At 44.3% G+C, this 288,358-nt stretch overlaps 1 protein-coding gene, 1 long non-coding RNA gene, 1 other non-coding gene and 1 pseudogene across 8 annotated transcripts; 1 reads left to right on the plus strand and 3 right to left on the minus strand.

The window, feature by feature from the left end:
- Positions 1-14,769: 14,769 nt before the first annotated feature.
- On the plus strand, positions 14,770-14,876 carry LOC146401572 (U6 spliceosomal RNA). The gene has a single exon (XR_014811705.1). It is a non-coding gene; the product is annotated as a U6 spliceosomal RNA (small nuclear RNA).
- Positions 14,877-99,816: 84,940 nt separating this feature from the next.
- On the minus strand, positions 99,817-199,667 carry TNFRSF21 (TNF receptor superfamily member 21). Of its 6 annotated transcripts, none has more exons than XR_014810249.1 (6): positions 199,145-199,667; positions 175,063-175,714; positions 172,881-173,375; positions 152,697-152,962; positions 131,702-132,526; positions 99,817-99,892 (listed from the first exon to the last, which is right to left on the minus strand). XR_014810249.1 is itself a non-coding variant. In XM_003128430.5 (6 exons), exons 1-6 carry the CDS (start codon positions 199,229-199,231, stop codon positions 129,549-129,551), a joined length of 1,959 nt encoding a protein of 652 aa, XP_003128478.4. In that variant the 5' UTR covers positions 199,232-199,667; the 3' UTR covers positions 128,342-129,548. The 6 variants fall into 6 exon arrangements, 2 of the variants coding, with proteins under 2 accessions (XP_003128478.4, XP_084824440.1); XR_014810250.1 differs by lacking the exon at positions 99,817-99,892 and adding an exon at positions 122,611-122,667 and having other exon boundaries at positions 131,764-132,526; XR_014810248.1 differs by lacking the exon at positions 99,817-99,892 and adding an exon at positions 128,342-130,237 and having other exon boundaries at positions 132,001-132,526.
- LOC146401573 (uncharacterized) lies at positions 181,115-185,707 on the minus strand. Its single transcript, XR_014810251.1, has 2 exons — positions 183,749-185,707; positions 181,115-183,472 (listed from the first exon to the last, which is right to left on the minus strand). It is a non-coding gene; the product is annotated as an uncharacterized LOC146401573 (long non-coding RNA).
- Positions 199,668-224,882: 25,215 nt separating the features above from the next.
- LOC100515213 (large ribosomal subunit protein eL24 pseudogene) lies at positions 224,883-226,172 on the minus strand (annotated as a pseudogene).
- Between the last annotated feature and the right edge of the window lie 62,186 nt (positions 226,173-288,358).

Below are 288,358 nucleotides of genomic sequence, written 5' to 3' on the forward strand. Positions count from 1 at the left end.
GCTATTTCTTGGGCCACTCCTACGGCATATGGAGGTTCCCAGGCTAGGGGTCGAATCGGAGCTGTAGCCACCAGCCTATGCCAGAGGCACAGCAACGCGGGATCCGATCTGCATCTGCAACCTACACTACAGCTCATGGCAATGCCGGATCGTTAACCTACTAAGCAAGGGCAGGGACCGAACCCGCAACCTCATGGTCCCTAGTCAGATTCGTTAACCACTGCACCACGACGGGAACTCCTAGATTTTGTTTTGTTTTGTTCCCATTCCTACAGCAGGAACTCGACCCCTGGTAGCAGGGACTCAGCGAACATGAAAACTTTTTCTTTTCTAGGGCCGCTCCCGTGGCATATGGAAGTTCCCAGGCTAGGGGTCCAATTGGAGCTATAGCCGCTGGCCTATGCCAGAGCCACAGAAACGCAGGATCCGAGCCACGTCTGCAACCTACACCACAGCTCACGGCAACACCGGATCCTTAACCCACTGAGCAAGGCCAGGGACCGAACCTGCAACCTCATGGTTCCTAGTCAGATTCGTTGACCACCGCGCCACAACGGGAACTCCAAAACTTCTTAGAGCCCTGGTATTGGCTGCCGCCGATGGTGAGTCCACAGTTCATCTCTGTTGCCTGGAGCTCAGGGCCCAGCCCAGGGCTCAAAGCTTGGTGGTGTGAGCCTGTTTGTTCTGGAGAGTTCCATCCACCAGGTGATGGAAGCTTCCTGGCCAGGAAACAAACCCCGAGGCAATCAGGCCAGGGGACTCCTTCTGCCCGGAGATTAACAAAGAGCTCCTCTATGCAGCTTTATCCCCAGCCCAGAAAATGTCAGCAAGTAGCAGGACCCACACCTCAGCCCCGCCTGACTCTGGGGCTCAAGATCTGACTTAGATTTCCGAGAACTCCCAGATCTTAGAAGAAAGCCTGCCATCTGAATGCTGACTCTTCCACATCAAAACTCTCTGCTTTTGGACTCTCTGTCATGTCTCAGTTGTAAACAAACCCGTATCCATATCCACAAGGATGCAGGTTTGATCCCTGGCCTCGCTCAGTGGGTTAAGGATCCAGCGTTGCCATGAGCTGTGGTGTAGGTCACAGATGCAGCTTGGATCTGGCATTGCTGTGACTGTGGTGTAGGCCAGCAGCTACAGCTCTGATTAGACCCATGGTCTGGGAACCTCCATATGCTGTGGGTGTGGCCCTAAAAAGACAAAACAAAAACAAAAACCTCTCTGCTTTGCTCAACTGTGGTTCCATTTACATGTTCCTAAGGAGTTTCCCTCTCGATATCAGGGCAAAGCTATCCTGTAGGTGGTAGAATGTTTGAAAGAATGTTGCAGACCATTACCCATTGTCTTAGATAGCATTATGGGAAATTACAAATAAGAATGATGTTTTAAATGTTTCTGGTCTTCCAGTCAATGGGTGTTTTCCAAAGTAAGTTGAATCTGTTGTTGTTCCATTCATCTCTCCAGTTAACCACTCCTTTCCCCTTATTTTTGGCCACACTCGCAGCATATGGAAGTTCCCCGGGCCAGGGATTGAACCCACACCACAGCTGTGGCAATGCCAGATCCTTAACCATCTGTGCCACAAGGGGACTTCTCTGTAAACCCTTACATGGAATGAACTTTTCCCTAGAAACCCATGGTAACCAGCCTCCAAGAAGACCACCATCTGCCACACACTCCCTGTGTGGCCCCCTCCACACTGAATCAGGACTGATTTGTGTGACCAGTTAAATGAAGCAGAAATGGCCATATAATTTCAGAGGCTAGGTCAGAAATAACATCATAGCTTCCACCTTGGCCCCCTGGATGGCTCACTCTGGTGTAAGTGAGCTTCCATGCTGTAAGGATGCTCAAGCAGCTCTGCAGAGAGGCTCATGTGAAGAGCAGCTGGGGCATCTCACCAATAGCCAGGCTTGTGAGTAAGTAAACTTGGAAGTGAATCCTCAACCCCAGTCAAGTTTCCCAATGACTGCAGCCCTGGCCCACCTCATGAGAGACCCTGAGCCACCACCCAGAAAAGCCAATCCTGAATTCCTGTGAGAGATAACACATGATTATTGTTTTAAGCCACTAAGTTTGGGGAAATTTGTTACACAGCAAGAGATAACTAATACAAAAACTATTTCAAGTTAGGTAAATTGAATGGAAGAGACCATCGTCTGCTAAACACACCAGGCTAGAATCTCTTTAGATTGAGCAATAAATCCCAATGAATACTAGCTATACCATCTTGTCCAATGATATTTAGAGAGTTATTGACTGATATTGGCATCAGATTTTGGAATTACTTTGTTATTGTTGTTGTTGGGCCCATGGCATTCTCCCAGGCCAGGGATTGAACCCAAGCCACAACAGTGACAACACTGGATCCTTAACCACTAGGCCAACAGGAAACTCCTGAAATCCTAATAAAGACCCAATCTGCTTTTAAAACACTTGTGGACATTCTAAAGAAAGAGGCTTCTAAGCATTGCCTCTGAACATGATCTTGCTGATATACTAGGTTTCACACTGTCCTTAAGTTCTGTGGATGGTATATCAAATTTCCTACAGTTATTGGTGGAAGGCTGCTGGGAAGGTGGCCATCAATTCCCTGGCACTTCTGGCTTGCTTTGCACATGCCCAGAGTGAGTTCCTGCCTCAGAAAGCCAGCAGGTGAGTGGACACAGGTGCTGGCAGTTGCAAGTTGAACCAGTGAGCTCAGTAAAGGCAGGGGTTGAAAGGATGGGGTGGGAACATAAAGTGTCTGCTTCAATTATTAAGTCAGGGCCTCAGCCACAGGAAGATGGCACAGATCTAGTCACCAGAATTGTTACTACAAGGTGGTTATTACTGACACTGAGAAACACAATTAAAGCCTAGCTTTCCAAACAGGTATTGAAGTCAGGTATAGACCAGCAGCAAAGGCTTTCTAGGTGAGATGGTAAGTCTGAATGTCTTAAATTGCTCTTACTGGGAAGAAAAACAGGAGGCTTCTTCTGCCCTTCAACCCTAACCACAGGCACAAGATTTGCCAGGCTCACCCTGTTGGGACTGTACTACTACCTCATTTCCTCTTCCTACTGTGGGTCCTTCTAGTGAAGGGACAAGTCTGTCTTTTAGAAATGAACTAAACCAAGGGCTTAAAAGAACCAAAGGATAGCAGTCCTCTTCTTAAGGAAATCAATGAGTTTTTAAGTATAACCCAGCAGACAGTGGGGTGTTCAACAAGCACTAGGCTGGATTCACCCCAGCTCCTACCACCACTGGCTTAGGACTACCCAGCAGGGACAGAGTCATGGCATGAATCTCCATCCCCTCTCTAGGACTTCTTGTTATCTTAATAAAGAAAACACAGGAGTTCCCGTCGTGGCGCAGTGGTTAACGAATCCGACTAGGAATCATGAGGTTGCAGGTTCGGTCCCTGCCCTTGCTCAGTGGGTTAACGATCCGGCATTGCCGTGAGCTGTGGTGTAGGTTGCAGACGCGGCTCGGATCCAGCGTTGCTGTGGCTCTGGCGTAGGCCGGTGGCTGCAGCTCCGATTCAACCTCTAGCCTGGGAACCTCCATATGCCGTGGGAGCGGCCCAAAAAATAGCAAAAAAAAAGAAAACACAGACTTGAGAGTTTCCATTGTAGCACAGAGGAAACAAATCCAACTAGTATCCATGATGGGTTTGATCCCTGGCCTCCTTCAGATTGCTCGTTCAGGGATCCGGCATTGCCATGAGCTGTGGTGTAGGTCACAGATGTGGCTCAGATCCCAAGTTGCTGTGGCTGTGATACAAGCCAGCAGCTGTAGCTCCAATTCAACCTCTAGCCTGGGAAATACCATATGTGGTGGGTGCGGCCCTAAACAAAAAAAAAAAAAAAAAAGAAAAGAAAAGAAAATACAGACTCTGTGTGTAATGGTACTGCCTTTTCACCAGGAATCCCTCCTCTCCCCTTGGTGAAAAGTTGCTGCTGGAGCCCTAATTACCTTGAGACAGGTAAACAGGATGGAACCCTTGGGAAGATCCATCATGGGGGACAAAGCTGGACACGGAATTAAGGGACCACTGATTTCCTTATCAGTGGTGCCATGATATTTCCTACTTGGGGTCCCACTAGGGGAAAAGTTCCTTCAAAGTCCCCAGCCCTTTGTCTAATGCCCTTGGAGGCAGGAGCAAAAAGCTCTGGGAGTCCTCTCTTGCATTTGCTTCTCTAACATTCACCTCCAGAGGGCGCTGATGTTCAAAATACGAAAGCCCAAACCCTCAGAAAAGGTCCTGGGGAAGGCCAGCTGTCCACCCTCCAGGGAAGGCGAGCCTCAGCAGCCTTAATTCTTTGTGAATAACTGATACTGGTGACCTTGAAGCCGAGACTGTATTAGCACTGACAAAGGGCCTGTCTTCACTCAAATAATATAAGGAAGCCCCACAACCATGGTTTCTTCTTTATAGGAAGGGTTGCTCACATCCCCACCATTAGCTTCACGCATCTTGTAAGCTTTCTCTGCCAAGAACCGAGTATTTCCTGATCATGATTAGTACTGGGTAACATTAGCAACTGAAAGAAATCTGGTGGCTCAGGAGCCAATCCAGAGATTTTTCAGGGCCACCAGGAGGCAGCTGTGACACTTCAGGACTACATGTTAGCAAACGAGGGCTGAGGTTTTTGAGTGTCGTGGATCAGGCTTCTGATCTCTCCTCTGCCTCTTGCCAGCTGTATGACTTTAGGTAAATTATGCTGCCACATCTCAGCCATGCCTGTAAATAGAAATGATCATCTCAGAATAGTCTGGCGTGGAATCAAGTCATTTGGACATGGAAAAACCTAGCTCTCTGCCCGACACAAAGTAGGTGCTTTGTAAGTATGAGTTCCTTCTCTACTATCCTTCTCGCTACTTTTTTTTTTCTTTTTCCTGCCACATATGGAGGATCCTAGGCTAGGGATCGAATCGGAGCATGCAGCTGCCAGCCTACACCACAGCCACAGCAACGTGGGATCCAAGCCACATCTTCGAACTACACTGCGGCTTATGGCGACGCTGGATCCTTAAACCACCGTGTGAGGCCAGGAATCAAACCTGCGTCCTTACAGAGGCTATGTCGGGTTCTTAACCTGCCAAGCCACAATGGGAACTCCATCTCTCCCTTTAATAATACCATACAGGGAGTTCCCGTCGTGGCGCAGTGGTTGACGAATCCGACTGGGAACCATGAGGTTGCGGGTTCCGTCCCTGCGCTTGCTCAGTGGATTAAGGATCTGGCGTTGCCCTGAGCTGTGGTGTAGGTTGCAGACGCGGCTCAGATCCCGAGTTGCTGTGGCTCTGGCGTAGACCGGTTACTACAGCTCCGATTAGACCCCTAGCCTGGGAACCTCCATATGCCGCGGAAGCGGCCCAAAGAAATAGCAAAAAGACAAAAAAAAAAAAAAAAAAAAAAATACCATACAGGATGGATGAGTTCTTTTTTCCTAATTAGGAAACCTCAGTGGCTTACGTGAACCTCACCTTTATTTCCGTAAAAAATAAACTTTTTTCATTTGTCTGGCATCCCCCAAACAACAGGGATGAGTGAGGGCCCTGTGAGAATCTGAGAGCCAGCTGACCTAGGGGGCCTGGGGCTGTCTTCATTTGTGTACCCCGACTCCTGTGAAGTAGAGTCGGGGGGGTGGGGGTCGGGGCGGGGGGTGGACTGACAGTCACCAGGACAGATCCATCTTTAGGGAATGAAATTGGAAACTTACTTAGCAGGAAGTTCTCCTATGATAAGAGGCACCCTGTTCCCCGGCCCCCACTTCAAATGCCTTCTGTACTTCAAGGGCAATACCAAAGCCCAGTGTCACACTGAGCAGAGGAAGTTTAGAAACAAATCTGGAGTAAATATACCATCGCCTTGTATCCCCGATGCTCCCCTGCCATGGAGCAGACTCAGTTCTAAGTCCTGAGCCTGCCGGGCCCTTGACCTCAGTGATCTTTCTGTCTAACAAGGGAAACAAGAAGTAAACAAGCAGTGACAGCATCGTGCAATAAGTCCTGTGTGCTCGAAGCCAAGGATCACATGTCTAGGACTGAAACCTTAAGAGATGGGGATCTGGGCTATATTGAGGACGAGCCACATCCTTCATCACTCACCATCCTTGACTTGGCTGCCAAGATGACTCGTCTGGACTGAACCTTTTTTGAATTCCCTATCCCTATCCTATTATGTAACCCTTCTGTCTCAACTTATTTGTCTTTTTTTTTTTTTTTTTTTTTTGGACATTTTAGGGCCACACCCTTGGCATATGGAAGTTCCCAGGCTAGGGGTCGAATCGGAGCTACATCTGTCAGCCTACACCACAGCCATAGCAATGCCAGGTCCAAACCGTGTCTGCGACCTACACCACAGCTCACAGAATGCCAGATCCTTAACCCAGTGAGGGAGGCCAGGGATTGAACACTCGTCCTCATGGAAAACAGTCATATTCATTTCCAGTGAGCCACAGTGGGAAGTCCTTAATTTGTCTTAAGGAAGGACCAAAACGTAGACTTAGGTTACTGCAGGGATAAATCTAACCAGGGTCTTAAACAGAGGGAAAATATGACCAAAAAAAAAAAATTAGAGTTAAAATTTTTTTCGTGTGTTTTAAGAATTTATTGAGGCTCTCATTGTAAAACTGAAGCTGTCTTTTTAAAAACCTGGCATATGGAGTTCCTGTTGGGGTGCAACAGGATTGGTAGCATCTCTGGAGCCCTGAGACGCAGGTTGATGCCCCAGTTGGGCACAGTGGGTTAGGGATCTGACCACAGCTGCAGCATAGGTCACAATTGTGGCTCGGATCTGATCCCTGGCCCTAGAACTCCATATGCCACGGGGCAGCCAAAAAAGAAGAAAATAAAAATAAAAAGCCTGGCATTTACCAACTAATCTGATATGTCTGGCACAGTCTCGGTTTTGGCATGAAAGCTCCAGATCCTGGAACCCCCTCCGTCCAGGCTACATCAGAACAGTTGGTCGTCCTAGCTCTGTTCCAAACCCAGAAGCACTAGCAGAGCACAGAGATAACATACCAACCTGATGCTGAAGCCCTGAGCCATGAATGCAGGAAATCATACATGTGCAATCTACAAGGCCAAGTTGCTTCCTCAGTATGAATGGGGAGCTACATAATATTTAACAAACAAAAATATTTGATATCATGAATAAATATGAGCCTATATTCAAGAACACAAGGAATTGTGCTGGGTTGGTGGTTTTCTTGTTTGTGTTTTGACCATGTCTGTGGCATGCAGAAGTTCCCAGGCCAGGGGTCGAGCCCACACAACAGCTGTAACCAGAGCCACAGCTGTGACTAGACTGCATCCCTAACCTATTGAGCCATGAGGGAACTCAGGAAGTTTGGTTTCTTGTTCTTGATAAAATTGCCCAGAGCATAGCCTTCCAAATTCCTGAGGGGAGTGGGATTTACATTTTCCAGAAGAAGCTTCACAAAACAGCATAAAGATTAACAGCATAGACATTGTTATAAAACAGATCTGACCTCAAATTATCGCTTTATGCTTACACGGTGGGTAACCCATGGTAACTGTCTTAACCTCTCTGTGCATTAATTTTCTTTTCAGTAGAATAATAATTCCTACTTTGAAGTGTACTTCTATAACTTTTTTGTTTTATTTATTTATTTATTTATTTATTTATTGTCTTGTTGTATTTTCTTGGGCCGCACCCACAGCATATGGAGGTTCCCAGGCTAGGGGTCTAATCAGACCTGCAGCCACCAGCCTATGCCAGAGCCACAGCAACTCGGGGTCTGAGCCGCGTCTACAACCTATACCACAGCTCACAGCAACGCTGGATCCTTAACCCACTGAGCAAGGCCAGGAATCGAACCTGCAACCTCATGGTTCCCAGTCGGATTCATTAACCACTGAGCCATGACAGGAACTCCTTTTTTTGTTGTTTTTAAAAATTTTTATATAAATTTTTTAAAAAATTATCACAGTACATGGAATATAATGATTACTCATTAAGTATTAACACCTTTCAAAAAAAAAAAAAAAAAGCTGGAGTTCCTGTTGCGGCTCCATGGGTTAAGGATCCCGTGTTGCAGTGAACTGTGGTGTAGGTTGCAGATGTGCCTCGGAACTGGTGTTGCTGTGGCTGTGCCGTAGGCCGGCAGCTGCAGCTCTGATTCGACCCCTGGCCTGGGAACTTCCATATGCAAAGGATGCAGTCCTAAAAAAGAAAAAAAAAAAAAAAAAAAAAAAGGCAAGAACACAAACCTGATATTTTATTGTCTCCACGGCACCAAGTGGAGTTAATAAGGTGGTAAGAGATCATTCATGAAAACTATTTTCCCCTGAAATACTAGGAATATAGCTTTAGATCAACTGGGGTAGCATTATATGTGCATATGCTTCCATAGCTGAGAAAGGGCTTGGGCAGAATATCCTCATTTGCAGTTATATCCTCCATCCATCTTTGCACCCTCGGATGCTGGCCTGGGCGGTTTCGACCAGTGGACTTCCTGAATCAAACCAACTGGCTGTTTTTCCCAACTCAAAGTCACAACCCCTGTCAAGAGGCCCCCTCCACCCTCTGCCTCTATTTTTTTTTTTTTTTGTCTTTTGTTTTTTACGGCCACACTTCCCTGGCTAAGGGTCTAATCGGAGCTGTAGCCGCAGGCCTACGCCACAGCCATGACAATGCCAGATCCGAGCTGGATCTTCGACCTACACCACAGCTCACAGTAACGTCGGATCCCTCACCCACGGAGCAGGGCCAGGGATCGAACCCGCCACCTCATGGTTCGTAGTCAGATTCATTTCCGCTGCGCCACGACGGGAACTCCATGCCTATGGTTCTGAGGGGGTAGCCTCCTCTCTCTCCCTCAGGCTTAGCGATGATAACAGTTGCCCCCTGTGACTGGCCATCCTTCAAGGCTTTCCCAACAGCCTGCCCACACATTTGAATCTCATCCCTTTGTAAACTTTCCTTCATTTATTCCCCTGAATGTGCCTTTTGTTCCCCGCTGGAACACGGACAGATACAAATAGCAAAAGAACATCCAGCTCAGTGATTTCCAAACAGGAAGTTGGGGAACAATTCTGGGCCCCCCACCTCGGATGACGCCCAGACCTCACACCTGGAAGATGCATCCCGAGGCATGTCTGGTGAGGTTTGGTGCTCTGTCTTTCTAACAGCTCCCCTGATGATTCTGTGGCACAGCAGACCTGAAAGAGCTCCCTGCTGAGGGCTCCTCATCCCTCTTTTCTCATCTGTGTTTTTGGTTCCTGCTTCTCATTTTGCGCTCTTTGAATTTCATTTTGGTGATAAGCAAAAAAAATGCAGCGCATACAGAAACTAGATATACCCTCCGTAAAGCCAATCTCCATCAGGGTAGGAACTTTGGTCTGCTTTTTTCATGTCTAGAGCGTTGCCTGGCACAGAGCTGGCATGAATAAATATTTGTTAAGTGACCATGGGATGAATAATTTATTAAGAACATCTACAGAGCTTGGCACGGCTTCCATGGGTTCAAGTTTGTGATGTCGAGGAGGGTATGACCTAACTGCCATATGCGATTACGATCCAAACAAACTAAAAGGTGATCCTGATAAAGATGAATTTATCGTCAAAGCGAAGTTGCTGAATATAGGTATGATATCAAACTGGGTTTCCTGGCCTATCTCCCCACCCTCATCTGTCCTTTGAAGCCAGAGGTGAATGGCTCTAGATAGGGTGACTTATGCGAAAAGCCAGAGGATGCTGGGGACATCAACCAAGGCCACGGGGAGGTACTTTTAAGTCGAAAGCCCAGTTTTAACTTCTTCCAACTCCACACTATTACACATGTTCAGAGTACTCATGGGGAGTTCCCTTGTGGCTCATCAGGTGAAGAACCTGACTAGTATCCATGGGGATGTGGGTTCAGTCCCTCTTACTCAGTGGGTCAAGGATCCAGTGTTGCTGAAAGCTGCGCTGTAGGTCAAAGAGGCAACTCGGATTTGATGTTGCCATGGTTGTGGTGTAGACCTGCAGGTGCAGCTCCTATTTGACCCCTAGCCTAGAACCTCCATGTGCTGTAAAGAAAACAAAATGAAAACAAAAACCCAGCGGGGAGTTCCCGTTGTGGCTCAGTGGTTAACGAATCCAACTAGGAACCATGAGGTTGAGGGTTCGATCCCTGGCCTTGCACAGTGTGTTAAGGATCCGGCGTTGCCGTGAGCTGTGGTGTAGGTCTCGACTCGGCTCAGATCCCACGTTGCTGCGGCTGTGGTGTAGGCCGGTGGCTACAGCTCCGATTCGACCCCTAGCCTGGGAACCTCCATATGCCCTAGGAGCGGCCCTAGAAAAGGCAAAAAATAAAAAAGAAAAAAAGAAAACAAAAACCCAGCATACTGATGGGAGGTTGCTCTGCATTTTCAAATCGAGTGTTCAAAATAAATTTCTATACAAAATGAAACCCATATTCAGGTATAACTTTCCTAACCCTTAACCAATCAGACCTGGTCCTCAGGATTGTTCCTCGTTTTCCAACGGGACACGTCTCTCCTCATTGTTTCCTATTTCCTTATCTCTCTGAGTTACTAACAACAACAACAACAAAATCTCTTGAGTGACATTTTTCTGACAATATCCACCAGTAACGTTTCTAGCTAATTTTTCCACCAAGACTAACTTTCCTGGAATAAATTTGATTCGAAAGTATTCTAGAGTAAGAAACACATTTCTCCAACTCTTTTTTTTTTTTTTTTTTGGTCTTTTTAGGGCCGTACCCTCAGCCTATGTAAGTTCCCAGGCTAGGGGTTGAAGTGGAGTTACAGCTGCCCGCCTACACCATAGCAACAGCAACGCCAGATCCAAGCCGTGTCTGCTACCTACACCACAGCTCACAGCAAGCTCGATCCTTAACCCACTGAGCAAGGCCAGGGATCAAACCTGCATTCTCACGGATACTTGTCAGGTTCATTACCACTGAGCCACGATGGGAACTCCCCATTTCTCCAAGTCTTTCAGTTGATTCTACTGCTAATACCCTTGGTGGCATCTTGTCTGAATGACCCGTGGTCATGTTTATAAACATCAGCTATTGATTTTAAGGTGTTTTAAGCCATAATGGCTGCCCAGGAGTCAGGATGTAAAGAGCTGCTGGGGCCTTCATCCCTGGCCCCAGTCTGATACATTGTCTTCATCCCTGGCCCCAGTCTGTTGTCTGCTTTTGCAGTTTTTTTGTCTCCTTCATTGTGGATTACGGCTTCCTATTATCGAGATGCTTCATCCTAAAGGTCAGGTCGCCAAAAAAGAGGCCCCTGGGTGAGGGTAGGGAGACTCTGGACTTTTATACAAAAGTATGTTTCTGCCCTGAGTTATGCAGGAACTGACCTGAGAAGTCCCTTCACAGTCCGAGAGAGATTGTGAAATAAGAAAGTTCTAGGAATTAGTGATAAGCTGATCCCACATCAGATGTCTAAGAATAGCTTTAAAGATGTGAAGAAAAGATGAAGAAATCAGTGCCAATTAACCTAGAAAGTAAATGCGATGAATGATTAGATCTCTCTTTTTGATTTGTTACTTTTTGGAGAATATGCAGTTCCAATTAGAGAGAAAGAGACTTCGAATGGATAAAGGAAAAGGATGGCTATGAAGAGTTCTTTTTTCCTTTTTTTTTAGCTGCATGGAAATCCCCCTGGCCAAGGATCAAGCTGGAGAAGTGTAGCTGCCACCAAGGTCACAGCTGTGGCAATACCTCACTGTGCCGGGCCGGGGAGTGAACCTATACCTCTTCAGAGAAAACTCCATATCCTCAACCTACTGTACCACAGAGGGAACTCCTATGAAAGTTTCTTAAAATGCCCTTCAGAAGGGGTAATAGAATTACCAGGCCCTGTGATCTCAGCAGTGAACATGACCTTCGTAATTTACATGTACTGCTGCCCAGGGACAGGGAGATGGAGGCTGTGGCTTCCCCAATTTCCTTCTAACCTCAGCTTTCAGAAATATTATTTTTCTATGCTCTTCCTACAGCTTTGTGCATGTTTAAGGTATGTTGCCCATAGGTTCATAATTAGGCCTGGTCTCTTTCATAGATTGGTTTTTGTGGGATTGTTCCAAAGGACAGAAACATCCACTGTCTAGGAGAAATGGAATTCAGTTTTGTGGTGGTGGTGGTTTTGGTTTTGCTTTGTAGGGCCACACCCTCAGCATGTGGAGGTTGCCAGGCTAGAGGTCGAATGGGAGCTGCAGCTGCCACCCTACACCACAGCCACAGCCACATCAGATCTGAGCCTCGTGTGTGACCTACACCACAGTTCATGGCAATGCCAGATCCTTAACCCACAGAGCAAGGCCAGGGATCGAACCTGCAACGTCATTGTTCCCAGTCGGATTTGTTTCTGCTGCACCACAACAGGAACTCCGGAATTCAGTTTTTTTTTTTAAATTTTTGTTTTTAATGTAGTATTATTTCCAGTCCTTAGAAGGACTTGTGCCCTAAAACACCCTGAATCCCTTATCCTAGTATTAGTCTCATAGCAGCATCTGAGACACTTCTTTTCCTTATACAATGAGGATGGATAAAATATTAGGAGGAAAACCATGCTGAGAACCACGGTTGAGGAGAGTATCCCATGTGTTCTATAAGATGCCAATGCATATATTTACATGTAAAGAAGCATGGCATCTTGGATTAAATGGGGGCCCATGAGGTTCTGATCTTACCTCTTCTATCACAAAATCTAAGATGTTCCTGGCCCATTACCCCACCTCTCCATGGTAGGCCTCCTTCTATAAGACACAGACCCCTTATTTTCTGATTTCACGTTTATTTCTCAAGAACCAAAATTCAAGCAGCGGAAATGACTGGCCCTTGGCCACCTGGATTTGGTCAAGCAAAGTGTTTTCTGTTCAAGAAAAATGTCTTCCTCTAGAGTTCCCGTTGTGGTGCAGTGGAAATGAATCTGACTAGTATCCATGAGAATGTGGGTTTGATCCCTGGCCTCGCTCAGTGGGTTAAGGATCTGGCATTGCAGTGAGCTGAGGCATAGATCACAGATGAGGCTTGGACCCTGCGTTGCTATAGCTGTGGTGTAGGCTGGCAGCTGCAGCTGCAATTTGACCCCTAGCCTGGGAACTTCCATATGTTGTGGGTACAGCCCTAAAAGGCAAAAAGAAAAAGAAAAGAAACGATGTCTTTCCATAACTAAGAAGACCCAGCTTGCCCTATAAGGCCCTCTCCTAACTTAGTCATTACTCCACCCAGGCTGTAAAGGAAGCATCATCAAATAAATGATTCAAACCATTTTCATTCAAAAAGAATAATAAAACTGATAATGCCTTCCTTTCATGCCACAACAGGAAAGTCTCCATCACCAAGGAAAGAGACAGGCTTGTTATCTGCATGAATTGGCAAACGGGGCCCTATTGCTGCGGGAGAAGTCTGTCTGTGGTGCCGAAGTGGCTGAGAAAAAACAAATATATCCTCAGGGTCACCGTTTGGTTTAATTGCTGAGAAGTAAATCTAGCCCAAACTGCTTGCTTTTAGCAATTTTTGTTGGTTTATAGTTCTCTGAGTAAACACCAGGTGACAGAAGACAGCAGGGGGGAGAAAAGCAGCTTTAGGGCCAAAGGAGGCAAAAAAAAAAAAAGATATGCAAAGAGCCAACTCACCCCTCCATTCTTACAAATATATTGGTCTGGGATTGAAATTTCGGGTACAGCAGATGCTGAAGATTCTCGATCTAAAATCATGGACTTTTGGGACTTCGAGGAGCTTTAGAGATCCTCTGGTTGACCTCGTTCCTTCTACTGATGAAGAGGTAAATTCAGGGTTTTGGTTTTTTTTCGGTCTCTATAAAGTAACTTGTGGAGTGTCTAAGAAACTGAGTCAGAATGAAAACTCCAGTCCCCCAATGGCTCATCCAGTCCTGACCAGGATTGGAACTTCCGCAGTGGCTAATCTAGTACTAAGCCAGGATTAGAACTCGGGTCTCCCAGAGGCTCATCCAGTCCTGAGCCAGGATGGGAACTCAGGTCCCTCAATGGCTCACCCAGTCCTGAGCCAGAATTGGAACTCAGCTCTTCCAATGGCTAATCCAGTATTTTTTCCATGTAGTTCCTGGCCTAATGGCCCTAATTATGGAGCACAGACTTTAGGCTAGATCCATTTGTGGAAACGAGGAGAGCAGCAGGATGCCGACTTGCACAGGAACAGGAAGATTCAGAGTCATCCTTACGTGTGGGGAGGCTAATCCCTCCAGAGGCCATATTGGTCTTCTCCTGGAGACCCAGTGGAATGTGGATATAGACTTTAGGGGAAACTCGATGGCCTGGCTTTTGATGGCAGCCCAGACTTCCAATCCTCCAAGGACAATGCGCACCCGCCCTGCTGTTCTGGTTTAGAGGACCTCACGCGCTCCCCGACAGGCTTTGTGAGAACAGGGCCCAGAGTGGTCACAGCCATCCACGCTGGCCCAGGAGAAGACGCCAAGACATCATTTGTCTTTGGCCTCCAGAACTACCCCCCCTACAGTGAGGGGCAGGAGAGGATTCCTGCACAAGGACAGCCAAACGGAGGACCCTCCTTTGACCTAGTTTTGTCCTTTTTTGCCTCCAGGCCATGAACACCTCAAGGGTTCAGTTATTTCCCCCTCTGCAGTTGGCTTCCTCTTTAGGTCTCAGATCTCCTCTCTGGAGCTGTGGTCCTGTATCTCTGGTGCTCTGCTGGCAGGTCCAGGAGGCGGTCCTCCACCACCTCATTCCCGGCAAGCCTGAAACGCCCCCCCAAAAGATGTTTCCCCATCTTTGTTAAAACAAAACCAATGCTCGCTTCGGTACCACGTATATTAAAATCGAAAGCATACGGAGAAGATTAGCATGGCCCCTGCACAAGGATGACACACAATTTCGTGAAGCGTTCCATATTTTTATTTATTTATTTATTTATTTTGGTCTTTTTGCCTTTTCTAGGGCCGCTTCCTGTGGCATATGGAGGTTCTCAGGCTAGGGGTCGAATCTGAGCTGTAGCCACCAGCCTACACCAGAGCCACAGCAACTCAGGATCCAAACCACGTCTGCAACCTATACCACAGCTCATGGCAACGCCGGATCCTTAACCCACTGAGCAAGGCCAGGGATCAAACCCGCAACCTCATCGTTCTTAGTCGGATTTGTTAACCACTGCTCCATGATGGGAACTCCTCCATATTTTTAAATAAAGCTTCCCATAGAAAAGAAACTCATGGACTTGGAGAACAGACTTGGTGTTGCCAAGGGGGAGGAGGAGGGAGTGGGATGGACTGGGAGTCTGGTTTTTTTTTTTTTTTTTTTTTTTTTGGCTTTTGTCTTTATAGGGCCACATCCGTGGCATAGGAAGATTCCCAGGCTAGGGGTGTAATTGGAGCAACAGCTCCCAGCCTACACCATAGCCACAGCAACTCAGGAACCGAGCCACATCTGTGACCTACACCACAGCTCACAGCAATGCCAGATCCTTAACCCACTGAGCAAAGCCAGGGGTCAAACCCACAATCTCATGGTTCCTAGTCGGAACTCTGAGTCTGGGGTTTAATAGATGCAAACTACTGCCTTTGGAATGGATAAGCAATGAGATCCTGCTATATAGCACTGGGAACTATATCTAGTCACTTATGATGGTGCATGATGGAGGATAATGTGAGAAAAAGAATGTATATATGTATGTGTGACTGGGTCACTTTGCTGTGCAGTAGAAAATTGACAGAACACTGTAAACCAGGTATAATGGAAAAAATAAAAATCATTTCAAACAAAACAAAATCAAACAAACACAACCATTCTCCCGGCCATACCTCTGAGTTACTTTTGGGTCTAGTCCCCTTTTCCTCCTGGCACATCATCTGGTCCTCAAGTCTTATCTGGTCTCCCTTCGTAAAAGCTTTCTGCTGACGTTTTGTACCCAGAGTGCTAGAAAAACAAGTCACTACCCCGGGCTCCTTCTCACCTCTACCTGTATCTTAATCCATGCTGCAGGCTCATTGCATTTGAGACAACACATTCCTGATGTCTAAGTCACCCAGTTTGTGGTGTGTGACCAAAGCCTCTCAAAGGATTATGCTGCCTGGCCCTCCCTACACAGCACCGGAGTGTCACACGTGTCATCTCCCAGCACCTTGGCACTGGGTGCTTTCTGTGCCTGGAATGCACCCCACCCAGCCCCTTTGTCTAATTCAGTAAACTTCGTGTCCTTTACAATGGAGCATGTGTCCCTTCTTCTGTGACTCTTTCACCCGGTGTCACCTCCCAAGGAAAAAATCAATCTTTTCCTCCTCTTCGGTGACCAATCCGGACTCATACATTCCTTTCCTTGCACATGCAGTTGCAACCACCTACCTGCTTTGCCTTGGCTTTTATTTCTGTGGTTTTTGTGTGTGTTATCTTTTCCCTTTTTTTTTAATTGAAGTAGAGTTGATTTACAATGTTGTAGCCCCCCCCCCTTTTTCTGTCTTTTTAGGGTCACACCTGAGGCATATGGAAGTTCTCAGGCTAGGGGTCCCATCAGAGCCGCAGCCACAGCAATGCTAGATTTGAGCCGCATGTTCGACCTACACCACAGCTCACTGCAAAGCCAGATCCTTAACCCACTGAGTGAGACCAGGGTTTGAACCTACATCCTCATGGATGCTAGTCAGATTTGTTTCCACTGAGCCATGACAGGAACTCCAGTGTTGTACCATTTTTTGCTGTACAGCAAGGTGACCCAGGCGTACATATATGTATATACATTCTTTTTCTCATATCATCCCCTATCAGGTTCTATCACAAGAGACTGGACACAGGTCCCTGTAGGACCTCATTGCTCATCCATTTGAAATGTAATAGTTTGATCTGCTACCCCTGAACTCCCTGTCCATCCCACTCCCCCCTCCTCCCTATGTATTTGTTTTTAATGGAATATACTTGATTGACTGCCTTGGCTTTAAGACTGTTGTTTGCAACCTTTGCTACGGATTGGAGCCACCTCTGGTGATTTTTGCAAATAATGACACTTGGAGCTTTACCCTGGAGCACCCTGGTCAGGTGCCCTGGAGATTCTGGTCAGGTGGTCTGGTGCGACGTTTTTCAATGAGACCCCACTTGCCTCTGATGGGTGCCGGGAGGCCTTCTCCATCATCCTTTGTTATGCTATCACCCCTCCAATAAGCACTCCCTAAATGTTCATTGCACTGGTCTAAGGACTCCAGACCCTCTGTCTATCCTCTGCTTCTGTCCTTATTTCTTCTCGTTAAACATCTTCATTTCATCTCACTGAACACTGCTCCTCAAAACAAAACAAAAAACACGTAAGGAGTTCCCACTGTGGCTCATTGGTCATGAACCATTATCCATGCAGGTTTGATCCCTGGCCTCCCTCAGGGGGTCTTCACCAGTGGGTGTTGCCTTGAGCCGTGGTGTAGGTTGCAGACATGGCTCGGATCTGGTGTGGCTGTGGTGTGGGCGGGCAGCTGCAGCTCCGATTCGACCCATAACCTGGGAACTTCCATATGCCGTGTGTGCAGCCCTAAAAAGCAAAAAGCAAAAACAAACAAACAAACAAAAACCCATCTGAAACAAACCCTCTCTAAAAAAGGCGATTAAAGATTTCAAGAATTAGATTGCCCAGAGTCAGCCTGGGTGGAGGGACAAAAAAGTATGATAATAGTATTTTGAAATATGGTAAAACAGAAATACAGAAGGAGTTCATTTAAAACTCACTTTTCTGTGCACTTGAAATTAACACAACATTGTAAGTCAATAATACTCCAGAGTTCCTGTCGTGGCTCAGCGGAAACAAACCTGAATAGCAACCATGAGGATGCAGATTCGATCCCTGGCCCCACTCAGCGGCTTAAGGATCCAGCGTTGCCATGAACTGTGCCATAGAGCGCAGATGCGGCTCGGATCCCTCCTTGCTGTGGCGTAGGCCCCTAGCCTGGAAACCTCTATAAGCTGCGGGTGCAGCCCTAAAAAGACAAACAAATAAGAATAAAAAAATAAAATACTCCAATAAAATTTTTTTAAAAAAGAAAAAGAATGTAAAATATCCATTTCCCAATCTGTAATAACCTATATGGGAAAAGAATCTGAAAAAGAGTGGGTAGAGGTGTACATATAACTGAAGCGCCGTGCTATACACCTGGAAGTAACACCACATTGTAAATCAACTGTAGTCCAATATGCAATAAAAGTTTAAAAAATCCATTTCCCCACCTTCCATTTTTTTTTTTAATTCTTTTTGTTTTTGTTTTTGTTTTTTCATTTTAGGGCCACACCTGCAGCATAGGGAACTTCCCAGGCTAGTAGTTGAATCGGCACTGCAGCTGCCGGCCTACATCACAGCCACAGCAAACTCAGAATCTGAGTCATGCCTGCGACCTGCACCATGGTTCATGGCAACACCAGATCCCTGACCCACTGAGCGAGGCCAAGGATCAAACCTGCATCTTCACAAAGGCAAGGTAGGGTCCTTAACCTGCTGAGCCACAACGGGACCTCTCCCACCTTCTAATGTTTAAAGCAAGTTCATCTCCCTTTCTGGACCCAGAACGTGGGAAAGTGTCTCATCAACCAACACTCCGGCTCCCCCTCCACGCCTTTTCCCTGAGGGATTTCGGAAAGGAAACGCAATGCTATATTTATGCTTTTCTAATGTTCTTATCCAAGCATCCCTCGTGAAAATGGGGTCTGGGAAGATTTGGGATCCCCCAGCTTCCCCTCCCAACACCCCCTGGAGCTCCCTTCAAATACTCAGTGTTCTCAAATGTCTTTCTCCCTTTTTTCTCCTTCTATATAAACACTTAGATGAAAACAACTGATAAAAGCCTGTTTGCTTTCATTTTTCTGGGGATAAAATTTATACATGTTCCTTTTACAAAGTTCAGGAAATACCCAAACAAAAAAAATGAGCATGAAAAATAAAAATGACCACTATTCCCACCATGAAGAATTAACAATGTTAAGATGTTGGGAGTTCCCATTGTGGCTCCGTGGTTAATGAACCCGACTCATATCCATGAGGACTCGGGTTCGATCCATGCCCTTGATCAGTGGGTTAGGGATCTGGCATTGCTGTGAGCTATGGTGTAGGTCGTAGACGTGGCTTGGATCCCTAGTTGCTGTGGCTGTGGCATAGGCTGGCAGCTACAGTTCTGATTTGACCCCTAGCCTGGAACCTCCAAGTGCCAGAGGTGTGGCCCTAAAAAGACAAAAGCCAAAAAAAAAAAGTGAAGATTTTGGTGTGTTTTGCTGCACATTACATATCTACAAAAGGAAAATATTTCCATAAATATAGATTGTGGGTGTGTGAGGGTGTACACGTGAGAAAGAGAAGAAAGCACGTGTTTTCGCTGTCATGGTGGGGAGATGTGTCTCCACAGCGCGCTCACTTGCTTCCTTATCTGCTCGGAGAATGAAGACTCAACGCCACAATGCTTTAGACATAAATGTCACAGAAGATTCCAAAGAGGAGATGGAAGAGGCTCGTCACCTTGCCCACCCACACCTCTCACCACCCCTGTCTCCACCTCAATGCCAGCCTTCCTCCCAACACCCTGCAAGTTCATTTCCCTCGGTACCATCCTCCTCACGCCCAGATCTTTCTTCTAGCTTCTCCGTGTTTCCTTTCCCAGAGAGAGCAGTCTAGTTCACCTTTCTTCCTTTAAGCTGATATCCCCACACCTACCCTCTAAGTAGGTGGAAAAAGGACCTGCTGGTTCCTAGGATATATTGTCTTAGTAGTAGGAGAATTTTTTTTGTCTGTGTGTGTCTTTTGTCTTTTTAGGGCTGCACCCGTGGCATATGGAGTGTCCCAGTCCAGGTGTCGAATTGGAGCTATAGCTGCCGGTCTACACCACAGCCACAGCAACTCAGGATCTGAGCCGCATCTGCAACCTACACCAGAGCTCATGGCAATACTGGATGCTTAACCCACTGAGCGAGGCCAGGGATCGAACCTGCCACCTCATGGTTCCTAGTTGGATTTGTCTCCGCTGCGCCACAATGGGAACTCCCAGTAGGAGATTGTTAATAAGGAGAAAAAAAAAAAAAGAGAAAGAGAAGGAAAGAGAGTGAGGAAGAGGGGAAGAAATAGGGAGGGGGAGAGAAGGAAAGAAGGAAGGAAGAAAGGAAGGAAGGAAGAAAGAAAAAAAGAAAGGAAGGAAGGAGGAAGGAAAGAAAGTCCTGGAGAAACAAACATGTCTGTGACTAAGCACCTACATGTTATTTATTCAATATATATTATGAAAGAGTAATTTGATTACACAATTATGTAGTCCATTAAACACAGCAGCAATTCTAGAATATGTTTATCTTGCTCTTGTGTATTCCTTAACTTCAGATTCCTTTTACTCTTTTCTCAGAATTATTGAGCATTCCCAAATTCAAATATACTAAGGGGAACGTATCCAAGTAGAAGCCAAAATCATAAACCAGAAAGAAATACTTGTGATGTTCATTAGCTGATTTTTACTGAAATTTGCTGTGATTTATGATTCTGAATAAATGTTCTTTTCCGTACCTAAAAAGTTTTTTAAAAATAATAAAAAAGAAAGAAAGACAGTGAGAGAAAGAAAAAGGAAGCAAGGAAGGAAGGAAGGAAGGAAGGAGGAAAGAAGAAAGAAAGAAAGAAATTAAGAAAGACAGACAGACAGAAAGAAAGAAAGGGAGAAAGGAAAGAGTGACTCCTTGAAGGAATTCAAATACACATAATTTTGGAAAACCATTAGGTCACATTACGTAAAATTTCGCACCTTTATTTTCCAGCTCAACACTGTATTGGGATGGCTCTCCTCTTTTTAATGAGAGACTGGACTGAGAGTTCCTGCCTTGGTGCAGTGGGTTAAGAATCCAACCGAAGCTGATCCCTGCGGAGGTGCGGGTTTGATCCCCAGGCTGGTGCTGTGAGTTAAAGGATCTCGCATTGCTGCGGCCGCAGTGTAGGTGACAACTATGGCTCCTGTACAGTCCCTGGCGTGGGAACTTCCATCTGCTGCAGGTGTGGCCATGAAATTTTTAAAAATGGAAAAAATTTTAAAAAAGAAGCTGGCCTGCCAGCTAACAGAGTAGAATTCCAGAGAGTGAAAATGCAAATAGCCGTCCTCTGGCGTGGGTGGGATTTGGGGGCGCAGAGGGCTTTCTCTTAGTGGAGGGAAACTTCCTGTGTGAGAACAGGCCTTACTTACCACAGATTTACCCGTGACTTAGGCAGGTGAGGTCATTTTTGCTGCCCATTCTGTGGACGATGTTGGCTTCATTTGGTGAGGACTATTCTAGAGCCCCGTTCTTGGGTGAAGCAGAAAGGAACCTTGAAGGACCTCACAGGCGTCCTTCTTTTGGAGCTGGAGGAGGCTCTCCCACATGAACTCACTTCAACACGACAACAGGTCAACTGATCAACGCAAGAGGATCGCCACAGCAAAACCTGGGGAACACGCCATACTCAGCAGATTCCTAGGTCTTGTTGCAGACCTGCTGGGGAAAGGCCATTTGCATATTGGCGCACGAGGACACACCCCAGAAGGGATTCCAGGTGAACATAGAACTAAAAAACGACCAAAGTTATGCTTTTCTTCTCCTGAACTGGCTGTTCAAGAAGATTCCATTTTATTTTATTTATTTATTTATTTTTTGTCTTTTTGCCTTTTTCTAGGGCCGCTTCCCATGGCATATGGAGGTTCCCAGGCTAGGGGTCGAATAGCAGCTGTAGCCGTTGGCCTACACCAAAGCCACAGCAACGCCAGATCCGAGCTGCGTCTACAACCTACACCACAACCCATGGCAACACCAGATCCTTAACCCACTGAGCAAAGCCAGGGATCGAACCCACAACCTCATGGTTCCTAGTCAGATGCATTAACCACTGTGCCATGACAGGAACTCCGAGAAGATTCCATTTTAGGATCTAGAACGGGTTGGCAAACCACAGTCTACCGTCCAAACCTGGCCTCATTCAAGCATTGTCCACTCTCACAGCAATGGCCTCACTGAAGAGTTGTGGCAGAGATCATATGGTCCACAAAGTCTAGAATATTTACTATCCTTGGAATTCCTGCTGTGGCACGGTGGGTTAAGTATCCAGTGTTGAAACAGCTGTGGCGTAGGTTGCAGCTGTGGCTTGGCTTCGATCCTTGGCCTGGGTTTGATTCCTGATCTGGAAACATCTATGTAGCATGGGTGCAGCCAAAAGATAAAAATTTAAAAATAAATAAATAAATAAAATAAAATATTGGAGTTCTCATTATGGCTCAGTGGCAACAAAACCAACTAGTATCCATGAAAACACCATTTCAATCCCTGGCCTCGCTCAGTGGGTTAAGGATCCAGCGTTACCGTGAGCTGTGGTGTAGGTTGCAAACTCGGCTTGGATTTGGCATTGCTGTGGCTGTGGGGTAGGCCAGCACCTGCAGCTGCAATTCGACCCTTAGCCTGGGAACTTCCACATGCTGCAGATGCAGCCCTAAAAAGACAAAAATAAAATAAATATAATAAAATAAAATAAAACTGACTATCCTGTCTTTTGTGGAAAAAGTGTGCTGATTGCTGACCTAGAGAGATTAACGCTAGTTCTGGGGCTCCTAGGATTCCTCACATGTTCTGCTGCTGCTCTTTTCGGGTGAGAGGAAATTTCATTCTCGGGGAAGGGGAGGAAGGAGGAGGAATGAGGAGCATGCCCACTGTCCAGTGGGAGGGAAGGCAGGTTTGCCTCTGAATCGAAGCCTTTAGGCCTGTTCAGACGGTCTGCAGGAGTAGGACAGAGCAGCTTTCTTTGAATCAGATCAGGAATCAATTTCCTCCAACACCACCCCACCCTCCACACCCACAGCCCTCGAAACTCCCTTTATCAACTTTCCATAGGGAGCAAAGGGGGTTAAATTACTCTTGTGATGAGGATGGAGTAGACTAGTTACACAGGTAGGTGTAGAAGTCCCAATAGGAGACGACGGATAGAGAGAGACACCTAGGGGATTTGGGAGACCACTGTAAGTTAATAATTGCTCAGAGGGCCATCAGAACGAGGCAGGCTTGCTTGACTAGTGGAGGCGTGAGATATGTCTCAGGTCACTGGGTGGGGGACGGAGTGAGACCTGCTGCATTCAGATTCAGACCAAGGGCAGGAGTTTAAGGACCACCCTTCTGCTGATTTGAATAAGCACCATGGCAGTCCTCGTTTGACCTTATAGGGTCAAATACTCTCTTACTTGATACCAAGGAGGAGCTACCACTGGAGGAAAGAGGAAGAGGTGGTTTTTTTCCCACCCCCACTTTCCTTGGATGATAAAACGGTCACCTAATCTCAGGGCAGAGCCTCCTTGCCTGCCCGCTTGCATCTCTCCCGAGAGACTTATCTTAATAAATCTATTTCTTGCCTGTCACTTTGTCTCTCGCTGAATTCTTTCTGTGCTGGGGCACAAAAAGCCTGAACCCCTCAGTAAGTCCAGATACCAGGCGAGTGATCCTAATTTAAAAACCATGAGTTCAAGTCCCAATCTGGGTGTATGCTGGGTTCAAGTCATAAATGGTGTCAGTTTCACTAGTGCTAACTGAGGAACATTTTTAAAGTCCACAAAAGGAGGTGTTACAAATCACAAAGCTGGAGTTCCCGTCGTGGCGCAGTGGTTAACAAATCCGACTAGGAACCATGAGGTTGCGGGTTTGGTCCCTGCCCTTGCTCAGTGGGTTAACGATCCGGCGTTGCCGTGAGCTGTGGTGTAGGTTGCAGACGCGGCTCGGATCCCGCGTTGCTGTGGCTCTGGCGTAGGCCGGTGGCTACAGCTCCGATTCAACCCGTAGCCTGGGAACCTCCATATGCCACGGGAGCGGCCCAAGAAATAGCAACAAAAAAAAAAAAAAAAAAAAAAAATCACAAAGCTTTCCATGAGATACGAGTTCTTTTTTCTTTTTTTTTCTTTTTATGGACACACCTGGGGCATATGGAGTTTCCCAGGGTAGAGGTCGAATCGGAGCTGCAGCTGCCGGCCTATGCTGCAGCCATGGCAACACTGGCGTCTACCTGCCTTCCTAACCCACTGAGCAAAGCCAGGGATCAAACCTACATCCTCACAGAGAGAAAGCTGGGTCCTTAACCCACTGAGCCACAACGAGAACTCCGAGGGGTTTGTTCTGGAAAAGCAATGCAGTTTTGTGGTGTGATCCTTTGTCTCTAGAGTTAGACAGGCTTGGGCTTGAGTTCTATTAACTGGGGAACCCAGGGCAAGTTACTGTAGCTCTTGAAACCTCTCTTGGATCATTGAAAACATGAGATGAAGAAGAGTAGCCTCTTCATAGGGTTGTTATGAGAAATAGATGAGATAATGTATGAAAGAGGTTTAGCACAATTCCTAACACACGAATCATGTTCCGTGAATGTGAGCTGGTGTCATCGTGGAGACGTCTTCTGGCTGACGTGTGTACTGGGAGTATGTCATTGTCATTTCCTAAAAAGTTTCCTTGAGCATTGTTATTCATGGGCCTGGGGAGTTTTAGGCATTTAGTAAATGGTAATGAAGATCTATATTGGAGATTACTTGGGAGAATGGAGCATCTTTGAAACTTGAGTGATTGAATCTGTGAGAAGAAATACGTGATAGGAAAACCTATCACATACACTTGTGTCTATGGATGTGTGGGTAGTCACAGTTTTGGAAAAAAATGCTCATGGGAGTTCCCATGGTGGCTCAGCGGTAACGAACCCAGCTAGTATCCATGAGGATGTGGGTTCAAGCCCTGGCCCTGCTCAGTATGTTGAGGATCCAGCCTTGCCGTGAGCTATAGTGTAGGTCGAAGAAGCAGCCCGGATTCTGCATTGCTGTGGCTGTGGTATAGGGCGGCAGCTGCAGCTCCAATTAGACCCCTAGCCTGGGAACTTCCATAGGCTGTGGGTGTGGCCCTAAAATAAAAAACAAATAAATAAATAAAATTTTTAAATGCTCATGAAATGCATAGCCTTCCTACCTGCAATGCATTTTGATATTTTCTACACATATATATTTTTTGGTCAAGCCCACAGCATGTAGAAGTTCCCAGCCAGGGATCAAACCCATGCTACAGCAGTGACAAGAGCCACAGAGTATCAACACTGGATCTTTAACTGCTGGGCCACCAGGGAACTCCCATCTACTTTTTTTTTTGCTTTTTAGGGCCACACCCACGGCATATGGAGGTTCCCAGGCTAGGGGCTGAATCAGAGCTACAGCTGCCGGCCTACACCACAGCCACAGCAACGACAGATCCAAGCCGCGTCTGCAGTCTACACCACAGCTCACGGCAATGCCGGATCCTTAACCCACTGAGCGAGGACAGGGATCGAACCTGCAACCTCATGGTTCCTAGTCAGATGCATTTCTGCTGCGCCACAATGGGAACTCCCCATCTACCATATTTTTTATCCACTCAATTTTACAGTCTACTAAGAAATTGAGACTCAGAGTTTGAAAAACATGCATTATCGAATCATCAAACTTTGAGTCCTGAGGCATGAATCTTTCTCCTCTCTAGCATGAGCATTCTTGTCCATTGTGAGCCCTGTAAGACCTCCCATTATTATTTGTTTTATGTTTCTATGTCTTGCATCCTTAATTAGATCTTCCGAAGTTAGAACAAAGTTGTACGCTTTCTCAGAATCTTGCACAAGTTTCTATCATAGAGGTGGAAAGAAAAGAGCTCTCAAACATTGCTTTTAGGTGCAAATGAATTTATATTTGCTGAAAATTTAAGAAACAGATTTTTTTGTCTCCCACAGGAAATTTCATAACACAAACTACAGAAGATAATCAAATGCCAAAATTGCTTGTCTATTCAGGTCTACCCCAGGAGTGGGGAGATGCTCTGAGAAAGGACATTGAACAAAATACATAATGGGAAAAAAAAAAAGGCACAACCCGTCCTATTCTTTTTTCCAGCTCTCCTAACACCACTCTGCTAATGACAGTGGCTGAAAGGCTGGAAGTCAGTGACTCATCCTCAAGACGTTCTGTTCTGTCTTAACTCTTCTTCCTCTAACTACGCTCTTTCTAACTTGCTAAAGGGTGATCCCCTGTGTCACTGACAGAAACGCAACCAATAGCCACTGTTTTTGAGCAGGGGACTGAGTCAGAACTTTGACCTTGAAGACTCTAGAAAGAGTCTCTAAGGCTCCCAGGCAAACTTCAACTGCAGGACCCCACCAGCATTCCAGAGCCACCTCGTGCTTCCAGAACTTTCTGCTACCCACTGTCCTGAGCCAGATGAGACCCACCTGCAGGATCCCCAATCCTGAACCTCCTCTCCTGGCTGTTTCAGACACATTTTCTAATCTTAGTCACTGATAACTTGTGCCCCCATGGAACTTTCTAAATCAATGATCCACGATCACCCGGTTAGGGAAGCTATTAGAGTTTCAAGGTTTTGAGTTTTTTTCTTAAGTCTCTATTCTTCAAATGTTATGACTTAGATAAAGACTATAGAAAAACCTGTCAAAATATTAGTGGTATTATGGTAACCCCTTTTCTTTCTCTTCTTCTGTTTCTTTCTTTCTCTTGCTTTCATTCTCTTCCTTCCTTCCTATTTGCGGAATGACTTACCTTGTCTTTCATTATGAATTATAAGGTGTGGGATATCTTTTAAACTGCTGTAGAAAAAACTATACTCTTCTCCCTCTCAGAATTTCAAGAAGCCTGTGTAGGAGAGCTCATCATAGCTGGCATGTTCATAGCCAAGTTCACCGTTGAGATCAGGAGAACAGACCATTTTTGTAGAGTAGCAATTAAAGGGAAGATCACTTGGTCCTTCTCCCCTTTGTTATTCAGTAGCTGCGTGACTCTAGAAAGATGCCTTACCCTACCTAAACCTCAGCTTTTGTATCAGAAAAATGAGGCTAGTATGTTATTCACAGCATTGTTGTGAAGATAATAGCAACAAGCCCTTGGCACACTCTCTGGTCCCAGTCAAGCACACAATACATTATTATTATCATTATTATCATTATTATTATTATTATCATTATTTTATCACCATAGAAGTCTTAATCCAAAGTCAGAACTCCTATAGGAAGAACTTCTGGAGATAATGAAATGTTTATTATCTTGGTTGTGGTGATGATTTCACAGGAATATGTGTATATTCAAACCCATCAATCGTATGCATTGAATACATGCAGTTTGTTTAATATCAATCACATCTCAAAAGTGCTTGTAAAAAGTAGGATTGGAGTTCCCTGATGGGCTAGAGGTTAAGGATCTGGTGGTGTCACCGCTGTGGCTCAGATGGCTGCTGTGGCAAGGGTTTGATCCCTTGCCCAGGAACTTCTGCAGTCTGCAGGTGCACCCCCCCAAAAAAAAAAAGTAGGATTGGCACGTATGCAAATATGAATGGGGCAGCAGTAGCATCTGTCTTTCTTAAAAATGTAACATGCTAATAATAGATATGCTTTTTTTTTTTTCTGTTTGAACAGTAGAAATGATAGAAAACAAAAAACGAAGGCAAACACACAAACCAAAACCCCACAATAGCCAGAGCCCATAATGCTAGCAGCATCACAGAGGGAAAACTTTCCTTCTGGTCCCATCAAGAATTTCCCACCAATAACAAGCCAGTCTGTGACCTGAAGCTGTGGGAAGGCCCGCCAAGAGGAAAACATGACCCCGTGAACATCCTGAAACAGATCATAGAAACCTTCAGCTGTGACTGACCTGCTGCTGCAAACAGACTCCCCAGGGCCAAGGGGTCCTAGGAGTTCACCTGCCCCTCCTGACAGTCCCTGAAAAGCACTGTGTCAGGGATGGAACAGAGCCAAGAAGAGGAGCATCCCTGAAGACTCCCTACGTCAACTGGGGAGAGGTTCCCACAACAGATGATCAGGAGCAGGTAACAGGGGGGAGGAGGAGGCAGGGGGAGGAGGACCAGCTGCAGCTTGTGTTTTGCAGCATTACCCCGAACTCCCCAGACTCCACCACTTTGACCCTATGTCCTAGATCCATGAGCTGGGAGCAGAAGAGCTGGGACCAAAGGGTCACACATGTCCCCAGCTCCCAGAGTTTCCTGCCAGGCTTCCCAGTGGCTGGGAACTCTGCAGGTCCTGAAAGAGATGTGAAGGCTGGTCCCCAGACCTACTGAAAAGATAACTTCCTGGCTGGGATGCTCAAGGTAGGGCACCTCTACTGGAGAGAGAAAGACCTTTGGACGTTCCTGATTTCAGCTCTCTGCCCTCGTGAAAGTCCTGGGCTATACCTCAGCCCTTAGAGGGTGGAATGAAAACCATGGTGACCTCTCAACCCACACGATTCATGGAGGTAAGTTCTTCCCACTGTAGATGTTAGAAGCCAATTGCTTAAGTTTCCATCTGAAGACCTGGAGCTATAGACATTCCCACTGCGTTTCCCAGTCTCCAGTGTTTTGGCCCCGAGCCTTGGAGACCCAGGAGGCCGAGGACAACAAAGGCCTTTCCCTTCATGCTGAATTCCCATCTGCTACCATTTCCTGTCCAAGCCGCAGCTGTTCTCCACGCTGGGGCTTCTCAAGGCAAAGTCCCATGCCTCCAACTGAGAAGGACTCTAGGGATCATCCAGGCCATTCCTCTGCCTCTTAGGAACTGCACTCAGATCGCAAGATGCGCTCCTGTCTCACGGCTTTGTGAGTGGGACCTTCCTGAACATCTGCCAGAGTCAGACAGGTAGAGATAGTCCTCGAAGATTCTCCAGCCTCCGTCCCACGTTCAGAATCTCTGGTTTGCCCTCAACAGGAGCCTTTGGTAACACACATACCACTGCCACTTATGGTAGGATGCACATGTTTCTGGTCAAGGTCCCTGCATTGGGCCAGGCCACTGTGTGATGGACGAAATCGGGATGCATCTCAGGACTGAGAATGAGCGAAAGGTGACTCTGTGGTTTTGAGCCAATGGAATAAGCAAGTCAAGAAGTGGAAGATGTACAACACTGTAAATCTATTATACTCTAATTTAAAAATTTTTAGGAGTTCCCGTCGTGGCGCAGTGGTTAACGAATCCGACTAGGAACCATGAGGTTGCGGGTTTGGTCCCTGCCCTTGCTCAGTGGGTTAACGATCCGGCGTTGCCGTGAGCTGTGGTGTAGGTTGCAGACGCGGCTCGGATCCCGCGTTGCTGTGGCTCTGGCGTAGGCCGGTGGCTACAGCTCCGATTCAACCCCTAGCCTGGGAATCTCCACATGCCGCGGGAGCGGCCCAAGAAATAGCAACAACAACAACAACAACAAAAAGACCAAAAAATAAATAAATAAATAAAAATTTTTAAAAAGAAGTGGAAGAAGAAGTGGGGATGACAGGAGAGCAGACCCATGGAGTCATTTTCAAGGGCCTTGAGACCTTTGTTCCAGAAAGGATGCACCTCGTTAGCTAAATGAAAGTATTTCCCAAGACTGAAGGTGGGAGAGGGTGCACTGTTATTAGTCACAGGAGACAGCTAGAAGAATAGGAAGGGGATACTACAAGATAACACTAAAAAATGCCTCGATGGGGAGTTCCCATCATGGCTCAGTGGTTAACGAATCCGACCAGGAACCATGAGGTTGTGGGTTTGATCCCTGACCTTGTTCAGTGGGTTAAGGATCCGGCATTGCCGTGAGCTGTGGTGTAGTTTGCAGACGCGGCTTGGATCCAGCATTGCTGTGGCTCTGGCATAGGCCAACGGCTACAGCTCCGATTGGACCCCAGCCTGGGAACCTCCATATGCCATGGGAGCAGCCCTAAAAATGGCAAAAAGACAAAAAAAAAAAAATTTAGACTCAGAAGGCCTCTAGGATGTTATAAAATCTCTCATGTCAGACTCAATGCAAAGTATCTGTCAGCAATTATATGTGATGCATTTACCAGGCTCTGGGAATGTGGCAAATAGCTAAACAGACACAAACCCTGTTCGGGGCGACCTTACCTTTAGACCAGCAAAGGGATAAGAAAAGAAACAAGGAAGTTCCCCTTGTGGCTCAGCAGAAACGAATCTGACTAGTATCCATGAGGATGCGGGTTCCATCCCTGGCCTCAGTCAGTGGGTTAAGGATCTGGCGTTGCCGTGAGCTGTGGTGTAGCTTGCAGATGCGGCTTGGATCCTGTGTTGCTGTGGCTCTGGTGTAGGCCGGCGGCTACGGCTCCGATTCGACCCCTAGCCTGGGAACCTCCATATGCCGTGGGAGCAGCCCTAGAAAAGGCAAAAAGACAAAAAAAGAAAAAGAAAAAAAAGAAAAAAAAAAGCCTTGACATTTATACATATAATACAAGAATAGCATTCTTACATTTCCGGGATAATCTCCCAGGAAGAGGGAAATTATAGGAGAATATATAAGGGAGAAAATAAAAACCCTGAGTTCTCAGCTAATTTCAGGATTTAAGACTCATTCCCAAGTCTCCCCCCAAAGCCATCTATTTTCAGTAGAAGAGTCCTCAGTTCATACATGACTGTTTCCAAAATCCTTGACACTTAATTTCCTCTGAATACATTCTAGTTTATCAGTGTGCTTCAGAAGATGTAGCATCCAGAACTTTAGAAACATCCCTAAACACAATACGATCTCAGAAAAACAAAATGAACGGAACGGACAGAGCTATCACCCCTCTTGGGCTGGCCATGCTTTTCTCTTCATGCAGCCTAAGACCACACTGAATTTTTAGCAGCAGTATGGCAGTCGCAATTGACTTGTATTGCCTTTTGGTCAGTTAATTTCAGTGTTTATATTTTTATTATATATATGTGTGTGTGTCTATATATATTTGCCTTTTTAGGGCCACACCTGTGGCATATGGAAATTCCCAGGCTAGGGGTTAAATTGGAGCTGCAGCTGCCAGCCTACACCACAGCCACAGCAACTCAGGATCTGAGCCGTGTCTGTGACCTACACCACAGCTCATGGCAACACCCTTAACCCTCTGAGCCAAGCCACACGTCAAACCACATCCTCACGGATCCGAGACAGGTTCATTACCACTGAGCCACAACAGGAATGCCTACTTAATTTATATTTTTATATTTTTATACTTAATTTATATTTTTATATTTTTTTAGTTGTTTTTTTTTTTGACTAAAGGCGAAGCTTTACCCATGTTAAACTGTACAATAGAGATGGTCAATGCCCACCAATCTCATTGAGACATCTTCCAATCTGGATTCTCACTTCTCACTAACCATCCTTGCCAACTTTGTATTATCCCAAATTAATAATCAGGCCACTTAAGATTTCTTTCAATTTTTTTTTTTTCTTTTTGCCTTTTGTCCTTTTAGAGCAGCATATGGAGGTTCCCAGGCTAGGGGTCTAGTCTGCCTGTCTTGCCACATCCACAGCAACGCAGGATCCGAGCCATGTCTTCGACCTACACAGTTCATGGCAACGCCGGATCTTTAACCCACTGAGCGAGGCCAGGGACTGAACTTGCAATCTCATGGTTCCTAGTCAGATTTGTTTCCACTGAACCATGATGGGAACTCCTTTCCAATGTTTGATAAAAATATTGACTTGGGGGGAAGGAAACCAAGGTCACGGAAGCAGACGATATAATTTTCCTCCCTCTCAACTGGGTTCTTCAGGTCGAATTGTTTTTTAGGGAGGTGGGGGGGGGCACTCCTACGGCATATGGAAGTTCCCAGACTAGTGGTCAAATCAGAGCTACAGCTGCCAGCCTACACCACAGCCACGGCAATAGCAACACAGGATCCGAGCCACATCAGTGACCTACACCACAGCTCACGTTAACATTGTATCCTTAACCCTCTGAGCAAGGCCAGGGCTTGAACCCGCATCCTCATGGATACTAGTCAGGCTCCTTACCACTGAACCATAATGGGAACTCCATGTGGTTGCACAGACATGTGAATCACTCTGGGTCTTGACACAAAGACAGTAATAACAAAAAGCCATTTAAAATATAATTTCCCTCTTAAAGTGATGTTTCCCACTGAGTTAAGCTCAAGAATGGGAGAAATTGAGTGGCAGATTAGGGCATGATTATAAAGAGGGCAGAGGAAAACCTTTATAAGCATGTTGATATTCACATAATAAAAAATTTTAAGTGAATTAAATTGAGTTTCTTGTCAGCTAGGAATTCCTATGGGCAATCACAGTTCCTCAGTGGAACAATCTCCAGCCTAGCCCACACTCTTATCTCCTCTGATGTCCATAGACATGGACTTGGTCTCAATCAAAAGATTTGAGGGTTCCCTTTGTGGCACAGCAGAAACGAATCCAATTAGTATCCATGAGGATGTGGGTTCGATCCTGGCCTCGCTCAGTGGGTTAAGGATCCAGCGTTGCCGTGAGCTGTGGTGTAGGTCAAGGAGGTGGCTCAGATCCAGAGTTGCTGTGGCTGTGATGTAGGCTGGCAGCTATAGCTCCTATTCGACCCCTGGTCTGGGAACGTCCATAGGCCATGAGTGCGGCCCTTAAAAGCAAAACATTGAAAAAAAGGAGAAGATTTGATTGGTTGGGACTAACATTATCCCAGCCCTGCAATAACCTTCCCAGGCCATTGGAGTTATGGTAAGGTCCTCTTACTTCCAGGGCATCAGAGACCACCTACCCTGGGAAGGGAAGTGAGAAAGCTGGAAACAGGTGCAGAAAGAGGGCCTCAGGATGGGTAGGGAGCCATAGGGGTCAGTGACTCCTCTCCTCCCTTCTTGGGTCCATCTGGCCCAAGGGGAGGCCCAAGGGCTTCAGATTCAGGCACAGAAACACCAGGCAAAGATGGAGAGGTGAGTGGTGGAAGCATTTCAGTTAGAGAAACAGATAGCATGTTCAATTACTGTAAAGTTTGGGAAACATGCTGCTAAAACCTTAAGTTCTATGCCCTGGGAGTTCCAATGATAGACCTATGGTCAGGGCAAAGACTAAGAATTGTCTCTCATACTCCCCTTCTTCCTTTTAGAAGTCTTATCTCCTCTAGGGTTTATTTTGTTTTGTTTAGAAATTCCCAGGCCAGGGATTGAATCTGAGCCACAGCTGCAAGCCACGCTGCAGCTGTGGCAACACTGGATCCTTAACCCACAGCGCCAGGCTGGTGATGGAACTCGTGCCTCTTCAGCAACCTGAGCCACTGCAGTCAGATTCTTAACTCACTGCACCATAGCAGGAATGCCTCTGAGCACACAACACCCCCAGATTCCCTTGAAGCTAAGCGTGACTTTGTAACTAAGTGTTGGCCAATGTGCCAACTTCCCAAATATGTGTTTTGAAAAGAAATCTGCTTGCCCTCCACTTCCTCTCTCCCCATTTACTGCGGTCTGGACAATGAGGATGCAGAGTGAACAAATTTCAACCATGCAGGTGATGCTCGTATCCTAGGAGACGGAAGAACCACGTGAGGAAGGGAAGTTGCACCTTCAAATGACCTGGTAGAGAACAGATTCCTTGCACCACTGCTTCTGGACCAGTTCGAAAGGTGAAACAAACTCTTTGCCCTTTTTAAGCTATAACATCTTGGGGGGGTGCTTTGTGTTATCACAGTTTATCATGTACCTTAACTAAGAGAAAGACAGAGGAAGAAGAGGGACCACATGGCAAGGGGAAAGGGAGTGGGAGAGTAGAAAAGAGGGGGAAGATTGTGACAGCTGGGGAAGAAGCACGGAACTGAGAAGAAAACAGCAAAGGTGTTTAAGGTTCCTAGCGCTTAAGTGGCCGAGAGTAGCGCTATTTCCAAATGAGCAAATGGGGTGATTGAGGATAAGGTGGCTTGAGTCAATCAAGAGAAAAAGAGGCATATGAGTGAGCTGACCCCGTTGCTGGTCTCCATCCTCTGGTAGAACTACCCCCCCTTGTCCAACGCTGAAGAAAAACAGAGATGAGCACTAACTCTTAGGGGTACTTATTAGAGGCTAAATACTTTACACTGCGGCCCCCACTTAATCCTATAGGACCCTAAGGGTGGGTACCATTATCATCTTCACTTTATGTTCAAGGACTAAGGGGTTAAATTATGTACCCAAGGTCACATAGGTAACAAGTGGATCAAAATCCAATCTCGTGTCTCTATACCTCAGGTTTCACTGCTGCATTACACCTCCTAGCAGGGTGGAGTCTTAGGGGCTGCCCATGAAGAATACTGAGCCTGCTTGAATGTTTCAAAAGGAAGTGTGATTTTGATCATATTGGGGGTACATTCTCAGCCACCACACAAGAAATATGCTTTCTACCCTGTGAATTACTCTACCACCTGCAGCTGAGGGGCTCAGAGGGCCATCTGGCCCAAGCACAGTTGATTCTAGCATCACTGATGAATATGCTATGCCTGGCACCGAAATAGGACCAATATGAGTTCTTCTCTTAGAAATGTGAGCTGCGGAACATGAGGGGAATGTGCAGTCATCCACAGGAGCTGAGTCTAAAATGTCTTGCAATTGAGAAGGAGGCTAGCTGCAAGTTGAGGGGGCAGAAAGGATGAGAAAAAGAGAGGGAGGAATGGAGGTGGTGAGGTGTCATGGGAAAGAGCACGTGGTCCTGAAGTTGAGCCGGAGACAACTGCACAGGTCAAGGTCATCCATAGCCAGAAAATAAAGACGCCTCTTCTGAGATAACCTGAGCAAATTTGTATTCGTTGCGACCACAAGAGCCCAGAGGAAGATAGGGCGGGGGAAGCTAGTGATGGTGGGGGAATTATCTCCCTAAGACAATGGTTCTCAGACTGTGTTCTAGGAATCCCTAGGGGACCCTGAGACCGTCTCAGGATGTCTTTGAGGTTAAAACTCTTTCAGAGAAAGAGAAGGGGGGGAGGGAGGAGGAGGGGGAAGAGGAGAAGTAAAGGAGAGAAGGAAGAGGAGGAGGAGGGAGGGGAAGGGAGGAGGGAGGGAGAGGAGGGGGATGGGGAGGAGGAGAAGGAGAAAGAGGAGGAGGGGGAGGGGAGGGGAGGGGGAGGGAGGAGGGGAAAGAAAGGGGGAGGGGAGGGGAGGGGGGGGAGAGAAGGGGGAGGGGAGAGAGGAGAGAAGGGGGCATGATTTTCCCTTTTCACCCTCACTGTGTCCCATTTATACAGAGTATGAAAATTTTGTTGGTATAGTTTGAAATGTCACATTGAAATGAGTCTTTAAGAATCACAGGGAAAAAAATAAAAATTATTTAAAAAAAAAAAAAGGGGAGTTCCCATTGTGGCTCAGCAGAAATGAATCTGACTAGTGTTCATGAAGAAGGTTCAATCCCTGGCCTGGCTTGGTAGGTTAAGGATCTGGCGTTGCCATGAGCTGTGGTGTAGGTCACAAATGTGGCTTGGATCTGGTGTCGTTGTGGCTGTGGCGTAGGCCGGCGGCTACAGCTCCGATGCAACCCTTAGCCTGGGAACCTCCATATGCCCTGGGTATGGCCTTAAAAAGACTGAAGAAAAAAGAAAAAAAAGACATGTTAAAAGAATCACAGGTGAAGGGGATTAAGAGGGACAAAGTCCTATACCTGTAAACAAGTTCCAAGCATGTAATGTACAGCAGAAGGCATGTAGTTGATATTTTATATGAATTTTGTGGGGTTTTTTTTTTTTTTTTTTGGCCTTTTTGTCTTTTTAGGGCCGTACCCATAGCATGTGGAGGTTCCCAGGCTAGGGGTCTAATCAGAGCTGTAGCCACTGGCCTATACCACAGCCACAGCAACACCAGATCCGAGCCGCATCTGCGACCTACACCACAACTCACCGCCACGCTGGATTCTTAACCCACTGAGCAAGGCCAGGGATCGAACCCGCAACCTCATGGTTCCTAGTCAGATTCACTAACCACTGAGCCACGACGGGAACTCCTATACGAACTTTGTATGGAGCATATGTTCTATAAAAATATCCAGTTATTACATTGTACACCTGAAAACCAATATAATGTTGTAAGCCAACTATTCCACAATAAAAAAGAAAGAAAAGTTTTCCTTGGAAACGTTAAGAAAGACAAATGGAAAAAAAAAAAAAAAAGAACCAAACACCTGTCAAATTTTAGCGTATTATCAAAGAAGAATATCCATATTTTCCTGAAATGCTATTGAATTCTCCTTTTTCCAGCTAAATACTAGATTAGATTTTCTACCAAGACAATATATCACAACAGAGTGAATGAAAAAGCAATTATGAGAATCAAGCTATTTATTGAAAAGCCAACCATTAAAGAGATTTGCAAAAATGTGAAGCAATAGCACTTTTTTCCCACTTTAATTTAAAAACAAATTTTTTTTGTCTTTTCAGGGCTGCACCCGTGGCATATCGAGGTTCCCAGGCTAGGGGTCGATTTGGAGCTGTAGCTGCCACCCTACACCACAGCCACAGCAACTCAAGATCCCGAGCCCTGTCTCTGACCTACACCACAGCTCATGGCAATGCCAGATCCTTAACCCCCTGAGCGAGGCCAGGGATCCAACTTTCATCCTCATGGATGCTAGTCAGTTTTGTTTCTGCTGGGTCACGATGGGAACTCCCCCCTTTTCTTTTTAGAGTCAAACCCATGGCATACGGAAGTTCCCCAGCTAGGGGTCGAATCAGAGATGCAGCTACCAGCCTGTGCCACAGGCACAGCAATCTGGATCCCAGCCACATCTGAGACCTATGCCACCACAGCTTGTGGCAACAATGGATCCTTAACCCCCTGAGTGAGGCCAGGGATCAAACCCACATCCTCCTGGATTCTTAACCAGCTGAACCACAGCAGGAACTCCAATAACACTTTTTTTTTTAAATGGCTGTTTTTTATTTTAAAATTATCATTCATGTGATCAAGACATGCTTTATGATTGTTAAGTAATGTAACTTTTTTAACATCCAATAAGGTAGAAACAACCCACATACACAAAAGCCCTCTTTGAGATTTTCAATAAGTTTTCCAGAATATAGAGCAATCCTGAAATTTAAAAGTGTGAAAAGCACTGCTGCAGCGTGTTTAATCTTCCTTCATCATTTTGCTTTTTATTCAGCCTGCTTGACACACTACAAACCCCTAGTCCCTGCTTTTCCACCATTAAATCAATGGCACTGTTGGGTCAGATTAAGGGAAACAGGAAGCCCAAAAAGAGCAGGCCTGGCACTCTGCGAGGCCCGTCCCCACCACCTAACCCGCTGGCACTGTTTTTAATTCACCCTTTAATTTTAGCCTTAAGTTATAGCTCTCCAGCCGATTTCATTTAGCAGGAGCTTGTTGACAAATTCAAATGAACTCACTTCAGAAGTGAGATTCATGGTGATTGCCTCCCATTGAAACATCCTTCCTCCTGTTAAATTATTTATTTCGTTCCAACGGCATGCTGATTTCACTTGGCACCCTCTTTGGGGACATAAAGCACTAGGTAGCCTTGATTGAGCCTGAGAATGGCTGCGCACAGTCTGAAGGGCTTTGCATGCATCGCCTAATTGACGTATATGGACAACCCTCTCGGGGTGGTTCTGGAAATTAAGGGCTTAGAAATAGAAAGTATTCAATTAATAAGACGTGTTCAGGAAACAATGATAGTTATACAAGCCTCTCAACTACCTTGTGAGTTACTTATTATTGTCATACCCATTTTACAGATGAGAAAACCGACACTAAGCAGCTCCTCCAAGGTCACCCAGGGCAGCATAGCCAGGCTTGGAACCCAGACACTCTAGCTTTGAAGCCCATGTTCTTAACTGCTATATGCGTGACCTTTATTTGCTAGAAAATTATGAATGTTTCAAGTAAGACAGATGTTTTCAAAATTTTATTTTAGACTCTTAATGGTCTCTTCAAGTAGAAAAAATAATCTCCTTCCACTTACGTTCCTTTGATGGGTTTTCAGAAGCAACTGTAAATACACTTACAGTTACTTAATGCTGATTTTATTAATAGCATAAAAAAAAGTAACCAGTTGACAGTGAACTAATATTATAGAAGCTATGTTTCAAAAGATGACATTTCTCAATAAAACACCTATAATAGGGTGGCATTTCTCTACAGGTAAAATTTTCTCTCCTCTCTCTCTTTTTTCCCCCAGCCATCCAGACCACGAATAAGTCCCTTATTTATGGCTCTGGATTGTGGATCCTACAGTTGCCAATAAGATCAGTTGATTTGGCTGAGTTCCCACACATTAACGGCAAGGCCAGGACTCCCGTGAGATCCTACAGGGCTCTTTCTACCTAAGTGGGTTTTTGGTTGCTACTCAGAAAGACTGTGCCACAAAATGTCACATGTGAAGTTAAAGGACTAGCAGAGGTGGGAGCAGGGCTGTGTAACTGCATGCGTGTGATGCCAACTTCTCTTATTATTTGTTCTAATAACCACAGTGGCGCTTTCACGTCCACAGACTCTTTGTTCTGAGGATCGTGACACAGGTCGCGTCTCATACCTGTCTTCTACATACCCACTGAAGAAGGGACAATTCCCATTTTACTTCCTGGGGTACTGAAAGGATTAATTGTAGAGTTAAGGTCAAAAGCCATAAGCTGGGGGAACCACAGGGAGGTGTGGTCTAAGAGTTGGGTCATTAATGAATAGACTGTTCAAAGTCCCCTTCGTGGCTCAGTGGTTAACGAACCCTACAAAGATCCACGAGGACTTGGGTTTGATCCCTGGCTTTCCCCAGTGGGTTGGGGATCTGGGTTGCCGTGAGCTGTGGTGAAGGTCGCAGATGCAGCTTGGATCCTGGGTTGCTGTGGCTGTGGTGGAGGCCGGCAGCTGTAGCTCTGATTTGACCCCTAGCCTGGGAAATCTCCATATGACACAGGTGTAGCCCTAAAAAGGAAAAAAACAAAACGAAACAAAACAGACTATTCAATGAGTAAACACTGGAGTCAAACTCAATTATACCCAAGAGCACGGTTCAGCATTTATCCGTGGATAAACCCAGGCAGCATGAGAGGGTCCTGAGTTCTCAAACCAGCTGACTCTTTAGGAAGAGAGTTTTTTTTTTTTTTTTTTTTTTTTTTTGTCTTTTTGCTAATTTCTTTGGGCTGCTCCCGCGGCATATGGAGGTTCCCAGGCTAGGGGTTGAATCGGAGCTGTAGCCACTGGCCTACGCCAGAGCCACAGCAACGTGGGATCCGAGCCGAGTCTGCAACCTACACCACAGCTCACGGCAACGCCAGATCGTTAACCCACTGAGCAAGGGCAGGGACCGAACCCGCAACCTCATGGTTCCTAGTCGGATTCGTTAACCACTGCGCCACGACGGGAACTCCAGGAAGAGAGTTTAATTTTATTTTAGTACAGGAGAAATATGTCCTCAATCAGAATTGCTGGGAGAAGGAACCAGTCCTTTGGTTTCTGCTAATGTTTACAATTAACAAGAAAAAGAAATAAAAACAGAGGTAACATCCCAAGAGAGCCGAGGGATGGCTCATCACACGTAAGAGAAGTTGAGGAAATGCCGCTTTTAGGGATTTGACAGCAATTGCATTTGTACGTGTTAAAAGGAAAAAAAGAGAGTGGGGGCCAAAATAGCTCAGTTGGAAGATCTAAAGTTCCCTGGTTCAGTCAATGCCAGATTTTGGCAAACTTAATGTTTCAGAGTTCCTGTTGTGGCTCAGCAGGTTAAGAACCGATATAGTATCCGTGAGGATGCGGGTTCGATCCCTGGTCTCATCCAGTGGGTTAAGGATCCAGTGCTGCTGCAAGGTGCAGGCTAGGTTGCAGATGCGGCCCTGATCGGTGTTGCCGTGGCCGTAGTATAGGCGGAAGCTACAGCTCTGATTCAACCCCTAGCCTGGGAAATTCCATATGCCACAGTTGCAGCCCTACAGAAAGCAAGAAAGAAAGAAGGAAAGGAAAACCAGTGCCTTGCTGTCTGTGAGTGTCAGGGACAAGCAAGTTTGAGTGACACCAGCCTCTGTACCCTCAAGTCTGAAGACCCGCAGCTCTCAGGATGCCTGGAACCTGGTCTCCACCCCAGTACCCAGAGGGTCCCTGGAAAAGGCACCTAAGTATCAATAAAAAGCATTTACACTCACAGAAACAAGTGTTTTAACCCACCACAAACTGAGCTTCTGTGACTTAAGCAAAGGATTGGGAGTGCATGGCACCAGGGGTGCCCCACTGGACCTGGATGAGGAACTGCTCAACAGAGACTAGACGGCAGATGTTGACAGAATGATACCTGGGACACTTTGGCTCATTGAATGGAGACCGCAGGGTCAGAACTGTCCCTGGGTCCAGTATGCAAGACGAATCTCGGGTTCATGGGGGAAGGGATGTGTCTCTTTCAAGTTTGCATTTAGCACAGTAAGCAAAACACAGCAAAAGCCATGCAAACACATGGAAAGCCCAGAGCTTGGCCCAGAAGATCAAGACATCTGCTCTCTGGAATTGCTGTGGGGAGACGCAGGTGAGAGGAAGTCCTTCTCCGCCCACCTTTCTGTGTCCTCCTTTCCAAGGCTCTGCAGTGAGGATCTGCAGAATTCTCTGCATGGGTGACAAATATTTTGAAGCACACTGCGGATATTTTTAGGCAGAATGTGGAGTGCCCCCTGCTCCCTCCATGGAACGGAATAAACAAAGGCTACATAGCTCCTTGCGCTGCAGAAGGCATTTTTTTCTTTCCAGCATGATAATATTTCTGTGAGCCGAGCAGGAATGTGGGTGAAAGGCAGACCCAGGACAAAGCCACAGCTGTCTCCTTCCACTTGTCATCTCTGCCTCCTGAGACCTGCAACAGCGCAAAGAAAGAAAAAAATAAGAAAAGAATTTCAAGGGAAGGAAATGTTGGCAGCCCATCTCCCCAGTCTCTTCTTGGCTTAGAGTCTGGGGTGCTTCACGTTTTCTTCTTTTTTTTTCTGTGTGAACAACCCTGGTTGCTACTCAGAAAGACTGTGCCACAAAATGTCACATGCGAAGTTAAAGGACTAGCAGAGGTGGGAAACACCCAAACGGCCGGAGGTGTTCTGCTGTAACCCCCAGCGTCACCAGAGACAGCAGAAGTGTTCAGAGATGATATTTCCTTTTTTAAAATTTGTGTTTAGTATATATGGAGCTGAAGGGTACACATTATTTCCTGCCGGGCGAAGCCACTTGGCAGATGGTGAGAAAAACCAACACGGATGGCCAAAGCCCTGCTTTTAGGATTGGGAAATGGGCCAGGGACAAATGGCTCAGTGAGCCCCACCAACATTTAAAGGCAGGTGAGGGCAAGTCAAAGCAGCATCAGGAACATTCTTCTTACAAGGAAGTGATTGGGTTTTTGCTTTTAAACTGCCAAAAGCAACGGCATGATTTACAACCAGCCAAACACACTGAAATGTACACATTCAAAGCCAAAATCCTCCTCCCCTCCCCTCCACTCCCTTCCTCCCCTCCAGGTAACTATTATTAACTGTTTGGTATGTTTCCCATTCATTTAACCAGGCAAGCATACATGTGCGTATCATATTAAGATTTTTTTTTTTTCACTTCAACCTACCAGGAAATCCTATTAGCAACATTTTCGTAAACCATCTAGAATCTGACCATTTACCCCCTCCACGGTCACCACACCAGTCTGAGCAGCAACATCTCTGGTCTGGGCTACAGCCGTAGCCTTCGAAGTGATATTCCTGTTCTAAGGATTTTTTTACTATTTTATATATATATATATATATATATATATATATTTTTTTTTTTTTGTCTTTTTGCCTTTTCTAGGGCCGCTCCTGCAGCATATGGAAGTTCCCAGGCTAGGGGTCTAATCGGAGCTGTAGCCACCGGCCTACGCCAGAGCCACAGCAACGCCAGATCCAAGCCATGTCTGCTACCTACACCACAGCTCACGGAAACGCGGGATCCTTAACCCACTGAGCAAGGCCAGGAATCGAACCTGCAACCTCATGGTTCCTAGTCGGATTCGTTTACCACTGTGCCACAACGGGAACTCCTAAGGATTTTTTTTTTAAATAAATAAATCTTTATATTCCCATTCCCATTCGCCTCAAAGCCAAAGCTAAGGCACTTTCCCACTCCCCAAGCCTTGTCCCACTCCCTCATCTGAGCTCCCACCTCCTACTCCTCTTCTGGTACATCCTCTGCTCCAGCCTGAGCCCCTCTGGCCCCAGCTTGGCTTCTTCAAACACCCACCAGCTCTATTCCCCACCCAGGGGCCTTTCCACTGGCCTCATTTTTTTAAGAATGTCCTTGCTCAGATTTCAAAATGGCTCTGTCCCTTATTTCCTTCAAACTTTTGGTCAAGTGTCACCTTCTCAGGATTGCCCGTCCTGCAAACCCTATCTTAAATTTATTTATTTATTGTCTTTTTAGGGCTGTACCTGTGGGATATGGAGGTTCCCAGGCTAAGGGGTTGAATCAGAGCTGTAGCCACTTACCTACACCACAGCCACAGCATCATCAGATCCAAGCCGCATCTGCAACCTACACCATAGCTCACGGCAACATAACTTACTGATCGAGGCCAGGGATAGAAACTTCGTCCTCATGGATACTAGTCAGATTCGTTTCCACTGAGCCACAATGGAAATTCTGAGACTGGACCTTTTTAATTTTTTTATCTTTTTAATTTTTGTCTTTTTTGTCTTTTTTTAGGGCCGCACCTGTGGCACATGGACGTTCCCAGGCTAGGAGTCCAATCGGAGCTACAGCTCCCAGCCTATGCCAGAGCCATAGCAACGCCAGATCCTTAGCTGCGTCTGTGACCTACACCACATCTCACAGCAACGCCAGCTCCTTAACCCACTGAGTGAGGCCAGGGATTGAACCCACAACCTCATGGTTCTTAGTTGGAACTCCTCAAGAGACTGGACCTTTTTAAAACATAATAAACAGCACTTCCTCTGGAGTGTTAACTGGTACCAGTGGTCTCACTGGTGCCATCTGAATAGTGGAAGCACATAATAAGAACAGAATAAAAATGCGGTTTCTAAAAATAATGTTGGTCAAACCTCAGAATTTAGGAAAAGTCACACTTCGCTTTTCGCTCTTCTCGGATCGATCTTTCTGAAAACAGGAAGTTATCAAGGCTCAACTCCATCTGCCTGGTACAGATATGAGAACCAACACAACCAAGAAGATGGAGGGAGATGAAGATGAGAAACACAGAAAAAGCCCACAGAAGGGCGATCCCATTGTTGCGCAGTGGAAATGAAACCGACTAGTACCCACGAGGATGCGGGTTTCAATCCCTGGCCTTGCTCAGTGGGTTAAGGATGCGGCATTACCGTGAGCTGTGGTGTAGGTCACAAATGGGGGCTCGGATCTGGTGTTGCTGTGGCTGTGGCTGTGGCTGTGGCTGTGGTGCAGGGTGTCAGCTATAGCTCTGATTCAACCCCTGGGAACTAGCTTGGTAACTTCCATATGCTATGTAAGATCAACTCCTCCACCCTCCACTGTATCAGTGCTGCTATAATTCATTTTGTTTACTGTGGCTCCCTGTACATTCTCCCGTTCCCTAGAAACTGTCTAGTTTCTAGGGAAGCAGTAAAGGGCAGGGATATGGTCAGGGTGAGGAGGGATTAGCACACCCATGCTGCTGGGTGACATTTGTTTAGGTTTTAGGTGGGAAGGATGTAGACTGCAGGAATTATGATTGCCCTCCTGTCTCTAATGGCCCATAAATATACCTGCCAGAAGTTCTAGCCTCTCTCTGCTTGCTGGAGTTCAAGAGCCTTACAAGACCATTGGGTCTGACCAGCAGAGGAAAGCCTGGCAGACATTCAGTGGCATCGTAGGAAATTCAACAGTGTTAAACACCTAGCTGGTATTTGAAATTTCTTGCCATCCAAGCAATATTTCTCTTCTCTCTGGCTCTTCCTTTCCCTCAGAAAAATCCAAGAGCCATTTGATCTATGCCAAATTATCACCCAGTTACCATGGTACTGGTCCCACCGGGCCAGTCAGATTGGTCGCTAGATCTTCTGTTTCATCCTGTGGCTATGACGCAGCCCCATGGCTCAAATGCTTTCAGATCCAGGCTTTGCCTCTTTCCACACGCCGTGGTCCAGAGGGAAGGGTGGGAATGGAACACAATGGCAGAGGATCCAGTCTGGCTGTTGCCGTGGCAACTTGCTGTTGCCTGAAGCTCCAGTGTGGATGCTGAGTGGTACCCACCTGTAGCAAATAAATTTTGCATTCCTCTGTTTCTTCACTCAACTTTTCCAACAAATATTTACCAGACACCCAATATGTACCCAAGACTGTGCCACCCTGAAGAGAGTATTTTTGCGTCTGCTGAAAGATGCTATTGAACCTCACAAAAATATCCATAGACAGAAACCCTGTCCACAATGATATCGACATTTATAAGAAAAGTGAAGTCCCTCCATTTCTAACTACGACACGATGTAAAAATTTATCCTGGAGTTCCTGTTGCAGCTCAGCGGATTAAGAACCTGACATAGTGCCTGTGAGGTTGAGGGTTCAATCCCTGACTTTGCTCAGTGGGTTAAGGATCCGGCATTGCCCCAAGCTGCGGTGTAGGTCACAGATGTGGCTCAGATTCAACCCCTGGCCTGGGAACTTCCATATGCCATAGGTGCGGCCATAAAAAGAAAAAAAAATTAATCCTTGCATAGGAGAAACGTGAACAAATGTTATCTAATAAAGTGAGGTCAAGGGGTCCAGCAGATCAAGCCCATGGCAAAGCTAACATTTAAACTACATTTAAAACACGAATTCAGAGTTCCTGTTATGGTGCAGCAGAAACGAATCCTACTAGGAACCATGAGGTTTCGGGTTCGATCTCTGGCCTCGCTCAGTGGATTAAGGATCTGGCATTGCTGTGAGCTGTGGTTTATGTCAAAGACATGGCTTGCATCTGGCATTGCTGTGGCTGTGGCGTAGGCCGGCAATAATAGCTCCGATTTGACCCCTAGCCTGGGAACCTCCATATGCCGCAGGTGCAGCCCTAAAAAGACAAAAGACCTAAATAAATAATAAATAAAACATGAATTCACTTGTGCACAATAGAAGGGAAGCAATAGGAGAAGCGAAGAGATGAGAAGGTGACATTGGCTTTTGGATCTGAGGGGAAGCTGCTAGAACTGAGATCAGTACACGGAAACTTGAGAAAAGGGCGTGAGGTTGGACCCCACTCACCTGCCGATTCTCCACTTCAGGGTCTACTGCACACCGGGGCCTGCCTCCCACCCCCTCATCTCCTCATCTCCTATTCTTTTTATTTATTTTTTTTAAGGGCCCCACGGATGGCATATGGAAGTTCCCAGGCTCGGGGTTGAATTGGAGCTACTGCTGCCAGCCTACGCCACAGCCACAGCAACACAGGGTCTGAGCCGAGTCTGTGACCTACACCACAGCTCATGGCAACATCCGATCCCTAACCCACTGATCGAGGCCGGGGATCGAACCCATATCCTCACGGATCAAGTCGGGTTTGTTACCGCTGAGCCATGGTGGGAACTCTCCCCTACCCTTCTGAGACTGGCGGGACTGCGAAGTCAGTTCCTTGGCCCCCACCTTGTCTTCGGTGTCCTTTGACTTCCTCTCCTTTTCCCCGTTAAGGTCAGATAATCTGCTCTCAGGAAATGACTCACTCTAAGGTATAAGTTACCAATATTGACACAACACACTCCCCACAAGGAGCTAACAAGAGATAAGCAGACTTTATCCAAGTAAATGACTTTGGCCTCAGACGGCAGGGCGCTTGGAGGAGCCGGAAGTGAATAGCCCAGAATTCTTAGGCAGGGCTGCTCTTCCATCCGAATGTGAGGTCTGCTCCCCCTTCTTTTTTTTTTTTTTTTTGACTAAAGTATATTTGATTTTAATATACTTTAATAATATTAAAGTATATTAATATTAAAGTAATATTGCACCAATTCCCGCTGGACAGCAAAGCGACCCAGGCATACATACACACACCTTCTCTTTCTTCAATTATCTTCCATCATGTCCTATCCCAAGAGACTGGATGTAATTCCCTGTGCTGTACAGTACGACCTCATTGCTTCTCCATTCAACACAAGAAATGAAAAAAAGGAAAAAAAAAGAAACGCTTCACAAATTTGTGTGTCATCCCCATGCAGGGAATGCTAGCAGTCTCTGCATTAATGTGCTTTATGTGCTTCTCTTTTTTGGCCCGGCCCATGGCATGAAGAAGCTCCCGGGCAGGAATCAAACCTATGCCACAGCAGTGACCCGAGCCACTGCAGTGACAACACGGGATCCTTAACTGCCGAGCCACGAGAAAACTCCTTTATGTGCTTATTTTGGAGCTTCCCTCCACTTAGCCCTTTGGAGGGCAGCTTGGTCCATCTTGTTTTATCTTGACAATCAGTGCCTAGAACATCGCCTGGCCCGGAGCGGATAAGTGAGCGTTATTTGTTAAGTGAGGGTTTAGTGAATGTGGTCTGTTTCTAGGCCCTAGCAGCAAACGTAGCAAAGACAATGGGAGGTAAGAAAGCTTGGAATTTTAAAAATAAATATATCCGTGTTCACATAAACTATCAGTTCATTGTTGGGAAAAAATTTTTTTTTCTTTTTTTTGTCTTTTTGCCTTTTTTCTAGGGCCATACCCTCGGCATATGGAGGTTCCCAGGCTAGGGGTGTAATTGGAGCTGTAGCCGCCAGCCTACACCAGAGCCACAGCCACACGGGATCTGAGCCCTGTCTGTGACCTACACCACAGCCCACGGCAACGCCGGATCCTTAAGCCACTGAGCAAGGCCAGGGATCGAACCTGCAACCTCATGGTTTCTAGTCGGATTCGTTAACCACTGAGCCATGGTGGGAACTCCGGGAAAACATTTTAAACAGATAAATAAAATAAGAAACTTGAAAGCATCCATAATCCTGTCCCCAGTCAATTATCATTAACAGAATGATAGACCCACCCAGAGTTGTATTTATGTCTGTATTTGTCACACACACACACACACACACACACACATACACACTTTCACAAAAAAATCGGTGTCCTTAATATTTTATGATTTGCTCTCTTAAAATACAATTGGAGCTCCCTTGTGGTACAATGGGTTAAGAATCCGGTGTTGTCACTGCAGCAGCTCAGGTCACTCTGGTGGCATCGGTTTGATCACTGGCCTGGGAACTTCCACATGCCTCAGGCATGGCCAAAAAAATAACAATAATAAAAGACATCAAAGAAATTGCTAACTTCTTACCATGTAATAACATCTCTTATGATTTATAAAATATAAATTATACTTTATAATTTAAATACTAATTCAAATAAGTTTAACATATTTAAATTATAATCATGTCATTGACTGCCGAACAGTCTAGCACCTAGCTGGACCAAAAGGCCTTTTTACCACTTCCCTGTTTCTGGACCTTTGGTTGATTCCAACATTTCATTATTATTTATAATAACATAGCTAAGAATGTCTGTATGGCTAAATCTCTGTGTTTGTTTCCTTCTACAAGTGAAAACATCATCATGATTAAAGACTGGTGGAGTTCCCATTGTGGTACAGTGATTAACGCATCAGTGGGTTAACGATCTGGCGTTGCCATGAGCTGTGGTGTAGGTCGCAGACGCGGCTCAGATCCCACGTTGCTGTGGCTCTGGCGTAGGCCGGTGGCTACAGCTCTGATTCGACCCCTAGCCTGGGAGCTCCATATGCCTCGGGAGCAGCCCTAGAAAAGACAAAAAAAATTAAAAAAAATAAAAAAAATAAAGATTGGCAATATTTTTTGAATGCACTCGCTATGCCAGGATACTTACGTCATGTTCTTTAATCCTCTCCCAAATCCTATTATTACCAGATGAAGAAATGGACTTAGAAGATACTGAGTAATTTGCCCAGGATCACCACTAGTCTTGTTTTTTAAGGTTTATGACACATATCACCAAATCATTTTCTGGAAACACACTTTGGAATGCTTCAGGGAATAACTAAGAACCAGCTTCTTCAGGTAAACGCTCTATTGGGGGGTGGGGGTGTGGATTACACAATCTCCTTTAGTGAACAATTCCCATGTTTTATGGACCTGTCAAAATTTCTGTCCACCTGAAACCTTTGGGATAAATTAATCACCTTGAACTTTCTGACAGCAAGGTGTCTTTTGACTCACTCTCTAAGTGGACTGTCCCCCAGAGAAGCAGGGTGGTCCTGGGCTCAGAGTCTATAAACACAGGCTCCACCCCTGAGTTCAATTCCTTTCCTGGGGTGGGGTCCTCAGGCATATCGGCTCACTTTCCCCAGTCTTGGTTTCCATGTAATATGGTCAAATATCAACCTAATTTATCAACAAGGGTTGTGATAGAATGAAAAAATGAAATTGAAAGAGATTTACACACTGGGGAAAAAAATGGAGTTCCTGAAATGAATCCAGCTAGTATCCATGAGGATGCAGGTTCAATTCTTGGCCTAGATCAGTGGGTTGGGGATCCAGTCTGGCTGTGAGCTGTGGTGTAGGTCACAGACTCGGCTCGGATCCCACATTGCTGTGACTGTGGTGTAGGCCAGCAGCTGTAGCTCTGATTTGACCCTTAGCCTGGGAACTTCCATATGTTGTAGGTGTGTACCTGAAAAAAAAAAAAAGAAAGAAAAAAGAAGGCTTTGCACACTGGGAAAACCAATGGCATGCAAGGTATTGTTATCAGAACCAACATTATCATCTTTATCACGATACTTGCATCTATTACCTGGCTCTTTATGCTGGTCTTAGCCTTGTTAACAAGAAAAAGCAGAGAGAGAGAGAGAAAGAAAAAAGATAGGAGGAAAAGGAAGACAGAAAAAAACAGAGGTCAGCAGGTTAAGAACCCTACACAGATGGTATCCATGAGGATATGGGTTCCATCCCTGGCCTTGGGCAGTGGGTTAAGGATCCGGAGTTGCCACAAGCTGCAGTGTAGGTTGCAGATGCGGCTCAGATCCTGAGCTGCTGTGGCTGCGACGTAGGCCTCAGCAGCAGCTCAGATTTGACCTCTAGTCTGGGGAGAACTTCCATATACCACAAATGCGGCCATTAAAAAAAAAAGGGGGGGGAAAGAAACAGAGATCAGAATAGGTTTGGGGAGCCCTCAAGGGAACACCCCATAAGAAGGAGCAATTAATTGACATTCAGAACAGGCGGAATTTAATCGGATCAGACATTCCAGTGCCTGAATTCGGAGCATAGCAGATCAGAGAAAGCATTCACGGGAATTGTAGCCAGACCTGTATAAACCTGCGGGCTACACCCATTATTAACTTTGCATCTTATTTCCTTAATCTTTACAATGAAGGCATTAAATTATAGCCTTGGACCCTTTTAATCCTGAATTCTACAATTATCAGAAGTATTTCTTACCACATGCCTGTGTCCTGCGGACATTGAAAATGTCTTGTCCTCTTTCCGAGACCCTGGACACTCAAACCTGAAATCTCACCCTGCGGGGAGAGAAGAGCCGATTAAAAGCACTTGGTATCGGTTATTCAAGATGCGGGTTTAAAATATATTTTGTCTTTCCGGCAACCACAGCGGAGCACGAAGTGAAGCCTTTACAGTGGATCCCATTCATATCACCACCAAGGCCTACTGGGCTTGAGAAAATCCACTATATAGAGAAGTTGAATTTTTACATTTAATGGCTGCTTGTTCATTAGTCATTCTCCAAGGAAGGAAAAGGAGGTTAATCTAATACAGGCCTTGAAACAAAGCAGAAGATGAAAGTTAGCTTCTGAGTCAGGAAGGATTCTAAGGCTAGCACAAAAAGAAAGGAAAATGGATAATTGATATTAAGTCTGACAGTTCAGAAAGAAACTTGAATGACTTTTAAATGAAACTATTCTCTCCCTTAATTTCTTAAAGATGCATTTCCTCCCCTAAGGATGGATAGACAAATGGGTTCCCCCCCCCCCCACTCCTCCTTGTGTAAATCTGAATGTCACTTCACTGCCAAATTATTCCAACATGATTCTTTGGCTTTTAAAAGGCAAAATGGGGCATTCACATAGTGGCTCAGAGGTAACGAACCTGACTAGTATCCATGAGGACTCGGGTTTGATCCTTGGCCTCCCTCACCACCACTGCCATGAACTGCGGTGTAGGTCGAAGAAGTGGCTCAGACACCGTGTTACTGATGCTGTGGCATACGCTGGCAGCTGCAGCTCCGATTCAGTCCCCTAGCCTGGAAACGTCCATATGCTGCGGGTGCAGCCCTAAACAGACAAAAAATTAAAAAAAAAATAAAAGGCAAAATGGAGAGTTCTCTTGTGGCAGGTGCAGCAGGTTAAGGACTGGGCTTGGTCACTGCAGCAGCTTGGGTCTCTGCTGTGGTACAGGGTTCAATCCCTGGCCTGGGAATTTCCATATGCTGCAGGCATAGCAAAAAGAAAAAAAAAAGGGAGTGCCCACTGTGGCACAGTGGTTAACGCATCTGACCAGGAACCATGAGGTTGTGGGTTCAATCCCTGGCCTTGCTCAGTGGGTTGCCATGAGCTGTGGTGTACGTTGAAGACGTGGCTCAGATCACTTGTTGCTGTGGCTCTGGTGTAGGCTGGTGGCTACAGCTCCGATTAGACCCCTAGCCTGGAAACCTCCGTATGCCATGGGAAGTGGGAACCTCCGTATGCCATGGGAAGTGGCCCTAGAAAAGGCAAAAAGACAAAAAAAAAAAAAAAAAAAAAAAAGAAAAATAGAAAGGCAAAATAGGGTGTTTCTATGAATGGCTTGAGATTTTAAAAATGCAAATGACTCTTAATTTACAAAGGTATTTGTGGGGGCATGGAGTTGTGCCCAAAACAGGGGGTTGTGAGTTTCAGACACTAGATTCCCCATTCTGTGGGAGTTACCCAAAGCCCTTCCATCCAGGTATCTTTTATTCTTTGCTCAGAAAACTGGAACCCATTCTCTTCAATCCCATCTCATTAGATTGAAAACCTTTGTCTTAAATCATTTCAAGAGATTGGGCAATGATTCCTGTGAAGAAATCCAATTCCTGGAATCAAACAGACAAAAAATTTTTAAAAAGTGGTAGGTGGCTACGTGTCTCGTAAGTAGTCCTTTGGAAAGAGATTTATTGGAAACAATGGGGATGGAAAGAAAATTAACAATGTGAACGGTCTCGGTTACAGAGGCTGACCCGGGTTTGACGGGGTTACTCTGAAGATTTCTGCTGTGGGAAAATACCCAGGAAGTGACTGAGCCCAGCTTGTCATTATCTGAGGCAGGCAGAGGAAAAGCAGGATCGGCTGTGGATCTCTGCCGGGAACACTCTGGAAAGTGGTTGTGGGGATGCTGGGATCAGGCCAGCCCTACCTGGTCTCGCTTTGCAGGACTAGAGAGAAGAAGGGATGCTAGATAGGAAGAACAGGGTGGTCCTGAGAAAGCAAGGAGATGGGGGTAAAGGAAGAGGCGGAGGAAGTGAGGTGGCATCAGTTGCGACAATCCTGCTCCAGTAGGCAGGAGCCCCGGGGTCCCTGTTCCCCTCCCCCACAAGTGGAGTGTACATACCTCCGACTCAAACAGGTTCCCCTGGAGTTCCCTTCGAAGCTCAGGGGTGAAGGAACCCTATTGGGAGCCATGAGGTTGTGGGTTCGATCCCTGGCCTCGCTCAGTGGGTTAAGGACCCGGCATTGCCGTGGGCTGTGGAGTAGTTTGCAGACATGGCTCAGATCCTGAGTTGCTGTGGTTGTGGTGTAGGCCAGGGGCTTCAGCTCCGATTCAACCCCTAGCCTGGGAACCTCCACATGCCGCAGGTATGGCCTGAAAAAACAAGGAAAAAAAAAAAAAAAAAAAAAAAAAAACCAGCAACAACAACAGTTCTCCCTTCAGCCTGCTCTGAAATCCCCACTTATTTTCCCCAAGAGCCAAAACGTAGACCCTGGTGCAAAAGCAAATAAACCATTCCTGGGAATGTGGGAATAAATGAAACCTTGATTACTCATTCCTGTTTTTGAATTTTTAAAAAAATTTACCAGAAGTTACCCCTTTTGCAGGAATTCTGATGAAATAGGTACAGTTGTTTCCATATTACCAGTGGAGACACGGCTCTTGCAAAGGGCGTCATTCATAAATGTATTTAACAAGGATGTACAGAGCACCCCCGCCGTGTGAAGTCCTAGACTTGAAGTGGGAACTTTCAAAGAGGCTTAAGACCACATGACAGTGGAGTTCCTGCTGTGGCGCAATGGGACGGGCTGCGTCTTGGGAGCCCTGGGACGCAGGTTCAATCCCAGCCTAGCACAGTGGGTTAAGGATCCAGCGCTGCCACAGCTGCAGCTTAGATTGCAACTGCAGCTCAGATCTGATCCCTGTCCCAGGAATTTCCATATGATGTGGGGCAGCCACCGCCCCCCAAAAAAGATCACATGACCTCATGATTGCCCTGTGTCTGATAACACAGCTCTGGATCTAAGTAAGACCTGAACTGTAGGAAAGGAAACACTTAACAGAAGATAGGATACGTCGCCCAAGTTGAGAAGCAGAGTGGATACTAAATGATGCAAGAAGTCAGAAAGAGAAAACCTTTGAGGAGGTTCAGAGCTACCACAAAAAGAGTCCTAAATGCTTGGAGAACAGACTTGTGGTTGCCAAGGGGGAGGGGGAGGGAGTGGGATGGACTAGGAATCTGGGGTTAATAGATGCAGACTATTGCCTTTGGAGTGGATAAGCAATGAGATCCTGCCATATAACCCTGGGAACTATGTCTAGTCACTTAGGATAGAGCATGATGGAGGATAATGTGAAAAAAAGAATGTATATATGTATGCGTGATTGGGTCACTTTGCCGTATGGTGGAAAATTGACAGAACACTGGAAACCAGCTATAATGGAAAAAATAAAAATCATTAAATAAAATAATAAATAAATAAATAAAGTCCTAAATAGAAACTTAAGGGACACAGACAGTGGGAAAGGGGAAGGTGGGAGTGAGGCCAAGAAAGGGCTCTGGAAGTGGTTAAATAGAGGATGAGGATGGACAACAAAGAAAATTGAAACTGAATAAGGAGGGGAGCCCCAAAGAGAATTATCAGCGGGAGACCAGACTCACACCAACCACACCACCATCCCCGGCAAGACAGCTTGGGAAAGCAGATTTGCCATCAGAATGACCTTCGATCAGACCATCAGCTCTCTTGGGTTGGGTTCAATACAGTGCCATGGTGTCCCTGTTTGTAAACTTGGGATAAAATTTCCTGTCTTCCGGGATAAGAGACATGGCAGGGAGCCTGATGCATGGTGAGATGATCCCACAAGAGCAGCCCCTTGCACCGACCTCCAGATCCTTACACACACACACATGCACTCACACAGACACAGACACACACCCCTCCCCAAGAAGCTAGAAAGAGACAGGACATTCATTGTATGCTGTTTAACTTGATCTGCACCCCGAGCCTTTTGGCACCTGTCTTCTCCCTCCTTTCATGGCCACTGTTACCACAGTAGGAAAGATTGCTGGCAATAGGAACAAAATGTTTGAACTTAAGGTTCCAGTAGATACATTTTGAATATACCATAAGGATTAATTACAATAAACTCCATGTCATAAAGTCTTAGGAAAGTTAAAGTAGCTCAAAAAGTACCCCCTCTTAGAACTCTGCCTGCAGTTTTGATAAACTACTCCAAGCTTTACTAGTTCAACCCTGGTCAACTATCTAAAAAGCGATGTACCCCTCTAATATGGCTAAGAGTACACATATTTTCCCTCATTATACTGTTTTTTTGTCTTTCTTGGGCTGCACTGCAGCATATGGAAGTTCCCAGGCTAGGGGTCTAAGTGGAGCTGCAGATGCTGACCTACCACACAGCCACAGCAACCCAGGATCTGAGCCGTGTCTGCAACCCACACCACAGCTCATGGCAACTCCAGATCCTTAACCCACTGAGCAAAGCCAGGGATCAAACCCTCATCCTCACGGATAATAGGTGGGTTTGGTACTGCTGAGCCACAACAGGAACTCCCCTCGCTATACTTTTAAAGAAAAATAAAATTTTAAATGTAAGTAGAGCGTTGGGGAAAATGTAAAAATGGGCAAGAAAAATTATTGGATATTCTTTCAATGAAATATTATTATCATTATCTAGTGGACCTTTTGGAGTTATCTGATTCTATAGGAGCTGTGCCTTTCCTTGTCTTTGAGCCACTTTAAATATTTTATAAAACTGAGAGTAGTGCAGTTATTGATAAATGTGTAAATGAATTGTTTCCACCAGAATTCAACTGATTTTCCCCCCAGTCTAGTTTTGCATTTATTAGGAAATCCACTATAGTATTATTGATTGCCTGGTTAAATGTCTAGAAGTCTCCTTTGAACAGACTGTGACATCTTACTGATTTCCTCACTTTTTTTTCCTTTGCTTTTTTGGGTGCCACCCACAGCATATGGAAGTTCCCAGATTAGGGGTCGAATTGGAGCTACGGCTGCTGGCATATGCCACAGCCACAGAAATGCCAGATCCAAGCCACATCTGCAAACTATACCACAGCTCGTGGCATCACAAGATCCTTAACCCACTGGGCAAGGCAAGGGATCAAACCTGTGTCCTCATAGATGCTAGTCAGGTGCGTTATCACTGAGCCTCCATTATACTTAAAAAAAAAAAATAGAACTTAAAATTTAAGTAATGTTTAAAGTAAAATTTAAGTGGGTTGGGAAAAATGTAAAAATGGGCAAGAAAAAATGGATATTCTTTCAATGAAATATTATTATCATTATCTAGTGGGCCTTTCAGAGTTATCTGAGTCTATAGGAGCTGTGCCTTTCATTGTCTTTGAGCCAATTTGACTATTGCATAAAACTGATAGTAATGCAAATGAATCTTGGTCAATAAAGATGCAAATGAATTGTTTCCACCAGAATTCAATTGATTTTTCTGCAGACTGGTTTTGCATGTATTGGAAAATCCACTACAGTATTACTGATTTCCTATTTAAATGTCAATGGAGTCGCCTTTGAACTGGCTGTAACATCTTACTCATTTCCTTATTAATTGAAGGTTTAAATAAAATCTTTGACGTGTTTATAATTGTAGGAGAGTCATAATTTTACCATTTTGGAAATTTTCCTTTTAACATTGGCAAAGTAAAAGTTATTGATAATTAATTCTATACTTCAAAGAATGAAAAAAAATTAAAGCAAGACACACTTAGAAGTACATAAATTTATTGACAATTCCTATGAAGCCTGCCCTCAAAATTATAAAATCCCTTCTATTTCCATAGGGCCTTTTCCCTCAGAAAAAATGGATTGGTTTATTTTTTTTCCTGAAGATATCTCACTTGGGCCATCCTTCCTCCTCTTCCACTAAGAATGTTTTGCTCCGCTATAGTCCTGGACTGTCCCTTCCATTTTTAAGTTTCTGGTCCTTTGTTTTCCTCTTTCTTTTTTTTAATCCCTTGTTTTTGAGATGCACATGCTACAATATCATCTGAAAAAGAATTTTCAAGAAATAAATTTTTTGAGACCTTGTTAGCCTTAAAATATACCCTTCTTCTACTCTGATAGTTTGGCTGGGTATCGAATTCAGTGGCCTCCTCTACACACACAACAATAATAGTAATAATAATTTCCTTAGAATTGTGGATATGTTTCTTTATTGTCTTTTTTGCTTCCTGTGTTGTATTGAGAAAAACACATACCATTTTTTTTTTCTTTTGGTCTTTTTAGGGCCAAGCCCAAGGCATATGGTGACAGGAACTCCATACCATTCTTATTCTTATTCTAGCAATTATCTAATTTTTCTCCTAGAAACTTTTAGGATTTTTCTCTTTATTCCCAATTTATGGATATTTCACAATGAAACACATTGGTTTGAGTCATTTTTCCTTTCATTGGACGGGGTGCTTGATTTATGCTTTCTATCAGAAAAATCCAAATTCTTCTCTTGTGAAATGTTTGCTTTTATTATTTTAATACATTTCTCCCTCCTCTTAGTTTTTAAAAATTTCTTTTTCTGTAATTCTTTTTACCTGCTACGTTGATTCTCCAAGTTTCTTAATTTTTCTACTTTTCATGTTGGGTTTGTGTGTGTGTGTTTTGTCTTTTTGTTCTACATCCACGAAGATTTCTCTAACTTTATTTCCCAACCTTCCTTTACTTTCCTTCCCTCATATTTTAAACTTCCAAGAATTCATTTGTGTCCTGAAATGCTCCTTTCTCTAGGATGTTGGTCATATTCTATGGATGCAGGAACTTCCTTTGACTCTTTGAAGATTTTATTTATAGCTCTTTTAAGTTTTCTTCTCTTTTGGGTGGGGGGGTGCTGCACATGAGACATGTGGAAGTTCCCAGGCTAAGGGTCTAATCAGAGCTGCAGCTTCTAGCCTACACCACAGCCAGAGCCACAGTAGTGCAGGATATGAGCCTCATCTGTGACTTACACCACAGCTCACTGCAACACCAGATTCTTAACCCACTGATCAAGGCCAAGGATTGAGCCCATGTCCTCCCGGATGCTAGTTTGTTACGTTAACTGCTGAGCCACAACAGGAACTCCTAAGTTTTCTTCTATTCCCTGACTTATCTCTTTTTCCATAAACAATCTCCTCAATTCAGGAAATCAGCTGAATTCCACCTGGTTCATGCTCTCTGCACCACAGCCTAGAAACTGTCTAAAGGCAGTAAACTGAAGAAATCAGAGGGCTCATATCATTTGCTTTCCCTCTTTCAGGAATCACTGTCCTCCATTGTCTGATGTCCATTGTTTCAAAAAAAAAAAAACAGTTATTTTATATGGTTCATCAGTTTTTTGGTCATTTCTATTAGGTAAATTGAATCCCTCTTATTCCAATTTAGGAAGAAACAAAATTCTGTGTGTACGTATTACTTTTGTAAAAAGAAATACATTTTTGAGATCTCATTGTTTTCATAGTGATTTCAATTTATTTTCTTAGTTTTCTTGATAGAATATTTCTATCACTTATTCATATTTTTATCTAACTGTAATAGACTGTGCATAGCAAACAATGTCTCAAAATAGTCCTGAGTGATAATCCCTGTCTTTTAAAATTACATAATGCTGTCTTAGTGTTCGAAATACATTTTTATGTTGTTTGGTGAAGAAGTAAACTTCTATTATAGTTCTTGCATGGGTTTGCATGTTTGTCTGTGTTTTTAAATCAGAACTAATTATTGAACTTCATAAAACGTCTTTTTGATTGAGATGAACACTTTTTTCCTTTAATTTATATTAGTATAGCGCATTATCATAATAAACTTCAAATACTTAGCTTCCAAATGAATTTCACTTGCTGTATTTTTAATGTTATATTGAAATATGTATTTTTAATATTTAATTTAGGATTTGTGAGCAATGTTCTTAAGTGAGATTGGATGTCAGGTTTCTTCTTCAGTGTTATCTTTGTAAGATTTGGGTACAATGTTACCTTGGCTTTCTAAAAATAATTTGAAAGCTTTGTATATTTCTCAATGCTCTGAAACAGATTAAATAGCACTAGAATTATCTGTTACTTAAAGATTTGAAACAATTCATCCATGAAGCAATCTAGGCCTGATATTTTCAGCAGTGGCCAGCAGGTGTGGGAGTCAGGGAGGTGGGTGGTAGACCTTTAATAATCTTTTCAATTTCTTTTGTGGTGGTTGTTCTGTTTCATGTCTTTATAGCTTCTGAGGTTAATTTTGTTACTTAGAAAATTATCCTCTCATCCCTGTCGCCAAGTACATTTGCAAATTGTCTTGCAAGGTGCTGTTTAACAATGCTTTAAATATCTTCAGAATGTGTGGTTATTTCTAATCTCATTTATAATTATATCCATGATTGCTGATGGTCTTTTCTTTTGTCTTCTTCTTTAAGCTAGGTAGGGGTTAGTGTATGGTTAAGACGTAATGGGCTCTGAGGTTAAAAATGCCTGGATTCAAATCCTGTCTCCATCATCATTTGTCCTTAGTATCTTCATCTATAAATGAGTGTATCCATTAGGACAGATTAGATCATTCCTTGGAGACAGACAACGTCAGTATCTCCCAGACTTGCTTCTTCATATGCTGCCGGTTCACTGCTGGTCTACCACCTTCCTTCTTTGTGTCACTTTCTCTCTAGGACCCCAACTAACAGAGCAGCATTCTTTGAATCTTGCCTGACTCTTTGCAGAGAGGGAAAAGAATAGGACATGGAGGCCCCGGTGCTGACACTTAAAACTTCCATGTAGATGTGATACACATCCCTTCTACTCAGATCTCACCAGTCAAAGCAAGACCTGGCCAAGCCTGCATCGATGAGGCAGATAAATGTAACCCTTTGCATGGAGGATCAGCAACTATCTTGAGAGACTCTATAGTCTACCAGCGTAAATAGTATTAATAAGTTTGTCAGGATCCATCCACACAATTCCCTAACCAGAGTAAAGACTTACTAGATGATTCCATTCAACAAATATTTCAGGAGTTCCCACTGTGGCTCTGCAGATTAAGGACCCGACATAATGTCCATGAGGATGTGGGTTTGATCCCTGGCCTCACTCGGTGGGTTAAGGGTCTGGCATTGCCACAAGCTAAGGTGTAGGTTACAGATGTGGCTCAGATCCTGCATTGCTGTGGCTGTGGCATAGACCTGCAGCTGCAGCTCCGATTTGACCCCTAGTCCAGGAAATTCCATATGCTGTGGGTGCATCCCTAAAAAGAGAAAGAAAAAGAAAAGCAGATATCACAGAATACCTGCTCTATGCTGAGTACTATGTAATTACAGGGGTTCTTAGTGACAGATTTATTCTAGCCAGTTTAATCTGAAGAACTGACCAATTCATGTGCATTAGCTACCCCTTGAATCTGCAGAAGACCCAGAGAGTCTGCTTCGGAGTCTACTGACCCAGTCCCGGAGTTCCCGCTGTGGTGCAGCAGAAATGAATCTGACTAGGAACCATGAGGTTGTGGGCTTGATCCCTGGACTCTGCTCAGTGGGTTAAGGATCTGGCATTGCTGTGCCTGTGGCATAGGCCAGCAGCTGTAACTCCAATTAGATCCCTAGCCTGGGAACCCTCCATATGTCTTGAGTGCAGCCCTTCAAAGCAAAACAAGCAAACAAACAAAACAATTCCCAGTCCAAACACAGGCCTCTTGCAGGCAGAGTCCATTGCCCCACAACAGGCATGAACACAACAGACTGTCCCCACATTGCTGGATGTCAAATACCAGGCCCCTCCCCACTACTGTGCTCTAAAAGCTTGTGCCTTTATCACCATCCTGACCAAAATGCATTCCATGTGGAACCTGCTTTTTCAGATGGTTGGTCCTCAATCCGTGTTACACAGGTATGACTGGTAGAGCCTGGGCCACTGGCTCTAGCTGCTTTCTTAAAGACACAGGATTCAGAAGGAAGAAAACTGGCCAGATTTTAAAAGGTGGTTCAAAACTACTGAATGACCATGGGTATAATATACCTCTACAGCACAGTCTAAGCGGGGAAAGGAGCAGGAAAAAGGCCCTTACCCTTGTGCAGCTTTATAGTTCCGGAGAGATACTGATATTCATCAGAAATGTATTAAAGATAAATGTATAAGGGAGTTTCTTGGCGGCCTAGTGGTTAAGGAGCTGGCATTGTCACTACTGTGGCTATGGTCACTGCTGTGGTGCAGGTTCGGTCCCTGGCTGTTAACATCTGCATGCTGCAGGTGCAGCCAAAAAAAAAAAAAGAAAAGAAAAGAAAGAAAGAAAAAGAGAGAGAGAGAGAGAGAGAGAAAGAAGAGAGGTCCAGGGTCAGGTGGTTGAAAATCTTGCAGTAAGAACACTGGGGAGGTGAGTGTGGCTGCCCCTGGTAGCCCCCTCCCACGGGGCTCTGAAACTCTGGGTCCATGACCGCAAGGCTTGTGATTCAGCTTTGAATAGGGGCATGGATAACTGTAAACTTCCCCCATCCACGCCTCCCCCACCCTGGGGGCCAGCGGGTGGGGTGGGGTGGGGGGGAGGTCTGATACTGAGTCAAGATCTGGAAGCTGTCTGGCCTGGCACTCCCCATTCGAATGACCCTTCGACGGATATCAGGAAGGCAGCAAGAAAAAGGGAGTGATTTTTCTTTAACTTCTACCCTTTGCCAAGCATTGTACCTACAGGCTTTATAGGAATGACTTCAGAGGTAGGTGTCTTGGCACCCAGGAGGGAACTAATTCTCAGCAAGGTTAAGTAACTGGCTCAAGGTCATACAGGTACTGAGGAAGAAGTATAAACTTTGTGCGGGTTCCAGGCCCCACGGTTCTCCCATCACACTGTGTAGCCACACTGTGTAGCAGGTTGGGGGAATAAGGTACAGTGGTTCCCTAAGGGTGGTTCTCAAACCAGCCCCATCAGAGGGTTTAACAGGAACTTGTTAGAAATGCAGATTCTGGACTTCCTGTCGTGGCGCAACAGAAATGAATCCGACTAGGAACCACGAGGTTGCAGGTTTGATTCCTGGCCTCACTCAGCGGGTTAAGGATCTGGCATGGCCGTGAGCTGTGGTGTAGGTAGCAGATGTGTCTTGGATCTAGTGTTGCTGTGGCTGTGGCACAGGCCAGCGGCTGTAGCTCTGATTAGATCCCTACTCTGGGAACCTCCATATGCCACGAGTGTGTCTCTAAAAAAACAACAACAAAAAAGAAAGAAATGTAGATTCTCAGGCCCCTCCCCAGACCTTCAGAATCAGACCCTCTGGAGGTGGCCCCAGCTAGTTACTGGAGTCTGAACCAGCTGTCCTGGTGAGTCTGAAACACAGCAAAGTTTAAGAACCGGGGCATAAGGCCAGTGGGTCTCAAGGGTGTTTAATGAAGGCCCCCTAAACCCGCATTAATACTTTCCTTGCCTGCTCCTCCTTCAGGCAGGAGAGGCAGGACTTTCTAAGAGAGCCTCACCTCACTGCTGTGACTCCGCTGTCAGCAGCAGCCCAGTGAGTTCACTGCGGTCATAGAGAACTGGTGGGTTCACAGGTGCTATTGCTTTGCTCTAAAATATTCCAAAGAAAGTTCCCCTTGTGGCTCAGTGACAATGAACCGGACTAGTATCCCATGAGAATGTGGCTTCAATCCCTGGCCTCTTTCAGTGGATTGGAGATCAGGCATGGCCGTGAGCTGCGGTGTAGGTCACAAACAAGGCCTGGATCCTGAGTTGCTGTGGCTGTGGTGTAGGCCGGGGGCTGTAGGTCCGATTGGACCCCAAGCCTGGGAATTTCCACATGCAGCATGTGTGACCCTAAAAAAAAAGCAAAAATAAATAAATACCATACAATGAAACTAGTCTAAAGGAGCCCACCGCAAGGGCCCATGGGTAACAAATTCGTGCTTTGTCCCTTCCCCTGGAGAATAAACAGCAAAGGAGGAATGGAAGGAGAAACCTCCTGTCTCTTTGTGTTCCTAATTATGCAGAAGAGCGGGGAGTCAGTCGCCTTAGGGCTCCAGAAAGGGTGCTCACCATCTTTAATAAAGGAGGTGCAGCAAGAGGGCCCTAATGGGGCAGTTACTCCAGAGAAGTATAAATCCATCATTTGCTTGAGTGTTTTTTAAACAATATTAATATCCCACCTTTGTTTAGAAGAGTGTGGTGGCAGGAGAATGGATGGGAAAATCAGGGAAGTAAGATGTTTTGGTGGGGTTCTTGGAGGTGACAGGAGGTGGTATTGTCCATCAGCCCACACACCTGTACCTGGTGGAGAGATGTGGGGGATTGAGATTTTTCTAGGCGATACTTCCTTTTTTAGGGCTTTCTCTCCTCTGTCCCATTCCCCAACTTCGCCCTCACCTGCCAGGACCCCAAACCCAAAACAGGTTCAAGATTTCCCCACAGCGTCCAACTCAGGAGTGACCCAGTTTCCTCCCCCCTGAGAGGCCTGGCCTCTGGGAATTGCAGAGGACACACTGCTTCTTTGTCATTTGCTTGAGACACGTGTCCCATGCCGGCCTGGTGCCAGGACAGAGCCCAGATCAGAGGGCACAGTGGCAACACCAACGTACAAACTTGACTTTCCAAATCCTAAATCAGAATCATGCTGACCCATGAGTTTTCAAACAGGCACCGGGCCGTTCAGAGGGATGGTGGAGGGGAAAAAAAAGGAGGTTAAGTAGGAACCAAAAGTCATCTGTTGCTTCAGGCACCAAGGATGAAAACCAGGGAAAACTCACTCAGTTATACCCACAGGAGTCACGGTCCTTGCTCTGCTCACCGCAGAGCCAGGCCAGCTTGTGAAATCTCTTTATATGGTAATAAAAGAGCCAGAAGAAGAAAAATATGTTTGCTTTTCACTAGGCAGACGCCCCAGGTGGGAGTCAGGTGTGTTTCTTTTCCTGGAGAACAGGTTTTTTTGTTTGTTTGTTGTTGGTTGGTTGTTTTTTACCAGGTGCTGGTAGAAAGAGCCTGGATTCTCAGTGAGTATTTTTCCATAGCAAGGCTTGTATAGCAAAGCACCACTTATGAATTATACTGCGATTTCACATGAAGGTGGAAGTGGGGACCAGGCTGAAGCTAAAAAGCGAGCCAATTTTTTTTTTTTTTGAGATTGGTTTTAGCAATATCTTTTTAATAAAATGGAATTATAGTTGATTTTACAATGTTGTGTTTGTTAGCTTCAGGAGTATAGCAGCGATTCATATATATATTCATATAATATTTATTTATAGGCTTTTTTGCTTTTTTCCCTTCAGTGTAATTGTTATTCTTTTGAAATATATTCATTTGTTTCTGTTTGTATTTTATTTTGTTTCTCCCACATCCTTGTTGATTGATTGGCTATGTAAAATGTCAACATGATTTTTGGAGTTCCCGTAGCAGCACAGCGGAAATGAATCCAACTAGGAACCATGAAGTTGTGGGTTCGATCCCTGGCCTCGATCAATGGGTTAAGGATCCAGCGTTGCAGTAAGCTGTGCTGTAGGTCACAGATTCGGCTTGGATCTGGCTTTGCTGTGGCTTCTGCATAGGCTGGCAGCTACAGCTCTGATTAGACCCCTTAGCCTGAGAACCTCCATATGCCCTGGGTGAGGCTCTAAGAAGACAAAAGACAAAAATAGTAATAATAAAATAAAATATTAACATGATTTTTTAAGATTGAAGTATAGTTGATTTACAATGTTGTGTTCATTTCAGATGTACAGCAAAGTGAGTCCCTTTTTTTTTTTTTTTTTTTTTTTTTTTTTTGTCTTTTTAGGGCCGCATCTGCCGCATACGGAGGTTCCCAGGTGAGAGATCAAAGGCGAGCTGTAGCTACCAGCCTATGCCACAGCCACAGCAACACCAGATCCGATCCATGTCTGTGACCTACACCACAGCTCACAGCAATGCAGGATCCTTAACCCCTTGAGCAAGGCCTTGGATCGAACCTGCGTCCTCATGGATGCTAGCCAGATTCGTTTCCAATGAGCCATGATGGGAACTCCACATATATCTATTCTTTTTCAGATTCTTTTCTAGTATAGGTTATTGTAAGATATTGCATACAGTTCTCTGTGCTCAGCAGTAAATCCATGTTGTTTATCTATTTTATATAGAGTAGCATGTATCTGTTAACCTCATGCTCCCAATTTATCCCTCCCCCTCCTGTCCCCTTTGGTAATCGTAAGTTTGTTTTCTATATCTGTAAGTCTGTTTCTGTTTTGTAAATAAGTTCATTTGTATTCTTTTTTAGACTCTACATATAAATGATTTCATATAATATTATTCTTTCTGTCTTACTTCACTTAGTATGGTAATCCCTAGGTCCATCCATGTTGCTGCAAATGACAGTATTTCATTCTTTTTTTTTTTTATCTTTTTAGGGCTGCACCTGCAGTATATGGAGGTTCCCAGGCTAGGGGTCTAATCCGAGCTACAGCTGCCAGCCTACACCACAGCCACAGAAACGCAGGATCTGAACTACATCTGCGACCTACACCACAGCTCATGGCAACGCTGGATCCTTAACTCACTGAACGAGGCCAGGGATCGAACCTGTGGCCTCATGGATGCTAGTCGGGTTCATTTCTGCTGAGCCACGACAGGAACTCCTCATTCTTTTTTTTTTTATGAGTGGAATTATTTACTGGACTTAATCTCTGTTTACCCTTAAGAGCTAATTCACTAGCCTCTCACAGGGTGAGAAAATTAACACTAAGGGTAAAGAATCTCATCAGTATGGGAGTTCTCATCATGGCTTAGTGGTTAGCGAACCCAATTAGTATCCACAAGGTCGCATGTTCAATCCCTGGCCTTGCTCAGTTGGTTAAGGATCTGGCATTGCCATGAGCTGTGGTGTAGGTTGCAGACACAGCTTGGATCTGGCGTGGCTTTGGCTGTAGTGTAAGCCGTTGGCTACAGCTCCAATTCAACCCCTAGCCTGGGAACCTCCATATGCCTCAGGTATGGACTTAAAAAGACAAAAAAAAAAAAAAAGAAAGAAAAAAGAAAAAAGGAAGAGAGAGAAAGAAAGAAAGAAAGAAAAACTCACCATTCAGCAATCAGAGGGGTTCATGGGCCCTGCTCCTTTTTAGTGATTTCCCCTAGCCCTCAGCTATGACTGGGGCCCCTTCTGTCTCCTCCTGTGCCCTCCTCACTGCCAAATTCAAGGCTTTGCTTTCAAATGAATATGAACTGCAGACGTGGATGTAGGAAACATCTGTCATTTTCCTTCCGTTTCGCAACCCCTTCAACGCCCTTCTTATGATTAGGAAATGTCTCGCTATAGACACCAGACATTCTTTCCTAGCCTCCCTTTGCAGCAAAGGCCTGGCCTGTGACCTAGTTTTCAATATCAGAACCACCTGTTTTGGACTTTGCTTTGGAAGCCAGTAGCACAAAGGAGCAGGTACTGTGCAGATTCCAGGTTGGGAAGGATGTTAGCAGAAAGATCCAGTTTCCTAGGGCAGCAGTGATGGCCGATTCGAGCAGCTGCTCTCAGCATCCCAGCACTGAGAGGGGGGCCCATCCCTTGGCCCCCAGATCAGATCGTCCACCCAGTCTTAGTCATCTCTGACTCCATAGCTCCGAAGCCCAATTCTCTGGTCCTGTTAGAGAGGCTATAGCTCCTTCACCCAGTGCCAGCCTGGCGTTCCAAGTGGAGTTGGCCGTGGTGGTGAACGGCCTACATTAAATGAGGCCTGTGTTCTGGCTCCATTGTCACCAGTCACAAGCCACAGGGACCTCCCTTGCAGCAAATGAGGTCGATGCTTATGTGGCGGCCACCCCAGGCTCCATCTTTCCCACCTCCATCTATTTTCCTTCTTCTCGATCAGCTCTAGGGAGATTTGGGGGATCACGCTCCTCAAAGTTCAACAGCTTCACAGGGCGATCCTTTGGGGTTTAAGATTCTCTCTCTGGAGTCTTTCCTATTAGTGAGCATGAGAGCCACTGGGAATGGAGGCAGAGAGTTTTAACCCACTGCCTGTCATGCAGATATTAATATGGATCGAACATCTGTGTCTCTCAAAGTTTATGTCTTGAAGCCTTGATGCCTACCGTGATGGGTATTTAGAGGTGGGGCCTTTGGGAGGTAACTAGACTCCGATGAGGTAAAGAGCCTGGGGCCCCCATGATGGAATTAATGTCCATTAAGAAACAAGAGGAAGAATTCCAGCTGTGGCTCAGTGGTAACAAACCCGACTAGTATCCATGAGGATGCAGGTTCAATCCCTGGCCTTGCTCAGTGGGTCAAGGATCCGATGTTGCGGTGAGCTGTGATGGAGGTCACAGATGAGGCTCAGATCTGGCATTGCTGTGGCTGTGGCTGTGGCCAGCAACTTCAGCCTGGGAACTTCCATATGCCTCGGGTGTGGCCCTATAAAGAAAAAAAAAAAAAAAAAAAAGGAAAAAGAGAGAAAGAGAGAGAGGAAGAAAGACCAGATTCAGATTCACAATCTCTCTCTCTCTTTCTCTCTCTCTCTGGCTCTCTTTCCCTCTCTCTCTCTTCCAGGTGAGGACACAGTGAGAAGCCAGAAAGAAGGTCCTCAGAACTAAATCTGCCAGCACCTTGATCTGGAGAAAGAAATACCTGTTTAAACCACTGTCTATGCTATTTTGTTACAGCAGCTCAAGCAGGCAGGCAGATGTCATCCCATCATAACCATTATTATTTTTTTCTTTTTTAAAATCTTTATGGACAATGTTGGGTCCTTAACCCTCTGAGAAAGAGCTTTCGAGCAATAAATTTTTGACACATTGCTAGCTTTAAAATACATCCTTCTACTCTTAGCCCTGTTTTGTTTGTTTGGCTGGATATAGAATTCCGTATCCCTTACACACACACACACACACACACACACACACACACACACACACACTAATAATAATTTCCTTAGGATTGCGAATTTGCTTCTTCATTGTCTTCTTTGCTTACCATGTGTATACTGAGAACACACATACCATTCTTTTTTTTTTTTTTTTTTTTTTTTTTTAGGGCCGCACCTGAGGCATGTGGAAGTTCCCAGGCTAGGGGGCAGATCCACCGCATCTGCAGGCCTACACCCCAGCCACAGCAACACGGGATTCGAGCTACATCTGCAACCTATGCCACAATTTGCCGCAACACCGGATCCTTAACCCACTGAGAGAGACCAAGGATCAAGCCTTCATCCTCACAGAGACAACGTTGTGTCCTTAACCCTCTGAGCTTCAATGGGAACTCACCAACATAATCATTATTGAATTAATCTTCATAGCTTCCATAAAAAGAGGCATGGAAAATAAGCAACTAATATTTTCCAAGCTCCCAACACATGCTACGCTCTGTGCGAGATGACATAAGTTTTTCTCTTAATTCTCACAGCAATCCTACAACACTATTGCTCTAGCTTCAGCTTTAGAAATAAGAAAATTGAGCCCATAAGAGAACAAGCAGTCAAAAGTATATAGGTAATATCTAGCAGAACCATATTTTGAAGGATGAACTTTTGATCCCAAAGTTTCTGCCACAGTGAAATGAAACTTTTGAACAAGACCTGCTTTCTTGGGGGAGTTCCCGTTGTGGCTCAGCAGAAAAGAGTCTGACTGGCATCCATGAGGACACAGGCCTCGATCAGTGGGTTAAGGATCTGGTGTTGCCGTGAGCTGTGGTGTAGGTCGCAGACATGGCATGGATCTAGTGTTGCTGTGGCTATGGTGTAGGCCGGCAGCTGTAGCTCTGACTCAACCCCAAGAATGGGAGCCTCCATATGCCTCGGGTGTGGCCCTAAAAAGCAAAAAAAAAAAAGCAAAGAAAAAAGACCTGCCTTCTTGGAACATATACAGCATAACCAAATGCAGATAAAGATTTTATCTTTTAAAGTCCAGACTGTTTTTGCTTTTAGGGTATTTAGAGAAATGTAGATATTGGTTTTTTTCTTCCTTAAACTGGTTTGTTTCATGTAATCACTCATAAAAATTATTTCCTTAGCTGCCAAGCCTGGAGATTCAGACACAGACCCATCTCATTCATCTTAATACATCTCATGGTGCCACCACTAGCAAAATACAAGAAAAAAATAGCATTCAACCCCACAAGGCCTTAAAATGTTGAGCAAAGTAAAGCAAGCACAATCTTCACACTGTCAGGCCAGTCTTCGAAGCAAATTTTTAATGGACTATACATTGAAAAGCCTGCAGCCAGAAAACACAGGGAATTCCAGAGTTCTGCCCCCAAAATTCCAAGTGTTATCCCTGTTTGCATAAACTTGGGATTTTTAAAACAACCACAACAATCTGATCATATTATGCATTGAATCAATTTCAAAAGTCTGTGTAGCAAATAGGGAAGGAAGCCTTCCTTTTTCTTTTTCTTTTTTTTTTTCCCAGTTGTGTGTGTGTTGCCAAGATCTGATGATTCTAGAAATAGGGAAGATGGTTCTGCTAAACAAACAAACAAACAAAAACATGAATGCTGACTCATTCCAGATCCAGAAAAGCAACAAAGAAATCTTTTACTCCTTGGGATGAACTTCAAAGTCAGAGACTAAAAGAGAAATAAGCTACCTTTGTGGTCACAGTATTTTGGGCTTTTTTGGTGGCCCCACCCCCTGCATGCAGAAGTTCCTGGGCCAGGGATCAAACCTGAGCCACAGCAGTGACAACACCAAATCCTTAACTGCTAGGCCACCAGGGAACTCCCATCATGTTTTGTTTTGCTGTGTTTTTTTCCGTATGACAGATGCTCAGAAAATTAAAGTGAAAACAGCTTTTCCACTGCACCTGGAAATTTGGGGGTATAAACCATACCTACTAGTGGGTTTGAAGTCAGCTGATGGGCATAGATGCAACCTCTAAGTCTCAGTACCCTGTCAAGTGCTGTAGAAAATAGAGATGTTTAAAAACTGGTCCTTACACGGAGAGAATTTATGTACTTTTATGGAAAAAAATGCTCACAAATGAAACAAGAGTGAGCCAATTAAAATATTAAATGGTTACACTTTCTGGCATGTGCTACAAGTGCTGAGAGCTTTCAGAGGGAACGGGAATTGATTTGAAGGCTGTTGGGAGGTGGACTCGGGCTCATTAAATTCCTCAGCACCAGCCTCCACCCTCCACAAGGCCAGCTCTGAGCCGAGGGGCTTCCCTGCCAGGCCAGTTGGCACCTTGCTTTGGTTTTAACCATAAAGACTGCAGACATTCATTCCTTACTAGCTTCCAGTTCAAATAAACAGACATGTATTAATAAACGTGCAAAGTACTTCCTGTCTTTTGAGGACACGGCAATCCCTGAGAAACCGGCATTCTCCACCAAGGCTTGCCTTCAGTCTTTGGATGTGCGCTGCTGCGGAAAGCAAGCACAAGTCCTTGGGCAAAGCAAGGTAAATATCGCAAAGCACTGACAGCTGGGGGTACCTGCACCCAACACTCCCAGCAGGTAGAGGAATAAGCCCTTGAGTGTCGATGGGGAGTCCAGGCAGGGCAGCTCAGCATACACTAGTCTTTGCTTTATGTCACCTGGATCCACTATTTCAAGGTCTGGAAGCATCTCCTCTAGAATTGTGAGTGGTGGTGAGTGATTCTTTTTTTTTTTTTTTTTTTTTTAATGGCTGCTACATGCAGTGGCTTGATATGGGGTCTCACTTCCCAAGACCAGAGATCAAACCCAGGCTGTAGTGATGAAAGCACTAAATCCTAACCACTAGACCACCAGGGAACTCCTGGTGGGGAGAGTCTTTTGAGGGAAACTTAGAAGAAGAAGGTTAGTCCTGGGCACACAGCTGGTTTCAGGATCACAAGCGGCAGTCATTATTTGCTACCTCTTCAACCATGGTAGGTTCTCCTACATCTGGCCAGCACTTTCTGGGCCTTGGTGGCATCACCCATGTCCTCATCCTTGAGGAATTTCAGCCCTGGTCCTCCTGCCCTCATCAGACTGCCGCCCCCCACCCCCATCATTGATCAGGAGAGACCCAAGTGGGAGGAGTTCTCGTTGTGGTGCATCAGAAATGAATCTGACTAGGAACCATGAGGTTGAGGGTTCGATCCCTGGCCCCGCTCAGTGGGTTAAGGATCCGGTATTGCTGTGAGCTGTGGTGTAGGTCGCAGACACAGCTTGGATCTGGTGTTGCTGTGGCTGTGGCATAGGCCTGCGGCTACCAGCTCTGATTCGACCCCTAGCCTGGGAACCTCCATATGCCAAGGGTGAAGCCCTAAAAGGACAAAATACAGAAAAAAAAAAAAAAAAAAAAAAAAAAAAAGAGAGAGAGAGAGAGAGAGACCCAAGTGAATTACTTAGGTGCCTCCATTGTAAAACAGAAACGAAGGTTCATCCTGATACTCACTGTCCGTGAGCCCTGTTGGGTTGTGACTTGAGCTCACACACGTATAGCCATCCCTCCTTGAAACAAGTTCAGGTTTTTGCCTGCTCCATAGGGTCATGGGGGTGAACTGAGCAAGAGGTTTCTGTTGCAACAGTGATCCTCATTATCTCCTATCTGGGCTTCTTGCTCAGAAACCTTGCTTGTTCCTTCTGGCCCTGTTCATGCACCATTCTTCATGCACTACTTCCATTGTGCAATGACCCAACAGAACTTGGCTCGTGATGGACACTTTTGATCCCATGATCATTGGGGTCTCATGATCAGTCATTCCATCACTACCATGTCTCATCAGCATGCCAGAAGCTATTTTTCAAAGAGTATAAGAATGGAGTTCCCATTGTGACTCAGTGGATTAAGAACCCGACTAGTATCTGTGAGGATGCGGATTTAGTCCCTGGCCTTGGGAGTTCTCGTCGTGGCTTCATGGTTAATGAATCCCACTAGGAACCACGAGGTTGGGGGTTCGATCCCTGGCCTTGCTCAGTGGGCTGAGGATCCAGCATTGCCATGAGCTGTGGTGTAGTTCGCAGACTCGGCTCGGATCCCGCATTGCTGTGGCTCTGGCGTAGGCCAGCGGCTACAGCACTTGGACCCCTAGCCTGGGAACCTCCATATGCCATGGGAGCAGCCCTGGAAATGGCAAAAGGACAAAAAGACAAAAAAAAAAAAAAAAAAAAAAAAAAAAAAATCCCTGGCCTTGCTAAAGATCTGATTGCAGATACAGCTTGGATCTGGTGTTGCTATAGCTGTGGGGTATGCCTGCAGCTGCAGCTCCAATTTGGTCCCTAGCCTGGGAACTTCCATATGCCACAAATGTGGCCCTAAAAAAAAAAAAAGTAAGAGAGAGAAAGACAGAAAGTACAAGATTATTATTTAAATGTGAGAAGAAGGAATGTATATGTGTATGTGTGACTGGGTCACCTTGCTGTACAGTAGAAAATTGACAGAACACTGTAAACCAGCTATAATGGAAAAAATAAAAATCATTAAATAAAATATATATATATTATATATTATATTTATATTATATATATATATATAATTTATTAGAATCGGCAAGGTCTTGCTCCAGAATCCTATGGTGTGTGTTGTGATTCTTCTTTGGAGCTTAGAATAACTTCTACAGGGAGTCTGTTCCCAGAAACTGGGGATTCTTCTAATAGCATAGGTCTACTGAGTCATAAGGCCAAATGTCAGGACCAAAGAATGCATGGCATTGTAGACTTGCGGCAGGGCCCTTTCCTGTCCCCACCCCAAATCACAATTGGTAACCTTCCATGTTACCAGGTATATGAACTGACTGGGGAGATAAACCAAAGTGTGGAATGTGCAGCTTCTTGAGCCTCCCAGATGCTGAGCATTCTTCTTTGTGCCAGAATACACATCATGGAACAATTTGCCTTGTTCTCGTATACCCTAAACAACTGGCCACCTGAAATTTTTCCTAGTATGGGTCCACTAAATTTTCAGGTTTCTCTCTATCCTCTGAGGTGTATGGAGCTTCCAATGTCCTAGCCATTATTTTTTCAACTGGTCCAATTAGCATGATTCCATCCAGAGTGTGGATCAGTGGATGTTCTATGGAATGTCCAGCAGGTCCAGATCTCTGAGAATTAACACAGGCTTAGAGCAAGACTATAAATGGATACAGTTGTCTCTCACAAGTAAATCTGTAGTGGTCTGGACATATTTTCCTGATAGATAAAAAGAACAGAATGGACAAATTGGTGACCACATTTCATGAATCTGAAATAATAATCTATGCTGATCTGATCTAGAAAAATACCTTCTGGGAACAGCTAGAGTTAGCATTAATACTTACTTGAGCTTGGAGTACCCATAGTTAACCTAGAAGATCCTTCTGGTTTGTTTCTGTCCTTTTTTATTTTTTTTATTTTTATTTTTTGCTTTTTAGGACTGCACCTGCAGCATATGGAAGTTCCCAGGCTAGAGGTCCAATCAGAGCTGTAGCCACCAGCCTATACCACAGCCATAGCAACTAGTGATGAGAGCCGCATCTGCAACCTACACCACAGCTCACAGCAACACCAGATCCTTAACCCACTGAATGCGGCCAGGGATCGAACCTATGTCCTCATGGATACTGGTCCGATTCATCTCTGCTGTGCCATGACAGTAACTCCCATCTGTTTTTTTCAGAGTTCCTACTGGTGAATTAAATGGAGTTGGGATGGGAAAGAATTTCAAGGATGATACTCACTTCTTTCATTCTCCCAGGATGTCATATTCTTATTTAACTTACTCCCCTGCTAGGGTTGCAGGATGGAATTTCAGAGGCTTCCTTCCACCCAGTCTTCCGCATTACGGTAGCTCTTACAGCACAGGCCAAGGAACCAGTGTCCAGATTCTGCCTATTACCAAATATATCTTCTCCAATTATATATCAGGGCCTTTTCTTCCTCAGCTAAGTAACTGGGAAAGTCACTCTACTTCTCTGTCCGTCAGTTTCCTCACCATAAAATGAAGGGGGTGCCTAGAAGACAACACAGGAGAAAATTGAAATGACCTTGGCTATGGCAATGACTTTTTAGATGCATGATCCAACGAGGCACCTTTGTACACCTACTAGAATGGTCTGGATTTAAGCCACTGACAGTATCAAATGCTGGTTTGAAGGATAGGGAGCACCAGGAATTCTAATTCATTGCTGGTGGGAATGCAGAACGATACAGACGCTTTGGAAGAGTTTGGTGGTTTCTTGACAAAACTACCCATAATTCCTACCTTATGATCCAGTAATCCTGCTCCTTGGTAACTTAGCAAGATAAGAGCCAATGAGAACAAGATGAGAGCAGGGATTACTTAGGGGTAGAGAAAGAGATCATTTCAGGAGGAGGAGGAGGAAGTGGCCTGGAGCCTGGAGAGTGACAAGGTCAAACAGGGGTTATGTTCAAAGCCCTAAACTGAGGCTGGACCGGCAGACACAAGCTGGATCATGCAGTGCTGTCAAGGCTGTATTAAGGACTTTTTAGACTTGAGCTTGAGAGTGGTGAGAAGACATAGAAGGGTTTTGAGCAGAGTAAGAGGTGATTGCAGGGCGTTCTCATTGTGGCTCAGCGGAAAGGAATCCAACTAGTATCCATGAGGACACAGGTTCAATCCCTGGCCTTGCTCAGTGGGTTAAGGATCTGGCGTTGCTGTGAGCTGGGTGTAGGTCGCAGACGAGGCTCAGATCCCACATTGCTGTGGCTGTGGCTGTGGTGCTGGCCAGCAGCTGTAACTCCAGTTCAGCCCTTAGCCTGGGAACTTTGCACGTGCTGTGGGTACACCTTCCCCCACCTCCGCCACAAAAAAAAAAAAAAAAAAAAAAAAAAAAGGTGTTTGCAGCTGCAGAAGAAATCTAAGCTATTTTAGGAACTTTGTGATTACAGCAGCCATTCAGCCCTGGAATAGATTATCAACAGAGCTTGGGGGAACATTCTCCCGGCATAAATTGAGTTGACTGTTAAGAAAGATAAATAACTTCACGTGGGAAAGTTGCAGAAGAGAGCACCAGGGGGTCCGCAAATTAGGTCAGAGGCTTTGGACCAAGCAAACTCTCAAACCCTGAGATGAGGGTCTAGGAAGTGGGGAAGGAAAGGTAATCTCTTAGCTCCTTTTGCTCACAAGCCAAAGGTCTAGTTTAAAGGGATATGGAGCATTTTCCTCTTGCATTTCAAGCTCACTAAGATGCAGGGGAATAGGGCAATATTTCAAAAGGGGAGGGATGATTATGACAGCCAGAAGAACGGTTCCCCAAACATCTTCAAAGGCTTTTTCATTTTTTATTTATTTTTAGGGCTGCACCCACAGCATATGGAGATTCCCAGGCTAGGGGTCTAATCAGAACAGTACCTGCCAGCCTACGCCACAGCAACACCAGATCTGAGCTGCATCTGCGACCTACACCACAGCTCATGGCAATGCCAGATCCTTAACCCACTGAGCGAGGCCAGGGATTGAACCCGCCACCCCATGGTTCCTCATGGTTAGATACATTTCCGCTGAGCCACGACGGGAACACCTGCAAAGGCTTTTTTAGAGACTTCTCCACGGACATCAATGGATGATTCTTTTCCTGGAGCACCACCTGTCCCCAGCAGGTGGGCACCTTGTGAGAAAGAGAACTACGAAGGGAGATGGTCATTCCTAAGTACTTTCTAATTCCTTTTGTACTTAATAATAACATTAACATCTATTAAGGACCTACTAAGTGCCATGCTACTATAAATTTTTTGTTTTGTATATGTCATTTTTAGAGAAGTATGAGTGAGAAGGGCTATCAGATGAGTGATTGGACAATAACTGGTAGTCATCATTAGGTAGCCAGAAACAGGCAGTGAAATCATACGAATAGGTCAATGAAGGAGTCTGAGCAAGAGTCCTACTAAATTAAAACAAAACAAAACAAATCAAATCAAAAAAGCAAACCAAGGAATTCTCGTGGCCTAGTGGTTAAGGATTTGGCGTTGTCCTGCTGTGGCTCAGGTTCCATCCCCGGCCTGGGAACTGCTCCAGGGCTAAAAACGTAACACAATAAAACAAAACAAAACTCTGATTGTTCCTGTTTATCAGAGAATAATCCTGGCTGCAAAAGGAGGGGAGGGGTAATCATTCTCCAGTTACCTGTATTGAGAGATCTCTAAATTGGCTCAGAAACCTGGAAACTCAAGTTCCTCCTGCTTTTAGCAAGTTACTAATTTATTTGATGGGATTATCAAGGAAAAGTTTAACTGACAGACGTGTGCATATGCCCAGATGACTTCTAAAAGAGGTCTTTTAAACGCTAATGGGGGGAGATCCCCCCTCAGCTCAGCGGAAATGAATCTGACTAGTATCCATGAGGACACAGGCTTGATCCCTGGCCTCGCTCAGTGGGTTAAGGATCCAACACAGGCTTGATCCCTGGCTCCACTCAGTGGGTTAAGGATCTGGCGTTGCCATGAGCTGTGCTGTAGATCAAAGACATGGCTCAGATCTGGTGTCGCTGTGGCTGTGGTGTAGGCTGGCAGCTACAGCTCCAATTAGACCCCTAGCCTGGGACCCTCCATATGCCGTGCATGTGGTCCTAAAAAGCAAAAAAAAAAAAAAAAAAAAAAAAGAATTCTCTAATTGAATATGACCAGAGCTATGATCAGAGCTAGAAATTTTGAATAACCTGTGAAATTATGACCACAACGTGATGGTATACATATATAGTATTGTTGGAAATTAAAAATTCCATGTCTAGTAGTCATTTCCACTTCAATTTGGTTTGGGGCTGAGTTGTTTTCTTAACATACTTTTCCAGATTTTCCAGTGGAAGTCCCCCATAAGGAAACATTGAATATCTATGAGTTCTGGGTCTGCTCGTATCACTTATTATTACTATTATTATTATTATTATTATTATATTTTGTCATTTTAGGGCTCCGCCCACAGCATATGGAAGTTCCCAAACTAGGGGTCGAATCAGAGCTGCAGCTATTGGCCTACACCGCAGCCACAGTAATAATGGATCTGAGCCCTCTCTGCGACCTACACCACAGCTCATGGCAACACCGGATCCTTAACCCCCTGAGCAGGGCCAGGGATTGAATCCGTGTCCTTGTGGCTACAAGTTGGGCTCATTACCACTGAGCCACCCAATTCCTCAACCATTATTCAAGTGATTCACATGTCCCCTTCCATTCCTTTGGTGATGTCACCTGTTTATGGCCATTACCACACCTTAATGAGAATCTGGACATTGCTCTTGGATCGATGACTACACTTTTTTTTTTTTTTTTTTTTTTTTTTTTGCCGCACCCTGGTGTATGCTGACGTTCCCAGGCCAGGGATCAAACACTTACCACAGCAGCGGCCTGAGCCCCTGCAGTGACAATGCCAGATCATGAACCCCCTGAACCACATGGGAACTCCTCCTATGCCTTCTTTAACAAGCCTCGTCTTCCCTTGGGGTTCTGACTTTATAAATTGTCCACGTACATCGGTCATTGATTTCTACCTCCTGGCCTTCAATCACACTGCCGCCTTGAAACTTACTGACCAATGCTCCAGCCTGCTCTAATCCTGTTCTTTTCCTCCTCCAACTGTCCAGAACTTCTCTGCCACTTTGTACAGCCGTGCCAGTCATCAAAGGCAGGTTCCTCTATTGAAGTTATGATTGATTTCCATTCTATAGATTTAAGAGAACTGCTAGCAATGTGCCTCCTGCATCAGGATCAAAGGTATTAGGCATTGCATTGCTCTTTGGGGAGTTAAAGCTGGTGTGATGGGCCCCGCCTAGAATTTCCTCTAAACCCGGAAGAACTGGGAGAGCATCTTGGAGATTTAGATGAAGCATGAGCCATCAAACATTGTCTTTCATTTTTATCTTCACCAAGCAGAGGTCATGAAAACAAGTCAGTTTCCAGAGTCAGTAAGGATTATGTCCTGAGCAGCCTGGATAAGTTGTTTATAGGCTTCTGTCAAAGGGTTTGGAATGGCAGATGGGGGTCTCATGGCAGTACCAAGAGACAGAGTGCTCATCAGGAACCCCAGCATGAGCTGGTATGGGTCGAACAGCCAACAGAAAGAAACAGGGGTGAGTAAGAAGAGTGGGAAATAAGAATCAGGTAACAAGGGTTGGAAAGGGGTCACACGCTGGACCACGTGTGCCTTAGAATCATTGAATTTCAGTACTGAACGTGACCTTAGAACCCGTCTAAGTTAACCAGCTCACTTTATAGTTAGGAAAACTTAGCTCATAGAGGTGAATGGACTTGCCCAAGGTCATAGAGCTGTCAGTTGGCTAAAAAAATCCAGTTGTGGAAAATCAAACACTTTGCTTATATTAGGAAGTGTGTCATCACACGCGAAAGCATTTACTATATTGAAAGTTAAAAATAATGTGACAATGGACTATAATGAGATCATAATAAAATAAAATTAGCCAAGGGTTTGTATTGTTCCCTTGCTCAAGATTCCATCATTATTATATGTAGGCTTTTAATCATCAATGGCAGTTTTCTCCAGTGTAAGGAAGTAAAGATATTTTTTTTCCTTCTCCTCTTCTGTCTTTTCATAATCATCACATATTTCCTTCACGATGATTTGAAAACTGTTTTATCCTTTTGATTTAGAGTTAGTGGTCCCCATCATGTTGTGGAGAAGGAAACAGTAATTTAGATAGTCTAATATCTCATTTTACAATACAGGAAACTTGGCAAATTTCCTTGGGTTGCTATTCTTAGAAGAGCACCATTTTAACATGTTGTATCGCAAAGACTCTTAGATATGTTTTCTGCTCTTTAGTTTCCAAAGCACTATTACACAGTATCTGGGAGATAGAACAAATTCCCATGAGAAAAAAAGCTGCTTTCCATGTCAGTCATGTTAAAAACATGCCAGTTGGGGAATTTGAGAAATTGGGAATTTGGGCTTAGATATAATATAGACAAAAAACAAGGACCTACTGTCTAACACAGGGAACTATATTCAATGTCTTGTAATAACCTGTAACAGAAAAAAAAATGTGCAAAAGAATATATATATATAACCTGTGTGTATGTGTAACTGAATCACTTTGCTGTACACCTGCCAATAACACAACATTGTAAATCAATTATATTTCAATTAAAAAAATTTTTTTTCAAAACGTGAACTTAGAAGAATTCTAGAAAGATGGTGTGTTCAGTTCCAAACCACCACAATAGAGTGAGTTACACAAATGTTTTGGTCTCCCAGAGCATACAAAAAAGCTATGTTTACACCATACTGTGGTCTCTTAAGTGTACAATAGCACTATGTCAAAAAAAAAAAGGTGCATAGCTTAACTGAACAATATTTTATTGCACAAAAGGCTGACCATGCTCTGAGCCTTCAGCACATCATAATCTTTTTGCAATAATAACATCAGAGATCACCGACCACAGATCATCTTCACAAATGTAATGATAATGAAAACATTCGAAATACTGAGAGAATTACAATGCGTGAGGCAGAGACATGAAGTGGGAAAATGCTGTTGAAAAGGCAACCCCGCAGACTTGTTTGACACAGTGCAGGGTCACCACTAATGTTCAATTTGTAAAAAAAAAAAAAAACCAGTATTTTTGAAGCACAATGAAGCAACATGCGATAAAAAGAGGTATGCCTGTAATGAAGTATAGATTCTATAGAATATAGCATCTAGAATTATTAGGATACATTTTTCTAGTTTTGTGGAGGTATTGACACATAACAACGTTCAAACACACAGTACAGAACTGTCAACGGCGGTCTCTCTGCTGTACGTAACATCTCCAGGACTTACTTATCTTGGGACTGGAAGTTTATACCTTCTGACCTCTTTCACTCCTTCCCCACAGCCTGCCCCCAATGCTGGCAACTGCCAACCTGTCCTCTGTTGCTATGACTTTGGAGTTTTTAGTTTCCACTTGCTAGTGGGATCACACAGTATTTGTCTTCCTCTGTCTGACTGACTTCGCTCAGCACGATGCCTTCAAGGGCAATGATCAGGCTCTTCCTCTCCCTCTCCTCTACCAGCTGCTAGAACTCTCACTGTGCTTTGGATCCATCCCAGTGGAAGATGAGATCTAATCCCGGCTTTCAAGATAAACCATGACGCTGTGAATGGAGTCTGTCTCCCCACACAGATTCCAGGCTGCCCTCCTTACTCAGGCGTTGTCATGGGGACACATCCCGCACACACCCCATTCCCCACTAGAACCTTCCTTCTGTTCCTGCTGACCTTCCACTTGTCCAGCTCAACTATTCATACATCTATCCAGGCAGGAAATCTCAGCAGACCATGCTGCCCCTCTCCACTCACGGACATAAGAGAACAGACTTCTGGTTGCCAATGGGGAGGAGGATGGAACAGAGAGGTGAGCATTTCTATGGCACCTTTCTGATAAAAGAACATTTTTTTTGGTCATCGCATCATTTGTTACACTGAAGCTAGCTAACATGTCAGACAGAGTCACGGGAAGTCACTAGATGCATTTGGGTGCAAATCACTCTGTGGAGCAGAGTTACCCTGGATGTCAGACCAGGGCATGGGCGGGGGACTGGGGGGGCGGTACATCAGGGAAAATGAGGCTTAATTTTCTGGGTTTTTTTAATTTAATTTTTTTTATTAAAGAAGAGCTGATTTACAATGTCGTGCCAATTTTTGCTGTACAGCAAAGTGACCCAGTCATAGATATAAATACATTCCTTTTCTTATATTGTCACCCATCACGGTCTATCCCAAGAGAGTAGACGTGGTTTCCTGTGCTGTACAGCGGGACCTCATTGCGTATCCATTCTAAATGGAATCGTTTCTCATCTACCAACCCCAAACTCCGCGTCCCTCCCACTCCCTCTCTCCTCGCCCTTGGCAACCACGAGTTTGTTCTCTATGTCCGTGAGTCTGTTTCTGTTTTGTAGACAGGTTCAGGTGTGCCATGTTTTAGATTCCACATACAAGTGATATCATATGGTATCATTTTCCATTTTCCCTCCTGGTCTTGCCTGCGGGGTAAGATTGTTCCCTTTAGGTGGCTCTTGGCTACACCTGCTCTGTAGGGAAAAAACAGTGGAATTTGGAGGGAGATCTGAATTCACTGCTAACTCGTTTGTAGCCCTGGACCCAGTTCTTTGTGCTTCTACCTGGGCTTCAGTTTCCTCATCTGAAGAATGGGGAGCTTAATATCTACTGTATGAGATTGATGTCTAAAGCATGCAGCATGTAACAGAGGCTCAGAAAATGACTGCTCACAGCCAGGCTCCTTGTGCTAAGACTCCATCCTTGCTGACTTCTTCTGAGGCACGGGGAAGGGTTGTGGGTGGGGAGATGAGCACAGGGGTGGGATGGGGCCTTGGACAGACTGGGTGTGGTGTCCACATTCAGAGGAACACCCTGGGCTGAGGCCAGCCTCCTGCTTTCCTTTCCTCAAATCAATTCCCCCATGGGCTTCCTGCAGCTCCTGCCCCCACCCCAAGGTCATCTCAAAGCATCCTGCCCGCATCCTCGCCCCTCCCTGAGTCTTCCGCATGTCAGCACTTGGTGTTCAGAAACAGAGTTGGGAGCTCATCTGGGTGTGGCCAACGGCCATAAAAAACGCTTGGCCTGGATCCATGTTTGGTGATCAAGGAGCACCAGAGGGTGTGCAGCTGAGGGCGTGATTCAGGCGAAGAAATCCCCTTTCCTTCTTCAATTGTTCTCTTTGCAGAAAAGCCATCCCACAGCGGTTTAGTAATTACATTCATGGACCAACCACCTCTTCCCCACACCCGTGCTTTCAACCCTTGAGGCTCCGGGGCACCAGATTTATTTTCCCCGCCCGACACATCAAAGTTGAGAAGGCAAGCTCTCCGGGTTCCAACCCGCCTGTGGGGTCATGCACGTGTTTGTCCGCCTGCTGTATAGCATGGGGGACTCTAGCCAGTATTCTGCGATAATCTCTGTGGGAAGAGAATCTGCAGGAGAATGGATGCGTGTGTATGTATAACTGAATCACTTTGTGGTACAGCAGAAATTATCACAACCTTATAAATCAACTAAACTTCAATAAAACTTAAAAAAAAAGGGGGGGGTGTTCATCCAGTTATATTAATGGACATAGAAACCCAGCCTCCCTTCTCTTGTGAGGCCCAACACTGTGTCCAATTGAACTTTCCTTGGCCTTCATCATTCAGCCCCTTCCTGTCCCCCCCTCTGCCGTGGTCAGCCTTGCCTGTGTGATACCCTCTGCCCCTTCACCCCCGGTCGATCCCTCAGGCTGACCAATGGTCTCCAGTGCAAAGGCCTCTACGGTGAGGGGGGATGGGGTGGGACAAAGGGCCAGATAGGAGTTCCCATCATGGCTCAGTGGTTAACCAATCCGACTAGGAACCATGAGGTTGCGGGTTCCATCCCTGGCCTTGCTCAGCGGGTTAAGGATCTGGCGTTGCCGCAGACGTGGCCCATCTCACATTGCTGTGGCTCTGGTGTAGGCCAGCAGCTACAGCTCCGATTTGACCCCTAGCCTGGGAACCTCCATATGCCACAGGAGCAGCACTAGAAATGGCAAAAAGACCAAAAACAAACAAACAAACAAACAAAAAAACCCAAAAGGCCAGATAGAGAATATTTTAGGCTTTATGAACCAAGAGGGATAAAAACAAAACATAGAAATCCTGTAAGTATTTATACAACCCCTTCAAATGCAATCATTTTTTTAAAACTTTTATTCATTTCAATTTTTTTTTAATAATTTTTTTTTATTTTCCCACTGTACAGCAAGGGGGTCAGGTTATCCTTACATGTATACATTACAATTACATTTTTTCCCCCACCCTTTGTTCTGTTGCAACATGAGTATCTAGACAAAGTTCTCAATGCTATTCAGCAGGATCTCCTTGTAAATCTATTCTAGGTTGTGTCTGATAAGCCCAAGCTCCTGATCCCTCCCACTCCCTCCCCCTCCCAACAGGCAACCACAATTCTCTTCTCCAAGTCCATGATTTTCTTTTCTGAGGAGATGTTCATTTGTGCTGGATATTAGATTCCAGTTATAAGTGATATCATATGGTATTTGTCTTTGTCTTTCTGGCTCATTTCACTCAGGATGAGATTCTCTAGTTCCATCCATATTGCTGCAAATGGCATTATGTCATTCCTTTTTATGGCTGAGTAGTATTCCATTGTGTATATATACCACATCTTCCGAATCCAATCATCTGTCGATGGACATTTGGGTTGTTTCCATGTCCTGGCTATTGTGAATAGTGCTGCAATGATCATGCGGGTGCACGTGTCTCTTTTAAGTAGAGTTTTGTCCGGATAGATGCCCAAGAGTAGGATTGCGGGGTCATATGGAAGTTCTATGTATAGATTTCTAAGGTATCTCCAGACTGTTCTCCATAGTGGCTGTACCAGTTTACATTCCCACCAACAGTGCAGGAGGGTTCCCTTTTCTCCACAGCATTTGTTATTTGTGGACTTATTAATGATGGCCATTCTGACTGGTGTGAGGTGATATCTCATGGTAGTTTTGATTTGCATTTCTCTTATAATCAGTGATGTTGAGCATTTTTTCATGTGTTTGTTAGCCATCTGTATATCTTCTTTGGAGAAATGTCTATTCAGGTCTTTTGCCCATTTTTCCATTGATTGATTGGTTTTTTTGCTGTTGGGTTGTATAAGTTGTTTGTATATTCTAGAGATTAAGCCCTTGTCAGTTGCATCATTTGAAACTGTTTTCTCCCATTCTGTAAGTTGTCTTTTTGTTTTCTTTTTGGTTTCCTTTGCTGTGCAGAAGCTTTTCAGTTTGATGAGGTCCCATGGGTTTATTTTTGCTCTAATTTCTATTGCTTTGGGAGACTGACCTGAGAAAATATTCATGATGTTGATGTCAGAGAGGTGTTTTGCCTATGTTTTCTTCTAGGAGTTTGATGGTGTCCTGTCGTATATTTAAGTCTTTCAGCCATTTGGAGTTTATTTTTGTGCATGGTGTGAGGGTGTGTTCTAGTTTCATTGCTTTGCATGTTGCTGTCCAAGTTTCCCAGCAATGCCTGCTAAATAGACTTTCTTTTTCCCATTTTATGTTCTTGCCTCCCTTGTCAAAGATTAATTGACCATAGGTGTCAGGGTTTATTTCCGGATTCTCTATTCTGTTCCATTGGTCTGTCTGTCTGTTTTGATACCAGTACCACACTGTTTTGATGACTGTGGCTTTGCAGTATTTCTTGAAGTCTGGGAGAGTTATGCCTCCTGCTTGGTTTTTGTTTCTCAGGATTGCTTTGGTGATTCTGGGTCTTTTGTGGTTCCATATAAATGTTTGGATTGTTTGTTCTAGTTCTGTGAAAAATGTCATGGGTAATCTGATAGGGATTGCATTGAATCTGTAGATTGCTTTGGGTAGTATGGCCATTTTTACAATATTGATTTTCCCAATCCAGGAACATGGAATATCTTTCCATTTCTTTACATCTTCTTTGATTTCTTTGATTAAAGTTTTATAGTTCTCCACATATAGGTCCTTTACGTCCTTGGTCAGGTGTATTCCGAGGTATTTGATTTTGTGAGGTGCAATTTTAAAAGGTATCGTATTTTTGTATTCCTTTTCTAATATTTCATTGCTGGTATATAGAAATGCAACTGACTTCTGAATGTTAATCTTATATCCTGCTACTTTGCTGAATTTATTAATCAGTTCAAGTAGTTTTGGGGTTGAGTCCTTAGGGTTTTCTATGTATAGTATCATGTCATCTGCATACAGTGACAGTTTTATCTCTTCTCTTCCTATATGGATGCCTTTTATTTCTTTTGTTTGTCTAATTGCTGTGGCTAGGACTTCCAAAACTATGTTGAAGAGCAGTGGTGAGATTGGGCATCCCTGTCTTGTTCCAGATTTGAATGAGAAGGCTTTCAGTTTTTCCCCATTGAGTATTATATTTGCTGTGGGTTTATCATAAATGGCTTTGATTATATTCAGGAATGACCCACTTTGGCGAGGGTCTTGATCATTATTCATTTCAATTTTGTTCCTGAAGTTTCTATCTAGTTGTCCACCTGGCCTAGTCATCTTGAATAATCTTTTATTCTTTACTCATGCATTCAATAACATCTTTTCTTTGATAAGCACATGAAAGATACTTTGATTTATTCCATAATCAATAAGCAAATGGCTGGCGTTCCTGCTGTGGCTCAGCAGTAACCAACCCGACTAGCATCCATGAGGATGTGGGGTTCAATCTCTGGCCTCGCTCAGGGGGTTAAGGATCTGGCACTGTCGTGAGCTCTGGTGTTGGTCACTGATGTGGCTCGGATCTGGCGTTGCTGTGGCTGTGGTGTAGGCCAGCAGCTACAGCTCCAGTTAGACCCCTAGCCTGGGAACCTCTATATGCCTCCGGTGCTGCCCTAACAAAGCAAAATAATAATAATACTAATAATAATAGCAATGAATAACTGGATAGCCAAGGTGTCTAGCAGCCTGATCCTGTTGTCTGTTGTTTTTGCTGGTTCTCTCTCAAGAGGTTTTGTTTCCTCATGTGCCCTGTGATCCATTGTTTAATTGTAAGCTGCAGTTCCACGGGATTTTACATCTGGGAATCTGTGAGGTTTTGATAAAGGTGATTTCTTCAGTGAGGATTTGATTTGTTTCTAGACTGAAAGTACCACCAACCCTGGGACATATGAAAACAAATTATTGGAGTTCCCGTCTTGACGCAGCAGAAATGAATCTAACTAGGAACCATGAGGTTTCAGGTTCAATCCCTGGCCTCCCTCGGTGGGTTAAGGATCCAGTGTTGCCTTGAGCTCTGGTGTAGGCTGGCAGCTGTAGCTCCAATTAGACCCCTAACCTGGGAACCTCCATATGCTGCAGGTGCAGCTGTAAAAAGACAAAAAAAAAACCCCAAAAAGTATCAACTAGGGTTTTTCAAACCACAGGGAAAGTGTGAATTTGGCTGCAAGCCTAAATAAAGGTTAACTAGTGGCTTTAATTTCTCAGCTTTTTCCTCCTGTTATCCAGAGCCTGTTAAGACAGGCAAGTTTCCTTTTTATCCTCTTTAGGAGGGAAATGGAGTAGCAGAAATTCCTGTTTCAACTGTCGCTGAGGTCAAGGTATTTTTATAAAATGATCTCTGATCTGACTTCTCATGTTCCCTGGGCTTTGTCTCAGTAGACTGCACAAATTTTTTTTAAATTTAATTTATTTTATTTTATTTATTTATATTTATTTTGTCTTTTTATGGCCTCACCTACGGCATATGGAAGTTCCCAGGCTAGGGGTCGAATCAGAGCAGTAGCTGCCGGCCTACACCACAGCTCACGGCAATGCCAGATCCTTAACCCACTGATTGAGGCCAGAGATCAAACCCGTGTCCTCATGGATACTAGTCGGATTCATTACCACTGAGCCGTGACGGGAACTGCGACTGTGCAAATATTAAAACCCACTCTCTGGGTCACTTGAAGGTAGAACGATGCCCCAGGGGGGAACTTTCAGCATAAATCCTCAGCTTAACTCTCTGTTTCCTCATCTGTTTATTTTGCCTCTTACTTTCCAATTCTTCTACTGATGCATTTTGAAGGATGGTTTTAAAATAGTTTACTCCGTAATTGTGTTTCAAAGAAGAAAATGTTTAGGATCTCCAGGTCACCCTATTACCACTGGTATATGTTTCGAAAGCTCTACTCTCCCCTGAATATGAATTCAATGGTATCAGCCTTTGAGATGGTCCCTAGAGGTCCCACCTTCTGGTATTGATCCGCTTGTATAATTCCCTTCCACTTTGTATCAAGGATGGTCTGCATGACCAATAAAAAAAAAAAAGACTGCAGAAATGATGCTTTCAGAAACGATGCTTTCATAAAAGGCACCAAATTTCTTGTTCACTCCTTCTTTCTTCCATCGCTTATTCTGGGGGATGCCAGATGCTGTCCTTGGTGAGACCACTCAAGCATGGAGAGACCATGAAACTGAGGCCTCCAGCCAACAGCCAGGTAAGTGAGTTTAGAAGCAGATCCTCCAGCCCCAGGCAAGACTCCAGATGACACCACCCAGCCAATATCTCTTTTTTTTTTTTTAGGGCCACACCCACAGCATATGGAGGTTCCCAGGCCAGGGGCTGAATCAGAGTTGTAGCTGCCAGCCTACACCACAGCCACAGCAATGCAGGATACTTAACCCACTGAGTGAGACCAGGGATCGAACCTGTGTACGCATGGGTGTTATTTAAATTCGTTTCCACTGAGACAGAATGGGAACTCCCGGCCAATATTTTGATTGCAACCTCATGAGAGACCCTCACTCAGACCTATCTGGTTAATGTGGCTTCTGAATTCTTGACTCCGAGGAACTCTGTGAGCTACCTGCTTATGGTTTAAAGCTGCTAAGGTTGGGAAGACTGTACTGCATAGTAATAGGCACCCAATATAAATTCTTTTGCCCTACCTGTAGTTCCAAAAGTTTAAAAATAATTCCTAGCAATATGTCCAGAAATTCCTCATTAAAACTTATCTCTGTTTTGTGGGTGGGTTCATATATCAATATTTAACACCAGGGAGTTCCCATCGTGGTTCAGTGGAAATGAACCTGACTAGTATCCATGAGGACGCAGGTTTGATCCCTGGCCTTGCTCAGTAGGTTAAGGATCCCGCATTGCTGTGGCTGTGGTGTAGGCCAGTGGCTACAGCTCTGATTCAAACCCTAGCCTGGGAACCTCCATATGCCGAGGGTGCGGCCCTAAAAAGACCAAAAAAATAAAACACCAGATTTTTTTACGTACCTAACTACCACCCTTCAGCCGTGATGTGCATGAGACGTGAGATGAGCAGGTTCTGCAGAAGAGAGCCCTGTGCTCTGGAGTGAAGACTGCACTTCAGAGGGACCTGTATGACTGGGGACCGAGCTTGGGCATGGGATGCCCTGGAGTGACTGGGGTCCCTGAAGTGCAGCTTTTCCCCACACCATTGCTCACGCTCTTTTTCCTGCTCGCAAGCCTGCCTGGCCTCCTTGGGTTTTTCTAAACCCAACCCAATCCTCCCTCCACGCGAGTCTCAGTGCAATCTTCTGTCGTTGGATAAGAAAAGAGGACTCAGTCTCTCTTGTGATTTCCTGTTGCTTCCACCGTCCATGGAACTCAGGCAGCACAGAGCCGGCACAGCCCACCTTCAGACTCCGCTTTGAAACATCTAGGCATCTAGGTAGCCCACACCCTAGAACTTGGCAAAGTACTTGGCCCGCAGTAGGTGCTCGACACAATGACGCGATAATGGCCCGCTTTGGGAAGGGCTTCCCTCCCAAGAAAAGTCTGTGATCGTTTAGTTTGTCGTCTTAAATGAAAGGTCTTAGTCTTCTAGGTCTTAGCTTTCTCATCGGTAAAAGGGGGCTACACCCAAAGAAGAGTAGTTAAGTTTCCAAGGCCACCAAGGGCAGTTATAGAGTGTGTACACTCTGCAAAGGGACCCAGCTGAGGGGCAGCTGGGGGTTGAAACCCAGCAACCATTTCCCTCCCCAAATCTAGTGCTGTCCAGAAGAAGGTACACAGAGAAATGACACAAGGTCTAAACACCAGAGATCAGAGTCTCCTGTTCCCTCAGCAGCCCTGGGTGCCTGGCATTCTAATAATTTCATTATTCCCCAAGATGTGTAGAGAGAGCCTCTTCTGTCTTCCATTCTCTGTAGTGTTGTTGTTGTTGTTTTTACTATTGCTATTTTTCAGGAGTTCCTATTGTGGCTCAGTGATAACAAACCTGACTAGGATCCAGGAGGATGCAGGTTTGATCCTTGGCCTCACTCAGCGGGTTAAGGATCCAGCATTGCCATGAGCTGCAGAGTAAGTGGCGGACTCAGCTCGGATCTGGTGTTGCTGTGACTGTGATGCAGCACAGCAGCTGCAGCTCCAATTCGACCCCTAGCCTGGGAACCTCCATATGCTGCAGGTTTGGCCCTAAACAAACAAACAAACCAAAAAAGCTACTTTTCCACCTTAGACCTTGTTTTCTTTATCTGAGTCAACATTATATAGAGGTCGTGTTGGAGGTTTCCTATGGGCTATGGCTGAAAGAAAACCTGGGAGTTCCCGTTGTGGCTCAGTGGGTTAAGAACCCAACACAGTGTCTGTGAGGATGCAGGTTCTTTTCATGGCCTTGCTCAGTGAGTTAAGGATCCGGCAATGCTGCAGGCTTTGGCTTGGATCCAACCTTGCTGTGGCTGTGGTGTAGGCCGGCAACTGCAGCTCAATTGGACTCCTAGCTCAGGAGCTTCCATATGCTTCAGGCCCAGCCCTAAAAAGACAAAAAAGAAAAGAAAAGAAAACAAAACCAAACCTCAGAGGTCTTCTTAGAATATGGATACTGACAAGCACCATATACCTGAAATCCAGTATGAATGAATCCTCCTAGGGTTTGGGTATTACTTCCCCCCAGGGTTCCCTGACTTTCCTTTTCTTCCTAACACTTTATCATGAAAAACCTCAAACATACAAAGGTACTGAAAGAACACCTCTAAGCCCCTAGATTCTCCAATGAGCATTTTTGCTGTATTTATTACGTCTAGGTATCTATCTGCCTGTCAATGCATCTTATTTTTGACGCAGGTATCAGTACACTTCCCCCTCAAATGGTTGGAAGAGCTCATTATTTATTTGCAGTTTCTCTTTTAATGTGTTATTAATATACAAAAAATGCACAGATTTTGAATGTGCCAATGAATCTTCCTTCGGACTCTTTTTTTTTTTTTTTTTTAATCCTTTTTAGGGCTACACCTGCAGCATATGAAGGTTCCCAGGCTAGGGGTTGAATCAGAGCTACATCTGCCAGCCTACACCATAGCCACAGCAACTTGGGTGCAAGCCGCCTCTGCGACCTACACCACAGTTCCTGGCAATGCTGGGTCCCTGGCCCACGGAGTGAGGCCAAGGATCAAACCCACATCCTCGTGCATTCTATTCGGATTTGTTTCCACCGTGCCACAACAGGAACTCCTGGACTCTTATTAAAAGTACAATTATCTCCTCCCTGGAATAACTCTTCAGGTCACTCATGCCTGAGAATGAATTGAATCAATTTGTTTGTTTTTCTTCTTCATTAAGAGGAACCCATGACAGGATGAAAATATGTAGGAAAAGGAGAATGGACAAATTTTTCTTCATTTATTTGCCTCACTGGAGCTGACTAGCTTTTTTTTTTTTTTCTTTTTTCTTTTTCTCTTTTTATTTTTAGGGCTACACCCACAGCATAATGGAAGTTCCCAGGCTAGAGGTCAAATCAGAGCTGCAGCTGCCAGCCACAGCCATAGCCATAGCCATAGCCACAGTAACACCAGATCTGAGCCTCATCTGCAACCTATGTTGCAGCTTTCAGCAATTCTGGATTCCTAACCCACTGAGCAAAGCCAGGGATCGAACCTGCATCCTCATGGGTACTAGTCGGGTTCTTAACCTGCTGAGCCACAATGGGAACTCCTTTTGCTTTTTTTTAATTTTTATTTATTTATTTATTTATTTATTTGTCTTTCTGTCTTTTCTAGGGCCACTCCTGTGGCATATGGAAGTTCCCAGGTTAGGGGTCGAATCGGAGCTGTAGCCGCTGGCCTACACCAGAGCCACTGCAACTCAGGATCTGAGCTGTGTCTGTGACCTACACCACAGCTCACGGTAATGCTGGATCCTTAACCCACTGAACAAGGCCAGGGATTGAACCCACAACCTCACGGTTCCTAGTCGGATCCGTTAACCACTGAGCCACGACGAGAACTCCTCTTTTTATATTTTTTGAAGCAAGTAGCTCTTAAATGTTAGAATATATTTCTGTTCTCCAACAATAATATTGTGGAAATCAAAATTTCTAAGTCACATCCTCACCCTTATTGGCACTTATAAGGATACTCTATGCATCAAGCACTGAACTGATTTCTTTATATATATACATCCTTTAATCTTCACAACCACTATATGAGGTTTATTACTACTATTATTATTTTGCAAACATAGGAATGAAGGTTCAGAGAGGTTGACTTGCTCAAGGTAACAAACACACATCTTATAAGTGGTGCAGCAGAGACTCAGAACCCAGCAGTCAGACCCTCAAGCTCACTCAACAGTCAGATCTTTGGCTTGACAACCACGAAGGAGCAAAGCCAGTTTTCAGGTCACCATATGACTGATTTTAGGAGGCAAATATTTAATTAGTCCTCTCTAAGTGGAGGACTACTACAGGAGTGGCAGGATAGATAGCCAAGCAAGATTTAAGGAGGAAGAGCCTGATTTGGGGGAAACGTGATTCCAGCGCTTGATTAATGAATGGATTAGAAATATATAGTGTTCAGGGAGTTCCCTGGTAGTCTAGTAGATAGGATTTGGTACTTTCACCACTGCAACCCAGGTTCAGTCCTTAGTCTGGGAACTGAGATTTCACATCATGCTATAGCCAAAATTTTTTTTTAATTTTTTCAATGAAATGTATAGTGTTCAAGGAACACCATCTATATATTCAAGAGGAAGAATCATTGGGGGTAAAAAGATGAACAAGACAAGGTCGCCACCATCATGTCATGTTCCATTCAGTGAGGATTCTGAGAAATTGTACAGCCACTTGTTACAAAGAGTCAGGTGTGAAGGGCTGCCAGATTTAGTGTGTTGGCATGTATACACACACACACACACACACACGCACGCACGTACACATGCACACACACACGCATAAGACAGGGTGCTCAGTTAACTTTTTTTTTTTTAATGGCCACATCTGTAGCATATGGAAATTCCCATTCCAGGCATTGAATCCAAGTAGCAACTCTGACCTACGCCACATCTGCGGTAACTCTGGACCCTTTAACCCACTACTCCAGGCCAGGGCTCCAACCTGTGCCTCTGCAGTGACCCAAGCCACTGCAGTCATATTCTTAACCCACTGCCCACTGTGCCACAGTGGGAACTCTTTAAATATTAATTTCAAATAAATGACAGAAAAATTCATGTGTAAGCATTCTCCATGTACTATTTGGGCCACAATTATACTAAACAAATGTATTCATTTTTTATCCAAAATTCAAACCTCACCTAGTGTCCTGTGTTTTATCTGGCAACCATGCTGCATAATAGGCTTCCCGGCAGAGATTCAAAGTAGAAATGCAGGGCAGAGAGAGCCCTGGGAACAATTAAAGCCAAGATATCAGAAACGGCAAAGGGATAGAACACTGAGATAACCCAGAAGAAAAGATCACACCTAGTTGGGTGGTGAAGGATGGCCTTGCAGACAGTATTTGCACTTGACCTTAGAGGATGACTGGGTTTGCCTGTACACAAAGCAGCAGAGGTGGCATTTTAGGTCAAGGTGATGGTGTGAGTGAGCAAAGATGTGGAGGTGGGTTACAGTCAAATTACAGTTCCATCTAGTTAAGGACGATGAACGGAGCTGGATTAGAAGCCAAGTTTTTTCTGATTCCAGAACTCGTGCCAATTGCTTTCTACTTGTGGGAGCAGACCAAGGTCCCACAAGGAAGGAGTCAGTGACAACGGTTGGCTGGGAACAGACCGTCCAGAGACTACACGCCAGGCGGAGTCCTATGGGCTTAATTAAGACTAACTCAGTACGAGGAAAAATGCAACCATCCAAAGATACTACGTGCCCACGCTGTGGCTAACAGAGGCCTTCTGGAAACTTTAGGATGGAGAGTGAGGCAAGCAACAGGATCACAAAGCTGATCAGCTGGCCAGATGCTGCCTGTCCCCAGCACCTTTAAGTCCCTGACCTGTGTGGACATCCCGGCACCTGTAGTTTAGTCACACCAAGTCCACTGGGGACCAAGCAGGCCCATGGCATTTTATTGGCCAAAGATACATTTGGCTTTCAGCAAAATATCAATATTCCAGGCACTGCATCCATGTTACATTGTATTTGTTTTTACCAAAAAATAAAAATAAAATTTTAAAACATCCCCAACTGTGTGCCCTCTGCTGTTAAGTCCGAAAAAAAGAGAAAAGCAGTTTACCGGGCTCATCCCTGATGGTGCTGACTCCGAAAATACCTTCCCGGTGAGTTCCTGGATCCTGGCAACCGTCCTGGGAAGCTTATCTTGGTTGCGAAAATGCATTGTTTCACCCAGTGGTTCTACCTGCCGGGGGCAGGAGGGCAGGGGAGGCTTTGGAGTGGGGGCGGGAGGGCCCCAGGGCAGGAAAAGTGGACAAAAGTGCTGTGTCTGCCTGTTACCAGTGACTCATCTGAAAGCACCTGGCCTCTGGGGGCTGCGTGCACACAGGGTGTCTCATCCTAAGGAGCAGAGTCTCCACCGGCCACACTGACAATCACCCCTTACTCATCCCTCTGAAGCCCTGGAGGAGAGCCTTAGGGATTAGCTCATGAATAATCACATCTACCGTCCCCTGGGGTGGGGGTGGGGGGGCAGGGGAGTGGAGGAAAGTCGGGGCGGGGCGGGGGGGGGGGTGTCCTTTAGAAAATCTTATGAAGTGAAATCTTCCCTGGCCAAAGAAAGGACAGCATAGGCCACCAACACAACCAAAGCAACTGCTGTCTGTACTTCTCCGCCTGGTGTCCGGCACTGCTTATCTTTGAAAAGTGGGCACATTTCTTTAATTCTGATGTTAAACTCTCTTCACATGTTTTCACCTTGAACTCTCTGCAGCTCAAAGATGCCTCTTTAGCAAGACTTAAGGGCCTAGAAACCTGAATAATTGTTCCCTCCCAGGGGAAGGAAGGTTGACTAAAAAGGGGCTTAAGGTAACTTGCAGTGATGAAGACAGTCATGTTTTAACTGGGGTGTTGGTTTCAGAGGGTGTACATTTGGTAAAACTCACCAAACAGTACACTCATGATCTGTGCATTTTATTGTGTATAATTATTGTGAGAATGGAAAATCAAGAAGAGGCAGAAAGCCAGAGCGCTGAGACTTCATTCGAGTTTTTTTTTGTGTGTGTGTGTGTGTCACACCCGCAGCATAGGGAGGTTCCCAGGCCAGGGGTTGAATGGGAGCTGTAGCCACTGGACTACACCACAGTCACAGCAACATCAGATCCTTAACCCACTGAGCAAGGCCAGGGATCGAACCTGCAACCTCATGGATCCTAGTCAGGTTCGTTAACCGCTGATTGTGTGTTCAATCCCTGGCCTCGCCCAGTGGTTTAAGGATCAGGCATTGCCATGAGCTATGGTGTAGGTGGCAGACCCGGCTCAGATCCCTCTTTGCTGTGGCTGTGGTGTAGGCTGGCGGCTACAGCTCTGATTGGACCCCTAGCCTGGGAACCCCCATATGCTGCAGGTACTGCCCTAAAAAGACCAAAAAAAAAAAAAAAAAAAAAAAGAATTATACCTTAATTTGGAGTTCCCATTGTGGCTCAGCAGGTTAAGGACCCAAGTTATCTCTGTGAAGATGGGGGTTCAATCCCTGGCCTGGCTCAGTGGGTTAAAGATCCAGCGTTGCCGTGAGCCATGATGTAGGTTGCAGACGTGGCTCTGATCTGGTACTGCTGTGGCTGTGGCGTAGGTCAGCAGCTGCAGCTCCAAATCAACCCCTAGCCCGGGCACTTCCATATGCCACAGGTGAGAACTTTAAAAGAAAAAAATTTATACCTCAGTTTAAAAAAATTTTTAAAACTACCTGATCTCAGATCCTGTGTCCCAGAGCCAGTTTCTGCCATACACCCTTGGAATCATCTCATGCAGAGCCTGAGCTAGCCGGGTGAATTCCCAAGAAGGGAATTCAGCAAATTATCCGTCCCCATAAAACAATCCAGTCGAGTTTCCTAAGTCTGATATTTAAATCCTTTATCTCATTTTATGTTTTAATCTTTGTTTTGTATTTTAGCTAAGTTAGACTAACTGACCCATGAAGTACATGAATATACAGATATTTCTTTTGTTTTTGTCTTTTTAGGGCCTCACCCTCAGCACATGGAGGTTCCCAGGCTGGGGGTCCAAATGGAGCTGTACCTGGTGGCCTACGCCGCAGCCACAGCAACTCGTAGGCTGGCACCAACAGCTCCAATTAGACCTCTAGCCTGGGAACCTCCATATGTCACAGGTGCAGCCCTAAAAAAACAAAAACAAAAAATTTTCAACTTGAAAATATAAGTATCTGTGACACACGGTTATGTAGGAGACAAGAGTCTGAGACCCAAGAGCCAATGTCTAAGAAATAATGAACTAGGAGTTCCCGTCGTGGCACAGTGGTTAACGAATCTGACTAGGAACCATGAGGTTGTGGGTTCGGTCCCTGCCCTTGCTCAGTGGGTTAATGATCCGGCGTTGCCGTGAGCTGTGGTGTAGGTTGCAGACGCGGCTTGGATCCAGCATTGCTGTGGCTCTGGTGTAGGCCGGTGGCTGCAGCTCCGATTCAACCCCTAGCCTGGGAACCTCCATATGCCGCAGGAGCAGCCCAAGAAATACCAAAAAAAAAAAAAGAAAAGAAAAGAAATAATGAACTAGACCATGAGCACATTGAGGACTGGGCCACATCTAATTATTACTAAACTTCGGTGGGTCCAGAGCTGGAACAGAGTGTGTCTCATTTATATTTGTTGGTAGAACCTCCCTGCCACCTGACGCATTCCACATTTCAAGAGAACCTATCACTCAGGCCCCCAAATTTTTCGTTATAGGAACTTGTCCTGGTAGAGTCAGTCCTGATATTTAAGAGACTTTTATTTCCGCCGAACTGGAATCCTCCCCGAGGCCATGTACAGATTCCATGCACTCTTCCCCTCCCCCAGTTTTATTGCGATATAATTAACATACAACACTGTATTTCATCCAAGGTGCACAGCACGATGATTTGATAAATGTATATATTGCAAAATCATCACCCCAGTAGCATTCAACACCACACGTAGTTACAATTCTTTTTCCTTTGATGAGGACTTTTTTTTCTTTTTATGGCCATACCTATGACCTATGGAAGTTCCCCGGCTAGGGGTCCAATCGGAGCTGCAGCTGCCGGCCTATGCCACAGCCACAGCAATGCCAGCTCTGGGCCACCTCTGTGACCTACCCCACAGCTTGCAGCAACTTCAGATCCTTGACCCACTCAGCAAGGAAGGCCAGGGATCGAACCTGCATCCTCATGGATACTGGTTGAGTTCTTAGCCCCCTGAGCCCCCACGGGACCTTCTGATGAAGACTTTTAAGATCCACTCTCTTAGAAACTTTTAAATGCACAATACAGAGCAGGCATATCTTGTTTTAGTGCACTTCACTTTATTACATCTCACAGACACCGTGTTTTTTACAAGTTTAGGCAAGGTTTATGGCCACCCTGTGTCATGCAAGTCTGTAGGAGCCATTTTTTCCAAGATCGCTAAGATCACTCACTCACTTTGTGCCTCTGTGTCACATTTTGGGAAGTCACACAATATTTCAAATCTTCCACCAGCAAAAAGATTATTACTCACCGGAGGCTCAGAGGATGGTTAGCTTTTTTATTTTTCCAGCAATAAAGTATTTTATAATTAATTAAGGTAAAGGGACATAGCATAAATCATCTGACGACCCCAGCAGGCCTGGGAGGTCGATAAGTCATGTGAGTCTGCTACAGGTCCTGTAACACATAATCACAAACTTGGTGGCTTCAAACAACACAAACATATATTATTTCACAGTTCTCGAGGTCAGAAGCCTGAAATGGGTCCTAAGGAGGTAAAATCAAGGTGTCAGCAGGGCCACACCCCTTCCAGAAGTTGGCGTTTTTTTTTTTTTGCTTTTTTTAGGGCCACACCTGCGGCGTATGGAGCTTCCCAGACTAGGGATCTCATCAGAGCTACAGCTGCCAGCCTACACCACAGCAATGCCAGATCTGAGCCGCATCTTCAACCTACACCATAACTCATGGTGACACTGGATCCTTAACCCACTGATCAAGGCCAGGGATCAAACCCTCAACCTCATGGTTTCCACTGCGCCATGTTGGGAACTCCCCTTCCAGAAGTTCTAAGGGAGATCAGCTCTTTGCCTTCTCTAATGTAGAGAGGCAGCCCGCATTCCTGGGCTGGTGATCCCTTCCGTCTTCAAAGTCAGTAATCACATCACTCTGAGCTCTGCTTCCATGGTCATACCCGCCCTGGCTCTGACTCTCCCCTCCCTTCCATGCACAGGAGGACTCATGATCACATAGACCTGCCGGGATAATCTAGGATGAGCTCCCTCTTCTAAGACTGAGTAAAGACCCTAAATCGAATCTGCGCATCCCCTTTGCCACTGAAGGTAATACATTCACAGGGTTCAGGGATTCAGATGAAGACATTTGGGGGAGGTCATTATCCTGCCGACCACACCCCTTTTAGAGATAAGGAAGCCAGCTCTGAGAGATAACAGGTCGGCTCAAATTCATGCAGCAGTCTTGGTGAGCAAGGACCTGAGCCAAGGCCAGTGTGCTGTTCACTGCACCGTGCTGCCTCTTGTTGGAAACATCCGTCCAGCAGCTGGCCCAGGAGAGGACCAGTGGGTACAGTGAGTCTAAGGACAGAGCCTCTGGGGACTCATTTGAGGATTTTAAGAGCCCTCCCAGGCCCCATCTTCCGCAAGTTAAACAACATTCTTAATTTCCCTTCCCAGCATCCCTGGGTGACTCGGGAGGTTGAGGAACAGTGACCTAAAGTGACTGAGAGCTGGATTTTCTGAGTGTCAGCTGAGATATTACTGAGGATTTGCCAAGACACATGGAGACATGTCTTCAGCTATTCCTCAGTCTGATTAACCCCTTTCCTTCCTGGGGCTTAGCCTCCAGCCTCCTGACTCACCCACCAACCCTTATTCTCCGATTCTTGGAAAATACCACCTCCCTGAGTCATGAAACAGTGGGTAAATCAGGCAGTTCCCGTCGTGGCTCAGCAGTAATGAACCCGACTAGTATCCATGAGGACATGGGTTCAATACCTGGCCTTACTCAGTGGGTTGCCATGAGCCGTGGTGTAGATCGCAGACGTGGCTTGGATCCCGAGTTCCTGTGGCTGTGGCGTAGGCTGGCAGCCTAGCATGGGAACTTCTAGATGCCATGGGTGCCAACCCCTCTCCCCAAAAAGACCCCCAAAAAATGAATACAGTGGGTAAATTGGAAAAACAACCAAGATATCAGAACATCATGGGGAGGCCTGCACCTCTCAAATGAATTAGAAGGTGATGGCCTCAGGAATCCACTGAAAGAGAGTGGGGCCCTTGCCCCCTTTGAGAGTGCTATGGCCAGAGAAGGCAGCCTAAAAAAATGCTGAGTTCGTTGCTGTGGTGTAGGCTGGAAGCTACAGCTCCGATTTGACCCCTAGACTGGGAACCTCCATATGCCTCGGGTGTGGCCCTAAAAACACAAAGACAAAAAAAAAAAAATGCTGAATTAAGAAGCCCTTGTCCTCGGTCACACTTCTCTCCCAATTTATCACTTCTGGTGAGGTTGCGCTTCCTCAGCTGGATTGATGTGTGAGGCTGTCCCCCCTCCCCCGCCGTGCTGTTTGGTACAGTCCTGTGAATGCAGGATCTAGGCTTAGACAGCCTGAATCACAACCCGGGTCCCACCAGTTGTTAGGTACAGGAGGCTGAGCAAAATACTTAGCTTCTCTGGGTCTCATTTTTCATATGAACAAAATAGGGATGCTAATAATGTCACCATCCTTAGACTTACTGGAAGGATTAAAGGACATAAGTTATGCCCTTGCCTGGCACATAATAAGCACTTAAAAAATATTAGCTATTTGGTTGCAGATTAGCGATTCTCAAAGTGTGGTCCCAGAGCCAGCAACATACCCTCATCTGGGAACTTGTCAGAAACGCCAGAGTTCCCGTCGTGGCTCAGAGGTTAATAAAACCAACTAGGATCCATGAGAACGTGGGTTTGATCCCTGGCCTCGCTAAGTGGGTTCAGGATCACAAATTGCCATGAGCTATGGTGTAGGTGTGCGGGTGTGGCCCTAAAAAGCAAAAAGAAAGAAAGAAAGAAATGGCAGTGCTCAAGCCCCCTTCCAGACTTCGTGGACTAGAAACTCTAGGAGTTTGGGACACTTCAATCTGCGTGTGGTTTTTTGTTTGTTTGGTTGGTTGGTTTTTTTGGGGTTTTTTTTTTTTTTTTTTTGGCTTTTCAGGGCTGCATCCTTGGCATGTGGAGGTTCCCAGGCTAAGGGTCTAATCAGAGCTACAGCTGCTGGTCTACACCACAGCCACAGCAACACAGGATCCAAGCCTTGTCTGCGAACTGCACCACAGCTCACAGCAATGCCAGATCCTTAACCCACTGAGCGAGGTCAGGGATCCAACCTGTGTCCGCATGGCTACGAGTTGAGTTTGTTTCCCCTGAGCCAGAACAGGAACTCCAGGTATAGCTTTTAAAATGTGCTATTTGTAAAATTTTTTGTTATTTGTAAATTGTAAAATGTGTCATTTGTTCATGAAGACTTGAGTTTCACAGTAAGAAAACAATACCTTTTTTAAAAAAAGTATTTTTTCTGTGGTTATAGTTTGGGATGTTATCCACATGACCTGGAATTGGGGGCGTTGGTGGTATAGTGGTGAGCATAGCTGCCTTCCAAGTGACCTGGAATCTCCGTTTCTTCATTCTAGAGCAGGATTAATAATATCTCACTCATTTGTTGTGCAGATTCATATGATTAAATGTGATGATATTTATGAAAGGACATAGTTGGTTATAGAAGTCCAGTCATGGTCAGGTAGATCTCGGTTTGAATCTAGTTTATAATTTATATCATTGAAGAGCATTGATTTGGCTCATTGGGGTATTTTATTGATAGACAAAATAAAAGGAAAATAAATCAGTGCATTTTCTATTGCAATTTAGCGCCTGAAAACTAGAGTCTCATCACTTTCACTTTCGCTTTGTCTTTTCTAGATGTCAGGCAATTGCGACCCTCAGCAGGCTCGCTGTACTTCAGAGGTAAGTCAGAAAAGTAGCCTTTGTGTATCCAGAAGGTCTTCTGATTAACCAGGCGGTCGAAAGATTCCAGAAGCGTTTCATCCCTTAGGTTTAAAATCCAGGACCTGTCCTGGGCTTGAACTGGAAATGGGCTTCCTTGCAATTTCCCAAATTCAAGGCCACAAATATCCAAGGCCCCGATGGACTGCTTTTGAAATTTACGCTTTCTTCAAAGGAGAGGGTGGGAACATCACACAGGAAGAGACACTTCTTATCCATGGGGAGCACGAGGACAACAATCAGTCCACGGATTTGAAGCATTCTCTCTGCTTTTCCTTTACCCACTGAAGCCACCAAGAAGTGCTTGTCTTGAAACTCTTCAGGCTGAGGTTTGAAATGTGAACCAAGATTTGACTGCTCTGATACGTGTCTCGGGCAGGGAGAAAAGGACTGTAAAAGGCTAGTCTGTCACTTTGCCTCCTATCCAGAGATAGGCATTCCTTCTACTTCCCGAGTCATCCCTTCTCCAAGGGGCCCAAGCCCTTGTCCTGTTCCTTATCCTTCTCCGGCCCAAATCAAAGGGGCTGCTCACTTGTCACTGAATCAGGAAAGCCTGGGCGTTCTAACAACGCAGTAATAGCTCCGCGTCCCCCCCGAAGTGAGATGGCAAATCAAAATATGAATGACATGAGCCCTTCTATGTTGACAATGTTAACTAAAGGAAAAAAAAACAAAAACAAAAACAAAAAACACAACCTTAAAGTTGGGATTAATGTTTTATTTGGGGACCCAACTGAGGACTCTAGCCCAAGAGAGCTCTGAAGGACGGTTCCAGAAAGGTAAGGGAGGGGGTTCCCACTGTGGCTTGATGGGATCCGTGGCATCTCTGCACCACCGGGATGCAGGTTCAATCCCTGGGGTAGTGGATTCAAGGATGCCTTGTTATCTGAATCCTGACCTGGGAATTTCATACGGCCATGGGGCAGCCAAAAAAAGAAAAAAAAAGGAAAACACACACATACACATACACACACACACACACACCACAAATGGTAAGGGAGGAAGGAGCCAGGATATATAGATTTTGCTGGGAAAAAAAAAAAAAACAAACAAACCATATACTCAAACATCAAAAGACTACTGATAACCACAAAAAGCAGACATCTCAAAGATTTTAGTGCTTTTCTGTATAGGGGAAGCTGCGAGAGTCTGGGCTCATTGCACTGATCTCTGTGATAAGCCTCCTAACTACCTAGGGCCAGTATCCTGTTTTTCTCCATCCTGAGTTCCCCACAGAGAGCGCTGACAGGAGTAGAGGGACTGCTTGATGAAAGGCAACATTTTTTATTGAAATACCAGGCAACGTTTTTTTGTCCACAGAAGTATAGCTCTTGATAAGGGCTATGAGACACAGCTTAAGATGCCTTTTGTCTATTTGGGGAGATGTTTTGTCCACGGAAACGTTCTTCAGGGACCTGGAATTCAGCAATTCAAACCCCAAGTCATGACCATGATTCCTTTTTATTGTGTGTGAGGCTAATTTCTAATTTGATCTCATTATAACCCTTACGATCTGCAAGGTTGATTTTGTCAACCCACGTTCTCAGTGGAGACATCAAGCCTCAGCCTGGTCAAATAGCTGCGCTGAGGTTCCAAGGCTGCTTGAGTAAAAGTGAGTTTGGCCCATCAGCCCAATTAACTCTGGAACCCCTGATTTTCTCTTTTTTGGTCGATGTCATAAATAGAAATCCAAGGGTTCAGAGCAGAACTCTGAGAACTGACTCTGCCTTCTCCTTGACCCCACTTCACCCAGCCAATAGGCTATCAAGTCTTTCTTTCTCTCTTTTTCTTTTCAGGGCCACACCTGTGGCATGTGGAAGTTCCTGGCCTAGGGGTTAAACTGGAGCTCCAGCTGCCAGCCTACAGCACAGCCATAGCAATGCCAGATCTGAGCCACATCTGTGACCTATGCTGCAACTTGTGGTAACACTGCTTCCTTAACCCACTGAGCGAGGCCAGGGGTTGAACCCACATCCTCACGGACACTATGCTGGGTTCTTAACCCGCTGAGCTACAGCAGGAATTTCTAACCATCAAATCTTATACTGTCTCCATCTTTTTTTTTTTTTTTTTTTTTTTTGTCTTTTTGCCATTTCTTTGGGCCACTCCCGTGGCATATGGAGGTTCCCAGGCTAGGGGTCGAATCGGAGCTATAGCCACCGGCCTATGCCAGAGCCACAGCAACGCGGGATCCGAGCTGCGTCTGCGACCTACACCACAGCTCACGACAACGCCGGATCGTTAACCCACTGTGCAAGGCCAGGGACCGAACCTGCAACCTCATGGCTCCTAGTCAGATTCGTTCACCACTGCGCCACGACGGGAACTCCTCCATCTTAATTTATTTCATATCAGGCCCCCTCCTCCATATGCATCTCCAGTATTCTCATTACTTCGCTGCTAAATCACCACGATTTCTTCCTACCATTTTTTCTGACTCCAGTTTTCATGTCTCTTCAATCCATCCTCTATGCTCTTAGAATCATTTTTTTTGGGGGGGGGTTCTTTTTAGGGCCATGGCATATGGAGGTTCCCAGGCTAGGGGTCGAAATGGAGCTGCAGCTGCCAGCCTACACCACAGCCACAGGCACACCAGATCCAAGGTGCAGGTGTCATCTGCGACCTACACTCCATCCAGCTCATGGCAACACTGGATCCTTAACCCACTGAGCGAGGCCAGGGATGGAACCCACATCCTCATGGATACTAGTCAGATTCGTTTCTGCTGAGCCATGACAGAAAATCCAGAGTCATCTTTCTAAGACTTAAATCTGACCACTTTACTCCCTTATGTGGAGCCTTCAATGGTCCCTTCGTACCCTCCTCATCATTTGATAGTAGCTACCATGTGCTAGACATTGTGTTAAGTACTTTGGCTACAATAACTCCTATGAGATAAGCGGATGGTTACCGACATTATCCCCATTTTACAGATGGTGACACTGAGACACAGTGAATTACCTTCCTCACCCAAGGACAGCAGACAGTAAGAAGCATACGAGGGTTTGAACCCTGCAAAGATTGTTCTAGAATCTGTGATTTGAACTTCATACTATTTGTAACATCTGGATTTACGGTGGATCGTTGAAGACCCCCTCATCATCCGGTCCTGCTTGCTCTGACCTGCCTTCCTGTCATAGGTGCCAGTCATTGATAACTCTCAAGAAAGTTCTGAATGCACCATGCCCACAAACCTCAGCTTCTTCCAGTCTCGTAGTCTGTCCTCTCTACCTGATCCTACCTTCCATGTCTATGCAGTTGACTCCTACTCATCTTCTGAGACTAAATTCAAGCATCACAACTCCAGTAGGACTTTACTATGACCACAGCGACTCTCAGAGTTTTATACTAGAGGTACCGTCTATGTTTATTGTGCTGGTCTGTCCCTACCTTCTAAAGCAGGCTATGGGGTCCCTGAGAGGGGCCTGGGTCTTTATTACCATTATGTACCCTGAGTGACAGGCATATAGTAAGTGCTCACTTATTGCCCTTGAATGAAAAAGAATGACAGATGACAAGTTGTAAAGAAAACAAGATAAAGAAGAGTTACTGAAGAGTTTAAGGGACAGAGGAGAACAGAGTGGACTGGACCATCCAGCAGCATCTTCATTTCTTATGAGACAGCCAGGGTACAGAGAGGTTAAGTATGTTGCCCAAGGTCACACAGCTAGTAAGATAACATCTGAATCAGGTTGTCAACTACCAGATCCCAGGCTCTACCTGTACAAACCTTTTGTATTTTAACTGTTATGTATTTAATTTACAGTATATAAAAATAGGAATTTGAGCCAGTGATTTTTTTTTTTTTTTTTTTTTTTTTGGCTGCATCCACAGCATCTGGAAGTTCCCAGACCAGGAATTGAATCCATACCACAACAGTGACCTGAGCTGCTTCAGTGACAATGCTGGCTCCTTAACCTGCTGCAGCACAAGAGAACTCCTTGAACCAGTGATTTCTTGGATATTGTTGTTTAGAATAAAGATAAAGCAGAGTTCCCTGGTGGCCTAGCAGTGAAGGATCCAGCATTGTCACTGCTATGGCATGGGTTCAATCCCTGGCCCAGGAACTTCTGCATGCTGTGGGTATAGCCAAAAAAAAAAAAAAAAAATTGCATAAAAAATAAAGAACTGGAGTTCCCATTGTGGTTCAGTGGTAATGAACCCAACTAGTATCCATGAGGTTGTGGGTTTGATCCCTGGCCTCACTCAGTGGGTTAAGGATCCAGTGTTGCCATGAACTGGGGTATAGGTCATAGACGAGGCTCAGATTCCCGAGTTGCTGTGGCTGTGGTATAGGCTGGCAGCTGCAGCTTTGATACAACCCCTAGTCTGGGGACTTCCATATGCCATATGTTCGACTCTATAAAAGCATAAAATAATAAAATAAAATCAAATTAAATTAAATTAAATTAAAGAGCTGAGTCCATTTAAAAAAATAATTGAAGGAGGGTGGTTCTCTGAAAGAATAAACATCAAGAAGGTGGAATGCTAATGACTAATTAATGATTGTGTTACTAAAACATAATTAACTAGGATAAGAAGTAACAGACCCATGAATCACATGCCTATGCAGATAGCTATGTCTTCCAGGTAACCTGACTCAGTGAAAATATATTAACTGGTTAAACCTTGTTACTCTAACCTTAGGACCTCTCCTTTCACTGTCAATAATTCCTTACCACCATGGACCTTGGCCCTAAAACGCTTTCACCTTTTTCTCCCCTTCTCATTTCTTTCCATCACTGAACGCAGAGCTTCCTCTTTGACCGAACTTCTCAACCTCTCCGTAGACTTTTCTTCCTTCCTCATTTCTTCTCTATCACAGTCGAGAAGGGACGCATATTCTCATCACGCCCTGCTCCACTGTTGTTTCTGGATCATCTTTCTGGTGTTTTTTTTTTTTTAACCAGGAAGTAACTTTTGTTTTATTTATTTTTTTAATTTTATTGCTATTAGAGAAGACTTGATTTACAGCCTCGTGTCAATTTCTGCTGCACAGCATAGTGACCGGATCACCTTTGCATGAATGTCCACCTTCTCAACTCCACCACCTCTCCCCTCTTGAAGTCCGTGTTAGATTATCCGCTTCTCTCCATCTTTGCCCCGCTGTCTGCCTACTTTTCCACATTCTGAAGACTCTGACCACGACAGCATTTGAGTGTAACTACCTTTTCCTTCTTGGCAAACCTCTTCATCTTCTCTTCTGCCACTTAGAAACTATGGGAGGTGGGATGTATTCAAGGTTGCACGTGCAGCCCTTAGCTTTTTCCCTTTTCGTCTCTCTCTCTCTCTGATGACCTTCACATCTTCAACCATCACCTCTTTTCAAATGTCTCTCCAATCCGCATCTCTTGCCCAGAGCGCCTCTGAGCTACGGGCTAGAATTTCTAAATGTCTCCTTGCCATGCCTCCCAAGCATTCTATCAGCTCAAACCATATTGAAAGATGAGCTCACGCTCTTCCTTCTCATCCTGGCTCTCCCTCTGGACCCTTTATCCCAGGGAAAGGTAGTGTCTGGAAGAGCATGCATCCTCTCTTTCATCATCCCCAGTGTACCTTTGGTCACCGTGCCTATTCAGTGGCTCATGGCCTTTCTGTTCTTACAGTCGCTCAACCAGACTGGGTCACGTTACAGTGTTGACAGTTAACAGAACAGACTTCTAGACCAAGGCTAGAACATTCTCTGTCTTGGGTGTCTTCCATGTGTCAATTTTGTGTATAGAAAGGAGTTAAAACGTTTTGATTTGAAAGCCAAGAATCTCCCCTGATTTGTTTTTTCCCTCATCTCTTTCTATATACACCCTGTTTTAACCAACCCAGATTTCTCTTTTTTTTAATGATTTTAATTGTTTCCATTATAGCTGGATTACTGTGTTCTGTCAACCACATTTCTTTATGCCACCTGAGCACACCATTCATTCATTCAAGAAGTGTTTATAATATGCTTGGTATTAGGCCGACATTGTCCTAGGGGTTGGAAATATAATGGTGAACATGACTTCTGGGTTTTGATTTAAAAGATGAAAGCAATGAAAATACAGCGTTATAAGGAATAACTCAGGAGGATAGCTGGGCAACGACACAGCTGCAAGATGTGGGGAGGAGGGAGATAGGGAAGGCTTCCTGAGGGGTGTATTAATTGAGCTGAGACCTAAAAGGTAAATAAGAATTATTCAGATGTCATATGAGAAAGGAGTATCTATTACAAGAGAAAAAAAATGTACGTATAAAGAATTGGGGGAGTTCCCGCCATGGCTCAGTGGTTTACAAAACTGACTAGCATCCATGAGGACACAGATTCGATCCCTGGCCTTGCCTGGGTGGGTTAAGGATCTGGCGTTGCCATGAGCTGTGGTGTAGGTCAAAGACATGGCTCGGATCTTGAGTTGCTGTGGCTGTGGTGTAGGCTGGCAGCAATAGCTCCGGTTTGACTCCTAGCCCGGGAACCTCCGTATGCCGTGGCTGTGGCCCTAGAAACACACACACACACAAAAAAAAAAAAAAAAAAAAAAAAAGAAAGAAAGAAAGAAAGAACTGGGGCAAGACAGGATGGCCAGAGAAAAGGAACGGAGAAAATAGGGATCAGAGAAAAAGGAGAAAAAACAAGGTGATGCAGAAGCCCAAGGATGAGTGAGAAAGCAAGTGTGGACTAGAGCATCCATGCTACCAAGAGGTCAAAGATGAGGATTATAGAGTGTCCGTGGGATTTGGGATGGAGAAATCATTGATGACCTGGCCAGAAGCCCTTTGAGCAAGCAATGTCGACAAAGCCTAGATCACAGTGGAGAGAGAAATGAATTAAAGATGAGGCATGAAAGACTGGAACTATAGGCAAATTTGAGGAAATTCCAAACTCACTACATCTTTTTGTCTGGCCGTGCACATGGCATGTGGAAGTTCCTGGACCAGGGATCGAACCCTTGCCAGTAACCAAGCCATTGCAGTGACAACATCAGATCCTTAACCCACTGTGCCACAAGAGAACTCCCAAACCCACTACATCTTTCTGCTGTATGCTCATCCCATACCAAGTTCCTCCTCTCCTACTTCTTTCCCTATTTTGCCCATACTGTCATCCTCAATTCTCTTTCTATGGAAACCCTAGCCAACTGTAAAGATCAAATCAAATATCATCATGTCTGGAGCTTCCCTGAATTCCTGGCAGTTAAAATGAATTACTCAGTTATTTGCAACATAAGTCTTTGCTGAATGAGCACTGTTCCCATCTCACTGACCACATGGAATTACCTTTGTATAGCACTTACTTCTTATTACCTTGTAATCTATTTAGTTGTACACACCTGCCACCATGACTCTACAACTTGATGAATAACTAGCTATGTATTCGTCATCGTTAAACCTCCCATAGTTTCTAAGTGTGTTGGGCAGTGTTGTCATCCAAATTGAATTCTGCTGACTATTGGCTCTTCGTTGATGTGGGCACATGCTATGTATGGCATGATCTTTGTCCTTGGAGACAATGACTTTTAATGGTGTCTATCATCCTGGGATTTAGGAGCATCGTCTTTAACCTCTCAAAATCTTTCCCTGCTTATTCAATGTTTGACATATTCTAAATTCTATAAGACATTATCACATTGGTTCTCTATATAAATGCTCTCCAAACCAAATTCTGGTTCAAAGAAAGCAACCCACTCCACTTTTAAGCTCAGAGGACACAAGCAGCAACTCATGAATGAAGCTGAGTTGATATTCACATGCATCTCTCTTTCCAAAGAACAGCCTGGGAAATGTTAAACCAAGCCAAAGTTGAAAAGTGACATTGAACTTTTGGATTTCTAACGGCCAAACCCAAAGGAATAAGTGCCTTTCTTAAAGTCTAAGTACCTGGTGATTTTTTTGGACTTGGCTGATTTGAAGCACACAGACAATAGAATAACGGGTGAATTTATTATGTTGAAGGAAGACGTTCAAAAACGCTCAGTTTAGCAGCTGGGAAAATTAAGAGTTACTTAAACTTGGTTAAATGTCTACAACTGATAAAATCCTGCTGTAATATATGTTAGAATTTCTATTAAGCATATTTCATAATTCTTTTGCAACAGAATCTGGAATTTTTGTAACCTTCCCCTTTTCACTGCATTTTAAAGACGAAATAGAGAAATAGCCAACCTATGTTACTTAATAGAACTGGGATTAGCTTACAAAACTCCTTTTTTTGTTGTTGTTCATTTTTTTTGTTTTGTTTATCTTTTTAGAGCCACACCCACAGCATATGGAAGTTGTGGTAGCTACACCATAGTCTACACCACAGCCACAGCAGCACCAGATCCGAGTGTTATCCTCAACCTAAGCTCCAGCTCACCACAACACCAGATCCTTGACCCACTGAGCGAGGCCAGGGAACAAACCCGAGTCTTCATGGATACTAGTCTGGTTCTTAACCCCCTGAGCCACAGTGGGAACTCTCAATGCTCCATTTCTTTAAGGAACAAAATTCTGAAGCGACGACGGCTAAATGTTAATATCTGACAGAACTGGGTGGCCGGGTAATCATGATGTTATTCTGTTCTTTTCTCTTGGTGTGAAATATTTCATACTTTTAAAATGAGGTGGGAAATACCTATGTTGTCCAAAATTACTGGAGAACCCAATAATGTGAAGCATTTCTTGTGCTGATTCTTAGTTACCCAAGTTCTCTGCTTGTCCCATGAGCACTTAGGTCAGAACTATTTCTTCAGCATTCAGAGGAAGAAACAAAAAATAGCTAAGAGAAACCAAGGGATTCTGGAGTAAGGACAGGTGCAAGTTCAAGTCCGAGTTAAAATGACTGGAGTGTCAAAGGTGAGACTGCCTCCAAATACTGAATGGCATAATAGGCATTCATTTAGGACTGATTTGATTAATTGGTTGCTTGGTTAACAAGAGCGAGAGCTGAGCTTCTTGGGAAAGATGATGGATGTCACCTTCCATTCATCACGGATCATGGCAGTGTTGGCCCTAATTCAGGAGACCTTTGTAGACATCAAGAACAATGCCAGTTTAATGGGGGACCAATTACACTCTCAGGGGTCCATGCATGTATAAGGTGACTGATCCGGGGTTATGGGTACTGTTAATAGCCTCAGTGTGGAGCAAAGTTAATAAATCCAGTACTAGGAGGAACTACAGATCCTAAGGACAAAAGCAAAAATATTCCCAAGGAAATGGACATCCAATCTCCCTCATTTTGCAGCATTTCTATTGCCTCGGAGGTGACTAGATGGTGTGGACTTGGCTGATGGGAGCATGCACCAAACAAGAAAGGGAATGTGTGGTGGTCCCAGTCCAGCTCTTTAATTCTGCCTTGACCTTCAGTTGGGTACAGCAGCATTTATTAGGCACTAACATTTAATGAGCACCAACAGTGAGACACTACACTGTCTTATCTCTCTTGCCTCCTCAATATGTTATCTCTCTATCAATTCTCAGTCTTTCTCTCTCTTTCTCTCTCACACACACACACCTGACATTGCCAGCAATGTGTTCTGCCTGCAAGAAACCCAGGTTCATGGAGTGGATAGGCAATGAGCTCCTGCTGCACAGCCCAGAGAACTATATCTAGTCACTAGTGATGGAACACGATGGGGGATGATGTGAGAAAAAAAAAATGTTATGGGTCACTGGTCACTTTGCTGTACAGCAGAAACTGATAGAATGCTGTAAATCAATTATAATTGAAAAATTTTAGAAAAAAGGGTCCCATGTTCAAAGTCAATGAGGCATTGCTCTAAGCAACTGTAGGGAGCAGAATGAACAAAGAAAGGCCAACCTCAACTCTAAGGAAAGACTTGGCTGAAAACAATCATCTGGGCTCTTGGCAGTGCTCCTTGCTTCAAAGCTGTCGTAGGATCCCTTAGCGGTGCTAACTCAAAACAAAGTCCCTGCCTGTCACTACCATCAGCCAACCTTTCTCAGCAGCTACACACATAGCCTGGACCCACTTTTCCAGGTGCCATGGTTCAGCTCACCCTCATTGTCCGTGCCTGACACCTCCTTCTCTCTTTCCAGCATCATCTCCTGCTGCCCTTGAAGCTCTGTCTCAAATGGGCAAGTCTAGGCTCATCTTGGACCCCCTCTTTCTCACCTGTGTGTTGGTTCACGTTCTCCTGGAACTGTCCCTGTGTCTACTCCACACACCAAATCCTCCGTTCCTCACGTCTCTTCGGCGACCCCTCTAGGAAGCCTCCCTGGACCTATCAGCTGAAAGAAGGAGCCTCAGGGCACTGACAACCTAGCCTCTCACTGGGTAGTTACCACATACATTTCTCTGCAGGGCTGGTTACCTGTCTCCCTGAACCAGACTGAAATCTCAGTCTAAAACCCTGGCCTGCCCTGGCCTGGAGCAGCAGCGTGGGCCATGCCAGACTCTTGAACATCTGAGAAACGCATCTCCTGTTGACCATTGCTGTGGTGAGACAAGAACTGAAGAGACGAAGGTCCGGCAATTCAAAGAAATGGGGCCAATCCGAGGGCCTGAAAGATGTTATGACTTGGGACCACAGGAGCCCATTCAACCTAGAGAATTTGCCTTTAGCTTGGTCTCAACCAGTAGGAAGATTCTAGAGACAAGAGCACTGGTGATACCTTCACCAAAGCTTCTTGGGGGGAGTGTAATTCCAGTGCACCTTCTGGGAGGCAGAGGCATCCACGTCACAGGGAGCAAATGGGTGTGTTTGCCTGTGTGTGCAAGCGCATGTGTCTCTTGTTTGCAGGAATGGCTCCTACGTGGCAGTGGAGTATTTACCTTCCCTGGGCAGCCGCAGCCCTGGTTGGAGCCTGGACTCCACCCCAGGACAGAGACTCCACCTTCAGGTCCTCAGGGGATCCTGAAGATTGCAGCTGGAAAGGACTTAGCAGGATGCCTGAGCTCCCCATGGCACCAGTGGAGAAGTAGGGCCTGGAGGTGGTGCTGAGCGTGGACCAAGCCCTGGCTGAGCAAGAACTGCAGCTCCAACCTGCGTTGGGGTGGGGCACACATGCCCGCCGGGAGCCCTCTTTGTCACCTATAAAATACCACCCATGACAGGGAGTGGGAGCCGTGAGGCTCGCCCTCTCATTAAGTGGCCCTCCCAGGCTTGGCAGCACATAGTGTCTTTCCAAACCTTGCCGCTGGGGCGGGCAGTGGCATTTCTCCCAGAGAAGAAAGTTAGAGGTGGTTTCAATAAGAGCAATGAGGGAACAGCAGGAGACAGGGCTGCACAGAGGAGAGAGGGTAAGAGCCAAAGGGAAACTGAGGTCAGCCTTGGACCCACCATGGCCAAGGCCAAGTTGGGCAATCTCTGTGGGGGAGGAGAGCCAGACCAGACAAGCTCTGGCATTTCCCTCTGCACACCCCAGCCTGCTGAGTCCTTTGGGTTACCTGGAATTGTCAGGGGAGGGGATGCTGGAGAGGCAGAGCGGGAGGTGGAGCAAGTCCCAGACACACAGGGTGAGGGTCAGGCCCCCCACCCCCGAGGGATTCCAGCTTTCCTGAGGATGTTACCGTGACTGCCCCTGGGAGGCCAATATTGGGCCAGACCTCAGGATAGGACACATCCTTCAGGACTTCTGGTCAACCTTTGGTCTGAACTTGCCTAACTAAGACCAGGCTATCTTGTGCCTCAGCCAGCCTAATCCTCCTGAAAAATACTTTCATCTTGCCCCTCCCTGGGTCAGATCGATCTCCGGGCTGGGGATTGCCTCTTGCTTCGAGTCTCAACAGCTCTGCCCCTGTCTAGGCGCCCCCACCCAGCCCTGCCTCCTTCCACATCCTCCCACCCCTCCCCTCCCCACACGCCTATGTTCCAAACAAAGCATCCTCCTCACTCTTGCCTGCTCATTGCTCACTCCCTGGCCTCTTCCCTCGCCTCTTCCCCAGGAAATCCTATCTTCTTCATCTGCCTAAAAATTATCTGCTCTCCACCCAAAGGTGGCTGAGGCTTCCTTTTCCCATGAATCCCCATGGTCTCGCCCTTCTCAAAATGTAACTGAGGCAGAATAATCACTCAGGTTGTCAGTGTAGGAGCATGGGCTTCCATGCATTCTTTGATACGACTGTTGATTAACATTTGTGGAGTTCCCATCGTGGTGCAGTGGAAACGAATCCAACTAGGAACCATGAGGTCGCGGGTTCGATCCCTGGCCTCGCTCAGTGGGTTAAGGATCCGGAGTTGCCATGAGCTGTGATGTAGGTCACAGACATGGCTGGGATCTGGCATTGCTGTGGCTGTGGTGTAGGCTGGCAGCTATAGCTCTGATTGGACCCCTAGCCTGGGAACCTCCATATGCCATGGATGCAGCCCTAAAAGGCAAAAAAAAAAAAAAAAAAAAAAAAAAAAATTGTGGCTTAAGGGCTCAGGGAGTAACATCCCCACAGGCCTTGTTTACTATAGGGAGTGTACCTACGCCCGGATGGACTTTAATCCCTAACCCCCTGTGATCCAGTTTATGGGAAGAAAAGGACAAATAAACCATGAGACTTATGGGACATTTCCACCCCTAAGACCCCTATTGAACAAGGACTGATACAGGTAACTGGGCAAGACCAATGGAGAAAACCACATCTTTCTGGACCCTACGTTGGTGTTTGGTACCCCCACATCTTTAAGGGATAAAAACCCCTATAAACAATAGAGAGGGGGGCTCTTCTCCCCCCTCCCAGCTGTCCTGGGAGCTATTTGCTTTCCTGCAATAAGGACTTTGCTTGTTTGCTGCCTGTGTGTTCTCGAAGTTCATTCTTCGGCTGTGTGAACAAGAACCTGGATTCCGGTAACACCTTTCCGCCGTGGTAACCATCCAATGTACACCGGGAAACATAGACTCTATGCTCTGTGGAAAGCCCAGGCTTACTCCTGGGCAGCAAGACCAAGATGCTCTATTAACTCCTAAGACATCTGGGAGTCTGTGTGATGCCTCTGTGCCCATTAGAAAGAGGTGCCCCACATGCACAGGGGTACACAGCAGCCCTGGTGCAAATCCCTTATCTGCCGCCCACCAGCCCTTTGACCTGAAGCAAGTCCTTAATTTCTACCTGCTTGCATTTCTCATCTGTGAAGTGGAGACGAGCGTGCCTATCTCACTGAAGTACAAAAACTGATGGACAGGGCTCAGCATTCAAATCCATGCGTCGGATCACTAAATATCAGCTCTCGGTGTCATGAGCCTTCACTACCTCTTTGATGAGCTGCCTCCAGAAAGAGGGAGGGGCATCACCTTAAGACAGCAAATTGACACAGCTGCCTCCTGCTGTTCTTTTTTCTTTTGCCATCGTATCACCACATCCCATAATTTTAAAGATCCTAGAACAGGAGCTCCCTTTGTGGCTCATGGGTAACAAAACCAACTAGTATCCATGAGGTAGTAGGTTGGATCCCTGGCCTTGCTCAGTGAGTTAAGGATCCAGTGTTGCCATGAGCGGTGGTGTAGGTCACAGACATGGCTTGGATCCCGTGTTGCTGTGGCTGCGATGTAGGCCGGCAGCTGCAGCTCCAATTTGACACCTAGCCTGGGAACTTCCATGTGCCATGGGTGTGGCCCTAAAAAGAAAAAGAGAAAAGTCAAAGATCCTAGAACAAAAATAACATAGCTGTGGGGAAAAACTATCTGAGGAAGGAGAGGAATCGTATTTAGCCTAAGGCAATCTAGGCATCAGGCATACAAGCAAGAAAAAAAATTATCCTCCAAAATGGGATAAAAGGAGTGAGAATATTGTCCCCTAAAGCCAGTGTTCAAGAGTGGGAAGGTATGGAAGTAAATTGGGTGTGGAAGGCGAGGCATTAAAGAGCTTACTGGGGCATTTCTTAGTGATTAAATGAATTAGTATTTGGGGCTCTGACACCCTAAGTTTCAAATCTTCAATTTGCCCATTACTAGCTGTGGGATATTACACAAGTTACTTAACCCCTCTGTGCCTTAAATTTCCTATCTAAGGGGAGTAGATATATGGAACCATATAAGGGAGATAGCCTGGTACCTGCCCCCATATTTAATAGCCATATAATATGTTAAGAGCCCCTTTGTGGCAGCCCCTGGGAGGAGGAAGCTTTGCCCATTTCTGAGCTGTGAGGCCATTGATAACCTTACATCTCCCCCAGAATAAATCCCTGAACTGAGTCAGGGTTCAAGATAACCAGGATTCAGGTTGAGGTGGAAGAAGGAAATATAGGGGCAGTTGCATTTGTCACAGTAAATATCTGATGCTTTGTCAAGTATCTGACACATTTCACGTCTGCAATAAATTTTGTTGAAGGCATGTATTCACATGCAGTTAGTACATAATTTAGCTTGATAAATTCCTTAACCAGAGCAGAACTCGTATTCCTGATGAGGATTTATTTGGTATTTTTTATTATAATTGTTTTCATTAATTTATTTTTTACAATTTATAGAAAGTAGAAAAATTTAATAAACCTCAGTGTATGCATCAGCCAGACTCCACAGTAGTCAAGTCATGGCTTATTTCATGTATGTCCCATTCTCTCCCTGTCCAAACCACATTACTTTGAGGCAAATCAAAAACATCATACCATTTCATGATAAGGATATTTAGAAAAAAAAAAAAAAAAAAAAAAAAAGGAAAGTGAGAGGGCATATGCATTTTACATAAGCTGTACTTTTCCTAAAGCAAGCCGTGAGGTATGGTGAAGAGGAGGCAGGATGAGCAGAAAGTGGCTAATTCTATTCCTTTTCTGTTGCTTCTCCATTTTGTATTTACACCATTTATTTATTTATTTTTTTAGTTTGAATTTCTTTCTTCTTTTTTAAAATTTTATTGGAGTATAGTTGATTTACAATGTTGTATTACTTTCAAGTGTATAGCAAAGGGACTGTTTTGTGTATATATGTATATACATATATATATATACACGCACACACACATTCTTTTTTCCATATAGGTTATTACAAACTATTGAGTAGATTTCCCTGTGCTGTACAGTAGGTTCTTGTTAATTATCTACTTTATACAGCAATATATATGTTATTCCCATATATATGTATATATATACACACACACATTCTTTTTTCCATATAAGTTATTACAAACTGCCGAGTAGATTTCCCTATGCTGTATGGTAGGTTCTTGTTAATTATCTACTTTACGCAGTAATGTATATGTTATTCCCATCCTCCCAATTCCTCCCCTCCTCCACGGTTTCCCCCATGGTAACCCTAAGACAGTTTTTTTTTCAGGGCCGCACCCGCAGCATCTGGAGGTTCCCAGGCTAGGGGTCCAATGGGAGTTACAGCTGCCAGCACCACAGCCACAGCAATGCCAGCAATGCCAGATCCGAGCCTCGTCTTCAACCTACACCACAGCTCCTGGCAACGCTGGATCCTTAACCCACTGAACGAGGCCAGGGATCCAACCCGCAACCTCATGGTTCCTAGTTGGATTTGTTTCCGCTGCGCCACGACAGAAACTCCTGGACGAGTAAAGCGTGTGTGGGAGAAGCATAACGGTCGAAATATACAATTAAACCCAGTCCAGCCCTGGGAGAACAGTACTGACAGAGTGGGGGCTCATTGGAGTAGAATCGGTAGGAGAGAGGAGTCCTCATGTGGAGACACAGCCAGGATACACTCCCCACATCTGGAGGTCTCCTACATTGTAAAAGAGATGTTCTAGCCTCTCCTGGAAGAACAAATCCTCCCAAGACCAGCACCTCTCTTTGCTACTTTACTGAAGGCTGGTCCCTCCCCCAAAGGTTTTCCTTGGTAGGGTACCTACATTTCAGACTAGGCAAATTATCTAAAGCATGCACATTTATTTCGTTGGCAAACATTGGTTTTTCCCTAAAAGTGTTTTCAAAACAGAAACGAGACCAGACCTTCTTCTTTTTATCTGTTTCTTTCACTTGGTGCAACAAAACAAACGTTGACTGGGATGGAATGGCAGCAATGTAGATAAATCATTTTTATGGTGGTGGTTGTTTTTAATTAGGTTGACACTATCTGCAATGCCCCTGTGGGAATTTATATGGAAATGGTCACTTCAGTAGTTCAAGAACTATTTAGGAGTTCCTGTCGTGGCTCAGTGGTTAACGAACCCAACTAGGAAGCATGAGGTTGTGGGTTCGATCCCTGGCCTTGCTTGGTGGGTTAAGGATCCAGTGTTGCCGTGAGCTGTGGTGTAGGTTGAAGACATGGCTGGGATCTGGCGTGGATGTGGCTGCAGCTGCGGTGTAGGCCGGCAGCTGTAGCTCTGGGAACCTCCATGTGCTGAGGGTGCGGCCCCTAGAAAAAGACAAAAAACAAAAAACAAAACAAAACAAAACAAAAAAACTGTTTAATTGTGCAGCCGAGGCTTTGAGTTAGGCTTGTAGAACTCAAAATGAAATCTAGAGCTGCGAACTGACCGCTGAATTGGTGTGTAGATAATCCTTGCCACGGAATTATCTGTGCTGGCTGGCTATCATCCCTGCCCCCACTGGCTTGGCAGTTGAAAATTTCACACTTTGCACTTGAGTTGTTTCACTTGACTGGTTTTAGAGCTCAAGGGCTGGAGGGATGTTTTTAGTTTCAAGGGTCATGAATTTGAATTGCAGTGAAGTAAGCAATAGAGCGATTTGGAGTGAGTGTGGTTAAATCACCTCTAATGTGCCTTCCGTTTGCATAATACTCTAGTCCTTGGACCACAGATACCTGGAGCTACTAAGTGTATGAATATTTGTTTTTATAAAATAAACTGCCAAGGGGGAGGTAGGAGGGAGTGGGATGGACAGCAAGTTTGGGGTTAGTAGATGCCAACTATTACACTTAGAATGGACAATCAATAAGGTACCACTGTATAGCACAGGGAACTATATCCAATCTCTTGGGATAAATCATGATGAAAGATAATATAAGAAAAAAAATGTGTGTGTGTATATACATGTGAAAGATAATATAAGAAAAAAAATGTGTGTGTATATATACGTATATATGTTTGTATATACATATATATGACTGGGTCACTTTGCTGTACAGCAGAAATAGGCACACCATTGTGAATCAACTATACTTTAATTTTTTTTAATGTAAAACAATACAAATAAAAGCAAAATTAACTAAACTTCAGGAAGATGACTCGATGACCAGTCTGGATGGTGGAAGTAGAAGTCTGACCATGTTAAGATCTTGTTTCATAATTTAAGAGACTCAGATTCAGGGACCATCAAGCATCTTCTTCCAGGAGTTGCCACCCTGGCACAATGGATTAAAAATCCAACTGCAGCGGTCAGGTCGCTCCAGAGATGCGGGCTCAACCCCCAGCCTGGCACAGAAGGTTGAAGGATCTGGTGTTGCTACAGCTGTAGCATAGGTCAAGCCCTCAGAGTCAATCCCTTGCCTAGGAACTTCCATAGGCCTTGGGTATCATAAAAAAAAAAAAGAAAGAAAGAGAAAGAAAGAAAGAAAGAAAGAAAGAAAGAAAGAAAGAAAGAGAAAGAAAGAAAGAAAGAGAGAAGAGAGAGAAAGAAAGAAAAAGAAAGAAAGGAAGAAAGAAGAGAGACAAAGAAAGAAAAAGAAAGAAAGGAAGAAAGAAGAGAGAGAAAGAAAGAAGAAAGAAAGAGAGAGAGAAAGAGAGAGAGAGAGAGAGAAAGAAAGAAAGAAAGAAAGAAAGAAAGAAAGAAAGAAAGAAAGAAAGAAAGAAAGAAAGAAAGAAAGAAAAAGAAAGAAAGAAAGAAAGAAAGAAAGAAAGAAAGATAGATCTTCCAGGACAATTTCAGTACCCCTGCATCCAGATGTGATTTTATTTCCAGTCTTTGTCCCCCTTTTGAACCAGGGGCCCACTCATCGACTCTCCTTAATTGTAGTCCATGGTTTTTAAGCCCTAACTGTATTGTCTTGCCTGGTTAACATCCATTGGCTTCTCACCCTCATCCCTAATAGCAACTGTGCCCCCAACTCCAGGGATAGATCTGATCTTAGGAGAAGAGGGATGGCTGGGGGGTGGGGTACTCAGAGCCTAAAACGCCTGTCATTTCATTCCTTCACTCTCGGGCCATCACTAGTGGGGTTTCTACCCCTATTGTCAATCTTTGAGAGGCTGCTTGCCCAACCCTTGCTGCTGGCCTTTTAGATACTGACACCCTGCTCCCTGGGCAGTGACTCATCTCCCACCCTACTCCTACTCGAGGCCACCACTGGATTTTAAACTGGGAGACCTTGAAAAAGGCCTTTGTGGCCTCCAACTGGGACCCTCTGGAACCCACCTCCATATATCACCCAGCTGGGCTTCTGTGTGGACCTTTGGGCCCTGTCTTGACTCAAGCTGGGCTCATAATCCACATTTCTCTAGTCTGTTCCAGCCACCGCTGGGCCTGTGACCCTGGACTTCACTTTTTTTTTTTTTTTTTGTCTTTTTAGGGTCGAACCCATGGTCTATGGAGGTTCCCAGGCCAGGGGTCAAATGGGAGCTGCAGCCACTGGTCTACACCACAGCCACAGCAATGTGGGATCCAAGCCACATCTGTGACCTACACCACAGCTCATGGCAACACTGGATCCTTAACCCGTTGAGTAAGGCCAGGGATCGAACCCGTATCCTCATGGATACTAGTCGGGTTTGTTACCACTGAGCCAAAATGGGAACTCCCTGTTTGCGACCAAGGAGAAAATGAAGGTGAATCTCTGGTTCTGCCAAAGCCTTGCCTCGGTTATCAGCTCTACATTATCGCTTTCTAGTTGCTTTTCCCCGTATTGGGTCTCTTTCTTCTATGTCTGCATGCTGGTCTCTGACCCAGGGCTTGACCTGACCATGGCAACAGTGTCTGTCTTATGCCTCCTTGTTTCCTTGGAACTCTCAGGGCCTCTTTAGCCCCTGGGATGTTACCTTACTCTGATAGCTGGCTCAGATGTGCTCACACCTCTCTAATCTTAATCAACAGCAGCTATGGGCAGAGGACTACGATCCCAAATCCACTGTTCTTTCTAGGTTGCTGCAATGGTATGATCTATCTCAGTGTCTTCCAGACTCTGCTCTGCAGGATATCACTATTCCAGGAGACAATGGCATTTGTAGGAGTTCCCTTGTGGCTCAGGGGGTTAAGGATCCAGCATTGTCACTTCAGTGGCTTGAGTCACTGCTATGGCACAGATTCAATCCTTGGTTCAGGAACTTCCACATGCTGTCAGCATGCCCCCCCCCCAAAAAAAGTGAACATTTGCAAAAACAAATAAATTAATTAAAAAGTGTCTATCTGTGTATTTCATAATCATGTGATTTTGAGACATGCTGTGTTAAACACGGCCCTTTACTGCAGGATGTTTCAGGCCCTCCAATATGCTAAGGAGCTTGTAATAGTCAAGGGATAGGGGAGCACAGTCCATAGCTTTTTTCAAATGTATCAGCCTACTGGAGTTCCCATCTTGGCTCAGCAGTTAGTGAATCTGACTATCATCCATGAGGACGCAGATTCGACCCCTGGCCTTGATCAGTGCGTTGAAGATTTGGCGTTGCCGTGAGCTGTGGTGTAGGTCACAGACGCAGCTTGGATCCCGAATTGCAGTGGCTGTGGTGTAGGCCGGTGGCTACAGTTCCTATTGGACCCCTAGCCTGGGAACCTCCATATGCCATGGGTATGGCCCTAAAAGACAAAAAAAAAAGACCCCCCCAAAAAAATTATTGGCCTCCTGAGGTTTTTGTGCATAATACTCTAAACATATTACCAAAAGTTCCTCAGAACTCCATGTGAGAAATGCTGAGTGATTTAAGATCCATTATTTGATGCTGTCCTAGAGCCATCTGAAAAAATTTCCCTCTGACAGAACATAAATGGATCAAGTCTTCCTAATTATCAAAGTAAAATTAGACCCTTATCGCATACCATTCACAAAACTCAACTCAAAACAGAGTAAGACTTAAACATAACACTAGAACCTATAAAACTTCTAGGAAAAAAATATGGGAGAGCTTCTTGGCATTGGTCTTGGCAGTGATTTCATAGGCATGACACCAAAAGCACAGATGACAAAAGCAAAAATACACAAGTGGGACTACATCCAACTAAACAGCTTCTGCATAGCAAAGGAAACAAGCAATGGAGTGAGAAGTCAACAAGTGGAATGAAAACAATTGGCAAATCATATATCTGGTAAGAGATTTATTTCTAAAATATATAAGGAACCCTTACAACTTGATAGCAAAAACAAAACAAAACAACCTAATAACCTATTTATAAAATGGGTTAAAGAACCAAATAGGTATTTCTCCAAAGAAGACCCATAAATGGTCAAGAGATATATAAAAAGATGGTTAACATCACTAATCATTGTGGAAATGCAAACCAAAACAACAGTGAAATATCACCTCAAACCTGTTAGGATGGTGCTTTTTTTGTTTTTTTATCTTTTTAGGACTGCAGCCACAGCATGTGGAGGTTCCCAGGCTAGGGGTCGAATTGGAGCTATAACTGCTGGCCTATGCCACAGCCACAGCAGTGCCAGATCTGAGTTGTGCCTGCTATCTACGCCACAACTCACGGCAATGCAAGATCCTTAATCCACTGAGCAAGGCCAGGGATTGAACCTGTGTCCTCACGGATACTAGTCAGACTCATTTCTGCTGTGCCATGATGGGAACTCCTAGAATAGTTATTCTCAAAAAGCCAAGAGAGACAAAGATTAACTAAACTTACTGAGGTGATCATTTTGCTATATATATATATATAAATATTGAATCATTATTCCGTTTTCCTGAAAATAATATAATGTATGCCAATTATACCTCAATTTTCTTAAAAAGTCAAAAGATGAATATTGGTCAGGATGTGGAGTAGAATATACACAATAATGTGCAGTATTGCTGGAAATATAAATTGGTTATGGCCATTATGGACAACAGTATGGCTCTCCCTCAAAAAATTAAAAAATAGAACCACCATCGGATCCAGCAGTCCCACTCTGGGTATTTATCGAAAATAATTGAAATCCTTATTGCCAAGAGATATTAGAACCCTCTTTCAGCACTACTCACAGTAACCAAGACGTGGAAGCAACCCAAATGTCCATCAACAGATAAATGAATAAATAAACTCCAGTATAGACATACAATGGAGTATTACTTGGACTTAAGACAATTTGGCAATATGTGACAACATGGATGAATGTTGAGGACATGATGCTAAGTAAAATAAGCAGTCAGAGAAAGAAATACACTACATGATTACACTTATATGAGATAAAATGCGTGTGAATAGTCAAATTCACAGAATCAAAGAGTGAAATGTAATAATATAATTGAAAAGAATCTCGAAAATAATATATATATATTTACATATACATATGAATCACTTTGCTGTCAACCTGAAACTAACACAGCATTGTAAATCACCTGTACTTCAAAAAAAAAAAAGAAAGTTTTTTAGAGAGTAAAATAATAGTGGTTGCTGGGGGCTGCGGGGAGGGAGAAAATGGTTAGTTATCCCTCAAAGGGCATACATTCCAGTGAAGCAAGATGAATACTTTCTAGAGATCTGCTGTATAGCATTTTACCTAGAGTCAATTAGACAGTACTGGATACTTCAAAATTTCTTGACAGCAGATCTCTTGTTGAGTGTTCCTTTATCAGTTAAGTGAAATAAAAGAAAAAGGAATGAAATTATAGCGATTAAATAGAAGTGAGCTTCAGAGAGGTAGCCTTTTTCAGTTAAAAACTCTTACTTATGTGCATTCTTCATAACTTTATAAAACCAAGTTTGGACCACTACAAATGTATTAGAATGTATTAGAATGACTAAAACAAAAATACTGACAATATTAAGAATAGCAAGGAGGTTGAGCAACTGGATGCCTTATATATTACTCTGGAAATACATGTATTACTATAATGAAACTAGTTTGACAATTTACTATAAAATTAAATATACACTTACCTCACTACCCAGCAATCCTATATCTGAAATTTATTTCCACATAAAGAACATACACAAATGGTCATAGCAGCTTTCTTCATAATAGCCTCAAACTGGAAACAGTCCAGTTGTCTGGTTAAACAAACAGTGGTACCTCCCCACCATGGGCTAATACTCCGCAGTAAAAGCAAACAAACTTGATATATGCAACTATTTGGTCAGATCTCAAGGGGATTATGCTGAATGGGGTGGGAGGGGCAATCTCAGAAGATTGCATTGATATAACACTCCCTAAATGGCAAAACCGTAGCAATGAAGCACAGTTACCCAGGTTTAGGATGGAGGAAAGGGTATCTCTATAAAAGGGTAGCAGGATGGAACTTCTTTGCGGTGGTGAAAGAGTTCTGGACTCCAATTATGGTGGTAGTTACATGAGTCCACACACGAGATAAAATTTCAAAGTACTCCCAAAAGGGGGGGGGGACATGTAAAAACTGGTGTGAAATGAGTAAGGACTGTAGTTTAGTGAATAACGCTGTATTAATGTCAATACCCTGGTTGGAATAATACTATGGCCACAAGATGTTATCCTAGGGGGAAGCTAAGCAAAGGGTAGATAAGAACTCGCTACACTGTTTTTGAAACTTCCTGTGTATCTTAAATTATTCGAAAGAAAACAACAAAGAAAAAAAAAAAAACAAGGAGAAAGCCAAACAAACAAGCAAACAATGCAATTTTTGAGTGTAGATGAGAGGCTCCGGGGGGAAAGAATCCAGTCCAACTAATTTGTCTTTTGGGACCATGCCTGGCTCATTCACTTGCTTTTCTGGCTCCACGACTTGCTAGCTGCGTGACTCTGGGGAAGCTGTCTGTACTTCAGTTTCCTCATCAGCCCAATAGAAATAGTAATAGTTCCTGCATCATAAGATACAGTTAAGATGAAAGGGTGAGAGTTCCCATCGTGGCGCAGCAGAATGGAATCCGACTAGGAACCATGAGGTTTCGGGTTCGATCCCTGGCCTCGCTCAGTGGGTTAAGGATCTGGCGTTGCCCTGAGCTCTGGTGTAGGTTGAAGATGGGGCTCGGATCCTGTGTTGCTGTGGCTCTGGCGTAGACCAGCGGCAACGGCTCTGATTAGATGCCTAGCCTGGGAACCTCCATATGCTGCATGTGTGGCCCTAAAAAGACAAAAAAAAAAAAAGATAAAAGGGTGATTAATGTCAAGTGCAGTGGATACTTTATCAGAGGAGGATTTCCATGAAGGGACACATGCATTCTGTGCTCTGAGCACGTGATGTGAGACTGAGCAGTATCAACTCCTTGCTTACATCAGAACGTTCACAATATACCTCTGCTTTCTTTGGGGGTTTCTTCCCCTTTTCAATCTGTCTCACTCCCCAAAGCACTACAACTGTCAGCCTTCTGCTTCTTTTGACACAATTTTCTTTGAAGTTAGTAAGAAGGAAGGCTTACACGAGGGAGCTTTTCAATGTTATTCCTTGATTCATATTTGGTTTCTGACTCCCTTATACTGTTTTAGTACTTCCACCCTTCACTTTTTTTTTTTTTTTTTTTTTTTTTCCTGTTTAGGACCGCACCCACACATAGGGAGGTTCCCAGGCTAGGGGTCTAAACAGAGCTGCAGCTGCCAGCCTACACCACAGCCACAGAAACGCAGGATCCGAGCCGCCTCGGCAACCTACACCACAGCTCATGGCAACGCCTGATCCTTAACCCTCTGAGCAAGGTCAGGGATCAAACCTGCGTCCTCATGGATGCTAGTCAGATTCGTTAACCTCTGAGCCACAACGGGAACTCCCACTTAAATACGTTGATTACAACATCCAAAGGTCTCTTTCCCTTACTGGGCTATGAACTTGAGATCAGGAGCCTATAAGCATTTATCTACTCACAAGTAGTTACTGAGTAGCTACCATATTCTAGGCACTGTTTAGATGCAGAGAATACAGCAGTGAACAGGCAAATGCCCAGTTCTTAACAGGAGTTACAGTCTTCTACGGAATTCTTTGTATTCCCAATTCCTAGAAGTGTTTAGCCCACAAAAGTTTCATGGATGGAGTGATAAATATTTCCATTAGGGAGTTCCTGTTGTGGCTCAGCAGGTTATGAACCCTGGCCTCGCTCAGTGGGGCAGGGATCCGGCATTGCCGTGAGCTGCTATGTAGTTTGCAGACATGGCTCAGATTGAGCATTGCTCAGATTGCAGACACGTTGCTCAGATTACAGACACAGCTGTGGCTGTGGCTGTGGCATAGGCTGGCAGCTGCAGCTCTGATTCAACCCCTAGCCTGCAAACTTCCATGTGCAGCAGCTGTGACTCTAAAAAAAAAAATAAAATGAAATAAAAATTAAAAAAAATTCCATTAGAGGGTACACTATATTTAAACAAAATGGTGTGAAAATGGCTGGTGTGAAAATGGCTAGTATAAGCCTCTAGAGAGAATGAGAAACAAGTGTCCTAGGAATATTAGAAATGAGCAACTTTTTTGTCTCTTCATTTTCCCCCATGAGATTTCCTGCTTGGCATTTTGTGTGCATAACACAGTCGGTGAATGGAGACAAGGCAACACTGGGACAGGGCAGAAGCATCTCCTCTGGAAAGATAAACTCTTGAAAGACTCTTGAGAAAGCTTTGCTCTTTTTTCCTGGGGCAGATATTAATTATAAGCAGTTCTTGTACTGAGAAATATAAGGTAGCTGCCATGTTCCCTTCTCTAAACTTTCTAAGTTTGAATCTCCCCATTTGAACTTTATGCTCCATTGTTCGTTTGGGAGCCAAGTCCAAGAAAATGATCTAAAATTGCTGAGGGTGGGGGGGGGGGGGTGTGTGTGCCATTTTTCCTGAAGAGCGGGGAAAGAAGCTGATTTCCTTTGTAGATTTTTACTCAAATGGTCCTCACAAAGCTAATTTTTGTAATATTTTCAGTCTGGTTCATGTAATTCTGGTCTAGATGTTCTATTGCCTGGATGTCATAAAAATATGCTAAAAGTGACTGTATAATGATATAATTTATAAATTTTTTTTTTTGTTTTGCTATTTGGGGCCGTGCCTGCAGCATATGGAGGTTCCCAAGCTAGGGGTCTAATCAGAGCTGCAGCTTCTGGCCTGCACCACAGCCACAGCAACGCCAGATCCGAGCCACGTCTGTGACCTACACCCCAGCTCACAGCAACACCGGATCCTTAACCCACTGAGCGAGGCCAGGGATCGAACCCAAAACCTCATGCTTCCTAGTCGGATTCGGTTCTGCTGCACCATGGCAGGAACTCCTAATTTATAATTTTAAAAATTCAACTATATGTACTAGGGCGCAAAACTCAAAATATTTTGAAGGACAAATCATGAAAAGAACATCTTCTCTTCCTGTCTCTTGGACAGCCTGTTCTCTCCCTAGAGGCATCCACTGCCAAATTTCTTATATATCCTTGTAATATATTTTATGACTATCTGTTTTGTAGCAATAATAAGACTCCAGCATTCAAATGTGTTTCACATATGCAGCTACTTGGAGTCAAATAGGGTAAAACCTTTTCAGAGTTCTAATCCGAGTAATTCTTACTCAAATCCTTCATTTCATTTTCTTTCAGGAAAAGAGGCAAAAGAGGTCTCTTGGCACAGTGAAAGCATGCGCCAGAAACTCAGACAAGGCTCTGCCATTAACTAGCAGATATGGCCCTCACGTCCCACCTGAAAGCCACAGGCTCCTTGGATGATGTCCAAGGTAAGGGCCACAACTCTGCTAAACCAAAGATCACATCTACTTTCTCAAGTCAAAAGTCAAGATAGGCATTTGCTGCATGTGCAGCACTGCGCAATGAGAGTGATGCCCCAGTGGCCCAGGTGTTGCAAGAAAAAAAAAAAAGAAGAAGAAAAGAAATTTTCTGATATAGTCATTGCAGTTTTAAGACTCCTGATATTTCATTTCTCTGAAAATTGGCAAAGCTTCCATCAAATATATATATATAGAAACATAAATCAGGATAATATCACTTTCCAAGTGTTCTTATTTAATCATACCTTCATAACATCACTTCCTAAATATTCTTGATTAATCATGCCTCATATACTACACTCAAAGTTATGAAGAATTGAGTAGTGTGCAGGTGGCTTCATCAATGCAATTAAATCTTAAGGTGTTTGCCCCCACTGGGCTTGGTAGTGTATTAACTTCTAACAGTCACATAAAATTTTACAGCAGGGTTTTGGGTCCTAAAGCAAGTCTGCAGCGTTAAGTGGGACTGGCTATAGAAAAATCATAAATGCTGATTCCCGGGTCATTTCCCTGTAAGATTTATCCATCGGATGTAGGGGGAGGCTTTACAGACACAGAGGTTGTGGTTGCCAAGGAGGAGAGGGAGAGGGGAGGGATGGATGAGGAGTTTGGGATTAGCAAAGGGAAACTATGATATATAGAATGGATAAACAAGGTCCTACCGTATAGCACAGGGAACTGTATTCAATATCCTGTGACAAACCATAATGGAAAAGAATATGAAAAAGAATGTATATATATGGAAAAGTGCATCACTTTACTGTAGAGCAGAAAATAATACAGTATTGTATATCAATTATATGTCAATAAAATTAAAAAAAAATTTTTGGTCATCCCTACAGCATATGGAAGTTCCCAGGCCAGAGACTGAATCCGAGCCACAGCTGCCACAACACTGGATCCTTTAACAGCGCCAGGCCAGGGATTAAACTCATGTCTCCAAAGGGACCCGAGCCACTGTAGTCACATTCTTAACCTACGTTGCCACAGTAGGAACCCCTAAAATAATTTAAAAAAAAACTTTTTAAAGAATCACTTTCTTCACAAGCTCTTACATCAGCAGCTGTCCAAGTTGACTACCTAGTGGCATCCCCTGGGGAGTTTTAGCTCATATCTGGGCCCCACCCCTGAGATTCTGACATACTGGGTCTGGGGTTCGCTTGGGCCTTGGATCTCTCAAAGCTCCCCTGGTTGATTCCAAGTGCTATAGATTCTGACTAGGATTGCCTGACTCTGGAAATCTCTTTAGCTCATCAGAAATTATTTCCTGGGAGTTCTCACTATGGCTCAGCGGTAACAAACACGACTAGTATTCCTGAGGATGTGGGTTCGATCCCCAGCTTTGCTCAGTGTGTTAAGGATCTGGAGTTGCCTTGAGCTGTGCTGTAGGTTGCAGATGTGTCTCAGATCCCCCATTGCTGGGGCTGTGGTGTAGGCTGGCAGCTGCAGCTCTGATTCCACCCCTAGCCTGAGAACCTCCATATGCCGCAGGTGTGGTCCTAAAAAGCAAGAAAAAGAAAAGAAGAAAGGAAAGAAGGGAGGGAGGGAGGAAGGAAGGAAGGAAGGAAGGAAGGAAGGAAGGAAGGAAGGAAGGAAGAAAGAAAGAAAGAAAGAAAGAAAGAAAGAAAGAAAGAAAGAAAGAAAGAAAGAAAGAAAGAAAAAGAAAAAGAAAGAGAGAAAGAAAGAAAGAGAGAGAAAGAAATTATTCCCTCTCCTCATGTGAAATTGGTGTGATTCTCTCCCATGTTAGAACCACTCTATGTGTGAAACTCAGACTTAATCTCAGGCTGCTCAGTGTCATCCTGAGACAAGCAGCCTCGACATCCGCCAGGTACCCGCCCCCTCCAACAGCTGAAACAGAACCTGCGCTTTAGCAAATCTGGAAGTTGTTTCATGGCTTATTAAAGTTGAAGGAGCACAGCAAAGGCACCTCCAGCTATGCATTTCCAACAAGCTCCCAGGTGTAGGTCGGCTGGTCCCTGGTCTGCACTGGCAGGGATCTAAAGAACTTTTCTCAGTGTGACCCAGTGAAGGTTTCCATAAACACTGTGTGGGAAGCTCATTCTCCACATCACCACAAATCTCTTGAAGTCTCTAGGAATCTGCCTTTTTTTTTTTGGTCTTATTAGGGCCACACCCACACCCATGGCATAGGAAGGTTCCCAGGCTAGGGGTCAAATCAGAGCTACAGCTGCCAGCCTACACCTCAGCCAAAGCAACGCCAGATCCAAGCCACATCTGCGACCTACACAGCTCACAGCAACACTGATTGAGGCCAGGGATCAAACCCGCACCTCATGGAACCATATATTGGGTTCACTACCACTGAGCCAGGACGGGAACTCCAGAATCTGTCTTTTTAACAGCCTGCTCATTCTCAGGCCGTTTTTAACCTACATGAAAGGTCAATAGCACCAAAGCACATCCAACTTCCCCAGAGCACAAATCATCTCCCCTTTGAAAACCAGCCCCAAAGCTCCTCTGGGGAGTTCCCATTGTGGCTCAATGGAAACGAATCTGACTAGTTTCCATGAGGATGCGGGTTCGATCCTTGGCCTTGCTCAGTGGGTTAAGGATCCGGCATAGCCATGAGCTGTGGTGTAGGTCACAGACGTGGTTCGGATCTTGTGTTGCTGTGGCTGTGGTGTAGGCCGGCAGCTGCAGCTCCAATTCAATCCCTAGCCTGGGAACCTCCATATGCCATGGGTGTGGCCCTAAAAAGCCAAAAATAAATAAATGAATAAAAAATAAAAATAAAAAGCTCCTCTGCATTCAGCCTAAGTTGGCCTGGAGGAAAGAGTCTGACTTTAAAAAAAAATCGTCTCTTCCTCAGCCTTTCAAAAAAACGGAGATAGATTTTCCCCTTGCCTCCTTGGATCTTCATTATCAAGTTCTGACTTCCCAACAACTGCTGTTTCTTCCTCTTCTGGTTATCCTTCCAACCCCACATTGCAGAACTTCCAGGTCAGCAGACCCCTCAAAGTCAGGCAGCTCCAGTTATTGAAAACCTCCAAAGTGAGCAACACAGTATACATATGAGGTTATCATCCACTCGGACCAGAACATTATATTTTTAAATAATGCTGCTGAAGTTGCTTTTGTCATTGTTTTTTAAGAAAAGCTATCATAGGGAGTTCCCGTCATGGCGCAGCGGAAATGAATCCGTCTAGGAACCGTGAGGTTTCAGGTTTGATCCCTGCCCTCGCTCAGTGGGTTAAGGATCTGGCATTGCCCTGAGCTATGGTGTAGGTCAAAGATGCTGCTCGGATCTGGCATTGCTGTGTCTGTGGCGTAGGCTGGCAGCTACAGCTCCGATTAAGCCCCTAGCCTGGGAACCTCCATATGCTGAGGGAGCAGCCCTGGAAAAGGCAAAAAAAAAAAAAAAAGAAAAAAGAAAAAAGATTCAATACGATAAAGTGTAAAGCACTTTGTAAAGTATAAAGTTGTATAAATGATTAATAAAAGCATCCCCAAGCGGTGAATAATTTACAAGCTTAATCACCATAATGCTGATTCATTCATTTATGAGGTTTTCAACTCCCACATAAATTAAGTGACAATCCTGAAATCCTGTGAAAAAGAGAAAAATCAGTCTCCACCGCTACTGTCTAGGACCCATTCTGGTGTGCTTTCATTTTTGTGAAGAGTTTCTGTCTCTGGTGACAAAAGAGGAAGGGAACTTGGCCTGAGAAACATGCAGCCTAATTCCAGGATGACTTTCTTGAAACCAGCCACATGGAAGTGGACAAAACCAGAAAAAACCCCGTTCATGACACTGACACGGGGGTCCACGTATTCAGATGGGCTCACTACTTCCAATTTCCCACTGAAAGAGGAACTCAAAGTTGCTGAGCTTTGGGCTGTCAGAATTCTGTTGAGCCAGGGTTCCCAAGCTAAGAGGGACATGCAAGGAAGTATAAAACATAATAGCACGTAATATATCCAACCAACATAAGATGTTACCCTTCTGTACTGCCAAGAAACCTCCTGGAGTTATTCAGAGGCAATGAGGTTTCCCATAGAAGCCTGTGAACGTGTACAGACCGGCCCATGCGTGTTAATTTCCTAGATGAAAATGCATAAGAATATACTTTAAGGCCTCATCAGCATTTGAACCTCTCAGCCTCCAAATCCTCCTTTTTTCTCTTTCTTTTTTTGGCCATGCCCATAGCATGAAGAAGTTCCTGGGCCAGGTATCAAACCTTCACCACAGCAGTGACTCAAGGCACTGCTGTGACAATCCTGGATCCTTAACTCCCTGAGGTACCAGGGAATGTCCCCCAATTCTTTCTTTTTTTAAATTTTTTTTATTTTTTAGGGCTGCACCCACAGCATATGGAAGTTCCCAGGCTAGGGGTCCAATCAGAGCTGTAGCCACCAGTCTCCACCACAGCCACAGCAACACAAGATTCCAGCCACATCTTCGACCTATACCACAGTTCATGGCAATGCCAGATCCCCAACCCACTGAGTGAGGCCAGGGATCGAACCCACATCCTCATGGACACTAGTCAGCTGCACCACAACGGGAACGCCCCTTCCCTTAATTCTTAAAATAGGGACAATGCCAAAAACAGGTGTCTCAGATTGACTCCCTCCTAAAACTAGGAAATAACCTGGTCATCTTCAATACTTGCAAATCCTTCTCTGTAAATTTCCAGGTACTTTTCCAAACATAGGTCTTTGCTAATGTGCATGATTTGCAGATTGGAAAGGCTGAGGGTTTTGCTTTTGTCTTTTTTTCCCAACACCTGTGGCACGTGCATGTTCCAAGGCTAGGGATTAAACCCATACCACAGCAGTGACCTGAGCGGTCCCAGTGATAACACTAGAGATAACACTTAACCCTCTGTGCCACCAGGGAACTCCAGGGCTAAGGTTTTAGACTACACAGAGTTTTCCAAGAGACTAATCAAAGAGCTGTAACTCGAGCACACGAACAAGGCAAGGATTAAACAGACACAAACTACTCAAGTAACAAACACCTAATATTTATTAATAAATTAGTACACTTGAAGGCATTATTCTGACATCAGTCTCTCACCACGACCCACAAACCCGGCCCACGCAAAGGGAGTCCACACCACCTTTGCAGTAGAATCTGGCAACTGAGCATTGAGAGTACGTTTATAAATGGGAGCAGAGTTGTTGCAAATATATCAGACAAGAGTTCGTACAGCTGCAGCCATTTTTCATTAAAGTGAATGAAGGAAGGAAACCCACCAAGACCAAGGCGTGGAGGGCAGACTGGACCTATTGACTATATGTGTATAAAAAACAAGACATCTTTTAAAGCAAAGCTGGGCAAATTCCCTTTGGAACAGATGCCGGTTATCACCGGCAACTTGAGTGTGACTTTCCAAAGTGCAGCAATAGGTTCCAGAACAGCTCGATCCCTAAAAGGTGAAGTTCAAGTTCTTTGGTGGCCCAGTGGTCAAGCCACTCAAATGGCAAGTCGTGATGGCTTGTGAGGATTTCATGTCTCCAGCCCAGAGCAGATTAGCATAAGAGGAGCACAAGGAATCAATGCATTCTACATGGTGTTCAGGTGAAAAACCATACAATCAGCAACAGTGTGGTCAAGTTTCAGCCATGAAGATGAACTATACAACAAGGCATAGTAAAAGGATAACTCAAACTCTAATTGCATTACAGTAACTCAACGGGGTCTTCCATTACTTGAACCCTTAAGAAAATTCGTAAATGACAAATAATAAAATAGTAATAATAATAATAATGATAAAAGCAGATGCGGATGCTGAGACAGGAAGACGACTTACAAGAGGCCATGACACTTGTTCAGAAGGTGAGAGCCTCACAACCCAGCGTGAGGGAAGAGCCACACCGCATTTGTTTGTGGTACATGAAGTGACTTTAGCGTGCACAGAACAATTTTGAGAATGCATGAGAAAGCAAGACGGAGAAAACACGGACTCTAAAAACCAAAGAAAAAGTTCAGTGGTGGTTATCCTGCAACAGTTGAAAAGGCTTAGAAGTGAGCGTCCCAGAAGGGTTTTAAAAAAGAGAGAACTCAAAACACTGGCCATATACTCTGTTAAAGACACACACACATATACACACACATACCCCAAACCAAAATTTAAAAACAAAACAAAACAAAACAAAAAAATGCCACCCTGCCACTAAATGGAGTCATCTCCAGAGTGTAGTAGCCTCGTGTTCTACAACAGGTCGGGGAGATGGCTATAAACAGAGTCCAGGAGGGTCTGGCTGGCTTCCTGGCTCTTGACTCCAATAATCTCAAACAGCCGGTCCAGCTTGTCCTCAGCCTGAGGAATCTCCTCGATCACCCGCAGCTCCTCAGGGTTCAGGATGTGGAGCATGTCATCAAAAATAGGCTGCAAGTCGCAGGGGTCCAAGCGGACCTGTCGCAACACTGTGTCCTTCTTTTCTGCAGGGAAGAGGGAAGGGAGGGGGGGACAGCTGTAAAGGGACTGTGTTGGGGGACAGAGGAGAGCTAAGGTGACAGCGACCCTCTCCCACTGCACCTCCCCCACCCCTCCCAAGGTGAGTGAGTGAACCTCCAGCACATTTGAAACAGCACAGCTGCTTTCACGGACGTTGCACATAAGATAACAAACAAGATTTGCCTAATAGAGATCAGACAAGGATCTGCTTGAATGGCTTGTGGATGTAACAAGACATTTCCTGAGGAGTTTTGGTTGTGGCTCAATGGTAACGAACCCGACTAGTATCCATGAGGACAAGGGTTCAATCCCTGGCCTCACTCAGTGGGTTAAGGATCCAGCGTTGCTGTGAGCTGCGGTGTCAGTCGCAGATGTGGCTCGGATCTGGCGTTGCTATGGCTGTGACGAAGGCTGGCAGCTGCAGCTCCAACTCAACCCCTAGCCTGGGAACTTCCGCATGTCGTGGGTGAGACTCTAATTAAAAACAAAAACAAAAAAACCCCAAGATGTTTGCCTAGACTCAAATGACTTCTAAGTTCTTCTAATACTCAGGAGAATGCTGAAATACTTAAAGAAGTTTACAGAAAAAAAAAAAAAATTAAGATTCTAAACTTCAGGACTTTCCCCATCTGTAATGTGTTAATAAGCAAAGATAACCCAGGCCTTCCCCTCCATCATTCCAAGTCAATAATCTGCTAATCTGACCTTCTAATTACACTGCCATATTTTTAAGCTAAATAAACTGCAAAGAGCAAGAGCACAAAAATAAGAAAATATTGCTTCTCGGGTCATACCTTACAACAGGGTGAGGAGCTAAAACTTTTGTTACCATCATAAAATGCTTTCTTTAAAATATAGCATGTAGCATCATAAATTATAAACTAAGATGTCTATCGGTTTGTAAAAATAAAATCAATAAAGTATAAAATATAAATACATAAAATAGAACTTATTTTAAAATATATAAACCCTAACATAAAATATAACCCTTTCAGGAAAATATCACTGGTACTACTCAAATTAGGACATTTCTACAAAAATCTGTCATCAGTATAGCGTACATGCTAATTCCCTACCCTGTAATTAAAAACGGCAAGCGGTAAATTATTTACCAAAGGTACCAATCTATAATGTTTAAAACATTATTTGCCACCAAGCTTCACAGAACGAGTTTTAATTTGAGTCACTAAAACCTATACTTCAGACTCTCAAGATAAGCAATACCTGAAATCCCTGGATTCTGCAAGCCTGGTAAATCATTTGCCAAAAAAAAACCTGCCCGATGACATGTTATCAGACCTTCCCCGAAACACACACTTGATAGCATCGTAGGATAAATGGTGACCGATACTCCTGGACACGGGTTCCTGGCCAGACAGTTGGGGCTATCAAGATTTTCTAGGTGGGTCCCGACTGGCTAATGACGTGGTTTCTCGCAGGCCAGTCTCACCTCAGAGTTCAGGGCAGGTCATTCAAATGACCCAACGCCTCCTGGAATGGGGAACCCGTGGAGGGGAAAAACCCAGGCACTCTTTTGGGGGAGGTTTAAAAATGAATGCAGAGGAGGGATAAATTAAGAATTGGGGATCAACTTTAAAAAATTATAGAAAACAATACTTAAAAATCATTCTAGTTGATGAAATTCAAAGCTTTGGGTAAGTCCAATAAAGAATATTCTTTGGGAGTTCCCATCGTGGCTCAGTGGTTAATGAATCCAACTAGGAATCATGAGGTTGCGGGTTTGATCCCTGGCCTCGATCAGTGGGTTAAGAATCCAGCGTTGCCATGAGCTGTGGTGCAGGTCGCACACGCGCCTCGGATCTGGCATTGCTGTGGCTGTGGCCTAGGCCAGCGACTACAGCTCCAAAAAGACCCCTAGCCTGGGAACCTCCATATGCCGAGGGTACGGCCCTAGAAAAGACAAAAAACAAAGAATATTCTTTGGAAAATAAAAGAATTTGTGGTTCACAAATACACACTACTATATATAACATAGATAAACAACAAAGGGAGTTCCTGTTTAGCTCAGCGGTAATGAACCCGACTAGTATCCCTGAGAATGAAGGTTTGATCCCTGGCCTTGCTCAGTGGGTTAAGGATCTGGCATTGCCATGAGCTGCAGAGTATGTTGCAGATGCCCCTTGGATCTGGTGTTGCAGTGGCTGTGGTGTAGGCCAGCAGCTGCAGCTCCTCTTTGACCCCTAGCCTGGGAAATTCCATATGCTGCAGATGTGGCCCTAAAAAGACAATCCCCCCCCCCCCCCCCCGCCAAAAAAAACACCTACTGCACAGAGAACTATATGCAATATCTTATAATAACCTATAGCGGACAAGAATCTGAAAAAAATACATGTCTGTGCGTGTGCGTGTGTGTGTGTGTGTGTGTGTGGGAGGGGTAACTGAATCACTTTGCTCTACATCTGAAACACTGTAAATCAATTATGCTTCAGTAAATAAAAGTAAAAAAAAAAAAGAGTGAATTCATGTTGGGAGCCATCTGTACCTTTGGTTATAAAGGAGCCGGTCCTGCTCAGCGCGGAGGAGCCGCTGGAGGTGGAGTCACAGCGCAGGAGGGGCTCGGACTCATCCACGAAGAAGCCCTTGTTCTTATCCAGCGGGGAGGGCTCCACCGTCAGCAGTGTGGAATTCTCAAGCTTTGTGTTGGGGCTGGGGATGGGGCTTGGGCTGAGGGGGCTGGGGCTCATCGGGAGAGCCAGTTTGTCGGTTTCCAGCTGTGGACGAGAACAAGAAATTTTTATTTACTTCAAAAATTATAGATGGAGTTCCCATCGTGGCTCAGTGGTTAACGAATCCAACTAGGAACCATGAGGTTTCGGGTTCGATCCCTGGCCTCACTCAGTGGGTTAAGGATCCAGCGTTGCTGTGGCTGTGGCCTAGGCCGGCGGCTACACCTCCGATTCAACCCCTAGCCTGGGAACCTCCACATGCCGCAAGAGGGGCCCAAGAAATGGCAAAAAAAAAAGACTTAAAAAAAAAAAGACTTTAAAAAAAAGACTTAAAAAAAAAAACAAAACCCAAAATTATACAAACTATAATGGAAAAGAATCTGAAAAAGTACATCATGTGTATACATATATACACATACATATGCACACACACACCCTGAACCACTGTGCTGTTCACCAGAAACCAACATGACCTTATAAAGCAACTATACTTTAATTAAATAAATAAATTTTAATTTAAAATTTATGGAGAAATGTAATTCTCAGACAACTTTTTTTTTTAGCTTTTTAGGGCAGAACCTGTGGCATATGGAAGTTCCCAGGCTAGGCGTCAAATCGGAACGGCAGCTGCCAACCTGTGCCACAGCCACACCAACACCAAATCTGAGCTGCGTCTGCAACCTATACCACAGTTCATGGCAATGCCAAATCCTTAACCCACTGAGCGAGGCCCTAAAAAGCAAAAAAAAAAAAAAAAAAAGCTTGAAAAAGATAATGAGACAGGAAAACCCCAGAGGCAAAAGGGGCTGGAAGCTGAGAGGGAGGACCACCCCGCTGGAGCCAATGGGAGGCCTCTTCAGGATGCAGTGGAGACCACAAAGCCTGCATTCTGCCGTGCGGCAGGGGTGGTGGGTGGGGGTGGCAGTGATGCTCAGGGAAACAGCAAGAAGGCAAATAAACATGACGGTTACAGAGGGAGACAGTGAGCGGATCGTGACCTCTCTGGCTGGTGCTTGGGGGCTGGATTTGAGAGAGGCAAGAATTTCCACAGAGAGATCAGTTAGGAAGCCAGGCGAGGTATGATCGTGGCCTGTCCCAGGGTGCGCAGTGGAGATGGGAGGAAGTGACAAGTGGGATCGCCCCATTTTACAGGTGAAATGACAAAGGCTTGGGAAGGTGCACAGATGCTGGGAGAAAGCCAGGGCTCAATTCAAGTCCCTTGGCACTCCACATTACAAATCTGACAGGCACTAGTGGCATCTCGGAGTCAGCTGGCTTTGGCTTTTTTTTTTTTTTTTTTTTTTTTGGTCTTTTTAGGGCCACACCTGTGGCATATGGAAGTTCCCAGGCTAGGGCTCCAATTGGAGCGACAGCTGCCAGCCTACACCACAGCCACAGCATCTCAGGATCCAATCCGCATCTGTGACCTACACCACAGCTCACAGCAATGCCGGATCGTTAGCCCACGGAGCAAGGCCAGGGATCAAACCTACATCCTCACAGATACTAGTCAGGTTTGTTAACCACTGAGCCGTGCCAGGAATTACTGGTTTTATCTTGTTATTGGTTCCTCAGAAGTGGAAGGAAATCTGGGAGCCATGTGACCAGATGATGCAGGGCAGGGTTCAGGGAGTGATGTGTGCTCTTGCCAGAGCTATTAATCCCCCATCATTAGAAACCTCCGGACTCCACTCCCACATGACCAGTGACACATCTTCAAGTTCCTCCATCAAGAAGACACTGACCCTCATTTCAACGGATGACGCTGAACAGTTAGCTGTAAAAGGCAAAAAATACAGCTGCCTCTTGTTCAACCTCTAAGGCCTGAGAAATCCTTGCAACAGAGGGCAGATTCTGAAGACCTCTGGTGACAGCCCATCGAAAGTCCCAACAGGTTTTCCTCCGTAAAACCGCCCACATCCTGCTTCTGCTTCCGGTACAAGATAAGACTTGGATACCATGCCTTCCCATCAGCCTCTTTTGATCCGCAAACAAGTTTTACGGGTATATTTTTAAGATGTGAGTCCATTAGGCCCTGGCACATGCCCCTCCTCCCTGAAAATGCACACTGCCATTCATGCCAACACGCTTTTTTTTATTCACTCAGTTAAACAAAGAGCACTTGTCTACACTCTGGTTCTCAGGGATAGTACACTGGACGACACGGTCAGTCAATATAGGGCACTGTTCTGGCTTTTAAAAAGAAATTCCCACCCACAAATCACATGCCAACAGACTAAGAAGTCCACCCACCTATTTCCTGAACTCAGTTCAAAACTTTAAATATTTAATCCCCCCGCCTTGCTTTGTGCCAAAGGATCTTATCAGTGGAAATGAAGCACATGAGTTCTAACATACATTAGCAACACAGAATGCGGAGGTGATGCTGGCTAATAACTAATTGTGAGTCAAATGAATGGGAAAATCCACTAAGAATGGTTTTAATATCTCCACAGTGGTGCTAACAACCACAGCAAAAGCCAGAGACCATCTGACAAGCATCTTTCTAGAAAATCTATTCTGCTACTAAGTATAGCTGATCCTTCACTATGAGGAGGATACATAGTAGCTGGTCATATTCCAGACTTCTCTGAAGTTACTTGCATTTTTTTCCTATAAGAAAAAGAAACGCAGGTGTGTGTGTGTGTGTGTGTGTGTGCGGGCGCAGAATGGACTGGGAGTTTGGGGTTAGTAGATACAAACTGTAACATTTAGAATGGATAAGCAATGGGGTCCTGCTGTACAGCACAGAGAACTATATTTAATCACTAGTGATAGAATATGATGGGAGACAAGAGAAAGAATATATACATACATATATATGTATATATAGATGTATGACTGGGTCACTTTGCAGTATAGCAGAAATTGACAGAACATGGTAAATCTACTACAATAAAAAAATGGTTAAAAAAGAAAAAAATTGCCCCTAGAAACTCCCTTTACCTTAATATTGACAATATCCATCAAAGTTGGTTTGTGGCACTGCAGCTCAAGCATTGTATTACCTGTGCTTCCTCTGACAAGTAATTGAGACCTCAGGATAGGCGGAAGACATTATTTTATGAGCACAGAGAGTTAATAGTTCAGTACTGAGTTTATAGCAAATAAACAGAACTTATAATAAGATTCAGATGTTAAAAAAGAAGACAAATACTCTAACAAGAAAGCTAGATGTCCATAGCAGATGGTTTTATCCTCTTGCAAAAGATCTGAACATAAACTTATCAAAACAATCACAAAATAGATCCTAGGTAACTGGATTTATTTCTTTTTTTCTTTAGGCATTCCAAATTCTCTACAGGGACATATTAACTTTTATAATTAGAAGAACAATGTTCTTTTAAAAAGCAGTCACCACCTCCGTTAACTTTGAAAATGCTGTGGCTGTAGCAGCCCTTATTTACATTGGTAGCCAAGGAACAGATCGTTCGAAGATCATCTCCTTGGCTGAGCTCCTCTCTATCACAGAAACAAAAGGCCAAAACTCTTCCCCAACTTACTGCCATGAAGCAAATACTAAGACTTAAAGGCCTCTGGAAAAACTTGGCCGATGAAGGCAATCAACCAATCAGTGGACCAGAGCCACAGCAATGCAGGATCCTTAATCCACTGAGCAAGTCCAGAGAGTGAACCCACATCCTCATGGATGCTGGTCAGGTTCGTTAACCACTGAGCCACAAGGGAAACTACTGACTTTATCCTTTTATTGGTTTCTTGGGAGTGGATATTTGAAGTCCCTTCGGAGAAACTTGAAAAGCAGTGTTCTTTTTGCTCTGTTGCCAGGAGGTCATCATGCTAACTTAGAAGACTCATTTGAGAAATAAGGTAGAAACAGTAAGACAGACCAAAAAGGGGGAGAGGGCAGGGATAACGAGGGGTGAGCTCCCCAAATAACCCAAATCCACACAAAGGTCTGTTGTGTGAACCTCAAAGGACGCAACTTATTTTGGCCAAATGAGCCCCAAATGTCCCCCTAATTAATTTCTTTTTTTAAAAAAATTTTTAATGATTTTTATTTTTTCCATTATAGCAGCTTTACAGTGTTCTGTCAATTTTCTACTGCACAGCAAAGTGACCCAGTCACACATACACATGTACATTCTTTTTCTCACCTTATCCTCCACCGTGCTCCATCAAAAGTGACTAAATATAGTTCCCAGTGCTATACAGCAGGAGCTCATTGCTTATCCACTCCAAAGGCAATAGTTTGCATCTATTAACCCCAGATTCCCTGTCCATTCCCGCCCCTCCTGATTAGTTTCGATGCAAATCCACTTGGTCCTTCCAGATATTCTATTAATCCAAACTGACAAGGGAAGAGAGATAAATGGTTCACCTCACTCCACATTTGAGCCACACCTTAAGCCCCACTGGGGACCTGCCTACTTGCCTTTCTGATTGCCAGTACCACTGAGCACAAGGAACCATCTGAACAGATTAGGTCAACAGGTATCGACTGAAATCTGTGGGCTGAATGTTTCTTGGGCTGCAGAGGTTAGAGCAGTGGTGGTGAGAACAGTGAGTTAACTTGCCCTGGAAGGCCTGGAATGAACCACTCGTGTCCCTGCAACTCTCCACACCTCAACCAGCAACTCAACTCCACGTGCCCACAGTGGGTATGCGATCAAATCACAACCAGAAACTGAAGCTCGGAAGGCACTCTCCTCTTTTAATAGCAAAACCAAAAACATTTCCCTGGTGCCTGGCCTTTCCTAAGATGACACGTAGTGGCAGGCTGAAGGGTTCCTCCAATCTTGGGAAGGGTGAAGCCATGGATGGTGAAGCCAAAGTCATGGCCAGGGTGGTATGTAAATGAAACAAGAGTTGGGGCTCCTTTTTTTCCTCTCCTAGGGAGAAGTGTTCCTGAAGATACTCTGCCAACAGGGAGGAGTGGAGGGTTCTGGCCCCAGAAGCCTTCTTTTCAGCCTGTTTCATGATCTTCACAGTTGATTCCTAAAAATCAAAGTCATGACAATCCTGGAACACCATGGCAAGGGAAGAAAGGAAATCTACAGCTAGCTGGGTGTGTGGTCTTAGGAAAAAACCACACCCCTTTTCAGATCTGTTTCCTCATTTCTAAAAGAAAAAGGCTACTCTAGGTCTTTCTCTGTTCAAATTGTTTCTTGTTTATCTTCACCATGGCCCATTCATTCTCCCCTCTTCCCCACCTGCAGACCCCAACTCCTTTTCTCCTTCCAAGTTATTCCCAACTGGTTCCTCAACTAAGGTTTACCACTGAGTTATTTTCAATTACTACCCAATTACAATCTCCCTGGGGTTGTACAATCTGTTTTCATAAAACTAATTAACAACTTTGATGCATCAGTGATCCTCTGAAATGAAGCCTTAATTACCCAGACTGGATGCCCCTCACCAATCTGCTAAAATGGTTCAACTTAATCCCTTGGCTCTTGGCATCTCACTGTCGGATTCCACGAGACCCTTTTCTGCCCCCTCTGCAGCCAGATATGCCTGATAGACTCAAGAAAAAAGCTCCTTACACTCAAAAGTCGCCCTTTCAACTGAACTTTCCCTCCAGACCTCGTCCAACACTTAGAAAGAAGGAAGGATTCTTATGCTACATTTGTGAACATTTCTATCACTTTAATGATGGTTTTCAAAATCCCGTTTGCTAAATTCAATGGACACTAATTGCTATTCCATCTGAGTGAACCAACTGATTACTCAGACCCAGTAAAACAAAGAGAGACTTTAAGAAATAAGCCACCACCAGTACTGTGCTAAATGATTTGGCGTGAAATACATGGAATCCTTTTGATGTTAAGGTAGCTCTTCTGAGCCCCGTTTTATAGATGGGAAAACTGAGGCTCTAAGAGGTTCAAGTAACCAGCCCAAGATCACAGAAGCCAGGATTTAAGATCAGGTCTGGTCTAGTTTCCGAGTAATCTTCTTTGCTGAGCTATGTCACTTTCCTGTCTGGACTCACTGTACTTAGAGAAACTGACAGACCCTGGAAACTCAATACAAGACATCACATGGCCACAAGGGGTGGCCTTGGCCCCTCAGCCAGGGCGAAGGGTCTGCAAGAACCTTAAACTCAATGGCAGACCTTGCCCTCCAGCTGGATGACTGTCCTGAGCCAAAGGTGAGCGATTATGTAAATACCAGATACTCCAGCTACAGCCAGTAACTTTGGTTTCTATTAGAAAATACGGGCAGAGCTTCTGTGCCTGCCTGCTTGCACTTCTTACAAGCGTTCTATCCTAATAAATGTTTCTTGCTTAAAAAAAAAGAAAAGAAAAAATATGTCAGATCCCAACAGATCAGTGACTATTAAAAAAACAAACAAAAAAAACCAAATTCAATTTCCACTAAAGGTTTATGTCAAAGGAATTACAGTCACAAATAAAGACATAACTGCAACTATTTAAGGACGATGATATTATCTCAAGCTTGTTTCTCCCGCTCTCCCAGTTGCCCAAGTAATCAAGATCAAATTAGATTTCATGGCCTCCAATAGGCGCATGCAGTTACATAAGACTGGGCTCTGATAAAGAGCACTTGCCTCTTTGCCATAGAAATCGCTCTCTTTTTTCCTAAAAAGGGCTGCACCTGCAGTATATGAAGTTCCCAGGCTAGAGGTCTGGGAAGCAGAGCTGCAGCTGCTGGCCTACACCACAGCCACAGCAACACCAGATCTGAGCCACATCTGCGACCACAGCTCACAGCAACACTGGGTCCTCAACCCACTGAGAGAGACCAGGGATCAAACCTGCATCCTCATGAATACTAGTCAGGTTCGTAACCTGATGAGCCACATTGGGAATTCCCATGTAAATATCTCTTGACATCTGGGTGTATGTAGTACCTACATTTAGAGAACAGATAATTGGGGACGATCTGTTATCCCTACATGGTTCCAGGACTTCAGATTTAAATGAGGGTTCAGATAGTCAGGGTTGCTGGCTCTATCTCAAAACGTTTATCTACTCAATTTCCAAGTTCAGATACTAAAGAAAACCTGCAAATGATGATTTCTCCCTTAACAAAATAGAATACACAGCCCCCCCCAAAAAAAACAAAGGCCGGCGGGGTAGGGGGGATAGGTAGGTTTCTTTAAAGTTCCTGATAACAGGAGACAAAGACTTGAACAATTCTTCTGAGTATGAATTCTTATCCAATCCAACCTAGGGTAAGGGGTCTCAAGAAAAATACAATCCAAATTTACTCAGCAAAATTTTTTTGCCAGTGGAGAGAAAAAAAACGCAAAGGAAATGGAGGAGATGCTGATTCCTAAACCAAAAACGAAGGGTTAGCTGTTGTAAGAAATTTGGAGGGAAGCTTTAGAAACAGGACTATGAACTGGAAACCTACATACACATATAGAGAGACAGTAAAAATGTCAACACGTGAGTCATTGCTGAGTCTAAGTGGTAGGGGATGGGTGTTTGTTGCACTTTAACTTTTCTTTGTTCCCTAAGTCTTATTTTTAAGTTAGGAAAATAAACACATTAAAAAAAAGAAGGGCTAAGGGCCAAGTAATCTTAAAACAAGAATTCCCCAAACTTTTCCTTGGTTTCTGATTTTGTAGTCTTTTGTTGACCTTCCTTCTTTCTTCTCCAGCCCAACCCAGACCATAGGAAAGAGAGGCAAAGAAGTACTTCTACTGCATAAGGAAGAGCGCTAACACTTAATTCTATATCATCCATTAGCAGGTGGACATGGCTGCATTATGGTGTCTAGATCTCTCTGGAGTCACTAGAGGTCATGGGGTGGAAGCAGGAACAGGAGTATGATGCTAAGATGCCCTGTTCAGCTTCCCTGGAAACCCCTAAACTGGACCGCAGAGGTAGCGGAGATGAGGGAACACAGCTATGTGCTGCCCAGGTGAGCTGGGAGCCAAGAACAGAAACTGCACAACAAACGCACGTGCCCTCAGGAGGCTCAAAGGAACTTAACTGAAACCTGCCAAAACCACTGGGACATTATTTTCTTCTTCTTTTTTTTTTTTTTTAAAGGGCTGCACCTGGGGCATGTGGAAGTTCCCAGGCTAGGGGTCAAATTGGAGCTATAGCTGCCAGCCTACATCACAGCCACAACAACATGGGATCCAAGCTGCGACCTATGCCACAGCAACACCAGATCCTTAACCCACTGAGCGAGACCAGGGATCGAATCCTCACCCTCATGGATATTAGTCAAATTCTTAACCCGCTCAGCCCCAGCAGGAACTCCTCACTGGGGAATTATTTTAAAAGCCAGCCTGCACCCACCCTAGATCTGTCCAGGCATAGGCTAATGAAGATTTTGTTTCAACTGCAACCTGACCTAAGACTCCATTTAAACATTAGCCCAGGTTAGCCAGCCATGGTGTGTTTCTCTCTTAAGTTTCCCAAGCCCCGGAGTTCCCGTCGTGGCTCAGTGGTTAACGAATCCGACTAGGAACCATGAAATTGCAGGTTTGATTCCTGGCCTCGCTCAGTGGGTTAAGGATCTGGCGTTGCCATGAGCTGTGGTGTCGGTTGCAGATGCAGCTCGGATCCCGCACTGCTGTGGCTGTGGCATAGGCCGGCGGCTATGGCTCTGAATCGACCCCTAGCCCGGGAACCTCCATATGCTGCGGCAGCGGCCCAAGAAATGGCAAAAAGACGGAAAAAAAAAAAAAAAAAAAAAGGTTTCCCAAGCCCCAATCAGGGCAGTTGCTGTAGTCTGGTGTATTTCTATCATCTGCTAACTCCGATCATGTCTACGAGCTAATTTCAAAAATCAAATTCCAAAGGCTACAAAGCCCTCTGCGTTTAAGCCAAGGTGTGGCTGGCTGGTGGACAATCTTTGCCTTAAGAGAGCTGGGTGCAGGGAGAGAAGCCACAGGAAGCTTTGCGGTACAAAGCTGCCAGAGCTGGTAAGAACCAGCTGGGTCCGGAGGGAAGCGAGGAGGGCGGGCCGCCCAGCTGCTGGCGCTTGTGTCTGCAGGCTGTCCGGGCTGCTGACATCAACCGTAATGCTGCAGCCCTGAGCTGACTCACTGGACCAGCTTTCTCAAAAAGGGAAGTGAAGATAGTGAGTCAGGGGCTCCCTGGGTTCAGAGCCGAGCTGGTTCACACTCAGCGGGTTCACGCTGAGCCGTATTACAAGCCCAGCCCCATCGGTACAGGAGATTGTGCTGCTGGAAATGACTTGGGTTTCCCTAAACCTCACTTCAGAAGATCTATTAGGAAGCCTTTCCTATTTTTTTTAAAAAAAAAAGCCTTTGGACAATTCTAACCATGAAGAAAAGTTGCTCGAATCTTACAAGCTTGCCTTACAAAAAAAGACAGAAATCTCAAACTATACGAAAGGAGGTCTTGCGCTTTTCTTTTTCTTTTTTTGCTTTTTTTTGCTTTTTAGGGTTGCACCCATGGCACATGGAGGCTCCCAGGTTAGGGGTCTATTTGGAGCTACAGCTGCTGGCCTACACCACAGCCACACCAACGCCATATCCTTAACCCACTGAGCGAGGCCAGGGATCAGACCCGCAACCTCGTAGTTCCTAGTTGGATTCATTTCTACTGAGCCACAACGGGAACTCCAGGTCTTATGCTTTTCAAGTTTGCAAGGCACCTGTGTAGTTAAGAGGCCTATGGAGAGCTGCTGTACAGTAGCTTTGTCCTTTTAATTGGGGTACACTAATCTTACGGTATTTTCCCACCCAACCCCAGACTGAGATATTGCTGCTCCAAGGGGCCTTGGGCAGCGGCCAGTAAAGTTATTTTAATGGCTGCCTTAAAGTTTGCAAGGGTTCTAATGAAATAATCTACCTGATGCTAAATAAAGGTTTTAGAATGTTCAAAAAACCTCCATATGCCATGTGTGCAGCCCTAAAAAGAAAAAAAAAATTTAATGGGGAAATCAGGAGTGACAGCTCTCTCTCCCAAGGAAACGGTGAGGAATAAGTGACTAAAATGTTTCAAAACAATGAAACCCACTGCTGACGGTGATGCAATTCTTCATCAGCAAGTATATGTGTTTTTGGCACTTGGGTTATAACAGATCAAGAGACAGTCTCATGAATGTAGGATGGAGAAGCTAGGCTAAAACTGAAAGCTATTGAGCTTTGTCTGAACATAAGTTTTGGCTTTCAAAAAAAAAATATGATATTCGATGGAGAAATTAAGCTACTTTCCACAATATTGATTCTGATTTCCCTCCAATACACTTTTAAGAAAGCCAATAAAGGTGTAGAAAATGTCATTAATTAAAGAGACTCAGCCTTTTCTGAATGTTGAAACACTGTGTCTCAGGTGTGTGTGTCGGGGGGGGAGCCCGCTTCAATTCCCCCATATGGCAGTTTCACAGAAAACATTCTAACGTTTAGCCCACATAGGCATCCCTCCTATAAAACTGCAAGCATCTTGAGAGACGATTCCTGGTTTTTATGTTTTGGGAGGTGTGTGTGTGTGTGTGTGTGTGTGTTTTCATTTAGCATCTCCAGTACCCAGTACAGGGCTCAAAATAAGTGTTCCATTAATGTTTGCTAAATAAATTGCTTGTGTTAAACCATTTCATCTTCAAAGGCTACTGGGGAAAAAAAAAAAAAAAAAAAAAGCAGGTGTAAGCATGTGGGGGAGGGAGGGAGGAAGATGAGGAGGAGGAGGGAAGGTATATTAATCCCAAGATCCCAAGAATCTGTTTCCCAGGCTTTTCTCCTTATAACCTACACATTTCAAGCTCAACCACCATGTTCCTATGGTGCCTACTTTTTTTTCACATTTTAACATCTCTGAAATAGGGATGTATCTTACAACTATAATTGGCAATGTTTCTATTGCTTTCTTAGTGGTACCTATAATAATGGTTTACCTGTCATTCAACAAAACAGAGAAACATATCTTAATTCTTTTTTTTTTTTTTTTTTGGCTTTTGTCTTTTTGAGGGCCATATCCATGGCATATGGAGGTTCCCAGGCTAGGGGTTGAATCAGAGCTACCAGCTGCCGGCCTACACCACAGCCGCAGCAACATGGGATCCAAGCCGTGTCTGCAACCTACACCACAACTCATGGCAACACCAGATCCTTAACCCACTGAGGGAGGCCAGGGATAGAACCCGCAACCTCATGGTTCCCAGTTGGAGTCATTTCCACTGCGCCATGATGGGAACTCCAATATATCTTAATTCGAATACTGACCTATATCCCACAGGCCCATGTAGCTTGCGAGATAAAAGCAGATGCAAAGCACGCAGACAGTGTTTGGGACACCACAGTTACTCAGCAAACAGGGGGTCCCTTTTTCCTTAATGTACATTTACAGAAAGTGGAATGGTCCTGCTCTTGAATCAAAAAAGGAGAGTGTGGAGTTCAAGTTCCAACACAGAAAACAGTAGCTAAAATTTACTGAGCCTTCCTAGTAGATGTCAAGTGTAAGACTGGGCATTAACAATCATTAACTCTACTATGAACAAACATTCATCTCCAGGGGCCTGCAAGATTAGCTACGGATACAGGAAGTCAAAAGTCACATCGCTGGTAACGCATCTTAACCAACGATGGTTATCTCCTCTCGGTTCTTGGAGATTCCAAGTTCCAACTTCAACATCTGATGTGAAAAGGGCCATCGAACCTCATTCGGGTACCTTTCATATCGCAGAACAAAGAGCAGTTCTGGCAAGCTTGCTACTGCGCCAAACAAAACGAGGTTCTAGGTAAAACAGACGTTCTTTGCAGAGTCCAAAGTCTGAGAAGCCCTTAGAATGAACGAGCAGGCAGGGTGCCCTGGACAGAAACCAGATGCAAAAGTCTTGGAAAAGAAGACCAAGATATGATCTTGAAAGAAACTAGTCTGGTTTTTAAAAAGAATGACTTTCAGATGGAAATATATATATGGATACATATATATTTATATATGCCTATATTTGTATTTGTTTATTTGTATATACATATTTGTATATCTGTATATATATATTTGTGTATCTGTATATCTATATTTATGTATATCTGTATATTTATTTATGTATATCTGTATATATATTTGTTTATCTGTATATATATATTTGTATATCTGTATATATATATTTGTGTATCTGTGTATATATATTTATGTATATCTGTATATTTATTTATGTATATCTGTATATTTGTTTATCTGTATATACATATTTGTATATCTGTGTATATACATATTTATCTGTATATATATATTTGTGTATATATATTTGTTTATCTGTATATATACATATTTGTTACATATATTTGTACATCTTCTCTTATTTTCTGGTGGGTCGAGTACCCCAGCCTTCTGATGCTTATAATTCCCTGATGTACACTTCTATCATAACACTCGCTTATCCCACTGAATTGTAATTATTTTCACATGCATCTGCCTCTCAGAGCTATTGAAAGGCACACATCTTTCTTCTTTACATAGTACCAGGCACACAGCTGGCGCTCCACAAAAGCTTGCTAACTGAATGAAACCTTAGAATACAACAATGGGTAGAATGGCCTGAAATGTCATTAGAAGTCGAAAGGCTTATTTATAGACACGGCTTCTTTGTATACAATGACCCCTTTAAGAACAAGCATCCCTAAAAGTACCTGGGCCTGTTGTGTGTCAGCAATGCCCTTACAATGTCCCCTTCTCACCACCCTACAAGTTCCCCAGAGCCTGTAGGCACTCCCCACAAATTAAGTAACTTGACCTGAAATGACCCTCTGGGCAGTGGTCACACAGCAGAAGGCAGGAGCTGGATACGAGTTTAATATCTTAAGGCCTTAGGACAGTAAGACCTATGACTGTTTTAGAAAATAGTCATACCTGTTTTCTAAAAATTCTGTAGCTAGGTATGGTGATGGATGCTAACTGCAGTGATCATTTTGCCGTGTCTGCAAACATGATATCATTATGTCATAGGCCTAAAACTAACATACTGTGGTAAGTCAATTATACCTCAATTAAAAAAAGAAGAACTGCAAATAAACAAACAAAATCCCTGCTTTCTAAGAGATGCTCAACTGGCAAATTAAAGATCAAGACAAATCTGAGTAGACAAAAAGCCAAGAGTTGACGGTACAGCTGGGATGTGCCTCAACTCGCTCTCACTATATTAAATTTCTGAAACTAGCTGGTTTCAGACCATAGATAAAGACAGCTGCACCATGCAGCTGGTAAAGCAAAAGAATTGGTAACTGTAGTTCCCTCTGCACGGGAGTGGTGGTCCGGTCCTTGCCAAAACAGAATGTCCTGTGCTCGCCTCGCTGTTAAGATTCTCTCGGTTGATGATACAGAGCAAGAGCACCCAGTCTGCACCCGGTCCTCTAGAGTTAGGGACAGGGGGGTAGAAAGAGGGGGAAAATAAACCTCTCTCCCTGGGATGCGGGTCTCCTACAGGGTTTTTAGAAAGGACAAAGAATCTCTAACCAAAAAATCCTCCTACTGCATAGACGATAACAACAACAACACGGGCTTCCAAGGAACTAGTGGTTACAGCAGGTGTAGTTTTAGTGGGAAGAATGAAATACCCAAAGCCTTTGCCTAACCCACATCAGCTCTTCTTGTGAACCTCTGGTCAATGCGGGCAGCTAAAGTAACATTTTTATTATTTCAAATGTGTGTGGTTGTTGTTAATATAATTACCTTAAAATGTGCATAAAATGCTCTTTTCCTCCCTTTCTCAAAATGAAACTACAAGGGAATGCTGGAAAAATTCAAATCACCCTTCTTCCAAACCTAGCCCCATAAGCCTCACTTTCGTACCTCACCTTTTTTTTTTTTTTTTTTTTTTTTTTTGGTGGTGCCTATAGCATGCAGAAGTTCCCAGGCTGGGGACTGAACACATACCATAGCAATGACAACACAGGGTCCTTAACTGGATGAGCCACCAGGGAATGCCTCATACCTCACTTCTTTACCTCCCACAATTTAACAAGACATGATCTGATTTAATTCTGAAAACCATATGTATTCCCATTTTAAGTAGAAAAATCTGAGTCAGAGAAATCATTTGTCCAAGGTTTTCCTATAGTTTAAGAAAAAAAAAAAGTCCAAGGTGAGAGGGGAACAAAAAAGAAATGAATTGCACTGGGTAAGCCTACCTGAATATACAATGTCTTGAAAAGGAGAAGAAGAAAAAAAAAAAAAAAAAAAAGCATGAAAGGAAACCTAGAAATTCAGTTGCTCATGCTCAATTGTGCTGCCGTTTTCTGATGGCACCCTGTCTCCATACCCACTGTCACCTCTGTTTCTTCAGTAGAGAAAACATCTCAGCCTAGGAACGCTCACTCAGGCAGTAAGGAATAAATATTTACAGTTAGCTGGAATGTCCAGTTCTTGGGCACTGAAGGCAGATGGCAACCCTTGAGCTCAAGTTAAGCAGTCTTAGAACTGGCCGTCATCTCTCCCAACCAGTGGCTAAGTAACCCTTAATGGGCCAGATTTAAAAGATCTATTTATTAGAGTTCCCACTGTGGCTTAGCAGTTAACGAACTCAACTAGCATCCATGAGGACACACGTGTTGGATCCCTGGCCTCGCTCAGTAGGTTAAGTATCCGGCGTTGCCATGAGCTGTGGTTAGGTTGCAGACACGACTCAGATTCCCTGTTGATGTGGCTGTGGTGTAGGCTGGTGGCTAGGGGCTCCGATTGGAGCATAATGCCAATAGCTGGGAACCTCTCTACATGCCACGGGTGCAGCCCTAAAAAAGACCAAAAATTTTTTTAAAAAATTTAAAAAAGGATCTGTTTATTATGTAAGCTGGACCCAGTCAGGAACAGTCTTCCACCTCTCTTGCCTCTAGAGCCTAGAAATAATTGCAAAGGCTGAATTGATATTCCACCAAGAGCTTTCTGTGGGTCATAGTCCTCTAATTTCACAGCAGCTCAGAGGACAGGCAATGATGGTGTTGCCATTTTCTTAGGAAAAAGCTGAGGCAAAGAGGCCAAGTAATTGCCTGTCCCCAATGGGAAATGTTGCCTGAACACCTCTCTCCGCCCTGACACCCCAATTCAGAGCCTTAATGCTGATAAGATGTAGAGCCAGCAATCCTTCCCCCCCCCACCCCCCCCCGCCCCGAGTGCTTCCTTAGATTAAACATACATACGTCTCTTCCCTGCAACGGTAAGCTCCCCTGACAGCAGTGACTCCATCTTCCTCATCTTTGCATTGCCCAAAGTGCCTGGTATGATATTGCAGACGTAATTTATTATGTAATATAGATTTAAAAATAAAATCGCATGCTTGCCTTTGCTCCTGAGCAAGGGAAACCTGAATCCAGGCAAGAAAGTACTGAAAGAAAAACAACTGCCAAGCTTAAGTTCCATTTTCCTGCTATCCTTTAGAAACAAAGGGCAAATAATGCAATTTAATTAGTCAGTGGGCATTTTTCAGACAAAGCAAAGCAGGGTTTATTGCTGGAAACCTCCACTTCATATTCTTAAGGCCAAAGGAAGAGGATCTCAGGCAGAAAAGGGGAATGAGGAACAAGAGAGATCAGTAAGCAGGTAAAAGTGGATCCTGACTGTGTAAAGCCATAATAATTATGCCTTTGGGGAGTTAAGAAATGTGCAACGTTAAAATTTATGACAACAAAAACACAATGCAAGGGAAGGATAAATAGGAGTAAAGTCTTGTAAGGCTGTTGTACCTCCGAAAAACACTAAAAAGTCCATATAAAATAATGTGTAATAATAATTCAAGGAGGCATGTTATAATCTCTAGCGTATCCATGAAAAAAAAAAGCAAAAAATGTGTAACTAGCAATTTATTAGAAGAGGAAAAGTGGAATAATAAAAAATGCTTCATTAGCAAGAAAAGAAAAGGAGGGAGAGAACAGATAGGACAAATACAAAACAAATAATAAGATGGCAGCTTTAAACCCAGATTATGAATAATTATGTTAAAAATGTAACCATACTGAAATTCTCTAATTAAATGACCAAAACAGAATCGAACTTTTAAAACCTTAAATATATGCTACTTACAAAAGATTTTCTTTAAATAAAGTCACAGGAAAAGGATGGGGGGGGAGATAACAAAATTTGGAAGGCTGTATTAGGTTTTTGTTTTGTTCTGTTTTTTAAATCGTTTTGGCAAAGTCCCGGTAACTTTCAACTATGGTCCCACTGCTTTCCTGCTTCTCCCTAAAGCTCATGCCCTGGAAAAGAAGAATAGAGATGATTCTGGAAGGCTGGGTTCCGTTTCCACGTGGGAGAGCTTACTGAAAAACCCATCTCATGTCTCAGATAGAGAAGGACAGAGTCAAGCAGATGAACAAATAAGCTGTGGTACCTCCGGACAATGGCGTATCCCTCAGTGAAAACATCCTGTATGATGTTATAATAATGGATATATGTCACTCTACACTTGTCCAAACCCAGACAATATACAACACCAAGAATGAACCCAACCCACACGGCTACACCTGAGGCACGTGGAAGTTCCTGGACCAGGGATCAAACCTGCGCCTTAGCAGCGGATAGCAGTGATCGGAGCCTCTGCAGTGACAACACCCGATCCCTAACCCACTGCACCACAAGAAAACTCGATTTTGTTTTAAACCTAAAAAACTGCTCTAAAAATTTGTCTTTTTTAAAAAATTCAGAGGACAATAGGACAGTACACCGAAAAGTAAATTTGAACACATTTTTTCATTTGTTATTGTATTTAAAAAAAAGAAGCAGTCAGACTCTGGATGTGTTTAATTAAAAAATGGCTAATAAACCACCATGGTTAATCATGGACTGGCTGTTCCTGACAAACGCAACTACAGGGACGCCAGATCAATTCTTTGAGATGAACATAATACAGGTGTTCTCAGGCTCATGAATAGGAAAAGACATGAACCGTTTTCAGACACGCAGAGTCATTTTTACACATTAAGAGTCCATTAACTCCCGGGGCAAAGTCTCAAATTGTTAGCAGTGCCACAATACACCCAGAATACGAATCCACCAGAAGATGGAAAGACTAAGCCTCAATTATGCCCCCTGTGTCTGAGTCTCTTGTTCAACTTGACAGATCCCAGAGATAAACTATGAACCAACTGTGCAATTAATAAGAGCTGGCAGCCAGAAATCCATGCTCGTTGGCTATTAAAATTAGAGTCAGAGCTGGGTCCACAGCGTTGCCAGACAATGACGGACACAATGAAAACATAGAACCAGAAGCTTCATACTTCCTTCTCAGCCTCCACCCTAACAAGCAGGCTACAGTGGCACCCAGGAGAAAGCTCTAGGATGTCTTGATGCCACTGCTTCTTAGAAAATTACAACAAATAGATACTAGAATTGTTTTCGTATATTAAGATAAGGGGAAAAAAAAAAAACTAAAGGGAACAAAGTTTGGCACTTAGGGAGTAGGTGTTTTTATTTTCCTATTTATTGGCCCAGTGATTTTTGCTATAATCACTCTCCCTGACATGCAGTCTCCTCCGTGGAGATGGCGCCTTTGGGTCCACCTTTTCCAGCACCTAAGGCAGTGCCTGGAATAAAGGAGATGCTCCATCAACATTGATGAAACTCAGTAGAACCCTCAGAGGACCACACAAAGGTCAGCTGGTATGGATAATACCACCATCACTATCTCTCCCAAGAAAGAAGTACCTTAAAGACTAGGTCCAAATTCTAAGGGACGGCTGAGCATACACAGAGAAACACAGACCTGCAGAAACGGAAAATGAAGCAAGTTTTAGGCAAACCTGCCCAACATTACAAAGCTCAGTCAGCCCTGCCAGGAAGGCAGGGAAACCACTCTCTGCTCTTCCTCAATTAAAATGAGAATAGTTCCTTCTCTCAATTTAACACAGTAAAACAAAGCCCTACCTCCAACCCTTTCTAAGGGTTTTAAATCACACAAGTCCTGTTTTCATTATAGAAAGTAATTTAAAAAGTCACTTCTAATTCTACCACCTCGATTTAATAACGTAACAGTAACATTCATGCTTTTTCATTTTCTTATGTTTATATTTGCTTTTTTCTAATGAGAAGATCCTTTTGAACCATTAACAGTACCTCTCAATCATCCTTCCACCCTAGTAAATGTTCCATTTAACCAAATCCTGACATTGCATCAATTACATTTGACCTTTCTTGGAGGCATCAGCAAGGAGATCCAGTGCAGATACTAGATCCAAGGAGACATTTATTCTCAAGCATCTAAATCCTTCTTCAAATCTGCTGCTTCAAATCCTGCTGTATAGCATAAGGAACTGTATCTAACCACTTGTGAAGGAACATGATGGAGGATAATGTGAAAAAAAAAAGAATGTATAACTGGGTCATTTTGCTGTACCGCAGAAATTGACAGAACACTGTAAATCAACTATCATTAAAAAATTTAAAAACAAAACAAAACCCTGCTGCTTGTCCTTAGCAGTTCTTTCCTTAAAGCTGATGCTCCAAGCAAGCACAATAATATTTTGCTTCTGGAGTCCCTTCATCTGAACTGCAGCCATTTCACTTAATTGGAGGTCACACCTCTTCTTTTCCTTTCCCCAAATCCAGCTCCTCAAAGCCTTCTTTTCATTGTGAACCATACTTAACTGAGATCATTTCTCAGAAAGTCACAAGGCACGGATGTGTGCCTTTGAATGTTGACCCCAGCCTCTCTTAGTCAATCTTTTTTTCTGAAATTCCACACTTCAAAGAAGTTAAAAAACACACCAGAAACTTTAAAGATCCATTGACTGCAGAGTCAATCAGCACCAATACATTTTTATCCAGACATTAGATAAAAGATCCATCAGATGAATATCTACTTCAGTAATGAAGACACACTACCCTGTTCCTGTAAAACAATAAAGGCTTTCGGATTTCTTAAATATAAAAAATGAAGTCTCTTGACATACAAAATTCAGTGCAGAAATGATAGTAGATTAGAGCGGATGGCGGGGGTGGGGAGTGGGGGGGGCACGTATCTCTCCAGCTCTTTTAGGTAATGAGTTGAGATCACTGGAAAAAAACCTCAGGCAGAATGGCCTTTGAAATTTTAAAGTGGATTTTACGAAGTCTCGGCTGCAGTGTTTTTACTTTGAGAATATACTGCGAAACGTTCATCAAAATCTGTGAGAAATACGATTCAACAGCCAAACGTGTACTTAACCCAGGGCCTTTCAGGGAACCACACTATGATTAAGGAAGGCTAAGTAAAACGAGGGTCATCATAACCCATGAATTGTAGGATATCTTTAATGCATCAGGCATTTCATACACCTTCTCCTCCCTTAATTAACCCTAGAAATGTGGCTTACAAGGGAGATGACAGAGGCAGAGATCGCTGAAGTAACCTACCCCGGGTCACCCGGCCAGAATTCAAATCCAGTGCCGTGTGACTCCAAAGCCAGGATTCATGGACCAATGACTATAAATGAATCACACTCCTGGGCCCCCTCAGTGTCTCCCTGACCAGCCCAAGGAGAAACGTCAGTTCTGTTGCTAACTGCTGCCAGCACCACCTGCCTGGTCAGGAGGTAAGAGGGAGCCTGAACCCCATCACAGAAAACATCCTCTGGACAGGGAAGTGAATAGAAAAAAAAAAAAAAAAAAAAAAGGTCTTCCTTCTTGTTTTTGTTCAGAGTGTGTTATGCAAAATGAGGCTGTAAATTGGGTAACGAGGAAGAGATGGAGAGGCTCAGTCTGACCCTAGGATCCACCCCACCCAAAGGCAATGATTCTCAACTCTGCGCATTAAAATCACTTGGAAAGCTTTTAAAAATATTGATGCCTGAAAATACTGATTCCTAAGTCCTCCTAGAGATGCTAATTTGACTGGTCTACGGCAGGGTCCAAATATCAGAATTTTTAAAAGTTCTCTAGATAATTAATGAAAACCACTGAGAAGCACTGGCCTGGAAGAGGGTGTGTGTGTGTGTGCGCGTGTGTGTAAACCTAAACACCTACTATTAGTTATTTTCCCTTATCACACATACTTGGTAAAATCGGACGGCGCAGGGACCTAAGGTTAGTGGCAAAGACAGACGAGCCAGGAGTTCCTGTCGTCGAGGTGCAGTGGTTAACGAATCCGACTAGGAACCATGAGGTTGCAGGTTCGATCCCTGGCCTCGCTCAGTGGGTTAAGGATCCTGCGTTGCCGGTGATCTGTGGTTATGTTGCAGAGGCAGCTCGGATCCCGCGTTGCTGTGGCTCTGACGTAGGCCGGTGGCTACAGCTCCAATTCGACCCCAAAAGCTTGGGAACCCCCATATGCTGCGGGAGCAGCCCGACAAAACGCAAAAAGACCAAAAAAGAAAAAAAAAAGACAGACAAGCGGGCTGCATTACCTGGGTGGTATCTTCCATCAGGCCCCGGATCTTCTCCACGACATCGTTGCGCCGGTGCTGGCGCAGAGCGCTGATTAACTGGGCCAGGCTGGCCTCGGGACCCCGGATGGTCCAGTGCTGCAGCGCTGCGTACGCCCGCTCGTGGTCCGCCGTGTACCCGTTGGAGAAAGCTGCCACCTCCCTCTCGCTGGCATTACACAGAAACTGATAGATATCCTTCCACTGGCTTCCTACTTGGGCTGCTACAAGCTTCAGGATGTCGATACCTAAACCAGACACGAAAGAAAATAAAACACGAATACAGGCATGTGAAATCTCTCCATAAGGCCACTCTGTTTTAAGGAAACGAGAGAAGCACACTTTCCCATCACTGGAGCCCTTCCGAGGCCGGCAGTGCCTTCTTAGAAGCACGGGGCACACACAGCCTGTGCTGGGGACTGGTTAGGTACCCTCCTGCCACTGTCACCTCCTGGATGTGAAACCAGAAGAGCAACCTGGAAGTATAGTAAATCACCCCTAAAAGATGTTTTGAAAGCCAAATCCAAACTAAGTCACCAGAGCGATTCTGTGTTGCTGCTAAAAACACCTGGAACCCAAAAAATCTGAGACTTCATTTTTCATGAAATGAAGAAAAAGCTAAGCCACCGGTTCAAACTACAGTGGAGCGAATCCCACACTGTCTGGGGCAGAGGGGGTTCCGAGTCTCCCCATGGTGTCCATGAGACCCGCTGACAAAATACCCAGCTAATCCCACCCAGTGGAAGCATTCTTTAAAAACGTCTAACCTGGAGTTCCCGTCGTGGCGCAGTGGTTAACGAATCCGACTAGGAACCATGAGGTTGCGGGTTCGAGCCCTGCCCTTGCTCAGTGGGTTAACGATCCGGCATTGCCGTGAGCTGTGGTGTAGGTTGCAGACGCGGCTCGGATCCTGCATTGCTGTGCCTCTGGCGTAGGCCGGGGGCTACGGCTCCGATTCAACCCCTAGCCTGGGAACCTCCATATGCCGAGGGAGCGGCCCAAGAAATAGCAACAACAACAAAAGACAAAAAAAAAAAAAGTCTAACCTCTTATCCTTTACAAGCCTTTTTTTTTTTTTTTTTTTTTTTTTCCTGTCTTTTTAGGGCTGTGCTCTCAGTATATGGACGTTCCCAGTCTAGGGGTCGAACCAGAGCTGTAGCTGCCTGCCTACACCACAGCCACAGCAACGTAGGATCCAAGCCATGTTCGTGAGCTACACCACAGCTCACGGCAACAATAGATCCTAAGCCCAGCTGAGCAAGGCCAGGGATTGAACCTGTGTCCTCATGGATGCTAGTAGGATTCGTTACCTCTGAGCCACCCAGAAACTCCTCATGCCTTACAATCCTGTGCTCAACCAGCAGTTTTCTGATTATTAGTCAGTCTCCTAAGTTGACTTGTACAGTTACAGTGAAGATAACAGCAAAATGACAGTGTAATAATAATAGCCGTGATCTTCCAGGTATTATGTGAAGGCTTTGGTCTTGGAACATCTGTATAAAGCAACCCCATTCCAATTGTCTGGGTAAGAAAAAAATACAGAAGAGTTGGGCAATTTGCCCAATATCACAAAGGCAGATGGGTTGGGTTTTAAACCCAGCTCACCAGATAACATTATATATTGTCATTCTGGCCCATCAGTTACTTGTGAACTCAAGTCAGTGTGAAATGCAGACACCACTGATGGGGTGAACAGAGTGTGAAAGGCCAAAATCAAATCTTGGGGTCTGATAACTCAAGATAAGCACTGGGCACTGTCCCTCTGTGATGTGGGGCTTTTCCTGAGTGGCTTTGGTGTTTTTCTCCTTTTTGGCACCTTGCCTCTGCAAATAAGCATTGGCTTTTCCCAGATGTATCCATGGGTGCATGTATAACCTCCCAGTTAGGGCTCTTGATAGTTGTCACACGGGGTGGGGTGGGGGCGGGGGAGTGATCAGTCTTCTGAGTCAATACTGTATCTTTGGATGAGGCCATGCTCATATGCCCAGACACCAGAGCCATTATCATTCACGATGTCTTTAAAACTTTTCCTACTCAATAACCAAAAACATGGGCAGAAGACCTAACTAGACATTTCTCCAAAGAAGACATTACGGATGGCCAATTGACTCATGAAGAGATGCTCAATATTGCTAATTATTAGAGAAGTGCAAATCAAAACTACAAGGGGGTATCACCTCACTCCAGTCAGAAGGGCCACCGTCAAAAAGTCTACAAGCAACAAATGCTGAAGTGGGTGTGGAGAAAAGGGAACCCTCCTACGCTGTTGGTAGGAATGTAAACTGGTGCAGCCACTATGGAGAACAATATAGAGGTTCCTTAACTACCATATGATCCAGCAAATCAACTCCTGAGCATATACCCAGAGAAAACTCTAACTCGAAAAGATACATGCACCCCAATGTTCGTTGTAGCACTACTCACAATAGTTAAGACATGGGGGAGTTCCCATTGTGGCTCAGTGGTTAACGAATCCGACTAGGAACCATGAGGTTGCGGGTTTGATCCCTGGCCTTGCTCAGTGGGTTAAAGATCCAGTGTTGCCGTGAGCTGAGCTGTGGTGTAGGTCGCAGACACGGCTCGGATCCTGCATTGCTGTGACTCTAGCCTAGGCTGGAAGCTACAGCTCCGATTCGACCCCTAGCCTGGGAACCTCCATATGCCGCGGGAGTGGCCCAAGAAATGGCAAAAAAAAAAAGACATGGAAACAACCCAAATGTCCAGCGACAGAGGAGGGGATAAAGATGAGGTACATATATACAAAATGAAATGTTACTCAGCCTTAAAGAAGAATGAAATAATGCTATCTGTAGCAACACGAATGGACCTAGTGATTATCACACTGTGAAGTAAGTCAGAGAACGATAAATATTTATTATGTGATATCACTTATATGTGGAATCTAAAAAAGTGATCCAGGAGTTCCCATCGTGGCTCAGTGGAAACAAATCTGACTAGTACCCATGAGGGAAGGTTCAATCCCTGGCCTTGCCCAGTGGGTTAAGGATCTGGTGTTGCAGTGAGCTGTGGTGTAGGTTGCAAACACAGCTTGGATCCTGGGTTGCTGTGGCTGTGGTGTAGGCCGGCAGCTGTAGCTCTTATTCGACTCCTAGCCTGGGAACCTCCATGTGCTGTGAGTGGGGCCCTAAAAAGACAAAGAAAGACCAAAAAAAAAAAAAAAAAAAAAGAATCTGAGAAAGAATATGTGTGTCTGTGTGTGTATAGAATAATCCCTTTACTTTGGAAACTAACACAACATTGTAAATTAACTTTACTGCAATTTCAAAAAACACAACTCAAAAAAAAAAAAAAAATGGGGTAAAGTTTCCAAGTGAAGCCGAGGGAAGAAAGCAGAAGAGGAGACTGAAGAGGCACTTACCCCATGATAGTTAATTGAATTCTTCAATTAACTGGAGAGTAATCAAGAGGGGGAAAAAAACCTTTTTTGCTTCAATTAGTTGTTAGGGAAAATATTTATAAAATGAGCTATCAATGTTTTGCCTCAGAAAATGGCAGTAAGAATTCCAGAAGTTTCTGTGTAAATGGAGGTCTTTGTGCTGCCTCCGTGGAAACCCTTTGCTGTGCAATCCCCCCGAAGCAGATCATTTCGAAGAGTCTGCACATCCTGACCCACCCCCTTGAAAATGGTTTCTGAAAGTCAGTTCCTGGTAGAAGGCTGCTTTTTTGTCAACTGGAAAAGAAGAATGCCACAAATTGAGACATCACTGTCCTTCCCACACTATTTTCCCTGGCAGAGGGAAATACGCTTGGACCCGTTGCTTTTCAATTTTCCTAGTGATATGTAGCCAGAGACAGAGCTTTTCATTTCAAGCAAACAGACGCCTCAAAAAAAAAAAAAAAAAGTCCTATTTAAAACCCCACAGGTAACTTTCAAGAGCAGGCCAGCGCTTTGTGGTGGATGCGGTCGGTTCTTCCCAACACCAAAAGGCTTGTTAGTCCCTGAATCTTAATTTAGGCCAATTCGACGAAGGCTCACAGTGTCTTACATGGAAACATGACTGTGCGTTTTCTTGGACGTGGGACCTTTGCTTAAATCTTCGTAATGCCAGTGACAGTGTGGCTTTGGGCAAACCACTAACTGTCGTGGTGGCTTCCTCATTTGTACAGTGGAGATATTCCGTACGGTCTCTGGGGATGAGCTGATTAACATTTTCTATAGAGTTGATTTATTTTTGGAAGTACCGCATCATTATAAATGCTCCCTACACTGGGCACTACAACTTAAGACGAAACGCATTTCTGATGCAAACACACAGGCTTTATAGAGTAATTACAGAGTTTAAAAGGCTTATGCTTAACAATAGCTCCTTCTTCCAAAAGCCAGTATTTATGCTTTTTTTTTCAGCCACAAAATTAAAAAAAAAGAAGAAAAAGGAAAACACAAAGAATGAATACAATGAGATTTTGCTTCCACCAAAATTGACTGGAAGCTAATTTTAAGGCTCACAAATCAGATTTCATCTTATTCTCTTATTATGTAAATGTGGAGTCAACCCAGGTGAACCAGCCTGGGTGAGCAAGGTCCCCCATCACTGCCCCTTCCCACTACGGATACAATGAAAGATGGCAGAGCCAGGCATTCCCTCTGGAGACCCCAGCCTCTCAACCTATCAAGGATCACAAAACAGAGGGAACATCGAAGACCAGTCTGAACTACCCCCTGACATTGCTGTCCCTTATCCCCATCCCCCCACTGCCAGCAAAGGGAAAAGGAAAACCTCCAAGAGCTCCCTCTGTGGCTAAGTGGCATTGAACCTGACTAGTATCCATGAGGACGTAGGTTCGATCCCTGGCCCTACTCAGTGGGTAAGGATCTGTCATGTCCAGCTACAGGGTAGGTTTCAGACACGGCTCAGATCTGGCGTTGCTGTGGCTGTGGTGTAGGCTGGCAGCTGCAGCTCCGATTTGATCCCTAGCCTGGGAACATCCATATGCCACGGATGTGACCCTAAAAAGATTTAAAAAAAAGGAAAAACCTTTGGATATTTCCAGAGTGTGTACTGGGCAGCCAATGTGCGTTACCTGTGTGCTGGACTGGAGCCCTGGTGAGATTTTAAGACAACGGACGCAGTTAGCACTCAGAAAATGAAGTTGCCCCAAGGTAGTGCAAACTTGGAGGATGGGATCTGAAGGTGTTCTTTGTTTAGAAAAAAAACGTTTCAGCCAACACTACACAATACAACTATAAGGAAAAGTAATAGCTTAATAGCCACCTCTGGGGAGGGAGGGGGATGTTACTGGACAGGTACACAGAGGGGACTTCAAAGGTATTCAGAAGGTCCCATTTCATAAGCTGCATGGTGGGGAAATGGGTCTTCTTTTTATTCTATGACTATATTTGACATTTATTATTCCTTTTAAAGCTATATATATATATATATTTATATGTATGTACAAGTAACACTTACGTAGACATGTATTTCTGCAGATTTTATATATACACATTATTATGACGGATATATGTATATATATATATGTTAACTGTTTAATTTTATTGGTGACGAATCTCAGGTAGAAAGGTTAATGACCAGTTCAGGTTTGCCCAGCTAGTTCGTGGTACCTCTCTGGTGGTTAACAGGGAATGTCATGTGGCACCAGAGAGGAGCATTATTAGTCACTGAAATTATGCCCCTAGGGCACAGCCACCTAGTTGACATATGAATGCACCCAGGCTTGGCCACGCTTGTGAGCTTCTTGCTGGCCTGTTATTACTGACCAAGCAGATGCTGGGAAAGTTTTTCTCTGGGGCTAGCAAGTGTAGTTCTTTCCTTTAAAACTATGGTACTCTTCAAAAAAAAAAACCCAAGGAAGTTTCAGCAAGCTTCTTCTGTACCAGGCAAGGGGCAAGAGTAACTATTTTTGCACAGAGAACTTGCATATAGTCTCTGTTGCAATGCAAGTTCTCAACTCTGTTCACATGAATGCAGCCACAGATAATGTAAATGAACCCACATGCTGTAGTTCACCAACCCCTGAAATGGTAGCAAGTTAAAGAGACCCTAGCTAGGAGTTCCCCTTGTGGCTCAGTGGTAATGAACCCGACTAGTATCCATGAGAATGTGGGTTCGATCCCTGGCCTCATTCAGTGGGTTAAGGATCAGGCGTTGCCGTGAGCTGCAGTGCAAGGCTGCAGCTGCGCTAGGATCTGGAGTGGCTGTGGCTGTGGTGTAGGCCAGCAGCAGCAGCTGTGATTCCACCCCTAGCCTGGGAACCACCATATGCCATGGGCGCAGCCCTAAAAAGCCAAAAAAACCCAAACAACCAACCAAAAAAAAACAAAAAAACCCAAGCTAGACCATCAAATGGCCAAAGATTTGGAAAAGTACTGTGTGAAGAGAAACACACACACACACACACACACACACACACACACACACACACACACTGAAAGTTCCTACCCCAATTATTAACCTCAGTGTGGCATTTCATTGACAGTAAAATAGAGACCAAATCTCTGCTCGGCCTGGTCATCTGTCCCACAGAGTTCTGAGAATTTTCATCTGGAATGGAGACACTATGTGTTGAGTTCCTCTGATTTGCTTAGCTGAAGGTGATGCCAAGCCTCTTTTTTTTTTTCCTTAGGCTGAAAAGCAACACAACCTTCAGCCCACGAAAGTGCTGACTGATGGGGCAACAAGCCTAACTTCGCTTTTCTTGTGACGGCAAGTCCCGGGGCTCGGGGGCATGGCTAAAGTTGCTAAAGTCACGGAAGGAGTCACGCTCTATAAATCAGTGTCTGCACTTGCCAGGGGCTGTATCTGAGAAGGTGATCCTGGCCCCAGGAAAGGGTGTGTGACTTTTATGGTGAAGGTAGTAAAAAGATCATGAACTTGGCAATCACCAGACAGGGTTTTAAAGGAAAGAACTACCATGTCCCCATCCATAAACTGAAAAATACCATCTCTGATCCCAGAAAACCTTAAAGCACTTTAGCTGTCTTTCCTCTGTCCCCTCCTTTTCAGTGTGAACATGAGTCCCTGGGCAATGAACTTGAAAGGCGGGGGCAGTTCTGCACAGACATCGGTTTTAGCCCTAGCAGCACAATGAAGCCAGGCACCAGCATCCTAGCCTCCTGGGTTTTTCAGAACTCCATTAATATGGGACCTAAGGGGCACATGTGAAAGGACCATGCTGCCACCCCAGCTACACACAGAGCATCAGGGCATCAGGGCAGCATCCAGGGGCTCTTTGGAGTGAGCAGACTCTGCCCAGATCGGCCGTGAGGGAGCCCAAGACAAAGGCAAGAGGTGAGAAGCTGGGTTACTATGGAAGACGTGGCATTTTGCTATGTTATAAAATCCTGAATCAGATATAATCTGGACAGACAGTCCTCATTCGAAGCTCATTTCTTTTAAAGCTCAATGGCCGCGCCAGTATGCAAAAGAGGGTTCTTCCTCATTTAATAAGAACCTTGATAAGTGAGGGTATTAAAGCTCTCTCCTTTTGGAGATAAATCTCTGAAATGAGTGCCATCCTTCAGAACCCATATTAAAGCCTCCCCTGGAAGAGGTCAGAGAGGACAGAGCTGGAAGAAACAAAGCCCGGCTGGAACCCACGACCCAACCCTCTGCATTTCATGCTGGACGACCGCGTTTCGTACAGAACAGGTACATCCATGAGACAGACGAACGTGTCTCTAAGCTTTTGGCTGGTACCACATGCTCATCATGAAAAGACTGATGTATTCCCACTGCATCTCCCATCCTTGGTCAATGTAATGGCAGTTCCCATTATTCTAGAAAAAGAAGTGGGGGAACAAATAATGAGAAAACTCCCATGGAGGCAATTAGTACACAAACTCCTCCAAGGACGGATGACTCTACAGTTATCCCTGTGCTGGTGTACACACACACACACACATCTCCTGAGTCATACATGTGGAAAACAGAACATATGAGCTCTAAACCACTTCCCTTTTACTACCAGCCTGACCCCCCCCAACCCAACAAACATGCTGTGACCTCAGGCTTGCCAACTGCAGGCACAAAGGCAAAGAGGGACACAGTGCATAAAACATAAAATGTCTGTACAGAGCAAGGTAGGTCAAGGTCAGAAATCTGAACAAAAGCCTGGCTTTCACATTTCATGAACAACGGTCATGTCCCCAGAGATGCCTTTTCTGGACACCTTCTGCCCAAGCCCCATGTCTGCTTTGATCCCCATTAACGGCAGCACCTCCGGGAGCCTAGCACAGAATAAAAGATAGTACAATGACTCTCTGTGAATGAATGAGTGAATGAATGAATGAGATCCCTGGCCTCACTCAGCAGGTTAAAGGATCCAGCATTGCCATGAGCTGTGGTGTAGGTCGCAGATGCGGCTTGGATCTGGCCTTGCTATGGCTGTGGTGCAAGCCAGCAGCTGCAGCTTCAATTGGACCCCTGGCCTGGGAACTTCCATACACCTTGGGTACAGCTCTAAAGAGACAAAAAAAAAAAAAATTCCCTTCCCTTCCCTATTGAGATCTAAAAGTTGGAGGAATGGTTCATTTGAAACCCCAGAAGTGATTTCCAAAGCAGAATGAATCCCCATCTTGCTGAATATCACAAGCTCAGATGAATCTCAGAAGCAACTGACAACCACTGTGCAAAGGTCTCCTGGTTAATGGGTGGACCGTTCACCAAGGACAAACTCTATCCAAGCAGTAGGTGATTTTCTAGATGGGAGACATACATTTCACTGATGCCGTCAGGAACACTAAGAACCTTTTCTTTCCTTCCAAGGAGGAAAATGAAAAACACCCCCAGAAGACTGCAAATGCCCTCTTCCTCCTGATCTTAGCCTGTGTCTGAAGCTACGCATTTATTCATTCCACAGAAATGCACTTACTGAGCACCAGATGCAAATCTAGGCACTGGGGAGGGGGCGAGGAAGGAGGCAGGACAAAATCCTCTTTTGGTGAAGCCTGCATTCTGCTGGGGGAGGTGGGACGTAATCAAATAGTCCATGTGTTAGATAGCCAGGGTGGCCAAGGCGAAAAAGGTGGGGGGGGAGGGCTGCAATTCTAGATACGGGGTCTTCTCCCCCATTATCTCAGAGAAGACTCCACTGAGCTAATGCTGGAACCAAGCCCTAATGGAGGTGAAGGAGCAAGCCCTGTAGAGGGAAGAGCAGGTGCAAAGAGTGTTTGCACCATGTTCAAGGAGGGGCAGGGAGGTTGATGTGGCTGTAGCAAGTAAGGGATGGGGAGGACAGTGGGCATCGGAGACTGGAGACCAATGGTCAGGAGGGGCATGTGAACTGCACTGGGCTTTGCGTACAATGGACCATCACTGGGGATCTTGACTTTTCAATGTCAGGAATGACGCGAACTGACTTACACTGAACAGGATCGCTCTGGCCATTGTGTCAAGAGCAAACCACAAGGAGCCCAGGCGGAAGTGGAACAGCCAGTTAAGAGTTCCTGGCAATGATCCAGACAGGGGCTTGTGGGAGTGGGGTGTGGAAATGAGGGGAAATGGTCCATTTTTGCATCTATTTTGAAGGTAGAGTTGATGGGACTGGCTAGCGGATCGAATGTGGGGTGAGAAAGAAGGAAAGGCGTTAAGGATGACTCTAAGGTTTTGCTCTGAGCAGCAGGAAGACCAGAGGTGCCACTTTCCACACTGGGTACCTGATGTGAGGGATGTAGGGATTCGAGTCACACATCTTCATTGGGAGGTGCCTGTAAGACACCTGTGTCTATCAGGCAGGCGGCGAGGCTCTCCCCATGCTGAGTTCAGGTGCAAGATCCAGGCTGGATAGATGCACTTGGGAATCAGCAGCAGACAGATGGTACTTAGGGAGGAAGAGTGGGCAGGGAGAAAGGAGGGGCAAGTCCTGAGTCCCTGGGCTCTCCATGATTCAGAGGTCAGGTCGCGCTAGCCAAGGAACTGGAGAAGGAACAGCTTGAAGGGTGAGAGGAGAACCAAGAGAGGGTGTTGTCTTAGGCCAGGGGAGGGAAGTATTTCAGGAAGAAGGGAATCAAGGCTGCCAAAAGCCAATAGGCCAGTAAAGGGAAGCTCACAACTGAAAATGCTTGGAATTTTGGAATCGTGTTGTCAGACTAGGTGGAAAGGAAGCAAGACTGGGGCTAAAACATGGCCACCACAGATTCTAAGACCTCTGAAGGCATTTTTTTTTTTTTTTTTGTCTTTTGTCTTTTTTGTTGTTGTTTTGTTGTTGTTGTTGTTGCTACTTCTTGGGCCGCTCCCGCGGCATATGGAGGTTCCCAGGCTAGGGGTTGAATCGGAGCTGTAGCCACCGGCCTACGCCAGAGCCACAGCAACGCGGGATCCGAGCCGCGTCTGCAACCTACACCACAGCTCACGGCAATGCCGGATCGTTAACCCACTGAGCAAGGGCAGGGACCGAACCCGCAACCTCATGGTTCCTAATCGGATTCGTTAACCACTGCGCCACGACGGGAACTCCTTCTTTTTTTTTTTTTTTTTTTTTTTTTTTAAAAGGCATTTTTTAAAAACTGAAGTACAGTTGATTTCCAATGTTTCAGGTGTACAGCAAAGTGATTCAGATATGTATATATTTTTTTACAGATTCTTTTCCATTATAGGTTATTACAAGATATTGAGTAAAGCTCCCTCTGCTATGCATAGGATCTTGTTATTTACCTATTTTATATATAGTAGCATGTGTCAGTTAATGCCAAAGTCCCAATTTGCCTTTGGTAACCACAAGTTTGTTCTCCATGTCTTGAGTCTAATTTTATTTTGTAAATAAGTTCACTTGTATCACTTCTTTAGATTCCACATAGGAGCGATCTACGGTTTTTCTTTTGGTTGCCCCCATGGAAGTTCCCGGGCTAGGGATTGAATCCATGCCACAACAGCGACCTGGGCTGCTGCAGTGACAACGCTGGATCCTTCTCCCACTGCACCACAAGGGAACTCCTAAGCGATATATGTTTTTAATCAATGCCTTTCCATAGCTTGCTTGCAGGGTTTTTCTTTCCCCGAGTGGTGTATAATCTCACAGTCAGTGGGTCTTAGATTTGACTAAATATAGTAAGAATTTTTATTTATTTAACGTGTAAACTTGAACCTACCTAGTTTTTACAATCTGACATGGCATCAAAAACCTCATAAATCAAAGTCTGTACATACACTGCAACGGTAACGACCAATTACTTATGAAGAGAGAGCAAAAGAATTCTAGAAATCCCTCCTCCCCTGCCAAATCTGCTTACATAATACCAGACCAGGTTGATTCAAGGACACTCATTTATAAGGAATTTTTTTTTTTCCTACTTGTATTTTAGCCTTATGTGGGGAAAATGCCAATGTGTTTTTCAGTATCCCAAATAGCTTAAATTCAAAAGCTGTTAGTTAGATAGATTAGAGAATAAAATATACATTAAAAAAATAAATACCTGGGAGTTCCCTTCATGGCTCAGCAGTTAACGATCCCGACTAGGATCCAAGAGGATATAGGTTCGCTCCCTGGCCTCACTCAGTGGGCAGGATCGGGTATTACTGTGAGCTGTGGTACATGCTGCAAGCTCAGCTCAGATCCCGTGTTGCTGTGGCTGTGGCATAGGCCGGCGGCTACAGCTCTGATTCGACCCCTAACCTGGGAACTTCCATATGCTGCAGGAGTGCCCTAAAAAGCAAAAAACAAGCAAACAAAAAATAAAAAATAAATATCAGAGTTCCCGTTGTGGCTCAGTGTAAGGAACCCGAATAGTATCTATGAGGATGTGGGTTCGATCCCTGGCCTCACTCAGGAGGTTAAAGATCCAGCATTGCTATGAGCTGCGGTGTAGGTTACAGACGTGAATCAGTGTTGCTGTGGCTGGGGTGTCGGCTGGCAGCTGCAGCTCCGATTCAACCCCTAGCGTGGGAACCTCTATATGCCATAGGTGCAGCCCTAAAACAATAAAAATTAATTAACTAATTAATTAATACCTGTCCTCTAAATGCCTGGAGGGAGAAGCCATCAGTGGGTGAGCCTACCAAGTGCAAAGGCCACCTCTCTTGAGACTCTGTGCAGGAGTCTCGCTTTCTAGGCTGTCTCGATAAAGACGCTTTTCTCCTGCGATGGTTTTGTGCGCTTTCTAATCCTCAAACATCCAAGAGGTGCAACCGAAAGGTGCCTTCAGCTGAAAACTGCATTACTGGGAGCAAAGGTGGAAAAGGTGGGGGTGTGGGGGTGGAAAACAGCTCCCCTGTTCCAACCTGTTCCCTTTAATGACTGCAGCCCTGGGGGCAGAGCAAGGACCCAGCAGCCTCTTAAACCGAACAGTCTGCTCCCTTCAGCCTGGCTTCCCGGTGTTTACACTTCAAGCCTACTTCCCATAGGAAATCTGGGCTGACAGACAGGATGACTGTCTGGAATTTTGAGTCCAGGAGGCTTCTGGCAAAGGAAGGAGCATTTCTGCTGTCTGGGGCTGAGAAAACCAAGTCCAACAGATGTGAGTTCCGATTAGCAGGACTCCATCACCTCTGACTTACTTGAAACAGCCTTAATTTTTGCAAACAGCCCTCAGAGGCCCTCAGCCGGGGGGTATCTGGTATGAGAATTTTTCCATGTCAGGCCATTCAAGCAAAACGTAAAAAAGGAGGAAATTGGAGTGTCTTCTAACAGAGGAAAACTCGTTACTGAGGACAGTTTGGTGGTGGTTTCATTTCAGAACAAGCTGGGAGGGAAATTAATTTTTCTTGCTTGAGCATGGCTAAAAAGAAAAAAAAAATCAACCACAGAAACCTAGAAATTTCTAACATTCAAAAAATCTTAAACCTAGCAACATGGATGGAACTAGAGATTCTCATACTGAGTGAAATAAGTCAGAAAGAGAAAGACAAATGCCATATGATATCACTTATATCTGGAATCTAATATGTGGCACAAATGAACCTTTCCACAGAAAAGAAAATCATGGACTTGGAGAATGGACTTATGGTTGCCGAGGGGGAGGGGGAGGGAGTGGGATGTTTTGGGAGCTTGAGGTTAATGGATGCAGACTATTGCTTGTGGAATGGATTAGCAATGAGATCCTGCTGTATAGCCCTGGGAACGATGTCTAGTCACTTATGACAGAGCATGATAATATGCGAAAAAAGAATGTATACATGTATGTGTAACTGGGTCACCATGCTGTACAGTAGAAAAAAAAAATTGTATTGGGGAAATAACAATTTAAAAAAATTTTTTTTTAGGGAGTCCCTGTCGTGGCTCAGTGGTTAACGAATCTGACTAGGAACCACGAGGTTTCGGGTTTGATCCCTGGCCTCGCTCAGTGGGTTAAGGATCCGGCGAGCTGTGGTGTAGGTTGCAGACGTGGCTCGGATCCTGCATTGCTGTGGCTCTGGTGTAGGCCAGTGGCTGCAGCTCCGATTCAACCCCTAGCCTGGGAACCTCCATATGCCACGGGAGTGGCCCAAGAAATGGCAAAAAGACAAAAAAAAGGAAAAAAAAAATTTTTAAATTTTAAATCTAGGTTATTATAAATCCAGATTCTAAGACTTAGAAAAATAAATCCAGATGCTGAGAATCAAGGGGCAGTATTCAGAATCAAACTGGTGCCTGAGTTGAAAACCTAGCACTGCTGGAGTTCTCCTCGTGGCTCAGTGGTTAACAAACTTGGCTGGTGTTCATGAGTACGAGGGTTCGATCCCTGGCCTTGCACAGTGGGTTAAGAATCTGGCATTGCCGTGAGCTCTGGTATAGGTCATGGACATAGCTGGGATCCCATGTTGCTGTGGCTTTGGTATAGGCCAGCAGTGGTAGCTCCAATTTGACCCCTAGCCTAGGAACCTCCATATGCCACCGGTGCAGCCCTACAAAGACAAAAAGACAAAAAAGAAAAGAAAAAAAAAAAAAAAACTGGCACTGCCCCTTTCTAGCTGTGGGACCTTGGGCAAGTGACTCTCAGTACCTCAGTTTCCCCATCTGTAAAATGGTGATGATAGTGGCCATCCTTATGGGGTTAAGAAAATTAAGTCTGTAGTTACACAAATGCGTAGAACAGAATATGGCCTCGAATAAGCATAAGTCTTTGTTAAAGAAAAGTAGACCATGAAAACTTAAAGGTAGCAAAAAAAAAAAAAAAAAAACTTAATGGTAGCAGAAATCTTTCTTACAAGATTAGAAAATTATATTAATAAGTCCGGTTATGTCATCTTTTGCACCCCCAAATCACCTTGCAATCTTGCCTATGTGTGTCATAGCAAACACCCCCAGAACCTCACTTCAGAAAGAAATAATGTGGAAAAGTACTTATTACTGAATTCCCAATGCACTTCATTTGTTCTTCATTTCTGAACACTGCTTATGGTGGTTTTAATAATTCAGATGAAATGTTAATTCCTGCAAATTGATTGAAGAGGATATGGAGGTTGATCAAACGCCTCCAGGACACAACTTTCAGTCACTCCACCTCTGTCCCTTACTAACCCCTGCAACTTCAGGGAAATATTTTTCAAGAAACTCCCCTCCTGCATTTCAATTGCGTCTTACTGCTTCCCCTTGAAAAAAGATGAAGTCTACAGAATTGTGAATCTGGGAGACGCATTTCCTTCATAAGCACCAATAACGACCAGTTCTCTTATACTGGACCAATCCTAGGGAGGAAGCCCAATTTGGGAAGAAAAGAAACATTTCTTTTCTTGGCCTGATGTGGGGATTTGTAAGGACCCAGAACAGAGAACAGGGTTGTTACGGAGTAGAATCTAAAGACAAGAGACGATGCATTTCTGCTTATTTGCTGGGACGATGATGTCCCATTTCGCTTTGTTTGAACAGTGAGTTGTGGGTAGGGGAGCGGATGGAAGAAATCAAAAATATATTATCAGAAACTCAAAGGCAAAAATATAGCTCAGTGCCAGGACAGTGTCTGAACCTTTTAAGTAAATGCACCAAGCAAATTCTGTCTGTTTCTTAAGCAGCCTTATTGTTTTCCCTAATAGCCTTTGGGCACAGACTGGGAACATCAAAGTTATGCAAATAACATCGATAGACCTCGAGATGATCGCAAGCAGGGAAGTCAGACAAAGACAAGTATCACGTGATATGACTTAAATATGGAATCTGAAAAGATGATACAAATGAACTTATTTATAAAACGAAACAAGACTCCCAGGGTTCGAAAACAAACTTACAGTTACCAAAGGGGAAAGGGAGAAGAAGGGATAAATTAGGGGTTTGGGATTAACTGGTGCAGACCACTACATATAAAATAAACAACAAAACCCCACTGTATAGCACTGGGAACTATATTCAATATCTTATAATGACCTATAATGGAAAAGAATCTGAAAAAGAATACATATATATATATATATATATACATATATATATATATATATGTATGTATGACTGAATCATTTTGCTGTACCAGAAACTAACACAACATTGTAGATCAACCATAGGTCAAATTTTTTTTTTAATTTAAAAATTTAACAAAAGAAAAAGCATCATGGAGTTCCTGTTGTGGCTCAGCGGTTAAAGAACATGACTAGTATCCATGAAGATATGGGTTTGATCCCGGGCCTTGCTCAGTGGATTAAGGATCCAACATTGCCACGAGCTGTGGTGTCAGTCACAGACTCGGCAGGGATCCCACATTGCTGTGGCTGTGGCGTAGGCTGGTGGTTACAACTCCAATTGGGAACTTCCACATGCCTCGGGTGCGGCCCTAAAAAGACCCAAAAAATGAAAGAAAAGAAAAAAGAAAAAGCATTTTAGAATCAAGTTCTACAGAATAAGCCCTTTGTCTTATTGCTGCTGCAGGTACAAAGTCTGCTCAAGAAAGAGCACAGCGGTTGCTTTCACAATCCCTTTTGCAGTCCACTGAAAGGAGGGGCTGTCTTTATATAACATGTGCTCTAGGAAACTACACCAGGGAGGGGGTTCCCATCGTGGCCCAGTGGTTAATGAACCCAACTAGCATCCATGAGGACGCAGGTTCGATCCCTGGCCTCGACCAGTGAGTTAAAGATCTGCTGTTGCCGTGAGGTCTCAGACGCGGCTCGGATCCCATGTTGTTGTGGCTGTGGTGTAGGCCAGTGGCTGCAGCTCTAATTTGACCCCTAGCCTGGGAACTTCCATATGCCAAGGGTGCAGCCCGCCGCCCCCCAAAAAGCAAAATAAAATACAATAAAAATGACAAAAACATAACACATGGAACATTACCAGTAGACTTACAACTTGATGACAATGGAATGGGTAATAAACTTTTAAATAAATTCTGAAGGGACTCTCAACTCCTGTTGCTGAAAAGCACACAGGATAGGAAACCAGAGTACCGTCCCAATCTACCAAGCAGAAAACTGCTATGACTTCAGAAAGGAAGGAAACATACAACCTGCCACAGCACCCTGGGGCTCCCATCCCCCTGGCCACATAAGGTCTCATCTTGTGCTGCCAACACTCGAATTCCATGAACGTAGGGTAGCAGTTTTGTGGAATTCAACTTTTAAACCATAAATCCATGGTAGGCGGAGAAGAGCACGTGGAGCCAAGTAAGAGGCTCTCGTTGGCAAGAGAGGATGGGAACTACTGGCCTGCCTTCAGAGGGCTGGGGGTCTATACGGCATTGTCCGCTAAAGGTGGGCAAGGGTATGTGAGGTCTTAACGTGATCTCTTGTTCAAAAGACCCAGGACAAGGCGATGTTATTCCCACCCTCACCCTCATACGCAATTCAGTGTAAAATGGACAAGGACCAAAAAAAGATCTTATGATACAAGGTTATCTGCTGCCCAGAGCTCACTGCGATCAGATCAACAAGGTATTGTTTCTGAGCACCTGGAATGGTTTCTTTTAAACAGAACCTCTCTTTGTTATGGGATTTTACCCAGACACATTTTCGAGAACAGCAATTTGGAAAGAAGAGAGCTTCCTTAAAAAAAAAAAGAAGAAGAAGAAGAAAGAAAGAAAGGAAAAGAAAAGAAAAAAAGAAAAACACCTGAAATAGAAACACCGAAATGCCAAATCCCAGGGAAAAAGGTTAAACTACTGGAGGGAAGCGATAGTAACATCTGAATGAGATGACGGTAATTTAGTTGGAAAAGCGTATGTTGAAGTACGACTTCCATGGAAAGTCAGGTCAGGTCCTGTTTGATCTGGCACTTCCATTCTTTCTACAAACTAGGATATTGTTTCCAGGACGGGGAGCCTAGGAGCTTATAAGGTTACAGTGGCCATCAGGATGTCATTGCATGAAATTGCTTTCCACTGTTGGACCAGATTTATTTCTATAACTCCCTGTGTTCTCGAGAATTCTGAAAACTACACTGCAAGAGAGCTGACCAAAATCTAATCCACAAATGCAGCTACTAAACGGGTGAAGTCGTGTCTTTAATAAAGTGAAGAATGAAAGGCGAGTTCCAAATATTTACATAATTGAGCAGGAGGGTCACATTGTTTTCTGCTTATTAGGTATATTAGAGCAAGTGTCCTGCCTGGCCACTTAAAGGATAATTTAAAGAGCTATGGACACCTAGGTGGAATCTAATGCCAGAGGATAAAGTATGCTATCCATCAAGGGCCTTAAGTGGGTCAACTAACAATAGAATATGGACAGTAAATTCAAATACTGTATCTTTGCTAAATTAAATAAATGAAATTTATTGAAGTTGAACACTGTACTATTTTTTCTAGAATATCCTCGTTGCTAGGGGATACATACTGAAGTATCTAGGCACAAATGGTCATGAAATGGCTCCGAAGAACTATTTTATGTCTGTGTCTATGTGTACATGCACGCTGTAGATTGTATATTATGTAACATTGTTATATAACATATATAACATAAATTATTCTATAAGACACATTTTTAATAAAACAACATCTGTGTTTTTTTTTTTTTTATAAGAAGAGCAAATGATAATGCAAAAAGGCAAAATGTTAACAATAGGTCGATCTGGGCACAGGTATACAGATAGCCTGTACTATTCTTGCAATTTTTCCATAAGGTTGAGATTACATCCGAATTGAAAAAAATGTTTTTTATTAAAAAGGAGAGAGAGTTAGTGCCTTTCTTCTCCAGCGGGGTTGCCAGCAAAGGGTTGTTTTAGTCAAGTCTGTGCAGGTTCACCCCCAGTGGGAGGTTCACCCCCAGACAGATTTTCACTTGGTTTGGTCCTTCACACAAATTAGCAAAGGGAAGCAAAAAGAGGGTTTGTTTTTTTTTAACTTTCTCTACATTTCTGATTATAAAAGCAGTATATGCCTACTATAGAAAATTTAGGAAAAAGAAAACTAATAAAGAAGAAAAAAAAAAAATCCACATAAATCCCACCAAACTGGAAGAACCATCTTTGCCATTTTTGGCCTATTTCCTTTCAGCCTTCATTTCCAAGTTTTAAGAGAAGTAAGAGTATATTATACACATGTGTAGTATACATTTTTTTCCTATTCTTTTTTAAATTTTTATTTATTTATCAATTTATTTTTTTGTCTTTTTAGGGCCAAACCCACGGCATATGGAGGTTCCCAGGCTAGGGATCAAATTGGAGCTGTAGCCGCCGGCCTACACCCCAGCCACAGCAATGCCAGATCCGAGCCATGTCTGCGACCTACACCACAGCTCACAGCAACGTCGGATCCTTAACCCACTGAGTGAAGCCAGACGTCGAACCTGCATCCTCATGGTTACTAGTCGTTCCACTGACCACGATGGGAACTCCTTTATCCCCCTATTCTTTAACCTAGTATAAACATTTTCCTATATCATGGACAAAAAAACAGAAACTTCTATAATCTGCAATGTCAATATAATATTCTATTGTATGGATATGCCATAATTTACTTAGCCATTTCTCTAAAACCAACCCTTTGATTATTTCCAGTCTTAATGTATTGAGCGTAATGTTGAATTAAAAGTTCAAGATCTTTGTCCCTAATTTTTTTTTTTTTTTTTTAGTATTTCCGGCTTAGATCTTTTCGATGATAGATTCACAAAAATAGAACTGTTGGGCCAAAGAGTATAAAGGTTTTTAAGATTCAATACAAAAGGCTAACCTACTCTTTAGGAAGTTAAGCTTATGCCTTTATCTTTAAGGAGAAAGATCCCTAATGGGATTATCCAAACTTTGGGCTGAAATTTCATTTAATATTAAAGAAAGGGAAGCTACAGCACAGTCTGAAAACTGCAATCTTCAGATCCCATATAGCTGCTAGGACAAGTTCTATAGGCTATATTTGGTCCTCAAAAGAGGCAAAACAGAAATTGTCCAGCCCGGACCCACACATGCCTTGACTACTAGGTAAAAGACACAGGCCCCGGCCTCAGAGGGTCCCTAATATACTGAACTTTGGGTGTCTAAAACCCAAAAGATCTTCCCATCTTCCTGATAGAAATGGGATGCTTAGAATTCCTGTCGTGGCTCAGCAGTTAACGAACCTGACTAGTATCCAGGAAGATGCAGGTTCAATCCCTGGCCTCCCTCAATCCTTAACCCTCGTTCAACACGGGGTTAAGGATCCGGTGTCACCATGAGCTGTGGCGTAGGTCCCAGACATGGCTTGGATCCCAAGTTGCTGTGGCTGGCTGTGGCTTAGGTCTGCAGCCGCAGCTCTAATTCAACCCTAGCCTAGGAGCCTCCATATGCCACTGGTGTGGGCCTAGAAAGACAGGGGAAAAAAAAGACAAACTTAAGACAATTTTGCGGGTTCAATTCCTGGCCTCCCTCAATTTTCTTAGGAGCCTCATGTGAAGAAGCAAGGGCTCCAGAGTCTGGAAACTTGCAGTCGGCTGCATCTGTCCTGAACAAAAGATGATCCTGAGTCCACAGAGCCAAACCTCTCTTGATCCCTGGTTTGTGAAATGACAAGGTCATGCAGCGTCCCTAAATGTCACTCTCCCGTCTCTGATGCCAAGACATTTTCCTTTAAATGTGCCAGGGCGACAAGGGGGCAGAGAAGCTATTCCCTCTGAGTGTATCACATTGAAGGCTGACCACCTCATTTTTGCCAACACAACCAGATCCCTTGGTATAAACAGATTCCAGAAGCTTTTCCCTCCCCACTCCATCTACCAAAAGGGTCGAGAGGCTGCAGAACCTGGAAGCAGGGAGAAAAGACTGAAGGCTCACCATGGCCATTGCAAATTCCAGAAGATTTTCCCTCCCCCACTCCATCTACCAAAAGGGTCGAGAGAAGGAGAGGCTGGAGAACCTGGAAGCAGGGAGAAAAGACTGAAGGCTTACCATGGCCATTGCAGTAGTAGATCCACTTCTCCCGATTCTGGGTTGGGGTCATGGATTTCTTCAGCCCTGCCTTTTCCACAATGGCGCTGGGATCCTGCCGGGGCCCCTTCTTCAGAGTCCTCGAGCTTTTCCGGATACTGCACACCACGATCACCACAAGCACCAGCAGCAGGAAAAGCACAATCATCCAGGGCAGATGCTCATTGATGTCAAAATGCTTATGTGGGTTCTGCCTGGGATGGCCCCTCTTGAGGCCTTTGATGGGTGTGCTGGACTTCTCACCCCCAGTGGCCTCCATGGATGGCAGCAGCTTCAGGATGTGTCTGTGGTGGGGGCCTTGCTGGTGGTTGGCTACCTGGAGGTTTGGGAGGGTCTTGTTCATGCCTTCCTCCCCCTTCACTGAGCTTGTGTTGTCAGGGACTGTCCCTTCCTGGATGCCGCTCAGCACCTTTGGTCTAACAGAGGCAGAAGAGTTGGATTCTGTTGAGTTCATGCCTAGAAAAAAGAGGAAGGAAGGGGGAAGAGCTTTTCTATATGTGGGGGTCTACGCAGTCCCTCCTCTTCCTGGTCATCTCCAAACCAGGCAAGATAACCAAAGAGATGAGCTTTGGAACTTAAGAATAAATGATATGGCACATTCTCATAAAGAGACCCTAACAGCACATGTATGTGGAAGGCAAAAACTCAGCTTAACAACTAACCTCACTTCCTCATGTCAATACCAAGGACATTCCCAGGGATTCAACATCTGAGCCTCAAGCAGCCTCTCCTGTGCTGCAAACACAGAATCAGCTCTTAACCATTTGGATTATTCAGAGAACTAGCTCCCACTGAAGTCTTTTGTCCTTTTTTCCTCCCTTTCCACCTTTCGGTTATTTCATGACACAACAGTAACAGCGAGAAGATGACCAAGATAAAGAAAAGAGCTCAAACTCAAATCTAAGTTGGACCAGTGCAAGGTCTGGTGAGACAGGTCAGTGAATAAAATAAGGCAGGACTTGGAGTTCCCGTTGTGGCGCAGTGGTTAACAAATCCAACTAGGAACCATGAGGTTGCAGGTTCACTCCCTGGCCTTGCTCAGTGGGTTAAGGATCTGGTGTTGCCAAAAAAGTGAGCTGTGGTGTAGGTCGCAGATGCTGCTTGGATCCCACGTTGCTGTGGCTCTGGAACAGGCTGGCGGCTACAGCTCGGATTAGACTCCTGGCCTGGGAACCTCCATATCCTGCAGGCGGCCCTAGAAATGGCAAAAAAAAAAAAAAAGACAAAAAAATAAATAAATAAGGCAGGACTTGCTTCGTATGTGCTGTTAATAGAGAAGCAAGGTTGGGGCTCAACAGAGAAGCTTCCACAGTGTTCTTGATGCGGGTTTGATCTCTGGCCTCAGTGGATTAAGGGTCCAGCGTCATTATGAGCTGTGGTGTAGGCTGGCAGCTGCAGCTCCAATTCAGTCCCTAGCCTGGGTACTTCCATATGCTGCAGGTGTGATTCTAACAAGCAATAAATAAATAAATAAATAAACAATAAATTTTTTAAAAGTTCAAAATGAATTCTGAGGAAAACTGGGATGTACTTAATGAAGGACATAAAGTTAAAATCATTTGAAAAAAAAGAAACCTTTTCCAGAGAGCGACCTTCAAACTGACACAGATGTGCTTATTTCCCAAAGCTTCTGCCTTACTTTCCTTTCCTCTGTCTTACCTCTGATCCAATATTCACCCCCCCCTTCCATATCTCTTGGTATTTTTTCCCCCTTCTCCTCTGACCTTCAGGGTGCGTCTCTCCAGGACTGACTGGGTGTTGGAAAACTTCTAATCTAGAAGGGACCTTAAAACATCTAAATCACTCATGTCCTGTGTCAAATGGCTGACGAGTGTGAAACCAAGGCCTGAAGGAGTTCAGTGACTTCCATGAGGCCACTGGCCAACCTTGGTTCTCTCAGTTCTTATTTTCTAGCTTGATGTCACCAAGTTTTCAAATACTTGCTCCCCCCTAATAGAGGACTTCTGAGTCTCAGGGTTTCTAATAGGTCCAAGGAAACTAGCATGCTAATAGCCACAAAATGCAAAATGGGTGACTTCGGAATAGACAGAATGGAAAAAACATCCTGGGTCCAAGCCCATTCTTGGTACCTCCATGGGGCTCAAAGCCTTCCTCAAATTCGTATCTCAGGAGCTTAAGTTACCTTTGGGAACGAAAGTGGAGGAAGGGTCTTCATGGGGTTCCGTGTGCTCAGGGTGTGAAGGGCTGGTTGTGCCGGGGGAGGGTGGGGTGGTGCTGGAGACGGACGGGAGTGGGCCGCAGACATTGTCTGCCTCCTTGGTCCCCAGCTTGATGACCACCAGGTTCTGACTCAGACAGTCTGTGTATGCTTTGCATCTCATCGTACTAGAAGGCACATCGGAGAAGGTCCCCCGAGCACACTGCTTACACCGCACGTCTTCCATCTCTGTCCCCTTCTTCCGCACCCCCCAACCCACAGGGCACACCGTGTGGGGGGCGCAGGTACCATTCGACTGGAACATGCCAGGTGGGCAAGTGCATTCTCGGTCAGTCAAGGCAGCACAAGGTAACTTCTCAACCATTGGCCAGGGGCATGGCTGACTACACTGGTGGCATTTCTCTATGCCATTCTCATGTCTGGTAAAGGTCCCCACGGGGCAGCTGCTGCAGACACGCAGGCTCGTGTTGGTACAGTGCTCAGACACATAGGTTCCCGCTGGACACTTGTCACAGGTTAGCACCTGGCCGGTGACACGGTCGACATGGTGGTATTTGCCGATGAGACTCGGGACCTTCTGCTCTGGCTGAGCCATGGTGATGCTGAGGAATCCAAGCTGCAAGAAATAAAAGGGAGGGGAGCAAAAATCAAAAGGTGTTAACACAGGAAGAGGAGGACAAAGGATGGAACCAACACCACCATCAACATTCCTATTAAAGGTCTGACCAATATTGCATCCTTTTAACACCATAGCTGTAGAACGAGAGAAACAAAGATTCGAATTCCTTAAGGGGCCTGACCTACTGGCTGAGAAGCTTTGGTTTGGTTGCCTGACCTTTGCCTCGACTCTCTTTTATTCTATCTGTAACGTGAAGCTGACAGTACCTCTCATATTGATTATAAAATCAACTGAGAAAGCACTTTGGGACTCATATATTAAATATGCTACATAAGGAGTTCCCTGGCGGCTCAATGGGTTAAGGATCTGGCATGGTCACCAACTTCCACATGCTGTGGGTGTAGCCAAAAAAAAAAAAGAAAATGCTACACAAAAGTCAAAATCCTAATGTAAGAGGGAAATCACTTGCTGACTGGTGTCTTCCTTCCATGACTCTAATGTCGCCTGCCATTGCCTGATATCGGGACAAATAACTGAGAAGCAGGATGGCAAATATTGGAGTGGCTAATTCCATAGCAACAGATGACCTGGATGGAGTTAGCCAATAAACAAGGGGTGATTTTTTCCAAGGTTTTGTCTTTACAAAGCTAAATGGGTTTTGTTTTTATTCTGTAAAACAGAGGCAGGCCTTTTTGCATTCTTAACATGCTTTATGCAGCAGAAGTAATGCTTTCAGATGCACATCCTGTTTGTTGAACCTCTGAAGGCCACGGTCAAGAGAGCATGGACCTACAGCCACTGTAAGAGCCCAAGCACAAAGCAAGGGGTCAACAGACACTTAAATTTAATTCATAGAACAGAAACATTACCAGCTAAACAGGACTTACACTAGCTTCCAGAAAGAAAACATGAAGGTAAGGTCCGAAATATATTTGTGGTTTGAAATCCTGAGGTCCTTCTGAGCAGGGGGAGACATTTAAGAATGAATATTAAAATCAAGCTTTTTGTTTGATTGTTTTTGTCTTTTTGCCTTTTCTAGGGCCACAACCGCGGCATGTGGAGGTTCCTAGGCTAGGGGTCTAATCAGAGTTGTAGCCACCGACCTACACCACAACCACAGCAACACCAGATCCAAGCCGCATCTGCAACCTACACCACAGCTCACGGCAATGCCATATCCTTAACCCACTGAGCAAGGCCAGGGATCAAACCTACAACCTCATGGTTCCTGGTCAGATTCGTTAAACACTGCGCCACAATGGGAACTCCCCAAATCAAGCTTTTTCGCGCTAATAAAGTTGAGAGGTTCCAGCAAGAAAGTTTTCACTGTACTCTGTAAAGTGAAGAAAGATTATGTGTGCAAAAAAATAATGGCTGCCTCAAACCGCCAGCTACCAGATAGGGCCGATTCCTTCCAAATTTGGTGCTAGACCAGTAACTGAAAGAACAAAGAAAAAAAAAATTTAAGTGGACAGAATTCCTGTCTCCTCAATACCTTGGAACTGAACCCAACGTGCAATTCCCCTCCACCTCCAAATTTAAATATTTGAACCCAAAACATCAAGGATTTCCCTTGAAATCCTTTTCACCCTATCCCAGAGATGCATGCAGTTAAATGACCATATATATATATATATATTTTTTTTTTTTAATTGTTTTAGGGCTGCACTAGAGGCATGTGGAGGTTCCCAGGCTAGGGGTCTAATTGGAGCTACAGCTGCCGGCCTACGCCAGAGCCACAGCAATGTGGGATCCGAGCCACACCTGCAACCTACACCACAGCTCACAGCAACGCTGGAGCCTTAACCCACTGAGTGAGGCCAGGGATCAAACCCAAAACCTCATGGTTCCTAGTTGGATTCATTTCCTCTGCACCACAACAGGAACTCCCGTTACATGACGATATTGACAAATTTTCAGCTGATAAGAATATATTCATCTTTTCTTCAATATGAGATCAAAAAAGAAAAAAAAAGTAAAAGGATAATGGTTGATTTTTTTGGTAAGAAACTTAAACTTCCTCTTGGGTTCCAGAGAAAAGAAATGTCTTGCTTAATAAGGAATAAGTTTTGTCACATCTTCCCTTTCTCTGGCTTTATCTTTCCTTTTCTTGCTCCCTCTATTTGTAAAAATCAGCCCAGCCACCCTCTTCTGGGCACAGCAGATGCATCAGATTGAGAGGAAGAAAGCCCGTCCCCAGCTTGTGGCCCCTACCTGCCACTCGGCTAGTCTAGGAGGACACATCTTGCCCCAACGGTAAGGACCCAACCCCAGAGGGGACAAAAAAGTGACTCTGCTTTGTGCTTCCCCAGAATGGTTTAGTATCCAGTTCTCAGTGTAAAAGCAGTTTTAGACAACTGCAGGGCTCTGGAAGCTTGAAAGATGTGTAAATAACCCAAAGGGCAGGTTATTCCACTTGTGCAGAGAAGGGAACGGGCGATCTGGCCAGAGAGCGATGGTGGGGTACCAACATCCCTCTGATTCAGTGCGGGGTCAGAGTCTGGCCGCCTGACTGTGCAGGAGGGCTGGACAGTCAGCCAGACACACACCCAGGGTGGCTCTGCAGAACACAGGGATCACGAATTTGCTGTGTGCATGTCCGGGCATGGGGTGGGGGCTTGGCTTCCTACAGTTTCATGTCTCTCCAGGGTCCACACTCAGGGAGTGTGGGTCTGCTAGGTTCTGCATCAGTCAGGGATGCTGCTAGGTTCTGTACCAATCTCCTGATTCCTGAGAGGCAGAGGTCCCCCCAGCCCTACAGAAAATACACCCTCAAAACCTTACCACGCTTACACCCTTTGCCACACAGCACATGGATTTTTCAGTTCTTTGTTCATTTAGAATAACTGGTCAAGTTTCTAATTAAAGTAAAACTTGGGGCTCTTTAAACTGCATCCTACGAGGTAACCCACTTTAGACGCAGCAGCTCTAAAAATGGACCTTTAAATCACCTCGTGTTATAGGTCACCCCAGCTCTTACAAATTGAGCTGCCTCAGCAGGTTTGCCCTGGCTGAACATTAGAAATGAGGTTTGTGTAAAGACTAGACACTCAATTCACCAGACAGGTAGTAAAGACCTACTGTGTGTGTACAAGGCACCACTCCACAGGCTGACTATAGACCCTCGAGAACTCTATTCCAGCCTTTCCAGTGTTTATGGACCAACAGAAACAACCAATTCCATGGTAATTTCTTAATTAGAATTGAGATATCTTCTGAAACGGAGAAATACACAGTCGTGTGCCAGGGTGTTTCATAGGCACTTGCTAAGTCGGGGATGTTAAAGAAATGTTTTGGGGAGTTCCCTTCGTGGCTCAGGGGTTAACGAACCCAGCTGGAATCCGTGAGCATGTGGGTTCGATCCCTGGCCTTGCTCAGTGGGTTAAGGATCTGGCGTTGCCGGAGACGAGACTTGGATCCCGAATTGCTATGGCTGTGGTGTAGGCTGGCAGCTATGGCTCCGATTTGATCCCTAGCCTCGGAACCTCCATATGCCGCAGGAGTGGTCAAAAAAAAATGTTTTGGAGACATTCTGAAAGATGGAGAAGTAAGACCGCACCCTGGGCAAGGGAGTGGAGGGGATGGAGCAGAGGGAGCCCCCGAACAAAAATTTGAAGCAGCAGCTGTGTGGCTCTACCTCACGATGCAATACAGTGGCCAGAGTTAAATTTGGAGAGGCTCCACATTTTGATGCTAACTTAAACAGCAGTGAGAAGCCACTACATATTTATATTGGGGGATGGCAGGGCGGAAGTGGCCGATAATCATATTGGTGAATAAAAATGTTATCTGGTTGCAGAGCAAGAGGTGAAAGTGGTGTGTGCATTGGGGCAGGGGGTTGAGAAAACCCACATAGAAGGTAAAAGCCAAAGGAGGAAATTGGGGGTGACGAGCTCAGGGGGCAGCCGAGGCAAGAGGAAGAGGCAGCAGGCTGGAGAGGTCAGATCAGCTGGATCTGGTGAACGGCGACCAAAAGAAGAAAAAGGGAGAAGTTGGAAGTTCCCCGGGGCGTTCAGTGGGTTCAGGATCCGGCGTTGCCGCAGCTGTGGCACAGGTTCAGCTGTGGCACAGGTTGCAGGTGTGGCACAGGTTCGATTCCTGGCCCAGGAATTTCCACATGCTTCAGGTTCATCCAAACATAAATAAATGAGTAACAAGAGATAGAAATAAACTGTTTTCAAACTGGACTCAAGACAGCACAACCCAGAACATAGTTCTCAGGGCTGCCCTGGGGCAGGGATGGAAAGAAGGGTGCCAAGCTCCCTGTTTCTGCCTCAAATGCAGCATCTCTGATTTACCAATTTGTTAGGGGGCTTCCCAGTAAGAATTCACTTGAAGGAAGGTTCAGTCCTAAAACAAATTTGAAAATCACAGTGGGAGTTCCCACCCTGGCTCAAGGGCAACGAACCCAGCTGGATCCAAAAGGATTCAGGTTCAATCCCTGGCCTCAATCAGTGGGTTAAGGATCCGGCGTTGCCATGAACTGTGGTGTAGGCTGCAGTCTCGGCTCAGATCCTGTGTTGCTGGGGCTGTGGCATAGGCTGACAGCTGTAGCTCCAATTTGACCTTCCATATGCTGCAGGTGCAGCCCTAAAAAGCAAAAAGAAGAAATAAAGAAAGACATGAAGGAGGGAAGGAAGGAAGCCTCAGGTCTCAAACACGGCATCAAAATTAACTGAGAAGTGGTGGAAAAAATCCACATCCCCAGCCCATCCTCTGAGATCATTGAGATCTGCAATGGGGCCAGGAATGTGTTGTGTTGTGTTGTGTTGTGTTGTGTTGTGTTGCTGTTAAGATTTCCAAGTAATTCTGATGACTCAAACCCCCTGAACTAAGACAAGACCTCTCAGGCTCTAATCACCTCAGATTTTGAGAATCACCAAGGTTGGGAGACAGCTCGGTTCTGCTGTCAGAGCCCTTCCCTCCATCTCTTAACCCAAACTGGCACATTTTTATTGTCTTAAAATTGCCCTTTTTCTTTTATTTTTTTATGGCGGCACCCATAGCATATGGAAGTTCCTGGGCCAGGGGTTGAATCGGAGCTGTAGCTGCAACCACTGCAACCTAGTGGATCCTTCAGCCCACTGAGCCAGGCTGGGGATGGAACCCATGCCTCCGCAGCGACCCAAGACACTGCAGTGGGATTCTTAACCCACTGCACCACAGCAAGAACTCCATTGTATTGCTCTTTTTACATTATCATTTTTATAAAAAAAATCAACATTCTTGTAGCAATTCTAATAATTATAAAATAGAGCAAAATATTTCAGACTCTGCTCAAATCCCCCCATCCCCAGAGAAAAGCACTGTTCATGTTGGTGTGTGTCTTTCCAGCCCTTTTTCTGAGCATTTGCACATAAAACACACGTACACACTTTCAGTTGGCCATATCAGCTATTTGTTTTCTATGTATGTTTTCTATTGTTTTCTATGTATGGAGACAGACCATAACACTATTCTGTGACTTGCTTTTGTTCTTTTTTTTTTTTTTTTTTTTGTCTTTTTGCCATTTCTTGGGCTGCTCCCGCAGCACATGAAGGTTCCCAGGCTAGGGGTCGAATCGGAGCTGTAGCCATCGGCCTACACCAGAGCCACAGCAACGTGGGATCCAAGCCTTGTCTGCGACCTACCCCACAGCTCACGGTAATGCTGGATCCTTAACCCACTGAGCAAGGCCAGGGATCAAACCCACAACCTCACGGTTCCTAGTTGGATTCGTTAACCACTGAGCCACGAGGGGAACTCCCGCTTTTGTTCATTTTTAACACAGCATCACTGAAATCTTTCGTGTTGGAAGACACGAGCTGCTCCTTTCTTTATAATGGTCAAGTTCTCTTTGACAGTATGGACATGGCTTTGAACATACAAATGGTGAAGAACTTAAGAGATCCTTCCTCCTGAGGCCACATAGATGGCTTCCTTGTCCACGTGTCGGTGTACGCATACATTTTTCCATAATCCATATCCACTTCCTTCCTTTCTCATTCTCTTTTCTTTCATTCTCACCCCCAATGACAGCTACAACTAGGCCACTCTCAGTCTTCTGAGAGCCTCTTTCTTCAAGGGCAAAAGAAGTCTCCATACAGCCCATATCTTAGAACCTCTTACTCCTCCTCTTCCTCTTTATTATTATGAATCTACTAGGCACACATTTCCAGCCTGCAAGAGGCCCAGACATGAATAAAAAGCATATCTGGGTACAGATTTAGAGAACGGAAGAATTGTGCCCCTGTCCACACTCTGCCTTAAGATCAGTTGGACCTGGTTTTACATGCTCGTAAAATTAGCAGGTTGGACTAGGTTGCATTCAGCTCGCTGGAAGGTGTCTGTGATGGCTTTGCCAAGTTGCGCTTTCATGAAGCCTTTACAACCATTCCTAGATACCCGGATTCCAAGCCGATGAGCAAACTCGTCATCCCATTTCCTGTTTCTGTTCATCACTTTGCAGCCTAATTACATGTTGCCCTGTAATGTTTGTGGATGGTCTCATAAGTGCATATACTTATCTTCCCTTAATAATTATAAGCAGCTCAAAGCTGGGGACAACCACGTAGACTGCCTCAATAAGGAAGATCATAGAAAGGATAAACAGAGCATCCTCTGAGCCAAGGCTCAGCAAACTAAATCCCGAATGCCACTTGTTCTTATAAATAAGTTTTATGGGAACCTAGACATCCTTTGAGGTAGGTATTGGCTATGGCTGCTTTCATGCTACAATGGCAGAGCTGGAGAGCTGCAAAAGAGACCCTATAAATGCAAATTTAATGTATTTACTATCTGTCCTTTAAAGGGAAAAAAACAAAGTGTTAACATCTATCCTAAGAAGTCAAAAAAAAAAAAAAAAAAGTCCGAAAATGCAGGGACCCAGAGCTCACTCGCAGGAACACTCATACCCCTTGGAGAGTCTAGCAAAGAGTACTGAGTGTGTGGTTTCCTTTCTTGACACCCACCCAGCTCCCATGCCAAGTCAGATCTTCCCCTTTTCTGCTGAACACTCTCCACCGCCCCACCACCCACATGACTGAGGAAGAAATGCAAAATCTGGACCAGAGTTAGGACTTACTCTGAAACACCATCCCTGCCCTCCCCTCCCCAACTCAAAACAAATCACACCTTCTCCCCTCATTCCCTTTCTTCCCCATACAGCTCCCATAATGTTGTAGTTACGCATTCATCTGTTTAGGATGTTTTTCCCTCTGGACCATAATCCCCATGAGCAGAAGGATAGAGCGTATTTTACATAATGATGCTCTCCGTGCCGCCCTCGAGGACAGCACCCAATGCATGGCATACCTGACAAAGGGTTGTTGACTTAATAAATGAATGGATTTGCAGACCACAACTCATCGGAAGCAGCAAATTCAAGGGCAGTGGAGGAGGAGGTTGCTGGGAAGGAGCCCAGGTACAAAAACAAGGGTGAGAAAGCCAAAATGCCTCCTCCACGTAGCCATGATACCTCCAGAGATAAAGCAGGCTGGCACCCTTCAGTGTAAGAGTAAATAGTTAGTTTTTGCCTCCTAAGTCCCTGAAGAAATCACTCGGTTTTAACAGAACTGTAACTGGTTTAGAAGAATTAGGCTCAGCATGGTGCTTAAGATGACAAGCACATATAATGAAGAATTTAAAACATCTCCCCCTCATTTCATAAAAAGATTACATTGACTTGATGCTTAGCCTTATAATGAGATTATCCTCCAGAAACGACCTATGTTCCATCCTAGTTTAAACTTTAGTCATTTGAAAATTTCCATTTACCTGGGACTTTTTTTTTTTTTTTGTCTTTTTGCCATTTCTTGGGCCGCTCCTGCGGCATATGGAAGTTCCCAGGCTAGGGGTCTAATCGGAGCTGAAGCCACTGGCCTACACCAGGGCCACAGCAACGCGGGATCCGAGCCGCGTCTGCAACCTACACCACAGCTCACGGCAACGCCGGATCGTTAACCCACTGAGCAAGGGCAGGGATCGAACCCGCAACCTCATGGTTCCTAGTCGGATTCGTTAATCACTGCTCCACGATGGGAACTCCCATACCTGGGACATTTATTTCACCAACCACAATTGATAGATGAGCAAAGAGCAATGTACCATTCCAAAGTGTACAGCATATGGGAGCCCTATAAATAGTTATCACGTCATGAAAAGGTAAAGCCCAAGACAAAGCAAATTGCAAAGGAGGGAAGAGGTCACTTCAAAATGACCAGCTATAAAAGCTTCCAAGGTCTCCACCCTCACCTCGGGGACCCACGTCACACCTGTCCTGTTATATCACTGCTATTCTAGGGCACAGAGGAGGGCCGGACTGAAAACAGGACGCACCAGATGGGCTAATACATGTCAGAATGTTGCCGCCGATTTCTCTTTAACAATTCTTACCCCATGACCTCATCCTGCAAAAAAAATAGGGGGAAAATTCCATGCAGTTTACACCTACAACATGTTTATATCATTCTTGTTCCCTATTAAATTCCAATCACTTTTAATGGAAAACGATCAAACTCAAGACAGTGATAAACTTTGGTCTAGGCATGACGGGCCAACAGAAATTTGTGAATTTGTGACAGAAAAATTTTTAATGCCGCATAAAACTAGCATGTCGAAAGGAAGCTCAGTTACTGTAGAGATGCTGACAAAGAAAAGGGGACCTAGGTATTCCTGAGAGGGTGACTATAAAACATGCTAACAGGAGATCAAAAGATAAAAAGCCAGGCAGGGTAGACACCCCCAGAATTTCTGACCGTTTTCTTTGGAGCATCACATTCAATGTGTAATTGCAAGACACGGACTGCTGGGAATTCTTTAGATTTGAAAGGAGAGAAAGAATGCATGAAGAGAGAGGCGCCAAGGATAAAGGGAATACAAAGCACAGACAGACCGGTTTCCGGTGATGTTATATAAATTTGGTTGGCTCTGGCATTGCTTAGTATCCTCTCTGATTTAAAAAAGGCTTCTGTTGCTAGGGCAAAAGCAAGGACTGCTGTTAAAGCTGGCAAACATAGAGAAGGCTAAGGCTAGAACGTGCTGACAGCAGGACAGGAAGGCGGCAGGCTCAGGGGACATGGGGAAACATGGGGGAAAAAAATGGGCAAGACTGAACTAACCCACATGCTGTTTCCTGAGCTGGGTGGGAACTCAGCCTTCAGGCCCTGGACCACCAAACGTCATCTCCCTCCACCCATCACGATGGCTAGTCCTACAGACCCCCCTACATGGAAGAGCCGTGTTGTAAATACGACAGTGGTAAACGTGCAGGAGGAATATGCCTCTGGGCTCACCAAGACTTTACAGAAGCCTTATCTAAACCAAGGTAAAAGCTAAAGACACCGGAAGGGCAGCAACTCCAGCCGGAAAGGACACACAAAGCCTCTATTAGTTTAACGTGTGCCGTGCTGAGCAGACCCAGCTCCACCAGGTCCTGATGGGCGGGAAGACTGGGAGGGGCTTGGGGAAGTGGCTCAACCCAAGTGCATTTCCTCATTCGTATAATGGGGATGATAATAATAATCCAATTAAATAACAACTGGAAAACTTTTTAATAAGAGCATGAAAAAAATAATACTTAGCATAGCAATCCTACAATTGTTTTCTGATTAACTGTTACTACAAGTAAAGCTGGTGGGACATGCATGACAAGTAAGTTCTCCATGAATGCTAGTTATTTTAGTTATCATTCCTTCTACTTCTCACTTTACTCTAATTCCTTTTTAAAAAGGACTAGACAGGGAGATCCTGTTGTGGCTCATCGGTAACAAATCCATGAGGATGCAGGTTCAATCCCTGGCTCTGCTCAGTGGGTTAAGGATCCAGTGTTGCCGTGAGCTGTGGTGTAGTTCGCAGATGTGGCTCAGATCCCATGTTGCTGTGGCTGTGGCGTAGGCTGGCAGCTGTAGCTCCAACTGGACCCCTAACCTGGGAACCTCCATATGCCACGGGTGTGGACCTAAAAAGACGAAAAAAGACACACCAAAAAAAAAAAAAAAAAAAAAAAAAAAGGAGTTCCCGTCGTGGCGCAGTGGTTAACGAATCCAACTAGGAACCATGAGGCTGCAGGTTCACTCCCTGGCCTTGCTCAGTGGGTTAAGGGTCTGGCGTTGCCGTGAGCTGTGGTGTAGGTTGCAGACGCAGCTCAATCCCGCGTTGCTGTAGCTGTGGCGTAGGCGGGAGGCTACAGCTCCGATTGGACCCCTATCCTGGGAACCTCCATATGCCGAGGGAGCCCCCAAGAAATAGCAAAAAGACAAAACAAAAAAAAAAGAGGGGGAGGATTACACCGTCTTTCGAAACATCCCAGTTAAACAACATCGATATCCAGGAGTTCCCAGATGGCTCAAGGGTTTAGGATCCAGTGTTGTCACTACAGCAGCTTGGGCCACTGCTGTGGCTTGGGTTCACTCCCTGGCCCAGAAACTTCCACATACTGTGGATGCAGCCAAAATAAAGTAAAATAAAATAACATGTAAAATTAAAAAAAAAAAAAACAGTATTCAGTAGAGAACAAATTAGGGGTTACCGCTAAAAAAGAGGGAAAGGGGGGGCAACATAAGGATGGGGGGAAAGGATTATTATGGAATCATATGAAATCATGTGTATGAAACTTCTGAAAAATATAAAGCAGTATAGAATTTAAAGACTTCTCTAAACCAAGGTAAAAACTAAAGACATATAATGTAAGACAATTATATTAATATAAGTATAATATATAACATTAATATAAAACAGTTATAATAATAATAAATAATATAATCTCTGTGGGAAAAGAATCAGAGAAAGTGGATATGTGTATATGTATGACTGGGTCACTGTTGTATAGCAGAAATTTTATCATAGCCTGTTCAATTAATTATACTTCAATAAAACTTTAAAAAAATAATAACACCTACTATAATAATAATAACACCTGTTTTTTACAACACTGAAGCATTAACATGTAGCCTCCTTTTTATTTAAAAAAAAAGTGCAGATATCCAGTTCCTGACAAGTCTCTCAAAGACTCCAGATTTTTAAAAACTCTCACGATGTTGTAAATCAACTGTATTTCAATATAAAATCATTAAAAAAAAAAACACTGTAATCTTAAAACATACCTTCCTAGGCTTCGAGCCACTACAAAACAAAAAATACAGACTGCATGGCAAGGAGTTAAAAGACAAGCAAAGGCCAACTGGCATTTCCAACCCGATTTAAAAGATAAACTTAGTGTATAACAAATGAGAAAACACAAGAGGGGAAAGGGTTTGCTATTAATAAGTACACTGTGGACAAATGGAGCAGAAGTTAAGTAAGCATTTTCCAGAGTGAGTCGTCCTCCTCTAGTCTCGTAAGACGTCAATGCATCTAGGGTCTGAAACACAGAAGAACAAACCCCAGCCAGCTGCCTCCTTTATAAAACCAGCAAGCTTCGGAATGGTTTTTACATTTTCCATAACTGGGGGGGGTGGGAGGGGAATTAAAAGAAGAATAAAACTTTCTGACACATGAAAACTGAAGTTCAATTTCAGTGTCCACAAATCAAGTTTAATTGGAACCCAGCTAGGCCATTCTTCTTTCTTGTGCCTGGGCTGCTTTCAAAGTACAAAGGCAGAGTTGAGGAGTTTCCACAGAGATCACAGGGCTCACAAAGCCAAAAATACTATCCAGCTCTTTACAGATAAAGTTTACCAATCCCTGGTCTAAAAGTTTAGGAAATGCCCCTGATTTCAGCCCTCACTTGGAGAGGATCCACTAATGGCAGCCCCATGATGACTCCAGGAGGCCCCAGAGGAGAGCTGCAGAAGATGGTGATTTAATTGAACCCAGGACTGCCACACTTATTTGACCATGAAATCCTTTACTCACGCCAGGGCCATGAACATCCTGCAGAACAGAGTGATGTAATCCTCACCACCAACAGGATGCTGCAGTCCAGAAATGTCAACAAACCCAACATTAAGAAGACCAAATAGGAGTTCCCGTCTTGGCTCAGCAGAAACAAATCTAGCATCCATGAGGACACAGGTTCGATCCCTGGCTTCGCTCAGTGGGTTAAGGATCTGGCATTGCCGTGAGCTGTGGGGTAGGTCACAGACACAGCTCAGATCTGGCATTGCTATAGCGGTGGTGTAGGCCAGTGGCTACAGCCCTGATTTGACCCCGTAGCCTGGGAACCTCCATATGCCATGGGTAGGGCCTTAAGACAACAAGGAGAAGAAGAAGGAGATCAAATAAAAACACTCAAAGTAATAGCAAGAGTTGATTTAGCCCATCTGTAAAGAGATCAATTTCTGACTCTTAAAACAAAAATCAACAATAACAAAAAAAAATACCCAGACACAAAAAAGAAAATGGACTTGAGAACATTAAAGAACAGCAACCTAAGAACATTAACCTAAATTTTTGCATTAAAAAATACAAAAAAATGTTAAAAGGGGAGTGCAAAAATATACGCCATATACAGCTTATAAAAGCTTATAACGGAAAACGTAAAGAATGAACAGAGTGAGGTTAACACAAATTCTACTCCGTAGTTGAGAGAGAGAAATTACAAAGGCGATTGTCACATGGAAAGGTTTTCCACATCCCTAGCAACTATTGAAATGTAAGTCTGCACAACCAAGGACCTTTATATATTTGTATTAAAGCAACACAGATAAATCAAAATCATAAACTCCAATGTTGGCAGCCTCGTGGGGTAGAAGGTACATTTATAGGTTGCTGGTGACGCTCTGAATGAATTCAGTCTTTCTAAAGCCAATCTGGCACCATGCAGCAAAAGCCATAAAATGGTTCATTCATTTCCTGTGACCCAGCAATTCCACTTTGGGGAATACACATCAAATGCACCTCGCTTTGGGGAACAACCCAAAAAGAGAAAGAGCAATTGGTTTGGACAGAGACAACTTTGTTAGTGCTGTTTGCTTAAGAAGAACAATGACACCAACCCGAGTGTCCAACAACGGTAGGATGACTCAACACACTGTCAATCAGAGGAGTGGGCTTTTAAAAAAGGCCCGTTTCCAGCATGGCTCAGTGGTAACGAACCTGACTAGGATCCTTGAGGATTCAGGTTCGATCCCCGGCCTTGCTCACTGGGTTAAGGATCTGGCATTGCCATGAGCTGTGGTGTAGGTCACAGATGTGGCTCGGATCCTGCTTTGCTGTGACTTTGGTGTAGGCCGGCAGCTGTAGCTTTGATTCGACCCCTAGCCTGGGAACTTCCACATGCTGCAGGTGCGGCTGTAAAAAGACAAAAAAAAAAAAAAAAAAAAAAAAAAAGATAGAGAGAGAGAGAGAGGGAAAATATGTGTACAATTAGCCATATTAGAGGGGTACATAGCTTTTTACATAGCTGACCAGGGTCGACCTAGTAAATCTTGGAGGTATCACAACTGCAGGCAGAGTTCTGAGCGTTCTAAGAGGTGCAAATTTGTGGCAGGCACAAAGGCGGAACTGAACTGAACCACAGCACCTCAAACTCATATCCAAACTTGGGTTCCCCAACCCACTCCTTCCCCAGCCTCCCCTTCAAAGGAATCAGACCATCAAAGACTTAAGAACCAGGGAGTCAAGCTCCATGACTGCTTTCCTTTCACCCTACTTGCCCCCTTGTATCTCATCATCAGCACACTTTCTCCAAAAGAATCTTGCAAATCTATCTGGTAAGCCACCATTTGGTACTACCACCATCCCAGAACCATCATCTCTCCCCCGCACTATGGTAAAAGATTCCAACTGGCCTTCTGCATCTATGCTTCCCTTTTATGAGCCATTCTCCACAGAACCGCCACAGTGATCCTCAAAAAAAAAAAAAAAAAAAAAAAAAACTAATTAAAGCCACATTATCCTGCTTCCCACTGCAATCTGAGTAACACCATGACATACTCACCTCTTTAAAGGTCTTGTACTGTCTGGCCCCTTCCTACCTCTTCAACCTCAATTCATGCTCCCTCTGCTCCTATGCGCTGAGCACCAACCACAGTGGCCTTCTTTTCAAGCTCTGGACATGGAGGTTCTTTCCTACTCCTGGGCCCTTCCACATGCTGCTCTCTTTTGCTGGCATTATCTTCCTTCTGCTCTTTAAGAAGGCTAGTCCTGGAGTTCCTGTGGTGGCTCAGTGGAAATCAATCTGACTAGCATTCGCAAATGCAGGTTCGATCCCTGGCATTGCCATGAGCTGTGATGTAAGTCACAGATGCGGCTTGGATCTGGCATTGCTGTGGCCGTGGTATAGACCAGCAGCTACAGCTCTGATTCGACCACTAGCCTGGGAACATCCATATGCTGTGGGTGCGGCCCTAAAAAGACCAAAGAAGAAGAAGAAGTCTAGTCCTTCAACACCAACCCTTATGTCTTTTATGAACTCCCAAACAGAAGGATATTAGTAGCCTTTTATTATCATACACCGAGTCTAGCAATGCCTGACTTTTAACAGAAGCACCATAAATATTTATAAAATGAAGGAAAAATAAAACGATATCTCTGTAAGATCACAGAAAATAGCTACATAAAGAAAGGCAGAGCACAAGCAAGTACGCACCTATTAGTTTTAACTATACATAAGTGTATATCATCAAAGAACAAGAATGAATTGGGAGGAACTATAAAGAGAATTCCATATGCACTACATTCTTCGAGTCTGCCAGGTACATTAAGTTTAAAATGTTCTCTGTTAGTAACTCCAACACCCTTGAGGTGTAGCTCCAAGTTTTGCATGGGGATGGAGTAAGATAGTTACACAGGTAGTTGTAGAAGTCCCAACAGGGGACCACAGAGAGAGAGGGACACCTAGGGAACTTTGGGAGACCGCTGTATGTCAATGATTGCTCAAGAAAGCTCTCATAATGTCTGGAACAGAGCCGGCTTGCTTAACAATAAAACCATTAAGAAAAGGCATGAGCTATGCCTCAAGTCATTAAGTGAAAAAGGAAGTCAGCTTTCAAGTTCAGCAAGATAATGATTCTTAGGACCAAGGACAGGAACTTAGGGAAAAGACGACATTCCAAAGTCAGAGACCCTGGGATTTCCCATCGTGGCTCAGTGGTTAATGAATCCAACTAGGAACCGTGAGGTTGCGGGTTCGATCCCTGGCCTTGCTCAGTGGGTTAAGGATCTGGCATTGCCGTGAGCTGTGGTGTAGGTTGCAGACGAGGCTTGGATCCCACGTTGCTGCGGCTCTGGTGTAGGCCGATGGCTACAGCTCCGAAGGTGGTCTTTCCCTCTCACCCCCTTTCCTTGGACTCTAACAAAGTAGCCCACCTCATCCTCGGGGCAGAGCCTCCTTGCCTGCCCTCGGGTTTCCCTCACAAACATCCTATCTTAATAAATCTATTTCTAGCCTACCACTTTGTCTTTTGCTGAATTCCTTCTGCACTGGAACACAAACAACCGGAACCTCAGTAAATCCAGACACCAGGTGAGGGAGTCTAACTTGAAAAAACTGTGGGTTCAAGTCCCGATCTGGGTTCAGGCTGGGTCCAAGTCAGAGGTGTTTAGGTTTCATTTTGAGAGGTAGCCCAAGCCCCCACTGCCTCCAACTTGTCTAGAATGAATGAACAGTTAGTTTAGAGCAAACTCCTTCTGGAATTTATTCAGCAATCATGTATTGCCTAACTACTAGGTGTCAGGACATTGATCCAGAAACAGCAAGATGAATAGCACGTGGTCATGTGAAAGAAGCTGAAATGGAAGTTCCCGTTGTGGCGCAGCAGAAACAAACCTGACTAGGAACCATGAGGTCGTGGGTTTGATCCCTGGCTTCGATCAGTGGGTTAAGGATCCCTCGCTGCTGTGAGCTGTGGTGTAGGTTGCAGATGCGACTCAGATCTGGCGTCGCTGTGGCTCTGATGAAGGCCCGCGGCTACAGCTCCGATTAGACCCCTAGCCTGGGAACCTCCATATGCCACAAGTGTGGCCCTAGAAAAGACAAAAAAAAAAAAAAAAAGAAGCTGAAATGGAATTACATTGGCCCTGAGCATTCCCTCGGAGGACGGAAACACATCCAAACCCTGTGTGATTTGGTAGTTCTTCTGGATGAGGTACCCAAGATTTCAACCAAAGAAGAGCGAGGAGCCCTGAGCTTTTGGAAGAAGAATGAGGAGTGATGAATGACCAGTTAGATTATTCAGGGAACCTGTCACCGTTTGCCTTTGAATCTTTTCTCCCATCCCTGCCCTTCTGCCTCTCTCTTTCTTTTTTTTTAATTTTTAAAATTAGAGTTGATTTACAATGTTGTTGTCAATTTCTCCTGTACAGCAAAGCGACCCACCTATACATACACATACGTTCTTTTTCTCCTCTTATCTTCCATTACATGCTTCTGCCTTTCCTAATCCTGGCTACGCTGACTTGGCCAGACCTAGGATGATACCAGATAATGGTCTTATCTCAAAAGGGTTCGCTGGGAAAGCAGAAGGCTACTTCTTTTCCAGAACCACTGATAACATTTCTTCTCACCCTTTGCCGTTCTTTAGACTACTCAGCATTTACACCTTATGAAGCGATATGTTGAAAAGGACCATAAGTGTGATTAAACCACACAAACACATCACAGACGAGGCCGTGCAAATCTCGGAGACCTGACATGACAAGTTCACAAAGAAAATACTAATAATAGATGATGCAAACCCATGCACTAATCCTAGACAAATAATCAGGCTGGCAGCAAGGTAAATCCCAAAAGGCTCCTCAGGTTCTCAGGACGAGTTGAAACTACATTGCTAAGCAGAACCCATGTCATGCTGTTACTCACTAAGCAAATATTTTTCAAAATGACCCAAGTCATAGGAAAGCAAGGCATCCATTCCCCATTTATAACTTTTCAATTCATGAGAGTATCTTTCCATCTTAACCGTGGCACCACAGCCCGTCAGAATCAGGCCATAGGAAAATGCTGGCCAGTGGCTCCATGCCCTGCCCTTTCTATCCACACACACACACACACACACACACACACACACACACACACACACACACAGAGGTTGCTCTTACTTTATAATCAGCCCTTTCGGCTAAACATCCAAGAGCCATCATAAGCAGAACCGCTCACCTGATGGAAAGAGAATGTTTGACTCTCAGGTAAAATTATTCCCTTAAAGGGAAACAAAATTCCACTATGTTAAGGTTACCCATCCCCTAAACATCTTGGCAGAAAGAGCTGTGTACAATGCCAGACAGAACTAGATTTGAATCCTCTCTCTGGTCGTTGCCAATTATTTGACCATAACCACGCCTAGCCCTCCTTTCCTTATCTGTCAAATGAAGCTCATGTTCCCACTTCATGAACTTGAAAGTTTGCTGCGATCGTTTGTAGAAGGTATTGAACACAACGTCGCTGGCACCTGCTCAATAAATAGGAGCTTACCAATATCAGCATCAGTGATTAACACTGAGTCATTAATATTCATCCCTTCTGGGGTGTCAGGGCCAACGCCCTCCTGAAGCCAAAGCTGCTCTCATTTGATTCCAGGACTCAGGGACTGACTCCTCTCCTCTCTCCCAAATCCATCAAACTCATGCTCCTTCTCCCAAAACAAGATTTGCAGATGGTTCCAATCGACGGAGCCACCAAGCAGTCCTGGGCGGGCAAAAGGGCTGACACAAAAGTCCATCACGGTCAGATGAGCCCTGTGGTGACTTCCCTTATGACGCCCCCTCTCCACTTTTTTTTTTTTTTAATTTTGCGTTGGTTTTCAGAACAAAGCCCTAGACCAATTTCTCAGAGAGTCTGAAGAGAAGACGGGCTAGATTCCGGCTCACATACCCACGCCCTGCGCGATCCCACACCCACCTGAGGACCCTTTCTGAGCGTATCTTTTCCACCAAGGCAGGCATCTGTCATTTCCACAAGGCCAGGGTGCTGACATGTGGAAAAATTCCAGACGGCCAGAATCCAGGAAAACAGACGATTCCCGGCGACCTCCGGCGTCCCTCAAGAAGAGTGAGGTTGCCACTTTGAATCAACAGCTTAAACATCTAGGAGCCCCATGTCCCTACAGCCACAGTGAGTGATCAGCAGACACTCACTGACATCTGCCAGGTTCCTCCCTACGTGTAACTTCTGCCCGGCTCCCTTTCTCCTGGCCTCAGGCTGGAAATGGGACAGAGCGGGTGGGCGTAGAGAAGCCAGGTGGCAGCATACAAGCCAGTTTTGGATGCCTGTTTACTTTTTGGTATTTGACAAATACAAGCCCTGAGGCGAGGCCAGTACTTATGCACCATCTCACTCCATTCCTAAAGAATCAAAGCTTAGCGGCTGCTATGCCAGCAAACAACAAAGCCCAAAGTCCTGTGACGCTAAACGAGGGTTCAGTTTGGGGACCGAGGATTCATTCTGGGGACCGGGTTGATTCCTATTACAGCTTCAGTTTTCATTCTGTCAAACAGACATATCTGTGCCTGATGGTCCAGACAGCATCTGCTCCAAGTGGTCAGCAGGCAAATGCCCAAAGGCAAGGCTCTTGTCACTGGAGGGAAGCACCTGAGTTTTCCAGGAAGCTGCTGGTGACCTGGCATCACCGGAATTTGCCAGGCCTGCTTGGGGGAAGAGGGCCAGCAGAGAGTTAGTGCTTACTGGAAATTAGACACTGCAGCTGACCAAAAGAAAAGTCACACTGGCCCCTGAATAGTCTGATGATGCATCTGACCATTTCCTATCTCTCTTTCTTTCTCTCTCTCCCTCTCTCCCTCTCTCTCTCTCTCTCTCACACACACACACACACCCACACACACAAAGTAATAAAGTTTACTTAAGCCAATTATAGTTTACAGGCTTCATAAAGGGCCAGCTGAGTACACAACTAATTTGCAACTGGTCTGCAGAGTCTGCAAAGAGACTTTCGCTCTCATCCTCACAGGTGGAGCCAAGGGTCAGGTTGGAATGTGATGTCTCCACATTGGGGATCTATAAGCAGACAGTACACGGAGCATGCGCTGGGACCAGCCCCAGAGCCCATGCCCACCGAAATGGAGAAAGAGACCTTCTGCAAACTGCTGGAAAATACAGCATGAACTGCGCTGACCACATCCAGCTGGAAAAACTTTGTCCTAATTTAACCACTCTAAAATATGTAAGTTAGCCAATTGGTGGATCTATGCCTGTTTAGTCTTGGGTACCTTCTCAACTTAAGGTAGGAAATATTCCATGACAAGGCCTTTTTTTTCCTTGCTGATTTGGTGTGCTTGTGTATTTTCGTTACACTGTAGGTTTGTGCCTTTGCTTTGAACTGGACCATTCTGAAAGGAGGCAGATTCCAGCCATATGCCTTTAGATCAGATGAGAAAGTTTAACTCCATTCTATTCCTTTCGAGTGTAGGGATGGGAGATTCATGGGGCAAGTGAGAAAGCCTGCCTTCTGATTAAAAGTCACTTTCCCTGCTGAAGCTAATGGATGTTACTCTGAGACCAGGAAGATTTTTCTTCTTCTGACCTTCAGACCAAAAGCCCAAATTACTTTCAGTCGTTTAAAGATTTTTAACCCCGCTCACATTTTGTGTATTATGTTTAGTACATTCATCCACTGATGTCTTTCTGAGCACATGAAACTCCACCAACACTACTGATAGCCATAGTCGTTTTATACGCCATACAAATGGTACTTGAAGGACAAGTTCCACATCCTAATTCATCTCTAGGTTCCCACCACCTAGGACCAGGCCCCTCTCAGAGTAAGTGCTCAAAGTTGGTTTGTCAAGATGAAAAAAAATAATTCACTTCCCCAGTCTAGGCTGTTTTATTCCCTCCAGTGTTCCCTTCCAGCTTTCACATTCTAGGATTGCAGAGTTAAGGTATAGAGAAAGGAGAAAATCCTGTGTCTATAACATCAGCTCTAATTCAAAGTTCTCCTTGAACTAGTCACCAAGTCCATTTGGGACTTCGGCCCCAACCAGCCATTCCACGTCTACCTAGTTGCATAGCCAAAGTCAAATGCCTAGATACTAAGAAAATTAACTTTGATAAGCAAGGGTCAGGAGATGACACGAAGCCAGGCATCTAGTCTCAATGACAGTGACAAACACCCATACTTGGGACTTTCTAGGCGAGCACACAGCTGAAGGTCCTTACAGCAAATGCCCATCTCTCTGGAATTTATAATACGTGCAGATTAGTGGATTCTAAAACTTCAGGCATTTCCTTATCCATTATGGCTCCCTTTTCTTCTGACTGCCCCACTACCCATTTTCTATCTGTCCAATTAAAGCAAGCTCCCTGAGGGCAAGAGACATCTCTGCGTGTGTCGTGTCACACTAGGCAAGCCCTTCTAGGGCTTTCCTGAACATTGGCACAAACCCCAAGGTCTCATGTATCTGCTCTCCAGACTTTTGCCCTGGAACACACAATATTTTGCCTATCAGTGTGTGGTTTACTTTCTAATATCATGCAGACGCCTCCGTGCATAAGAAACAGAACTGCAAGCAGCAAGAACGCTTTTTTCCAAAGGCATTCGCATAATTCTCATCAATGTTCTGCAACAAACAAAACCATCGGCCTCAACTCCCCTGGTGAGCCTTCTCTGTTGTTATATTTCATCATCACCATCTGGAGTTGTGAAACCCACAGAGGGGCCCAGGAGCAAGGGAGCCAGGCGGTGCTGGGTCCCAACCCCAGGGCTGTCACCACTTGGGAGCTGGGTGACCCGAGACAATCAATGAAGGTTTTGCAGCCTCCATTTTTCTCACCTGGAAAATATCATCCCACCTGCTTCACAGAGATGTTAGGAGTAAAGAAGAGCCTCTGTATAAAGCACCTGACACATACAACAGTAATAATCATATTAGATGTAATAGACATCATCGATCATCTCAAAGTTTTTTTAAAGCGAATAGTAAGTTCATTTTCAGTTAGCTTGTCACCACAAGGAAAAGAGGGTCAGAGCTCCTGCTGTGGCACAGTGGGATAAGGATCCGATACTGTCTCTGCCGTGTCTTTGGTCACTGCTAAGCGTGGGTTCGATCCCTGGCTCAGTACAGTGGGTTAAAGATCCGGCGTTGCCACAGCTGCAGCTCGGATTCCATCTCTGGCCCAGGAACTTCCATATACCGTGGGTGCAGCAAAAGAAAAAGAAAAAAAAAAAAATAAGAAGAAGAAGAAAGAAAGGAAAGAGGAAAAGAAAAAGAGTGTGAAAAACAATGATAGTAACAAATATTGTCCCATGGAAAAGGAGGTATGTGAAAGAGGGGTAACCAAAGCCATCATAAACAGGACATTTTGTTGGGTTTCTAATTTTTCGGGCTAACTGCAATATATGGGTAGGTCACTGCCTCCCCACTGGCTCCAGTACTGTTCTGAGCATGCTGCCACCTCTACCTGGGCCATAGTACCTGGTGTCTGTCATTCACATGGCCAAGAAACCCCATCGAATAAAGACTCCTTATAACAGTATCATGAGATCATCATTTTATACATAAACAATGCCTTTGCTGAGGACAGAAGATGGCAGAGCAGAACTGGGAAAAATAAAAGACGTTGCCTGCTCACCCTGGTGACCCCTGATCCACCTTCTCAGTTTCCTGTCATCACGAAGGGGTCAACTCCAGGCCATTCCAGGAATTGAAGTGGAACCTTTCTATTATAATTAGCAGGAGAATAGATTCTTATTTTAGTTAACACCTCACGATTGCTTCTAAAGGCCATTGTACATTTTCTTTTTAAAGTCGGCCAAACTTAAATTCTCAAGTCTTCAGTTGCAAGTCAATTGCAAGTACAATGTTTAGGTCAATTGACAAAAGGAGCTGGGCTGTATCTCCTACACTTTGCTTACATGAAGACCTTATTTTAAGCAACCATCTCATGCAGAAATGTAAACTCAATCAAACATTGCAATGATTTAAGTTTTAATCTAGGAGTGGGCTTTGTGGGGAGCACGGTAATCAGATGTGTTGGAGGGATTGGCTAGGCTTGTGGTGGGAAGGGTAGCAGATCTAAGGCTGACAAGGATGGACCTAACTCCGCTGAGACTACAATCAGTGCTCTCCTGGACCTAAACGGCTTCCTTTCCACACCAAGGCTATCAATTCAGATTCACCTCTTGAAGGGACCCTTCTTCCCTATGGCTCATCATTCACCTCCCTTGTTTCAAGGACACAAATCTTGCCTTTGCCATGACTATAAAAATGGGCAGAAAACAGTCTTGGAAGGAGACAGAGACTTGCCTCATTACAAATGCTAACAGCACCAAACTTTTCTTTAGTTTCTCTCTTCCCCCTTAAAACATACTCTCACACAGGGAACCAGAGTGTAGGATGAATTCCCAGGCCATGGCAACTGCGATGCCCTGGGATCTAGGAGATCTTGGCTGGCCAGGCATTAAGCTGTTTGGGGGGAAGGAGACAGCGAGCCTGCCTTTCCCTGACACAGCCCTGCCGTGAAAACAGGCTTTTGTATTTTGTTTTTGTTTGGTTTTTAGCTAAGAGACTCCATCGGAGACAAAAAGGTAGACACGGAAAGCTTATGGTGGCTCATGGATTTGATCTCAAGTAAATTTTCTTCCACCTAACTCATTCCATCCCCCTCTAACATCTGGAGAGAAAGGGAAGGGATCTGGGGAAGTTGGGGATAAGTTTTGGGTCAAGGGTGCTTTTCACGCTTGGACCAGATAAGTGATGGAGAGGAAAAGCTATAGGGCATGCCCTAGAGCCCAACGCAGCCTGGGTGCTGAAGAAGCTGCCGCGCCCTGCAGGTTCACCTGCCAGGGCACAGGTATGGGAGAGAGAGGAAAGACGGGGGGAAATTCAGCTTCCTTTATGTAGAGCCCTCCCCCCCTCCCCCCATTCCAGCGCCAGCGCGCTGGCTGGCTGGCTGGGAGCCGGCGCTTTGGAGGCGCCTGAGAGTGGGTCTCAGGGTTGTTTTTTTCGGGGTGTGCAGAAACCGAGACCCACCCAGCCGAGGAAGAGAGATGGGGGAGGAGGCTTGGCGCCCTCTGGGCAGGCGAGGCGCGTCGGCACCCGGCGGTCTGGGCGGCCGGCACGCACGGGTCCCGCGCTCTCCACTGCGGTAGCATCCCGACATGACATTGCAGCTGCAACAAAGCGGCGGCCACCGCCAACCTCGCCGCCCACCCTGCGGCCCCAGCCCCACACCACGAGGACGGGGCAGAGGCCCGCGGCTGTAGGAGTGTGTGGAGGCGATGATGGCACTGGAAGAGCCAAGGAGGGAGAGAAGCCCTAATATGCGCAGGAAGCCCGGTGGCCACCTCCAGCGCCTCTCCCAGGCGGCCAGACTGCAGGGAAAACAATTCTCCTTCATTCCGGAGTCCCGGCCGAACCCTGTGCCTCCCCTACATGACCCGATCGGAGCTCTCCGCTGCGTAGCCCTCCCTTGCTTGCCAACCTCACCACCCGGCTGGCCTGACCCCGGCCCCCAGCAGTCGCGGCCAGGGGACCCGCCCCGCTCCCGGAGCCCGGCGCCTTCGGCTCCGGCTCGACCGCCGCCCCCGGCTTCCCCGCGCCACAAATGCTCACCAGGAAAAGAGAGCCCGCGATCATCGTGGTTCTGGCGATGCGGCTGCAGGAGGCCAGGGCGGTGCTGCTGCTCGTGGAGGTCCCCATGGCTGAGCCCGGGGCTCGCAGGGCGCCCGGGGTGCGTGGCCCCCCGGCAGCTGGAATCGGCTGCTGCTTCTGCCCAGCGCCGCATCCACCGCCGCCTCCCGAGCCGGGGGCCCATCTACCTCCAACACCCCATGTGCACTGCGGCAGCGGGACTGCCGGGCACAGAAGGAAGCGGCGAGGGAGGCTCCGGGGGCGCTCAGCACCTGCCCAGCTGCGCGGCAGCCCGGGCGGGGAGAAGCAGCCGCGGCTGCACCCCGCGCCTCCCCGTGCTCTCCTCCGACAACGGCTGCGGAGAACCAGGGAGGAGAGCTGGGCGCGAGAGAGCGAAGGAACAACTTCCCATAGCGAAGCCTCCAGCCGCTGCCAACCACCCTCCTCCGCTGCCCAGACCGGCCGGCGAGGGACTGAGTCGGGTGGCCGCCGGGCGCGGGGACACACGTGGTGGCGCCGAAGGGGCGGGGTATTGGCCCTTTGTGATGTCATCCCGAAGGAGGCCGGGCTCTTTGTGCGGTCGGAAACGGGAAGGCGTTCCAGGAGGAGCGAGGAGGGAGAGGATGCCCCTTGGCGTTCGCTAAAGAAATTGCAGCTGCTTATTGACCCAGGGAAAACGTTGCAAAGGTATGCGCACCGCTGACCCAAATTTACTTTTTTCTAAGATGATTCTCAGTAAATTATTTCTGCGACACACGCCTCTCTATCGTTTCTGGTGCAGTGAGTAAAGACAGCCAACAAAAATAAAGCATTTAGATTAACTGCGTACGGTAAAGAGTCCGGGGTGTTGGTTCTCAGACTTGGTTGCGCTTTAAAATCACCTGAAGAACGTAAAGCGTATATCTTAATGCTGGGTCCCATCCCAGAATTCTGATTTATTCAGAACAGGGTGAGGCCTGGGCATTGGGATTTTTTTTTTCCAGTTTTCCTGGTGATTGGGAGAGATTATGGGGCAGAGTGTGAAGAGACTCTGGGTGAGAGAATACAGTTAAGGAAATCCAAGACTAAAAATTCCAAACGGGAGGCCGCAGAGTTGGGTCCATGAATGAATGGTCTTCCAGAGGCCTTGGAAATCCTGGAAATAGGTGGGCAGGTGCATTTTCTTAAATAAAGGATGTAGAATTTTGAATCAGATTATCAGGGATCACTTCTCCCCCAAAAAAGTGTTCAGAATTTTTCAGCTGAGCTCCAGGTGCCTCTGGGGAATATAGAAAAGGGCAGTTACATGGTGCTTTCAAAGTAAGAACAACCATAGCTTCCCTTCAATGGGTGGCATCTCCTCCCTTTTTGTTTTGTTTTGTTTTGTCTTGTTTTTGTTTTTCAGGGCTGCACTCACGGCATATGGAAGTTCCCAGGCTAGGAGTCAAATCAGAGCTACAGCTTCTTGCCTATACCCCAGCAACCCACGGGATCTGAGCCGAGTCTATGCCTTACACCACAGCTCACCCCAACATGGAGTCCTTGACCCATTGAGCAAGGCCAGGAATAGAACCCGTGTCTTCATGGATACCAGTCGGGTTCCTTTCTGCTCTGCCACAGTGGCAACTCCTCCTGCATTTCTGAATGTGAGTGAGGACCTAGCATCCCTTTCTTTGTCTCAGGCATGGGGAGGTGGGCGGGGTCTTCTGACGGTGGCCACTGTTTCTGGTCCAGTAGTGTCCATCCTCTGGGTACTACAACACAGTACCTCTATTGAATAGGTACCCTATTGAAATGACCTCTTTGGCCATCTGTCTCACCTCACTTGTTTGTAAGCCCTGTGGCGCTCCGTTTCTTCTAGCTTTCCTTGACCCCTTCTTCTTCACAATAATACGCTTTCTCAATTATCCGCTACAAGATTCAATATGCGATAGTTCCCATTGTGGCTGCAGTGGAAAAGAATCTGCCTAGTATCCATGAGGATGCGAGTCCGATCCCTGGCCTCGCTCAATGGGTTAAGGATCCTGCATTACCGTGAGCTGTGGTGTAGGTTGCAGATGTGGCTCAGATCTCACTTTGCTGTGGTTGTGGTGTAGGCTGGGGGCTACAGCTCCAATTCAACCCCTACCTAGCCTGGGAACTTCCATGTGCCACGGGTGAGGTCCTAAAAGAAGGAAAAAAAAAAAAAAAAGACTTAATACCCAGTACCCCTAGAAGTGCCAGTTACTTGTTTCCTTATTAAAATATTTTGTTGACCTTTGTAATATGCACACATGGAAGATGAAAAAAATTAATATGAGAATTAGTTCCAGTTTATTCTTTCAAACATCTATCAGTAAAGAAAAACATTGTCCATAAATATTGGAGTTGAGGAAGTCATAATGTTTAACCTCTGGTGAAATTCAAAGAAGTTCTAGAAACCATTACCACTAAATATGGACTTTGGGGGAGAGGATTATATTTGGACTTGAACATCTCTAGCTATTCCCGGAAGTTCAGGGAGGAGGAGGAGTTCCCTGGCAGCCTAGAAGTTAAGGATTCAGTGTTGTCACTGTAATAGCTAGGGTTTGATTCCTGGCCCAGGAATTTCCACATTTGGCTTTAAAAAAAAAAAATTAGGAAGGAAATGCATTGTGTCTTCATATATAACAGTTTCAATTATTTTGTGAAAAATTTAAATGACCGGTCAATACCATCATAAGTCTTTTTAAAATAAGCTGCATGGGTATTAAAAAAAGAGAGAGAGAGAGAGACAATCAAAGCAATTGTTTGTTAGCCCATTTAACTCCTTGCATCCAAACTTACATTTCTCAAAGTAGGATCTGACTTGCTCCATGCATGAGGTAAATTTAGAGTTTAGAGTTTGGGTTCTTGTGCATGTAGAAGTCTTTTTCTCAAGTATCTGTCTTCCTAAAACCTAAACAAAATCTGAATTGTGCTTCCACTGCTTTCAGATGTCCCCATTTCCTGCTGTGACCTTGACCGCATAAATTTGAACTTGAACATCCATTCCAAGATGAAAAATTCCCTCAATTTTGTTTACTACTAACATTTAAATAAATGTTCCTGAGTTCCAGGGTTGAGGGTCCAGCATTGTCACTGCTGTGGAACCAGTTACAGCTTTGGTGATCCCTGGCCTGAGAACTTAGGCATGCCACAGGCACAGCCAAAAGAAAAAAAAAAAGCCCTCTATAGGAGCAATAGATTGTGTATAGTTTGAATCTAAATGGAGTATGAACCTTTATTACTTTGAATTAGAGTATATAAATGCTTTCATTTCACTTTGTAAAAATTCTCCAATTGTTAACTCATTGATACTTTTTTTCAGAATGGTCACTTAGACAGGTTTATTTTCTGGGAAAGGATAGACATTCAGTATTGTATAAGGGTTAGCTTTGCCACCTCTTTGCCACAAAATTACCCTCTAACTCCCATCTTCTCACACACAACCCAGCTCTGAGCTTCTTCTATTTCTGCCCATGCTCCTCAATTCTCCTAGTTTCCTAGCTTCAAAGTCACTGTTTATTCCTTCCTGTCGCTTAGTCCATTTCCAGTTAATCTGCCTGTTTCCTATCGTTTCCATTTTTTTCAGTCTTTCCACTTTTCTGATTATATATCTGGACACTGGAGAAATCACCAAGATTATATCTCACCTTGACTTCTGCTTTATTTTTTAAAATGTATCCTGCACATGGTTGCCAGTTCTAGAAAAATTTCAATTTTTAAAAAGGTTAAGTGGAGTTCCCATGTGGCACGGTGGGTTAAGGATCTGCTGTTGTTTCTATAGCTGCTGGAGTCCCTGCCAGAACTTTCAGACGCTGTGAGTGCTGTGCCTCCCACCCACCCAAATGTAGGTACTCACTTTTTTATAATGAAAATAACAATTGTCCACCTTCTTAGTAGTGACTGCTTTATGATCAATATTGTGAGCTGATCCATGAAGGAAGGAATGTCCAGAATTTAATGGGAATAGATGTGAGCATGCAAAAGGTGCAGGAATCAGCTGAAGTCACCCTCGAACGGGAAAAGAGCATGAAATTTGTCTAAGCAGCAGCAAAATTGTTTCATTTCAAACGTACTGATTATCTCCTGTGTGTCTGGCACTATTGGGTACAACAGAAACAGCAGTAAAGGAGCTCCTGTTGCGGTGCAGCGGAAACGATTCTGACTGGGAACCATGAGGTGGCAGGTTCGATCCCTGGCCTTGCTCAGTGGGTTAAGGATCCGGCGTTGTGGTGTAGGTCATAGATGCGGCTCAGATCCTGCAATGCTGTGCCTGTGGTGTAGGCCAGCAGCTGTAGCTCTGATTTGCCCCCTAGCCTGGGAACGTCCACTTGCTGGTATGGCCCCTAAAAAGCAAAAAGAAAAAGAAAAAAGAAACAGTAGTAAAAACTGGTCCTGGCTTTGAGGAATTTGAAGTCTTAGGGAGTGAAATGTTTAAAAAATTGACTAAAATAGTACAGTAGGTATGGATGGTAGAAATGGCTATTCTGCCCTTTTATAGATGCACACCTATTTTCAACGGACCATGTGGCTGCCCAGAATAAAAGACTACCTTTCCCAGCCTCCAGTGTGCCTAGGTATAGCATGTGACTAAACTCTGGCCAAGCAGAACCAGTGTGTCTTCTGGGAAGCGTTCCCATTGGCTAGATTTAGTTATCCATCATCCCTCCCCTCCAGGCTATCACCAAGCCCTGCAAATTCTATCCCAGTCAATTCTAATGAATCTCTATCATTTTTCCCCCTTGCACCTCCTGCATATTCCTTCAGCTCCGGTCTACACCTCTTGCCCAGATGATTACACAAACCTCATGATTAGCATCCCTGCCTTTAGATTTTTTGCCTGGTCCTCTCAATCCTTCAAGAAATCTCTTCTTTACACCCAAAAGATAATGAGTGTTTTAGAACCTAAATCTGATCATGTCCTTCCCAGACCAAAAACCCAACAATGTTTCTTCGTTAGTCTCAATTTGAAGCTCAGAGTCCTAATAAAACTCATTCTACTGTTTCTGATTCGAACCCCCGCCCCCACTTCTACAAAGTTGAGTGAACATGTACAAATATGCCACTTAGAGCCTTTACTTCCAATATCCACCTGAGTTCATCCCCGCTGCCTGCCAATCCCTACAAACTCCAGGTTCTCCATATGAATCCCATTAGATTATTATGTTTCTTAACTTCCTTGTTCCTGTCATACTTCTAAGCCTTTGTTAGGTGTTGTTTTCTTTTTTGCTTTTTTTGTTTTGTGTCTTTTTTTAGGGCTACACCCTTAGCATGTGGAGCTTCCCAGGCTAGGGGTCAAATCGGAGCTGTAGCTGCCGGCCTATGCCAGGGCCACAGCAACATGGGATCCAAACCGCGTGTGCGACGTACGCCACAGCTCATGGCAATGCTGGATCCTTAACCCACTGATCGAGGCCAGGGATCAAACCCACATCCTCGTAGATACTAGCTGGTTCCTTAATCACTGAGCCATGATGGGACATCCTGTTAGGTATTGTTTGCTTTTCAGTTACCCTCCTCTGCTTATTGAATTCCTATGAATCCACCCTTTAAAGCCAATCTCAAGTGATACCTCATATAAGAAGCCTTTTATTTCCCCTTTTTGCCAGCCACACCTGCAGCATATGGACGTTCTCGGGCTAGGGGTTGAATTGAAGCTGCAGCTGCTGGCCACAGCCACAGCGATGCCAGACCTGAGCCACAACTGCAACCTGCACCATAGCTTGCTGCAACACCAAATCCTTAACCCACCAAGTGAGGCCAGGGATCGAACCTGCAACCTCACGGACACTATGTTACATTCTTAACCCACTGAGTCACCACAGGGACTCCTAAGAAGCCTTTTCTAATGTCCTCTCTTCACCTTCTCTATCCTCACTTGGAAAGACAATTGTTCCTTCCTCCAGTTTTTTTCTACATGGCTCTGTCACACAGCAAGTTTGACGTTATACTCCAGTTAGTTTACTTCTCTGTGTCACCAGCCAGATCTTGAGCTCTTGGGGCCAAAGTCTATGTCTTAATCATCTTCGTTTCTCCGTAATCAAGATGCAAGATAGTTACATGGCTCAATAAATATCTGTTGAGTGAAATGAGCGTGGAACGTTTGACAAACTGTGGAACAGTTAACACACCTGATGGCCCTTTTCCTTTCCCAAATCTTAGATCAAACATCCTGGCTTGTGTTACACAAGCAATAACAGGTTTAATCTTGTGTTTTGCTAAAGTGCCATGTCCTGAACTTGGGCTAAGTGTTTTATTCACAGCTTTGTTTCCTTAGACTAGTTCACGTCATAACTGGCTGTGCTTTTGCCTTAGAAGGAATATCAGCCATTCGACAACAGACCACAAGACGAAGTGCATAATCGTGGTTTGATCAGGTCTCCATGGTGACATTCTACAAAGGCATTCTTGAATAAGAGCAAATAGGAATTGCAGTGCAAAGCAACATGGCTCTGGAAGCTTCCTTCTCTCTTGGATAAAAGAGAGATGATGTGAAAAAATAAAATAGCCAATCCTTTGAAGGTAGGACACCTTTGTCGCACTCCCAAGAATGGTAAAGTGATTAAATTAGTTCCTTTCTCTGAAGGAAGAATCTGCAGTACTGTGAAAAGCATTGCTCACCTTGAATTACCCATCATCTATGTGCTTTAGGACTTCCCACCTGTAATGTTTGCCATGGGCTTTTTTTCACTCAGGGTCCTAAATTGTTACTTTTTTTCTCCCAGCTGTGCCCATGGAATGTGGAAGTTCCCCAGCCAGGCTTCAAACCCCCATCACTGCAGTGACCTGAGCCATAGCATTGACAAATGCCAGATCCTTAACCACTAGGCCAACAGGGAACTCCAAATCATTTCTCAATTCATGAGAAAACAGACTTCAATTACTGATTTAATCAAACCAACAGTCCATTTGGGAAGTCAACAAATACGGATTAAATCTCCATTATGCTACTTATCATATAGCAAGATTATACTATGTTTAAGTCTGAGCAGAGTCTGAGTTTCTTCGTTTTTAAGACAGAACTATCTCATCGTGGTAACACGAGGAATAAATAAGATAAATTTTGCAAAATTTCCAGGATAGGGCTTGTCCCTACTATGTCCTCAGCATTCCTTCCCCAACCCCTTTTTAGAGAGAATTATCTTTTATAAACTACTCTAATTAGATGAGAAAATTAGGTTAGGAAGTTAGCAATTTACTTCAGAGACCCATTAGAATTGAGGCTTAAGGAGTTCCCACTGTGGCACAGTGGGATCAGTGGCATCTCTAGAGCACTGGGACACAGGTTCAATCTCAAGCTGGGAACAATGTGTTAAGGACCCAGTGTTGCCACAAGTGTGGCTTGGATCTGATCCCTGGCCGGGAAACTCCGTATTTGGTGGGGTGGCGAGGAAGGAAGGAAGGAAGATGGATAGAAAAACTGCTTCCTCTGCATGATGCAATGTAGTGTCAAAAGAAGTGGAACAGTCAGGAAATCTGATTTCTTTTCCTTTTTTTTTTTTTTTTGCTTTCTCAAGGCCTCACCAGCAGCATATGGATGTTCCCAGGCTAGGGGTCTAATCGGAGCTACAGCTGCCGGCCTACACCACAGCCACAGCAACACCAGATCCGAGCCACATCTGAGACCTACACCACAGCTCACGGCAATGCCGGATCCTTAACCCACTGAGCGAGGCCAGGGATCAAACCCACAACCTCATAGTTCCTAGTCGGATCCGTTTCCGCTGCGCTAGACAGGAACTCCAGGAGAGCTGATTTCTGGTCTCAGCTCGGGCATTAGACAGCCTGTGCAATTTGAAAGGTTGTTGCACCTCTCTGTACCCGTTTGCGTTTGCTTAAGTTTCTTGATTTGCTATGTGATAAATATGGACCACATTCTTTCTACTACTGATATTCTAGGATTCTAAGTGACTCATGCAGCGTACTTTTTCCTGGCCATGATGAGTTCAAGCCGCTTAGAGTAGAAAGGCAGAGAAAGTTAAAGAAGGAAGTATTTTGGGGAGACAGAGGTCCAAGCAGATGCTGGGAGGCGTGGAAGGATAATGAAACACAATTAACTTCTCTTTCGGAGCTGCTGGTCCAGTTTGGGGTTTCTCAAATTGCTGGCTTCTCCGAGGTTCCCTCTTGCTTTCTCTACCTATTCTCCTTATAGCTACTCAGTCACCAGGTGGTTACAGAGGGTAGGTTTTGGCCCAGCATAGGCTAAGAGGCAAGGTTGCAGACAGAACATCAAGCAAGTTATCTGCCTTCCAGAAGCTTCCCATAAAGTCAGATAGAGATGAAAGGCGTGAAAGCACATAAGATCAGACTGTAATTTAGTACCAAGATGTGTGGCTTGAGCCATACATATATAGAGGAAAGTAAGATTGTTGAGGGTTTGGTACTTTGCATGGATGGCCATTCTCTTCCTAATGCTCAGCAACATGTGCTACATGTTTCCTAAGTACCAGGCACCAAGTAAGTGCTTTACACGCCATTATCTCATTTCATCCACACAGCAAACTTTGGGGGCACGTATTATTGGAATCATCATCCCCACTTTACAGATGGCGAGAAATTCCAAATAGCCTAGGGAATAGGAAGGTATAAGGCTTCAATGAAAAGTTGATTAGGAGTTCCCACCGTGGCTCAGTGGTTAACGAATCTGACTAGGAACCATGAGGTTGTGGGTTTGATCCCTGGCCTCGCTCAGTGGGTTAAGGATCCAGTGTCGCCTTGAGCTGTTGTGTGGGTTGCAGACAGCGGCTCAGATCCTGCATTGCTATGGCTCTGGTGTAGGCCGGCGGCTACAGCTCTTAGATCCCTGGTCTGGGAACCTCCATATGCCGCAGGTGCGGCCCTAGGAAAGGCAAAAAAAAAGTTGTATTATGTCACATTCCTGATGTAATCTTTCACCATGCTATGTTATCAATAGCTAAAAAATAGCAATAAAAATTACCATAAAAAAAAAAAAGTTTTGTGATTGCCTCTGGTTACATACCTGGCCACTGGTGGAGGCAGGATTTGAACCCAATCCTTATGGCTTCGTGGTTTATCTGCTTAGCCAATCCACAAGGAATTGCCTCACAGCAATCAGTTGCTGGTGGAAAAAGATCCTTTGGATAAATAGATATTCCAGTACCTCTTTTGAGCCATTCTTTCGGTTTTTGTAAGTGATAAGAGCAGCAGTAAAAGCCTCTGATAAATGGACAGGGAAACAACTTCAATAGCAAGAGAAAACTGGGGCCAGAGTCATTTAAGCAATAGGAATGGAGGCAATATAATCACTTAACTCCCCAATTCACCATCTCACTCACACTCCTTCAAGGGCCTTTAAGGGTTTTCTGGATGATTCATCTTTGGTACCCTGACGGCACCAACTGATCTAAGGAAAAAGGGATTTTTTTTTTTCCTTGAGAGAGAATTTTTCCTTCTGATTCAATCTTTTTCACTTTTATTCTCCGCAGCACTTACTCTATATAATGTTTGACAAAAGATGTCCCAAGAGTCTTGGTACGATTGTAAACTTTAATACATCCAGAAGTACAGAGGTTACACACATTAAAAGTCATTTGCAAGTTTAGTTTTAAAAACTTTTGGCATTCCCGTCATGGCTCAGCCGAAACAAATCTAACATCCATGAGAAAGCAGGTTCGATTCCTGGCCTTGCTCAGTGGGTTAAGGATCCAGTGTGGTGTAGGTCGCAGACGTGGCTTGGATCCTGAGTTACTGTGGCTGTGGTGTAGGCTGATGCCACTCGGATCCTGAGTGGCCATGGCTGTAGCTGCTGCTACAGCTCCGATTCCACCTCTAGCTTGAGAACTTCCATATGCTATGGGTGTGGCCCTAAAGAAACAAACAAACAAAAACAAAAAATGAAAAAATTTTAAAAAATAAAAACTTTTTTGCACTTTTCCTACATTTCTTTATGTCTGGGAATAATACATATTTAAGTTTAATTTTTGTCTCTCTGATTGAAGTTAGCAAACATTGACCAAAAACAGATAAGCCAAAAATTAAAATTAATCCTTCAAAATTCACCACAATGCTTAAAAGTAAAGAAATGGAAATAATAACCCTCTCACATGATTTTTTGTGTGTGTCCTATAGATGCTATTGAAGTAATTAAAGCTGAAGATCACACATTAAGATTTGCGGACATTGTGTACACACTATGCCTTAGGCTCAGTTGAAGTAACTCACTCATATCAGAAGTCACTTCTCAAGCAGCATGAGCTTTGCTTAGAAAAATGATCATTTTTGGAGATTCCGTGGTGGCTCAGTGGTTAACGAATCCGACTAAGAACCATGAGGTGGTGGGTTTGATCCCTGGCCTCGCTCAGTGGGTTAAGGATCTGGCGTTGCCCTGAGCTGTGGTGTACGTCGCAGACGCGGCTCGGATCCAGCATTGCTGTGGCTCTGGCGTAGGCCAGTGGCTACAGCTCCGATTAGACCCCTAGCCTGGGAACCTCCATATGCCTTGGGAGCGGCCCCAGAAAAAGGCAAAACAACAACAACAACAAAAAAGAAACTGATCATTTTACTGAAATACTTGAAATATTTAAAAGCCTGGATTAATCAACAATGTGGTTGTCACTTTGTGAGCTTTTCGGCCCTCTCTCTTTACAGCGCTAAAACTCACATTAAACAAAAAATTCATAATGATGAACACGATGGATATTTGCCCCTTAACATAGTCTTTTCTAGAGCGAATCTATGAATTCCTCCCATTTCTACTCTCCACGTCAGTGAGGTTCTGTCTTTGATATGGAAACATTTACTCTTTTTACAAGTAAGGATTGTAAATGACTTTATCCGTTGCTAAATTGGTATGGAATGCAATTTTTCTCTTAGAAATAATTGGACCAGTGAGTTTCATTTTAAGGCATTAAGTTCCCCAATAAGTGTAGCTACTTAGAAGCAATTGTTAAAAATTACTCCACTCTCATTTCTACTGCTTCTTTTTCAAATCCTCCTGTTAGGCGGGCTAAACACAAAAGGATTTGCAAGGCAGAGAAAAAAACTTCAGGCTGGGGAAGCCACTAATGGGGTGGGGGGTGTTATCTCTGAGAGAAAGGTATAACAGGAAATTTCCAAAGTTATAAACTCTTAGTTGTTTTGGGGGGGTTTTTTTTGTTTGTTTGTTTGTTTTGTTTTTGTGTGTGTCTGTGTTTTTTGTCTTTTTTAGGGCAGCAACCTAGCACATGGAGGTTCCCAGGCTAGGGGTCTAATAGGAGCTTACAGCTGCCAACCTACACCACAGCCACAGCAAGGCGGGATCCGAACCACGTCTGCGACCTACACCACAGCTCACAGCAACACCGGATCCTTAACCCACTGAACGAGACCAGGGATGGCACCCTAGTCCTCCTGGATACTAGTCAGGTTCGTTACCGCTGAGCCACAACGGGAACTCCATAAACTCTGCGTTTGAGTGATTTCTATACGCCAGATATTTTCACAAATATCATCCTATATATTAATCTTGTGAGGCAAGAATCCTTAATCCTGTCTTCCTGATGAAGAGACAGATGTTCAGTGAGACAAGTAACTGGTCCAACCTCACACAGCAAAGTGATAAAGCTAGAATCCTACTTGCCTGCTTGGCAATGACACCTGTTGGTGGCAGAAACTAAGACCAGTTTGAGAAATACAGCTTTATTCAGCTAAGATCTGAAAAGAACCTGAGAAGATCCAGCCTCCCTTTACCCTCCACCCTCACTGAAGACGGCTCTCGAAATCCACTGTGTCCTTTGCCGCCAGCCGTTATAGATCCACACTCCTGTGAGTTTTTAAGATTTGTTTGGTTTGTTTCATTTTTACCTTGTGATTCCCCTTCACCCATTTCTTCTACTCTCACCCTCCACTTCTAGCAACCACCAACCCGTTCTACTTATCTTGCCTTTTTGTGAGGTTTTTTTGTTTGTTTGTTTTATTTTTTTATTTTTAATTTTTTTTTATTTCACTTTTGAGAGAATCATACAGTCTTTGTCTTTTTCTGTCTGACTTATTCCACTGAGCATAATGCCCTCTAGGTCCATCTATGTTATTGCAAATAGCAAGACTTTCTTCTTTTTCACCACTGAACAGATATACACACACATCCTACAACTGCCTTGTCCATTCATCCATCATTGGACACTTAGGTTGTTTCCATGTCTTGGCTGTTGCCAATAGCGCTGCAATGCACAGAAGTGCAGATTCCTTTTTGAATTCGTGTTTTTGTTTGCTTTGGATAAAGGCCCAGATGTAGGATGGCTGGTAGGTCTTATCCTTATCTCTTATTTATGTTTTTATCACCTCACAGCACCTGGAACAATACTCTCCAAATAGAGGCTTGAGAAACATTTGCCCATTTTAATTCAAGATTAGCAGTAAATCCAACTTTTTTTTTTTTCTAGACATATTGACTTGAGTTAATAAAAAGCAAGAATGTATTTGGAAAACTTACCTTCTGGGGATTTATATTTGGAGAGAGGGAGGGAGGGAGGGAGGGAGGGAGAGAGGGAAAGAGGAGAGAGAATCTATAGACTTTACCTTCCCTTTTCTCCCCCTTCCTTCCTACTTTCCTTTTCTTCTTTTTCTCCTTCTCCCTCTCCTTATTGCTTTTGGTTTGGTATGACACCTGTTATAAACACTGAAACTTTTCCTTAGAAACATGTCAACATTTGTATTAAAATCCTTTTGGAATATGTGTACTTTCCAAATACTTTTTTTTGTCTTTTTGCCTTTTCTAGGGCCACTTCCTGTGGCATATGGAGGTTCCCAGGCTAGGGGTCTGATCAGAACTGTAGCCAACGGGCTACACCAGAGCCATAGCAATGCGGGATCCGAGCCTTGTCTTCAACCTACACCACAGCTCGCGGCAATGCTGGATCCTTAACCCACTGAGCAAGGCCAGGGACCGAACCCGCGACCTCATGGTTCCTAGTCAGATTCGTTAACCACTGAGCCACGACGGGAACTCCTCCAAATATCTTTAGAATGCCATAATACTCTTTAGAAAATCAGAAGGAAGAGGAGTTCCCTGGTGGCCCAGGGGTTAAGGATTCGGCATTGTCACTGCTTGTGGCTCGGATCCACAGCTGTGAGGTGGGTTTGAGCTCTGGTTCAGGAACTTCTGCATGCTGAGGGCACTGCCAAAAAAAAAAAAAGAAGAAGTAAAGGATAAAGGAAGGAGGGCAACGTTGGAAAGAAGAGAGAAAGAGCACTAACTACAGACCAGGAGCCTTGCTAGGCATATTTCATTAGTTAACTCACGTACTTGTGTGCTGGATAATTTCATTTACATTTACATGCAAGAAAAATTCAGGTGTAAAGAAATGTAATAATATACCTAAAGTTGCACAGGTATGAAGTTTTAGAATCAAGACTTGAACCCGGACTTACCTACCTGGCTTGCTCTTTGGTTTTGTTTGGTTGGTTGCTTTTTAGGGCCACACCAGCAGCACATGGAAATTCCCAGGCTAGGGGTAGAATAGGCGTTGCAGCTGCAGGCCTACACCACATCCACTGCAAGAAGGGGTCTGAGCTGCGTGTGCAATCTACACCACAGCTCACAGCAACACCAGATCCTTAACCCACTGATGGAGGCCAGGGATAGAACCAGCTTCCACATGGATACTGGTTAGGTTTATTACTGCTGAGTCACCACGAGAACTCCCAAGGCTGGGATCTTGGGACATGCAAACATGCCCAAGGTGGGAACTCTCAGTGCCTCGTGGAAGATGGCAAGGGCAGTGATCAGATACGGGTAAGGGGTTACAGAAGGGTTTCTCAGGAGAGAAGACACTGGAGGAGGTCTTTCCTGAAGGAGGCAGGGCTCTGCAGTTGAGCAGGGAAGAGAGGCCTCTGTCTCCCCCACCAGAGGAGCAGCCAAGCCAAGACCCAAGATACCCCCCGGGAGACCAGTCCAACTTCACTGACCGCTCTCTTCCATGCCCACTCCGCTCCAGTGACACTCACTTCCCAGCAGCTTCTCAAACTCACCAGGCAATTCCTGCCCCTGGGATTTTGCTCTTCCTACTCTCCTGCCCACCCGACTAGCTCTCCCCTCCACCCTCGCAGCTCACTGGCCACCTCCTCTGAGAAGCCCTCCCTCTTTCTAAACTAGCAATCCCTGTTATTTTTCCGTATTCTTCCCTGTTTATTTTATTTTTTATTTTTCTTCTCCCTGTTTATCTTTACCAGCCTTTTTCTCTATCTGGCATTCTATTTTATCTTTATCTGTTTAGTGTAATGTGTTCCATATCTCTCGTAAGAATTTAAGCCACAACCTACACGATCTTTTCCTCTGTCTTCTCAGCAGTCTTGGAAAGATTCCCTTTTTCAGCTTTGGCCACGCTCATAACTTTCCCTCTGCCTTAGAATTCCGTTACCCAAAAAGCTTCGCATTAAAACTGTCCAGGAGTTCCCCTTGTGGCTCTGCGAGTTAAGAACCTGACTAGTGTTTCCATGGGGACTCGGGTTCAATCCCTGGTCTCACTCAGTGGTTAAGCATCCAGCTTTGCTGTGAGCTGTGGTGAAGGTTGCAGATGCAGGCTCAGATCTGGTATGGCTGTGGTGTAGGGCGGCAGGTGCAGCTTGATTTGGACCCCTAGCCTGGGAACTTCCATATACTGCAGGTGCAGCCCTGAAAAGAAATAAAATTCTTCATCGTCAGGGCAGATGTTCCTCCCAATTCATTCTTGTTTTTAATTTTAAAAAATATTTTTGAGGCGTAGTTGATTTATAATGTTGTGTTAATTGTGTTAATTTCTGCTGTACAGCAAAGTGGTATGGTTATACATATATATCTACATTATTCATATTCTTTTCCATGATGGTTTATCACAGGATATTGAATAAATTCCCTATGCTATACAGTAGGACTTTGTTATCTATCCATCCTATATGTAATAGTTCACATCCGATAATCCCAAACTTTCTAAACTTTCCAGTCTTTTGCTCCCCAGGTTTTTTTTTTTTTTTTTTTTTTTTGACTGAACCTGCAGCATGTAGAAGCTCCCAGGCCAGAAAGTGAACCCATGCCACAGGAGTAACCAGAGCCACAGCAGTAACAGTGCCAGATCTTTAATTTGCTTAGCCACCAGGCAACTCCCACAATTCATTTTTTAGTTTTTGTTGGGTTTTTTTTGTTTGTTTCTTTTTCTTCTTTTTGACTTTTTTTTTTTTTTTTTTTTTGGTGTGTGTTTTTAGGGCCACACACTCAGCATATGGAGGTTCCCAGGCTAAGGGTCAAATTGGAGCTATAGCCACTGGCCTACACCACAGCTTATGGCAACACTGGATCCTTAACCCACTGAGCAAGGCCAGGGATTGAACCCGCATCTTCATGGATGCTAGTCGGGTTGTTACCATTGAGCCACAGCAGGAACTCTTCCACACAAATTATTTTTTAATCCAGATAAGATTGTCTTATCCCCATTTAAGATTTGCTAGCTTTTCTTTTCTTTGACTTTAATTATCTCAAAATAAATCATTCTAGGAGTTCCCATCATGGCTCAGTGGTTAATGAATCCAACTAGGAACCATGAGGTTTCGGGTTCAATCCCTGCCCTTGCTCAATGGGTTAAGGATCCGGTGTTGTTGTGAGCTGTGGTGTAGGTTGCAGATGCGGCTCGGATCCTTCATTGCTGTGGCTCTGGTGTAGGCCAGTGGCTACATCTCCGATTAGACCCCTAGCCTGGGAACCTCCATATGCCACGGGAGCGGCCCCAGAAAAGGCAAAATGACAACAAATAAATAAATAAATGAATAAATCATTCTACCTCTCCTTTGCCTGTCTATGCCCTGGTCTGTGTCATAATGCTAAGCACCTGCTTCAGACGTGGGGGAGAAGATGTAAGATGTGGCCGGCTCGTACAAATGTGGTTTTCTTCCCTTCCCCATACTGGTTCAGCTGCTTGGATGCCAGCACGTAGTTGGTGGAGGGCTGGATACGCAAGGTTGAGGCTTACAATAGAAGGGAGAGGAGTTTCCATCCTGGCACAGCAGAAATGTTCGATCCCTGGCCTCAGTCAGTTAGTTGAGGATCTAGCGTTGCCCTGAGCTGTGATGTAGGTCACAGACATGGCTCAGATCTGGCATTGCAGTGGCTGTGGTGTAGGCCGGCAGCTAGAGCTTCAACTGGACCCCTAGCTTGGGAACCTCCATATGCTATGGGTGTGGCCCTAAAAAATGACCAAAAAAAAAAAAAATGCCCAAAAAGAGAAGGGAGAGGCAGGGTGTTGAGGGTGCATGAGATGGAGGGCCTCACAGAGATGGGTCCTAAAATCTGTGCTGGGGAGGCTGGGAGACACCCCTAGCCTGGGAACCTCCATATGCCTTGAGGGTGGCCCTAAAAAGCCAAGAAAAAAAAAAAAAAGAGAGAGAGAGAGAGAGAGAAAGAGACTGCAGATGAGATTAAGGATCTTGAGATGGGGAGATGATCCTGGGCTATCTGCTGGGTCATAAATGCGATCACAGGGTTTTTATAAGAGGGAGGTAAGAGAGTCAGAGGGTGGAGAAGGAGGGGTGATGACCGGGGCAGAGATCAGAGTGATGTATTTTGAAGGTGGACAGAGGCCAGGCGCCCAGGAGTGCAGGCAGCTTCTAGATGCTAAAAAACACAAGGAAACCGATCCTCCCCTAGAGCCTCCAGGAGGAACCAACGCCTGACACCTTGACTAGCTCAGTGACACTGACAGCCAAATTCTGACTGCACAATTGTCAGAGAATAAATCGGTGTTGGTTTAAACCTCCCACCTCCTCAAAGAGTTCTGCCCTAAGACCATGTGAGACCTGTCAACCCCCAGGGTGTCCCCTGAGTTTAATCAGGGAGCCGATTCCATGGCATCATCCTCAGCATCCTCACCATCAGCATCTTCAGGCTCACCGTGGCCACCGCCACGTCTGCAACAGTTGGTATTTACAGAGCTCTTATCATGAACCAGGCTCCTCGATAAGGGCTTAATATGCCTTATTTAATTTTGTATCTATAATAACCCTCCATGGAAATGGTATTATTACCCTTATTTTAGAGATGAAGAAAATGAGATCGAAAGTTAATATTTTGGGGAGCTCCTCTTGTGGCTCAGTGGAAACGAACCCGACCAGCATCCATGAGGTTGCAGGTTTGATCCCTGGCCTTACTCAGTGGGTTAAGGATCTGGGTGGCATTGCCATGAGCTGTGGCATAGGTCGCCGATGCAGCCTGGATCTGGTATTGCTGTGACTGTGGCGTAGGCCAGCATCTACATCTCCGGTTCTACCTCTAGTCTGGGAACTTCCATATGTCACAGATATGGCCCTAAAAAGAAAAAAAAAAAAGTTAACTTTTTGTACAGAGGTTTTATAAATTTTCTACCATATAGAGAGATGCACGTATTTCCTGGTTCATGGTTGGCCGAGTTGTGCTAACCAGGGTTTGAGACTGGAAGTAGGGGAGCCAATGGGGAAATGGGTCTGATCCCTTAGTATATCCTTTTCTTATATCTACCTCTTTTGGGGGGATTTGGGGTGGAGGAGCAGGCACCCCATCCATTAGAACCAAACTAAGAGCCCTAGTCCCTGATCTGTGACTGGCAATAGGTCCCTGGAAGATGCTCCAGTGGTGATCACCATTTGCGCATCTATTCTGTCCCGGGCACACCATAAATGGAATTTCTAATCTTTACAACCCTTCTGCATGGTAGGTGTTATGACTGACATTTTGTAGATGAGAAAACCAAACCTCTCAACTCCTAAAAGAGTTAGGTTAAAGGGTTCTCCAAGGCTACCTCACTAGTTGGAAAGTAGCCACGTCCTGATTCAAACCAAAGCGTAATGTCACAGTCCTGCATTGATCCATGGACTAGGGTTTCAGTGACATCAGGCCACTTTCTAACGCTTACCTCCACAAATGGGGCACATCTGGAGGTCCATTCAGGTTGACACCCAGCTTTGGCTTCAGTATCTGGTCTTGGCTTGGTTTCACTGGGACCCCAGTGGATGCGGTGACCGTAGTTCAGATTTTTGCTGAGCCGGGTGCTTAATAAATGGTGTTCTGGTCTTTGGACCTAAATCACCGTTACCCCAACCTTGGAATTGGCCAAGCAAATGTTGGTGTCTCATTCTGAGATGTTCACGGGTCCCAGGGATGAGTACACAGGCAGCTTTTATTGAATACTCAGCCACCACACCAGGCAATGCTGATCAATCCAATCTTGGACCTGGTGCCCAGGCCCCTGCCATCCAAATCCAGCTTGAGTTTCCATATCTCATCTTACTCTACATTTTTTTCCCCACAACTGGCCAAATTCATCAGAAATTCAACAGGACTTAATTACAGAAGGTCTATTATGTGTTAGCCTCCTCTGGGGATTCCAGAGAACCGCCTCTCCTATCATGGATGGGAAGCAGAGAAAAAAAAAACAAGCACAGAGAAATAAATAAAATAATTTCAGGTTTTAGTAAGTTCTTCAAAGTAGCAACATTTTGAGTGATGGTCAGGCAGGAACTCTCTGAGGAAGTATGCATAAAACTGAGTGCTGGAGTTCTTGTGGCTCAGAAGTGAACCCAACTAGTATCCATGAGGATGCAGGTTCAACTCCTGGCCTCACTCAGTGGGTTAAGGAGCTGGCCTGGCTGTGAGCTGTGATGTAGGTCGCCCACAGGGCTTGGATCCTGCGTTGCTGTGGCTGTGGTGTAGTCCGGCAGCCACAGCTCCAATTCGACCCCTAGCCTGGGAACTTCCATGTGCTGCACCTGTGACCCCAAAAGCCAAAAAACAAACAAACAAACAAAAAACCACAACTGAGTCCCAAAGGAAGAGAAAGATCTAGCTCATGTAGAGTGTGTAGAAGAATATTCTAGACAGAGAGGAAAGGCTGAGCTTTAAAGAACGTGGCCCATTCGAAGCACTGAAGAAAGGGCAGGGTGCCAACGATCAATGGCTGATAGGGTGGTTGGGGCCAGATGGTGTGCATGTTGCAGACTGTGAAAGTCCTCTGGATGTTATTCAGTGGACTCATTAAGTCCGTTGAAAGGAGAGTAGGGCTTAGCTGAGAGTGAGAGGTCGGCAGTGAGGTTAAAGGACTGGCTCGCCCTCCAAACGGTGGTTGTACGTTAATCCAGCAGAAAAACGGAGGACAAAATGCAAGCCACACCTCAGAGCAGGTTCCCTTCCCTTTTTTGCTTTGTACTTGGCGGCGGCGGGCGGGGGGAGTCCCAGCCTGGTTCCCATGCTTGCCACTCACTGCAAATTTTTTACAATTCAGTCTCAAAGATAGCTTTTTTGTCTTAAAACATCATCATGCTCTTTGACTCGCTTTTTCCTAATCTGGGACCCTATCCTAACGAATAACCATCAGCGCAAATAAGGATGTATGTAGGAGATTCATAACATCATTGCGATGATGAAAATATGAAACCGACCTAAATATCCACCAGAAGGGAAATATTTAAATTACACTCTATATTGAAGTAACGGAATGGAAGGTAGTTATTAGAATAATGTTTTGAGAATAATAGCGTTCCATACATTTACTTACATAAAAATCTTTGTAATATAATGATTAAGGTTAAGTCTTAAGAATAATAATACATATATATGCCTATACATACACGCATTCTCAATTTTATTCGAGGCATTAAGCCTGAGCAGGATGCTGTGGGTCCCCTCTTGGGTATAAGAACCTTTCCAGGCCCCCTCATTTCTTGCTGGTAGGAAAAGGCTTCACTCTCCTAGGCCTTCCATGGGTTCCAAACAGCAGATTCAAGCAATTGCTAATTATAGAAGTGACGGAATGCAGAAACAGAGGAAAAGCAGTTAAGAAACAATAACGTAGTGATAAAACAGAGTCCTAGTTCCTCCTCAAGGGATATCATAACAATCTGATCCATATCTTTGAGTTGTTTTGCAGGAAGGAAGGCTCCCTCCCAGGTAGAGGATGATAACCACTGGCTGAGACCCCAGACTGGTTGGAATCAGAAGGCTGATGATTGAGATTCCAGGCACACCACCATTACATCATCACCAGCCAATCAGAAGGAAGTCATGCCCCAGCAGCCTTCGCCCTAAATGGCCTTTAAAAATTCTTCCCTTAAAGCCACTGGGTGGGGGTGGGTGTTCCCCTTGTGGCTCCGCAGGTTAACCTGACTAATTATCCATGAGGATGCAAGCTCTGTCCCTCACCCTGCTCAGTGGGTGAAAAGGATCTGGCGTTGCCACAAGCTATGGTGTAGGTCACAGGCGCAGCTCAGATCTGGTATTGCTCTGGCTGTGGCGTAGGCTGGCAGCTGCTGCTCCGATTTGACCCCCTAGCCTGGGGAACTTCATATGCTGCAGGTGTGGCCCTAAAAAATTGAAAAATTAAAAGAAATTTTTTTAAAGTTCCCATCGTGGCTCAGCGGAAACAAATCTGACTAGTATTCATGAGGACACAGGTTCAATCCCTGGCTTCACTCAGTTGATTGAGGATCTGGCATTGTCCTGAGCTGTGATGTAGTTTGCAGACATGGCTTGCTGTGGCTGTGACATAGGCCGGCAGCTGCAGCTCCCCTTCAGCCCCTAGCCTGAGAACCTCCATGTGCTGTAGGTGTGGCCCTAAAAAGACTAAATTAATTAATTAATTTAAAAAAAAAAAAGTCACTGGGGAAGTTTGGGTGTTTTGAACATGAATCAATGACTCTCCTTCTTGGCTCTGCAGCAAACTTTCCTCTGCCCCAAACTCCACTTTTTCTATTTGTTTGGCCTCATTATGCCTTGGGCACACAGCCTTGGATTCCACCACAATATGTGTAAAATGAATGTAAAAATAAGAATATTTACAGTGGATATCTTCAAGGGTGCTACTTACTCAGTGCAGGGAACTAATTGGCATTTTAAAAATATTGCCCTGTCCCTAATACGCACTATAATAATATTTGCTGATTTAAAAAGAACTTTCCGGGAATACAAGATAATTAACTTCAGGTCTATGAATGACTGCTTACTCTGCCTTGCAGGAGAGGGCAATGGGTAATGGACAGTGTGGGATTTTTTTTTTTTTAATGTCCACAGCCTCAGCACCTGGAAATTCCTGAGTCAAGGATTGAGTCCAAGCCACAGCTGCAACCTATGCCACATCTGTGGCAACTCTGGATCCTTTAACTCATTGCTCCAGGCTGGGAATTGAACCTGAGCCTCCACAGTGACCCATGCCAATGTAGTCTGATTCTTAACCCACTGCACCACAGTGAGAACCTGAGAATTCTTTTTTTTTTTTTTTTTTTTTTTTTGGTCTGGCCCTCTGACCCATATGTTCTACTGCTTTTTTAAAAAATTAATTAATGAATTTTATTATATTCATAGTTATACAATGATCATCACAACCCAATTTTATAGCATTTCCATCCCAACCCACAGCCCTTCCCCCCACTTCCCAACCTGTCTCCTTTGGAAACCATAAGTTTTTCAAAGTCTGTGAGTCAGTATCTGTTCTGCAAAGAAGTTCATCATGTGCTTTTTTTAGATTTCACATGTAAGTGATAGCATATGATGTTGGAGTCTCACTGTCTGACTGACTTCACTTACCATGATAATTTCTAGGTCCATCCACGTTGCTGCAAATGCCATTATTTCTTTCCTTGTGATGGCTGAGTAATATTCCATGGTGTATATGTACCACATCTTCTTGATCCACTCCTCTGTCGATGGGCATTTAGGTTGTTTCCATGTCTTGGCTATTGTATATAATGCTGCAATGAACACTGGAATACAGGTATATTTTCAAGTCATGGTTTTCTCTGGATAGATGCCCAGGAGTGGGATTGCTGGATCAAATGGTAGTTCTATTTTTAGTTTTCTGAGGAATCTCCATACTGTTTTCCACAGTGGTTGCACCAATTTACAATCCCACCAACAGTGTCATAAGTTTCCCTTTTCTCCACACCCTCTCCAGCTTTATTGTTTGTAGACTTTTTGATGATGGCCATTCTGGCCGGTGTAAAGTGGTACCTCACAGGAGAATTCTTAAATTAGAACCTTTCTTCCCCTTATAAAGGGAATTTCTCATCCTTCGCCTGTGTCTTCTAAGCCTCTTTTAGAACATAAAATATGCTTATTTGTGCTCATCTCAACATCTCTAATCTGGATTGTGACCGAATTTATTAACTTCTTAATCTTCATTAGTGAAATAAAGGTGGTAGTGACAGGGGAGGTAACATATGTCAAGGAGCCTGGAAACTCATTTCTTGGCTTACAGAATAAATTGCTGTTTACACAGTAATTGGAGAAGCCCTGAGAAATGTGCTCCCTCCCAAGCCTTTCCTTCTAGCACAATCCGAAATGCCGCATTAGAGGGTAATTTTTTCAGCTTACGGCATCGTTATAATGTAAATACCCAGGAAAAAGACTAAGCTGTTCTCAGCTATTGTTAGTTTATCGTGTCCTTTTCAATAACTCCAGGATCTGATCCTGGCACTGCTCCACCAGAGAGTGGATGTCACAGGGGGCATGAGATGCTAAGGGGAAGGCAGCTGGGAGGAAGAATCACGCAGGACCAGTGAGAATGCAGAATGAGGGGGTCTGAATCCCTGGACTTGAGCCCCTCCTTAGCTGCTAGGCTGCTCAGTGGGTTCACCACTGCCCCTCATAGCATCACATCTAAAGAAATTAAATAACTGCCACCTGCCACCCTGCTCACACATGATGAACCCAGGGACAGCTGATCCCCAGGCCAGGTGGCAGCCTTTGAGAAGGTCTGGCACAAGAATTCTGTCCACAAAGAATAACTATGAAACTAAAGGGAGTTCCCATTTTGGTTCAGCAGGTTAAGGACTCAGCGTTGTCTCTGTGAGGTTGCGGGTTTCATCTCTGGCCTCACGCAGTGGGTTAAGGATCCAGTGTTGCCACAAGCTGCAGTGTGGGTCACAGATGCAGCTGGGATCCTGCGTTGCTGAGGCTGTGGCGTAGGCTTCTTCAGCTACAGTTCTGATTCAACCCCTAGCATGGAAGCTTCCATTTGCCACAGGTTCAACCCTAAAATTAAAAAAAAAAAAAAAAAGAAAGAAAAACCTAAAGTAATCAATCAGTCCCTCTGTCCTAGGGAGTTTGAAAGCTGGACAAAGTTAGCAACAAGCGCAAGAGACCCAGCAAGCAGAAACCACAATCAGGAGAGGCCAAGAGTCAGCATGAGCCATAAAGAAGACAAACAAGTTTTGTTTTGTTTTGTTTTCCCCAAGTTATTAACCTAAGGCAGCAGAAGTAGCAGGAGTGGCAGAGGCAGAGGAGTGAGGCTATCACAAGACATAACCCTGGGGCAGGACAAAATTCCATTATGCTGAGGCCGTGGCCAGATGGCCTGGATTTTGTGCTGTGTCAACCCCTGCAGAACCTAAAGAATGTTCCAGCATCCATAAAGCCTGGCTACATGGCTGCTAGGACTGCAACTTACCTTTTCCACTTGCAGGCAGGGACCACAGCCTCCTACCGCACACTCCCCCCCAAACACACACACACACACACACACACACACGCACACGCACACGCACACGCACACGCACACCGCACACCGCACACGCACACTCAAGCATATCCCCCACTGAGGGGGGAACCAGGATTGGCCTCTGTTGCTTTTAGCTCCAGGGCCTTGTTATCTTGAGATTAGTTTCCCTGAATCTATTTTGTTTTGTTTTGTTTTTTAATGAAGAAGTTGGATTTCATCAGATATTCTCTAACATCCCCTACCAGATCTTGCCTTTAGAATTTCCTAAATCCAGTAAAGATGTGAAGAGCTTAGGACAGAACCTTTTTTTTTTTAATTTACTTGAAGTGGCTCCCCCCACACTAAGAGAGTTGGGTGGAAGAATTTACCCCTCCCTTGCTATGGAAATCCAGTAAATTTTTGTGGCTTGCCATGACAAGAGTCAAGACAACAGGAGAGAGCCTGGAATGGGTGAAGTGTATGAGGAAAAGGGGCTGAGCGAGTTCCCTTCGTGGCTCAGTGGTTAATGAACCCATCTAGTATCCATGAGGACATGGCTTCAATCCCTGATCTCACTCAGTGAGTTAAGGATCTGGCGGTGACATGAGCTGTGGTTTGGGTTGTAGACATGGCTTGGATCCCGAGTTGCTGTGGCTGTGGTGTAGGCCGGCAGCTACAGCTCTGATTTGACCCTTAGCCTGGGAACATCCATAAGCTGTGGGTGCAGCTCTGAAAGAAAGGAAAGGAAAGGAAAGGAAAGGAAAGGAAAGGAAAGGAAAGGAAAGGAAAGGAAGGAAGAAAGAAAGAAAGAAAGAAAGGAAAGAAGGAAGGAAGGAAGAAAGAAAATAAAAAGGAGGAAAGGAAGAAAGAAAGGAAGGATGGAAGGAAGGAAGGAAAGAAAAGGGGCTGAGGAGTGGGGATATGGGAAAATAGAAATTAGCTCAGAAAACAGGCTGAGAAGCAGAGTGGGCTGAAGCAGTCAGACCTGAATTAGGAAAGCCTGAGGTTTGCCGCTTTCAAACTAGTCCTAATCTCATTATTTGAGTGTATGTAATGGGTCTGGTGCCTTTTCTCCAAGTGCTGTTGACACATGTCTGCTCAAATAAATTAATTCTCCCATCTCCACTGTCTCATTTGGTGGGAATGACAAGCACCATGCTGACTGGATAGAGACAAGGGGAGAGGACAGCAGCAGGAAAAGGAAGGCAGGGCCACAGCACCATTGATCAAACCATCTCTTTGCCACAGGATAATATTTATTCAAACTCTCAGCTATGTGCATACCTGGCCCAGCCTCCATCCTTGCCCCCACTGCACAGCCTATGAGCTAACCATATTGCTGCTTAGCAATTTACTTACATTTCATTTTATTTCTTGTCTTTGTGCCTGCTGTCTCTGCTGGAAAGTCTTGACTCTCTTACCTACAGAGTGAATGCCTATTTTCCCTGCAAAACATGAATCATACCCCCCCAACTAGAATATAAACCTTGATAAGACAGATCCCTTGCTGTATTGCTCATAACTAGATACCCAATGGCTAGAGCAGTGTCCGGTACTTAGCTGACACTTGGTCAATGTTAGATTGGTGAATGGATGGATGGATTGATGGGAGGATAGATGGGTGGTAGGTGGAGGGATAGATGAGAAGATGGATGGATGGATGGATGGACCACTCATAAAGCTTTCACTTAATACCCACAAATCCCTTTATAAGTCTTTCCTTTCCTTTCCATTCTGTACTTAGTATGTATCTTTATTTGATGTTATTCCCAAGAAACTAAAATCTCCTTAAGGGAAGATACCATGCAATATAGCTAGAGAGTAACAGGAATCAAGAATGTCAGAGACCAACTATTTGCAACCACAAATTTCCTTTTAACGAGGCTGGATTCTGTTAAAGAGAGATCCCTTACTATGTTGTTACATTCTCAAATACCCATTAAGCCTGAGTCCTGTGACCTGGATACCTTCTTGGAAAGCAAAGAAAAGAAGTTCAAGAGGCATGAGAAAGAGAAGAGGGAGGTGGCGTGACTGGGCATCTGCTGCTGGGACAATGGAAAGTCGCTGTTAGTGATTAGACTGGATGACTTTGTGGATTTGAAGATATTGCCTCACTGCCTTGAAAACCCTCCCTCTGCCCCCTTAAGTCTTCAGTGAGTCCTATATCACATGCTTGGAGTGAAAGTTTCAGTAGGAATAAGGGACAGCACCTAGAATTTTGCAAGGTGATTCATCACTCTGTGAACTCAGGAAAAGCTGGAGCTTGGATAAGAACACACTGTAAGCTCCCTGGGAATGCAGTTATGTCAGGGTGGGCTTTGAACTCCCACAGGTCATAGAATGAGGTTCAAGACAATCATGTCTAGATGTTTGGGACCAAGGAAGATCCAGCTGATGGCTAACTCATAGAAGCCTCTAAACAAGTCCATTGGAGAAAAAAAAAGCAGGAGAGGGAGGAAATGAGGATAGAGGAAAGGGAAAAATATGAATACATACAACTTATTTTAAGAACAGAATATCTTTTTTACAGCCAGATCTTTATTTAAAAGCTAATCTAGGCATTCCCATCATGGCTCAGCGGAAACGAATCTGACTAGTATTCATGAGGACGCAGGTTCAATTCTGGCCTCGCTCAGTGCGTTAAGGATCCAGCATTGCCATGAGCTGTGGTATAGTTCGAAGATATGGCTCAGACCCTGCCTTGCTGGGGCTATGGTGTAGGTTGGCAGCTGCAGCTCCAAATCAACCCTTGGCCTGGGAACCTCCATATGCTGAGGGTGCAGCCCTAAATAGACAAAAAAGGGGGGGGGAAGCTGATCTAAAGCTAATTAATTATTAATTAATTAAGAAATCCGGAGTTCCCGTCGTGGCGCAGTGATTAATGAATCCGACTAGGAACCATGAGGTTGCGGGTTCGGTCCCTGCCCTTGCTCAGTGGGTTAACGATCCGGCGTTGCCGTGAGCTGTGGTGTAGGTTGCAGACGCGGCTCGGATCCCGCGTTGCTGTGGCTCTGGCGTAGGCCGGTGGCTACAGCTCCGATTCAACCCCTAGCCTGGGAACCTCCATATGCCGCGGGAGCGGCCCAAGAAATAGCAACAACAACAACAACAACAACAAGACAAAAAGACAAAAAAAGAAAAAAAAAAAGAAATCCAACCTGTCAATTTGGCATTTTCCACCAACTCAAGGAGCAGAAGACTTCACAGGTTCACATTTTTTTGCTTAGGTGCTTCTTTTGCGGGAGCCTTAGCAGCAGCCATTGCTGTATTTTAAGATGATTTCTTAGTCCTCTTTGGCTTCCTTAGCAGCCCTGTTATCTTGTTCCAGTTGAGTCTTTCTGATTCCTCTTAGCTATTATCAGCAAGAGCTACACCCATGATGGCTTCTGGAATTTGACTATACCGTGGGTTCTTCTCTTTTGAATTTCTTAAGGCTGTCCCTTTTTGTGCTTTCTTCTATAGATAACAGTCCTGTGTATCTGCCAAGGACTCCTCTTGGAAAGGAACACCAACTTGCAATTTGCATTATGAAATTGGAAAGCCTTCCAATAGGTCCTAGTGTAGAGCCTTCCATAGCCTGGGTAGATCGTATGCTCTTCGAAACTGCAGGGCTCAACCTTCATGTCTGTGGCTGCCAGAGAAGAGAAAGATGGCTAAGAGAAGAAATGGGCCTTGATTACTTAGGGCAAATACGGAAATGAAGATAGTAGCCTTGTAGTAAGAAGAGCTACATAAAATAATATAAAATTGGATGAATGTGGACAAGGTATGCATAGTTCTGCAAATTAACTAGTAATCATTGAATTGTATACTTCAGATGAGTAAATTTTATGGGTATGCAAAATAAACCTTAACAAAGCTATTTTTTAAAAAAAGGAAGAGAAAAATCTACCCAGGTATCCTTGTATTCCCTCCATGGCTGAAAACTGCTCTTCTTCACCATTCATACAGTACTTTGTTCATCGTGGCTGCTCAGCGAATATGAACAGTGCATGTTGAAATGTAACTGGATTTATGTAAATGTATGGAATAAATGGCCTGTACTGTAAAGCAAGATTAGGAGTTCCCTGGAGGTTTAGCAGTTAAGGACCTGGAATTGTCACTGCTATGGCTTGGGTCACTGTGTTGCTGAAATATCAGCAGCCTCTGTACACCAATACCAAGTAGAAACATGGAGACAGAGTTGGAGGAAACAGAAAAAGTAGCTTTATTTCATTATTGTTTAGTTAGTTAGTTATGCTTTTTAGGGCTGTACTTGCAGCATATGGAAGTTCCCAGGCTAGGGGTTGAATTAGAGCTGCAGCAGTCAGCCATAGCCACAGCCACAGCAACATAGGATCAGAGCCACATCTGCAACCTGCACCACAGCTCATGGCAATGCAGGATCATTACCCCAATGAGTGAGGCCAGGGATTGAACCCAAGTCCTCATGGATACTAGTCAGATTCTTAACCAGCTGAGCCACAAAAGGGACTCCTTCTCTTGGGTTTGAGATGATACTTGAAGAATGATTATTGGGAGTTCCCTGGTGGAACATCAGGTTAAGGATCTGGCACTATTACTGCTGTGGCTCAAGTTGCTGTTCTGGTGTGGAGTTGGAAAGAAATGGTAACTTTTATGGGTATGCAAAGTAAACCTCAGCAAAGCTATTTTAAAAAAAAGGAAGAGAAGAATCTATCCAGGTATCCTTGTAGTTGGAAAGAAATGTCTGGTGCGGGTTTGCTCCCTAGCCCTGGAACTTCCTCATGCCTCAGGCACAGACAAAAGAAATGATTATGAATTGGATGGTTGGTGGTAATAAAGTTGGGATATCCTAGTGTTTAGTTCAGTAGGAGGAAGTATAGTTTGGACTGGTGTTTTATTAGGGTAAATCCTCTTTTTTTTTTAACTTTGGGAATGGCTCTGCAGAAATAAGATAAGGAGAGCAAAAGCATCCTAGTGGCCTTCTCCCTTGGAAATATTCCTGATGCTCTGGCCACAGACTGTTGCCTTGACAGCTTTGTGGAGACCATCCATCCCAGTGCTGGAAAGTTCCAACACCCGCTCCATGATTTTATGAGCAGATGGCAACAGTGGGACCAGATTTCACGACTTAGAGATTTCATCCAAGAATTTTTAATTTTCATTTTCCTATATAATTCATATGAGGTTTGACAGCTTGTCTTGCTGAAATATTTTCTTTTTAAACTCTACCCTCCCAGTTGGTCTTTACCTGACTGAGCCACTGGCCAACTTAAACAAGTAGTCATTTTCTAATGATGATTCATGCTTCTTTTTACAGAAGTAACACCAATTACAATTTCTGTGGAAATATTCAAAGTCCATCTCAACTGTCTATCTCCCTAATTTTGGTGCTATCAGAAAAGAAAGGAGAATTGACAAGGATGGTTGTACTGCTCGTCACTTATACGTATGTTATTTTATCATCATCACTAATATCATGGGCTCTCAGGCACGCAGAATACGATCAATAGAACCAACCATATTCCTTAGTTTGTGGTACATTATTTCTTTTTCTTTTCCTTCCTTTCTTTTTTTTTTTTTTTTTTTTAGGGCCACCCCTGTGGTATGTGAAAGTTCCCAGGCTAGGGGTCAAAGAGGAGCTGCAACTGCTGGCCTACAGCCATGGCAATGCCAGATCCAAGCTGTGTCTGTGACCTATACTACAGCTTGCAGTAACGCCAGATCCTTTATCTACTGAGCAGGGCCAGGGATTGAATTGACATCCTCATGGATACTAGTCGGGTTCTTAACTGGCTGAGCCACAATGGAAACTCCAGTGCAGTTCCTTTTTAATTTAATTTTGTTCATTTATTCCTCATCCTCCTCATCTCCCATGCCCAATGCCATTTGCCACCTCCTCGCCCACTGTGCACATCCAGGCTCCTGTATTTAATGTATATCATCCCACCATCCATGCCTTTATTCACAAATTTGTGTAACAATGAACAACAGAAAACATTATTTTTATATTTTCCATCAATTGCATTGTGCTAAGCATCTCATTTTGCTCTTTATTTTTCAGGCTCAATAGTGTATTTGTGAACCATCCTCATTGACACATGTAGATCTCGATCTTTCAATCTTATCACTACATATACCACACTAAGTTCATCCTTTCACTCAACCTTTTAGATTGGTTCCAAATCTCTACACAGACAAACATTAACAGCAATGCTATCATGAATCTTCCCTGTGTCTTTACGAAAGATTTTCCAAGGTATCCAAGCATGGAATTTCCTAGGTCATAGGCTAAATGTGTATTTAATTTCACTAAATACCCCTAAAGTGTTCTCCTGAAGTGATACTCTTACCAAAAGAACATGAAGCTTTCTGTTTCCCCATTTCAATCAGCATTTGATAACCTATAATTTTTGCCTGTTGTTGAGAGTAAAATGGAATCTTATTTTAGTTGCATTTTTAGGACTGCTAACAAGGCTCTGTCTCTCCTCAGGAACTCATTAGATATGAGTTTTCTCCTTCTGTGAACTGTTTAGTCACATTCGTGGCCCATTTTCCTATGAGGTTGCCCATCATTTTCCTGCAGTTTTACAGAAGTTCCTATATATTCTGGATGTATAGCCATTAACAATGTATAGTATTCTATTATCAGCATACTTTATAAATATCTTATTTCAGTTTTGCCCACCTAGAAATCATTGGTTAGTTTCTTATCCACCATACATCCCTGAACAAAATCTTTTCATTTTAATATAGAAGAAACCAACAAATTTCCCTTTTAGGATTTTGGAGTATTGTTTAAAAAATCACTACTGGGAGTTCCCATCTTGGCACAGCAGAAACAAATCAGACTAGGAACCATGAGGCTGTACGTTCAATCCCTGGCCTCACTCAGTGGATCAGGGATCCGGTGTTGCCATGAGTTGTGGTATAGTTTGCAGACACGGCTCAGACCCCGAGTTGCTGTGGCTCTGGTGTGGGCCAGCAGCTATAGCTCTAATTAGACCCCTAGCCTGGGAACCTCCATATGCCGCAAGTGTGGCCCTAAAAAAAAAAAAAAAAAAAAAAAGACAAATAAATAAATAATCACTACTGCTTCCACTTCTGGCATGAGGAGCTCTGTGGACTCACTACAGTAGGAAATAACTACAAATGGTTAGAATTATATGAAAAAAAGGTTTATAAAACAATCTTTTGTATCTCTGAAGATAATTAAGTCACTAATTCAAAGAGATCTATAAACTCCAATGTTCAGAGCACCATTATTTACAATAACCAAAATATGGAAGCAACTTAACTGTCCATCAGGAGATGAATGGGTAAAGAAGATGTGGTACACACACACACACACACACACACACACACACACACTGGAATATTAGTCATAAAGAAGAATGAAATTCTGCCATTTAAAACAGCATGAATGGACTTGGAGGCTATTAGGCTAAGTAAAAAGAGTCAGAGAAAGACAAATACTGTATGTCATCACATACAGAATCTAAAAAGTGAAACAAACAAACAACAAAAAAAAAGACAGAAGCAGACTCACAGATACAGAGAACAAACGAGAGGTTACCAGCAAGGATATGGAAAGCAGGAAGGAAGGGCAAGATAGGGATTAGGGGATTAAGATGTACAAACTACCATATACAAAAGAGATAAGCAACAAAGAAACATTGGACAATACAGGAGATATAGCCAATATTTTAAAATAATTCTGCATGAGGTATAATCTACAAAGATTTTGAATTACTGTGTTGTGCACCTGAAACTAATGTGATACTATGGATCAACCCTATGTCAATAAATAAATAAATGTGGAAATTGTCCTAAAAGCAGAGAACCATTGAAGACATGTTTACTCAAGAAAATCTACTAGATATCAATTATAACAACATGAATCTGGAAGTTTCCATTGTGGCTTAGTGGTAACAAATCCGAGTAGTATCTGTGAGGACACAGGTTCAATCCCTGGCCTCGCTTAGTGGTTTAAGGATCCAGTTTTGCAGAGAGCTGTAATGTAGTTTGCAGATGTAGTTAGGATCTGGTGTCCCTGTGGCTATGGTGTAGGCGGGCAGCTATAGCCCTGATTGATTGGACCCTAACCTGGGAACTTCCATATGCCACAGGTACAGCCCTAAAAAGACAAAAAAAAAAAAAAAAAAAAAGGATCTGCAGCATTTGAGCCACCACTGCCCCGCCCTCCTCCACTTCTCTTCGGTGACCAAAGATCCCATCCAGGTCTCATCCATGTCCCCTCTCAGCTTCCAGTCATGGACTAGAGGACCTCACCAAGAGTGGCAGACCACCAGCACATCTCCCTCTTCCCTAGAAGAAATGCCATTAGCACCTTCTCTAGCTCACCCTAATCTTAGTCATTACTACTCTCAGTCATTTCAGTTTTTCATTACGTTATTTGATACCAGCTCCCTGTGAGATGGGCAGACTGTTTATTCTCCCTCCTCTAAAGGTGAGGAAACCGAGGTTCAAAGATATTAAAGTACCTCATTGATACCCAGTAATGAGCTGATAAATGTTTAACAAGTTCTCTAGGGAGGGACGTGGATGAGAAAGCCCTGACTGGTAGCCTGGGCCAATGTCTATGGTGTAAATACTCCCTCCATAGAAAATTTCAAGCTACTAACATGACGCCTCTGACCTTGAAATGCAGACAAAGTTGGCACAATGGATCCTAGCTTCAGTGTGAGCCAACAGCAACACACTAGCCTATGAGAAAGAGGACGCATGGAAACGAGGCAGCAAGTGACATTCTTGAGCACCTGTAAGCACTGGGTAATCTGCAAGGTGATTCACCAACGTTATCTTCCCTCCATCATGATAATAAAGGTTTGCAGTAGGTAATGTATTATCCCCTTTTGAAAGCTGTGGAAAATAAGACTTAGGCAACATGCCCAAAGTTTGCTTGCTGATACATGGTATAAACCAACAGCAAACCCTCCCTCCTTCTCCTTTACATTTCAGCGCTCCTTCCCAAATTTGGGTTCTCATCACTGGTCTCAGTAAAAGTCTTGTTTTTACCTGGACTGATTTCTAAGCCAGTTCCCTCAAGGCTCTGCCCAAGACCAAGGTCACACCAGCTCGGCTCATCAAGGATGCTTACAGCTGCATTTCCAGCTCCTTTGAACTCGGCGTGTTCTTCTAAGATATTTTAGAGTTTCCATAGATCTGAAGGTTCATGGAGGCTGGTGGGGGAAGCGCTTAAGGGAAGCAAACAGAAGTGTTCATCTGGTCACTCTGGCTTTAGAACATCCCCCTGCAGGTCCGGGTCCACAGGCTGCGCCAGTGTGAGGCAGGACACACACAGAATAAGACAGGATCGGCAGCGTGCCTGGGATAGGAAAAGTCCATCAGGATGACAGACATTTATATTTCATTTCTTTTTTTTTTTTTTTTTTTTGCCTTTTAGGGATGCACCTGCAGAATATGGAAGTTCCCAGGCTATGGGTCAAATCGGAACTGCAGCTGCTGGCCTACGCCATGGCCACAGGCATGCGGGATCCGAGCCACAGCTGCAACCTATCCTACAGCTCACGGCAACTCCAGATCCCTGACCCACAGAGCGAGGCCAGGAATTGAACCCACATCCTCATGGATACTGGTCAGATTCATTTCTGCTGCCCCACAATGGGAACACCTATATTTCATTTGTAACTCATTGCCAGTAACCTCAGCTACAACCAGGAATGAGTTTATAAGAAAGATGTTGTCAGGGAAAACAGAACAAAATGGATGGGTGAGGGAGGCAAGGGATTATTTTTGAAAGCAAAATTTCATCCTCAAAATCTATTTATTAGTCTAACTGGTAGGCAGTATTTCCTTCTATCATATACGAGAATGGCCAGACATACAGCAGGTGTTATCAAACTTGACCCTCTCTCTCCCTGCAGCGTCAGGAGCCGTGACAAGCACACAACACGTGATTGAATGGTTTACATACATGTCTCCAATACTTACAACACCTCTAGACATTTGGTAACGTCCCTGTTTTAATCTTGGAAGTAGGACTCAGACCTTTAAGTAAATTGAAAGACCCTCAGCTCGGATTTGAATTTGCCTCTGCCTACCCTCCAAGCCCACGGTGTCTCCATCAGCCCATCCTGAACCACAGGACCCCGACCAAAGCTCTGCTTGCTCAGCCTCCCCTCTGGGGCCTCCTTTTCTGCCTTCTGTTCCTATCATTTCCCATTTCCTTGTGTGGCTGGTCTATTTGATGCCAATCTCCATCTGAAAGCTGGGTAAGTGGCACCTGGCATGTGGGCAGGCAGATAATTAAAAGACACTTTCGACCTGTTGTGTGCTCTCCTCGGTGAGGCAAACAGCACGTAATGAAGCTCGCTGACGTCCAAGTTACAGTCCTGTGGGAGGGTGTGGTGCTCACACACCCATTTCATAGATCAGGCAAACAGAAGACTTGGAAAAGAACCAGACCTACTCAAAACAAATAGGTGGGAAGAAAAGCCTCACACCTTGTCCTGTTGCCTCATCATCAGTACCTGCACCCACAGATTACCTTTGAGATAATGTTATTATTCTAAAACTTGATATCAAGAGGTACATTTCAGGAGTTCCCGTCATGGCAGTAACGAATCCGACTAGGAACCATAAGGATGCCGGTTTGATCCCTGGCCTCGCTCAGTGGGTTAAGGATCCAGCATTACCATGAGCTGTGGTGTAGGTCGCAGGTGCACCTCAGATCTGGAGTTGCTGTGGCTGTGGCATAGGCCAGCAGCAATAGATCCGATTAGACCCCTAGCCTGGGAACCTCCATATACTGAGGGTACAGTCCTCAAAAGACAAAGGACCAAAAAAAAAAAAAAGAGGTACATTTCAGAACTTTTCTAGAGGGACAAATTATCTGAGCCAGAGGAATACTTTTTACCCAGACTGTCCACAATCTAGCTAATGCAATTCAGTGATCCGTTTCATGGCAGAGGATGCAGCGGTGAAGGGGAATTTGGATATGTATTTTTTTGCATCAGACTGTGGCATTGCACAACTTCTCCAGGTAGATGAGGGAAAACTTCCTGGTGAGAGAAACACTCACAAAATACCCAGGGATCCGTGGGGCTGTGTGGTTCAGTTTCGAAGATGCAGGGCTGAAAACGGCCCGTGACATAAAGAATGGTGTATAGTCAGAGCACAGGCTATCCTCTGCCTTGTGTGTCAAGGGGCCCAAAGATATATGTTATCACCGATCTATGGCCACTCTGAGCCATTTCGATTTCAGCTTCCTTGGGAATAGGAGGTGACACACAATTCATGTATTCATTGATTCGACAGATGTTTCTTAAGTCCTTGCTCTGTGTGATGTACTCTGTTACAATCTGAGGATTCAACAGAGAACAGGACAGACCTGGAGCTGAGAGTCCAAGTGAGAAACAGATACTATTCAAGTAATTACAGGGACACTAACTTTGTTAAGGAGAGCCACACAGGATCTAATTGGAGAGAGGAGGCTCTAATCATTTTAGAGGTGGAAAACCAAGACTCTAACGTTGTCACAAATCTAGAAAATCTAATTGGTCTGGACTTGATCCAGATTTTCAGACTCTTGCATCCAATGCTGTGGCCAAATGGGGGAAAATCTGACTCAAGGTATATCAGCTTCATCAACAGGCTAGTCTAGGAATGTAGCTATAAAATAAATGGAAGAGCTGAGCTATTTGTCTGTTATGTTGGGTCAGGATTCCAGGATTCCTTGCTCAGTGGCAGACTATCACTGGGATCAGTAGGCAGAGAGAATAGAACATGCCACATAGCCTGGCTGCGGGTCAAAACCATGTTTGTCCTTCTCACTTGCTATCTGGTTAGATAGCTATCTGCTCTCAAGAGGCACCCACCTGCCACCCTCCAGGTACTCAGAAAAAGATGGGTAAACAGAGAGATAATAGGGAGTGGACACCACCCAGCCTAGCTTCTCCTGCTTTCTACTCTGTGTTGGTACCTGAAACCCCAAGCGGGCCCTCTGATCTTCAACATAGTCTAATTGATTCAGGTAGTTTATGGCAACCTATCAGGTAAAGTTGACAAGGAAAGTGGCTCAGATCATAAGCCACTTAATGCCTGGAATGCTCATCTTCAATGCCCTCTCTCCTTTTATCCTGGTCTTTTAGGACACAAACTAAAGACTTCCTTGTAGGGTTTTCTGACAATTTCCTCAAGTCCACATTGATCTAATTTATCTTACAGCGGGTTCAGGCGAGTTCTCTATTCTGAGTCTCCATTTATGAGTTAGGCAGGGCAGCAAGAATGATCATAATGGGACAGTATTTACTAAGGAGTGGATCATTGAGATTGTCATACAAAATTAGTCCTCACCTAAGCACCCCACCTCACTGTTAGGAAACCACTCATAGTACAAACAAAAGCCAATGACAGAGGAGGATCTGGCAGGACATGACCAGTTGGCCATGGAAGAAATGAAGGTCAACAATAAGGGCAAAGTCGGAGTTCCCATCGTGGCGCAGTGGTTAACGAATCCGACTAGGAACCATGAGGTTGTGGGTTTGATCCCTGGCCTTGCTCAGTGGGTTAGAGATCTGGCGTTGCCGTGAGCTGTGGTGGAGGTCACAGACGTGGCTGGGATCCCGAGTTGCTGTGGCTGTGGCGTAGGCCAGCAGCTGTAGCTCTGATTAGACCCCTAGCCTGGGAACGTCCATATGCCATGGATGCAGCCCTAGAAAAAGGCAAAAAGACGATACATAAATAAATAAATAAATAAATAAATTCCACATATAAAAGTGATATCATATAGTATTTGTCCTTCTCTTTCTTTTTTTTTTTTTTTTTTCTTTTTCAGCTGTACCTGCAGGACATGGAAGTTCCAGGGTCAGGGATCAAATCCAAACTGTAGCTGCAACCTACACCACAGCTGCAGCAACACCAGATCCTTAACCCACCGTCCGGGACTAGAGATCCAACCGGTGCCTCCACAGAGATAAGCTGATCATTAATCCACTGCACCACAGTAAGCACTCCTGCCTTTCTCTTTCTGACTTACCTCACCCAGTATAATCAGTTTAATTCCATCCATGTTGCTGCAAATGACACTATTTCATTCTTTTTATGGCTGAGTAATATTCCATTTCATATATGTACCACATCTTCTTTTTTCATTCATCTGTCGATGGACATTTAGGTTGTTTCCATGTCTTGGCTATAGTAAATAGTGCTGCTATAAACGTAGGAGTGCATGTGTCTTTTTGAATTGTAATTTTGTCCAGATACATGCCCAAGAGTGGGATTTCTGGATCCTATGGTAGTTTGTTTTTTGTTTGTTTGTTTGTTTGTTTGTTTTTTGTCTTTTTGCCTTTTCTAAGGCTGCTCCCATGGCATATGGAGGTTCCCAGACTAGGGGTCTAATTGGAGCTGTAGCCACCAGCCTACACCACAGCCACAGCAACGTGGGATCCGAGCCAAGATTACCACCTACACCACAGCTCATGGCAACACTGGATCCTTAACCCACTGAGCAAGGCCAGGGATTGAACCCACAACCTCATGGTTCCTAGTCGGATTCGTTAACCACTGAGCCACAACGGGAACTCCCTATTGTAGTTCTATATTTAGTTTTCTGAGGAACCTCCATACTGTTTTCCATAGTGGTTGTACCAATTTACATTCCCACCACCAACAGTGCAGGAGGGTTCCCTTTTCTTCAAACCCTCTCCAGCATTTGTTATTTGCAGACTTATTAATGATGGCCATTCTGACTGGTGTGAGATATCTCTTGTAATTTTGATTTGGAAAAATGATAACTGCGTATTCACAATGTGTAATGGCAACTTCTGTGTGATGGTTCATTTTATGGTCAATCTGACTGGATCATGGAATGTCTAGATATTTGTTTAAACAATATTTCTGGGTGTGTCTGGGAAGGTGTGTCAGGTCAAAGTCGCCTCTGAGTCAACTGACTCAGAAAATTGGTTAACCTCTTCCGTGTAGGTGGACATCACCCAATCTATTGAGGACTTGACTAGAACAAAAAGGCAGAGGACAGAAGAATTTGGTATTTCAGCCTGATTGCTTAAGTTGGGATACCCGTATTCTTGTGCCCTCGGTCCCCCCTTGTTCTCAGGTTTTTGAACACAGACTGAATTACATCCTTGGCTTTCCTGGGTCTTCAGCCTGCACACTGCAGATCATGGGACTTCTCAGCCTTTATAATTCCATGAGCCAATTTCTAAAATTCTGCCTCTCGATATATTTATCAATATACATATATCAAGTTTATGTATTTAGAGAGAGGGATCCTATTGGTTCTGTTTCTCTAGGGAACCCTGACTCATATATACTCATAGCCACATGGTTTGTATAGATGTTAAATGCAGCAACTGTTCAGAGAGTGGAAATATTGTGATATTTCGGGGTGCCCAGGAGAGTTACAAGAGTCTAAAAATTAATAGAGGAGTTCCCATTGTAGCTCAGCAGTAACAAATCTGACTAGCATCCAAGAAGGTTTGGGTTTGATCCTTGGCCTCGCTCCGTGGATTAAGGATCCCGTGTTGCTGAGAGCTGCAGTATAGGTGGCAGATGTGGCTCAGATACCTAGTTGCTGTGGTTATGACGTAGGCCAGTGGCTGCAGGTCCAATTCAACCCCTAGACTGGAAACTTCCATGGGCTGCAGGTGCAGCCCTAAAAAGCAAAAATAAATAAATTAAATTTTAAAAATTAAAATTAACAGAAAAGTGCACTTTTAGGAATTTGACTCAGCGAGAATTTTGTGTCCCCTTTGTGACAAATTATACATAACAGCTAGTCAGTGGTGAATCCTGGATTTTAAACGCAAGGCTCTCTGATTCTCGAACCAGTCCATGCCCTTTCTACTCCATTGCACTGCCTTTATTTGTATTTTACTCTTTAGAAGTCCCATAGTCACTTAACAGTAAACCTTTTCCCTCTCCTCAAACTGAGAAAGTAATTATTCTTCAGAGCAGACCCCTTCATCTCCGTTGGCCACTGCAGAAGGTGCACTCCTGGGAATGCAGCTGTCAGCCTGGACACACCAGCTCATGCCTCCATGATATTTTCAGCCCTTGTCCTCATAAATATCATAATGCTAGGAGAGCGGCCACTTATGCATATTCTTCCTCACAGCTAGAGATCAAAGTCAGGATGGTTCCTCTGGATTCCAGCTTCCCAAAGTCAAGATGGTTCGTCTGGAGTCCAGCTACCCCCACTGCTGTCCACCAGAATTTAAGAAAAAGAAGTTGGGGAGTTCCTGTTGTGCCTCAGTGGGTCAAGAACCCGATTACTCTCCCTGAGGATTCAGGTTCGATCCATGGCCTCGCTCAGTGGGTTAAGGAGCCAACGTTGCCACAAGCTGTGGTGCAGGTTGCAGATGCGGCTTGATCTGTGGTGTAAGCTGGTAGCTGCAGCTCTGATGCTCTAGCCTGGGAACTTTTATATGCTGCAGGTGCAGCCATTTAAAAAAAAAAAAATGTTGCTAGAATAACAGGAAAAGAGCAAAGATGTCCGTGAGTGGGATTAGAGCATGCCATTATTGCCATATTTTTAGTTTGTTAACTCAGTGCCAGAAAGCTTATTTCCTCTCGAGCTATATTGGTTATCTGGACAGTCCCTTGACACTAGGAAAATAGTCAGAGTTTGGTTAAGCTCCTAGAGAAACAAGAATCTTTTGCCCTGGATGTGGTTTGGCTGAGTTGGAAATTTTGGCATAAATAAAATGAAAATAGAACTGGGAGTAAAAATAGCTAACTTGATCAAGTATATTAAACTCTCCTAAGTCCCTCAACCAAAGTTTAAAAATAGGAACACATATTTGTTTTTTTCTTCACTTGATCTCAGTAAATTCTTACAATCCTAAATCATTTTGCCCTGGTCCTCTTTTCTCCTTATGTTTCAAAGAGGAGGCCTTAACCCTGTGTTCTCACGCACTTGACTCAGTTTTCAGAATTTTGTCTGTCACCCCTCTCCTCTGTGGAATGTTAGGAATGTGAACCAAGAGATGTAATTTTTGAAAAGCCCACCAAACCGACCACAAAACATCAAATATGTTCTGATTTTTATTTTATTTTATTTTATTTGTTCTTTCTAGGGCTGCACCATAGAAAGTTCCCAGGCTACAGGTCTAATCAGAGCTGTAGCTGCTGGCTTACACCAGTCACAGCAACGCAGGATCCAAGCTGCTCATAGCAACAGCAGATCCTTAACCCACTGAGTGAGGCCAGGGATCAAACCCTCGTCCTCATGGATACTAGTCAGGTTCATTACCGTTGAGCCACAATGGGAACTCCCTATATTTTCCAAGTTTTTTAAAAATTACAAAATACTGGAAGAAAATTATCTTTTAAAGCAGTCTAATTTTAAGTACTTTCACCATACCATAGATGAATATCTCTCTTTCTTTTCTTTTCTTTTCTTTCTTTTTTTTTTTTTCCAGCGACCTGAATCTCTCCAGGATAAAATTGCAAGAAAATGCACTGGCTCCAAGAACCTTGTGAAAAGTCGCCTAGAAACTCATTGGTATGGAAAGGACGGATATTGAACGCCTTGAAAGCAGCGGCTTCGTGGAATCCCAGAGGATTTAAATGCATAAACATGAGCCTTCTGATGTTTGGGAACCATTGCAGCCCATATAAATAAATCATCTGCAAAACAGTAACTTGAAAAAAATACAAAAGGAGATAGGAAAATGAAAGAAATTGCATTTGTCAAAATGTTTCTCAAATAATAGGAGAGGGGAGAGGGAATAAATAACAGATTGGCTGGTTTTAAGGACCTTAGTAACAATTTAAGTACATTTTTTGAAATTTCTGAATATTTACCACAGAAAGTCTCTGTTTACACAATGCATGTTGGTTGTTTGCCTGTCGTCAAAATTCTCCCTCTCTCCCTCCCTCTCTCTCTCTCTTTCTCTCTCTCTCACACACACACACACAATTTTTCAAGCCAGGTTTAAAAAAAAAAAATCTCTTCCCAAGAAGACTTACTCAATGGAAAGCAATATAAATTATTGGGTTACTTTATTCAAGCAATGGAATCCAGGCAAAACACTCAATTTTTGGTGCAGACATATTTCTGGAATCATGTCCTCAGCTTTGGATGCAATGGCACAGATGAAGTTCTGTACATAAAAACTGAAATGCGGAGTTCCCAGCGTGGCTCAGTGGAAATGCACCATGAAGTTGAGGGCACCATCCCTGGCCTTGTGCAGTGGGTTAAGAATCTGGCATTGCTGTGAGCTATGGTGTAGGTCGCAGATGCAGCTTGGATCCCGCTTTGCTGTGACTGGGGTGTAGGCTGTCAGGTCTGACTGGACCTCTAGCCTGGGAACTTCCATAGGCTGCGGGTACAGCCTTAAAAAAAAAAAAAATCCGAAATGCAGCCTAGGTGACAGTATTGAAGGAGCTGACTCCCTTTGATGGCAACTTCAGAAACTGAGTAACACAGATATCTTATCTATGACTTTAAAGTGAGATTACTGCATGTTTTCCAGTTTCGGAGAGAAGTAGGGGCATGTAAAAACCTGAATGCAGGAGAGGAGTAGCCACAGAAACTAAAAGGACCAGGTTCATTTTTGATTCTAAAGGGCTGCAGGTCAAATAAGGTTTTCCTTCCTTCCTTCCTTCCTTCCCTCCTCCCTTTCTCCTTCCTTGTATCTCACAAATTCTCTGTTGGTAAAGTTCAGGCAAGCTTTTCATTTTCTTCATATGAAGGACAGGAAAGTTCTCCATCTTTGAAACTTAGAGCAAGTAATCAGTTTGAGGGAAGAATAGAATTTGACTTATTCCAAAGCCATCTGGAAAATCAGCAAAGTTCTTACACGACTATACATCCTGCTTTTGAGAAAAATGAGACATGGTAACCCAATGGCCTTTGATCATACAGTTGATCGGAGTTCCCGTCATGGCGTGGTGGAAAGGAATCCGACTGGGAACCGTGAGGTTGCGGGTTTGATCCCTGGCCTTGCTCAGCAGGTTAAGGATCCGGCATTGCTGTGAGCTGTGGTGTAGGTTGAAGATGTGGTTCGGATCTGGTGTTGCTGTGGCTGTGGTGTAGGCCGGCAGCTATAGCACCAATTAGATCCCTAGCCTGGGAACCTCCATATGCCACAGGTGCGGCCTTAAAAAAGACAAAAGACCAAATAAATAAGTAAATAATAAAAAATTTTTAAATTAAAATTAAAAGTTGGTCAGTTTTCAAATATTATCTAATAGCTCAAGAAACCATTAAGAATAAGAAGTCTTGCTTGAATATCAGGAATACAAAGGCCACATTCAGTGTGCTCGTCTGGGATAGGTCCATGTGTCACATCAAGAGGGTATATTTTTCGTATCCTTTTTCACTATTCTTGAGCTAAAAGGTCAGAACTGGTTGTAAAGGGTAGGATCCTACAGAATCCATACAGAAGAGTAAGCTGAAAGGGGAGTTCCTGTTGTGGCTCAGCAGTAACGAACCAGACTCATATCCAGGAGGATGTGGGTTTGATCCCTGGCCTTGTTCAGTGGGTTAAAGATCTGGTGTGGCTGTGGCTGCTGTGTAGGCCGGCAGCTGCAGCTCTTCCGATTGGATCCCAAGCCTGGGAACATCCATATGCTGAGTGTGCAGCCCCCTCCCCTCCAAAAAGCTGAAAGGTCAAAAGGGTCAGACATTGTCCATGATATTTCGGAATCAAATTGCTTTTCTTTCCCTGTGATTCCGTGAGCTCTAAAAGTCAGTCGTTTTTTTTTTTTTTTTAACCCAGTTTTAATCCAATTACCTCTTTAATTGTTCACATTTACTCCTGGCGAGGGTAGCCAGGAGCTTTAATTTCTTTCTAAAATTACCTCATTTTTTAAGAGTGTCTTTGAAACTTCAGTGTCTTTGAAAGAGCTGCATGAACATCAAAATATCTCTATTTCTGTTTTGCAAACCTGGTAGCAATGAGTCTTGAGAAATGACTCTAATCTTATAATGAGCAGTGTGGTCAGCAGAAGCAAAACCCAAATGCTTGACCAAATGTTCATAATGATATGAAAGGCCACGGGACAGCAAGTCAGCACGTACCCTGAAATGATGGTCATACTGTGTATTTGGAAAGTATGCTTACTACCTTTAGTGCCTACTTCTATGAACTAGATTTTTAATTAGAAATGTGTACTGATTTTCATTGTAGATCAAGTAAAAGCCTAGTGAAAGCATGCTATAAAAATGTACTCAAGTTAAAGGGGGGAGTTCCCATCATGGTACAGTGGTTAATGAATCTGACTGGGAACCATGAGATTGCAGGTTCGATCCCTGCCCTTGCTCAGTGGGTTAACAGTCCGGCATTGCCGTGAGCTATGGTGTAGGCTGCAGACATGGCTCGGATCCTGAGTTGCTGTCACTGTGGTGTAGGCCCGCGGCTACAGCTCCAATTAGACCCCTAGCCTGGGAACCTCCATATGTCGTGGCAGTGGCCCAAGAAACAGCAAAAAGACAAAACAACAACAACAACAAAAGTTAAAGGGGGAGGGAGAAGGGGGAGGGACTGGGAGTTTGGGGTTAGTAGATGCAAAGTATTACGTTTAGAATGGATAAGCAATGAGGTCCTGCTGTACACATATGGAACTGTATCCAAACTTTTGTGATAGAACATGACAGACAATAACACAAGAAAAAGAATGTGTGTGTGTGTATACAAATGGGTCGCCTTGCTATACAGCAGAAATTGACCCAACATTATAAATCAGCTATACTTTAATTTAAAAAAATTTTTTGGAGGGAGTTCCTATTGTGGCACAGAGGAAAGGAATCCAACTAGTATCCATGAGGATGGGGGTTCAATCCCCGGTCTTGCTCAGTGGGTTAAGGATCCAGCATTTCTGTGAGCTGTGGTGTAGGTCGTAGACATGGCTCAGATCCTGCATTGCGTGGCTTTCTTGTAGGCCGGCAACTATAGCTCCGATTTGGACCCCTAGACTGGGAACTTCCGTATGCCTCGGGTTCAGCCCTAAAAAGCAAAAAAACAATTAAAAAATAAAACAAATAAAATTTTAAAGTAAAAAAAAATTTTCAAGTATAGTAAAATTTAATAATCTCTCCCCTCATCACCCCATTTTCACTCGCCAACCAACCCTCCTCATGCGCATTTTCACATCAACACTTTGAATGCCAATCAAGTCAAGCGCTCAGGAGTAGCTGCCAGCATCTTTTAGTGCAGGCTGGAACTCGGGGCAGAAGAGAAGCAGTCACAGGGGCGCCCTCCCTTCTGTGAATGGACAAGCTTAGGCTAAATGAACCAGACATCCATGGTGCTGTGCTCCCAAAGAAGGATCCCACCTCTCTGTAACTCTTCTTTTCTATAGGGGACAAGAATTGGAATGTGCTTGCAAGTAGGGAAAAAGAGATTTGTGCTTGAGTACCCAAAGGGTGAGCATGGGTGCCAGCTGTTCCCAGGCTTCAAGGACCATTATTTGCAGGCACTTGGGAGCCTTATGAGAAATGGAGTTGCAACCTCACCACCCCAACCTTAGGGCGGAGCAGTCCCTGAGCTCTCCTGATCATTGCCACCATAGATGGAAAGTGAGACTCAGGGGCCAATAGCCAAGCATCCTGTTTGGCTCTCTAGAAAAACTGATGTTAAAGGCTTTCTTTTGGAGTTCTCGTCGTGGCTCAGTGGTTAACATCTGACTAGGAACCATGAGGTTGCCGGTTCGATCCCTGGCCTTGCTCAGTGGGTTAAGGATCCGGCACTGCCGTGAGCTGTGGTGTAGATCACAGACGCGGCTCAGATCCTGCGTTGCCGCGGCTACAGCTCCGATTAGACCCCTAGCGTGGGAACCTCCATATTCTGTGGGAGCGGCACAAGAAATGGCAAAAAGACAAAAAAAAAAAAGTTTTCTTTTTTCTTTTCTTTTTTGCTTTTTAGGTACGCACCTGTAGCATATGGAAGTTACCAGGCTAGAGGTCAAATGAGCGCTATGGCTGCCAGCATCTAAGCTGCATCTGCCACCTACACCACAGCTCACGGCAATGCCGGATTCTTTAACCCACTGAGTGAGGCCAGGGATCAAAGCCGTGTCCTCATGGATACTAGTCAGGTTCATTACTGCTGAGCCACAATGGGAACTCCCTTAAAAGCTTTCTTTGTGTTTATGCATGTATATCTATGTATTTGTCTGTATCTCTATATAGATGCAGACACATATATTTTATGTATCCATGTGTGTGTATACGCATCCTCTATATATATGTATGTGACACACAACACATTTATAAAGGGATTTTTTTTTTTGCCTGCACCCAAGGCACGTGGAAGTTCCTGGACCAGGGATCAAATTTGTGCCACAAGGAATGACAATGTTGAATCCTGAATAACTAGGCCATCAGGGAACTCCTATAAAGGGTTTTTTAATGTTTTCAAAACAAATAAGGTAGATAAACAATAAGATACATATGTATATATATATATATACACACACACACAGCATATATATGACTGAGTCACTGCTGTACAGCAGAAATTGGCCCAGCATTCTAAATCAACATTTTTAATAAAAAATTAGAAACACATAGACACTGGAGTTTCTGTCATGGCTCAGTAGTTAAATCTAACTAGGAACCATGAGGTTGCAGGTTCGATCCTTGGCCTCACTCAGTGGGTTAAGTATCTAGCATTGCTGTGGCTTGTGGTGTAGGCCAGTGGCTACAACTCCGATTAGACCCCTAGCCTGGGAACCTCCATATGCCGCGGGTGTGGCCCTAGAAAAAACAGAAAGACAAAAAAAAAAAAAAAAAAAAAAAACATAGATACACAGGAGTTTCAGTTGTGGCTCAGCAGAAACAAATCCGACTAGGAACCATGAGGTTTCCGGTTCGATCTTTGGCCTCTCTCAGTGGGTTAAGGACCCCATGTTGCCGTGAGCAGTGGTGTAGATCACAGATGCAACTCGGATCCCTCTTGGCTGTGGCTGTGATGTAGGCCAGCAGCTGTAGCTCTGATTCGACCCCTAGCCTGGGAACTTCCATATACTGTGGGTGCGGCCCTAAAAAGCAAACAAACAAATAAAACCCCAAAAACCAGGGTTCCCTAACGAATCCAACTAGGAACGATGAGGTTGCCGGTTCGATCCCTGGCCTCGCTCAGTGGGTTAGAGATCTGGCATTGCCGTGAGCTGTGGTGTAGGTCGCAGACGTGGCTCAGATCCCACGTTGCTGTGGCTCTGGCATAGGCCAGCGACTACAGCTCCAATTCGACCCCTAGCCTGGGAACCTCCATATGCCGCAGGTGTGGCCCTAGGTAAGACCAAAAAAAAAAAAAAAAAAAAAAACCGCAAAGAACAAACAAGGAAATGGAATCTTACTAGACACATTTTTACGAAACTTGTTTTTTTCATTTAACTCCCTGATTAAAGCTGAGGAAATTGAGGGCCAGAAAGCTTAAGTAAGCAGTCTAGGACTAAAAGCCCGTTGGTGACTGAGCAGAGTTGACATCTTTTTTTTTTTTTTTTTTTTTTTTTTGTCTTTTGTCTTTTTAGGGCCGTGCCCACGGCATATGGAGGTTCCCAGGCTAGGGTTCTAATCAGAGCTGTAGTCACGGGCCTATAACACAGCCACAGCAACATGGGATCTGAGCCACATATGCGATCTACACCACAGCTTACAGCAACGCCAGATCCTTAACCCACTGAGCGAGGCCAGGGATCGAACCCGCAACCTCATGGTTCCTAGTTCTGCTGAGCCACGATGGGAACTCCCAGAGTTCACATCTTTATGCCGTCATCCTCTGCTGTCTGGCCTTGATGCTACCCTCGCAGCAACACAGACGTTGCCCAAGAAGGCACTGGTAGATGCAGGACCCTTTGCTGGTGCAAAGCTTCACAACTTGTGCTCCTCTGCAGAAATGCAATTCACTCCAGACCCCAAAGAACTGAAGCGTCTGACCAACCCAGTCTTTTTGTTCCTGTCTAACAAAAGGACCACAAGTCCCAGCGAGTGTCTCTTGGGCCCGAATGTGGCAGATGCCTCAGATGCAAAGGAAAGAAGTGACACAGAGAGATGGACTCAAAAAATTCTGTCCTCTCTAATCCTTGTTGCAAAGTCTATTTGTGTCTAATATATATTTATCTTGGTGGAAGCTGGCAGCTTTGTTTCATGAGCCTCAAAGATGAGGACAATTTTGTCTATTCTTGGCACAATGCTATGTCTCAGTTTAGGGGAGTGTTTTCTAGGTGCCTGTATCTTGTTATTCTGTATTTGTTTAGATGAAAAATTCAAGGGGCAATTGTCAGATATTACATTGTATTTTTCAGAATTTTTTTGGAGGATTATTTATTTATTTTTTGTCTTTCTGTCTTTTCTAGGGCTGCCCCCTCGGCATATGGAGGTTCCCAGGCTAGGGGTCTAATCAGAGGTGTAGCCACTGGCCTAGGCCACAACCACAGCAACGTGGGATCTGAGCCCTGTCTGCAACCTACACCACAGCTCACAGCAACGCCAGATCCTTAACCCACTGTGCAAGGCCAGGAATCGAACCTGCAACCTCATGGTTCCTAGATGGATTCGTTAACCACTGAGCTACAGTGGGAACTCCCTGCAGGACTGTTAAAGAATAGAAAATGTGTAAACCTGTAACAAACTTCAGGGACATAACAGTAAGTGGATAAACAATATTAATGTGTATACAAGGTCTTCTAGGTGAACTGTCAAATACTCTATTGTAATAGCTGAAACTGATTCGGGGAGTTCCCGCTGTGGCTCAGCAGGTTATAGGAGTGGTGGCATTGGTTGCAGATGCGGCTAAGATCCCGAGTTGCCATGGCTGCGGCATAGGCTGGTGGCTACAGCTCCAATTCAACCCCTAGCCTGGGAACTTCCATATTCCACAGGTGTGGCCCTAAAAAGCAAATAATAAATAAATAAATAAATAAATAAATAAATAAATAAAATAAGATTTAAAAGAAAGAAAGAAATAGTATTCATTGCTCTACCCTGTTTTATATGCACTTAAGCATCACCATCAAACTTCGATCCACTCACCAGCTAGAGTACAGTAAAGGCAGTCTATTTACACCAAGTTCTGGTGAAGGGAAGTGCATCATTTATTGCAAAGCAACCCATCAATGGGGCCAAGCTAGGAGGTTAGGCATGCTCACAAGACCCAAACTCCCTGAAGGCCTTTAGGGAGGTGTTTGTTTGTTTGTTTGTTTGTTTTTTGTTTTTTTGTCTTTTTGCCATTTCTAGGGCCGCTCCTGTGGCATGTGGAGGTTCCCAGGCTAGAGGTCTAATCGGACCTGTAGCCACCGGCCTACGCCAGAACCACAGCAACTGGGGATCCGAGCCACGTCTGCAACCTCATCGTTCCTAATCAGATTCGCTAACCACTGAGCCACCACAGGAACTCGTTAGGAAGTTTTTTTAGTTAAGGTAGGGATTTTAAGGCAGCAGGAGGGAGAGGGTCTCAGAGTGTCTAATCAGCTCATGGCCATCCTTCTGACAGGTTGGTGGTAAGGTAAACGGGTGGTGTTTCTGGACTCTGCCTTCTGGTTCCAACCAGTCTGGTTTCTAAGTGCTGGTGGTCAACATTCAGTTAACTTCCTCCCCCTGGTGGTGGCTTTAGTATCTGCAAGAAAGGGAAAAAAAAGCCTCAAGACTATGGCTCAGGATATTTTCTACAGCTCTTGAGAAGGAACTAAAGATCTTTGACTTTGTTTTATGGCTAAACTATTATTTTCTCTTGCTGGACTGCTTTCCTTTGTTTCTGCATTTTCTCACTTCTCTGATTACATTTTCTCTTTGAAACTCAGGGAAAGTCTAGGAGGCTAAATAAAGCTTTTCTACAAACAAGAGGTGGGGTATAGGGGTCTGTTCCTGGAAAAGCCCTACAGGGTCCTGCTTAGTTTCATCACTTTGGTATCAGCAGGAAGCCCTGGAAGTAACCCTTCTTGGATACTGAGGCCAACAGCGTAATGCTGATTATGCTAAATGCTTTGAAGGGAAAAAAAAAAAAAAAAAAGGACAGGCAACTAGAGAGTGATAAAAGGTGCCATTTCAATTAGAGTAATCAAAGAAGCTTTTCCTGAATATGTGACATTGGAACAGAGTTTGAATCAAGTGAAGGAGTAAGATATATGGATATATTAGGGGCAGAAGGAAAGGCAAGATTTGAACACGAAACAGATAAATACCTCTACCTCTGTGACCTACTTAGAGACATGTGCTTGTGCATAAGTGGGCACTAGTTATTTTCATTTCCTAGACATTTAACCACTGGGTGGTGGCTAGAGGAAAGGCAGGGGTAATATTGTGATTTATAATAAGAAATAGATATTCGGTCTTCATTGTATTTCTGGTACAGAACTCTTAAAACTCTTGGAATTTCCAGAATGAAGAGAGACGTAAAGGTGTCCGGTGATGTTAATGAGGTGACTTTGGGAAGGAATCTAAGGATGAGGGATGGTTGCCAAGGGAACCAGTCATGGGATTGGAGGCTTGAAACTTTTAGCCCCACCTTCCTGGACCTCTGGAAAGGAGAGAGGGGCTGGACATTTAATTGACGCCTAATGATTTAATCAATCATGCCTGTGTAATGAAACCTCCACAAAAACTCAAAGAGACAGGGTTTGGAGAGCTTCCAGTTTGGCCAACATGTGGAGATTCGGAGAGACGGGGCACCTTGGGAGGGCATGGAAGCTCTGTGCCTTTTCTCCTTATCTTGCCCCATGCGCCCCCTCCACCTGGTTGTTCCTGAATTATATCATTTTAAAAAATATTTTATTTATTTACTTATTTATTTTAGGGCTGCACCCTCAGCATATGGTAGTTCCCAGGCTAGGGGTCAAATCAGAGCTGTAGCTGCTGGCCACAGCAACATAGGGTCTGAGCCTCATCTGCAACCTGCACCACAGCTCACAGCAACGCCAGATCCTTAACCCACTGAGCAAGGCCAGGGATCGAACCCATTTCCTCATGGATACTAGTCGGATTCTTTTCTGCTGTGCCACGACAGGGACTCCCATATATCATTTTTTTAATGTGGTAAGAGTATATTTAGCTTTTAAAAAAAAACTATTACAGAATAGTTGGATATCATTTTATACTAAATTAGGAATCTAGTAAGGAAAATGTTCTGAGTTCTGTGATTCACTCTAGCAAGTTAATCAAACCCAACAAGGGGGTTGTGGGAACCTCTGAAAATGACAACCAGTTGGTCAGAAATCCAAGGGACAAACTGGACTTGCAATTGGCATCTGAAGTGGGAGGGGAGACAGTCTTATAGGACGGAGTCCTCGACCTGTGGGATCTGACACTGTACCCAAGTCATCTTTCCATATGTATCTGTGGGGGATCGGTTCCAGGACCCCCATGCGTACCAAAATCTGAGGATGCTCAAGCCCCCTGTAGAAAATGGCATAGTATAACCAGGCCCTTCATACAGGATACAGAGCCCAGAGTCGGAAAGGACCAAATGTAGTGTTAGAATTGTAGTGTTGACTTGTCCGACACCCAATTGGAATCAGAGAATTACTTGAATGTGTGGGACCCCCTTCCCCTGACATACGTGCACATATATGTTGGAAATTCATTCCAGGATTTTGGGCAGTGTCACTCTCAGGAAGGAGAAATTGCCTCTAGCTCCTCCATGGAGACTTGTTGGAGGATGGACTAGAGGCTGTTATTGGGTTGGCTCCCAACAGAGCTGGTCTTTAAGCCACCCATCCAAGCACTCCCATCCCTGCTCTTTCCCCTCTCCCTCTCTACTCTCCAACCAGCGTCCTCTTGACTCAGGGAACATGTGGCTGCCCCTCTGGCAGAAGCGTAGATAGGACCTATGTGTCTTCATTGAAATGGGAGCAGGAAAGAGAGACAAATATCTTATGATGCCACTTATATCTGGATCACTAACATAGCAACAAATGAAAGTTTCCACAGAAAAGAAACTTATGGACTTGGAAAACAGACTTGTGGTTGCCAAGGGGAGAGGGATAGACTAGGAGCTTGGGGTTATTAGATGCAAACTATTGCATTTGGTTTGGATAAGCAATGATATGTACAGCACAGGGAACTGTATCCAGTTGCTTGTGATGGAGCATGATGGAGGATAATGTGAGAAAAAGAATGTATATATGCTTGACTGGGTCACTTTGCTGTCCAGTAGAAAACTGATGAAACATTGTACCAACTATGATGGAAAAAATAAAAATCATTAAAAAAAAAAAAAGAAAGAAAGAAAGAAATGGGAGCAGGGCAGGAATTCCCATTGTGGTACAGTGGAAATGAATCTTGACTAGTATCCATGAGGATGCAGGTTCAATCCCTGGCCTTGCTCAGTGGGTTAAGGATCCAGCATTGCCATGAACTGTGATGTAGGTCACAGATGCAGCTCAGATCTGGTATTGCTGTGGCTGTGGTGTAGGCTGGCAGCCGTAGCTCCAATTCAACCCCTAGCCTGGGAACCTCCATAGACAGCATGTGTAGCCCTAAAAAGCAAAAAGCAAAAAAAAGAAAAAAAAAATATGAGCAGGGCAGAGCCTGCCAACCCTTATGGCATCACACCACTGGGTGGGAAATTGGCCCTACCAAGCCACTGGGAAGCCTTTGAGAATTTTCACCCCTTAGTTACTACCATGTGGCACATCTAACCCTCAGTAGATGTCCAGTGTGTTTGATAACCGCTGGCTCATGAATTAATGATCTCTTATTTATGTCTCTGGTCAATACAGAGCATTTACTCCAGAGTTCTCTACAAGACTGTGGGCATTGTGTACCTTGTTGATAATTAGATTATGCCCTAGGGAATCTGTGGATGAAAGAAAGCCTGTCTCAAATGTCATGTTTCAGAGCCCCAAACACACAAATCCATAATTGGCTGCCTCTTTAAGAACAAAGAGAATGATGCCTTGTCTGCCCCGAGAAGGATTTGCCAGAGGGACAGAAATAAGAAATTGTTGCTGTAGGGAAATGAGATTTTTAAATGACCTGGGAAAACCCCGGAGTATGATGCATGGGAACCCTGTGCATATATTCACATATGAACCCTGTGAATATAAAAGCCAAGCTGGGAGCAAGGCTCTAATCAACGCTTATGCAAATGCTTTCAGGAAAAGCACGAAAACACTGATGTGGGGTCCCCCGGGGCTGTCCCAGAAGTTTGAAGATTATCACCGGTGACACGCAGGCTTTCCTGGGACACAGTTTTCAGCAACTGACCTTATTTCTGAGCTGAGTGGATGCCAAAAATTGAATTTCTGCTCAGTTGGAACCAAAGTCATTCCTCGCCGTCTCTCAAGTGGGTTGGCACTACTTGCTTTGCGGTCTTTGTCCTACTTACGCAGAATTAATTTGGGGTCATTTTTGATGTCTTTTTCCTTTGGGCTGGGAGGTGGGGAAGGAGGCAGCATGTGGCATTCTGATCCCACGTTAAACTCTTTGTGTCTGCTTTGCTTTGCGTTTCCTGCCGAGGCCTGTTCCCCTAACATGGTGAACGAGTCTACCGTCAGGGTCTGCTTCAATCTCCCATCACAGGCTGGGTACCCCGTTAAATGCTGGGGTGGCTGGCCTGGAGGAGAAGTAAGGTTTACACAGAGAGCGACGGAGGAAAGAATCGAGGCTCCGGAGTCAAACTCTGGCTTCCAAACCCTGACTCCCCTACAGACCAACAGGGAGAACTTGGGCAAGTTATTTACACACCATGATCCCTCCACCGCAAAATGGGGTCATAAACCCTAACTTGAGAAAACTGTATTTATGCACAAATTCAAATCATACCTATCTCTAAAATAGCCGAAAGCATAATAACAGGGAGTTCCCGGGTACCTAGTGGTTAAGGATTTGGCATTGTCACTGCTATGCTGCGGGTTCAATATCCCTGACCCAGGAACATCCTTAGCTGCAGGCGTGGCCAAAAAAAAAAAAAATCCCCAAAAAACAAACCAAACCAAACCAAACCCCAAAACATAATAACTGCTTCCAATGCAACACATAATAATAAAATAAATTATTCTATGCTTGTCAACTGTCATTAACCCCTAATCTCTAGAAGCAGGCAGTTGAAAAAGAAAAATAAGCTTCATACCCTCGAAAGGAGTAGAAAGAAAAGCAGAGGGGGAGTGACCAGAGTCATGGAGCTGATACGAGAAGCCACAGAAGGAAAGTAGGCACATACTTCGAAATGTCTATTCAAGGGAATTAGCGAGGTGAGCAACGAGAAAGCACATCCCAATTCCCGCCGCCTCGGGATTTTCCCCTAGTCATCCATCATCCAAGCCTCAGTGCTTATAAGATTAGAAAATGCAGGGTGTTTTGCTGTCTCTGTGGTGAGAGGGCCCAGTTTAAATCCCATGGCATTCCATCCCAGATCACAAGAGATCAACGTATAAATTAAAAGCTGTTTGAATCTCTGAGATGTGACTTTTGAGTTTTCTTCTTGAAGAAACACTATCATTATCACTCCACTGGATAACCGAATAAAGACAAGCTTCCCCCCGCCCCTCCCCGCACCCTTACGAAGCATAACATCAAAAAGACGGGGAAGGAGTTCCCGTTGTGGCGCAGTGGTTAACGAATCCGACTAGGAACCATGAGGTTGTAGGTTCGATCCCTGGCCTCGCTCAGTGGGTTAAGGATCCAGTGTTGCTGTGAGCTGTGGTGTAGGTTGCAGATGTGGCTCGGATCCTGCATTGCAGTGGCCCTGGTGTAAGCCAGCGACTACAGCTCCAATTAGACCCCTAGCCTGGGAACCTCCATATGCTTCGGGTGTGGCCCCAGAAAAAACAAACAAACAAAAAAGTCAGGGGAAATCATGCCCAAAATTTGACAGAGGTATAGTCTGATTTATTAATCAAATTGCTCCCAGTAGTTATAATAACATATATATGTGTATGTAATAATAAAACATATGTGTGACAATGTGTGTGCATGTATATATAATAGTGATGTGTAATCTGTAATGTATATGTCCATGGATATATATGTAATGGTATCATAGGATAGCATGGATGTACGTGTAATATTATATATAATAGTGTAATCCATGTATGTGTGTGTAATATTATACTACAGCAATTATCATTGATGGCCAGTCTATTTCACCTCTACAGTATAACTTTTTGCCCTCGTGAGGGCTTTGAAGTTCAGTGACCCTCTAAGCATAAAAACCGTACATATGAAACTCCAGCTATGGGCGTTCAGAGCTCCGGGAAACAGGTGACATGTGAGTGAAACTGAGATATTTAAGGCATTGACTGGCCTCCAAAAGTGACCATTTCTGGTTTTCTGATTTGAAGAGGTAGGTATTTTCAACCTTTTAATTCTAGGCTGCCTTAGACTTGTCTCCTACGGTAGGGCACACAGCCTAAGAATAAGGACCACTTCATCCAAGACAAACAGCCTTTGACAGGCTACTTCCTCATCTCTTACCTGATGCAAATCAGGCCTATCTTTGCGTGGCATCAACACACTGAAATGTGCCCAACCAGTCTCTTCACCCAAACGTCTCACACGTCCATGAAAAACGAATTCCCTCTCAATTTAATAGTAACAGTCTCTCTTTTAAAACCAGTTTCTGGGAGTTTCCGTCATGGCTCAGTGGTAACAAATCCAACTAGTATCCATGAGGACTCAGGTTCAATCCCTGGCCTCGCTCAGTGGGTTAAGGATCTGGTGTTGCCATGAGCTGTGGCGTAGGTTGCAGACGTGGCTCAGATCCCGCGTTGCTGTGGCTGTGGTGTAGGTCGGCAGCTACAGCTCTGATTTGACCCCTAGCCTGGGAACCTCCATATGCTGCAGGTGCGGCCCTAGAAAGCAAAGCAGAAACAAAAGCAAAAACAAAAAAAGGCAGTTTCTGCTCAGTGAAAGGTTTGAGTCACATGACAATGTCATTGAATTCTTTCTATATCTTGCTTACACACCTTGATGATTTTATTTAATGATCATCTTTAACTATTTTGTGCAGTCAGATTTTTTTCCCGTAGAGCATTTATGATGCAAAGATTTCAAATAGAAATGTTTCCTTCCAGGCAGCTTTGGCAGACCATTCATTTTTCTCTCCCCTTCTAGGGTGAGATTGTGTTAACCGTGATTGTAGAATGTCGCCAATGTTGTGTTGTCGCTGAAACTCAGCCATGGGTGCCGGGTGCCAAATCCAAAGGCGAGACAAGAGTTTTGGGTGAAGGAGAAAAAGTTAGCTTTTATTGCTTGGCCAGGCAAAGGAGGCCCCAGCAGGCTAAGGCTTAAAGACTGTGCCCCCCTTGAGAGAGATTAAGAGATGGTTTTATAGTTTAGGGGTGGAAAATAGGGCCGCAGGTAAGGAACAGCTAGGAGCAAGCTTGTATTGTTATTTATTTATTTATTTATTTATCTTTTTAGGGCCCGTACCCACGGCATATGGAGGTTCCCAGGCTAGAGATCTAATCGGAGCTGTAGCCGCTGGCCTACGCCACAGCCACAGCAATACCAGATCTGAGCCGCGTCTGTGACCCACAGCTCATGGCAACGCCAAATCCTTAACCCAGTGAGCGAGGCCAGGGATCGAACTCGAAACCTCATGGTTCTTAGTCAGGTTTGTTTCCGACGTGCTTCAAGGGGAATTCCAGGTTGTTTTGGGGTTTTTTTTGGTTTGTTTTTTTGTTTTTTTGTTTTTTTAAAGCTGGTGTTTAGTGGCCCCAGGATAGGTTCTGGTGGTCCTCCTTCTTTTCAAAATGAAGAATATGTCATCAAGTCAGTTAACACCTTCCATTTGATGGAGATTTGCGTTCCTTGCAGAAAGGCTCAAAGATATTGTTATGTATATTCCTTGAGGAGGAACCAGGACCTTGCCCCAAGGCTGCACCCTTGTCTCTGGGTGGCTCCTCCCTGGTCTCCACATCCCCTCCCTTCCCTGATTAGCAACTGTGTGAACCTGCCCTTTGGAACTCAGGGAAGGACAACGTGGCTGAATGAGGCTTATTTCCTAGAAAGAATTGGGGACACAGAAAGGCTTTTGTGTCCAGGAGCCCCACAGAGCCCTGCTCCTTTGCAGTGTCCTCTTTTTAGGGCAGTAGACTAACTGAACATGGGGGAAAGTGAGTTGTATAAAGGGGAAACAGTCTCTTTTTATACAATTATTGAGTAATTGGAAAATATAGAAATCACCAAAGTCTCCTCTGTAAAATGAGGGACTGAATGGAGTTTCTTTGTTTTTCCTCCAGCTTTAGCATTTCATGAGGCTTTCACCCACTCAGCTTTGAACTCCTGAAGAACTGGCACTAGACCTGGAGTTCCCGTCATGGGGCCGAGGAAACGAATCCCACTAGGAACCATGAGGTTGAGGGTTCGATCCTTGGCCTTGCTCAGTGGGTTAAGGATCCGGCATTGCCTTGAGCTGTGGTGTGGGTCGCAGACGCCGCTTGGATCCTGTGTTGCTTTGGTTCTGCCGTAGGCCGGCAGCTACAGCCCCGATTAGACCCCCAGCCTGGGAACCTCCATATGCCACAGGAGTGGCCCTAGAAAAGACAGAACTGTCACTAGGCCTTAATCAGCTTAGAATATCAGGATACCTGAAGCCCTCTCAAGGCCTGGCACCTGGTCAGCCCACGTTATTTCTTTGTTAATGAATGAATTAATCACCTTGCCCTTTTATGTGCTTTGTTCAGATGACTGGGAAAAAAAAAAAGAGCACAACCTAAAAGTTGCATATTATGTTTTATTCCACGGACTTGCTAAGTACTTAAACCCAGGAGACTGCCTCTCTGCTCTGAAGGACTGCTCCAAAGAAGTAGAGAAGGAACCAGGGTAAACAGGAGTTTTTTACAATGAAACCCAGGTAGTCGGAACATCAAAATACTACTGTCAATGAAAGAAAACCTCAAGTTAATGAATTTAGCGCATTTCTGTACGGGGAAGATGCGAGAGGCTGGGCTCATTGACATCATTCCTATGACATGAACCTTAACTTTGTACAGCCAATCTCCTCTGTTTTTTTCCATCCTGAATCCCCTCAGGCTCATAGTCAGGGGTGGTTGCCATGGCTGAAGGCTTGAAGGCCACAACATCTTTTGTTTACGGATATGGCAGGTGATATTTTTCTTGTTTTACTTTTTTTTGTTTGTGTTTTTTTGTTTGTTTGTTTTGCTTTTTAGGGACTCACCCACAGCATATGGAGGCTTCCAGGCTAGGGGTCCAATCAGAGGTACAGATGCCAGCCACAGCCACAGCCACATCAGATCCAAGCTGCTTTTGCGACCTGCACCACAGCTCACGGCAATGCCAGATCCTTAACCCACTGAGTGAGGCCAGGGACTGAACCCACAACCTCAAGGGTCCTAGTCAGATTCATTTCTGCTGCACCACAATGGGAACTCCCATTCTTTTTTTTTTTTTTTTTTAATATTCTTTTCCATTATGGTTTTATCACAGGATATTATGATAAAATAAAACCCATAGTTACTTCCCTGTGCTATACAGTCAGACTTTGTTGTTTATCCATTCTATACATAATACTTTAGACAGGTGACATTTTTTTTATCCACAATTCCAAAGCTTTCTTAGCGCCCAGTCGCCACCCGAGTGACTCAGGCTGTGGTGTCCTGGGAGGTGGTACAGAGGGTCTGTGCAGCTCTCACTCTGCTCTGCCCTCTTTAATCCAGCTGCTGCCTTTTTCTCCGAGACTTTGAGCTTCCTTCGTCTCTGCTGATCTCCCCATCGGTCAGGTGGCTTCCCACACTGTGGGTTCCTGCCCTCTTTCGCAGCTCCCTCTCGGGCGTGCTAGTCCCATCCTGATTCCTCCACTCTCTCTCCCGTTTTTTATTTTCCTTTTGTTCTACCCAGTTATGTGCAGGGTTTCTTGCCCTTTGGGGAGGCTTCAGGTCTTCTGACAGCGTTCCTGAGATATTCTGTACGACTCCTTCTACATGTAGATGGGGTTTTTACTGATGCGTTTGTGACAGAAAGTGAGCGCCTCGCTTACTCCTCCATCGTCTGGATCCCTCCTCCCGTCTGGATCCCTCCTCCCGCGATTACAATACTTTCTCAATACAACACGCATCCAACCTCGCCATCAAGGGCTCACGATTCTGTTCCTCAGGGTCCCGGACGCTTCAATTTTCCAATTTTATATTTCATTCTGTGGCTGTAGGATACACACACCTACACTAACGACTTCATGCTGATGATTTTGCCTCGGGTGGATTGGTTCCTTCGTTCATTCAGCTACTATTTGCAGAACGCCTAGGAGGCACCGGTATTCCAGGGCTGAACCAGACACACTTCCCTCTATCAAGGAACTGAATGAAGGAGACAGACAAGTTAATAAAAAATAAGGACATGCACAAGGAGCTGTGAGAGTCAAGGAGCAGATGACCTGGTCTGAAGACTTCCTGGAAGGTTTCCCAATGGAAATAATAAACAAATTCAACCCTTAAAATGAAATAGGACCTAGCCAGGTAAAAATGGGGCGGAAGGACATGGCAGTGAGAACTAAGGCTGCTGAGTCGGTGTTCATTTAGAGGGCAAAGAAGGGACTGTACAAAGAGTTTAACCGGGGGAGTGATAAATTGTATTTTAGGAAGATCTTTCTAGTTGCTGTTAGAAAATTGGGAAAGGGAGTTCCCACTGTGGCTCAGTGGGTTAAGAACCCGACATAGTGTTTTCAATCCCCGGTCTCACTCAGTGGGTTGCTGCCAGCTATGGCATAGGTCACAGATGCGGCTCGGATCTGGTGTTCCCATAACTGTGGTTCAGGCAGGCAGCAGCACCTCTGATTCGACCCCTAGCCTGAGAACTTCCTTCTGCCATGGGTGTGGCTATGAAAAGGAAAAAAAAAAAAAAAAGAACGAAAATACTTAGCTTTCTGATTGATGTTACTTACTCAGTCCTCATTGCTAAGGACCAGTGCACTGCAGGTCATAAAGGATCTGATGAAGTACTTTCCCTTGTGGTCCCAACTAGGAGCTCAGCAGAAGACAAAGCCAAGTCCAAGATACTTAAGGATGTCTCACATCAATTATCAATTACTCTATCAGAGGATTTGCAAATATTCCTTGGTCACATGGCTGCAGAGTAGAGGGCTTTTTTTTTTTTTTTTTTTTTTTTTTGCTTTTTAAGGCTGCATCCATGGCATATGGAGGTTCCCAGGCTAGGGGTCTAATCGGAGCTAAAGCCGCCGGCCTACACCACAGCAGCCACAGCAACGAAGGATCTGAGCCATGCCTGTGACCTACCCCACAGCTCATGGCAATGCTGGATCCTTAACCCACTGAGCGAGGCCAGGGATCGAACCCGCGACCTCATGGTTCCTAGTCGGATTCACTTCTGCTAGGTCATAAGAGGACATATTATTGCAAAGTGTGGGGGTTCGACAGCATGTTCCTAAGATCAACACAAGTGTGTTTTCTTAGATTGCATGGAGCACAGCAGACATAAGGTACAATATCATAAAACTCCATCTAGGACAGAGATCCTTTGTGTGTGTCTCTAAGCTGTTACTGGGGACAGAGCAGAGGCAGCACAATTCTCTGCTTCCCCATCTTCCCAAATCATAGACACAACTTAATCAAGGAGGAGGAGCAGATGCAGAAGCACGAGGGATGGTTTGGTGGTTTCAGCAAGAGGGATGTCTATAAAGAGCTACAATCACAAAGAACACTTTTTACCCCTGCTATCAAACTGAAATCAAGAGCTTTGGGCATAATACTTGAGTCATAGGTATATAATATCTTGGCCATAACAAGGGCTGATCTTAGAAGTATTTCTGTAAACAGGGTTAGGCAGAAACCCATAACTAAGCATTTAATCATTTCTTTTATAATTGTATAAAACCCTGGGAAGATCGCAGCTATTTTTGATTTTGTTTTGTTTTGTTTCACATAATCCAAAGTATCCCGGAGCTATTTAGGATCCCATCTGTTGAAAATTTCCAAGCTTGTTGTCTACCTTAGAACAAATATTTTTGATTCACTAAGGAGCTTAAATCAGATAAGAGATTCTGGAGGACGTAGAACCATCCAAACATTGTTATCTTAAGAGATTTAGTTATGTCCTTAATCGTGTGTCTGCTACAAACTTCATGTTTTAAAAAGCTAACTTTCTGCAGATACTCCAGTTCTGAGAATATAATGAAGCCCTAAGGTTAGACCTCTTGGCAAAAATAGACATGTGGATTAGTGGCAGATAATAGAGTACCCAAAATGGAATCATATATCCTGTTTAAAAGCCTCTCAAAGATTTTAACTCTTTGAGCTTTAATAGGCATCTGGATATACACTAACCCAAGATGACTTTGTAAATAAAAATCCATCATGTTTGGAGTTCCCTTGTGGCTCAGCCGGTTAAGAACCTAGAGACATCACTGCTGTGGCTCTGGTTCAGTTATGGCTCAGGTTTGATCCTCAGTCTGGCAATTTTTGCATGCCATGGGTGCAGCCAAAAAAAACACAAACAAACAAACAAAAAAAAAAACCTAGAAAACAAAAAAGAAAACCTCCGGAGTTCCTATTGCAGCTCAGCGGTTAGGAACCTGACTTGTATCCATGCAGATGTGGATTCGATCCCTGGCCTCGTTCAGTGGAGTTGCTGAGAGCTGTGGTATAGGTCACAGATGCAGCTCAGATCTGGTATGGCTGTGGCGTAGACTGGTGGCTGCAGTTCAGATTCACCTCCTAGCCTGGGAACTTCCATATGCCTCAGGCGTGGCTCTAAAAAAGCAAGAGAAAAGAAAAATCCATCACTTTTAATTTCCTTTGTAATGGGATATTCTAAATAAAATGGAGCCTTTTTTTTTTGTTTGTTTTTTATGGCTACACCCACGGCATATGGAGGTTCCCAGGCTATGGGTCCAATTGGAGCTACAGCTGCTGGCCTACACCACAGCCACAGCAATGCCATATCCAAGCTGCATCTGGGAACTACACCACAGCTCAGGGCAATGCTGGATCCTCAACCCACTGAGCGAGATGAGGGATCAAACCCGCGACCTCATGGTTCCTAGTAGGATTTGTTTCCACTGCACCACTTCAGGAACCCCTAGAACTCTTTCTTTAATTGAGTGTTTTTAATTGAGGTCTAATTGACATATTATATTAGCTTCAAGTATAATGATTGGTTATTTGTATATATGGCAAAATGATCACCATAATAAGTCTAGTTAACACCCATCACCATAAAAACATCAGTCTTGCAAGAGAACTTTTAAGATCTTCTCTCTTAGCAACTTTCAAATATGAAATACAGTATCATTAAATGGAGTCACCATGCTGTACTTTGCATCCTCAGGACATTCGTTTTGTAACTGAAATTGTGTATCTTTTGACATTCCTCACCCCATTTGTTCACCCCACACACCTGCCTCTGGAAACCACCAATCTATTCTCTGTACCTGTGATTACTCGGTGTTTACTATATTTAAAGCACTTTGGTGGGATTTGTTGAGCTTTTAGTAAGGACCTAAAAGAATGCCTGGTTTAAGTTCCCCCTGCCTCCCTCTGAGAGAGAGGAAGAAAGCAGTCTCACCTTTTTAAAGCTTCCCATACTGGCCACCAGGTGGCAGCATCCACCCAAGACGATCCTCTTGGGCCCTGAGAAGAAAAGCACCTGTATAGGTTTAAGTACCTGAACATACAGTAGCTGAACATACAGCAAATATTTTTAAAAGTAGACTTTATTTTTTAGAGCACTTTTAGGTTCACAGTGATATTAAGCAGAAAGTACAGAGATTCCCCTCATACCCTGTGTTTTCACACCTGCATCCACCCCCCCACCAAGGCAGCATCCCCCACCACAGCCTTACATTTGTTGCAAATGATGAACCTCATTGCCATACTGTTATCACCCGAAGTCCTCATTTTACATTAGGGTTCACTCTTGCTCTTGTGCATATTATGGGTTTGTTCAAATGTGCAATGATGTGGACCCACCGTTCAAGTATCAAGACAGGGTAGTTTTGCTGCCCTAAAAAAATCTCTGTGATCTGCATGTTCATCTCCCCTCCCTTTATAACTCCTGCCAACCAGTGATATACTTACTGTTGTCATAATTTTGCCTTTTCCAGGATGTTGTTTAGTGGGAAGCATGCAGTATGTAGCCTTGTCACATGGGCTTCTTTTGGTTAGTAATATGCATTTAAGTTTCCTTCAGGTCTTTTCATGGCTCGACAGCTCATAAAATATCCTTTTTTTTTTTTTTTTTTTTTTTTTGCTTTTTAGGGCCACACCCAGGCTAGGGGTTGAATCGGAGCTGCAGCTGCTGGCCTATGCCATAGCCACAGCAATGCGGGATCCGAGCCATATCTGCCTCCTACAGCACAGCTCCTGGCGAAGCTGGATCTCCAACCCACTGAGCAAGGCCGTGGATCGAACCTGCGTCGTCATGGATCTTAGCTGGATTCGTTTCTGTTGTGCCACTATGGGAACTCCGTCATATAATATATTTTAATATCAAGAGTTCCTACCTCAGAAAGGGCATGTATAAACCTATGCACATATAAATCTAAGAATACAAGCCAGGCAGGTAAGTGATACAAGCCAGGCAGGTAAGTGAAAGCAAAATCTCTTCAATGGTTAACATTAACTTTTGGCCTCACTAAATCTTCCAGCTGAGGAATTTCCTGACAAGGAAATGGGTTTGGTCCCCAAAGTGAAAAATGGTAAGTCATTATGTCTTAAGACCACAAAACCTATTTAAGCTGTAATTTTGCTGTCAGTACTTTGGAACCTGACTATCCCATTTAAAACCAGGCTAGGGGTTGAATCGGACCTGGGAATCGGAGCTAGGTTGAATCGCCACAGGGAATGTTTTGTTTCAGCTTAGTTTGCCAAAAGACTGTCTTCTAGTTTTCCTGCTCCCCCAGGTAGCGGGATTTCATCAGCTCCAAGGCAGAGTGCTAAGTTGTAGCGGAAGTCAAAGTTAAAAAGCTGGGTTGGCTCTTGTTTCCTTCCCATCTCATCAGGGCGGGGCCATCAGCTTCATTTTCAAGTGTCAACAAGAGGACATTAGCCCTTCCAGTGTCCTATGCATGAGAAAAATGTGTGTCACCCCGAGTGACCGCCGCCTTGAAACCACATAACCTTTTTTTAGATTTTTCCAAGGACTTTTTGTTTGGTTAGGTTTGGTTTATAACAGGAAACAGGAAAGGGGTCAAAACACCAAACAAAGAGAATGTTGCAAAGTTTCAAACAATTCCCCAATAGTCTCCCAGTGAGAGTTGTCCCTGGTATTCCGTGAAATGGAAATGAAATTAAGCTTTGATGATTCTCACTACTCGGAGCTACCGTTTCGCTTTGTTCTTGAAAGTTCTGCCCAGGTCTTGTTCTCCAAGGGATTTCTCCATTATCTTTGCCTCCCATTCCTTCCCACTTCCTTTGTGTATATAAAACTTACAAGGAAAAACTGCAGGTACGTGTAGCAGTTTGGGGATACGAAAATAGCCAAATGAGATTTTATTACATTCATAAGGAAACAGATTTTTCTTTTTCTTTTATGGCTGCACCTGCAGCACATGGAAGTTTCCAGACCAAGGAATGAATCCAATATGCAGCTGCAACCTTCAGCACAGGAGCAGCAACACTGGATCCCTTAACCCACTCTGCCAGACTGAGGATTGAACCCATGCCTCCACGGCAACCAGAGCCAGGAATCAAACCTGTGCCTCCACAGCAACCTGAGCCACTCCAGCAACCTGAGCCTCTGCGGTTGGATTCTGAACCCACTGCACCATGGTGGGAACTCCTCTTTTCTCTATTTTTATTGAAGTATAGTTAATTTATAATATTGTGTTAGTTTCAGGTGTATAGCATAGAGATTTGATATTTTTCCAGGATAAATCCCTTTATAGATTATTACAAGGTATTGGGTATATTGGAAGAAAACAAATAGACCCAATACCTTGGTACAAGTTTTGGTCCAAGTTTTCCTTCTGCAGAAAAGAAAGCTTGTTCTGTGTTTTGTTTTGCTGTTGTTGTTTGTTTGTTTACTAGAGCAGGGGATGAGGAGCAGATTGAGAAGTGAAGACTTGGACCAAACCTGAGGATGCTGTGGAGTAGACGGTTTAGAGCCAGACACTCACAGGAAGGGGTTGATGTAATGCCTAATATAGACTTTACATCCGTCAAGTCCTTTGGCATGTTATTCAGGATCTGCCTAATCTAGAAATCTCTTTCAATTTTAAGTAATGCCATCCAGTTGGGAAAGAGAGAGAGAGAGAGAGGGAGGGAGGGAGGAAGGAAGGAAGGAGGGAAGGAAGGGAGGAAGGATGGAAGGGGGGGAGGATGGAAGGAAGAAGGAAGGAAAAAAAGAAAAAGTGTCTGATCTAATATATTGAGGCAAAGGCTGTCAGTGCCTCAGCCTCATACCCAACTGTTAGCATTAGAGTCCCTTTGCCCAAGGACTTTTTCTGGACCCTGAAGTCCATTCTGTCACACTTGGCTCCAAGGACTTAGATATCTGTGTAGGAGCCCATAAAAAATAACTGATGGGAACAGCAGAGCAATATCTCATTTCCTTCATCCTCGGGTGTTAGCGCTGGGATCTACTGGATCCCAGAACTCCCAGCTGGATTAAGTCTCAGTTGTTCACAGTGGTCACTGGTTTGATGACATGGACCATCTTAGTGGCCCTTTTCTTCCTCACCTTTCCCCCCCACTCACCAGTATTTCTTGGGATCCCACATAAACCACTTCCTCTTAAAACCTAGTCCCATGGGATCTGTTTTTAGGGAATCTAAATTAAGAGTATGTAAATAAAGGGATTTTTTAATTGTGGTAAAATGTGCATAAAAAACACTTACCACTTCAACAATTTTCAAGTGTAGAGTTCCACGGCATTACATTATTGGGCAACCATCCTGCTCCAGAATTTTTTCATCGTCCCAAACTGAAACTCTGTACCCATTCACAGCTCCCATCACCTCCCCCTGCCACTATCCCCAGACTTCCCAACCCCTGGTAACCACTATTCTACTCTCCTCTCTGTAAATTTGACTATTAGTGGAATCATACAACATGTGTTCTTTTGTATCAGCTTATTTCACTTAACGGAGGGTTTTAAAGGATCATCCATGCTGTAGCACGTGTCAGAATTTCATCCAATTTTAAAGCTGAATGATATTTCATTGCATGTGTAAACCATCTGTGTATGTCCACGGATGGACATTTATTGCCACTTTTTGGCTATTTTGAAAAACGCTCTTATGAACCTTGGTGTACAACTATCTATTCCAGTCTCTTTTGTCAGTTCTTTGGAGTTTATACCCAGAAGTGGACTTGCTGGATCATATAGTACTGCTATGTTTAATTATTCAAGGAACCACCATACTGTTTTCCAGTGATTGGACCATTTTGCATTCCCACCAGCTATGCCCAGGGATGAAATTTTTCCACCTCCTTGTCAACACTTGTTATTTTCTGTTGTTATTGTTATTGTTTATAATAGCCATCCTAATGGAGATGGGGTGGTATCACATGGTGGGTTTGATTTGCATTTCTCTAGTGGTTAGTGATTTTGAGCATTTTTTCGTGTGCTTATTGGGCATTTGTATATCATCTTTGAGGAAATATCAAGTCCTTTGCCCATCTTTAGTCAGTTAATCCATAATTTTGTAATTGATTGGTTAAGAGTGAGTTCTTTATATACTCTGGATATTAAGCCTTTATCAGATATGTGACTTGTAAATATTCTCTCCCATTCTCTGTGTTGCCTTTTCACTCTCTTTATAATCCCCTTTGATCCACAGACATTTTTAATTTTTGTAAAGTCTAATTTATCGATTTTTCTTTCATTCCCTGTTCTTTGGGTATCATATCCAAGAAACCATCATCGAATCTGACGCCAGGAAGCTTTCCCCCTATAGTATTCTTTTTCTTCTTCTTTTTCTTCTTCTTCTTATTTATTTATTTATTTGTCTTTTTAGGGCCAAGGCATATGGAAGTTCCCAGACTAGGGGTTGAATCAGAGATGCAGCCTCTGGCCTGCACCACAGCCACAGCAACACCAGAACAAAGCTGCGTCTGCAACCTACACCACAGCTCATGACAACGCTGGATCCTTAACCCACCAAGTGAGGCCAGGGATTGAACCTGCATCTTCATGGATACTACTACTAGTTTCAGGTCATGTATTTAGGTCTTTGATCCATTTTCAGTTAATTTGATTTATGGTGTAAGGTAAGGGTCCAACTTCATTCTTTTAGTAAATAATGCAGTCAATAAATTTTTAAAATAAAGTCTCACTTTTTTTTTTTTTTTTTGTCTTTTTTTTTTTGCTATTTCTTGGGCCGCTCCCGCGGCATATGGAGTTTCCCAGGCTAGGGGTCGAATCGGAGCTGTAGCTGCCAGCCTATGCCAGAGCCACAGCAACTCGGGATCCGAGCCGCGTCTGCAACCTACACCACAGCTCACGGCAACGCCGGATCGTTAACCCACTGAGCAAGGGCAGGGATTGAACCCGCAACCTCATGGTTCCTAGTCGGATTCGTTAACCACTGCGCCACGACAGGAACTCCTAAAGTCTCACTTATTATGAATATGGATTGGTTGGTGGAAGGTAAGGAAGAAGATTTTGTTATCTTTAATAGTCATCCTAAATTCTTATTTACAATGTGGATTTCTGGTCAATTATCCATGCCATTATAAAAGAGCCGATTTAATTGTGGGTAAAGAATGATAAGTCTGAAATCAGTGGTATCTGAAAAATGAGGTCTGACTGGTGCACAAATGAATGGTTTTAACTTAAGTATCTCTTGAGGGGCAAATCTACTGTAAAATTTAAGACATAAGGATATCCTTCATAGCAATGTGAAGAAACCACAAATTAGATGACATCCATTCCTTATTGAAACGGACTCAACAATCCCTTGAGATCAATTAAAACATAAGCATCCGTGGACAAAACCTATTTCATCCCATTACACACAAAAATGTATCCAACTTTATCCCAAATACGACCACTATTGGCTACCAGCAAAATCATTTTCAAATACCTAAATGTCTTTACTATGCCAAAAAGCAAAACATTATTCAAAAATGTAATCAAAATAAGGGAAAAAAATTTTTAATGATGTAGGCCAAGGTCTTGCTCTGAGGTCTGATTAGCAACAAACCTCAAGGCATTTTATTATATTATTATTATTATTTAAGTTTTTAATTCAATGAATGTTATTACATTAATAGTTGTATAATGATCATCACAATTTTATTATTATTTTTGATTGAAGTTTGGTTCATTCACAGTGTTGTGTTAGTTTCAAATGTACAGCAAAGTGATTCAGTTAAAATATTCTTTCCCAGATTTTTTTTTTTTAATGGCCATACTTGTGGCATATGGAAGTTCCCAGGCCAGAGACTGAATGTGGATCATTGGAACCCACTGTGCCAGAATGGAGATCAAACTCATGCCTCTGCAGTGACCCAAGCTGCTGCAGTCAATTCTTAACCCACTGTACCACAGAGGGAACTCCTCAGATTCTTTTTTATTATAGGTTATTACAAGTTTTTGAGTATAGTTCTCTGCACTCAAGGCATTTTATTTCTACAACTCAAATCTTTCCTAAGTTTTGTGAAAAAACTATAAAACACATTTTGTGTGTGTGTGTGTGTGTGTGTTTTGTCTCTTTAGGGCCACACCCGCAGCATTTGGAGGTTCCCGGGCCAGGGGTCAAATCAGAGCTGTAGCTGCTGGCCTACGCCACAGCCACAGCAATGTATGATTGGAGCTGTGACCTACACCACAGCTCACGAAAATGCAGGATCCTTAACTCACTGAGCAAGGCCAGGGATCGAACCTGTGTCCTCATGGGCACTAGTCGGGTTCGTTAACCACTGAGCCATGATCGGAACTCCCACCTTTAATGTTTTTAGAAATTTAGGGCAGAGGTTTTAGAAAAAAAATTTTTTTAACCTAAAGAAAGAAACAGAATTTAGAAAACTGTGCCTTTCATCTTTAATAGGAAATACTGAAACACTGAGGCTACCTTACAAAATATTTACTATTGCAATTAGTCATTAGAAGGGAGATGACATTTATTTTAAAAAATAATAATAGGAGGTAACATTCCAGAACCACACACTTCTAGTTTAACCAAAGCTATCCCCAGACTGGCTTTTCTCACCTCTCTAAAGATTAAAAACAGTAATGTTTCCTACAAAGGAAATAAACAAAGGGACAGGTACATAGAAGCAATTCACTTCTTAAATGTCTTTCCTACATTAAATATTATTATGCCTTGCATCCAATTAAAGAGGAGGAATTTCCCCCAATCATCAGACTCCTTGGCTCTGGCGATTACTACTTCTTGTCTAGAAATGCTTCGGGTCTGAATAAGCCTGGCAAACCCTCCCTACCCGTGGCTAATCATTAACCAGCATATCAAATTCCCATCATTTACAATTAGATCACGTTGACTCTCCCTTCCCAGAACTACAGCAAGAGGAAAAAAGGGGGAAGCAATTCAAAGGCAAATGTAATTTCTTTGGATTTTCTCTAACTGGATAACTTTGGCTTGCTTTCCTCATTTTCCCTAAGAAATAGCCCACAAATTGCCCAATCAGTTATCATATTATTTTTAAACAATAATAAGCTTCCCTTAGAGATCTTAGGTCCCAAATTAATAACAAATTGATGAAGGGCAGGAAAACCGAACAAAAAGGCAACAGTGAACCCGCACATATTTATTAGATACAATACTTATTATATGTTTAGCAGTGATGCCAAATTTTTATACTTTGCGAGCTGAATTTGCATCTAAGCTTCCTACAGTAGTGTTTCATTTCTATATCTCCTGCTTTTGATCTTGGCAAATATTTTATCAACATGCTGAGAAAACAAGCAATATCCTCTGCCTCCAGCCCTCCTTTTTTCTCTTTTGCATTTTGTGTTTTTCTCTGTCCTATTACAAAGCAAACAGGCCAGATTCTTGACCCCTCCCCTTCCTCCCCTCCCCTGGCTCTGTAGCCGGTGGGCAGTTAGGAAGCAGTATGGGTTCCAGGTGTTGTCTCGGATGTTCAATTAATTGTAGCATCAGGATTAAAATATTTGTACTTGCCTGGAAAACCTGCTGTGGGTGGCTGAAGCACCAACCTTCTGAATTCTGAGTCATCGCGCTGGAATGGAATACAGTGTAAATATGTTCACACCCACCCCTTTATCTCAACCTTTGGAAATTATCTTGAACCAAGCTGGGGTTGCACAGCATTGGCCCTCAGGCTGGCCCTCTCGGAAATAAACCTTCTCTCTAAGAAGAATCAGACATATTTGCTAAGAACTCGGAACCACCAGGAAGCTATGAAGAAAAGTTCATGCTTCTGTAATCTGTGTTTTCTATCGTATGCAAGGTTTTGCTAAGCTCCGAGAGTCTTCTTCCACCTGTCTAGCTGTATTGCAAAAAGTAAGTCTTAATAGGGAATTGAAATACTGGCAGCTGGTTCGTGCACAAAACTACTCGGAGGCTTCATGAGCCATTTTGTCCTTATGATGTCATCCTTCTATTATTATGTTTCTGGACTGTCTCCCTGTAGCATCACTTAACTTGTGCTCAAGGAATAAAATGCATTATAATGCATTACAAATATGAGTGAGTAAAATAATATATATAGTCAAAATTATATTAAAAGTAAAATGTTTGCATACCTATCATTATTTTTATTTTTATTTATTTATTTATTTTTTTTTGTCTTTTGTCTTTTGAGGGCCTCGCCTGTGGCATATGGAGGTTTCCAGGCTAGGGGTCCAATCGGAGCTGCAGCAACGCGGGATCGGAGCCGCATCTGCGACCTACCCCACAGCTCCCAGCAACGCCGGATCCCCAACCCACTGGGCGAAGCCAGAGATTGAACCCAAAACCTCAAGGTTTCTAGTCGGATTCGTTAACCACTGAGCCACGAGAGAACTCCCCTATCATTATTTTTAAATTGCTTCTTCCATCGAGTTTATTGGTTGTCAATGTAAATATATATATATTTACAATATAATATATTACAATGTAAATATATGTATATACTTAGCAACCATTGTGCTTGGTTATTACCCTTGATTTAGCATTACTAAGTCCTGAGAGGTATTTGAAGGAAAGGTGTGTGTGTGTGCACGCACAGAGCACATGCATGTGTGGAGTGGAGGTGGGACAAGGTTGAACGGATCAATGAAATTATACAGATAAGCAATTGTAGAACCAGGACAGGAGGGAGTCTGTTTTCTTCCTTCAGCGCTAATCAAAGGACATTTCCTTCCCTACACACTAATCAAAGTAACTCATTACTCAAAGTAAAATAAAACCAAACTGTCAATTCAAAGGGCATTTACTATTCTTCGCGGCTGATTTTTTTTTTCTTTCCCTAGAATTCAATATCATCCTCTGTCAATAATACAGCATTTCTTTGCATTTGAGAGCTAGGTCTAATTAGCTTTGCACAAATTGGTTGTCTTTGCATGTCTACACAGAGGCAGTCTGGTGAAAATTCTTGTTGCTGCTATTAAACTACACTAGAGCTTACCCCAAGGAGGATCTGAATCTGCTGGAAGTCTGTCCATCTTGAGCTCTGTACAAAATTCACGGTTGTTGGAAGACTGCACTAGATGTGACTCAGCTTCATGATATGACACTTTTCTCAGTGTGTGTTCCAGGGCGACATTGAAGAGAGGTTCTTATCACTGCTTATAAACTCATTTTGAGAACTACTATGAACTACCCAAACTTCACCTAACCTCATCATGGAAAGAGACGCAAAACTTCTCTAGGTTGAAGTTTCCTTATCTGTCACATTAGGAAGATGGGCTCACTGATCTAAGCTCGTGCTGGGCTCCATGGATGCTGATGTTTTACTTCCTACAATGTTTTAAGACCTTCTAGCCACAGGGATGGGACCCTCTTTGGATATTTACTGACCCATTGGTTCCTAATGAGATTTCTCCCTTTCTGAAGAGCTTCTTATTTCCCATGTACCAACCTTCTCACACATCATAGTTAGAGAGGGCTTTATATATATTTAATAATCCATGGTGTATCTTACAAAATAAAATAAGAACCTCAACTCAGACACTTAAATGTCTTTTAGGGGGCTTCTAAAAGGGTCAGAGTTACAGTCCAAATTTACAATAACTTTCCAAATCCGATGTTAAATATCATGTTTGCATTTAGAAAGATGTAGCTCAGACGATCATTCTTCGTACACTATTCGTGAACATAGAACCAGATTGGCTGCTGTGTCTATATCTTGTTAAATGAAAATGCAAGAATTGTGTCCCAGCTTGAGTCAGTCTAACAGTGTTTACTGAGTGAAAAATAGCCACAGCTTTCAAAAGTAGGGGTATGAGGAGATATAATGGAAATAAAAAATATATGTCTTTTCTGGGCAACTTTCAATTTCAAAGAAAGAATAGAGAGGAAGCCTTTTGTTTGATCTTAACTGTTGAAATTCACAGCTAAGCCTAGGAGTTAGGAACAGTGCAGAAAGTTAATGTTGTGTGGTTTGTTTTATTTATTTATTTATTTATTTGTCTTTTGTCTTTTCTTGGGCCACACCCACGGCATATGGAGGTTTCCAGGCTAGGGGTCGAATCGGAGCTGGAGCTGTAGCCTCCGGCCTAAACCACAGCCACAGCAATGCGGGATCCAAGCTGCATCTGTGACCTACACCACAGCTCACGGCAACGCTGGATCCTTAACCTACTGAGCGAGGCCAGGGATCGAACCTGCAACCTCATGGTTCCTAGTCAGATTTGTTAACCACTGAGCCATGATGGAAATTCCATTGTGTGGTTTTATGTAGTTAGTGGGTAAGGCTGGTCAAAGAGAGAAAGAAAAATCTTTTTGTTTTATTTTTTATTATTATTTTAAAAGTTTTTATTAAAGTGTAGTTGATTTAATCTTTTTGAACAGAGTGAGTTTTAAAGAGAGGGAGGCACGTGGTTAGGTAAGAGGAAGAAGAGAATTCTAGGGTGGAGGAATATCCTCCTACGGCTCTGAAATGGGTGAGTGTGCAAAGAGTAAATAGGTAATTCAATTTAGAAGGGGTAATAGGGAATTCCCGTTGTGGGTTAAGGTTAAGAACATGACATCGTATCCATTAGGATGCAGGTTCCATCCCTGGCCTCGCTCAGTGGGTTAAGGATCCAGTGTTGTCACAAGTCACAGCCTAGGTGGCAGATGTAGCTCAGATCCGGCATTGCTGTGGCTGTGGCATAGGACTCAGCTGCCGCTCTGATTTGCTGCAGGTGGAGCTGTAAAAAAATAATAATAAAAACAAATAAGAAGGGGTAATAGAATTACCTTTCAATGTTTAATATCTTATTAACTCTCATTCATTTACTCATACAGTAAATACAAAATGCCTACTATGGTAACATTCATTGGGCTTGATATCATATAACTAACTGGAGATATCCTTGCTATGATAAGGAATTCCAAATAAATACCCTCTCTTTCCAATTCCATTCCTGTCATCTCTTATCACACATTTCAGCGACCAGATCACCATGCCTCTTTATCACAGAAGGCAGTCTTCCTCCAGCGCAGTCTGCCAGAAATCAGCATAAATGTTCCCTGGTCGGGTACTTCTCCTAGAATCCCGGAGAATGGCCAGTTACCAACTTAGGGACATGTCTCATAGTCTAACCTTGCAGATTTGAGAGTGTTCTACCCATTCTCCCCTGTTCTGTCCACAAGTGTGAGGCCTGAGTTCTAGAATCTCAGGGTGTACCCCTAGGCTATTCCCCATCTCAATAGATAGCATCCTTCAAACTCCTTTTCCTCATGTTCTCTTGTACCATTTCTCCACTCACACACAGTCTCATAGTTCTTTTAACCTTTTGGCTCCCAGATATAGGTGATGTGCTCAGATGTCTAAAAACAAACAAACATCATGGCTCAGTGGTGAACGAATCCGACTAGGAACCATGAGGTTGCGGGTTCAGTCCCTGCCCTTGCTCAGTGGGTTAAGGATCTGGTGTTGCAGACACGGCTCGGATCCCACGTTGCCATGACTCTGGCATAGGCTGGCAGCTATGGCTCGGATTAGACCTCTAGCTTGTGAACCTCCATATGCCATGGGTGCAGCCCTAGAAAAGACAAAAAAATAAAAATAAAAAATAAACAAACAAACTCAACTAGAGTTGGTTGGGGAATTGGTTACCTAAAGCAATAGGGATCCAGTAATCCAAGGCTGGCTGTAAGGAAATAGGCGTCTTGTTTTCCACTCGCCATTCCTTAGCACTGATTGCTATAGTCCCAAGCATTCCATGCATTCCAGGTAGAAAGAAGCAGAGAGGAGATGGTTTGCACTTTCCTTGTATCTCATTGGCCACGCTAAGTCACATGAATAGCCTTAACTACAGGGGAATCTGGCAAGCCAATGTTTTGGATAAAGGAAACCTGAGTAGAAGGGGCTAGGAATGGGTGTTAAGTGTACCCCTGCCACAGATTCCAGCTCCGAGTCCTACATCCCTGAATTACTCCTCTGCCTGAGTTGTCAGTTGTTATCAGATATGTTCGCAACTGCTGTTGGATGGGTTGAGTATTTGCGTTTGGGAGCAAGGGCTGCTTCATCACAACTTGAAAAGAAGAACCTGTGAGGCGATCAAGCCTTAAAACAGAACATTTAAAAAAATACTCGAACTTGCCCTGTGAAAATGTACCTCTTTAGAGTTCTTGTACTGCTCTTTATTGTGCTAAAAATGTGAGCGTTCCCTTTCCAGCCTGAAGCTACAGTGGAAAATGTCACTTTCTATTCCTTTCGTTTCCATAGATGTCAAACTCTACAAAAGGAAGAGAGATGGGAAGTAGAATCACTCCTCCATGCTTAATATTTCCGTGGGGATATAGAATCATTCCATCAAACTCAACAGGTATAAAGCTTAAGTCCTTATCTTATTCTTGTCTTAAGAATAAGTCTTGTTTGTCTTCACAAGGGCTTTCCTCATCTGGTTTTCCCAGTTTTGTTTCTGGCACAATTTAAGCACTCAGTTCCCAAAGCTCAGGGTCATCCTGACAGTTTATTACATGATTCCCTACAGCCAAAAGGTTCACAGTCTGGTTGGTTTTTCCTTTTCAAAGTCTCTTTTATATGTCCTTTCCATCCCCTTTACTACCATACAAGGGCAGGTGCACCCAAGTTATCTCTCCCTCTCTCTCTTTGTAAAATTTAAAGTAAAAAAACAAGTAGAAAACAATTCCCCCATTTCTCCTACCCTCCATTGCCTCCCTCTGGCAACCATTAATCTGTTCTCTTGCATTTCTGGGCTTAGTTATACACACACACACATTTAGATTCCACACGTTGGAGTTTCCATCATAGCGTAGTGGAAACGAATCTGACGAAGAACCATGAGGTTGCAGATTCGATCCCTGGCCTTGCTCAGTGGGCTAAGGATCCGGCATTGCTGTGAGCTGTGGTGTAGGTCACAGATGTGGCTCAGATCTGGTGTTGCTATAGCTCTGACGTAGGCCGTCGGCAATAGCTCTGATTAGACCCCTAGCCTGGGAACCTCCATTTGTTGTGGGTGCAGTCCTAAAAAGACAAAAGACAGAAAAAAAAAATAGATTCCACATGTAAGGAAGATTGTATGGCATTTATCTTTCTTGGTCTGACTTATTTCACTTAGCACAGTGCCCTCAAGGTCCATCCATGTTGATTCAAATGGCAAGACTTCCTTTTTCATGGCTGAGTAATAATCCAGTGTGTGTCTGTGTGACGATCTCTTTATCCATGGATGGACATTTAAGTTATTTCCATATCTTGACTATTGTAAATAATACTGCAGTGAACATGGGGGTGCAGAAATCTATTCATATTTGTGTTTTTGTTTTCTTTGGGGAAATATCCAGAAATGGGATTGCTAGGTCATATGGTAGTTTTAATTTTTTGAAGAACCTCAATACTCTTTTTCCATAGTGGCTATACCAATTTACATTCCTATCAACAGTGCATGAGTATTCCCTTTTTTCCATGTCCTTGCCAATACTTATTATTTCTAGCCTTTTTGACAATAGCTGTTTTAAAGATATGAAGTGATATCTCATTGTGGTTTTGATTCGCATTGCCTGATGATTAATGATGTTGAGCATCTTTTCATGTCCTGCAGGCCATCTGTACATCATTTTTGAAAAAAATCTTTTTGGATCCTCTGCTTATTTTTTAATCAGATTGATTTCTGTTCTTGATTTATATGTTTTAGGCATGAGTTCCTTATCAGATATATGATTTGCAAATATCTTCTCCCATTCAGTGGGGTGCCTTTTCACTCTGCTGCTGATTTTCTCTCCTGTGTAGAAGGTTTTCAACTTGTTACTTATTTACTTTTGCCTGTGTTGCTTTAGCTTTTGGTGTCAGATTCAAAAGATCATGGCTAAGACCTAAGTCAGGGAACTTTTTTTTCTGAGAGTTTTATGGTTTCACATCTTGTGTTTGAGTTTTTAATCCATTTCGAGTTAAGTTTTGTGTATGGTGTGAGAAAATAATCCAGTCTGATTCTTTCGCATGTGGCTGTAGTTTTCCCAACACCATTTTTTCTTAACTCCTTTGTCACAAATTAGTTGACCGTATATGCATGGGTTCATTTCTGAACTCTCTGTTCTGTTCCTTTGATCTATGTGTCTGTTTTTATGCAAGCATCATGCTGTTTTAATTACCATAGCTTTGTAGTTGACTTTGAAATCAAGGAGCATGAGCCTTCCAGCTTAGTTCTTTTTTTTTTTTTTAATCACTTTTAAAAGTTTAATTATTAAAGTGGAGTTCCCGTTGTGGCACAGTGGAAACGAATCCATCTAGGAACCATGAGGTTGCAGATTCGATCCCTGGCCTTGCTCAGTGGGTTAAGGATCCTGTGTTGCCGTGAGCTGTGGTGTAGGTCGAAGATGCAGCTCAGATCTGGCATTGCTATGGCTCTGGCGTAGGCTGGCAGAAACAACTCCGATTGGACTCCTAGCCTGGGAACCTCCATATGCCATGGGCACGACCCTAAAAGGACAAAAGACAAAAAAAAAAGTTTTATTGAAGTATAGTTGATTTATAATGTTGTGATAATTTCTACTTTACAGCAAAGTGATTCAGTTATACATATACATATATATATATATATACACACACATACATATTCTTTTCAGATTCTTTTCCCAAATGGAATCCCCAATAGAATATTGAGTAGTGTCCCTATGCAGGTCCCCATTGACTATCCATTCCACATACAATAGTGTGCATGTGCCAGTCCTAAGCCCCTAATCCATCCCTCTCCCCTCCCCTCCTTTCCCCTTTGGTAACCATAAGTTTGCTTTTGAAGTCTGTGAGTCTGTTTCTGTTTTTTAAATAAACTCACTTGTATCGTTTTTTAGATTCCACATATAAGCGATATCTTATGATGTTTGGCTTTCTCTGGCACTCAATGATAAAAAAAAAAAAAGAGTAAAATAATGCCATGTACAGCTTAGTTCTTTTTCAAGATTTCTTTGGCTATTCAGGGTCCTTTATGGTTCCATATAAAGTTTAGGACTATTGTTCTACTTCTGTGAAATATGCCATTGGTATTTTGACAGGTATTGCATTGACTCTGTTAGATTCCTTTGAGTAGTATGGACATTTTAACAACATGAATTATTCCAATCAATGAATGCAGAGTATCTTTTCATTTACTTGTGTCTGCCTTGGAGTCCCTCAAGGCATTTAATATACCAAGAAAGACTTCATCCACTTTCATTTCTATACTCATATTATATTGGTTTACACAATGTTTAATTAAAATCTGTAGAGGTTCAGGTTCCAGATAAAGCTAAGCACATGTCTCTCTGTTTCTTTCATTGATTGTAGCTATAAAATCTGGACAGAACGCACAGGGCAGCTCTTTGTCTGAAAAGTAAATAATGGCCAACTGATTGAAGGGAAAAGCCCAGAATTTGAAGGAAGTAGCATTGACTGAAGCATTGACTTGAATGCCACAGATGGGTAAAGCTGCAGAAGCTTGCAGCAGAGTAGTGTAATTAGAGTCCCACATTTCAGACTCCAAAATGGACTTCAGGAAACTGGAAAGTCCCGGGATGTCTAGGAGAGAGAACAGTTCAGGAAAGTGACCCCATAAAGTTATTTATGAATCCTGGAGTGATCCAAAGCAGCACATACATGCACAGATCTGAGTCACATCAGCATTTAAATTTAACAGACAGCAATTCCCATTGTGGCTCAGTGGAAATAAATCCGACTAGTAAACATGCGGTTCGATCCTTGGCCTCGATTAGTGGCTTAAGGATTGATCCAGCACTGCCATGAGCTGTGGCAGAAGCAGCTCAGATGCCGTGTTGCTGTAGCTGTGGTGTAGGCTGACAGCTACAGCTCTGATTCGAACCGTAGCCTGGGAACCTCCATATGCCATGAGTTTGGCCCTAAAAAGCAAAAAATAAATAATAAATAAATATTTAATAGATGGACTACCTGTCCATGTCTCAGATTGGCCACTGGATAGTGTTCACATGGGACAGATCCAAACAGCATTGCACAGGCATGAGAACTGAACTGACATTAAAAACATAGTCCACTGGAGGTGGGTTAGAGATTGTGACCTAAACCTGAGCAGACTGCCTGTTAAAACAAAAATAAGAACATTCATTCTCCATAGGATTTCAACAAGACTAAGAGTCTCATAACATAATATCCAAAGGTCCAGGATACAATCCAAAACTACTTGCTTTCAAAGAACTAGGAAAATCTCAATTTGAATAAGAAAAGACAGTTAGCAGATGCCAAAGATGAGTGACATGGAAGTTAGAACTGCCTGGTAAAGACTTTAAAGCAGCTATTGTACAATTTTCGACCAAGCAATTACAAATGTATGTGAATCAAACAGAAAATTAGAGTCTTTCCAAGGAAAGAGAAGAAATGAAGAACCAAACTGTAATTTTAGAACTGAAAAATACAAACTGAAATAAACAAACTCACTTCCTGGGCTCAATAGCAGAATGAAGATAAGAGACCAGGAGTCAGAAAATTCCTGTGTAGCACAGTAGGTTAAGGATCTGGCATTGCTGCAATTGTGGCACAGTCTTGAGCCGTAGCCCAGGAAATTCCACATGCCGTGTTTGCGTTAAAAAAAAAAAAAAAGAGCAGGAATCAATGGACTCAAAGACAGAGCAATAGAAACTCCCAGGAGTTCCCACTGTGGCTCAGCAGTTAATGAATTTGACTAGCCTCCATGAGGCCTCGCTAGGTGGGTTAAGGATCTGAAGTTGCCATGAGCTGTGTGTAGGTCGAAGATGAAACTCAGATCCTGCATTGCTGTGGCTGTGGCATAGGCTGACAGCTGCAGCTCCAATTCAACCCCTAGCCTGGGAACCTCCATATGCCACAGGTGCTGCCCTAAAAAGCAAAAAAGAAAAAAAAAAGAAAAAGGAAAGAAAGAAAAGAAAAAGAAATTATCCAATTTGAACAGAGAAAAGAATTGAAAAAAAAATGAACTTAGCCTTGGGAATCTGTGGGATAACAAGAAAAGATTTAACTTTTTTTTTTTTTTGTCTTTTGTCTTTTTGTTGTTGCTATTTCTTGGGCCGCTCCCGCGGCATATGGAGGTTCCCAGGCTAGGGGTTGAATCGGAGCTGTAGCCACCGGCCTACGCCAGAGCCACAGCAACGCAGGATCCGAGCTGCGTCTGCAACCTACACCACAGCTCACGGCAACGCCGGATTGTTAACCCACTGAGCAAGGGCAGGGACCGAACCCGCAACCTCATGGTTCCTAGTCGGATTCGTTAACCACTGCGCCACGACAGGAACTCCGATTTAACTTTTGATTCATTGGAGTCCAAGAAAGAAAGAGGGTGAGCTTGGGGCTAAAAATATATATGAAAAAATAATGGTTGAAACTTAACCAAAAAAGACAGGTAGATGGTAAATGAGCTCATGAAAACATACACAATATCTTTAGCTATTAGTGAAATGAAAATTAAAACCGTAATGGGATACCACCTCAAACCTATCACAGTGGCTTAAAAAAAATTCTGACAACACCAAGTGTGGATACGAATGCAGTACAATTGGGACTCTCATACACTGCTGATGGGAATTCAAAATGGGAAACCCATTCTGGGAAACAATTTGGCAGTTATATATAAAGTTAAACATACCCTTACCACATGAGCAAGCAATCTACTTTTTTTTTTTTTTTTTTTTTTTTGCCATGCCTGCAGCATGTGGAAGTTCCCAGGCCAGGGACTGAATCCATACCACAGCAGTGACAACACTGCATCTTTAACTGCTAGGCCACTCGGGAACTCCCCAGAAATCTACTTCTGCTATATTTACCTTACAAAAATGGAAGGTTACAGTTGCACAAAAATCTGTACATGAATGTTTTTAATAGCACTATTCATAGTAGCCACAAACTGGAGACAACTCAAATGTCCTTCAATAGGTGAATTGCTAAACAAGCTGTGGTACATCCATACAATAAAAAACTACACAGCATTAGGAAGGAAGAAATTGTTAAAATGCGCAGCAATTTGGATGAATCTCAAAAGCATTATACTGAATGAAAGGAACCAGTCTCAAAAGCTTATGATGCTAGATAAATTAATTTATATCATTCCCAAGACAACTAAACTGTAGGGTTGAAGAACAGATCAGTGATGGCCAATGTAGGGATGGAGAGAGGGCATGACCATGAAAGAATAGCATAAGGAACTTTTTTTTTTTTTTTTGCTTTTTAAGGCCAAACTCGTGGCATGTGGAGGTTCCCAGGCTAGGGGTTGAATAGGAGCTACAGCTGCTGACCTACACCACAGCTTACGGCAACACTGGATCCTTAACCCACTGAGTGAGGCCAGGGATTGAACCCACAATCTCATGGCTCCTAGTCTGATTCATTTCTGCTGTGCCACAAAGGGAACTCCCAGCATAAGGAACTTTTGAAAGGTAATGGAACTTTTTTGTATCCTGATAGTGGTATACTAACTTATACAATATGTCTTACATACAATATAATATGTCAAAATTCACACAACTGTACGCCAAGAAATAAATTTTAATATGTGATTGTTTTTAGAGAAAAATTTATAATTACAATACCACGTTCCCTTAGCACAAACAATTCAACCCTAACAGGAGTAGAAGACAGCTAGAAGATAATGTTGCAGAGGCCTCTGCCAGGACATTACGGAGAGCATGAAGAGGACTGGCTAATGGGGAGTTTTGGTTAAATGGAGGTCAGTTAAAAGAGTTTCTACTGGTAGTTCCCTGGTGGATCATTGGGTGAAGAATCCAGCATTGGAATTCCCTCTATGGCACAGTGAGTTAAGAATCTGACTGCAGGAGTTCCCTTTGTGGCACAGTGGAAACGAATCTGACTAGGAACCACGAGGTTGTGGGTTCGATCCCTGGCCTCGCTCAGTGGGTTAAGGATCCGGCATTGCCATGAGCTGTGGGAATCTGACTGCAGTGCTCAGGCCACTGCAGAGGTACAGGTTCAATGACCTGTCCAGCACAGTGGATTAAACCTTCCGGTGTTGCTGCAGCTGCAACGTAGGTCACAACTGTGGCTCAGATTCAACCCCTGGCCAGGAACTTAAACATGCCTCAAGTGGGGCCATAAAATAAAAAATAAATAAGATCAAAAGAATGCAGCATTGTCACTGCTATGCTGCAGTTTCAGTCCCTGGCCTGGGAACTTCTGTGTGCTTGCAGAACAGGCAAAATGAAAATAAAAAAGAGAGAGAGAGAACCTCCTCTCCTATACTTTCAAAATTTCACTCTTTCTTCAAAAATACATTCTGATTGTTTGAATTCTCTAGATTTAAAAAAATTCTCTGTATAAATGCCCTTGATCTTTGATGACTGAAAATCAATAATGCTTTTTCAGGGCACATGACCTCACAAAGACACGTCCCACATGGGTTGATTCAAACTCTTACCCACCTCGAAGTTCTCAGTTCCTCCTCGCTGTCCTCACTTAAAGTCAGTGACCTCTGTTACCCTATGTGGGGGGACAGCTTATGTGGTGCCAGGGTGGCTAAGGTCTCCGTTGACCGGGAGCAACCTGCCAGCTCTGATCGTTGCTCTTTCAGGGGCCACTGACTTCACAAAAGGCATGATGGATGACCAAATGGAACAGAAGCTCCAAGGGGTGCATTTCCATGCACTGGGAAAATAATTTTGAGTATGGGTTCTCTTGAGGCCAAATCTTGAGAAAGTTTCTTTTTGAGATAGATCTCCTCTCTGGAGACACCCACCATGAAACTCTGGCTAACATTCCACCTTCTCCTTTTTTTTCTTTTTTTTTTTTTTAGGGCCACACCAGAGACATATGGAAATTTCCAGGACAGGGGTCGAATTGGAGCTACAGCGGCCGGCCTACGCCACAGCCACGGCAATGCAGGATCTGGGCTGCGTCTGTGACCTACACCACAGCTCACAGCAACGTCGAATCCTTAACCCACTGAGCAAGGCCTGGGATTAAACCCTAAATCTCATGGTTCCTACTTGGATTCGTTTCCACTGAGCCACGACGGGAACTCCCCAACCTTCTTATTTCTGCGTATCCATCATCATTTCCTTCTCCAAAGTCTCAGAGAAGAGTGGTCCCCTCCAAAGTCTTGCAATCTTCCTGTGTTCAGAATTTTACCACCTTCTCAAAGTCAGACTCTCCTCTTGTCAGTGCACCCCATTTTTCTATGCTCCCAAATCATTTGTCTTCACATAATCATTTCTATGAACATTTAGGTCATTTTTATTTTTTAAAATATTTTTCGGTTAGTTGATTTATAATGTTCTGTCAATTTCTGCGGTATAGCAAAGTGACTCAGTCATACATATACATCTACATTCTTTTTTTATTATCTTCTATCATGTTCTATCACAAGCAATTGGATATAGTTCCCTGTATACAGCAGGACCTTAGATCATTTTTAAATGGATGAAGAACTATGGGGTCATATTTTCATGCCTTGTCTGTGTTTGTTAAACTGTTCTTTAGCTAACTCTTTCGGAATACACAAATAGGAGTTCCCTGGTGGCCTAGTGGTTAAAGATCCAGTGTTTTCACTATTATGGCACAGGTTCAATCCTGACCCAGAACTCCCGCACGGCTCGGATGTGGGCAAAATAAATAAATAAATAAAAATAAATAATTTTACCTTTTCCAAAGAGATTTATTTCCAATCCCTTAGGATGATTGCCTTACTTAGGAGCTTTTCTAATCAAGATTTAGAAATTCTCTCCAGGTTTAAATGCGGTAAAGAGGATTTCTGTCTACTTAAGTTTACATGGGGACTCTCATGCCATTTGATATGTATAGAACAGGAGACTGAGGTGTATAGAACCAACACTAAAAAAATGGAATGTCCTTGAAGATTCTTGTCTTGAAAGTTTCCCCATATGACTGTGGGCATTTAAAGCATGGGCTTGAGAAGAAATCAGTTAGCACCGGATCACGACTGTGGCATTTCTTCTGTTTCTGCCATACCCTTTGAGGTTGTGACTTTGACTTCACAAGAGGAAGTTGTAGGAAGAAGGCTTGGACTGCGGAAATAGGAAGAGACCACAAGAAATGTACAGTGCCTCAATTACCTTAGGCTGTCCCAACCCTGACCTAAAAAGACCCCAATATTAGTCTGTTAGGAGCCAGACATGGAGTCTGTCTGGCCAAGAATGGATGCTGAGAGATGGCTGCGGGCCATTGCACCTCTCTTTCCCCACACTTGACACCCACTCACCAGCTCTGCTTGGCAGGCTGGGCTTTGAGCTCACCAGATTCAAGCCTGGGCTCATGTGGAAGATATGACATTATCTAGCAAAGACATTGGGCAAAGCATGAGGATAACAACAAAGTTCTGATTGAAATGCCATGTGCCTACTGTTTAATTAAGTATCTTGCATGGAGAGATCTAAAAAGTCAACATGAGCTGATTGCGAGAGAATCACTTTCTGACAAAATGGAGAAGTAACTTCACTGTGGAGTTGATGCCTTGATAATTTATATGTATGTTCTGTTGCCCCGTCTGCCTAGCTTCCTTCAGAAAAAAAGAAAGAAAAAACTCCTTTATATAATTCCCTCTTTGCCACTCTCCTTCCTCCTCCTTTTAAAAAAATGGCTCGGGAGGTCTCTTGGGGCTCGGTGGGTTAATGATCTAGCGTTGTCACTGCAGTTGTTTGCCTCTCTCCTATGACTTGGGTTTAATCCCCAGCCTGAGAATGTCCACATGCCAAGGGTGTGGTAAAATAAATAAGTAAAGAAGCTTTCAGGTTAAAGGAAGAACAATTTAAAAACAAGAACAAAAACAAAAAATGGAGTTCTCCTGTGGTGTGGAGGGCTAAAGATCTGATGTTGCCACGGCAGGGGCTTGGGTTGTTGCAGTGTCAAGGGTTCAGTGCCTGATCCGGGAACGTCCACATAATTCTGGCACAGCCAATAAACAACCCAACAACCAAACAAATGCATAAATAAATAAATAATTTTTAAATGTGAAATGTGGTCTGTTGTAAACAAGGCAAAAGAAGAGTCGATGCCTCAGAATATTAATTACGCCCTTCCTCCGTGCAAGACATTGCTTGACTTGGGGCTCCCATCTACAAGGATTCTGCCGTTCTTCCCCTCCTGAGGCTCACTCTCTAGAATAGTCCTTCTCTACCCTTTTCCATGCTAGCCCCCCACTTAGGAAACTTATTAGTTATTGTTTCCTTAACTGGCTCCACAATGAAATTTTAATACTACGATATATTGTGTATTTGTTTATATACTGTGTCTATCTATGCTTTAAACATAGAAAGATTACAATTCTTTTGCCCCTCTAAGAACCAGTTTTTACCCCGTTGGAGTGATGTTATGCCTGTGAAAAATGCATGCTGTAGGGGAAAATCAGAAATAAGTAATTAAGGATGTTCCTGTCATGGTTCAGTGGTAACAAACCGACTAGTATCATAAAGACGCAGGTTTGATCCCTGGCCTCGCTCAGTGGGTTAAGGATCCAGCATTGCGGTGAGCTGTGGTGTAGGTCGCAGACATGGCTCAGATCCCACATTGCTGTGGCTGGGGTGTACGCCGGCAGTTATAGCTCTATTCGGCCTCTAGCCTGGAAACTTCCATATGCCACAGGTGCAGCCCTAGGAAGACAAAAAAAGAAAAAGAAATAAGCAAATAAGAAAAATACTTTTAATGAATTAAAGGGAAATTAAAGGAACTAAAAACTGGGGTATGTTACTTTGCATATAGATATCCAGTTGCTTGCCCTGAGTCAAAGAGAAAAAAGAAACTGTTAAACGACAGCCTTTCCTTTCTTTCTTCTCTACATCAGTTGAGCTGAGAATATAGGACAGTTTCATTATCCCAGTACAACTGTGGTCCTACAGGCAAGCAGTGGGTAAGGATGCCCAGAGCTCCCTGGTCTCATTTTCTCTGAAGCCCAGTTGCTTAAGTCCTTCATCTGAAACTTAAAAGGTCAAGACTAAAGTTAACCCCAACGTACAAAGAATTTCTCTCTTCCTGTTTTTCAGACACCCTCACCTTAAGCCCTGCTGCCTCCCTTCGACAAGCTCTACACCCCAAAGAGCAGAGCTGCCAAAAGCCAGTCATTTGGGGAACCCGATCTACTTGGTTATTTATTTCTGTGCAGCTCTGAATGGGCCATTGTTCCTTAGCATGGGTGTGAGACTATCAAAGATAATTTTAACTTGCCAGGATTGCAGAAGAACAAAGCATATCTATTTGCATAGTGCCCTCACATAGGTGGGTTCCAGCAAAATAATGAAGGCAGAGGGGAACAATCTAATGCCATGGTTATATGATCCAGTGCAGGTTTTAGAATCCAGACCACTGTTTGCAAATTGGCAGGTAACATAACTACTCTAAGACTCGGTTTATCCATAGGCAGAATAAGAAGAGTGACTACCATACTGGGTTGTTACAAGAAATAATGAAAATGATATATGATTTAGTACAATACACAGAGCCTAGAAAGACTTCTATAAATCTCTGCTGCTATTATAACTATCTCCGTAAGCCCACCATGTTTGGTTTGGGTATTCCTGCTAGTTTTGTTATTTTTGGCATAAAAAGGTTAAAATTGGGTTAAAATCAAAGTGGGATCTCCGATACCTAATCCTGAGTAGTATTTTGCCTCATCAGCCTCTTAGTTACCCTGGCCTTTCAATTTCACTTGTTGGTATTTTTCTTTTTTTTTCTTTTTTTTTTTTTTTTTTTTTGGTCTTTTGTCTTTTTGTCTGTTGTTGTTGTTGTTGCTATTTCTTGGGCCGCTCCCGCGGCATATGGAGGTTCCCTAGGGGTTGAGTCGGAGCTGTAGCCACCGGCCTACGCCAGAGCCACAGCAACGCGGGATCCGAGCCGAGTCTGCAACCTACACCACAGCTCACGGCAACGCCGGATCGTTAACCCACTGAGCAAGGGCAGGGACCGAACCCGCAACCTCATGGTTCCTAGTCGGATTCGTTAACCACTGCGCCACGACGGGAACTCCGGTATTTTTCTAAACTAATCTGTTACTTTATTTTCTTCCTTTGGCTGCCAAGTTACATTTTACAATTGTAATTGTTACTCCCCTTCATTCTGTGCCAGGAGATGCTGAATTAATAGATTAGATCAGCTAGTTTTCAGTCCTTTGGAAGGCTTACACAATTCCAGTGGAAGAATTTTTTTTTTCCTTTGGTCTTTTCTGGGGCCGTACCCATGGCATATGGAGGTTCCCAGGCTAGCGGTCTAATCAGAGCTACAACTGCCGGCCTACATCACAGCCACAATGCAGGATCTGAGCCACATCTGTGACCTACACCACAGCTCACGGCAACGCCGGATCCTTAACCCACTGAGCAAGGGCAGGGATCGAACCTACAACCTCATGGTACCTAGGTGGATTCATTAACCACTGAGCCACGACAGGAACTCCAGTCGTAGAATGTTTAATACCAAACTCTTCCCCATTCCTTCCTGAATCTGCATCAGCTCTAAGAACCCTATCCGGCCTATTAGCATCACTATGTTGATAATTATCTATGCTCATCCTCAGGGTCCTTTGGCACAACCTGATCTTTCCCTGTGTCTACATGGTATTTCTGTTATGTGTCCCTGACTCTCCATTCCATTCTCAAAGCCTATCCAAGTACAGCAGAGGTGCTCTTCTATGTGCCAGACACGTGTTCAAGCACAATGGAAAGGACATTCATTATGTTACCAGCCACCCAGCATGTTTAAACATCCTTCCTGTGTTTGGGAAATACCCTGTAGTTTTCTTAGCCTGTTTAGTTAGGGCTCAGGGATTCAGCTAGGGGCAGATGGTGGCTTTGTGGGGCTTGAAGCTAAAACAATTTGGGGGACAATTTCTTTCAGAATAAGGCAACAGAAATCATGAACTAACATTAGGTTTAAAAATTAGATACTTAGAATGAGAAAAAAAAAGTGAAAAATTTAACATTTTAAAAACTGACCAATACCACAAACATCACAAATCTAGAAAAACAACATAATTTCTAATTAAGTGCTTGATGTACCTCTTTAATATTTTTCTTTATGATCATTTATCATTTATTTCTATTTATTATGTATTTATTATTATTTTAGCTGCATAGTCTTTGATTGCCTCTTCCTGTGACAACGACTTTGTAATGGGTTGGGTTTTTTCCAAGAATAGAAAGATATGTGAGGAGTTCCCCTTGTGGCCCAGCAGGCTAAGGACTCAGTGATGTCTCTGTGAGGATGCAGTTATGATCCCTGGCCTCCCTCAGTGGGTTAAGGATCCAGCATTGCCATGACCTACGGGGTAGGTTAGGTCATAGATGTGGCTCAGATCCAGTATTGTCATGTCTGTGGCATCAGCTGGCAGCTGCAGCTCTGACCCCTAGCCCAGAAACTTCCATGTGCCACAGGTGCGGCTGTAAAAAAGAAAAACAAGATACTTGAGACTTTTTTTTAAGAAGGTTGGTCAAAGGTTTTTTTAATTATTAATTTTGATAGTCTAGAGACGTTTCTTTAAGCTTTACAACTCATAGTTGATAATGTGTAAATTTCGTAGGTGAGACAGAGGGCGGCAGGGCTGCAGTTACTATATCCTGTGCACATTTTCCCAAACCTATGACATTTCTGTGCAAGTGAAGCTGAAGCTGCATTAGCTCCAAAGATGGTGCATCCAGCTCTACACAGGCTTAGGTTTCACCCATCAGACGTTATCATAAAGATGTCACTGCAGAAGTCAACAACCATAGGAAGGAGGAGGGCTGGCAACCTATTGTTTCGAAAGAATGACAACAGAGGCCATCAGCGCTTCCAGAACATCCTTGGGTGCAGCTTATTGTGTTGAGTCTTTGGAGTCCCTGGTGGGGCTGTCATGTCTGGGTCCAGCAGCAGTGATGCCCTTTCTTCTTGAGCAGCCCTCACTATATGATGTGGGCGGGGATCCTGGTTGCGCTGCCTCTCGGTCTCACTCAACAACATTCTTATAAATTCCATGAGGTATCAAATATTCTTTTTTTTGGCGGGGGGGGGGGTCTTTTTTGCCTTTTCTAGGGCTGCTCCCATGGCATATGGAGGTTCCCAGGTTAGGGGTCTAATTGGAGCTGAAGCCACTGGCCTGTGTCAGAGCCACAGCAACACGGGATCTGAGCCAGGTCTGTGACCTACACCACAGCTCAGGGCAACACCAGATCCTTAACCCACTGAGCGAGGCCAGGGATCAAACCTGCAACCTCATGGTTCCTAGTTGGATTCGTTAACCACTGTGCCATGACGGGAATTCCTCAAATATTCTTTGTTAAATTAAAAAACATATGTATGGAGTTCCCGGCATGGCACAGTGGTTAACAAATCCGACTAGGAACCATGAGGTTGAGGGTTCGATCCCTGCCCTTGCTCAGTGGGTCAAGTTCCGGCGTTGCCATGAGCTGTGGTGTAGGTCACAGACGTGGCTCGGATCCTGCGTTGCAGTGGCTCTGGCATAGGCTGGCAGCTGCAGCTCCGATTCAACCCCTAGCCCGGGAACCTCCATATGCCGCAGGAGTGGCCCAAGAAATGGCAAAAAGACAAAAAAAAAAAAAGTATATATTTTTGGTCTAAAACAGCTAGGGTAGTTTCTGTTTGCAATTTTAAATCCTGACTGATACATGAAGAGTAGGTAAGGTTAAGGCTGAGGCATCATGAGCCTGCCTGAAATGACTGCACAGTCTAAGGATGGAAAAGTGAATCAGAGCACAGGGTACTAGAGAAAACTAGTGTCCAAATACCAAGAAAGTAAGGATGAAGGTCAAATACATGTGATCCAGAGTTGAAGGCAGAAGTCAGGAAGTCAAGAATCTTGATTGGGAGTTCCTGTTGTGGTGCCGCTGAAATGAATCCAACTAGGAACCATGAGGTTGCGGTTTAGATCCCCGGCTTCTCTCAGTGGGTCAAGCATCTGGCATTGCCGTGAGCTGTGGTGTAAGTTGTTGATGGGGCTCGGATCCTGTGTTGCTGTGGCTGTGGTGTAGGCCAGCAGCTGCAGCTCTGATGTGACCCCTAGCCTGGGAACCTCCACATGCCATAGGTGCGGCACTGAAAAAAAAAAAAAAGCAAAAAAAAAAAAAAAAGCAAAAGGAAAAGAACCTTGAGTAGTGGAAAGAGGTGAAGGCAAAAAAGATGAAGAAAAGGCAAAAAAGGGTCCTTTGATGGGCCAGCAGTTGGGTGGTATGAATGAGGGTTGCGTGGGCTTAAAAAGAAATGGAGGCAGACTCAAAGACAAACAACCTAGTGGCTAGAGGTTGGGGGAGCGGCAAATTAAGGGTTGGGGAGTGGGAGACACAAACCACTGGGTGTAAGATGGGTCAAGGATGTTTGGTACAACATGGGGAATATAGCCATTATTCCATAACAACTCCAAATGGAAAGTAACCTTTAAAAATTGAATAAAAATAGGAGTTCCCGTCGTGGCGCAGTGGTTAACGAATCCGACTAGGAACCATGAGGTTTTGGGTTCTATCCCTGGCCTTGCTCAGTGAGTTAATGATCCGGCGTTGCCGTGAGCTGTGGTGTAGGTTGCAGACTCGGCTCGGATCCCGCGTTGCTGTGGCTCTGGTGTAGGCCAGTGGCTACAGCTCCGATTCGACCCCTAGCCTGGGAACCTCCATATGCCGCGGGAGCGGCCCAAGAAATAGCAACAACAACAACAACAAAAAGACAAAAGACAAAAAAAAAAAAAATTGAATAAAAATAAAAACCAATGTCTTTAGGAGTCCCTGTCATGGCTCAGTGGTTAGCAAATCCGACTAGGAACCATGAGGTTGCCAATTCGATCCCTGGCCTCGTTCAGTGGGTTAAGGACCTGGAGTTGCTGTGAGCTATGGTGTAGGTCACAGACACAGCTCAGACCTGGTGTTTCTGTGGCTCTGGTGTAGCCCAGCAGCTACAGCTCCAATTCGATCCCTAGCCTGGGAACCTCCATATGCTACAGGTTCGGCCCTAAAAAGACAAAAAGACAAAAAAAAAAAAAAAAAAAAAGGAATGTCTTTAAATTTTAATAAAAAATAAATATCAAAACTAAGTAAAAAAATTAAAATTTGTCTTTAAGGTATCATTTTTGAAAAAAGAAAAGAAATGGAAGAAGGCTGGACAGTACAGTAACTCAGGCTCTCATTAGCTCATATTTGGAAATAAAAGCCTTCCAACCTCCTCAACCTCCTCCCACGTTTCTGCCCTGCGTATGTTTTGTTTCTTTTTTCTTTTTTTTTTTTTTTTTGCCAATTTCTGTTGTATGGCAAGGTTACTCAGCCTGCAGTATGTTCTTTATACAAAATACCCATTGAGGCCATTGTAATTGCCCTATTAAAAAAAAAAAATCAATTGTGTCTGCACATCACCTATAGACCATTGCAGAACTCATTAGCCTGGCATTTCTGACCCTCTCTCATCTAGGTCAATCCATCTCTCTAACTCATTCCTAGTTAATCTTCTCATACTCTGTTAGAAACACACTGAGCTATGTCATGTTTCCTAGACATGCGTTTCA

The sequence above is a fragment of the Sus scrofa genome, chromosome 7 (assembly GCF_054392235.1).
Source record: "Sus scrofa isolate SSC_HxYL_T2T_F1_AM1 chromosome 7, Sscrofa_HxYL_maternal_Yorkshire_Landrace_v2.0, whole genome shotgun sequence".
Classification (NCBI taxonomy): Eukaryota; Metazoa; Chordata; class Mammalia; order Artiodactyla; family Suidae; genus Sus; species Sus scrofa.

Bases quoted from the DNA above. Each gene is read 5' to 3' on its own strand.
- TNFRSF21 (XM_084968314.1), bottom strand. From the start codon at position 199,231: ATGGGGACCTCCACGAGCAGCAGCACCGCCCTGGCCTCCTGCAGCCGC. The intron at 152,963-172,766 runs GTGAGCCTTCAG...TGTCTGGTTTAG, and splicing joins TGGAATTTGCAATGGCCATG to GTATCGACATCCTGAAGCTT. The intron at 132,527-152,696 runs GTAATGCAGCCC...TCTCGTCCACAG, and splicing joins TGATGGAAGATACCACCCAG to CTGGAAACCGACAAACTGGC.